This window comes from Aulonocara stuartgranti (assembly GCF_965226115.1).
Source record: "Aulonocara stuartgranti genome assembly, chromosome: 18".
Taxonomy (NCBI): Eukaryota; Metazoa; Chordata; class Actinopteri; order Cichliformes; family Cichlidae; genus Aulonocara; species Aulonocara stuartgranti.
The window spans coordinates 11008062-11274565 of NC_138954.1; the positions used below are offsets into that span (position 1 = coordinate 11008062).

The window sequence follows — 266504 nt, forward strand, 5'->3', positions numbered from 1 at the left end:
GGGTCTGCGCTCCATCAAGTCAAATTGTTTGGTTATTATTGTCATGGTCCGGGTGTGTGCCAGTGTGTCTCCCTCCGAGCCGGCGTCTCCACCCCGGGGAGGGGCCTCAGTGTTTTTGCTGATCGCTTACACCTGTGGGTAATTTAGCCGGGGACTCATAAGGCCAGCGTACTCAATCTCTCTTCGCCAGATTCTCTGCTAACATCACTACACCCAACTGTCAACCCCTGTCGAAGAGCTCCTACTTGGATGCTGGACCATCTGGCAGTCCCACAGGCTATTACCCGAATTACCTACCTGCCTCTCTGCCTCCACGCCAGGAGTTTTTTGGATTTCACACCCGGACTACTCACCCCTCTACGTCATCTCCGACCTCCTTTGGCAAGTACGCAGTACGAAGGAGGATTCTGAACCAGCAACATATTCATATGTCTCCTAATCCGTATCTGAACATCTGCACTCTCTGACCCGGACCAGATCATTACTTAGTTTCAGTGGTGGAACGTCGTATTTGTCTACTCTCACCTTTTTGTTTATGAATATTTGTGGAAACATTAAACATTATTCTTAAAATCTACTTAAGAGCTGTTCGGCGTCCTGCGTTTGAGTCCTGTCACTCGTCCAAAACGGTCTCGGCCGTAACAGTTATATTAAAATTACATGTTGGGTACCTGAAAATAATTGTTACTAACTAAAACTTTAACATTAAGATAACCTGAAATTTTCACCTATGGATGGCAGAAAATTGTTTTTATTTTTGTTATTTTCAGTGACAGAAACAAGCTTCCATACATTAAAGACACAGGACCTAACCCCATTTAACAAAATATATAAATGAGAAAAAAAAGTATTATAATTTCAGGAATGTTTAACAAACAGGGTAAAAATAGCTTTGGGTCTTTGTGGCTCTAGTAATCTTCTCAAATGTCACTCTGGCTTATTCCTAAAATTTTGTTAATTAGCCTGGTAGTTTGTTTTTTAGTTTGCTATCATCTTATGAAAAGTGATCAGGAAACGTGTTTATTGTCAGCGATAAAACATCTCTGCATGATGTCATAGGGACCCTAATGTGGTCTGCTGAGGCACACAGCTCTGGCTTGGAACCAAGAAGCCCCACCCACCTGCTATTCAAGCCTTTTACCTGCTCACGAGGGGGAGCCAATCAGTAATAAGACCCTTTAAGTGGTGTTAAAGGGAGAGGACTTAAAACAGCTACTTTTAAACATTGGGGGGGGGCTGCACTGAGAATCATGCAAAGCTACCCTAGAGTCCTACAATACAAACATGGAGCTGGAAATGTGCCTAATAGTTCCCTGTACAGTGCAACAGGCTCTTTAAAGTACTTGACTGGCAGCTAATACAGACAAAGGTCCTATTTCTTCTCTTGTTTATTTGACTACTTTTCAATGTTTTAATTCCAAACAAAGTTCAAGAATTTAATCTCTAAACTGAATTTTATTTATTTATTTTTTAAACTGGAAAACACTGGGCTTTTATTGGCTCAGAGGGACAGCGTGTGATGGTGGCAGAGAGGGGAAAGAGAGAGTGATGAAGAGGCAGAAGCAGAGAGCTGAAGGCCTCCGTATACCTTTCACTGAGTTATAAGAATGAATAATTAAAGCGTCCCGGCTGCACGCTGGGAGCTGCTGATGGCACTGAGTGGGTCAGCGGCTGGAAGGAGAAGATGCTCTTCTTTTACTTCCATCCACCCGAGAGGAATCCACCACAGCTGAATAATTTACTCCAGCCCTGAAGTCCCTGCTGAAACACACAGACACGCTGCTAAACACCGGCCACGGCAAGAAGGGTGTGACCTCTGCAAAATACAAGTAATACCCAAATACAGTACATATCCTGAAGCAGACACTGACATATGATGAATTTTATATCACTTGAAGGTCAATGTGATATAAATGGATGGTAATTTTACTAAATATTCAAGCCATTACAAGCTGAAGAGGAAGTTTTTAGCTTTTTACCATCGTGGTGGTGAGCTGAAAGTCTGTGTTTGATTGTTTTTCATACATTTTTATGATTTCAGTTAGATTTTTTGCCATTACCTTATTTTCCTTTCATTTAAACGATTTGTGTAGAGTAGGGTGAGATTTTCATCATCCTCAGTGTAGATCAGGGCTGATAATTTCAGATGAGAGATCAGCATTTCTCTGAAGTAGGCAGGACGATTTCCAGTATTATGCACATTACTGCTGAAATGAGCTGAAGGGGACAAGATGGTCTGTTTGGCATTTTTCTTTCCGCCCTAGTTTAATGTCTATGAGCAGAACGATCATAACACTAACCAATATACAGGTGAGAAATGTAAAATATACAAAGAGGATTTCTTTCCTACTGTCGCGCATTTGTTTGGTTAGGGCCATATAGTGCATTTCATCCAGGTGACGTGCACTGGCTGAAAAACACCTCAAAACATTCCCTTTCAATACAGACTCAATAAATGAAACACCTGGACTCAAACCAGGAGAATATTTATTTCTTGGGAGCAGTATTAAAAGACAGATCAACACATGCAGTGTCTGATTTTAAGTGCTTTTGAGTATGTAGGGGAGCAGGAATTAAATGTGTGGCGGGACTGAACCAAAGTGCCTTGTATCCAAAGATCAAAGATAGAAATAACCTGTCTGTGTGTCTTTGTGTGTGATTTAACATGTGGATATTGTGTGTATATACACGATAGTCTATTTATTAATAGATAGTAAAAGTAATAAAAATTCAGGCTTTTATTTATTCCACATTAACTGTTCAGAACTATAGATACTGGGCTTGATTTCAGAATTAACATATACTAGTTATGGCAGGATCAGACAACCAACTTGTCCTCTCCCTTGTCTGCTCCACTGACATCAGGCTGTAATGGCAAACACGTGCCTGCTAGCTGACCTAATAGCTGATCAGTGTTGTGTTTTTAGTGTTTTTAGTGCTTTTAGTGTAGTGAAGTGTTTTTTATGGATTTCTGTTTCTGTGTTGCTAGGTCAGGTTGTGGTTGGCATGAATCAAACCTCCTGACATGTACTTCCTGTGCCTGGTAGGATTCTCTCTGGTTACTTTCCCCCCCACAGACTAAAAACATGATTGTTCATTTCATATATAATAGAGATTCTAAGATTGAGAGTGCAGGGTTGTTTGTCTCTCTAGTTTAGCTCTGTGATGCACTAACACAGAAAGACTGGTGGCCTGTGAAGGGTATGTCCTGCCTCACTCTTTAAGGTATATGAGATGGCTACAAACTCCTCTATTTCCCTGTAAAAAAAAAAAAAAAAAAAAAAGTTTGACTGATGGACGATCGCTTGATTAGACTCATCGCATCCTGTGTGATGGGTTTTCCAGGAAAAGATTTACCAGAAATCCTGTGTTTGGAACTGCTAATGTACTTAATGTGCAGATACCAACAGAGCATACTGCAGGAAACAAAGGCTGCGATGGGCATTCATTGGCTTTTTCATCATCCGAAAACTCGTTTTGTGTTGTAACTCATTTATGCCTCATTCTCTGGTGCATTTGCCACATGTGTTGATCAGTTTACATGTGTTAATTTATAGCCTCTGCGAATGCTGTCTGGGTAAGTAACGTGAGCTGCAAGTGAGACATTGTGTGAAAATTTGCTCATTTTTTTATTGTTCTATGGTCATTTTGCTGTAGATGTTGTTTATTTTGGGGAGTTTTCTCCTCTGAAAAAACAAAAAAGCAATCACCGCTTGAACAAAGAAATTAAATATAAAGCATTCTTTGCTAAATTTCTAAGATTTGCATTTTAATGCCACCACCTCCTAAGATATTATGCTCCAGAAATGCAATATTTAGCAGACGTTAGTGTAAAAACAGGATTTTATGCTTTTGTTTGTATCTCTCTTTGCCCTCGCTTTCTTAAATGACACTCTGCTTTACAAAGTCACTCGAAAATGTTCCAATTAACTGATAAGAAAAATAAATCAGTCATCAAAGAGGTCACTGGATGTGTTTTAGGATTTTCAGTGACAAACATCTGCTAATGTGATTTTATCACTGAGATGGCACAGCACCAAAAAAGTAACTGTTCCAGCCGGATTCTTATTGCAAACAAATACTGTAAAGAAACCTCTCTCTCTTTCTTTCCAGCCAGCAGCTGTGATATTAGTTCAGGTTATTCTATGAAGTCTGCTAAGTAAAACTGTGTATGTTTATTAAACCACTTCTATAAATGACACTGCCTTTCAATGTTTGCTCTGACATTTGGCTGTGATTGAAAAAGATAAAAAAGATCCACGTTTTCCATTCAGGCTGTGATGAATAATGCAGCGGCGGCTGTCTGGCCGTCCCTGAAAGATTGTCTAGAGCCATTTCCCCCTTGAGTTCTCAAATCTCCGTGCATCTCACTGAACAGATGAGACGAGCTTCGTGCTCTCTCTCCTTTGTGGAGTCTTGCAGCTGATGTCTGAGGACTCAGCTGACAGCTTATAGAAGTCTGAGCGCTGGGGATCGACGTGCAGGGCTGAAGCAATGATACTGATTTTATGCCACTGGAAGATAGACAGATGTGCTGATTATGCGAAGGCTCCTGAGGATGGCTGAGCGTTTGTGTAGTAAATGAACAGTCTGAGTAACAACAAAGTACGATGCAGGAGAGACATGTTTCCAGTGACTTTCTATTTCTTCCTCAAGGAGCCCCTTTAATGCTGAGTCCTTATTTTTTCAGATGGTTAACTAAATATATGTCTGACTGACAGGTATAACTACTTGTCAAGGTTTTTCCTTTTGCATGGATTGGTCATACATGAGAGAGTAGTGGATTTCTAGATGACGGCTGGAGGGAGAATTTCAAAATAGAAAACAGCTTTGTAAAATTGTAGACCAAAGCAGTGAGATGGTGTATATATTAGGCAGAGCAAAGTCTGAGGAATACAAAGGCCACTGGTCATAAACAGAGCAAAGCAAGACAACATCAGCTGATAGCAGGGAGGGAAAAAAATCCCAAAACAGCAGAGGATCAGATCAGTGCCAGTCCAGAGAACACAGGTATAAGTGTCAGGGTCCTGGGACTGGGCGACCCAGGACCCCTGGGCAGTCATGGACCTGTGCTATTGTTGTGTATTTTGGTGTTGCTTCCCCTTCTCTGTGCTTGTGTATATGTGTGTGTGTGGGTGGCTGAGCACTTGTTTATAGGCGGCGTCAGGCCTGGAGGGTGTGGCCCTGCAAGGGGACTGGCCACACCCGAAGCCACACACCTGCTGCTGATCAGGCCTCGTCGGGGGAGCTACTTAAGAGAGTCTTGGAGCTCCCACCGACGCGGGATCATTGCTTGGGACTCCACGTTAGTTACCCAGTTTAGGTTTTGGTCGTGTAGTGTATGCCTGCCATTGTTCAGTGTCCTGACTGCTGCCGCTATTGTTTCCCGCAGGAGGAGCGTGGAGGGCTTAAGGAGCAGCGAGCACCGGGAGTGCAGACACGGGAGCAGAGAGCACTTGGAGGACACGACACGGGAGTCTGGGGAAAAACACGGGGATTTATTGTTGTTTGATATCACCCTCTGTAAATAAACGCACTGCTTGAACTTTGAGCTCCGCGCCTGGGTCCTCCTTCCCCACATTCCCACGGTCTGCCAGCCAGACCGTGACAATAAGTGTCACAATCCCCAGTGTTTAAGAGACTGTAGACAGCAGAGACGCTGTGCTGCCGGATGTAAACATTTTATTAGACCAACAAATTTCTAAAGTAATTTTTTGAATGCAGGTGAGACAAAGCCTTAAAAATGTGTTGCTGAAGACGTGAAGGATGGAGGTGTATGCACAGTAGTCTTGCTATGTGCTAAGTGATTTCTACAATCCCATCAGCTGAATTTCTTCAATCTCACTGGATAGATTTCTTTATGTTTGCATCTGTTGAGTATGGTGTGCCACAGGGGTCATTTATGGGACCCTTTTTATTTTTTTTAATGTACACTCTGTTCAGGCATGTAATTCAGAGACAGAGTGTTTCTTTTCATTTTTATGCTGATGAAATGCAGGTACTCCTGACCATTAGATCATCTAACCTTTGTTTAGATGAACCCTAAGTTATTATCATTTGATCACGGCTCATAGATAAACAAATTCTTCCATCAGCTGGTTCCCCATTGCAAAGAACACTCTTTTTACTTGCATTAACAGAAAATCATTGAACAGTGCACAGATGCAACGGTTTAAAGCAGAACTAAAAAAAAACAGGATCACACCACTTAGGTTTTAGCCCTTTTACATTGGCTTCCATTATGTTTAAGAATACCCTTAAAGGTTTTTATTGATCCTTCATGGGCTTGCTCCTCCTTACTCACATTTGTGACCTCTTAGCACTAGTGCATGTCTTGCCTCTGTAGGTGAAGGTCTTTTACATGTTCCAGGCAAGTTGCTGCAACATAAACAGTATGTTAATGACTTTGGTCTGTTTCTAGATTGAAGCTTTGGATTGTGGGTTTTACTCAACCTCCTGGATTTGGGTATTCTTCTGTTCGGTGACTGTTACACCATATGTTACGGTGCTATTATATCACAGAGCTGTGCCGGAATCATGCACAATTTACTTATGATCAAATATTCAGATTTGTTGTGGGCATTCTGCCATCCTCCCTGTGCCATCCTACTGGGGTGGTTGGGAACTACTTTTTTTACTGTGTTAATCTCCTGTTTTCAGGTTAGAGGACTTTGTTTCTTCCTTAGTACTACTGTTTCATAAGAATCTGTTACATTCGGGGGGCTTTAAATGACTGGGATTGTTTTAAAATAAACCAGTTGCATTGCTGAAAACTGAAAATTGAAACTTAGTGATGCATCCACATTTAATGCACCAAAGACTACAATCTGCCACTTTTTAAATTAAATATGTTACCCTAAAAACAAAGAATATATTCATCTTCAGTGTTAAGCAACTCCCTGTCTTTGTTCACATTTTAAACCTGTTAACAATAAAATGAAATGCTCTCTAGAAACTTAAGACAGCATGTACAATCTTTAAAAAAGACATGTTTTATTCACTTTTACTTAACTACCTTCATTTTCCATGTGTCCTGCTGACAGCATTAACCTTTCTGAGGGCTCCACGCTGCGTTGTTCAGCATGCAATCTGTCAAAAAATTGGACCCTAAATTGCACAAGCTTGCAGCTGTGCGCAAAGGCCTCGAACAGACAATGAGTGACACAATGGGCCTGGCTGTGCCATTAGCTGAGAGGTTGTCATGCCAACAGTACAAAAAGCCCCACACTCGGTGCAGGCGAGAGGTTTGGCCCCAAGGAGAATTCATGGAGAGCGAGAGCTTTGCTTAAAGGCCCTCCCCTTCTCCTCCCTCCCTCAGTTACATTGTTATTCATCCTGAGGTTCCCGTCTACAGCCGCAGACCCGTAGTGCCCATACTGGGGAAGCAGCATGGCTGAGGCTGGGTGTCAAGTTTTTGGGGGTATTTGCGCCACAAGAAACACACCATTGTACGAGTAAACAGGCAGACCCTTTGTGTGGAGGAGTGTGACAACCGTTTGAACCCTGAACTGAAGCAGCAGGGCTGGCGCTCAGGCTGGCGCAGAATCAAAAACACAATGTCCACCAAAGAAAACATCTACAGGAAATGTGAAAGAGTACAGCTGCATTATGTTTACAAACGTAAACATAATCTAAAAGTGAAAGTGTTTACAAAGTATTATTCCTAAAACATAAAATATCAATCGTTCTCTTGTTGTTCTTTTAAACCTTTAATCAGAAACATGCTAAAATGCCTTAATCCTGTATTCCTTCTAATACTAAGAGGCAGGCGACTCCTTTGCTTTCAAAAACAAGTACAGAGAAATTAGTGTCCCATCAAATAAACAGTACATATATTATGTTTTTACTGGCACATTTCAACAGCTTCGGGTTGTCTAAATCCAAAGACGTTATGTAGGTCTTTCAAAGTTGGCTACTTTTGGCTACTTTTCTCCTACAAGCAATCTATGTATGTTGTGCAGTGTGTCCTCAAAAAATCTGAGGAAACTGGACAAGTGTAAAAAAACATCTTTAGCAGATGAACAGTATCTGAAAATCATCACTGAGGAAAAACTTGAGAGATGCACCTGTACCTTCATGTACTGTTGATCCATCTATTGTTCACTGAAGCCTAATCGGAAATGCTCTCAGTGGAAGGGCAGCTGTAAAGAAGCCTTGAGGATGGGGAGGTATGCAAAATGTTTTAAGTCATCATAATATGTACGGTGGAGGTCAGGAGAGAGGTAAAACAGTCAGTGTCTACAGCCACCTGTCAAACACAGTGGAGGCTCCGTTGTGGTTTGCGGTTGACTTTTAGTTGGTGGTTTTGGGGATCTTATCAAATTTGTGGAATTTCGAACCCAGAAGACAGCGTTCAGATTTTGATCCACCTGAAAAGTGTCCTACTGGCAAAGGCTTAACTTTTTAGCATGACAGTGATTCCATACACACTGCCAATGCAGTAAAAGTATACCTGGATGGAAAAAACACACAATGGAATAATATAGGTCATGGAAAGAATCCAAAACATTACTGAAGCAGTGTGGGATTATCTCGGCAAACAACAGGCAGCCAACATCCAAATAAAACCTGTGAATGTCCCTCAAGAAGCCTGGAGAGCTATTCCTGAAGACAACTTTATTAGAAGAGAGCTTTTCTAAGAGATTTCAGGCTGTGTTGAAGAATAAAGGTGGTCATGCTACAGTAAATGCTGACAAACTTTGACTTTTATACTGTATTGTTGTGTTTGTGCGTTTTAGTAAAACACTGCACCTGTTTTCCATTTTCCTTGCAAAATGTAAAGAAATGAGGGGTGACTTAGGATTTTTGCACAGTACTGTAACTTTAAGCAGTTTATCTGATTTTTCTATGCCATTCAGCTCTTTTCACATGCGTACAGATATCGTATCTGCTGCGCGTCACACAAGACTGCTGCTGATCCCAATCAGGTTATCTCAAAGTTTCCTCGCAAACACAAACTGAGAAGAAAAAAAAGTCCAACAGCCTTCAAGTTCAGTTAGACCATCTGTCCGTCTTTTGAGGAGCAAAAACAAAAAGAGGCCATTCATTTGGTGCCTCCTTGATTCTTCCTTTGTCTGTGTAATTTGCTTTGGATGTGCCCAGTCTTCTTCATGGCACTGGCACAAACACACATACACACACAGTTCAATTCAATTCAATTCAATTCAATTTTATTTATATAGCGCCAAATCACAACAAAAGTCGCCTCAAGGCGCTTCATAGATACAGAGAAAAACCCAACAATCATATGACCCCCTATGAGCAAGCACTTTGGCGACAGTGGGAAGGAAAAACTCCCTTTTAACAGGAAGAAACCTCCGGCAGAACCAGGCTCAGGGAGGGGCGGCCATCTGCTGTGACCGGTTGGGGTGAGAGAAGGAAGACAGGATAAAAGACATGCTGTGGAAGAGAGACAGAGGTTAATAACAGATATGATTCAATGCAGAGAGGTCTATTAATACATAGTGAGTGAGAAAGGTGACTGGAAAGGAAAAACTCAATGCATCATGGGAATCCCCCGGCAGCCTACGTCTATTGCAGCATAACTAAGGGAGGATTCAGGATCACCTGGTCCAGCCCTAACTATATGCTTTAGCAAAAAGGAAAGTTTTAAGCCTAATCTTGAAAGTAGAGATAATGTCTGTCTCCCGAATCCAAACTGGAAGCTGGTTCCACAGAAGAGGGGCCTGAAAACTGAAGGCTCTCCCTCCCATTCTACTTTTAAATACTCTAGGAACAACAAGTAGGCCTGCAGAGCGAGAGCGAAGTGCTCTAATAGGGTGATATGGTACTACAAGGTCATTAAGATAAGATGGGGCCTGATTATTTAAGACCTTGTATGTGAGGAGCAGGATTTTGAATTCAATTCTGGATTTAACAGGAAGCCAATGAAGGGAAGCCAAAACAGGAGAAATATGCTCTCTCTTTCTAGTCCCTGTCAGGACTCTTGCTGCAGCATTTTGGATTAGCTGAAGGCTTTTCAGCGAGTTGTTTGGACATCCTGATAATAATGAATTACAGTAGTCCAGCCTGGAAGTAATAAATGCATGAACTAGTTTTTCAGCGTCACTCTGAGACAGGATAATTCTAATTTTAGAGATGTTGCGCAAATGGAAGAAACCAGTCTTACATATTTGTTTAATATGTGCTTTGAAGGACATGTCCTGGTCAAAAATGACTCCAAGGTTCCTCACAGTGTTACTGGAGGCCAAGGTAATGCCATCCAGAGTAAGAATCTGGTTAGATACCATATTTCTAAGATTTTCAGGGCCGAGTACAATAACCTCAGTTTTATCTGAATTAAGAAGCAGAAAGTTAGCGGCCATCCAGGTCTTTATGTCTTTAAGACATTCCTGCAGTTTAACTAATTGGTGTGTGCTATCTGGCTTCATGGACAGATAGAGCTGGGTGTCATCAGCATAGCAGTGAAAATGTATGCTATGTCTTCTAATGATGCTGCCTAAGGGAAGCATGTATAATGTAAACAGAATTGGTCCTAGCACTGAACCCTGTGGAACTCCATAATTAACCTCAGTGTGTGAAGAGGACTCTCCATTTACATGCACAAATTGGAGTCTATTAGATAGATATGATACAAACCACTGCAGTGCAGTACCTGTAATACCTACAGCATGTTCTAATCGCTCTAATAGGATATTATGGTCGACAGTATCGAACGCTGCACTAAGGTCTAGCAGGACAAGCACAGAGATGAGTCCACTGTCAGAGGCCATAAGAAGATCATTTGTAACCTTCACTAAAGCTGTTTCTGTGCTGTGATGAGCTCTGAAACCTGACTGAAACTCTTCAAATAAACCATTCCTCTGCAGATGATCTGTTAGCTGTTTGACAACTACTCTTTCAAGGATTTTTGATATGAAAGGAAGGTTGGAGATTGGCCTATAATTAGCTAAGACTGCTGGGTCTAGAGATGGCTTTTTGAGTAAAGGTTTAACTACAGCCAGCTTGAAGGCCTGTGGTACATAGCCGATTATTAGAGATAGGTTGATCATATTTAAGATCGAAGAATTAATTAATGGCAGGACTTCTTTGAGCAGTTTTGTAGGAATGGGGTCTAAAAGACACGTTGAAGGTGTTCACATCTTTGTGTCTCCCCCAGCAGGCCTCTGTCTCTACACGGACTGAAATGTATGGTGATGAAATCTTTGGGTCACATGGCATCTAATCCCACTTTGAGGATAGCTGAATCCCTGTCTGAGTAAAAGAACATGAAACAATGATGCCAGATTTTTGGACCATAATCCTTAAAGGAATAAACAATCCTGCATATTCTAGATGTTAAAACATCTTTGCGATGTTTAGCATTTTACCATATTAATATGTTTCGTGTTTAATATGAGCTCCAATTCTTTTCATGCTGATATTAAATGAAGAAAATGTTGCGTGGAGATCAGGGGAGGTACCTCAGGATTGGCAGACCGGGGTGGTGTTTCCCATTTTTAAGAAGGGGGAGTATGGGGTGTCTGGCCTATGCTACGGGCCATTCGATCCTTATACAACCGTTGCAAGCGCTTGGGCCGCATAGCTGGCAATAAGTCGGACTCGTTCCTGGTGGGTGATGGGCTCCGCCAGGGCTGCCTTTTGTCACCACTTCTGTTCATAATTTTTATGGACAGAATTTCTAGGCTTAGCCAAGTGGCAGAAGACAGAAAAGGGTGGAGTGCCCACTCTGGGCCAGGTACGAGTTCTTGCCCCAAGTGGAAGAGTTTAAGTATCTCGGGTCTTGTTCACGAGTGAGGGGAGAAGGGAGATCGACAGTCGGATTGGTGCTGTGGCTGCAGTGATGCAGACGCTGTACCAGAGCGTCGTGGTGAAGAGAGAGCTGAGTGTAAAAGCAAAGCTCTCAATTTACCAGTTGATCTATGTCCCTATGCTCACCTATGGTCACGAGTTTAGTTTAGTGTAGTGTAGTTTATTTATTTATATAGCACATTTAGTTAAACACAAGATCGCCTCTAAGAACCAGCCTTGACCTTGGTGTGGCCAAGAGAAAAAGATCGCCCAATCTAAGCGCTCTAGCTGTGGGTAGTGACCGAAAGAACAAGATCACGGATACAAGCGGCAGAAATGAGCTTCCTCCGAAGAGATAGGGTGAGAAGTTTGGCCATCCGGGAGGGGCTCAGAGTAGAGCTGTTGCTCCTCCACATTGAAAGGAGGCAGTGGAGGTGGTTCGGGAACCTGACAAGAATGCCTCCTGGCAACTCCTGCATGAGGTGTCCCGGGCATGTGCCACCAGGAGGAGGCCCTTGGACAGACCCAGGACACGCTGCAGAGATTATATCTGGCCTGGGAACGCCTTGGTGGAGAGGGAGGTCTGGGAGTCTCTGCTTAGACTGCTGCCCCTACGACCCGGAGAAGATGGATAAATGGATATATGAAGAAAACACAAATGCATAATAACTACACATTTGCTATTTATTCTTTTTATTTAACAAAAGGTGATGTTGAAAAAGAAGCTGCACACAAATGCAATAGATTAAAAAAAGATGTTGCTAAAACAATTTGAATTTATTCTTCATCTTTTTGAATTGATCATTGTGGTGGTGTCACTTCTACAAACATTTGAGAAACAACTACAGTTACAGTGATAGGATGCCACCTGTGCAACAGGTAATGCTCCCAACTTTATGGGAACACTTTGGGAACGGTTGCTTCCTGTTCCAACTTGACTGGAAGGTCCATAAAGACACGGTGTTCGGTGTGGAAGAACTTGACTGGCCTGCACAGAGTTCTGACCTCAACCCAACATAGCGCCTTTGAGATGAATTAGAGGTGGGACTGTGAGGAAGGCCTTCTCGTCCAACATCAGTGTCTGACATCGGAACAACAGTCAAGCATTCCCATAAAGACACTCCTTGTTGTGAGGTGGAGACTTTAAAATATTTAAAAGATAAACTCACTGATAAACCAGCTCTTGAAAACATAGCAAAAACTGTTGCATTCTACTTTATACTGTAAGTACTCCACTTGTTTTCTCTTTGTTTTTATTGTTTTCCTGCTCTTCTCCACAAAAGGACGGAGTTTATTTGGATTGTGCCACAGGCAAAAATATAATTTAACTAACATGAAAAAAAAGTCTGTGCTTTTTAAATGATGGAAGAACACAAAAAATCTAAGCCTTTTAAAATGTAAACCAGAGAATAAGAAAAAAAAACACAGTAATCAGGAAAATTAAGGAAAAAAAACATAGAATTGAGATATTTGATTAAATAAAACCATCCATTTTGTTCCACTTATCCAATTCAGGGTTGTGGGGCTGTTGGAGCCTATCTCAGTTGTCCTTGGGCGAAGTAAACACTGGAGAGGTCACCAATCTATCACAGGGTTAACACGGCGACACAAGCAACCATTCACACAGCCAACCTAGAACCCACGCAGGCACGGGGAGAACATGAAAGCTCCACTCAAAAAGACTCCCAGGACCTCCTTGCTGTGAGGCCATATTGCTAACACACCAACATACTCCCATGAATACATAATTAAATAAAATGAGCACATTTGTTCATAATATTAGAACATTTGCCTGAAGTAGAAAGAACAGTGGTCACTGAGAGATGCAACCATGTGTCTTTAAGCTAATAATAGTAAAATATAAGAAGGGGTAGCATAAAGAATAATACAATAGTGTAATAATACAATGCACAGCTTCTGAAGGTTAGAAATCATAATTAGTATGGAGAGACAGATGGTGTTTGGAGCAATGCAGATATCCTACATCACAACATTTGGATGACGAGCGGCTCATTAATAATTCATTGCCTGTTGTTTGGAGGCTGGATGGCTTCTGCCTGTTGCTGCCACGCTGACTACAGCTTTGTCAGAGTGCTCTGTCAGCACTGACAGCTCGCCTTTTAAAGATACAGTTTGTGCAATTTAATCATTTTAAATGACAGCGTTTGAGAGTGTTTTTTGTGTGCGCAGATTGCGTATGTCACTCAGTGCTGCTGGTTTGGAGGCTGTGGAGAGCTGGACGGGATATTACCTTCTGCCTGATTGTTATATTTGAATTTTATATGTGAAGGTCAAATCAAATTGTTTCCACATGAAGAATACACATAAAGACTTTCTAAGCTTGTTATGAACAGAACAGCGTGCTGCAATAATACAAGACCTCAGTAAGCCATGGAGAATTAAATAAAATGTAATCTTTCTTATTGCAGTCACAATCTTTTTTTTTTTTGTTATTAAAATGTTTTTTTAATCTAATGATGCATATATTTTTGATTCATTTTATATATTTTATATATTTTATATATTATATATTTATTATATATATTTAGTCATGTCACATTAGAGTCAGAGTTTTTCCTGATGTTGACCATGACTCAAAAATCTCAGTATGAACCAGATCAGGGATTTAGAGACATGTTACACCCCTGTTAGTGTATGATTCTGAGCTCGAGTTACAAATCACCATCATCACTCCAACAGCTAAATCCTGCATCACCGGCATTGCAGTTAATACTGTTTTAACAACTTTATTTACTCAAAAGAAGGACACTTTATTCCCCTAAAATGCACAGCTATCTGTCTAAGGGGCTGGGATAGATCAGTAGGTAAAGTGGTTGCCCCATGATCGGAAGGTTGGGGGTTCAAATCCATTGAACGGCTACCGTGAGGTACCCCTGAGCAAGATACTGTCTCTACACACTGCTCCCTGGGTGCTGCACTATTGATTAGTAATAATACACATTATTATTAATAAAGCAACACGTGTTCATTACCTTTATAATGTGCGGCCCAATCATGGTTAGTACTATCACCGTCCATAGTTTTATCCCAGGTAAAATCCTCAGGCTGTTCGTTCCTTAACCCTTTAAACCCTGAACCATGAAATAATTTACAGAATATTATTATTATTATTTATTTAAATGGACTCTTTAGTGAATCTTCTGATGGAATAGAAATTTGCATATACGAGTTTTAATTTCATTTAATCTTGTAATATATTTATTTAAAATGTATCATGCAATTTATTTATATTTATTTATCATTCTTTTTTTGAGGGGGAGGGGGAGAGGGGTCACTGACGATGTAGACAACTCAAAAAGTCACAAAAACTCATTTATCAAATATGACACACTTGACTGGTTATTTTGAGAAGTTGGACTCAGCTAATTTGGACTCAATAACTACTGGTGTAATGTACAGTAAACCTGTAAACCTGTATTTGAATTATTGATATATTTTGTTTCTTTTCTTTTTTGTGAAATCATAAAAAAATACATCTGAAATTGCTTGATTGCGTTACTAATCCTCTAAAATGTCAGGTTACAAAACATCTGCAGACTGCTGATGGGACCAAACGAGGGGGAAGAAAAGGAGGGTGAGCCGGAGAGAGTTGAAGATGTGGGGCGGTGGTGGTGATGGTGGCGAAGAGGTTGTCATGGTAACCACTTCTCCTGCTGCTGGGGGTGATGATGTAACACTGCCCATAGCTGGGTCTCTTTTCTTGTCCTTGTCCTCCCCACCTACGCTCTCACACATGCCTGCATGTGTGCGACGTGGAGGAGACACGCAGGGACAAAGCCAGTGTCCACTGACTCTACACGACCCATTAACATTAAACGGCCCCTTTGAGCTAAAACCTGCTGCAGCCTAATCTCTCTCTCTTTTTTTAATGAACAGATTATAGTTGCCTTTTCTGTCTTTTTCAGAACAACAGATGCTTGTAGTTTCAAAAGAATCCACTGCTCTTAAGATAAAACAGCCCTCTCCTCCCTTTGGTCTCCCATAATCGCTGCTCCCCGCCGTACAGATCACATCATCAAAGCTGCGTGTGTGTGCACTCCTTGCATCGTTAGACGACAAAAGGTAGAAAACCTCCGCATGGCAGTTAAAAGGATGTTGTAGTAACCCACAGTGCAGCCGATGCAGAGGATGATTCCTGCCACTTGAGGGCGTCGATCAGCTGCTGTGCTCAAAGGCAAAGAACAAAAACAACAGCTGGATTAAACACTTTATTCATAGAAATGTACCACAGGTTGGAAATATACATCAGTCGAAAAGAAGGCGTAAATAAGGATTAAGGTCATCCTTCAACATCTTCACAGGAACTAGTACGTGTGACATTTTGGCCCAAACACAAACCATCAACACAACCGCATTCATACATCTGTTTAAAAAGCACATCTGGGATTCAATTTGACATTTTCAATTATGTTTTGTTTTCTCTCATACATAAAAAAAATCAGAACATTTTAATATCTGCTGTATTTTGTGCTGTGCTTTGTGATCCCATTCCCATCATTCACACCCAAAAAGCAGCAGTTTGTGATTGTCTTCATCTGTACAATAGCATAGTTTGAAGCCAGAGAGTTTGTTGTCTTCTTCTTCTTCTTCTTCTTCTTCTTCAGGCTGCAGCTTCATATCTCTGGCTAAACAGAACCTCCACCACCTTGGGGTCAGCCAGGGTGGAGAGGTCCCCGAGGTCCTTGTCGTTGCGAGCAATCTGTCTGAGGATTCGCCTCATGATCTTTCCTGAAGTGGATGAGGACACGATGTTACACAGGAGGCAAGTAGAGGAAGATGATGTCGATTTATAAAGGTGTTGGACTGTTACCTGAGCGAGTTTTTGGGAGTGCTGGGGCATTCTGGATGAAGTCTGGTGTAGCAATTGGGCCAATTTTTTCTCTCACTGAGAAGAGAATGTAGAAAATAGGAAAAAAAAATCAATCAAAAAAAGAAACAAAAGGCTGTTTTTATTTTGGAGCATTTCCTTAGCTTTTTTCTCAATTGCATGCAAGTGGGGCGATCGTGGCTCAAGAGTTGGCAGTTCGTCTTGTAATCGGAAGGTAGCCGATTCGAGCCCCGGCTCCGACAGTCTCGGTCGTTGTGTCCTTGGGCAAGACACCTCACCCATGGCCTACTGGTGGTGGTCAGAGGGCCCGGTGGCGCCAGTGTCCGGCAGCCTCGCCTCTGTCAGTGCGCCCCAGGGCAGCTGTGGCTACAATGTAGCTTGCCATCAGTGGGTGGATGAATGTAGTGTGCTTTGGGGTCCATAGGACTAAGTAAAGCACTATAAAAATACAGGCCATTTACCATATAATAAAATAACTTACCCTGTAACATAAACAGTTGGCTGTAAATGAACTTTCATATTTGGCTATTCCAAAGCCAAATAATAAAAGTATTAAAGTACGATGTTCTGTTGGTGCAGAAACAGGAAGCATAAAAAAGTTGGGGAAACTTATTTGAAAACCCATGTATTATACCCTCAAAGGGTATTTTTTTAGTTTTTCAGTTTGTTTTAACTGTTATTAATTTTTCAAGAACATATGGAACATGCTTGAAAAATATGAAATTTTACAGCATGTAGTTGACTTCGATGTCCTGAGTGATTTAGATACTATAATAAAGACACTTTAACCTTTTGACAAAAGTGTATCCCTTACTGTTGGTCTTTCTTGATAAAGAAGTAAAAATAAGAAGAAGAATTAGACCAGACAATGTCTTTTTTCCCACAACTGGGCAAGTTTTCTTAAGCTGTATTAATTTTCAGTCCTGCAAAAAACTGAGTACATCCTTACTGCTTCCATAGCAATTAAGTGGGTAAGTAGCATTTAATTACCATCTGATTGACCACCTCAATAAAACAAATTCACCCCAAGGCTAGCAAAAAAAACCAAAGAGCTGCATGTCAGAGAGTCCAGGCCTCGATTAATATGTCAAATGTTGAATGTTCTGACTGTACAGTTAGAAAAAGACTGAATAGGTATACCTTTGGTTAAGAGGAATAGCGGGAGAAAGTCTCTTCTATCAAAAAGAACATGAAAGAACAGCTTATGTTAGGAAAGTTGCATCTTAACAAATGTTCTTTGGACAAATGAAACCAAAGTGGAGATGTTTGTCCAAAGTGTACAAACCCCACATTGGGAAACAAAAAAAACACAGCACGAACACTTCGCACGAACTGTCAAGTGGAGATGATCTGGGCTGGTTTTGCAGTCACAGGACCTGGGCACCTTGCAGTTTCTTTATCCACCAAGAACTCTTTTTGTATATCAGGCCATCTGTCCAAAAGCTGAACACTTGGCTAAAATTGTCAAAGCACACCAGCAAATCCACAACAGAGTGGCTGAAAAAGAGAAGAATCAAGGTGCAAATATCGGGTCAAAGTCCAGACTTAAACCTGATTGAAAGGCTGTGGCGGGACCATAAGAGGGCAACAAACCTATCCAAACCTCAATGAACTGACACAACGCTGTAAAGAAGAGTGGGCCAGGGTTCTTCCCAAAGGTACGAGAGATTGATAAAGTCTTACAAAAAACAATTATGCCAAGTTACTGCACAGTTACTGCTTAGTTTTTCACAGGACTGAATCCAGCAGAAGTTGTATTTGTATTTAATTTAACATTTTATTTTAGATCAAATGCAAAACAAGAGACCACTGATACACAAAGACGCATGAATTTTAGTGGACTTTAACCCTAATCAAAGGTCTCACCCAGTCTCTTGAGCTCATCCACCAGCGTGTGACTGAACTCCCTGCTGTCTTTGAGGGTGACAAAGCAGTAGAGGGACTCTCCCTTCACCTTGTGAGGTCGACTCACCACCGCAGCCTCCGCCACAGCCGCGTGCTCCGTCAAGGCCGCCTCAACCTCCGCTGTGCTCATCAGGTGGCCTGAGGCGGGGAAAAGGTATGCAAGGCCATTGCAGAGATGAATAGCACAATTTCCTGGAGAGGCTAATAAAAAAAATGTGCTGAGAATATTTAAAGTTATTTATGTCAATTAGATAACAGCCTTAAAATAAGTTCTGAGGGACAGCACCGTACCTGACACATTCAGCATGTCGTCTATTCTCCCTGTGATCCAGTAATAGCCGTCCTTATCTCGCCTGCAGCCTGAGAGAGGACAAAACAAAACTTTATATGGGGTCTCGTGGTTCACTTTGGTGCTTTAGTGAGAAATTGTTCATGTTGAGAACTAAAACTCTATCCTGAGTAATCTTCAGCCTGGGAGTGATAGCCAGCTAGGGCTGATTCTTGGATCTCACCATCTCCAGTCACATAAAAGCCTGGGAATTTCTTGAAGTAGGTATTTTCGAAGCGCTCATGGTTCTTGAACACAGTGCGCATTATTCCAGGCCACGGCCTCCTAAATACCTGAAAGAGAGGTGTTACTGCCATTGCTATTTTGAAATTTTATTTGCATCCATACACTGAAGAGTTCAACGACAAAAAAATACACTTCTTCTAATTTTTTATATAATTATTTAAACTATTTTTAAATAAAATAAACGTCACATCCAGGAAAAATACTTCCAGAAAGCATAAGAAGGTGAAGAATGTAAATGAAAATGTAAAAAATCTAAAAGTATTTGATTACATTCAGATAATAAACATGCTGCTGGTTCATTGGCCAACATTAACAGTGAAACATCGTTTTCGTCTTCCTCTCCTCTTTACCACACATGTATTCGTTGTTGCTCGATACGATCACTGTGACAGAGAGAAATGAGGCTGTGTTGAATTGAAACTTACCAGATAACCCTCAGCTTCACCTTCCAGCTCCTCTCCGTGCTCGTTGAGGATGGTCGGCTCCACCCCAAAGAAAGGGAAAGTCTGAAATATGAGTTTTGGATTTAATGTGAGATAACTGTTTTGTTTCATTTAATAACTCCCCTGCAGCTGCAGCGTTTCTTCCAGATCATTATCTGGATCATAATAAGGAGAACCAGGCTGCATTTCCTGCCCTGCTTTTGTTAAATCATGCTCGCCATTTTCATGCGCACAGGGAAAAACCCTTGCATACCAGCATGACTTGAACTAATGACAGTCCTCACATGCAGGTATGTTTTAGATTTAGAAATGTCAGCGTGGAAGAACTGTTATCACTTACAGCAGAGCCTGGTTTCAGCGGTGTAGCAGCAGGTAGAGGAGTCAAGACATGACCTCCCTAAGGAGAAAACAAACATAAAATATCACAGCAACAAAGAGGTAATAAAGCAAAACATTTGATATGCCTTGTATATTGTTCACATGTTGAAATAAATTACCAATCAATCAATCAATCAATTAATCAATCAATCAATCAAGAATATAATCAATCAGTGGTGTATCTATGGGTGGGCTGGGATGCCTGTTGCCCACCTATGAAAAAGAAAGCAAGCAAAAAAAAAACAATCCCAGTCATGGCTTTTTTAAAAATGTCATTGATTATCAAAAGGACTACTTTCCTATTGGGCATTTTAAAGGTTTTAGCATATGCTCACTACAATTCAATTAAAATTATTAATACCTTTAATTCTTCTACTACTACAAGACTTTATATAGTGTAGTTTAACTGTTGTATTTCAATATTGTGGGAGCAGTGTTTTTCTCTTATGTTACTTCCATGTTCGTTTCCAAATATTTTATTCAATTTTATTTATATAGCAGCAAACCACAACAGCAGTCACCTCAAGGTGCTTTATATTGTAACGTAAAGACCTTACTGTGATATAAAGGAAAACCCCAACATTCAAATGATCTGCTACAAGTAAGCACTTGGCGACAGTGGAAAGGAAAAAATCCCATTTAACAGGAAGAATATGTGACTGGTTTGGGAAAATCCCGCATTGAGGTACTATATATTTTTATCGTTTTATCCCTATTGACGCATACCTAGCATCATCTTAGAATCTAAACACCTACACATCCTGAGAAGAGCTATCCCAGCTCATCATACAAAAGTTGTTTCAGACCCTGCAGTTCTTCTGAAGCGATACGCCTGAGTACGACTTCCTAATAACACCTCTGTAGTCAGTTTCTTGTTTCTTACCGTTTCTGTTTGCCAGAAGGTATCAACGATGGGACATCTGCTTTGACCAACCACTTCATAGTACCACTGCCACGCCTCTGGGTTGATGGGTTCACCCACAGTACCCAGAATTCTAAGGCTGGAGAGGTCATACCTGACAAATCAAAAGATTTCCCTTAGATCACGTCATTGAGTGGTATTTATCATGCTCTTTGTAGTTCAAAGTCTAAACTTCCTTACTGACAACAAAGAAGGAAACAATCTCACCTTCAAACTACAACTTCAGTGCTCTATGTTGTTTTAGCCTTACCATAATGTTGATACTGTGCTCTGTTTAAATAGTGAATTAAAATCTGACTTCGGTGAGACTTTGCATTTTTAAGCTTTCATAGCTGATAATTTTAATTTTTCATAATTGTCTATAATGACTCATTTTTTGCATGTATTGTTGAGAATGTTTGTCTAAGTAAGATTATTTTAAATTCTCTTGACAAATAGACTATTATTTGATTATGCTAAATATTTTCTATCTACAGTTCTACCAAACTTGTAATTAGTGATTTGGAATATTTCTTTTTGTCGCTACTGTGCCAACACTGTGTTCCGATTAATTATTAATTTTGAAAAATATTCTTATTAGTGCTGAGAGCTAGATGAGAGGATTGACCCTCCCTTCTATACTCAAATATGCAGCTCCAGTAACTAGAAGGTTAGCTTAGCTTCACACAAAGACTGAAAGCAACTCCTAAGCTATGCTAACTGGCTGCAAAGCTAGCATAGACATTAATCCTTATTAATGTAAACATAGTATATTAACAAACACGATTTCAAATATTAGTACATATGTTAACTCTCACTAAACAAAATAAATTAAGCCTTTATTTTATCACTACTTAGTAAATATTAAAAATGTGCTCATACTAATGCTTGGCTAATAGAGTAGTAGTTAAGGCATTAGCTTAGCAAGCAAAAGGTCGCTAGTGGGATTCCACTTGTGGGCATCAGGAATAAAATTGCCAAATTAAATGTGGTGGTACCTATTGTGGGAACTCTTTGTGACAAGGCAGCAGCTGAAAGTATCACATAGTTAATATTAATAATATGATAAATTAATAATCTGAAAGAGGTCTTTTGTTGCCAATGCTTACAATAAGTACTTGGCTAAGATGTTAAACTTAGCTTTAACTTAGTACAAATATGACAGTCTATCAATAGTCAGATTAAAGCCCTTAAAGTTTTTGTCATACTACTCAAGTTAGATTTGCTTAGTTAAAATATTTCGTTAAAATAAACCATTTGTTTGTTGTTTGTCTCTTTGTTCAGAGAAAGAAAAATCTATTTAAACACTCAGTGTCTTCTGTTTTTATCCTGTAGTTTATAAGAAGAGGTTTCAATTGTTCCCATATTGGGTCATAGCTCTAAATCTGAAAACACACTAACCAAATTGTTATATAAGAAGTGAACAAGTTGACGGAGGTCTTTCCAAATCAAGAGAGGCACCACATCAACTGCACCACTTCCCCAGTAAAACTGCGACCTTAAAGCCAAAATATCTTGGAGCTAATGCTGTTTGTAATTATTTATTTATTGCAGCAGATGATGTGTCCACATACTTCTGTAGTGGCTCTCGTCCATACTTCATCAGCAGGCGGATGGCTGTAGGAGCTGTATAAAACTTGGTCACTTTGTACTTCTCAATTACTTCCCAGAACCGGCCAACATGGGGGTGAACAGGGATACCTTCAAACTGCAAAAACATGCAGACACATGCACACGGAGGTTTGGTTTTCCATTTTTTGTTTAATGTTCTATACATGTGACACCTTGCTGATTTGACTCACTAGGACGCTCGTAGCACCGTTTGCAAGTGGACCATAGGTGATGTAGGAGTGTCCGGTGATCCAGCCAATGTCGGCTGTACACCAGTACACATCATCGTGGTGATGATCAAAAACGTACTTGAAGGTCATCGACGTGTAGAGCAGATATCCAGCAACAGTGTGGAGAACACCCTGTTTCAAGTGAGCAAAAAATAGGTCAACAAGGAGACAGAAGACAGCAAAAATAAGGGATCTGTTAATGCTGGCAGAGGAGATGTGTATGGAGGTGTGTTTCTGTGTGCATATTAGTCAAGTTCTGTTTACACGCTCTCATAGTGGGAAAGCGAATTCCTGTTTGGAATAAAAAACAAGTGCCCATAAGGTAAACCATAACATTTTAAAGTTAAAGTTTATGTCTTGAGTGAAAGAAACATGTCTGTGTAAAAGAAAAATCCATAAATTCTGTGTTTTCTATAACAACGCACACACGCACACACACAAATAGAATACACAAATACAACAGTGGAGCTTGCAGATAACTTTCAAGGATTACATTTGTGCCTCTCAGCAACAGAAAACCATTAATTCTCACTATTTCATGGCAGATTATGTAAACGCTGGCCCGGTTAAAGTCATTATAGGCTTATCATTGTAATAAATAGATGCTGCGATTTGTGTAAATGATAAGATTTCCCTCATGCCTCTTGCTGTGTTTGTGGAAAAAAACTCGCCTGCATGTGAACGTCTGCCTCACCTTGGGTTTGCCGGTGGAGCCGCTGGTGTAGAGGATAAAGAGCGGGTCCTCTGCATCCAGCCACTCGGGCTCACACTCCTCAGAGGAGTCCCTCATGGCCTCATCCCACCAAACATCACACTGTGAGTCCCAGGGGGTCTGAATGCACCACAACAGGAGGGAACAAATCAAACTCATAAACCGGATCATTACAGCTGCTTGCCAAGCACACCAGCAGGAGTGCAACATGCCAATTTCAACTCTAATTTAGAATGCCCTGAAGAGCTAAAGGCTAAATATTTGGAAAAATATGACAGAACCATTTTTTTGGTTCTGAAATATATTTTTCCCCTTGTAGTTATTCAAATAAAGACATAAATATGTATATAGAATCGTTTTACAATGTGACAAATATGTGTTTGTCACTGTGTGTTCATTTTTCGAGCTGACGAACCTGTAGTTTGTTGCATGCACCTCCACTTTTTGTCTTGATGACGAGGCATTTGGTGACACTAGCTGACCCTCTAAAAGAGAAAAAAAAGAAAAGCAGTGAAAGGTAGTAAAAGCATAAAGTCTTTGCCTAATGGATACTGAGTGCATGCATGCTGCTCTGCTTTCCAAGGATTTGCAAATACTGGATTGGGGTCACATCTTGGTTCTTGTAGGTCGAGCGCCTGAAGTCCCATGAGATGAAATATTTTGTCATGTGTCCGCAAGTTATTTATCCAAAAAAAAGTTTCTTTTTGGAAGTGATTACTGCTGTTTGCTCCTTGTAGACTTAACACAGTTCTTTCCTATATTAGGTCACTGTGAACAGCACAAATCTTGTATGTATACTTTGTGCACAAGATTAAAAAGCATACATTATATAATTTCAGGGGATCCATAGATGGGGGACCCACATACACGTAAACGTTCCTGAGCTTTATGTTTTTTTCTCATGTTTCTCAACTCTGTATTAGTATCACCATAACAGTAATTTAAGTAAATAAAGTAAATACTGTGATTTGATGGTAATTATAACAGGGGTTAGGGTTGGTATGAAAATTTGACATAAAATGATTTTTTTCACATATGGCCTCAAAGTTACCTCTAACCACATCTGTACCCCAGATACTCCCATAATCCTTCCCAGCATGCTTTGCTTCTCAGCTAACATTCCTCGTAGTCATGTTGCTATAGCAGATGAGCAGCTTGGGCCTCCCTGATAAAGGTGCTCCATGTTGCCCGGCAACCTCGTTAATGTAAAAGTCTTGCTGTATTATTCTTTAACATCTCTGATATCAGCTGACTGCTCTGTGTGTGTGCGTCTGTGTGTGCAATGACTCATATTCCAGGGGCTGACTTCCATTACCAGCTGCAGCCAGTGTAAATAAGGGTGGTTACTGAAATCTGGGAAAGTGTAGGCTTTGTAAGCAGGAGCTACCTTTCCCGGCACTTCTCCAGAGCCTCGGTTGCAATCTGCTTCAGGTTGATCAGTTTCTCTCCTCTGTAAACACCATCTGACAGGAGACAGAGGGAGGAACAGGTAGAGGCAGAGAGCTATGATGAAGAAGTAAAAGTAAACAGCAGGGAATCATCTTTGCAGCTTCTGGCAAAACAAAACATCTCATTGTGGTGCTGCCATTTGGCACACATGTTTTAAACAGACACATTAGGAGCTACTGAATGAGTGAGGACCACAAAAGAACAATGTACACATCAAGCACAGTTAATCAGTGTTTAGAATGGAGATTGGTGGTTTTTGTTTTTGATCATTTTTAATTTTGTGCTGAGTCCTACTTTTAAAACGAAAAACAAAGCTATGTTTGTTCCTTTGTATATCTTCATATAACCAGATAGTGAAACTCTTAACATCAAGAGCTTCTTTTGCAGGAATATCTTGGATTAACTTGGGCAGCATTAACCTAACATGTTCTGTTTGACACATCAGAGCTCACAGAGAAAACTCAAACAGAAAGGCCCTGCAAAGACGTAAACTTAAGATTGTCTTGCAGAGTGGTAACAGTGCTTACTAGTCAGCTACATCGTAATCTGATGTGTGCAAATGGATAAAATGTACAGTTTATCCTTCTGCCACACCTTGGGAAACGCAGGGACAGGACAAACACTTGGCTGCCTGAAGACCTACCTGCTGTCACCAGTACACTACTCTGGGCATCCACAATCCTTTCACACAGAGACTCACAGGAGAAACCTGCAAACTGAACAAGCAAAGAGAAAAACAGAGGACGTTAGATAACAGAAACAATCATTTCAGGAGCATTTGCACGATTTTTTTAAAGAAAGCACTTTTGAATTCTTGTTTTTTTTCTCTAGTGAGAATAGGGACCAGGTGAAAGAGCAACTGGAGAGGAGGAGGTGAAGAAGCCAGGAGTAGATGCAGTAAAGCTGGATGAGTTTATATACCTGGGCTGCTTTGAATCGGATCATCCGAAGCACGATGGAGGTGAAGAAAAGAGTGCAGGCAGGATGGAGACGGGATGAGTTGTTACAGAGTAAAAGAAGATGGCAGCATTGACAAAAACACATGAGGGATAGAGGATATATTGGATAAAAAGGATGCTGAAGATGAAGCTACCAGGCATTAAGAAAAGAGGAAGATCAAAGAAGAGGGCCATGGGTGTAGTGAGAGAAAACATGGAGGCAGATGATCCACTTTGGCAACCCCTAAATGGAGACCAAACGAAGAAGAATTCCTGGTTTTACCTCCAAATAAAGTTGTTTTGATAATCTTAATGAAGAACTGGCTAAATAACTACATTTTAAGGCACTTGCGGCAGGTGTAAATAAGGTTTTTACACAAAATCATCCAACCAACATAGAGCAAAATTTAATGTATATTTGGAGCTGTGTTTGTAGCAATTCATTCACACTGACTGTAGCGTCGTGTTTCAGCTATACCAGATCTTGAGGGAAATAACTGGCTCTTGATCTGCCAAATTCTCCACTTTAATGCCTATCAGCTACTCAATAACTGTGTATGTTGCCTGTTTGGGACTGACTAGGTAGCAAAGGATGGCTGCTGAGAGAGTTTTTTTTGCAACTTGTTTCAATATAGCAGCTTTAAATGCTTTTTATTTAGTGTGTGTAAGTTATTTTAACTAACATGAGAAATAAATCACAATTATTAGGAAACATCATTTACAAATTTAAAACTGAGTCAGAACCCTTGAGCCAGACTAGCAGATGTTGCTGAGTACTGAGCCAACATAGTCCTTTTTTTTTTAAAGGCTGGAAGTTGTAAGAAGTGTGGAGCCTTCTAAAATCCTAAACTAAGCTGTTATGTCTCTGATATTACACCGTGATGGAGCATGCTGCTCCTTCTCATCATCATTTACAGATTTAGAAACCTTGTTGAATTTTACATAACAAAGCAGACAGACATTAACTGCTCTTTTCTATGACTGTCATTCACATAGAATCCAGACAGGAGGTCTGGATATCTGGACAAGGTTAATGGTTCACAGAGCATAAAGTTTCAGTGTTGATGAAGCATTATGAATCAGGTCACTAAGGATTCTGGACTCAGCAAAATGTCACTGCATGATTGGCATTGGCTCTCCTGCAAGTTTCCATGGACCAATCCTTTTTGCTCATTCATGATTAATATTAGCAGTCACGGGATAATCTAAAAGGCTGGCGCTGTCCCAAAGATTGTTATGTTGCCATGCCAAGTGTTGTTCCTGTCGAAAGTAAATTAATCAGATCAAAACTGAGAGTTGGACGATATACAACAATGACTAAGCAAAGACAAGGTCACTTATATCTAACTCTGCCAGCCTTTGCGAGTTATAAAAAGCGCCCACTTTGGAGTCACATTCTAGAGTTATTTTAAGCAGAGCTACTAACCTTTGCATGGAAGAGCAAGGTTAAATATCTAAAAGAGTGTTGGCTTGCTTGCAGAATTGCAGTGACTCTAGTGCCTTCTCAAACTGGAAACAGCCAGCAACTGTCTGACCTATATACTAAGTGCAGGTGCTGCTGGTGCTGTGTTCATGTAGAAGACAGCTGATAAACTACTGGAGCAGGGCAGTCTGCACTAACAGAAGCAACAGCTCGGGTTCAGACAATGTTTTCTTGTGGAAATCAGAGTAGCAAGAACCAGCAGCCTACTTTCTGACAGTCTGCAAAAATGCACCATGCAGATGGCACATATGATATTAGAGAATGCTGGACAGGAAAAAAAGACTTTTCAGTTTTGTAAAATTGTTGCATATGGTGCATAGTCATAATAGTACTTACCACAATAGAGTGAACAGCACCTATCCTGGCACAGGCCAGCATTGTGTACACAAGCTCTGGGATCATCGGTAGGTAGATAGACACTCTGTCTCCCTTTTTCACACCTTAATAAAAATATATATACATATAAAACAAGTTACTGCCACTCTATCTCTGAAACTAAGTTTGTCAGCAAAATCTGTAAAGCTATACTTATGTATTATAATCATGGACTAAATAATTATGGACTAATCGTGGACATGACCATAAGCTCAGGTTCTCACCCATTTGCTTCAGCACGTTAGCACAGCGGCAGACATGGCTCAGCAGCTGGCTGTAGGTGATGGCCATTTGATGATCAGGTGAGTTTCCCTCCCTGATAAGACAGCACACAAGAGAGAAACTTTCAAATGTATAAATGTATTACAAAACCCGTCTGTGATTCTACAGAGGTCTCTTCGTCTGTTTTGGTAAACAATTGCACACAAAAGTACTTTCCCACTTTCCCCAACAGTGTTGTCCGGTGAGTTCTTTGAGTTCACAGTAGAGATAACCTGTTCCTGTTTTTGCTAAGTCTATATTAGGCTTGGATGTTTGTCAGGATAGTTATTTGGAAAACAATTTGGCACACTTGAAGGGGCAGCAGAAAGCATGGTACCAAGCCAAATGGGAATGATGAAATAAATGACTGCACAGATGAAATTCTGCAACTGAGAAATAACTTCAAGATGTGATAGCAAATGTTGTAACTCAGCTCTATGTGAAATAGCCTGCATATATGTTGTCAAAGTCTTTATTTATTTTTGGGAAAATGTACAGCAGAGCAAACCAAATTCAGACATGGCGTTCCGCAGGGGTCGATCATGAGACCTCTTTAATTCCAACATTTATATGACTCCACTTGCCAAAATATGAGATAATCAAAATTTCCCATATTTAATCTATACCAATCTATACAAATACTATAGAAGCAGATTACTTTTCATATGTGTTTATTTTTGATTTGTCACTTAAACTTCTTTCACGGCCCCAGATTTTTGTTGAAATGGCACTCTTTGCAGCATTTTTGCTGTTCTATTTAAAAAAAAAAAATAAAAATTTTTTGCATTCTTCTACCAGTTTAGACAGTTGTTCAAATTATACTTGGACAAAGCGTGAGCTAAAGTCACATGAGTGATCAACTGTTGCTCAAAACAAACCATGTGGAAATTGATAACTTGTCACCACAGCTGATAGTTATAGTTTCCTTACAGAGTGTACTAAAATAGTCACGGCAAACACGTGAGCAGGTATATCATACAAGTGCTTTGTTTGAGTGTAAATAGCATTAATGCTCTCCTACAGGTGATTTCCAGTATGCCAAGTTCCACTGAACCCTTACATTGCTGAGCGTGCAGAACAACCTTCCTGCTTGCTAAGCTTAAACAGCTGACAGAGCAAATAATAACTGTCATAATATAATAGTAAAACATCATAAAGTAGAGGCTTTATTGTAATATGACAAGGACGTGGGGTCATCAGCACGCAACTGCAGGTTCAAATCATTTAAATGACTTAAAATTTAAAGCTAGAATAAGTTTAAAAATGTAATGTGTGTACATTCGTCTATCAAGTGAAGTTAGTTGCTCTAGTTAGACTTTTTGTAGTTGATTAATCAAATAGAAATAGATTTTTGCATTATAAAACAATAAGAAATTGTTGGACAGATAGTGTATAAAATCTGTAAATTTTTATCTTCTGCTTCTGACAGGAAGAAGAAGCACTGCTGTAGTGATGTGCGCTGCCTGTGGTTTGTTTTGGTGTTCTGGGGTCAGCACAGGGGACACAGCAGTTGTTTTTGACTGGAATACTTAGCATAACTCCAGGCAGCATTTCCCATCATAGCTATTATTTCCTCTGGGGGCATGCTGGTGCTTACCAGTAATAGGCAACCTTTTCACCAAGGCTCCCCTCCCTCACATGTCTGTCCAAGACATTATAGCACATGTTGGTTTTGGCTCCCTCCATGTATTTCACATAAACGCTCCCTTTCGTCACATCGAAGTTGTATTGCAGCATCGGTGCTGTTGCAGGCTTCTTCCAGAAGAACTCATCAGCAACCTCTTTCCAGAAAGCTAAAACAGACGATACCTTTTATCAGTGTTATGGGATGCAGATAAGGCAGATTAGCACAAAGAGATACTGTATGCAGACAGGCTCAAAGAGATATGAATGGCAAGGAAGCGCTGCAAGCGCTGCACTAAAAATACAGACAAGTTTGACCTACCTTCTGGATTCTCCAGAGACTTTTGGTACAATGCCAGATATGAGTTAAAGTCAGGCACATGAGCATCCTTCTGCAGGTCATTAAGAGGGTAGTACATTTTGTCCTGAGACTCAGGAACAACCATTTTGGAAGTACAGATGCAGACAGGCCTATATCATTGGAGAGTGAGTCAGAAAATGGTATAATCTGAGTCCCTGCTGGTCTGTCTGAATCCTCCTGGGTGAGGTAAGAACACTACAAGGCCTGTACTGAACCAACACAATTCAGCATGCAGAAAGACCCACCCCTAATCCCTGATCTGCAGGCTCTGGCTCAGTCTGCTTAGAGTCAGGGCAGCCAATCAGCTCATGGAGTGCAGCACTCCCACTTTTTCATTGGATGAGCCATCCCTGGCCTGCTGATCACATTATGTTTCTAAGCAAGTGGGTGGTGGAGGAGGACAAGGAGGCGTCTACCCCCAGCAGGATAAATGCTGTGGATTCAGGCAAACATTTTTTTGAAGGGAGGAGGCTGATGGGTGATGTTGGTGAAAAGAAGAAAATAATAATAATAGAGAGGTATGCAACAATTATTCACTTTCAGAGTAAACAAACCCTGCCCAATCCCCAATGCATGTCTGCTGTGAGAGACAGCTCCTGAATCCTTTTAACACTAACATTTAATAAAACTTAGTCTTTTAAAACATAAATTGCTTATGGGAAAGCTCACTGTAAAACCCCTGCTTCCACCCTGCTTTGCTTTAATCCTCTGACATTGCAAACATAGCACAGTTAAAAAAAATATCCTTAGAGAAAAGAAAACAATATTCCACTAACAAAACACATGTGAAAAACTTAAAAGAACCAAAAACAAATACAGAAATAATAAAAATATTTTATACTCGGTAGAAAATAAGTCATAACAATTTAACCTGAGACAAATTATTATTCGCAATTATATAATGTCCGCTTCTACTTTCAGCTGCTCCCTTTAGGGGTCGCCACAGCGTTTTATCTTCCTCTCACCCTATCCCGCCTATGTCACGTCAACATTCTCCCTGTCCTGCTTCACTGCATCCACGAATCGCTCTGCTGATGCAGTGATTTCCAGTCTTGTTAATCCTGGTCACTCCCAACGAGCATCCTCAACTCTGACACCTCCAGCTACCTCCTGTCTTTTTGTTACAAACACCGTCTTCAAATACTGCAGGTCTCACCACAGTCTTTTTCATTCGTGCACATGTGTTCTATTCTGACTATAATTCATTTTCCCTGGAGTGCATACCTCCACTTCTCCAGGCTTTTCCCACCTGCTACCAACTCTCACTACATCAGAATATACGAAGACTCCTGACCTCTGTCTGTCAACCTGTTCATCACCACAGCAAACAAAAAGAGGCTCAGAGAGATCCCAGACGTAATCCCACTAAATGTATATCAGTATTTTTACTGCAGTATGTTGTCTTTTTAATGAGCACGTTTATTAAAGTAATATTAGATATTACTTAAAAGTTTGTTGTGAAGCATTTTGTATAATTTTGTTTGACCGTTTTTACTGCGTCTTTATTTCTTGTACTCTTTAATTTAAAATATGATAACAGAAAAACAATGTTCATTATATATTTGCATAATTTTGTTTTTTGAATGTAGAAGAAATTTTCGCAAACACTCAACGTTGACTGACTTTGAGCTCCAACTTGAATCTGGGATCGATTAAGCGCAGAGACGTACAGACGTCACGTCGTGCGTCAGACAGTATGCATCGAACCTGAGCGCGCTTGTGTTGATGGTGGCTACCGCTGTCCCGTTCATTTCCTAACGCACCGGGACCAAACTTCAAGCGACAAGATGTTTCTGTCTGCTGCTGTTCGCTCTGCAGTGTCGCAGGCGGTACGGTTGTGATTTTTTATGGATCTGGGGAAAGGTTTGGGTGCAATTTTCGATAACTTGGAGAAAAAAAAATGCTATGACTCTTCACAAGGGCATGCAGTGGAGGCCGCTCAGCAAAATGACGTTGGGTAACACTAGCATGCTAGCTAAATTAGCTTTCTGCTGTCAAACTTTTAAAAGGCGATCGCTGGAAAAATGTGCAGCGAAAGGAAAACATAGCCGCTAGAATGGGTTTTTAGCAGGCTCGTGTACATGCAGTTGGCTTTAACTTCACCCTATATAACTGCTTGCATGGCTACTGTAAATTCACAGTATGGGAAAACACAGCAATATTAATCACTTAATATTAATCTAGCTGGAAACTTGGATCAGATAACACTGTTTACAATTTACATAAAGCAATGATTTACGTAAAAGTGGCTCAGCACAAGAAGTTTTGTGTATAATAACAGCTTGCAAAAAGCTTTAGATCTGTTAAATATCAATTATACTGCAAAGTTTCTACTAGTAAAGTAGTAATTCTACACATTTGTTACTGTACATGTACTTAAGCTATCTAAGGTATTCACTATGCAGAATGTCACATTTCACAGTCATACACATCGTACTATCAGATCATAAATTTTGATTATATAAGTATAATCACTCCAACATTGCAACTGGGACTCATTTTAATTGTTTTATATACAGCTGTGCAGCTTAAACTTTAATAATAAGGCATAATGTGTTACAAGATGTATATTTAATATTATGGTAATGTAGAATTGTTCGCAGCTTCAGATTTCAAGAAAATTCAGTAGTATAAACGTAGTACAATTAATTTCTAAATATAGTGGACTAGAAATAGAAATCTATAGATTTGGGGTTATTAAGTTTTCATATCTTCTTTCGGACTAGTGGGAAACGTTAAAATATACACGAAGAGGTTTATTTTACACAACTTTACTCACCTTTACACTATTGTGTCATACTTTATGTAAATAAGATTTTCCAGTAACAAACATTTTAGTTTAATTCCACTTCATCGCTTTAGAGGAAGATTTCTCAAAATAATTTTTTCTCATACTAGAAAACAAAAATCTTGACTTTAGGCGCAAACTAGGGCTGGGCGATATATCGAGTTTTTTTAAAAAAAAAAATTGATATATTTTTATACGAGATATAAGATGTGAAAATATCGTTTATATCGATATAGTATATGTTACGTTTTAATTATACTTGTGGAGCCGCAAGTTTGCCTCTCTTTCGTCCACTTTTGTCTCTACGCAACGTTACTCTGGCTCGCCTCTCCTTCACTGAACACAACTCCTCCTCCCCCATAGCTTCACCTACAGGCAGCGACAAGATGGACACGGCAAATCTCCGTTAACGAGTTACTGCGCATCGCCCCGTGCGTGGAGCTGGACGGCGTCAACGTGTTAACGACCTAACCACGCTAACGCCATGCAGCCCAGAGGAGCTGCACAGCCTACAATCCTTGCATTTTCTCAAAAGTTGACAGCGCGCCTGATGTATGAATTCTGGTTGTGCTTGATGACCGCGAACCGATTTTATGTGGAACACAGCGCTCAGCAATCTGTCAAAAATGTTTGAGTACGACTTTGGTAAACTACGGAGCTGTGGAGTAATCGTACTGTGCTTCAACGTAATATTACCGTACTTTGTGTGTATAAGGACCATAAATGACACCTGTTCAGAGTCATGGTTACATTTCAAACTCCAGGCTGTCAGTCACGCAGTAGAACTTGGGAATAGAGCAGCTGTGAAATCTGTCGTTGTTATTATGCTCAGCGTCCTTTAGTTTACATTTTGACTGCACAATTGTGAGCTTTTTGTTATGCACAAAAACAACATTGTTTTAGTTTATTTATGGAGCATTATTAATTAACAAATGCTCATAATATATTTTTGAGTAATTTTTTCATGTACACCTATGCTGTATGTTAATAAAAGTGCCTGTGTGACATCTGGGAAACCGCTTTAACTAAGAACTCTCTTTCTGTTCTTACTTTATGGAATAAAAAAATATCGAGATATATATCTTATATCGCCATCCAGCTAAAAAATATTGAAATTTGAATTTTGGGTCGTATCGCCCAGCCCTAGCGCAAACCTTCCATTTTATTGCTGTATGTATTTTAAAGTTTTATTAATAGTATAGTTGTGTACAAATCAAGGCAGGCGCAGCAGTCACTATAAATTTGACCTTTTACATTGAGCCAGTCAGTCAACAATTACCTACAGTCTTTAGTCTTGCAATCTTTGGGTCATTGATGTGAGATTCATATTTTATTATGTCTAAGTGCATCAGTTCTGTTTAAAATATGACTTGAAGGAGTTTAATCTACAGACTAACATTTAAATAAAATAAATAAGAGGTTTAGAAAACTAACAGATGATCTTAAATCACAATGTTAATTTGACATCTGCAGTTTAACTCCTCCCAGTTCCTGGTTCATTTTAAACTTTAAACACTTCAAACTTTTTTACTCGAACACCTGTATTAACTTCCCAAGGGCACACATATAATTTTAAAATGAAATTTAAATTAAATAGAAATTAAGTTAACGTTTACTTCAACATTATCCTAGTTTTACATAAAAACCTCATGTTTTTGGTTGCACCACCTGATATTTTGGGGTTTTAGTTATCGCTGAACTAACACAACTTAAACTTGGGTCTTAGAGAATGAACTCCTGCAAGTCATGAATTGGATTCATTATTTTTAACATATGTTATGCACTCAAAAGTATTGCATGTAAGTAGCATGTTTACTGTAAGAAATGTTGGCATTTGAGATCAGTTTGAATTTAGCTCCATGACATCACTAGGTATTTTACCTGTTTTCTTCTGTTTTGTAGGCCAGGAGTCTGCATCAGTCTGCTGTACGTGCTGGAGCTGGTGGCATTTTTGTGGTGAGTAGCACTTTCCGTTCCTCAGTGCACAAAATGTGTAGAAGGTGACAGACAAAAACAGAGAGTACATGCGGATGCTGTACACGCTGATGCTGTACGGGCTTTTTTTTATACATTGTGTGAGCTCATCATGGTGGGTTACTATAGATCAGCAGCTCATGGAAAATTTTGTAAATTACAGCAACAATTTGTAGTCATTTCTAATATTATCTATATCTATATTACTACTAAGTTTAATTGTTACTGCTCATTGTTCAACGCAGTCAGTCTAGCTGTTACTATGTCACACTAACATTGTTTTTTTAGTTACACTGGGGCAGAAGTTCACTTACTTCTGCAATTTTTGTCTATTATTGGAAAATGAATTATTCATGTTAATACATTTTAGAAGGGTTAAGAAAAAGATTTGCTGATGGACTTCATAAAACAGGATTAAACAGCAACACCATATCAGCTTTCTTTACTTGGTGTATGCATAAACAAATTTTCACAAGCATAGACTTTAATCACAAAACTTTTAGAAACGGTATTTATCCTCACCTTGTCTTATTGCAAAAGTGTATTCTGTCTTAGTGAGTGCTGCTCCAAAACCAGGGTTACACAGGTCACGGGAGAAGTGGGAGTCCGATTTGCATGTAACAATTGAGGCAGAACGATGGTCGGAATAATGTCAGAAATGTTTAAATGTAACCATTAATATCAGATACAGACAGACATTACAACAATCTCCATCAAACTTACATCACGCCACAAAAATTAAATAAATATAAACCAGAGTTTATAGAGCATTGAGGAGCGTTTGTGTTTTTGCACAAAGGTAAAGGCATTCTGGCATGAATTTTCCAACATTATGTCAAAGGTTTTAGAGCTACTCTTTCCATTAGATCCTCAAATATGTTTATTAGGGGATTTTAAAGGTTGGTACCCAATTACGAAAAAAGCCAACAGAAGTTCCTGGAACTGTCTCTATGCATTGTTAGAAAGTGCATAACCATTATGTGGAAGTCCGACTTCCAACTACCTATTTTTAGATGGATCTCAGAGATATGTAGATGTGTCCCACTTGAAAACATCACCTACACGCTCAGAAACGACTATAAAACCTTTGTTAACACTATACCAACTCCTTTATTGGACTGATAGGATCAAATGCAAAGGTTTTTAGAACTTATAAACCTACTGTCACCAGTGTCAAGTATTGTCCTTATGCTGTATTTTTGTTATCCTGATCTGTTTGGGTGGGTTTGGAGTGTGTTTTTGTCCATGCGTCACTAACTTGAAAATTTTGCACAAAAAAAAAGGCTCAGCCATTAATTGAAGACACAGCTCTGCAGTATGTTTGTGCAGGATTGATCCCAGTGGTATCTGTTTTCCAAAAGACCTTAATTTATCCAGGGAGGAGCCATTACAGCCACACGAAAACATCTTGTGATAATTTCATGCAATGGAAACTCTCCTTGGTTCCATAGTCCCCCAGTAGTAACATTGTTTTTAACCTGTGCTTGATTTAAAAAAAAATTCTTATGACACTCTTTTTTAATTAATGCATTGGTTGGCTGCTTTAAATTAAAAAACAAAAAACATTAAATTTCTTCCCTCCTCAATTTTTCTATTGCACAAAGGAGCTTTGCTGCTCACAAGGGGGCAGTGTGTGCAGAAGCAGAAATAATAGTTGTCTGTGTTGAGTCTGTTCTCTCGTTGGGTAGTAGCACCTGTTTCCCTCTGGGCTTACATGATGAACTGTTAATATTTTATCAGATACTGTTTGCAGCTCACAGATCTGTTACTCACGCATGAAAGTGGTAGCTGTTAAGGAAAAATTCAGCCTCAGTAGAAGCTTCACAAGATTTAATATATACACAGATAATTATATACCGAAGACGGTTATGTGTGTGTCTGTTATAAATAAAGTTTAATCTACTTTAATGTTATCCTTATTCTTTTTTAGCACAGAGATACTCCTGACAACAACCCTGACACACCTTTTGAGTTCACTGAGGAGAACAAGAAGGTGAGCCTCGCATCTGTGTTGAACAGTATTTTTTTAATGCACTGATGTGGTTTTCATTACCAGTAATAGCAGATAATTGCAGGTATTGATTTTGTGTTATTGTACAAAAGCTGGAATTTCTTTTCAGAAATACCCAAGTTGATTGGCTTAAGATGTTTCTAGCTTTATTTTGTAACTAATTTAGTAGTTATTTAATTGCCTTTCCACCTTAATACACCAGACACAATGTATTTTCCTGGTATTTTTGTAGAAAAAAAGCTCAACGATAGATGGCCTACCTACTACTGTACTGTACTCTACAATTATAGTATCATTTAATTCATGTACATGAATTATATTAGGACTATTTCACTGTATAAATTGGCCTTATTGTTAAAATAAAAATGGGAAATACAGTTATGGAAAAATATCTTTTTCTGTTCACTGTAGAGGATTGAGGCGATCACTTCAATGTACCCAGAAGGACACAAGCAAGCAGCCACCATCCCCGTGTTGGATTTGGCCCAAAGGCAACATGGATGGCTCCCTATTTCTGCCATGAACAAGGCACAGTCATATTTTTAGTGTTTTCCAGCAGAGTGATGCTCGTCAACACATTTTATATAAAATTTTGTATTTCAGGTTGCAGAGGTGCTGGAAATCCCTCCAATGAGAGTATATGAAGTAGCAACGTTCTATACGATGTTCCTACGTAAGCCTGTGGGAAAATACTTCATTCAAATCTGCACGACAACACCCTGCATGCTCTGTAACTCAGACAGCATCGTGGAGGCCATCCAAAACAAACTTGGTAAGAGTGCTTTTCCATTTTATGCTGAGAAACCAATGAAGAGATGAAAACAGATGAAAACAAACTTTTTTTTATTGTGTATGTTTGAGATAAACAGAGACTGAGAACAAATGTATAAATATACAGTTGCCATTGGTATTCAAACAATATCAAGCTGTAGCATCAAACAAGATTGAAATCAAGCAAGGAAACTGTCAACACACTTGAGCCTACGTTACATTTAATAGAGGACAAGGTTTGTTCTTTAAGTCAACCATAGTGAAGTTTTACTCTTCCTTTTAACTCGTATATGTGGCTAACAGCTGTGGCACGTCAGGCTTTAGTGCTCGAGTTAAAAATATTTGTTGTTTTAGTAAGACAATCTGTAGAGTGTCAGATGAGACTAGCTGAATATGAAGCGTCTCTCCATTTGGTTCTCCACAGGTATCAAAGTTGGGGAGACTACTCCAGACAAGATGTTCACTGTAATAGAAGTGGAATGCCTGGGTGCCTGTGTGAATGCTCCAATGGTTCAGATCAACGACAACTATTATGTGAGTGCTCGAGTCGTCTGTGCAGATGAACGTTTTAACTAAATTAACCAAATTAGATTAAAGCTCAAACGAGTTTCACAAAGAATGTGTACAGAGCACCGTTTCTGGAGTTCTCCTCTCATGTGGAAAACTCTAAAGGAAATTAAGAGCAGGGAGAAAAAAATAGAGAAATAATCAGCTATAACACGAGTGTTTTCTTATTCATTATATTAGTTTGGAAAAATATCAACTTCTTGAACCAAGTGTGATGTCAAAATTTTTCTTTTTAGATTCTTTTGTGGTTAACCATGTGAAAATAATTCTACCATGGGACATTTAGTTATTGCAAGCCGAGCTTAAGTGAATTACCCAATTAAAGATGACTGTGAAGGAGGAATTCTCCGCAACACCTCAGCTTGCTGAGGTATCATCATTAGCGAGAAAAGGCACAATGTGTGAATACCAAGAGTACCTTGTGCTGAGGTTGGCATTTTCTTATGTGAATAATTAACACTCAAGCCATACACACAGCCTTTGGAGATTAGATTAATTCAGTCATCAATTACACATTTAGTTTTACTCAGGATGACACAGTTTGCAAATAAGAGCTTGAACTTGTGTCGGGTTGTTCAGGGGCTTCTAAATATGAAGGTAGAAGCAGCTTTGGAGCAGCACACAGGCAGTATTAATTAAGCAGACCACCCGATTCAGTCTTTGTACTTAAGAACATTGTGAGATTTGAAAAAAAATGCCATAATGGTTTTGGGCAAGTCTATATCATTCATTTTTAACACTATGGTTCAGCTCTGCAATATCATAAAGTAGCTGTACTGTAAATAAAATAAAATAATTAATTAAAAAAAACACTATTTGACACTTGTATCCTCTTTAGCACGACTTGGAAAAAAAGCTAAATCTGTCAGAGCTGGTTTGAACTTTACTGACAGTTAAAGTCAAAGTTATTATTGGCTATAGTTATTAGTGGCCATAAAAAATAATTGATTGGAAAACTGGGGATGCGCTGATCATGAAACTCTGGCCCGATACTGATGTTTAAAATAAGCTGAAGACGGTATATGTACTTTTTTTTTTTTTCCTTTTTATCATTTTTCTGTTGTTGTTTACTTCCTCTTCTTGGTTTCCTCTTGCAGCCAAACCAAAAAAAATCTTCATTACAAAAATCCTTTCCTGTTTTAAAGTCGATTAGCTGTCTGTTATGCTGTATACTTTATAGTCAGGGAAAACTGATATGATACAAGAGATACATATCAGCCACTGATGCCTATAAATATCACTGCAGATGTCAGTATTCTTGTTTTAGTGAACAAGGCTGATATTGGCTCATATTGGTAGGCTCATAGATCTTACTATTGATAAATTGGTGCTGCCCTGCATGTCCTAAAGATCAACAATAAGATATTTTGAAAGTTGGGAAAAGTTGCTGTTGGGTGAAATACAGTCACTGACTGACATGGTCAATCTGACATTGATGTAGTATTTATCCATTTATTCAATTTAGAATAAATCATCATAATTTCCTTTGAATTACAAAGATAGTATTTAAAGTATTCCCCTGTCTTTAGAATATAATAGATCTTCTTACAGATTGGAGGATGTGAAAATCAAAACATGGACCATCAGATGACCAAAAGCTAAGCTGCTCTCATCCCTTATTCTAGGAGGACCTTACACCAAAGGATATCGAGGATATTATTGATGAGCTTAAGGCAGGCAGAGTCCCTCCACCAGGACCCAGGTACGTGCACAATTTGCATAATAGATTCTTATATAATTTTAAAGTCATTGAACTGATTGTAGATGAAGAAGTTTGTTCTTTTTCTATAGGAGTGGCCGATTCTCCTGTGAGCCTGCAGGCGGACTGACTTCCCTGACAGAGCCTCCTAAAGGACCAGGATTCGGTGTAAGATCGGACCTGTAGACATTTCTGGGCCACTCTCTGCTTGCTACAAAGGCAAGCTGTCAGTGAAACTGTTATGGTTAAGTCAGATATATTGTGTAAATAAATTGTTCCTGTACATGTTCTCAAGGTGTCAGTGTCTCACTTACATGGATTCCAACAAGGAAAACAAAACTGGAAACATGAAATGCAGGATTTGTAGCAGTTGTTATATTTCTAGATACTTCTAAGCAAAGCTGGCTAAAGGACTGGAATAGTAAAGCTTCTTAATACGTCAATGTAAGCCTAAAGCTAAATATTTTTGTGCATATTGTGATACTACATAAATAGTATGTATTTCTACCTCAGTAAGTTATGTGACAGTTTCCACTGTCATTGCCACTTCAGTGATGGCCACCTATGGAAACCTTATGAAGGGTTTTTACTTAAGTATGAATCACATCCTTTGTACACTCAAATTCATTCAAATATGACATCTCAAAATTACAGCATAGCACATGCACAATAAGATGCATATTCCTACCATGTATGCCCCTATGGAAAAATCATGTAATTAAAAGCTCACAGTACAAGCTAAAGCTATTAGATGTTTGTTGAAGTACTACACATGCTAAAACAAAAAGTATAAAGCCTTTTTAATTAACACTAGCTCTACCAAAGTCATTTTTGGTCCTTAATATTTTGTTCTGAATTTTACTGGATGTAAATATATTTTAGTGGACCAATTTTAGATGTCTTTCAATTACTGTGGATCAGTGACATTTAAATTGTTTATTCATAAAGAAAACCTTTGGTAAACGGTAAATACCACCAGATATGCTGCTACGCATGGTGTAACAAATTATGATTAAATTGTAAAGTTATTTTACTACATGTTACCTCTATTTAGTTCATTTCAAATGTGGTTTATTGACATTGTTTCATTATATTTGGTTCTGGACATACATTTAAGACATTAGTAGAGACTACCTGATGGTTCTGACAGGAATAATATAAAAATTATTTCATCTAGTACATGTCCAATTAATATACTCCAAACTAGACTGTGGGTAGTATCATTGTGACTGACTTTATTAACAAAAGAACCACGTATTGACCTTAAGATTCCGCCTGCTTAAACACCTTTAAAGTTGATTCATTCAAGACATTACATGATAAACACAGCCCCCTTAGCCTTGAACAGCACCCCACTTCCTACAACTGGTCCTGTCGTTTCATTTTCATCCCATCCCGAGGCCGTTTTCATGTCTAGCCGGTACCCCTCCCCCACTTTCCTCGTACCAATACGCTTTCAACCCAGCTCTTCTCTGCAACATATAACATTATGCACGGTGACGCATGCGCAATGCATGCAACATGATGCAAATGTCACTGCGCAACCAATTCTAAGCTGGCTCATACACTGAATTGGCGGGCTAATAGGTCGACTTAACCAGATCGGCTAATTACTGAAACTGCGGCCTGAAGTCCGCAGCCATGCTCACGACAAAGAAGGAAAACGCCATTCCTCTGTTAACCTCAGCCGTGATCTTCGAGAAAGTTCCCACTGACCGCAGCACAGCAGCGGAAAAGATGACGTCAAGTGCCCATTCCTGTTCTCTCTCTCCCTCTCTCTCCCTCCTTTCGGTTCAAATACACACGCTCAAAAGCCACTTTGAGGTGCTACACACACCGCTAACGTACAACATGTCTCAGCAAAAAGCGTATTCTTAAAATTAAAGATGCGAATTTACTCACGGCTTCGGTTAAATGAAAGTTAAACCGTTTGACACATACCCATCTACAGTCTATCCAGCAGACGCAGACCTTATAAGCTCGGTGGTGCTCTGGTGGTCACATGATTTCTCCCTACCAATGAAAATGACGCTTGCATGTTTTGCTAGGTTTTTCTCCGAGAGGACGAGCGACGAACGGCTTGGATGTTTTCAAAACCAGCGATGAACGTCACACAGCCGTAGGCTACGGTTAACGTCCAGTATTTAGGAAATTAACTGTTAATATTGCGCAATAGTCACATATAGCGGAACCTGAATGAGTCGGTGGGAACGTGTAACCCCTTTTAAAGGTAAGCGCAAAACGAGGTTTCTTGTTTGACTGCCTCGGATCAGGATGGGTAAAAAAATCCTAGCAATCTGGCTAAGTTGTACTGCAAGCTGGCTAACGTTAAGCTAACTTGACGTAAACTGCGTGCGAAAATGGGAATGTTATGTGTTTGCGTGGGCTTGGTATAGTTGTGCGCCACGTGCGTTACACACATTGAGGACTTATTCTACGCTAACTGAAATTTCCACCCCAGTAACTGCCTTTAGTTGCTCGGTGCTTTCAAAGCGAGGATACAGAGCGCTGATAGGAAAATGTCGGGGCGAAGCAGAGCGAGCTGGGTTAGCTTCAGACAGCCAGACAGCCAACGGGGCTGTGTAGGTCTGGGAACAAGCTCGCTAGCTAGCTTAGATTAAGCGCTGGGGAGGGGGATCGTTGTGAGGGCAGTAAAGGAGCTGCAGTGGGCTTTTGTCTCGGGCTGTGCTGTGCTCCCTGTGTTGACTGTTGCTGTTTAATCGCGAAACGTGAACTTGAATTTGCCTTGTCCTGGCCAAGCACTAGCATTAGACAACATATTTACTCGCAAGACGAATTTCACCGCCAGATTAATCAACTAACACCACAGCTCGTGTTTATTATCTATGTCCAAGTTGCGAATTTTAGCGCTCAACAACATTACTTTTTGATTATTGGAAGCACGAGCGGCATTAACGTTGGTGGGTGGTGGTTTCTGCAATGATCGAGCCAACGCCACTTCGTTTATTTACAACCAGCGTAGTTTGGCGGGACAGTAGCAGTCAATATGCTGTAAAATGTAGTTATGATTTGTAAATTCTCTCAAGGAACTAGCATAGCTATTAGAAATCCGGAGCTTGCGCCTCCCAGGCAGTGACTGTGACATCTTGGGGGTGTGTTGCCTGATACAAAAGCTGCTTGTCTTTACATGGCTATCTGTGCAGCAACCCGTCTGAATCAACCGAAACGTCAACCTGAAATTGAACATACGTTAAGTTAAAGAGTTTTATTGGATTGCAGCACGTCTACACTGTTAAATTAAGCTTTAATTTTTTTTAGAATCAGTCCGAAATTGGTCCTAGTGGCAGTATTTTTAAGTGACATCTGTCTCATACAAAATACTGTGTATTCGTCTTATACTATTATATTGAATGCAGTATGTAGACAGTGTAATGGTCATATTGTAATGGTGTTTAATTAATCTGTTTTTTCATACAGTTAAAAAAAACAACAGTATTAAATGTAAAATATATTTTTTATGTCTTTGTTAAGGAACAGCACATGTAAATACAGTTAACTGGCCATTTTAAAATAATTGTTTCATTTTCAATATTACAAGAAATGTTCATTTTGGGATCATGAAGAAGAATGCTATTTAGCACCACAATTCAAACATGAAAACGTGTCATATTCAGAGATTAACTAATCGAGCAGCTGCTTAAAGGTTACATCAAAAATAAAACCATAAGAAACCAACTGTCAGAAACGCATACTCTTATTGTCTCTTTTGGGGGGCTTATTTTAATTTTGGAGACATGAATATTGACTTGAATACTGCTAGTGTTCTAGAAACCTCCATTTACAATTTGAGAGTTACTAAAATAAAGCATTAGTTGTTACAATTCAACTGTTGTGCTGACAATTGATTGTAGCATCAGCTTGCGTCTGTGGCCTTTTAAATAACCAAATCTTACAGGAATGCATGAAAAATACTCTTAAAACAGGGTGATCTGTTTGTCATTTCAGTTAAAGTTATATTTAGTAATTTCACTCTTTAGCTGACCTTAAACCAGGAACTGATTAATTAAACTGAATTTGTTAAGATTATAGAAGGTTGTATAACAGCAAGCATACTTCCAGTTCGCCATGACACATCATAATTGACCTTACTACTAAGGAACAGCACTTAAATACCTTAAATGGTGAGTCCTCAATGATGAGTAAATTCTTGCGCAATTGTAATTACAATTCCTTTAGAATAAATCTTGTTAAATCATTTTTTAAAACTTAACCTTAACCTCAGCTGCAATTTAGATAAATCACCAGGACCATGCTGCAATTATTTGCTTATTAACAATGTACTAAGGAGCAAGTTAGGATGTAGTAATACATGATACTTTTTCATATTAATGTTTTGTTAAATGTAGTCCACTGTTAATCTGCTATTCCTTTAGATACATTTTATATAGACAGAACAGTAAATAAAAATGTTATTCATAGACTTAAATTGGCAGTAGCTGATTTTTATCAATAGAACATATCACTCTCATATTAGGGAACATGATTCTTCAGGCATTAAAGTGCTGTCTTCTCCCTTGATTGATTGATTGGTCACTGCTGTTTTGGACTCAATTGTACGTGGTGGGATTAGTAGGCTTTTCATTAGTGTGCTTGTGTCACCTCGAACTTTTGTTTTTTAAAATACTCTTTTACTTTCTGTAATGAGTTTGTACTAACATCTCTCTCACTGGCAACTGAGTATCATGTGATGATGATTTGCCTGAGGATGAATGAGACCTCCCACGGCACTAAAGGTTATGACAATACGAGTAGGACACATAATTGACACTGCAGTATATTACCAAGCTCTTTCTTGCAGTGCGTCATGGGTGCCTTTTTTGTGGTGCCATTGAAGAGAAGATGCTTCTTTTTGTTTGAAAGGGTTTTCTTTGTTCACTTCAGTCTTCTGGTAGTTTAGTAGCTGACACTGATGAAGCAAATTAAATGATGGTGTCCAATAATAAATGTCAGTTTTAAGTAACAAAAAGGCACTGCCCTGGCTTTTGTTTATCGTTTTGTTCATTGCAAACAACATTTATTTAGTTGTATTACTTAATTGGTGATTTTAAAAATGCATAACCTCAGTGTAACGGTGTGATTCTCTACAAAAGATTAGGTTCTTTGGGGCGTATAGGTTTAAGGGTATATTAGGGCTCTCCAGTTAATCAAAATTTACATTCAATCTAATGATTTAAAATTAGATTAAACAATTAAGGCAGTTCCTTCTTTTATCACATCTGTGCACTCATTTGCCCTGTGTTATAAATCCATGGCACCTTTTCCTTTGCTGCGTGTGTATCAGATTCATGCTCCTCTGTTAAAGTTAAGACACAACCTAATGTGCACATCGCCATTGACACAGTCAGCACAAGCACCGGCATATGCTACATCCTAAGCTCTACATAAATTCCCAGCAGAAGCATAAAGTCAGTGTTCTGTCCTTCTATTAACCGCCAGACGTACTCCTTGACATGCTGTACCAGATTTAGATCATCTTTTGGTCAGCACTAATATTAAAACAATTTTAATTGTCTGAAAACACTTTGGTTTTAACAAGTAGAGAAAGGAGAATTAAATTTGAAAAAAGCTGCTTTCATCTGCTCCCTTATTCACGAGGAATCGCTACAGTGGGTAACTCCAGATGTTGAATTTGGATGAATTTCTTTTTGTACTGGTTGCCCTTCATGACACAACCCCACAGGGATTTGTGTTTCTTCACAGCACTGAACCGGGGATCTCAGGCTTCTTAGGTGAATGTGTAAAGCACTACTGTGGAGCCACTGGAAAGGAGCATCAAATGCCATTCCCGGCTTTTGTACTGGCAATCTGTGCTTGATGCTTTTGTCTGTGATCTCAATGTGAATTGCCATAATTGAGCAGACTTGGGGTATGGGCTCCATGGACTGGACTTGTTGTGCTGCATCAGATAGAGGATAGATTGCATGGGGATCCAGAGAGTTTGTAGGTCAAGTCAATACTTTGAACTCTTTGTTTTTTGTTGTTTTTTTTGTTTGTTTGTTTGTTTGTTTGTTTGTTTGTCTTACTTTTCATGTTCTTCCAGAGAATACTGGGATACATTGTCCTGCTGTTAGCTGCTACCAACAGCCATGGTGGCTGCTATTGGAGGTGTTGTGTTACTAATCAGCAATTTCAAAAACAATAAGTTGCTTGCTTGTTTGACTTTTCACCTCAAGATTTTAAATGAATCAGTCCCAAGTGAAATTAAAGATAGCATTAGGGTTAGGGTTTGGTATGTTCTACTGTTAACCTCTGTGCATAGTGTAACAATGGTTGGGTGGGTGGTGGTGTCAGTATGATATTTTTTTTAATTTATTTTTTTAATAAATACATTTATATAAAGGTTTCCAGAAAACATTTCATTGTTGACCTGTTAGTGGTTTTGATGTTGGGGTTTTAAAATAATTAAATTTTTCGAAATAGCTGCCCAAACAAGTACTTAGGAGTAATAAAAGACTTGCACATGTGCCGGATGACACACAAACAACACAAAAGGACAAGAGAAAAGCTGTGTAAATACTACTATCCCCTTCAAAGTTTCAGCATGTCAAACTCATCAAGACATACTCCAATGTCGTGTTTGTTTTGTTGTTATGTCTGCATTGCTGATGCACCAGTTCACTTTCTTCTGTTTCTGCCTGGCTACCTTTGTTATTGGTGCGGTAAGACAGCTCAACATTTTTCAACTTAGTCTTTTTTTGTGAGTTTTATTGACCTTTAGATATAATTTAAAATGAAAAACAAACACCTAGAAAATGTGAGGGAGGTAGGGAAAGGTAGGCTTAGTACATTAAAAACATGAATGGTTGCATGTCCTGACCAGTGGGTGTTTTTTGATAGTAAAGTTCCTCTTCAGTCTAATTGCATAAAGTCTGTGGTTGCATGTGGGGGTGAAAAGAGCCCCAGGCTCATGAGGACTCGCATGTCTTGAGAGGCCTGCAAGTTGGCTATGGGGTGAACAGCAGAATCTCAGAGCAAATGGTCAAATGTTACAGTTTGCCAAAAGTGGACCGGGCGATCTGGAGACAAAGGCAATCATTGATCCTTCCACAGGTTGATCTTCAGAAATCTAGCGGGTTTTACTTTCCTGAGATAGATCTTTCTACCAAAGGCTCCATTTTGGCCATTTTGGTTCATGGTCCACTAAACAGTAAGTTAGAGTTTTTAGGGAAGGACTAGAGCAATTCTTCCCCAAATTCCCAACAAGCTGAATTTACATTGTTGTCAAACTGCAAGGTAAATGGGCACCTTTCTGCCATTAGATAGCAGGCATTAGGGCTGGGCCATATTATACCGTTCACGGTAATACCGGTATAATGTTAGGCAACGATAGGAAAATGAAATATTGCGATAGAATGGGAGTAAAACGCGCATGCGCAGTGCCTTTGTTTTCATACGCACATGGCCGATTGTTGAGTGAAACAGATGAACCAGAATTGGTTTGTAAAAATGGTGCAACTTCAGTGATGTGGAACTGGTTTGGTGTTTGTCCGTCAGATACATGACAAAGCACATTTTTTTTGCAGAACATGCAAGCGGCCGTTGTTATTGTCATATTTGTCGGACTAAGATGCTCTTAAATCTGGGAGTAATCTGGGTCCTAAACTCCGTATCTTCAGGTCAAACAACACTGCAGCATCACTTAGAGTTAAAAACTGTCTAAATTCTTTCATCTTTAATAAAACGATCAGCATTGCTGCTTTACCAGGTGTAACTATGAAGTTTAACTTCCAGGCATCCATGAAAACTAAAGTTATTACATTTAACGGAGTTAGACGTTAGCAGGAAGCTAGCGGAAGTTAGCTCGCTAGTTTCGCTAGTTACCTAAGCATGATATAGCATGTTCTGACTGAGAGATTTCTGAAAAAAATCAAACGTACAGTTCTGCTATCACTTCCAACATAAATGAAGACAGGAAACTAAACAGCAGTGACGTTTGTAGGGTTACTGAAGTTGGGCTAGCTGGTATATAATGATGTGCTACGTGATCGCTAGCGACACAGCTATGTTAGCATAACATAAACAGTGAAGCTGGAGGACGAACACTAACACTTTTCCACTTATAAAAGTTAACGTGAAGGTTCTTCATGGTTAGAGACAAATGCAATCGCATGGCAGGATGCTGTAAACGGACCAAACTTCAGTCAGGAGAACAACTGAGATAATCCATCCACAATATGAGGTTAGTCATTAATAGACTGCAACAACATGGGAATAGAGCAGCTGCCAGAGAATTCAACATTAATGAATCAATGGTACAGAAGTGGAGGAAGCAAGAAGAATGAGTTTAATAAAGTTTGATTTATCTGACTGCTTTGTTTCGCTTAATGTGCCTTATAATCCCGTGCACCTTATGGTCCGAAAAATACATACTGCACACTGCAGTTTAATGTTGCAAAGCACCTCTTTTTAACTTCAGTGGATATTATACATGGTTATGCTCAGGATATGTCAGCCCATTTCTACTGGAAATGCCTTTTGGTTAAACTTTCAGCAAGGAATTTGCATTTGCACTGTTACATTTTTATAAAGCTTTAATGTACATAAAAACCAGCTTCTTGTTTAAGTGAAAATAAATGGAAGGTTGTCTTTTTGCGCTAGTAATGTTGTGGAGTTGTATTTTGTCTCGCATCAATTATATCGTCGGTTATATCGTTATCGCAAATTTTCAAATATATATCGTGATAAATATTTTTGGCCATATCGCCCTGCTCTAGCAGGCATTGCCCATTATTCCAGAAGCCGTTGAAATTATAATGACATTAACCTCCTAAGACCCGAACTCTTCCACGGCATGCATTTTTAATTTCTCTTTGATATTTGGGCATATTGGGGCCCAATGAATGTAAAAACAAAGAATTACCAGATTTTTTTTTTTTTTTTTTTTTTACCTGATTTGTCTTTTTATGAATCAGAGCCACATATGAGGATATTCATTTAAAATTTTGATAGAACAGTAGCAGTATAATGTCCTCGTAAATGGATATCAGGCCCCGGTTGAGCAAAATTGAGTATTTTGGTCTAAATAACCCAAAATGTGATGTCCACATATGTGGACGGCAGGTCCTAGGAGGTTAATGCACTTTGTCTGCAGTTGCCAGTCTGCCCATCCTATCATTGCATTGACAGTTCTATTATAGTGTATTTACTCACAGGCATATGACTAACTTTACTTTTAAAAATCTGCTTTTGATAATAAGCTGGCTGACACCTTCATCAAAAATGTCTAGCACATGTATGGGGTGAAGAGCCAGTGGGCAGATATCGGTTGACATGTAGCTTGATGACGATCAGTTTCACAAACCAGCTGGCAAATCTTTTTTTGTTTTTCTTTTTTTATTTAAAATTCAACCAGTTTCCGCAAGAGAATATGACCTGTTGTTCTCTGAGAGTATTTTTGTTAGAACTGGCATATGATATGTTAATTTCCTCTTTCTCATTGATTGGATCTTGTTTGTGTTGCTCTTCCAAAGCTTTTGCTTTCATTTTCACTCATCCTTCTTTCCTTCAGACACTAAATTAGCTTTTATTGCTCGTCTACAAATCCCTTACAGAGTTTGTCTCATGGCGTAGTCAATTGCAGGTGAGACTTTGCCATAAAGGAGGGGCATGTTAAACAGCAATTCAATTGTGACTCAACTGTCACAACTGCGTATCAATCCATATGTCAATGTGATATGACTTCCTGTAACGATGAAGTGTTTGATCTGCAGAAAAACTGTTATTTAAAAGTAATGTCATTAAGCAAGTTAAAACTACTTATGTTTAGACGGAGCATTTTGTTTTTGTATTTAACATTGTAGCTTTATGTCATATAGTAATAAAGTGATCATCTGAATAATTGCTTCTTGCGGTCGCGCTGTGGTTGAGACATTAATTACAGAGCAGTTTTGGTCAGTTTGAAATATTTTCTCTGGCTGTCTTGGCAATATTTAATGCCAGCATTTATCTTCTGATCACACTCGCATGCATAGTGACAGGTCTGGATTCTCAAAAATCAAATTTTCCTCTTATTTCTGCCAGATCATGGAAATCAGATGGTGGGAAAGAATCTGCAGTCACATCAGTTTTACACATGCCGTCGAGGCAGATCGTCATAAGAGGCATAGACAGAAACGTGCTGAGAGCCATGCAGACGCTTGTAAAGAAATGCAGCCCAAGTACACAGTTAATACTGAACTGAAAGTCCAGCTACGTCAAATTTTCAGATTTCTTAGATTGTTATTAGACTCCTTCCAATATTTTCTTGCTTAATAATGCAAGCACAAAGAGGGCTTGCTCTAAAAATAACTGGAAAACGTTAGCATGACATCTATAGTATAAAGCCTCTCCAGACAGACTATAAGCTTCTTAGAGAATAGGGTATTGACTAAGGTGCTGTAATGCCTGAGCAATTATGTAAGGGCATACGTTATTTCCTCTTTACAGTGCACTTCTTGAGAAAATTTGTTTGCATTACAGTTGTTCATTTGGATTATTTTTCATACAGTGGAAAGTACATAATACTTATTTCCAGTTTTTATTGTTTTTGTCTCCAGTATTATACAATATTTTGTTTTTGTAATTTGTTTTAGTCCATAACACAATGCCTAACTTGCCATATCAAATGTTTTGTGCGTTATGCATTTTTTGGGTGAGAAGTAATTTAAGAAAGGGGAAAAATAAGAGGCGGCAGATTAAAGGAGTAACATTCACATGGAGGTGGAGGGTTCTAAATGCAGATCGGTGCAATGGAAAATGTCTTAAGCTATTTAGAAGACATTCTCTTAGAGAACAAGAGAGAAAGGTATTAACCCTTCACGGGTTTAGGGTTAAGCCTAGACACAAAGTGATGACTTGGACATCACTGAGTGAAGGAAAGTAATGATTTCATATGAGCTTAAGCTTACTAAATGTATTGGTTCATTTCATGTGAAACATAAGCAGTCTGTTTAAGACCTAAACTTGTGCCTTTTGTACTCGAGTCCTTCACATTGAGAGTTTTAGCTTGGCTATCTTTGGTATTTTGGGCCTATATGTTGTCTGCTTGGTCTGATCTTTGCCATATTGCAGCATTTCACAGCAACAAAGAGCAAGAATGACTTATGGTTGTAATAAAGCTGTTTTACTTTACTAACATTCTGATTGGGGTTCCTCTTTTTTGTTTTGAGTGCTCACAGCAGGGCCATATCTTCAGGGAAATCCCCCCCAAACAGTCTTTTTTTTTTTTTTGTTTTTTACTCTTCACTCTTCAGCAAAGTGAACACCACTGCCCACTGAGTATTGATAAATTGCCATTATTGGTTATTGAGGCTACTGTGGCTGTGCCGTTTAAGCTTTGTGATGGTGAAGACTGGTCATCTTAGAAGATGGAGTGAAATTTAAAAAGGTTACAACAAATGTGATGGGAAAAACTCCAAGCACAATAAGCCAAAGAAATTATCTGTTTCCTCTATTTGAGGCAGCTTAAAATTCTGTTCTGTATCACTTTCACTTCATCTTGTCGACTACACTTATTGGGTTGCAGTTCAAAAGGGAGCATGAAAGCAAGCAGTGGTCATGATGTGATGTGCCTCAAGCTAGACCAGAACCTGCAGTTGGCTCCATCAGCCGAGTATCTGCGTCTTCAAGAGGCCTAGCAAGCGTGCGCTTGTGCATGTGTCTGTGAAGAGGGTGGAGCCTCCTGATTTCACAACATGTGCTGGCCTTTGCCAGCAGCTGAATGTGTGCAAAGTGTTGTTTTTGTTTGGTACGTTGAGTGCATTATCTTTGTGTGTAACGGCTTGATAATCTATTGTATGCTTTTAAAGGCCGACAGTTCGAGAGCCTGTGACCTTCCTGCGTGACTGTGAATGCACCTCATGCGCACAGGAAGGAAGGAACAGACTGGGTTGCAATATTACAATGCTGTAGGTTTTTAAATTATTAAAGAGCTCTTAAAGTTTTATTTTATGAATGAGCAGTGAGAGATATATCTGTCTGTTGCTAGTTTATTGTGAAAAAAGACAATTTGACAGTGGGTGTGTTCTTTGCATTCTTCATGGACTGCTTTCACTTCACTGATGCCAAAGAAAGCAGTCATATCCTGTTTACTCTGGCTCGGTTTTGTGACCATGCTTTCGGAAGGCTGAGGACCCTCCTGCTGTAAAATAGGTTAATGAGATTTTCATTCACTGGACAATTTCACTGGATTCCTTTTGGTTGTAGAATAAATCGTGTCACTGAGCTCTTTTTGAGTGGAGAAATGTGATCAGATTGTGCTAATCATTGGCAGTACTCTGCATGCTGCTTTATGCTATCCATGACTGTGCTAGTTTTCATTTTAAATGGGTTTAAAGCTAAGGTGAAAACAGGCTACAATTGAGATCGCTTAGGGTTATTATACAGGAAGTAACCTATACACCTATCATATTCTCCACTGTATGTTTACATAAGAGTTAGGGTTGCCTTTGATGATGGGTTTTATGTCTTACTAACTGTTTAAAATATTTGAAGCAACGGCAACATAGCAATGTTGGCACTGTTTCTACTCTACCTGAGCACTCAAAGCACTTTATACAACTTGCCTCATTCGCCCATTCATAAAAGCGCTATTGTCTATGCTTTTTCTACATAAGTGCTTTCTGTCTAACATTCACACACATTTATACTCCAGTGGATGCACTGGAGAGCAACTTGGGTTTATTATATTGCGCAAGAATATTTGGCATGCAGACTGGAGCAGCCAAGGATCGAACCACAAACCTTCCAACAAGTAGATGACAGCTCTACCTCCTGAGCTACAGCCAGCCCATTAAATTTAAAGGGTTTTTTTGTTATTAAAGTTAATTGCACATGTAGTAATAAGGAAAGACATTTTTATGTGGCAGAACCTATACATTAATCAGTTTCATTTTGTTTTTATAGACACAATTGAAAACAAACATTATTGATTAAATAACATGAAAGCAAAGCATGTGTTCAACATGCTTGTTTGAAGTATAATCAACTGTGGCCCTTTTCATGCACAAAACAGTTTAGAGCAGTTCAGATATGTTTAGAATTAACCTGCTGAAATTGGGCACAGTTGTTGAAATTCTTCATGTTTCTGCATATGATTACAGTAAAGATTAAACAAACTTGGAAGGGGCTGACTTATATACACTAATAAACCACAAAATGAAAAATGTAGGCTCCTTTTGTGCCACCCAAACAGACATGGGAACTTTGGCAGATTCTGAAGGACACTCCCAAAGATTTCTTTCTTTTGATCTGCATGCAGCCACCAACTGCTCCAACAAGATTGTGTAATACAGCCCAGACTAGGGCTGCACGATTTTGCGTAAAATGAGAATCACGATTTTTTTTGGCTTAGAATTGAGATCACGATTCTCTCACGATTTTCTTTTCCAGTACAAATATTTATTGCACTTATTAACTGCACATCAACTTCGTAACAGTTGAGACTGAACATAAAAACAATAAATGTCTCACATTTTGTTGTTGCCGCAAAATGTTGTACTGCTTGAAATTCCGTCTCCACCGTTGGTTGACACTGCGTGTATAGAGCAAGTAGTGCAACAATAGAAAAATAGTTGCGGGATGGCACTGTGTAGCGTTTGTCTAGAGTGTTGATCATTTTCCTAAATCCCTCGTTTTGCACAGTGTTGATGGGAGCCATATCTTTGGTCAGGTGATAAGTGATAGCCTCCGTAATTTCTTTGTGCCTGCGGGAGTTCGACGGGTATAGGGAAGCGCTGTATAAGGTTCCCGTTATTGATGTTTGGGTGGTTGACTGGGACGGATTTTCTCCTGTCACTTTCTCGTCATCCCTGACGTGCTCTCAGTTGTTTTTTCTCTGCTAATTTTAGCATCACACGGCACAGCTTCTGTATCACGTGGTATAAGGCTCCGCCCTTGTCATTTGTTGAGCCGGAAGAGTGAGCGCTTGTTTTCGTGCAGACTACGTCCCGGATCAAAATGCGGTACAATCGTCGTCGTGTTTTTATTTATTTTTTAATTTTTTATAAAATCGTTGTCATTTGGAAATGAGATCGCACATAAGTATGAATCGAGATCGCGATTTTCTAACGATTAATCGTGCAGCCCTAGCCCAGACTGCAAACAGAAACCAGAAATCTTGCAGTGCAAAAAACCTTTTACCTTGTCTGCAGGTTCTGCATGTTGAAGATATCTGTTAAAATAAGTTCTTACACATTCTGGGGTGGTTCAGTTAGACTTGGATCGTACTCCCACCTTGAGTTTCGCTCAGCTGGTTTTGCAGTTTGGTGGGGCACGTTGTCCAGACAGGGAGGCCTTTTGGTACTGCTCCCAGCTGTCTAAAACAGCATTAAAATGGTGGAACATGTTAACATCAGACGCTCAGTATGGCACTGCATTGGTGATGGTTCATAAATATGTGGAACAACATGCAACGTGGGCTATGCAGTTTGTTTGTTTTTTGTTTTTGTTTTTTCTGTTCATGCTGTTCATGTACTACAGCTACAGATTAGCCTGTGCTGTACAGAAGGCGGAAGTAATAATAAACAGAACTTCTTCACATTGAAGTGAAACCGAGTGTTAAAAACAGTCGAAGTAGCATCTCTTCTATCTAACGCTAACTTTACAGCCCATAGCAAAGCATCATTGCCATCAAGCTATACACTGTCACCTTTTTGGAGGCCTGCACAAAGGTGCGTTAACATAGGCTTTGTGTTGGTTGATTTTATAGCAACAGAGATGTAAAAGGACGATACAGTACCTTAAATTCCCCATAACACACACGTGAATCCCCAGACCTAAGGTTTCAATGCAGAACATTACATTGAACCAATGTTATTTACCTCACCTCTTTATGGTTTTAATGGTGTGGCTGTGGTGTATTATGGTCCATGGATTTATGTAGTGCTCCAGTATTGACCACTTCATCAAAACACTAAAGCACAGTAATATGAAATCACGCAGGAGCACTGAGTGCATTGTAATGGACAAATCTAACCAAGTGTCCTAAACGCTGTAAAACCTCATGTAATTGTTAAGCTAATTGATGTATTTTAGTACCAAGGTCATCCACTTTCAGTGTAAAATGACCGAGGGAAGGTAAATGGTTAACTCCTTTCAATGAATATCTAATGTTTCTGAGTTTGTCCTTTAGCTCCACACAGCCTCACTCTTTAAATGAAACACTTTAGAATACAAATTGGTATAAAAAAAAAAAAACATTAATATGCTGCATGTCTTGTGGGGCTGACTGTAAAAAAAATATACCAGCTCTGAAAATGGTTGCTGTCTCTGCGTTGTTGATTCAAGGCATCTTGTGTCTTCTTAAGCATTAAGACTATAGTGTTGAAATAAGGAGAGGTTTAAATATTTTACTCAACCAGGCCTTCAGACAATTAACTGATTAACTTCCAGCTATTCAAGAGCAATTTTGGTATTTCATTGTTGACTTAAGAGGTTTAAATCAAAGGTAAAAGGTTGGTGTGCTATGTAATCTGTAGATTCCTCGCAGCATGAAGCTGAAGTTGCTTTTTCAACCTCTCCGCACACACTGGTCTCATCTAAGCTTAGTCTGGCACTGCAGAGCTGTGGTTTTGGCACTGCGCAGGCAGCCATGTGTCGGGCTTGTGATCGGATCGGCAGCTCATCGAGTTTAATAGGATTTGACAGGTGTAGATGGAGTCGTATCTTGAATGTCATAATGAAAACTGACACAATATTTGCCTCACAGTTTATTCTTCAGACTGTGGCCAGCTAGTTGCTCATATGGAACCGAGTGGATAGGATTCCTTGTGGCTGTGACACCTTGTTAGCTGCAGATGTGTTTTGTTTCATAGTCATGTAGGTAATGTCTTTGCCACCAGGGGCTTTAAATCATTGCCTACAAATTCTCTGAAAGGAAAAGGAGGGCGTTTTGTTTTAGCAAACATGTTGCAACAGTGATGAGGCTTTTTTTAATTCATTTTTTTAACATGTATTAAACAGGATATTTTTCAGTTAATAGTTTTTGTTACCAACTAGGGCTGCCACAAACGATTATTTTGATAGTCGACTAGTCACCGATTATTTATGCGATTAGTCGACTAATCAGATCATCATCCACTGGACGTAAAACTACAGCTTATTGCACCAGCAGCATCTGCTCTTATATAACTATCATTAGCTTACAGCTTTAAGCTTTTAAGGTGCTAACTAAAAATAAAGACAAGATGATAGTTTATTCAATTTTAATGAAATTTGCAGATTGTTTCGGTGAAGTTTAATAAACTCCTTGCTATCTAAAATATAACAGGACACCGGAGTATATTCTCCAGCATCTCACACTTCTGATAATCAGCTGTCTGCTTGACGTTTATTCAGCTGTGTAAAAACTATAACTTTAATCTCAGCCAAACCGATTTACTCAGGAACAAATAAAATACAAAAAAAAAAAAGCCAAACAACAACATTTTTAATTTATCTAAGTGACTCATATATATTTAACCTGAGTCGCGAAAGACGGCGGTGGGTTTGAAAACAATTTGCCGGGAGTCCGGTGTTCTCACGGCGCTAGTGACCTAGCCCCCGGCTAGCTATCGAGCTAGTGGGTAACAGATGTCTCCGAAAACGTCGGAGCGCTTTTGAAAATATGTGGTGTCCTGATAAACTGAGCCGATATTTGAGGTTTACACAGCTACATTCTCGCCTGAAAATATGTTAAACGTTTATTTTGTGACCCAGAAAGAATAATAAGAGTAATATTAAAACTAACTAGCTACCGCCATTGTTGGAAACTAAGCTGGGCCGCGCTATGAATTCTGGGACACAGCTGCTTCTTCTTCTTCGGGGTTTAACGGCAGCTGGCATCCTTGTACATGCTGTGCTGCCATCTTCTGTTTCAGTCCGTTATTACACTCTTAAATCCTGCTATTATTCCTGCGTCTTTTGCGATCTTACAAAGCTTCAAACGACACGTCGACTATTAAATCAGTCGTCGACGATTTTGATAGTCGACGTAATCGTGACTAGTCGACAAATCGTGGCAGCCCTATTACCAACATGAGATGCATTTCTGTTGCATATAGCTCACTGTTATTAATGCCAAGTCTGATAATTGCTAATTCAAAGTCAGATTTTTTTTTTATTAAAAATTCCCCAATTCTCCATCCATACTGTGGATATCAATATTTCCTCGAGCAGCAACAGCTCTCCAGTGTTTGATTGAGTCAAGTGAGCTTGGCCATGTGGTGGAAATGAGAACAAGACCTATGCCTGGGTCCTAACCTTTGGTCTAATCCCTCCCACATTCCCTCCCCCTCCTTTTAACCCGTAATCAGCAGTAAAGGCTTCATTGTTCTTGTCCTCTGCTTGGGTATCTGATCATTAACCTACATTCGGAGCAGTGGCGGTAGGCTTCTTAAGGCTGTCAGACTCTCTCGAACCAGTTTAGTGGGCATTTTTCATCAGTCCGGGTTAGAGCCTTATTCTCGTGCCAGTGAAGTTAACCCTATTTACATCCTCTCATGTACAAACATGTTATTTGACGAGGCTTTTATTTGTGTGCAAGCCATGTCCCGAGCCTCGCCCTTGTAGATTTAGATGAGTTATTATTATTTTATTTTATTTAAGCGAAGGATAAGACTGAAATTGTTCAGCACTCTGTCTTGCATAATAAAGCTCAAAAAACAATTTCTGGTCTTTAAATGAATTTATTATGTCTTTCATAGTATTGATTTGGCAAAAGAATCTGGTGTTATAATAGTATTTGACATTAGCAAAGTAAATGCTGTATCTAATGGAGATGAAACATGAAGTGTACTTAGTTGTACGACAAAACTTTTTTTTGTTGTTGTTGTAAGTGACTAAATATACCTATAAAAGTTGCTGTCGTACTACCAAAAAGCTATTAGCTTCATTGTAGATTTGGCAGCAACTGACTGGTACAGGTTTGAACAGTTACTTAATATTAATATCCACCCATGTTTTTCCCATGCCAGAGAGTTTAACCAGTGCTCTCCGCCTCTTTCCAGCAGTGTGCCCGTCTTATTTATGAAAGCCAAAAACTACTGGAACGAAGGCCAGACGCTCTGGTGGGAGGCAGCGTGTTTCGCCTGTCTGGGGTTAGGGTAGTGAGAGGTGAACGGCCTCCTCGAGGCATCCAGTGTCTCTTTTGCTGTTTGTCGAAAAGCGCCTTCAGTTAAGATGACCCAGTGATGGGAGGAAGAAAGCTGCACTTACATTGTGCTGGAAATGTTATGCTGCTTTGAATTTGGTGCATAGTTGAGTCAGGAGAATGACAAGAGAGTGACTTTAAGAGCCCAAAGATATGAAGGGCTTATACAACCTCTTTTTGTGACTCTGCATTTAAAAAATAGACAGGTTGTGATTGCATTTTAAAGTCTGTGGCTGCAGGTAATATTATTTCTTTTTATGAGTTAAAAAGTCCAAAATACCTCTCGTCAGGATAATGTGTCCAGAACCCAAATTTGTTGTTTTTGCAATACGGCACAATATTTTTTAAAAACTGTTTTCTAAAAGAAGCTGTTTAAGGTGTTGATTATACCTGTAATTAATTGCTAGTATAATAAATTAAGTAACTGATTGTTGCTGCTCCAGGCACCATGCTTACATGTTGTTGTTCTTTATGCTTTTTAAATTGCTTGCTTACTTTGACCAGACACCACAAACCCTTAATTTGAATATATGGCCAGGCATTCATTACAGATACAAATGATAGACTCTTCCTGATATACTGCTGTTTCTTCTTTGTTTTTTGTTTGATTTTTTTTCTTTCTTTTGTCTTTTGAAGGGGCAGAAAATAGAAGAGCCTTTATACCTCATAGATTTTGTGTAAGGTATTTAAGAACATCTAATTCAGCTTATAGTCCAGATATTTATATGTGAGAGATGGCACTTTGCTGGATATTGTTACCTCCCCTACCCCTCCAGTATCGGGCCTTTGCGGTTGGCTTTGTCCTGCTACTCATTAGGGAGTCGTTGTTGGAGGAGGAGGATGGAGGGAGCGAGTGAATGTACAGCTGAGAGAGACCTCCCCCACCATTTAGCCCGATGGCGTGTAGGACCACAACCACGTGACGGGCTGTTTACCGTTGCAGCAGGCGTCGAGCGTCTCCTTGAGCATGTCACAGTCTTCCCTACATCCTATTGTAGGAAAAGCTGAATACATCTTCTCTGGATTTGTAATATTCGTGATAATAATTAAGCAGTTTTTATTTCTACTGCAGTGTAACCCAGTGGTTTAGTCAGAGCTCACTTTTCATCAGGGGTTTTTTGTTGTGCGTGTGCTTATGTGGGGGTGTGTGTGTGTGTGTGTGTGTGTGCCTGCAGTCGAAAGTACAGCCACATGGGAGAGCAGGGGAAAATCACATGTATGTTCCACATGGTGTGTGTGAGAGCTCACAGCAGGCAGTACTCTCGCAGCTGGAGTGGAGTAATGTTTCTGCTGCTGGTGGCGGCAGCGTACTCTGCTCTGCAAGCTGTGTGTCAGGCTCGGTGCTATTCTTAGCCCCCTTTCCCTCCCTGTCCCATCCTGCAGTCAGTGGATCAGGTTACCATACTCTGTGTGCTCGTCATCCTTCCTGGCTACATCTCCACCATACACTCTCCTCCATCCTCCCCCAGTGAACATACCCCAACACTCCCAGAGTCTTTTACCACAATTCCCCTGTCAGACTGCTGCACTCATGCAAGGACACGCACTAGCAGCCGCTCTGCTGTCAGGGCCGGCGCACCCGAACACTACAGGGAAATGGTTGTTATTGTTGTTAGTCAGGAACCAGTGGAGTTAAAAATGCAGGAACGCTAGGTTATAAATAAATGGAGACAGAGACCAGCAGTGCAGCAGCACACTTGGCTTGGGATTTCGCTGTCTTCATTCATTCAGATTTAGAATTTACTTCTTTTGAAATCACAAATTTTGCAATGTTATAGGTAAAGAAGGATGGTTAGTAAAGGGTGATATGTTGACCTCCAACCTTGATGTTTAGTTGCAGTTTATTTTTATGGGAATGACTACAATACATGAACCATGCCACACACCACAGCATTTATGGCCTAAGCTATTTTTCAATGCCCATCCTTAGGTTGAGCTTTTAAAACACAGACATAAAAAAACAACATACACAATCAGTGCACACATTAAGAAGCAAAATAAGATTTTTAGTGAATATGTATGTATGTATAAAGTGCTGGTCATTCTACTATATATATACTATAATCTACTATACTTTAAACCTTTATAAACTTAATATATCAATTAAGGCCACAGAAAACTGTCATTTTAATTTGATAAATCAGTCACAAATAATCCTAAAAATCATTTGCTTTCTAAAACATAAGAGGAAAAATCTTCCTCCCAGTATCGGAGTTTAACATATTAAATTGAGGCAAATGATTGGGAGTGTGAATATTTGAATTTCCCTCTAAGTTGTTTTACTTTGGCATTTTTGACTGCTGTTCATTTATGAGAAGATAGGGCTGCTCAATTAATCGAATTTTAATCACGATTACGATCTGGGCTTTCAACGATCATTAAAAATGACTGAGCCGATTATTAGCCCCTCCCTCATTTATCCGCGACACCTTAAAGGCCGGTCCGTGAAAATATTGTTGGGCATAAACCGGTCCGTGGCGCAAAAAAGGTTGGAGACCGCTGATTAAGAGGACCCCAGGGAAGCTCGGAAAGCTAAGCAGAAGTTATTTGGAGAGGAGAGTGACTGCTGTTGGTTGAAAAGAGGTAAAAAAAAACTTCAGTGGTGTTGCACACTATTTTATATTATTTTTTTAAAGTCATTGTTAACCCTTTAAAGCCGGTCAGAGCAGCACGCTCCGTTTTGTGTAACTATTTTTAAATCCCTGTAGAACCTGAACCCTGTAAGCTAGCGCAATAATTTGTTTTGCATATGAAACCGGAGGAGTTGTACTTACATCTGATGCCATCAGCTTGTCCTTGGTCACGGTTTCCTTCCACATAAAGCTTTGCAAATATTGCATAAAAAGCGCTTGCAGGAACAAAAACATAATATTCCAGACACACGCTTTGCCGATCCGATCAGCTGTTCGTAACACTTCCCACAGTGAAACAGACGTCAGCGCAAACTGTCGCATGTCCGCCATTTCCTGGCCGAAACCGGAAGTGACGTCATTTTCGCGGAAATGTAGTTTTTTACTTGTAGGCCTTAAAAGCCTATACTGGTCATGTTTGACTTTTCTGAATAGTTGCTGGGATGCTTAGAACTCGAATTGCACTGCTGGAAATAGTTTATTTTGATGCACCTGCTGTTTTCTTTGCAAATTTGCATCATAGGATTGTTTTTTTTGTTTTTCCTGCAGTATATAAAAATTGGTGTATCTCCAAAATAAAACTATGAAGACACTCACAATAAGTTTCCTGTTGTTGTAAACTATTTTTTGCAACTTTTTTTGTATTTAAAGTTTTGAGGGGTAAACCTCTTAAATTTCTCCAAGTAGAAATATATGTTAAAAAAAACAAAACAAAAACGATTTTCAATTTTTTTTTAGTTTATTGCACTTTTTTGCAATTAATGTAGTTACTATGGACTTAATGCATACATATTATTAAAATATGGGCTATAACAGTTGTATAGCAACTTGAAATGCTCCCACAAATGGCACTACAGCATGTAAAAAAAATAATATAAGCTCTGGCGGACTTGGTTCTATGGTAGGTCTTAAAGGGTTAAATAAATATCGTCAAATAATCGAGATCTCAATTTCAGTGAAAATAATCGTGATTATCATTTTTGCCATAATCGAGCAGCCCTATGAGAAGAAACTGCTAAGTAATTATAACCGAGATTTTTAGCTGGTATTTCAACAGATATATGATTATTGAAAATATTTCAAAGTGGCCCATGTGTTGTTAGTGCTCATCAGTGTCCTTTTCTGCTGAATTGTTAACCACAGTGATGGCGTTGAGACTGAGAAAATCAGCCGATGATTTTTGTAATCACATCTCTCAACCTTTTCCCACTCGTGGGTTGTGTTTTTTTTTGTTTTTTTGTTGTTGAGGGGGGTAGTTTGATAAATCTGCTTTAGTGATATTAAGTGGTTTGGAAAATTTTTGCTCACACTGTTTGCCACAGTATGACATCTCATGCCAATCTAATCTCCGCTTTAGTCTCAGTGAACTGTAGCAGTCATCAAGGCGAGGTTTGATCTGGACTTGAAACAGCCTGAGGTTAATGGCAGAGCGTGCAGGGGCTTATGCAGCCCTGAGCTGCACATGAAACGCAGTAAATGCAAATGCCAAATTGGCGAGTGCCCAAATACCTCTGTAATTATAGTCCCACCCTTCTCGCCTCCTCTCTGTGCCAGATTGGAGTCCTGTCAGCGTTTGTTTTCTGGTTTGGTCCTGGCCTGTCCACACTGCTTTAATACCCCCAATACACCAGCCTCTTTACACCAACAAGTTGACTGTGGGCAGCTCAATTCTCCCTTTCAGCTGCGTGAATGACAATGCTGCTGCTTACTGGCTATCTGCTGACTAATGACCTCTCACTGGCCTCGGCTGTGCAGTTGGTCCATGTGTTTGGAAAAAACTACCTGTCAACACCACAGTATCACACAGGATCGGCAAAGATCATAAAAGGTATCAGAAGAAGCAAAATGTGGGATTACTGAAAGAAGTCTAGTTGCCTTATTAATGTTAAAACCAGCACGACTGGTTTCTCCCCGGAAAGGTGAATAGCATGTGTAACATGTATGCTGCTTTCCAATAGAGATTATTATGAGTGATGATGTTATGGAGAATCACGTAGTCAGATTATGATTAAACTGCACGACGAGAATCGAAGTTTAAAGCCTCACAACAGCAAATTATTTCCTTTATACATTAAGTCAGTAAGTAAACACAAAAAATCTGTATAAAAATGTATTAAAAAAAAAAAAAACATGTTGCAACTTCTTAAGAATGGTTAGACTGAGCAAAGTTTGGTTAGACTCTAAGAAGGCATCATATTCAGTACCTACACATTACAACAATGCCATATTCAAATAATTCATGTCAACCTGAGAGTTGTACGAATACACGAATACATAAAAAATGTCAACCACAGAGCAGATTACAGCAACAGCAGTTTCCTCCTTAACGTGCGTCAGCGTTGTCACTTTGTTTATGACAGGCATGCCTTTTGTCTTGGAGTAGCTGATTAAACTTTCAGTTGTGGTTTTTATATACATCCTAAAAATGGCCCCTCGTAAAGGTGATTACATGAAACATTGTGTCACTGTCAGAGCATGCTTGTTGCTCAGCTTGCATCTGGATGGTGTCTAATTGAAGGCTTTTTATATGTTCTGATCCCCACAGGCTGTGCTTCTTAATGCTAAAGGTTTAAATTAGAAGAAGCCACTTGCATTCACTTTTCTTCAATTTCAAAGGCGATATTTGCATCCTGTTCAGCATCCTTAAATGCTGAACATTTGGTAGTTGAAGACTCTTAAATATGACCACTTAATTTTAGAAAACTCACAAAAACCTCACCTGACCTTGAACTTGTGATTAGCGTTTTGTAGACATGGAATGTAGTGGATATTACCATCACTTGTATACCTACTAACAGTGGACTTTTCACTACTAATAGTGTAGAAGCAATGCCAGTCTTTCAAGGATACTGGTTGCCCTTGTCCTTCCAATTTTAACCCTGTACATGAGGACAGGCTCCCATTAGAGCACAAGTTAAAGAGAATGAGGCCAAACTATGCAAGCAACAGTTTCGTTCCCAAGTAATCTTGACAGTTAATCAGAATTTTTTTCCCCCTTTTATAATATGACAATATGATGATTAAAAACGCACAAGTTGACGTCAAGTTGACGTTAACATGTAAAATTGATATGTTAAATATGTATTCATTTTCCTGGAGAAAAAAACTTGACTCAATTGCTTGTAATTGATAGATAAAGTGGGTTTTTAAAGCATTTGAATGGTAGAACCTCTGTGTTAGAAAAAAAAAATGCAAACAGCCATAAATTTTGAGGATGGTTATGATTTTCAATTACTCGAATAGTAAATAAATTATAAAATCATTTTTAAAGGACTGTTTCTTGTCTTATATCTTTCCTTGTTAGTACTTAAGTTTTCAATATACTCTGTTGAAGACATAAGCAGCTAGAAAGATCATGTCTGAGCAGTCATTCCTGTTATACTTCTTTGAAATCTGCTTAAAGTCTCATGCACAGTCGGTGCATTGTAAAGTCTCCAGACGTCTGTGCAGTCATAAGAAATTGGCAAGCATGCGTACATTCTTATGGACCTTCGCACTCACCTAATAATGACATTTACATCACTTAGACCCTATCGGACTTGTAGACCAGGCAGGAATAATCAAGGTTTTAGTGTGTAACATGCCACTACTGTTTGAATATGGTGGCAATGCAAGTAAAAGCTATTTGTCAGCCACTGAAAGTAGAAGTTGGTACTACATACCAGGCTTTGGACCTGTGATACACATGTGTCAAGGTTAGATTAGATGATACTGTGTAAACAGGAGAAACTTGCAAAGGCAAGTGCAGCTGTCAGAAAGTTCTCTGCGGAACATCTTCAAAATGAAAAAGAAAATGCAGTCCAGTTCAAACCCAGGTAAAGAGAGCCTGTCGCAAGTAGTCCACATCATAGACAGTATAAAATATGGATGAAGATTCTGTGTTTGTAAAGTGAAGCCAAAGCAGAAGGGCCACAAACCTGCATTCATTCTAAACTCCTTTTGAAAACAGACTCACAGTTGTATAAAATCTTTCCTGTGTTTATGGGCTCATTTGCTAGTTTTAGGACATATTGAATAAAACACGAAGTTCTTTTTGTAAATTATGCAAATTTTGAGTGGTTAAAAACAAAGTTTATCTAGGATATCCTAGGACTGGGTGATATATCGAGTTTTTAAAAAAATATTGATATATTTTCATACGAGATATAAGATGTGACAATATCGATATAGTCTATGTCATGTTATAATTATACTTGTGGAGTCGCAAGTTTGCCTCTCTTTCGTCCACTTTTGTCTCTGCACAACATTACTCTGGCTCGTCTCTCCTTCACTGAACACAACTCCCCCTCCCCCATAGCTTCACCTACAGGCAACGACAAGATGGACACAGCAAATCTCCGTTAAAGAGTTAGCGCAGATCGCCCAGTGCATGGGGCTGGACGGCGTCAACGTGTTAGCGAGCTAACGCGCTAATGAGCTAACCGCGCTCTGTTATGCACAAAAACGACATTGTTTTCTTTTATTTATGGAGCATTATTATTTAATAAATGCTGATAATTTATTTTTGAGTAATTTCTTCAAGTGCCTGTGTGACATCTGGGACACAGCTTTGACTAAGAACTCTCTTTTTGTTCTTACTTTATGGCTTTAAAAAAATATCGAGAGATATATTGTATATCGCCATCCAGCTAAAAGATATCGAGATATGAGTTTTGGGTCATATCGCCCAGCCCTACGATATCCTATTATTTAATGACTTAACAATCACGGGTCTTTACAAGGATGTAAGAAATGCTCTGATCAGGGCATTATAATGAGACTACTATTCACTGGATTGGACCATGGTGGCTATGTCCATACTGTATATTGTCTATGGGTGGGAAGTGATCTTTAAAGAGTCATTAAATAGTTCCCAGTGAATATGGGCTAGGATTCTTCCTGTGAAATGTCCTTTCCTATTTAAAAACCCAGAAAACATGCTAGCCAGTGCCAAACACTTTGTCACATTTTGTTGTCAGAACTTTCCTGTGAGAGATTGCTGATCTGATTATTTAATCATAAATTATTCAGCCTGGAACTTGCCAGAATTGTTGGGAACACCAGAGCTGTGCTATTTACTGAGATGGCTTACCCCTTAACACAAAAGCCCTGGTTGTTTTATGAATAAGTGCAATACTAAAACTGCTATCATGCTTGTTCTCTTCTTGGAAAATTAAATGTCTACTATGAAATTTAGAGTTCCCTTGTATTTTTGATGCCTATGAGTAATGGGGGCTGCCCCAATCATTTTGGAGGCTGCTTAACAACTAATCAATGGCTCTCAGGTTTCTTAATATAGAGTAAGAGTGGGACTTTCATAAGCAGCGGGAGGCTATTTCTGCTCAGTCATCATGGTACTGGGTGTGTATATGTGAGCGAAAAAAGGAAGCAGGGAAAGTTCATTCAAAGTACTAGATAATAGAGGGTCTCATGACTGAAAGCTGCAATCTTCATGTGGCAAGATAACTGACAGATGCCATGTTGGCTTCAGGTGCAGGCTCAGCTTCAGTGTTGTACTTTCTCTAAAGTGCTGGCACCCACAGTGCACCCCAGTGACTCTGCAGCTTGTGTTACTACACCGTCACAAACCACATCAGAAACTAGCTCGGTTACACTGATGAGTAGGCCGCAGGGACAACATACAGAGGGGGACGTTTTCCTCTCAGAAACCCAAGAAGTCCCTAAAGCTGTGATTCATGCTGCCTCATGTAGTTTTTCCTGCCGGTGCTTTAAGGTCAATCTCGAGAGATGCAATGGAAATTTCAATAAAAATCCCTGATTACAGATCCACTCAACCTACATCCTGAAACACAGCTGAGTTGCGCTCTGTGGCAGCACTATTTCAATACCTGCCCCTCCATTGCTCTGTGGGGGTTAAGTGACTTTTCTTTACTTGGCTCGTTTCCTCTGTAACACAAACATTTGCTGAAAGCCTATAAACAGTCTCTGAAAAAAACGTTATTTAATTGTACCTGCATTTTAAAACCATCTCCTGCTCTTGCCACTGTCTCGTGCAGGCATGCTCTGTTTGCAGCAAGAATTACTAGGTCAGCCTTCCATACAGGCAGTGATGTGGCAGGGTTGAAATCCTCCTCACTGCTGTTGTGGTCTCTGTCTCCAGGTGCATGATGAACCTACTGTGCTGTAGCTGTCTAAGCTAGTCAGGTTGCCTCACCATGGCAAAACCTGGGAGCGACAGAGATGGAGCCATGGTGGATAAGCAGGCGGGGAAGAAGGTATGTGACTCTCTTACTTCAAATAGAAGCTTCTATTACCATCCTGTGGTAAACACAAGGAATAGTTCCTGCAAGTTTACAAAAGTGATACTTGTTTTCTTTACATTTTCTTGGGGAAATACTGTACAAAATTGGACCCCAAATAATACACAGGTGATTTTAAATACAACTAAACGAATTCAGAGTTTGGCAGAAACTGTCAATAGGATCACATGATCAATGAAAATGGCATTTGAATAAACAAAGATTGACTGCTTGGTTCACATGATATTGTAGAACAATCTGGTTCATTCACATTTTCTTTCATCGAGCAAACCAGGTAAAATAAAACTAAATTGAGAAGCTGTTATTGATGCTAAATCATGTGGCATGCAGAGAGTGTTGGACTCCAAGACAGCTGACTTCTTTTAATGCTTCTTTAGAGTGTGTGTGTCACTTTTTGCTTCCTGAGTGACAGGGGTTTTTTTGTTTTGTTTTTTTGTTTCAGTTCTCAAACATCTGCATGAATGTTTCTTGGGTTTTAGAGCTCTGATGTGTAAACACTCATCACCCACTTGCTGAACACTAACATCTGGGCACCAGCAGGGAGCACATCTAAGCTTGTAGCGGCATTATTCATTATATCGGCTTGTTCTGTAAATGTCAGTGCACTTCAGCTGCCATACATGTACATGTTGACATCAATGCGGTTATGTTCGGCCAACATTGTGATTTGATTGTATGTAGTTTACCAGTGATAGAACGAGATAAATCTTGTGGTTCATCAAAAGGATATTCTTAACACAGCATATATTTCTGTGGGGCTTTTTTCTATTGTGATACAGTATTCTGCTTTAACCCAGAGATGCACTCGAATGTTGTGCGTGAGAAATATCTGACGTACTATCTCCTATATTACCATGCAAACAGGGCTTAATTGCCCTTTTCTACATAAATGCAAGGAAGCATTTGTGTCTGCCTTTATTTTCAAGGCAAAGGTACTTCACATCTTAGCTCTCATCTACTTTCAGCCGTGCCAGACACTTCAGCTTTGCACAGCTGGCACATTGCTTCACTGAGATCAAAGAAGCACCATGCTGCAGACATTTTCCTCCTGCCAGAAATGTATTTTACTGCACCAAAGTGCAGCACACTAAAAGTAATGGTTCTGAAAAAGCTTTGTCTGCAGATCAGAGTGCAGAATAACCCAGTAACTGAAAGACACTGTGATAATGGCGAGATTAGTGGTATTGCTGTGGGTTGTGTTTGATGCTGGAGTGTTTTCGCTCCACCTCCACCGTGTGTATTTTCTGTAGAATCAAATAGTTTTATATGTGCATGGAGTGGCTAAATTCAATTCAGGCATTGAAAACCAAAATTACAACCATAGAAGCAATCAGCAGCTGCAAGTGGGAGGGATAAAATTTAACATCTTGTGTCTTTTGAAGTGGGTGTTGTCGTCTTTTCTGCTCAATTATGGCTCCGATTTTGGTCACCAAAGAAATGCAAATTACCCAAACGAGGTGGTACTTGTGTTCAACAGGAAGCCACCCTGTATATGTAGGTAATTTTCTTGCTTTATCGTCCCATTTCAGGCTTTTCGTGGTCAACCTTGCTTTACGTGTTTTCAGTATTATAGCTATTAAATTTGAAGGGTTTGAGTTAGGAATTAGTTGTCACTGCAACATCAGTTAATCTGAGTGTCTCACTCAGTTTGTCTATAAAATGTCTGAAAGTTGTGATGCAAGTATGAGATAATCTACCAAAGCTGTGGGGGACGACCCTAAACAATTTTTGTCTGACCAGCAGGCTATATACAGATTATAATGCAATGCATTTGAGGACTGGGACTGCAGATATATTTTTGAATCGGATATGATTTAAATTGATGATCAGTAAAGGTGCTGTTGTGCATTAAAAAGAAACTGTTAATCTATGAAGTCTGATGGTATTGAATGCTTGCCTGGCAGTGCAGGTTGCACAGGTGTGAATATTTTCACACTCCCACAGCACAGTGCCATAATAATGGACTTATTTTTCTTCCCTTTTTTCTCTTTTGTGTGTAAACTGATGGGGGGGGGAGCTCCAGATCTTGTATTCTTCCCTTGAGACTTCGCCTTGGGAACAACATTTAAGTGAGCCTCGCAAGCAGCACCCAAATACCGTATTGCAGTCGGTGTTATCTCTGCAGTAGAAGTCACGTAAAGCAGGAACTACCACCTGCGTACTAAGCTCGATCCTGTTAGCTGTCAAACTAGTTGACATGGCTTTTAAAATGAGACTGCCAGGGTTCATTTGAGGCCATTGCTCCTTTGTTTACATATCCAGGCACACTCGGCACTCAACTGAGGCCACACCTCTGCCTCGTTTGACCCGATTTTAATTCTTTGTGTGTGTTTTATTTCTTCCTCACCCTTGACAGAGCAAAGACAAGTTGTCGCCTTTCACCAAAACTCCAAAGTTGGACCGGAGTGAATTGCTGGGGAAGGAAGGGAAAGCAAAGTCTTCCATGAAGCGCAAGCTCTCCTTCACTACCAGTCCGCCCCAGGCAGAGGAGCGAGACTCCGACACGGGTAAGGAGTGTTGCTGTTCCTCCTCCAAACAGCCATGCTGCTGGCTCACTGCCATGTCTGTACACTGCCCCCTGGTGGCCTGCTGTCAAACAGGTCTTCAAATAGTCAACAACGGGTCAATATTGTTTCGAAAACGGGACCCAAGTCAGGTCTCACTGATGAACTTGTGGCCTGTTGTGTGTATTCTGAGATGGATGAAGAATCATTCTATGAGAATGTATTCATTTTTTAGTGTTACAAATAGTAATCAGGGCCTCCTACCCCACCTCCTAATATAACACCATGTTTTGTTTAGTTTTTTTCTACATTCAACACATTATGTCCTTTATCTACAAAACCCATTTAAAAAGAAAGACCAAAACCAGCAGTGAACTATGTAGCCGTAGATATCCAGTGTATAAGTGAACTGTAAAAAGCCCCCCAAGAATCTTCACTGTTTTACATCCTCAATAGTAGAATAACCCTCTACAAATGCACTGCAATGCTGTATTTAACATTTGTTTGTTAAGTACACTATTTGTATTTGTATTTTTATATGTTTTTATAAACTGCGCTGTAGAAAGACCTTTGCAGTTGTCTTGAACCTCACTGATGGTGTACAGATTTCCCAATAACTGTCACTATGTTGACGATAAAAATGCACTCATCTTAGCAGTGCAGACATGTCGTTCTTCCTCTCACTTGTGTAAACACTGTTCTAACCCCCTCTTTCAGTTAAAGTTTAACTATATGTTTATCAGATTCAAGGCCTAAAAATAGGTTACTGTATCGTACAGCTGTAATTATAATAAATAAACTGCATGTTTATGGACTGCTTGAAGTCCTGCAGGTTTGCCTTCATCTCCTCTGTAGAGCAAAGCTCAACATGATCTTTTTCATTGTGTGGTCCTGTGTCATTCTAACAGATGAGAACCCTCAATTTTGGAAGTATAATTTATGTCGCACACGTAATAAACTAGCGCGGAGAGTGGCTTTGCCTTCCAGCAGCTTCCCCCGGTCCTTTTGTTGAGCAGCTGTAGGACGAGGCGAAGAAGCGACCCCAGTGACCGCCTCGGACCGGATCTCCTCTCCTGTCTGCTGTGTTGCCATGACTCATAATCTGTGCGTGGAGTGCGAGTGTGCCTTTGTGGCTGTCTGTGTTTGAGTTCATGTGAAGCGAGGAGGGTGAGAGAGAGCAAGCGAGCGTTAATGCAGTGCTTTCCCACCCTTCCACCCCCCCCACCTTGCTCTCCTTTTCCTCCCCTCTCCCCCCCCTCCCATCCTCTCTGCTTTGCACTGTAGATGACTCAGACCCAGGCCAGTCGAGTGAGACCTGGGGAGAGAGATTAGTGCCTCCCTGCAGGATATACGCAGGTAATCGCTGCAGCCCGATCCTCAGCCCCCGCGCCCATCCACTTTGCGCTGCTATTCTGCTGTAAACACACATGCACACATGCACGCGTGTGTGTTTTCGCCTTGCATCTCCCCCCTATTACAGCTCACGCATGTCTGTGTTTAAACAACCGACCGGAGACTGGGGGGGCCCCGAGGAGTGCCATGGGCACTTGGCTGGCTTAAGAGAATGCCATCTTCTATTTGTTTTTGTTTTTTTAACTGTTTGTTTTTTTTTGTTTTAAACCTCATGCTTGTCATCTGTTTCTCTGCGCGCTCAACAGATACAAGGGGAAGAGGAAAAATGCGATGCAGTCACAATGAAGTTGCATCTTGTAAAAGACGACCTTTTTTGGTGTTTTTTGTAATTTGTCTCCAAACTCATTCTTGTTACAGATAAAGATGGACCAGACAAGAAGAAGGTGAAAAAGGAAGCTGGGGGCAAGAAATCCCAGGCACCCAACTTTTTGTTTGGGTATCCGCTGTCGGAGCGCAAACAGATGGCTCTCCTAATGCAGATGACAGCCAACAGTCCAGGTTTGTGTACTCGCCCTCTCACCTTGTCCTCAAGAAGGGTCAGTGTGTATTTGCTGCTAGATGAGTCATACTTCAGAACGTCTCTTGTTTTTGTTTTGTTTTTTAGGAATAGGATAAAAATCTTATCTGTGGTGTTTGTTAGTGATACTGTACCGCTGCTGTAGATTAGATCTGAAAATAGCTGACTTGGAGAGGGGTTAGGGTTACTGTGTTGTTTGGTTTTGTTTTGTTTACATGTTTTCTAGTAGTTATTGCAGTTTGGTTTTGTTTGTCTTTTGCTTTACTCATTAAAGGAGCTGTTTGACAGTGTTAAGCCTACAAAAAACTGACTCCAAATGAATTTGAGAGAATCGGGTCAGGATATTTGGGAATTAAGCTGTGGTGCTGGAAGGGGATGAAACTGCATTGTGGGGGGGCGGTACCATGCGACTTCCTGCTGCCGTAGTCTGTCTACTACAGGAGATTTTTGCTGTACCCTGTGCTATGTGAAAAAGTTACTTCCTCTTGATAAGTTGAATAATATTTATTTCCTTTCCATTACGTTGTTGGCAGTTTTGAGAATTTTTCTTTTCCCCCAAATATGGTCTCTAGTCACTAGACCTTTTTTTTTCTTTCTTCTTCATTTGTTCATGTATGTCATGCTTCGTCACCGGTGCTCATCAGCAGTCAATGAGAAATTGGTGACTGTTACAGTAGACAGTTTGAGGGGAATGATAACACTCATTTGTTAGGAAAATGGTCTGAAATGTGCACACGTACCTTCTCCATTGCACAGTCTGACTGTGCTTTATATGATGCTATCTGTAATGCTGTAGTAACGGACTGCTCTGTTATTGCCAACAAACGGGATATTCAGTGGTGGAAAAAGTACTCAAATGATCTGATGTTTGTCAGTTAGTCCATTTCCATATCTTATTAAAGTAGCTCTGATAAACATTACAGTGCATCTTCCGGAAATCACGGAACTGCATTTGTCTGAATTTGCATAGGTATACATATGTGCATGTCCTCCAAAGTAACCGACATCATGTAGCCGATGAAGATGATGGTGTGCACAGATAAAACGGAGGGACTGCAGAGTTCACCGCTAAAGGAGAGAAGTAAAAAATGAATAATAACATCAGTATTCAAAAAATGTGACTGCACACAGATACATTTTGTTGATGACAGTCTGCACAGCTGTGTGTAGGTTCTGTTTAGCACCAACACACAACCATGCCAGTCCCATGAGTGCTATTCAGTTTCCATTACTATGGCAACCCCCATTTCATGTTTCATAGACCCATACATGTTCTTTCAACTATTGCTGTTTGTCTACAGCCTGAATTTGTAGCAAACGGCAGTAGATCTAGTTTGCTTTAGGTGAAGGTGCTGTCTTTCTGTCTGAGTGGACCAGGATGTTGTGAATTCAGTGAACTCTGTACTGACACCATGCATTCAAACGTGCATGTGTAATTCCTAGAAAGGTCCAGATGCATGTATGCTTACTCAGACATGGGTTTAAGCAGTCTCTCGTTCCCAGTAAAACTGGATTCACTGTAGTTGTTCAGTCTAGAGAGAAAAGCAGTTGTCTTAGTGTGTGATGTGCTTTTTTTTCTGTCTCTCTTCCCTTCGAGCATCATTTAAGTCTTTTTCGCTCTCTCTCTCTCCATGTGTCCAGACTCTACACCGAGTCACCCCTCACAAACGACCCCTGTGCAGAAGAAAGTCCCCAGCAGCGCCTCGTCTCGGCAGAAAGACAAGGTCAACAAGAGGAACGAGCGAGGGGAGACTCCCCTTCACATGGCAGCAATCCGGGGAGACGCTAAGCAAGTTAAAGAGCTCATTAGCCTGGGAGCTGATGTCAATGTCAAAGACTTTGCAGGTACGACGCCCCAGGAGATGATCATTTAACAGCTTTCATCATGTCCCAGCAGTTGTTAATAATGACATTAGACTGAGTAACAGATGCTGATGCAAAGGCAATGTCTCAACATGAGCTGTAATCAGTCTGCGCATTACTACTGCTTATGCAGCTGTTGGTATGTCGAGTAGTAGAATTGAGAAAACAGCTGGTAAAAATTTTTTAAGACTCTTCTCCTGTCCTCACCAGGTTGGACGCCTCTGCATGAAGCCTGTAATCTTGGTTACTATGATGTGGCCAAGGTCTTGATAGCAGCAGGTGCAGAGGTGAATACACAGGGTCTGGATGACGACACACCACTTCATGATGCTTCCAGCAGCGGGCACAAAGATGTAAGAGCTTTGAGTTAGTCTGTAACTGAAGGTCTTAAAAGTATATTGCACTTAAAAATTTTGATTAAGGACTCTGCACAGGTCTGATGTGTGAAATTGTTACAGAATGTAAGAAGGACATTGTCTCAGTGCACTTACAAAATTTGATTAAACATTTCTGAGAATCAAAACAAAAATACACAAATTGATTTAAATTTGGCTTATCACCAAACTCGGACAGCTTCCAAGCGACTGCTACTTTTAGGTCGCTCAGCAGAAGACCTGTTTTGTCTTCCTGCACTGCCTCTAAGATACATGGTGCATCTCCTTCAGCTTTTCAAGACGGTGACCTTTCAACTTTGTGGAATTTGTGGATTTGGCAGGGAGACATATTTGGCAAGTAGGGAGGTTGGTGAGCCAAGATTATGTCAACATAGCCAGAAAAACGTACGTGTTCATAATGCACTCTGTGCCGGCACAGGATGGCACGCATCACAGTTCAGGTCGTTTGTGCTGAATATTTTCCTTAGACGTCTCAAGATGTTAGATGAACTCGAGCGAGGTGTCAGTGTCACCTTGGGGGATAAATTTACAGTGAATAACAATCTTGCGAATGTTGACAAGCATGCTCCTGTTCGCACTCCTGTTCGCTCAGGAAACTGTGGACTCTGTAACTGAAACCTGCAAAAAACTTTTGTCATAGCTGGACACCCAGACACCCCCCCCCCCCCCCCCCCCACCCCCCCACCACATGAAAGCAGAGTCAGTCTGACAGATAGAAGTTGGCTGCTTCAAGTTTTGAGGGCTGCGGTGAAATCGTAGACCACACATGCAAGCGATCAGAATCTAGCCTAAAAACGAGCAAGCTAAAAATAGCAGCAGCACTGAAAACTGACCCAAGAGGATGACTTTAAAAGGGAGATCAGCCAAATTTTTATCTGGTGTGCTTGTATGTATTCATGAGCCAATTCTTTTTTTGATCGCACCTCTAATATAAAGGTTGCACAAGTCCATCCTTAATGCAGGAATAGTCAGAGTGCTGTTACATTTATATGTGGACATTGCATACATGTTTGGGGGGTTTTTGTTTTTTGGCTGTCTTTAAATGTTAAGTCAAATATTTATTTCTGTTGCATCAACTTGCAGAATGTAGTATTTTATGATAATGATAAGAAGACGGCCACTCTTAGGTCATCAGCCAGTAAATTTGTTTTTAAGTTGTTCGAGTTTAAAAATGATCAAAATGCATCAGATTGCGTTAAAGTGCATTTTGTTACAATTTTAAATGCCTTGGTAAAATGTTATATTTTACCTTTAAAAAAAATCTAAGGCATGTCTGTCTGTCTAGGATTTCTCAGTGTAATTGTTGTGTTTTCTGTAGATTGTGAAACTTCTGCTTCGTCACGGTGGTAACGCTTTCCAAGCCAACAAGCGCGGCGAGCGCCCGGTGGATGTGGCCGACTCTCAGGAGCTGGAACAGCTATTAAAGGGAGAAGGAGCCGTGTCGGACCATGATGACAGCTCTTCAGGTGATTGTCCCTCCTGTGTAATATTTATGTTTTGTTTTGTTTTTTTACTCCCCTGTCATCGACATCCAGTAATGTGTCCACTGTAAATGAAGCTTAAGTCTACTGTACTCCACAGAATCTGAAGACCCGCCATCTGTCAATCCATCCAGTGTCGATGACAACATGGAAGACTCTGATACTGAAAAGGACTCTGCCACGAAAGCATCGTCTTCCATGCCAGGGATGGATGAGTACGAATTTAAGGACGAGGAAGAGGAGGACAATCTCGGTAAAGCCCTGAATGACAGACACATCCTCAGGAGGGAGCTACGACAGCCGGAGAAGGAGGACAAAGACAGGAATCACGTTGCAGTAAAGCAAAGCAACAAGGGGGATTCCTCATCAAAGTCCAAGAAGCAGAAGACGTCTCGTGTCCACTGCAGCTCGGATACGTCCAGCGACGAAACGGAGAGCCTCTCAGAGAAGAGAAGCTCCCCCACCTGCTCTCATAGCTCGGAGAACGTCAAGCCGGACACGAGGTCGAAAAAGGACAATACTGAGCAAAAGGACAAAGGTAAAGTTAAGAGGAAGAGCAAGAGCCAGAATAAAAACAAGGAAAACCAAGAAGATGGGAAAGAAAACAGTAAAACGCTAGTCCTCTCTCTGGCAACAGTGTCTGAAAGCACAGAGAAGGGCCGGGAGGAAGACTCTTTCAAGATGTCTTTCAGTCCCAAAGATGACTCATCCGTCCACCTCTTCCACTTGTCAGCCATCAAATCTCCTAAACTGAACCACAGCCTGACAGATAAACAGACACCACTCAAACAGGAAAATGCGAAGATGTGCGTTTCCATCACTGACAGCTCGTGTCCAGTGGACGGTGTCAAATACAACCACTACACAGACGCAGACTACTGCACTGAAGGCTCTAGCACGAAGGGGTGTAAGCACAAGGAAAAGAGCAAACATCAACAGAAAGACTCCAGTGTGGACGGCGACGACGGCCACTCGAGCCCCTACAAAGACGGCAGCATAGGAAACAGCATAGACAGCGAGGGTGCCTTACGGAAGACTGATTTAGACGGAAAAGTCGTGAAGAAGCATAAATTTAAACACAAGGAGAAAGACAAACACCGCAGGGAATATGAGGCAGAGCGGAGCCGCCAAAGGCAAAAGGAGGCCAGGAAAGACAGCCACAGGAATTTGGAATTTGACAGAGAGTTCTGGAAAGAAAATTTTTTCAAAAGTGATGAGACAGATGAACCTCTGCCAGTAAAAAAGGAAAGTGAAGACAGCAGCTCACTTCAGAAGACTGCTGATTCCTCTCCTGTGAAAGATGAGCGAAACCCAAAGGAGAAGCACTCCGGCAGCAAGGAAAAGAGGCCAAGAGAGGAGCGAGAAAAAGACAAGAGCGTGAAAAAAGAGCGGAAGGAGGCGGCAGGAAGAGAAGAGAAGGTGAAGGATTCAAAGCTCAGCGAGCATGACGAAAAGGTGGACTGCCACGGCTCAGGGCGGATTCCTGAGGAGTCGCTGCAGATCAACAGCATGAAAGAAGAGACAGAGGAGAAACCCATAAGTGGGATCACAGCTGATCAAGAACAGCTGGAGCCTGCAGAAAAAGGCTCACGCGAGAAAACTGACAAGAGGCTCCCAGGAAAGGAAAAGGACTCAGACAAAATGGAGAAAAGGCATCTTGACAAGGAAAAAAAGGTCAAAACAGAGCACTCTGACAAAACCGAACCACAGAACTCAGTGGATCGTTGGAAGGAAAAGGAGCGAGCGGGATCCATCTCTTCCGTTTCGCCTGGAGAGAAAAGCTACAAAGAAAACGAGAAGCTGAAATCTTTAACCACAACAAAAAAGCATGAAGACAGCAGGAAAAGTAAAGATAAGTTCGACAAACGGTCTGATAAGGAGAGGCAGGACAGAGACTATAATGCCGGGGATCACAGAGAAAAGGATCGCACAAGCTCTGATAGGAAAGGAAAACCTCTGGAGAAGACCACGGATCACAGTAAATCTGATCGCGCCAAAGAAAAGGACTTTGACAGGAAAAGAAGAGATAAAATAAAAGATGGAACGCTGTCCTCGACCTCCAATCTGAAATTACTTTTAGAGGAGAAGAAAAGCCATCTCTCTGAGAGCGGCAAGTCCTTATCTACAAAATCAAAGGAGGAAGCAGTGAGAACGCCGGAGAAGGATCGCGATAGGCGAGACCGTGACAAAGACTCGGATAGACACAAGGATAAAGAGCGACACAAAGACCGCTCTCAGCAGGCCAAAATCAGCAAGGCCAAATCCAGTGAGACGGAGGCAGACAAGGCCAAATTGAAAGCCCCGCCAGCAATACGAGACGCCAAACCAAAAGAAAAGAGACTTGTGAACGATGACCTGATGCAGACCAGCTTTGAGCGCATGCTCAGCATGAAGGACCAAGAGATTGAGCTGTGGCATCGGAAGCACCTAGAAAAACTCAAACAGAAAGAGCGGGAAAGGCTTAAACAGCGGCCTGTGGCAGATCCGGGGAAGTCCAAGCCTAAAGACAGAACAAAAACAGAACCATGTTTGAGTAAGGAGCTAACGCGCTCAAAAAGCTCTGATACATCTGATGTCCACAGCAGAGATAAATCCCTGAAGGACGGCACTAGCCCCAGAACGGTGTCACTTGATGGGAAGAGTCTGCCCTCTATCAGCGCAAAGGTCATATCAGCCGTGGAAAACTGTCTGACGAGATCACCCCGTCCTGAGAATGACCGTTGTGGCATCATTTCCAGGTCTGTTTCTTTAGTCTCTGTTGCCAGCTCGGAGGATTCATGCCAGGCAACGACATTAACTCCCAGAAATGCCGAATACGATTCTGATGTAAACATGGAAGCCTCAGACTCCCAGCCTGCATTTCTCCAGTCTTCCCTCGTCATTCAAGCTACAAGGTCGCCGTCTGTTCACGATAAAGACTGCAACAGTCTTCCAGATGTTTCACAAGGTAATCGAGTGATGTCCGGCAGGCATGAGTCTCCTTACCTCAGGGCTATTCTGGATGAGGATGCCAACTCATCAACTGAAGGCAAAGCTGTTGAAAATCTGCCAAAATCCAACCTGACTGCGATCCCAGGAGAGGAGCCGAGAATGAAGGAGGCCTCAGAAACCGCAGAGAGCCTGAGTACACAACAAAATTCAAATTCAGTTACCGATTCAGTCACAGAGAGGGAAGGAAGCACTGCTGGATGCTCGACAACGCAACTGTTAAATAAAGATCTTCCCAGTAAAAGCGTGACTCTTCCACAGTCCAGCAGCTCACAGTGCAGTAGTTCTCAAAGTGGGTCGGAGGAGCCGAAACCTCTTCCTCTATCTGAGCCTCCTGCTGTCCAAGACATCCAGTGTCAGATGGAGACTTCACAGGCAGAATGTGTTACTAAAGAATCTGATCAGCCGTCAGTACCTACAGCTTCTCAAGCTGCTGAGCTGTCAGCACTCACAAACACAAAGCTCTTCCAGCATAGAGAACCACTCCCGTCTTCTGGTATTGAGAATCAGCAGCAGGCCGAGTTAGTTACCACGGAGGTTTCTGACCAAAAAGACACACTCGTGGAGACCGCTCACGGAACAGAACCAGAAAATATGGAAACGGATGCAGAAAACTTGACAACAGAAGCGGCGGGGAGTCCCATACCGTCCACCAGCTCGCACATTCCCACCTCTGCTGCCAGAGAATCCTCAACGGGTTTCAGCAGATCCGATGAGTGCAGGCCTTCTCAAGAGGATGCAGATGCAAGTGGCCAAGACTGCAAGAAATCACAGCCTTCCAGCGACATCTCAGGCCCATGTCTCGATGCTCTTACGGAAAAGGAAAGCGTGTCCTGTTCGAGCCCTGAACACAAGACTGAAGGGACAGCAGATGTACCACAAAGCTCACACAACAGCGGTGGTGGTGCTGCTGTCTCTGCTGCAACTGAGAGTTCATCCGTTGAAGGCAGCCTGAGTACAGACTGCTCACCTGAATCCAAAGCAGAGGCCTCCTCGGAGCCCATGGAGGTCACGCCTGCCGAGGAGAAACCAGAGTCGTCCTCAGCTCTAGAAGAGCAGAGCCAAAGCGCCGTCCAGTCAGCGGATCCAACAGACATCAGCAGCAGCGCCTCAGGGAGTTCCTCTCCGCAATCCGGAGACCGGGAGTCCGACTCCTCAGGGGCGAAACTCAAGATTCGCGTAGCAGACGAGGAAATGGACATTCACGTGCCCCATCCACGCAAGAGGAAGATGCCGAAGGTGTCGCTCTCCCAGCCGTGCTCCACCACTCAACAAGAGAGGGAACAGCAGTCGCTAGCGGCTATCGTTGACTCTGTAAAGCTGGAGGAGATCGAACCTTACCAGTCGGACAGAGCTAACCCATACTACGAGTTCCTGCACATCCGCAAGAAGATCGAGGAGAAGCGTAAAGTGCTGTGCAGCGTCGCCCCGCAGCCGCCGCAGTATTATGACGAATATGTGACCTTTAATGGCTCATACCTCCTAGACGGGAACCCACTCAGCAAACTCTGTATACCAACTGTGAGTCATCATTGTTATTATTGATTTGATTTGATTTTTTAGACAAAACTGCAGCAGGGATGATGTGCATACTCTTTTATGATTCAAAACGAAGCTAGTGACCATTTGACCTTTAGTGCAAAGAACGGAGCACAATGATGGTTTGATCTCATTATGTTGGCTTCATAACATGATCCATAACTGCAGTTGAATATAAATTTACACTAATCAGGCGGCTCTAATTGATATATTTCTGGGAAGAAAAATCATTTGCTCTCCCTTTCACTGCATGTCAACGTTAACATTAAATTTGTGTCACATCCTCTATCCCCGTTTTTGGCGGTCGTGTTAATCCGGCACGTTGCACCGCTGCAGCTGTGTTGAAGACAGGGGGGTCAGTCATAGATTATACAGGGGGAGGTTATACATTTTGAAGAGATGAGACTTTGTTGGAAAGATATTGAAAAGAGAATTAAATCTCATCAGTGAAACAGAAGAGTGACAAAAAGAAGTCTAGTAGTCAGATGAGCTAATGCCAAGGCGAGCCATCCATCCGTCCACAACACAATCATTTATGTTTTCACCCAAACTGTGAGCACGCTATTGATGTCTTGCTGTTAACTGCTCATTTATTAAGGCTCAGAGCCTTAAGCATTTCATCCCCCATGTTTACCAGGACAGCTGATGCTCAGTTTTCTGCATAGACGCACTGCATCACTGCTACACACCAGTACTAAACTTTAAATGATAATATTTTCTCATCTCTCAGATGTCAAACTGCAGTCCTGACCAAGTTTGTAAAAATCTTTCTCCTTTTTTAAACGGTTCGTTTGGACAGATAACTCCTCCTCCGTCATTACCTGAGCAGCTCAAAGAGATGTTCAAACAGCAGGAGGTGGTCCGCATGAAACTACGACTGCAGCACAGCATTGAAAGGGTACGTAGTTCTGCTGTTGGAGCTTCGCATTGTTAAATGTCGTCTGTGTTATGCCTGCAGTTATATTAACCATGACTGTGTTTGGTGCTGTGCTACATGTGCTTTCTTAAAAAGATTTGAGTTTCACGCTAACACACAAACGTTGGATTTATGACACTGACTGGATTTCTTTTTTCCTTCTTTAAGGAAAAGCTGATTGTTTCAAACGAGCAGGAGGTCTTACGAGTCCATTACCGGGCAGCAAGAACACTAGCCAATCAGACTCTGCCTTTCAGTGCCTGCACCGTTTTATTGGATGCGGAAGTGTACAACATGCCGCAGGATGTCCAGGTAATTAACACAAGGACATCCATGGGTTTATGTTTTACAGTCCAGTGTTTTTAGTGTATTTTGGGGAGAATTTGAGAGTTTATCATTTGTTTGTCTCATAGAGCGATGATGGCAAAACATCAGTAAGGGACCGATTCAACGCCAGGCAGTTCATGTCGTGGTTACAAGATGTCGACGACAAGTTTGACAAACTAAAGGTGAGCAATGAATCTGAAATTATAAGGAAATGGTCAGAAATATCATTGCAGGAGATTTTTATGCTATTCCAAAAAATGTAGAAAGAGTTGTTTGCTTGTTTTAGATGGTCTTATTGTCTCATATGTGAATGCTTTTAATCTTTCAGTGATTGTATCCTGCTAGTTGTTGCTTTTTACATCTAAGATGCAGATCTCTGCCTTTCATGCATCTGAGATTTATCTTGTGACATCTTGGCGTCCGTGCTCAGGAAGCCAAGAGGCAGCCAGGAAACTAAGAGAAGGGTTAGGGGTAGCCAGAGAGCAGCGACTTCCAAGTTTAAAGCAAGGGGGATGTTTATAAGTTAATTAATTGCATATGGCTATTCTCTGGAAGGAATGAAAAATAAATGTGCTAAAAGGAACCACCAACTACACTTCCTGACCATTTTATTAGGTAAACCTAACTAGCACTGCATTGGAGCCCCAGAACTGCTTTAATTTTTCATGGCACAGATTTAATAAGGTGCCTGAAACATTGCTGAGATTTTAACCCATGTTGACATGATAGCATGACACAGTTGCTGAACATCCATGATGCTCACGGTCCACCATATCCCAAAGGTGCTCTTCTGGATTGAGATCTGGTGACTGGGGAGGTCATCAGAGTACAGTGAACTCATTGTCAATTTATTTTATTTTTTATTTTATTTTATTTTATTTTTGAGGTTTGTAATATGGCACAAATACGTGGTCATTTGAGTTACTGTTGCCTTCCTATCGGCTCGACGTGGTCTGGCCATTCTCTTCTGACATCAGCAACCCTCAAGGTGTTTGTGTGGTTAAATGTCTGCAGATGGGCAGTTTCTGAAATACTTGTGAATCAACAACCATGCCACAATAACGTCAATCGTCTCACTTCTTCCCCATTCTGATGCTCAGTTTGAACTCCAGCATCTGACCATGTCCGCGTACATAAGTGCACTGAGTTTCTGCCATGTGATTGGTTAACAAGTAGTTGAACAGGTGTACCTGATGAAGCACCCAGGGAAAGTTTCTCTGGTGTCGATCGATGGTACAGTCCAGTTTTTTGTTTTGAATTCAGCGTGGCGGAGAGCGTTTTTGGGTTTAGCAGCAGGGTGGAGAAAAACGTTTCACTTCTTGGTTGCCTTTGTTTTTTCTTCCTACCCTCTCCTCCACCAGTTCTTTCTTGGAGACGGACGCTCTTGGTCTAAATGAGAACAGCTGTTGGATGAAGTCACGACCTCTTTTTCTTCCCTCCACAGACGTGTCTTCTGATGAGGCAGCAGCACGAGGCAGCAGCTCTGAACGCAGTGCAGCGCTTGGAGTGGCAGCTCAAGCTGCAGGAGCTGGACCCGGCCACCTACAAGTCCACCAGCATCTTTGAGATCCCCGAGTTCTACATCCCGCTCGTGGAGGTCAACGACGACTTTGACCTGACCCCGATATGAGCTGTAGGACAGACGCGCTTTGCCACAGCGGAAGCTAAATTGCTGACACGAGCGGGCAGCCTGCACAATCGGGGAACAGGAAAGGAAAAGATGTGAAGCACTTATAATGAGGCAGTGATAAGAAAGAGCACTTAAAAAAAGAGACCATTTTAATTCCAGAGCTCTTAGAGTCCAAAACAGGCCTCCCGCCCACGAGGACGGGGAAGGAAGACCGTCCAGGCAACAGACGTAGCCGGGGAGCCGAGACGAGAAGCAGGGCCAGGCGGTGCAGCGAGAGGAGGCGCCGTGTGGACAACAACACCTCATCAAGCAGGGTCACACAAGTGAAAGATTTCAATTGTTTTCAAACTGAGTGTTCATACATTGTGTACAGACTGTGCTCTTAATTTTTTTTAACTTATTTTATACATAAATTGTGCATTTGTAAATAGCCATGTAATTATTGTTTTAAACTTGTAAAACAACAACAAAATGATAGATATTTTGATTGTAAACTTGTTCTGTCTGATGTTTTAATGGACCAAAGTTCTTTTCCCCCCCCTTTTTCCCCCCTTTTTTTGATATTGAGTGTCCTCTTTGTTTGTGATGTTGTCGTTGGCTTAAAATCTTAAGCATGTGTTGGCTTCAGTTGCTTCTTTTTTTTTTTTCTGTTTTGTTTTTGCTGTTTCTTCCTTCCTCATCTGGACATCCACGCCACAGCTGGTGTTCTTTGACTTTGGCAATTAAATGCTGTGCATGCGTTGCATTGTTTGTACTTTTTCCCTAAAGAGCTGTACTGTGGACTTAATTGTGAGGTTTACTGAAGTGTTCAGACTTTTTTTTTTTTCTTGTTTTTCTTTTTCCCCTTTTTTGCGCCATTGTGTTATGTCCTTATTGTGGCCTCACTCCTCATGTTGTTCATTGTGTCTTGTGCACATTAAAGTCTGTTGTGGCTTCCAAGGAAACAAAAAACAACAAAAAAAAAAAAATCATACTTTTACAGTTTCATTGTGAGATCACAACAAATCCTATTTTTTCAGCATAATGCCTTTTGAACGATAGTTCTAAAAAAGTCTATTTTAATATTTACTTGTTACATGACTTGTAGATATTTGTAATATATAATTGAATAAATTTTATTTGTTGTGAAATTAAATTTTTTGTTGGTGTGATTCTTGGTAAAAACCTATTTTCATAGTACAGCCACCTCAGCTGAACACTATTTAGTGGTAGTACTATGTTTAGCCAGTAGATGTCACTGTAAGCAGCGCTGCACCTCCAGCTGTGACTTTATTATTTTTCCTGTTGAAAAACAGATGCAGTAAAATAAAAATAAAGCTGAGTTTAAGTTTCCTCCTTTAGCAGATGAAGGTGAAGAGAGTCCCTTAATGTAAAGCTCTGCTGAAGCAAGTAGCTTGGGTGGAACATAACAAGCTGCTTGCACACGATTGCATCAGCATTATTATTCCAGTAAGATGATATTTAAAGGAGTATAATTAACATGATAATACTAGTCCTACATGGACCATTAATACTGACGAACATAATGTGTTTTAATAGTTTGGTTTTATTTGGCTTCAACAGATTTTATTTGTCACCTCAATCATTCCTGCACATCAATTTTATGAATGAAGGATTTACTGCGGGACTGTTACCTTCGACACCAGAGGTGGGACCAAGTCATTGTTTTGCAAGTCTCAAGTAAGTCTCAAGTCTTTATCCTCAAGTCTCAAGTCAAGTCTCAAGTAATGTCAGGCAAGTCAGAGTCGAGTCTCAAGTCACTGGTGTAAAAGTCCGAGTCAAGTCACAAGTCTGAAACTTTGAATTTCAAGTCCTTTCGAGTCTTTAAAAAAAAACGAAAAAATAATGTTGCAGTTATGCTAAATGTAAATGTTAGACCATGTAATTTTAAAATCTGTGTTTTTCTCAACACATGACAAAATAGTGAACTTAGAAAATATACACAAATTGTGAAATTGCACCTCTTTAAAATGCAGCTCAATTAAACCTAGCTCCAAGAATAATTTTCACCGACAGTTCTGAGATAAGCTGCATGTTATTCTTGGATGCGGTTGTAGGACCAGCTTTAAAATCGCATGACAAAAATATCATACACATTAAAAAAAACTATCACCAACATAGCCTGGACAACATTTGCTAGTTAGATGAAGTCAGCTATCTCATCTTAGCATATTTATATGCATATTTATAATCATACGGTTCTTGGAGTGAGTGCACACACTCATGAAGTTTAGTAACTTCCGGTCACTGCAACAAGCCCAGGTACAGTTTACCGACGGATGGGTGCAGGACCTTGAAACGCACCGTGTAGAAAGTAAAGACCATCGTACATATCATAAGTTTACCAGTCTCACAAATCGTCTTCATAAATACACATTCCTTAACCGTTTATTAATAGGACCTTTGAGCTCAACGGTAATTAATTAGTAGTGGAAATAATTTCTGGTAGCATCACAGAAATGTAGCAGTGACAATAATACTGTATGCTGTAATCGTACTGGGCAATTAGTGATACAAAAAACCTGTTTTATCCTGTGAATAAAAGTATATGTTTTTGTCAATGTACCATAATAACAGAAGCGAAACGCAATATTGTGTCAGGACAATTCACTATTTATGCACAATAAACAAAGGAGCATAGCGCGACCATTTCTGTTCAGCGCCAGACTTGCTTGTAATCTATATCACCAATTATGTTATGAAAATGACGTATTAACTACTAAAAAACTCTGACCTTTGTGGAAATGCTTGGAGCAGACTAACCTGTGAGCTGGAGGGTTCTGGGACGTTATATTTGATCTTTGAATGGCTGCAATCCAGGCCATCCGTCGCCTCTTTGTTACTTCGGAAACATGGCTCGAACAATTTCTCTTCAACGACATAATCCGATAACAACCGATCTCTTTACCCGTCGGCTTCCCGTGGCTGTCATGCGACCGGCTATTGCAGTTAATAATACAACAGCTTCTTGACATTTTTGTGTTTCTTTTTATCGCTGTGTGACTGATTTCAATTGAAAGCCTGCGTGCGCTAGTACCTCTTGCCACGAGTTCCCAGAATCCTTTGCGGTTCTACCCCTGAATGACGTCACATTTTCAATCTCTATATAATATGCATGTTAAATTTTATATTTGGGGTGAAATATCAAGTCTTTTCAAGTAAACCGGTTCAAGTCCAATTCAAGTCCCAGGTCATTGGTGTAAAAGTCCAAGTCAAGTCACAAGTCTTAGAACATTTTTTCAAGTCAAGTCTAAAGTCATAAAATTAATGACTCGAGTCTGACTCGAGTCCAAGTCATGTGACTCGAGTCCACACCTCTGTTCGACACCATAAGTTTTATCAGTGTGGAGCTTTTCCACTGCTTTAGTCTGTCTTTAAGGTATATTTATACATAACAGTGAGGAATGATGTGGCACCAACCCTTCCTAAAACATTTTTTAACCTGTCCTTGTGTTGCTCTGTCTTCATCTTGTGCGTTCCCCACTTTTTCACATATTCTGGCCCTGAGAAATGCCGTTTCATGCCACAGTATTTTACATACGGCTGGAAAGACAAACTTGAAGCTTGAAGCACAGTTTAGGATATGTAAACACTATGCTACATATAAATTGTCTACTCCGCAATATTTTGGATTCAAATATTATAGTTTTAATCCTTATCAATAATTTTAAAGCCTTGGTTAATTGGTTTTTTTTTTTTTTTTTTTTGCAGCTTTTAAAATACAAATCTATTAATATCTTGCTGTGTTATAGGTAAGGGTTTAAAATCATCTGCAACTGTAACAGTAAAGTTACACGTATCCGTCAATCAGTAATTATAATTCAATAATATAATGTGTAGGATTCTTAAGAGGGACACTTTGGATGAAAAGTATTTTTACTATAGGTACATTTTCGTATATTTTGGTTTGGTTATACATCACAATAATTCTCTGATTTTTTTACACTTTCTTTGACATATTCATATTCCCTCTGACACCCACAGAACTCATAACAAATGAAAATAAAATAAACATAAGCAATTGATTAAACTAATCTTGACAACTTTCAAACCTGACTTTTAGTCCAAAACATAATTTATCACAAATTTAAAGTTAATTAACCTTTGTTAAGATAAAAAAAAAAAAAAAATCCGATTAAAATTGTAATTCGCCTTCCTCCCCTGCAGCTATGGAAGTGGTGGCCAGTTGGGTCTTTGATGAAGTTTCACAAAAAACACCTGTGGAGTTAAACGCCCCATCAGAGGGTTTCCGCGGCGGCAACAAATGAGCGAAGGGTGGCGTCGCGGCTGGAAGTCTGATCAGCTTCACGGCTTCAGGTGACCTAATGAGCAACCCACAAGGCCACTAATGAGAGTGGAGACAAAAGGGGGTATGTAATTGGGCAGGGGGTGGAGTGAAAAGTAAATACTTCCTTTGTTGTTGGGGGAGAAAGAAAAAGGCAAACATAACCCACCTGCGTTGGAAGAAGCGAATTTTACGCACGACACTTTTACGCACCGACCTCTCAAACTTTGCTCCGGGCTCATATTTACGTTAAAGGTGAGCTGAATGATTCATGCGCGTCACCCGGTGACTGTGTGAGACCCGAGACCCGGTGTTTTCCTGCACAGACGCCGGATAGAAAAGGGAGTGTGTGTGTGCCTTTAAGGCGCCCGACTGCCTGTCGCTTTGTGCTGCGGAGAGACTGACGCCCTCTGGACACAGTGGACACTTGAGCGGCGGCAGAACACCATCCTGGAGAGGTTCAAAGAGAGCACAACCCCAGTCCTCCTTAAAAAAAAAAGGAGAACCTCGAGCTCGTTAACTGCGTTGTGGTAAGTTTGAGACTCTCTAATATCTGCATTTACTCGCTGTTATTTTTTTTCTTTTCATTTTGCGCACTCGATTCTCTTGTGTCTGCGTGCGAGTGAGACAAAGTTTTGAGCGGAGCAGGGGAGGGGAAAAAGAGAGGTGAAGAAACGCGTTCAGGACTCGGGGAGCTAATGTTCCTCACATGTTTTCTCTCGCCGTCATGCGAAATGCAACAATGTGCTGCAAGTGTTGAAGTGTAGGAGCGAGATGGGAGAGAGTGTTAAAGCGCGACAAAAATAGAAGGGGGTGAAGAAAGGGGGGAGAAAGGGAGCTGATGTTGCCAGATGTGTGTATGTGTGTGTTGTTGTTGTTGTTCTTCAGTAAAGTAAGCAGTGCTGGCTTTGAATGAGATGTGACGCGAGCGTTTTAGAAAAGTTCAAATTAAGACTTTACAGAAAGGCAAAGCAGTGAGTTCCTGCACACGTGACAGCACATTTGCATCTACTTTAGGATGAAACTTTATTCCTGTGTGTGTGTGTGTGTGTGTGTGTGTGTGTGTGTGTGTGTGTGTGTGTGTGTGTGTGTTTAACAGTAGAAGTTAGATGTTAACTCTCACACAAAATGGAGGAGAGCTCTCCAGTCGAACAGAGCTTCACTTTCCTCTTTTGGAATTAAACTGTTGTTGTTTGTTTGCCTTAATCCTCCATTCCTGATCCAAGATCCTGTGCTGTGTCTCTCATTGATGTAGGACTTTTCCCAGTGCCTTGCTGGTGAGCCGTCAGGATGAGGCCCGGTGAGCTGATCCTCCCCGCTGTCGCCGTTCTCCTCTTCCTCCTTTCAATATTATCTCTGACCTCCGGTTGCAACAAAGCCCTCTGCGCCAGTGACGTCAGCAAATGTCTCATCCAGGTAAGGGATGCTGAGGTTTTCCCATGAGCTGCTTTTGGTTTTTGCACCTTAAACGTGGAGCCGAGTCCTGGATGTTTGTGGTGAGGCGGTGTGTGAAAGAACGAGTGTTTGCAAACAGGCTTCGCCTCCCTGAGGTAACTCTGTGGTTGCAGACACATAATCTCAGGTGCACTTAACTCACGAATGTGATGATCTTCTCTGGAGATTAAAGCGGCGAAGTGCAGCCAAGTTCAAGCTTTTCATCCTCCAGGGTTTACAGCTGTTTTGTGTAAACAGGCACAGTTGTGTCTCTTGGCTAAAACACAAGTCAGGAGTTTAAAGCGACAGCAGTAGGTGGACGAGGAGTCCGCTTTTTTGCCGCTTTGCTTCCATAAAAGCAGCAAAACTGTACAGCGGCGCTTCTTTGAGCGGTAGCTGAATTCACTGAGGGGAAATAATGCCTCCGCAGTCGGTCTGTTTTATACAAGTTCTTCTAACAGTAAATATCCAACGGCAGCCAAAATCGAGTCTAAAAATCTGCCAGGATAAGATGAAGATTTGGACCTGGGAGCAACGATGGAATCTGTTGTAAAGAATGCAGATACATTCCCTAGATAATCCTGGAGGCGTCTGAAAGGGAGTGGACCTGTGAAGCTATCCAGCCTTCAGCTGATAGGGAGTTGGATGTCTTTCTTTCATTCTGTTTCGTTTGTTTGTATTTATTTATGTCAGGTTCTTTTAGCTCTGCTTTTAAAAATCTCACATCAAACTCATTCATGCTTGTTGACTTTTTAACATCGCTTCCTTCATGTCACTTTTTTCCTCACACGTTCGGATGGGGGGTTCAGCCGACGCGTTAACACCGATTCCTTCATGAATTCTTGTTTCGAGTTGGTTTTAGAAAGGCCAACTCTTCTCTTGATTTGACTTTCTTTCAGCTGTCAAGCTAGATTTTTGCTTGGCTGCTGTCCTGTAGGTCAGAGCTGTGTGTTTAGCTTTCCTGCCTCTTCCATTACAGTCTTTAAAGTACTGTCATTAACCTCAGTGGCTATTTCACCTGTTTAACCTCTTGTGAACGTGAGCTGCAGCTCTGTTTTGCACCAGACTCTATTCTTGGAGCACGATGTTTGCAAGTAAAGAGAGGAAGCTGTTGTTGTTGTTTTTCTTTGTTCAAGATTTGGCTTTTAGATTGTTTAGCAGAAAAATTAACGTATCCAACAAAATCCCGAACATATTCTGCTTCCAAAGTTTGTCTTTTCTTGGATTTAGATTTATTTATTTATTTTTAATTTAGCTAAAACAAGACATTTTGAAGGTCTGGCTTTAGTCATGAAGACCAAACTCATTGCTTAATTAAATGAAATAATTAAATGTATGCAGTTTCGAGTTGATTTTAACCACTAATGTGGGTACCATGCAAAAAAAAAAAAAAAAAAGCATTGCTGCAGGATTGCAAAATACATCAGTACTACAGCGCCGGCTTTAATGCAAAGGTTCAGGTTTCTGCAATTAATTAAGTTGCCAAAAAATCTGCTTGGCATGCTGTGAATCAGAGCCCAGAGGGGTCTAAGCAGCCCTGTGCTCTTCCTCCGTTTTCCTGGTTGGTAATCCAACCTTTCCCCCTTTTGATCACTACGTTGCTTCAAGGAAAACTTTTCGTGCAGCAACTACCAACAGTACAACAAGACATGTAGGACATGGTTAAATGTAAGCTGTGAGCAGTGGGTATGAAAAGAAACAAGACTTAGAGGCAGGAGATGAATCCAAACTGTAGATATCGAAAATGACCATAAATCGCCCTGCAAGATCTTGTCTCATGGGGTGAAGATGATCATGATGGTGGTGGATCATCCCAGAACTACAAAGGAGGAGCTCGTTGACGGTCTGAAGGCAGTTGGGACCAGAGTCATCAAGAACACTATTGGTTACACATACTACCTTATAATGGACTGAAATCATCACTTCATCAAACTTGCAGATTCGTCAGAGGATCGAATACTTATTTCCCACATTGTGTGCAGCTTTAGAAACTGTTACAAGGAATTTTATCTGTGCTGTTTTCACACATGCACCACAGCCCTCAACTTTTCTAAGAGGTACCCGCCGAGGATTTGTATGAGGGCGCGTAAGCATCTGATACAGCCAGAAGAGACGTCCTTTGGTCTTTCAGAGTTTGCTTTGTGTGACTGATGCACTGATGTGAGAGTAGTGCAGGTGATGGTGCGATGAATACAGAGATACTGATATTTTCAGTTGGGGAAAATGTGGCTGAGGCGAAAGGAAACTTAAGAAGGCGTCCCAAACTGATTCTACAAACATCTTCCTGAGTTCATGTGTGAAAACGCCTCAGGAAAATTGAGAAATCCTCACGTGAATCACTGTAGCCAGGAAATTCCTGGATTTTGTTGTTTTGCAAAGGTCTTAAATTGCTAAGTGATCTAAAAACAGTTGAGGAAAAATGAGCTCTCTTCCAAAAATCTTCAGAGGAAATACAGCCTCTCGTGGCTTTTTTTTCTTTTCTTTTTTTTTAAAGCTTACTTCTTTTTGGATTAAACTCCTAAACAAATCCCTTCTTCCTGGCTTGAGTTTCCCCAGAACATTTGAGGCCCTCTATTTGTTCTTTACTTCCAGGTGGCTTGTTTCGCCTGATGAATCACTGCTCCGGACAACAGCTCTGTAGCTTCCGCGACCCCGTCGACACCAACTCGCTAGCTGTCAGAGGCGAGAGCGATTTATGTGTGTGTGTGCCGTGAAGGAGAAACTTTTCTGCCTCTCCAGCCCCTCTGTAGACGCTCCATGTTGCTTGTGATTAGTGGGATTTGCTGTCCGACGCTCACTTTTGCGCTCTGCTGCCATCTCAAGTCATTTGTCTTGAATTCCCTAAACCCCCACCAAGGGGTGGGGAAACATGAGAGCAGGAGGTCGAAGAGGAGGGAGGGGAGGTTAAGGTCAGGAGGAGGTGTGTGTGCGTCTGTGTGGAGAGAAACCTACAGTTTTGAGTCTAAGATGTGTGCAAAACTTCACAATCCAGCTCTGTCCAGGACTCTGCACACCAGGCTGTTTAGCAGGGTGGGGCAGCAGATTTCAAAGCTGAAACACAATAGCGGTCGCTCGGTGGGACGAGCGCATACTCACTTTCCCTCCAGAGCCCTTTTGTCTCGCTGCAGCCGGGCTTTGACTGATTGCAGCGGTTTCCACTTGAGAGCAAGGGTAGCCTAATAAGAGCTCTTTAAGCCGTTAAGATAACCTCATCCACCTCAGTGGGGAAATTGTTGTTAGTAGGGTTGCAACTACCGCTGGTTCTGATTAGTCTGTCCATTCGTTTTCCAGCTGTTTCCCAACAGCGTCAGGCAGAGGTGAAGGAGGTTCCTCGAGCCCAAAGCGATGTCTTCAAGCTTCTTTTGTCAAACAATATGGTGAAAAAGCAAAGAGGTTGAATTTACTATCACAGGAGATGAAGAGTTTAAGAGGCTTAGGCAAGTAAATCTTTAGTGTTTTTACTCAAATTTATATGAAATCTGCTTTAGGGTGATACCAGCCAAGAAAGAGAACTTGAAAAGAAAATAAATGGGACGAGACCTTGTTTCCTTTTTGTTTTCCTTCAGTAAAAAGAATGGAAACTCTACTTTTGGACGTAGTTATATTTTAACACTAACAGACTAATTATGTCTGTGCGTTAACTATAAAGGTAGCGCCAGAAGACAAATTGCTTGTCTCAGAATAAAGGCAGAAGTGGCTGTGTCCAAATCAGTTTGCATGTTAGCTCATTTTTTTCAGTCTTCACTTTTTTAATGACCTGTAATTTAAAGAATAAATCCAGTGTCGTATCACACAGTAATGAGGTCTGAGTGCAGGCCTTACAGATGCCATCTTTGAGCTGTTTCTCCAGACAGCCATCCCGTGATATTGTGCAGCAGATTAAGGCTCTTACATGTACAGATGGATTTAAGAAGTTGCCATTTCCAAAGACGAACTGTATTTTATGTCGTCTTCTTTTTCTTTGTGCTGTTGCTGGTGTCCTTCAAACCACTGGTGCTCTGGGAGAGAATACATTTATAAAGATTGTAGCTATAAATCTGAGTCTAGCTTAATGTTGGTTTAGACAAATGATAATAAAGGGCCATTACGTAACCTTCACACTTACTGGATGATGAGGTTGTGCTCACAGATGCTAAGTGCTGCCTCTCAGCAGGCTTCTAGAAGTCAGCTGGTTGAGACAAAGTCGGTTTTTTTTTAATACAGTGGGGCAAAAAAGTATTTAGTCAGCCACCGATTGTGCAAGTTCCCCCACTTAAAATGATGACAGAGGTCAGTAATTTGCACCAGAGGTACACTTCAACTGTGAGAGACAGAATGTGAAAAAAAAATCCATGAATCCACATGGTAGGATTTGTAAAGAATTTATTCGTAAATCAGGGTGGAAAATAAGTATTTGGTCAATAACAAAAATACAACTCAATACTTTGTAACATAACCTTTGTTGGCAATAACAGAGGTCAAACGTTTACTATAGGTCTTTACCAGGTTTGCACATACAGTAGCTGGTATTTTGGCCCATTCCTCCATGCAGATCTTCTCGAGAGCAGTGATGTTTTGGGGCTGTCGCCGAGCAACACGGACTTTCAACTCCCGCCACAGATTTTCTATGGGGTTGAGGTCTGGAGACTGGCTAGGCCACTCCAGGACTTTCAAATGCTTCTTACGGAGCCACTCCTTTGTTGCCCGGGCGGTGTGTTTTGGATCATTGTCATGTTGGAAGACCCAGCCTCGTTTCATCTTCAAAGTTCTCACTGATGGAAGGAGGTTTTGGCTCAAAATCTCACGATACATGGCCCCATTCATTCTGTCCTTAACACGGATCAGTCGTCCTGTCCCCTTGGCAGAAAAACAGCCCCATAGCATGATGTTTCCACCCCCATGCTTCACAGTAGGTATGGTGTTCTTGGGATGCAACTCAGTATTCTTCTTCCTCCAAACACGACGAGTTGAGTTTATACCAAAAAGTTCTACTTTGGTTTCATCTGACCACATGACATTCTCCCAATCCTCTGCTGTATCATCCATGTGCTCTCTGGCAAACTTCAGACGGGCCTGGACCTGCACTGGCTTCAGCAGCGGAACACGTCTGGCACTGCGGGATTTGATTCCCTGCCGTTGTAGTGTGTTACTGATGGTGACCTTTGTTACTTTGGTCCCAGCTCTCTGCAGGTCATTCACCAGGTCCCCCCGTGTGGTTCTGGGATCTTTGCTCACCGTTCTCATGATCATTTTGACCCCACGGGATGAGATCTTGTGTGGAGCCCCAGATCGAGGGAGATTATCAGTGGTCTTGTATGTCTTCCATTTTCTGATGATTGCTCCCACAGTTGATTTTTTCACACCAAGCTGCTTGCCTATTGTAGATTCACTCTTCCCAGTCTGGTGCAGGTCTACAATACTTTTCCTGGTGTCCTTCGAAAGCTCTTTGGTCTTGGCCATGGCGGAGTTTGGAGTCTGACTGTTTGAGGCCGTGGACAGGTGTCTTTTATACAGATGATGAGTTCAAACAGGTGCCATTCATACAGGTAACGAGTGGGGGACAGAAAAGCTTCTTACAGAAGACGTTACAGGTCTGTGAGAGCCAGAGATTTTCCTTGTTTGAGGTGACCAAATACTTATTCGTAAATTAGGGTGGAAAATAAATTCTTTACAAATCCTACCATGTGAATTCATGGATTTTTTTTTTTTTTTTCACATTCTGTCTCTCACAGTTGAAGTGTACCTCTGGTGCAAATTACTGACCTCTGTCATCATTTTAAGTGGGGGAACTTGCACAATCGGTGGCTGACTAAATACTTTTTTGCCCCACTGTATGTCCCATCTTCATGTGGGTGCTAAATGGAATTAAATAAAGTAAAAGGAAAAAAAAAAAGTTTGAAGTGAATTGTGGTTTCTACTCCCGTAAATACCCAAAACAAAAACATGGAGCTCTAACTTAGTCTTTGCACATAGCAAAGATTGTAAAAACAGAGAGGTGCTTATTTTAAAGCTAGCTCCCTCTAAGCTTGAGCTCATTCTTAACAAATATAAGGTAATTAACATCACTTCTTAAATTCTTACCCCTAAACATGTGAGCAAGTTTTCCACAAAACACTCCTGAAGCGAAGGCCGGCTGGAAATCTGACGTGTAGATTTGCAGCCGGCCTTCCTTAAGTTTTGAAATGTAAGCTAATCAGTTATTTTAGCTTTAGCTTTATATTTGACACTTCCCTCCTGTTTTGCCTACATCTTCATAATAAATAAGCAAATTTACTAGTAACTGTAAATTAAGCTAATGAAAAGCATTCTTGCTTTAGTGCCATACGTCACATAAAGACATGGTTCTTAGATAAGATTCACTAAAACGTTTCTTCAAAAGAAAAGGTGATTATGTACTGTTATGTACTTTTTATTTATTTTTATTTCTTTAAGTGGATCCAGCTAAAGTAGCAGTTAGTAGGCAGTTAGCCGTTACTGTTTTAAAGCCAGGCTAAATGCAGGTCTATGAGTCTCCTCCATCCTTTTTTAAAAAAAAAATTAATTTCTATTTTTATACGTTTTGCCTGATTTAAGGCTGCATGTTTTCTTCCCAGGAGCAGCTGTTTAGTTTTTCATAATTTCACCCTTGAGAGTCATAATTACTCATGGGATCTGATGTTGATCAGAGGTTTGGGGATTGAGAGGCCAGTGATTAAGTGAGCTCTGTGTGTTTCTTGCAATCCCTCGATGGTGAGTCACTGAAGAGAGACTGTCTATGTGTAAAACATGGTTTCTGCAAAACTGCAAAGGAGAGCCCTGTCCTGTTCTCCAGGTGTTTTCTTCTCCCTCCCTCCTTCTGTTCCTCCCCCATCCCAGTGACCTTGACATGGAGGAATGTGCTCCCTGTTTAGTGTCATGGGGGAACAGGAGGGAGGAAGAGGAGCTCCTCTGGCACTCTCACTTGCTTTTTAAGCCCACCAACTGCGCTTTTTTTAGTTTTGTGTCGTTTTAACTCTAAACGCAAACTGCACTGCAGCACAGGAGTGCTGTTTCCCTGTGTTTGTACAGGAGGTATTGCATCAGCAGTGGTTTCATGTTTTTGGATGTTTGCAGAAACTTGTAGCTTCCATCTAAGAGAAAGGAAGAAAAAAAAAAAAAAAGCATCGTGAGCAGTTGAGCTCAAGCGTGTGTGTGTGTGTGTGTGTGTGTGTGTGTGTGTGTGAGGCCTCTGTATGAGATCATGTCATACAAAGACTTTTTTATATTTTCTTTCTTATTTGCACAGCTGTTGTTTTTATTATAGTTTTTTGTGTACTTTAATAAATGCTTTAGATTTCACTTCATGTGCCAATATGAGGACCTGAGCTGTGAAAGTCTTTCAGGACTCCGGTCTGGAAAAGACTTAAGACTTTAAAGGATAGTTTGTTCCAGTTTGAATGTTTTGGACATTCAAAAACATCCACATGAATGTTTTTGAATGTTTGTGTCTGTTTCATGGAAACTCTCTCATCACTGTACAGATATGTAGAAAATGAGTGGGACAGGAAAAAAAAACACAAGATCTTTGCACACGTTCAACTTTTAATAATTGTTGTTCATTTTGTTGTTTGTTTGTTAGTTTGTTTAGTTTTTTTAAGTCACTGAAAATTGCACTTCTTGAAAATTTTTCAAGATTTTTGGCATTTACCTGCAGACAAGCAAACCAGAGATTTTTGTCTTGCAAGGTCAAATGTGTGTGCTTTTATTTATCTTGTTGAACTCAGTGTGCACTGTGTGTTATTGTTTGTAGGCTTCTGATTGGCCTGCATGGTTTGGGCTGTATCATCACCTGTTGCTTTGGCAGGGTTTTTTTTTTTTTTTTTAATTTCCTAAAGCAAAAGATTTATTTCCTCTTAGAAGTTAACCTGGATCTTTTCCTTGTTAGCAAACATGAAAACCACTTTAATCCTCCTCCTCCTCTGTGAGAATTTGGCAAAACCTTCCTAACAGGCAGAAAAATGAGTCTTAATAATTGTCCTCAGAAAGTCTGTGGGCCAACCTGGATGTCACCAGCGAGCATGTTCAATATCCAATTCTCCTTTAAGTGTTAACTCTCATCTGATGGGCTGGATTTGATCTTGTGGATTTCATTAGGATTCGTAGTTTCTGTAGAAAAACTTCTTTGGGGATTAGGGACTACATGAGAAGTGGAATTTTTAGTTCCACTATAATCAAGAGAAGGGAGATGATGCTCTCTACAGCTGGCGTCTCTAAAATTGGTCAGCTTGCATAACAATAATGGCACTACTGCAGGAAAAAGGGTTATTTTTGCCCTAAAGTCAAAAAGAAGACATAACTGACTAGGGCTGTTCGATATAACGATATATATCGGATGACTATATAAAAACGTCTATCGTTTCATTTTACGCTTTCGTTTGTTTCGTGGTGTCGTAAAATAAACTGTTTACGGCAATATTTTTTTCATCGTTTTGATGGTCACTGTAGTGGCTATATTAATTTCTTAAAGTTCTCTCTTTCTCTTATGTTTAATATAACCACACAACTGACGGACAAGCCTGTTTTTTATGGGTTGTGGTTAGCAACAACGATGGTAAAACCATCGCGTGTCCGCTTGTTTATGTTCCATATAAACCTTTCACAATAAAGCTCAAGATGCTTTTGAGACTTTTCAAAATAAACTGAATCACGTGAAAGAGTATGCGGGGGAAAAAATAAAAAATAAAAAGCGGAAATATCCTTAGTTTTAGTATTTGTTTGAATATAAAATAATTTCTTACCACTTACAGATGAGACATTGATGGTGTGTTTGAGCTTTGAGATCTCAACAAAACTGAGTCAACTGCTTTTGGTGAAGTGGGGTTTTTTGTTTGTTTGGTTTTTTTTTTTATCACTGATTTTCCTAAATCTTGCCGCTGACACGTCCTCCATGCAGTAAAAATTTTAAAAGGCTAAAACCAACACTTTTTTTTTTTTTTTTTTTAAATGATAAAATATGAACAGAAATCCAAAAAAACAAAATAAAACAAACCCATCAAATTAGAAAATGCTGAACCATGGTAACCACTGTTATTGATTACATTAAGTAAATTGTTAACATGTGGCTACTGATGACTACAAGTACAAACATCATCAACATAATTAGCTACTTTATTGTGAATCAGTTGAATTCTTGGTTTAGTAAACCAAAGTTGTAACAAAGTGCAGTTTTTCTTTAAAGAACGTGTCAAATATTTAACTCGATCATAAACCGAGACCTGTGATGTGAAAGTGTGGATTAACGTGTCCGGACCTGCTGCGGTCATGAAAGGAAATGCCGTTTCTTTTTCTTTTTTCTTTTTTCTTTTTTTTTTTTTCAGTTATTCGAGTCTGCGGTGACGTCTCGCATTCTTCGATGAATGCCACACGCAGAGCGCAGTCTTGTAATGGCCTGTGTGGGCCCTGTAATGTTTTAATGGCACGTCTGCTGTTTGAGCAGCGTGTTTGCTGTGATTTGAAGCTTCTGCTGCACCTGTCAGACACCTCCGCATCAAATTCATCAGGACTGAGATGAGTTTAGTAGTCGGGTTTTGTTAAGCAGTGTTTAATGCATACAGTCCTGTGAAAACGAGGTACACCCCACGATTCAATGGCTTGTAGGGCTACTAAATAATTATATTGTGTATGACTTTATCAGACTGCTGCATCACTGTTGAGGAATTCTTCTTTACGGCATTGCTTCAGTGCATGTAGGGTGAGGTCCAGACTGGGCTGTAGAATCTTTTCTTTTTCAGCCTGTTGTAGATTTGCTGCTGTGTTTGGAACCATTGTCCTGTTGCTTAAGCCAATTTTGCCAGATACTTTCAATTCAGTTTTATTTATACAGCAAATCACAACAACAGTCTCCTCAAGGTGCTTTATATTGTAAGGTAGACCCTACAATAACACATAAAGAGAAGAACACAACAATCATATGACCCCCCTATGAGCAAGCACTTAGGCGACAGTGGGAAGGAAAAACTCCCTTTTAACAGGAAGAAACCTCTGGCAGAACCAGACTCAGGGAGGGGCGGGGCCATCTGCTGCGACTTTTTGGGGAGAGAGAAGGAAGACAGGACAAAAGACATGCTGTGGAAGAGAGACATAGATTAATAACAAGTATGATTCAATGCAGAGAGGTCTATTAACACATAGTGAGTGAGAAAGACTACTGAAGAAGACATACAGAATGCATTGACTAGAGTCATATTTGACTGTAGGAAACTTCCATATGCACAGGAGTTTGAATGAGGTGTTTGTGCATTCAGGTCAAACATCTCCACTTTGGGCTCATCTGTCTAAAGGACATTGTCCCAGAATTGTTGTTCAGAAGACGCTTTGCAAACAAAAGCCGTGCTGCCGTGTTCTTTTAAGAGAGAAGAGGCTTCATCCTCCAACCTTTCCAAACAAGCCATATTTGTTCAGTCATACTTTCATTGTCACTAACTTTAATATTAGACATCCTAACCAAAGCCTGTACAGTCTGCGGTGATGTCTGTATTGGACACAGTGGACATCAAAGTCACTCTGCTGGACAAACTACGTGATGACACTGTTCCACATAAGCGTGCCATTCTGCATTATAATGTATCAGTCGACATCTCACGTCTGTGGCTGGCATTATTGCTGCCATTCCTACATCATGGACAAAGTGTGTTTGTGGTGTATAGCAAAGGAAACATTTCGGTTGGTCGTGGTTAAATTTGTTCATTTCCATATTTTACCTTCATAAAATATAATTTCCAGTTTGTGCACAGGTCTCTGTAATGGTTTGCTTCTATGCTCGCTGTCCACACTCTTTATCTCAGTGGAAAAAATTACTGATGTGTAGCAAGTATGCTTGTACAACCAGTAGCATAATAATCAGGACAGCAGCCAGTACTATCCAGTGTTTTTGCAACGAGTCACGAGCTGTTTGTGCTTTACTGATGCACGTTTGTGTTTTCTCCTGCAGGAGCTGTGCCAGTGTCGTCCGTCTGATGGGAACTGCTCCTGCTGTAAAGAGTGCATGCTGTGTCTGGGGAATCTTTGGGAGGAGTGCTGCGACTGCGTGGGTGAGTGCAGGGGACTCCGTTTTTATTAGCAACGCATTTTAAAGCTGACAGAAAGTTGGTCCGTGTTGTTTTAGGTTTGGAGAACTTCACTGTTAGTTCAGGCTTCTGCACACTGAGCAGGTTGGTGATATCTGCTGAGCTCAACATGTGCGTAAGACATTAGTGTCAGAAGCGATGGATGTGTGTACCGCAGTGCTGAATTTGTTGTGAAGTTTTGTTTACAAGGATTTATTTCCATCGGTAACCAGCGAGGCAAGACTGAAGTGCAAACACGCACACATACAGCACCACGTCACATCACAGTGTTTTTGTTTTGTCCTTCTGAACTGTATGACTCAACTTGAATCACCTCATCGCTCACTCTACACTCAAAAAAGGTGACATGAAAGCGCTGCTGTCCCCTCCTCCGTCAGAGAGAAATGGAGTGAGACATCAGGCCCAAGGTCTCCTGCTTTTTTTTTTTTTTTTTTTTTTTTTTTTTTTTTGCTGCCTTTTCTGAAGCAGAGTTTTTGTTTTTTTTCCTCCATGTTGAGAAAAAACATGGACAAATGGCTAATCGTGCATCTTTCACCACTGATTCAGGTTTAACATGAGGCTTTGGGAGCTATACACAGTGCTGGTACTGGACTCTGTTGTGAATCCTGCCTATGTTCAGAGGGTTGCATAGGGAAAAGTACCCATAACAATGAGAATACATGGCTTTAAGGCCAGCCCAAGACAGAGCTTGTTTCAGTCAGAAGTATTACACAAGTTCCTCTGTGTTTGGAAAAATGACTCTGTCCTCTTTATAGATCAGATTGACTTGAAGAAAAATGTGGTGAGAACTGTGCAGACTTCTTCTGAAACATTCATGGTGTGATGTGAAGGAGGAAGCAAAATTTGATGAAGTGTCGTGGCATAGAAGCAGAGCCTGTGTCATGCTTAGTTTATGCTACCCTGATTGTTTCGATTTATGGAGGGATTTGTCCACGAAGAGGGGTTTTCAAACCATGTAAATATGCTCCCGACAGTCGTCCAAAATCCATGCTGCATGGTGCTTGACATGGATGAGTGTGTTCGTTGCTGATCGGTTGATGAGTAGGCGGGGACAGGGAAGGTAGCAAAAAGGTAGAAGTTCAAAAAAATTCCACAAATTTCCCCAAATCATCTTCGTGTGCTAGAAGTTTACTATTCTCTGCACCTGATGGACCCACAGCAACCTAATCTGACCACAGGCGTGCTCTGCAGGTAGCCATGCAGTCCCAGGCTGCCCACACTGCCATTGGTGAACCATAATTTCCCCATAAAGATGAGCTGAGCTCATCAGGGAACCCAGAGGCTAGCCTATTAGCTCAATCATTTAGCTTGTGTGCACCAAACATTAGTTACGAATGTAGATGATTCCAAAGATCTCAAGAGCTAAATCGTTGTCAGATGATCATCAGTGGTTCCAAGATTGCATTTTGTCAAATGAAATCCCAGTTTTGTTGTAAGAAACCCTGACGACTTGTCACAGCAAGTGTTAAACTCCCCCCAGATATTTTGACTCGTAAGGTAGTTCAAATAATTCTGACACTGATCTGTATCCATACCTGAACGTGCCAGTTGAAGTCTCATCTCTGAGCTCTTTCTCCCAGTAAAAGCCTGAGAGCTCGGCTGTAATGCGCTCGACAGCTGAGAAGCACACAGGTTTAAACCGCTGCAGTTTGCTCAGGGTGTTGCTGCTGTGATACCAGAGTGTGAGGTGAGCAGAGCCAGATATCAAACGTGTCTCGGCCTCCGTGCGGAGAGGACGACTGTTTATCAGAGCACAGGAAATTAAAGTAGCACTTCCACATATGGACAGAAGTCTCGAGGTGCTCCCGAAGATCAAAGGATGAAGAGGCCCCGAAGGGACAGCGAGGCCGAGCTGCTTAAACGAACTCTTGACTTTTGGTTAAAACTGTAACTCACTTCAAAGCAGCAGGGGTGGTTTGAAAACCAGACTTAAAGGCAGATTGGTAAAAAAACAAGAGAAACAGTGAGCAGAGTCAAAGTTTAAGAGCCTGACTCGGAGCTGTTAAAGCTATCCCACCTCCGCTACATGGCTGCACGACATCCAGACTGTACGAGTTTTTTGTTGTTGTTTTTTTAAAGCTGTAATTTAGCTGTGCATCTCATTATTCTCATTTTGTGTGTTTGACTCTCGCAGGTATTTTTGTGTCACTCTCACTGTTTTGTGTCCTTTTTGTATTTTATCTTGTAGTTGTTTGTGTGTCTGTTCTGACTTTCTTGCTTATTTTATTTCTTTGTGATGTTTTTGCCTCTTGTTTTGTGGTTGGACTGTTCCTCTTTAAAGCTGCTTTGCACATTCTTTTCTGTGTCCTTGATCTTGTGTGTGTTCTGCTTTCCATTTCGCATCTCTCGTTTGATATTTCTTTGTTTCTGTCTCTGGTGGTTTTGCGGCTCCCCCTAAATTAGTTTGTTTTGTAATTCTGTATGTAGCTTAGCATGTGGATTTGGCTTATTTTGCACTTCTTTTGGTTTTTATTTATTTACTTATCTATTTGGTGGAGGTTGTTTAACCCCACCCCCAAAATCCCTTCCTGTGGAGGGTGCCTGCATCTGTTAAGAATTTTATCCGTAGCCATTTTCACACGCTGCACTTGCATAGATTGAAACGCTCTTAATAACCTTCCAGATCCCACAAAGTCTGCGTGGCGTAGGAGACTCCCTCATCTAAATAAAACAGATTTCCAGAAGCGATAACACTCGCGCGCACACTGTTGGTTTAACATGTTGAAGCTGTGTGCTACGTGTGAGAGAGGACACCTGTTGACACGTCTCGATTCCCCTCACGCTGTTTGGAGTTTGTGCGAGAACGCAAGCACGAGGTTTGAGCTCTCGCCCTCGTAAACCAGTCTTCTCTCAGATCAGCTCCAGCAGACAGATATTGCTTCACGTGCTGACAAGGAAGCTTTATTAAAGCTCTTTCATGTGGAACACGAACACAAGAATCTGACACTGAGCTCTGAACTCCATCCTGCTGCTCCTGCTGCTGCTGCACAGATGTTACGTGCCGTTTTCCTCCCGGACAGGCCTTTTACAATACACCGAGGATGGCTTTTAGCTTTGAGCAAGTTTATACTCCTCATTTATGTTTTTGCTTTTCCTCCTTGCCGCTACCCTTATGTCTACTTTAAGTAAGTTTTCACTCTAAACACGCTCCCTGTGCCAAATTCCATCTACTTTGAAGTGTGTGTCTGAGAGCCGTTAGAGCGGCCGAGTGGAGGGGAGAGGACTGTTTATATTTTAGAGGAGGGAGGGAGGGAGGACATGGAGGGAGGACCCATGTGTACATTTTATCGAAAACAGCTGTTCTGGCTCTGCTTTTAGCATCAGTTTTGTAATCCAATTCCTCTGTCAAACTCCGTTCTCCATAAAATGATTTAGTCATTAACTATAATTCACTTTGACTCATTTGAAGGCTTAGGAAGATCATATCTTGATGTGGGGACTTTGTCGAGTGATTACTACTGTATCTGGAAATTAAATGAAGTGTTAAAAAGGCCTTAATTGAGACGAGACGTTTTTGACAGTGGTGTGGTTTTACAGAACTGCCCTTTCTGAGTTGCTGTGTCTGTGTGTGTGTTCGACCGTTTAGCCTTTAAACCAGTCTTTTTAAGATTTAACTGGATAATTCAAGACTGTAAAGGGGGAAAAATGTCTTAATGCTCAAAAATGCATATCTATTTTTGACATTACCTCACTCAGTTTTTCAAGTAGATTTGCGACCCACAGTCACGTCCTTGGTGATATATCTGAATAAAAATGCCATAAAATGTTTACTCTTCACTTGAATCGCACAGTTCTCAGTGAGTAGGTTCATTAAAAGACTGTAAATTATAAAAGAAGAGGGTAAGTTGTAGGATTTTTAATTTTCTTAATTATGATCTAACATTTTTCTTAAGATCAAACATCAAAATATTAGACTTAGATTTGCTTTTTTTTTTTCTTAATGAGGGAAATTAACGTTGTGGATTAGTGAAGGAGACAAACGTGTGTGTGTGAGAGAGAGAGAGAGACACACAATTTTGTTGCCTCTCAGGTGTTTTGGAATGGTCATGATTCTCAACTTTTTTAATAAAGTAGAAGTTTTATAGGAATGAAAGTATGAAATTTAGGGGAAACCCACGGAAACCTCAGTCTTGGCTGTTCGTACGTAGGATTAAGTCCTCCGTGCTGCTGTGTAGGACTGATAAGTCACCAGAAAGCGTTTAACTTCCTGGAGACTTACCCCTGTGAGAGTATCAGTCAGATTTCAGTAAAACAAGATGAATTTGTCCTGAGGACTGACTGTGAGCCTCCTCAACTTCTCACCAGATTTGAATTCTTATTCATTTGTGCAAAATGACAAGAAAACCTCACACATTAAAATAACCTGTGATTGTGATGGATCGTGAGCCGGCCCGTTCCTTCACTGCTGTTCTAGTTTTTTGCTTCGGTCTCTTTTTCTTTTTTCTTAAACTGTGTGAAAGTCTGCTGCTTTACGCTGTATTTACACTGAAATAAACATGATCTCAAAGATTTCACGAGTTTTGCATCTATACAAAAGCCTCCATCAGAGAATTGTTGTTCACAGCAAACACTGTATCATGTAAACTAATAAACCTGATTCCTTCCAGGCTACTGAGTGTAGTAAATGACTAGCATAAGGTCTAAAATTTGAATGATTTCAGTTAAAAACAAAACAAATGGCTCTGCATGTAACTGAATCCAATGAATACAATTGGACAACGTAAAAAATTGAGGGAAAAATTCTTTATATGTAAATTAATGGTCTTTGTGCCCTATTTTCCAAGTTTCATTGTTACTCTGGATAATCCAGTAACTCCAATAACTGTTACTTTTGTATGAATTAATAAAACCTGACAGTGATGTCTATGGATTATCCAGAGAAGTGGGGAAATTGCCTCGTGAGCATCAGTTATTTAGCTGCATTGTGTTGGTGAAGTCAGAGTTTCAATCAAACAAGACTTCCAGCAGTTTCTGCTTTCTGAGATGATTCCTGTGACCTGATCCTTCACTGTGCTCTCACTGTTTTCACATCAGGGATGTGTAACCCAAAGAACTACAGCGACACTCCAGCCACGTCCAAGAGCACCGTGGAGGAGCTGCAAAATCCCATCCCCTCGCTGTTCCGCGCCCTCACGGAAGGCGACGTGCAGATCAACATGATGGTCGTGTCCTTCCCCGTCTCAGAGGAGCTGTCGCATCACGAGAACCTGGTTTCCTTCCTGGAGACGCTCAACAGCCAGCACGAGAACGTGACCGTGCCTGGCAACAGCATCCACGGCAGCCTCGACAGTCAAGGTAACGCCACTGCGTTAGCGTGGAAAAGTACCTGTTCACACTTTACTACATTGAGGTGTGATCATAAAGTTTGAAGGAAAGCATATTTCTGTCACTGAGGCCAAAAAAATAATAATTAATTGGGGGGGGGGGAACTATTGCAATCCAATCAAAATTTGGGCTTATTATTATGTCAAAATTTTAAGTTTGAAATCTAAAAATTTCAACTTTATAATGAAAACTTGAGTTATTTTCTCACAATTTTGGTAAGTTGAAATTTTTGTTTCATCCTTAGAATGAAAGTGTGTTTTGTTTTGGGGTTTTTTGTGTCACTTTGATCAATAGAGGGTCCTCATTAATGCTTCTCAGCTGAATAGACTCATGAATGGGCGTCAGGTCAATTACACGAATACTTCAAGTACAGTTTTTCCGTAATGTTTTATGTTGCTTTAATCATGTGTTTCGGCGTGCTTAAAAGCAAACTTTTACTGGCTTTTCACAGATGATTGATAAGTTGCTAATGTAATAAAAGAGAATAAAAATAACTAACTTAAAGCACATAAAGAGAAGTACATTTAGAACATAAAAAGGGCAAAAAAAGGAATAAAGTTATGCCAGTTACTGTAGATTAAAAAGACAAAACATGAAAGTATATTTTTTATCTAATAATCAGTAAGTCCTAGTGAGTGAATAACATAAAGCAGCAGATTTAAACAGTCAAAAAAATGAATTGGAATAAAACGACAGTGTAGCAACAACGAGATAAAGAAATGTCTATAAATTATGTTTCAGAGATGGGTTTTAAAAGTTTAATGCTTCCAGCTGCTCTTTAGTTCTTTGTAACTGGCTCGTTCTTTTAATCTGAAGTTTAAATGCTGTATGCACACCGATGTATCAGCAATCTAGTCTGATGACTCGTCCTCGGGGGGGGGGGGGAACGGCGTGTTTTGTTTGCTTGTTTCTGTGGCCGGCAGATATCCAGGCCAAGACTTCCTCTTCTGTCTGCAAATTGTTGTTTACAAAAGCAGATAACTTTAAAAAATGACTTTTTGACAGATGCAATCTGTCCGTCTCCCTGCACACAGATGACTTACCTGCACGCAAGCAAAGCCCGCTCAAATATGATTGGTCAGTAGAACCAGTTCATTCAGTAAAACTTGGACTAGGAAATCGAAGCGTGTCCAGTAATAAAACTTTTTGTCATGCCTACAGATGTTCGTATATTAATATACAGCTTTCTGATCATAGAGATTCATGCTCGCGTAAGAAAATCGATTCAAATATTTGAATAAGCGGTGATGAATATTCAAGAATGGCTCTGGACCTGACATGGCAAAGGTCTGTTAACTTCTTGTTATTAATCATGGCTGACTGCTACTACTACGCTTTGCCAGCAGAAAAAGGTTTTCACAGCACTCATCGGACTGACGATACCGGGATCTGCACAGAGTTCCTTGTACTTTCAATCCTTGTTAAAGTCGTTAAAGATGTATGCTGTCCAATCATTCTCCCCTGGAAAGAGAAGGGTTCAAAGGAATGATTAAAAGCCTAAAATTACCATGACATTCATGCCTGAGATGAGTGTATGTAAACCTCTGACCACAAATGTACATCAGCGAAACCACCGTATTCCACAGAAATTGTAACTAATGATGAGAAGCCACATGGTCCACTAAAAGCAGTCAGTCTTTTCCTAAATGTGCCGTCTCATATTGCTTTACGTTTTTGAATGGCTCACACAAAACAAGACTTGCTGCCATTTAATTTTTCCTTTGTTCCCATCGTCTCCTTGTTTTGTTCACATTTAGGCTCACTCACTGAGGGTAATAAAATGTGACCTGACGAGTCAGTCTTGAACTGTGACCAGTTTCGGTTGGATCAGACTTTTGTATCATTACAGCAGGACTGCTGCCAGAAGATCTCCAGCTAAGGGAATTGGAAGTGTTACATTGCCATTTTTATTTGAATTTGAGGCCATTTTGGCTCTCAACCTCTATTGCTTTATTTACTATAAAGCAATAATGAAAGCAATCCCTCAGAGCTGAGCTGTTAACTCATTAAGCTCACCAGAACACACAATCATACTTGACGCAGCAATTTGACCTCAGCTTTTAAGGAAAAGCAGGAAATTGAGGGTTAAAGGTTTAGTTTTTTCTCTTTACTGGATCTGTGACTCACACCATCATCTTTGCGTGTTGTTCTTTAATTTCAGAGAGCATGTGCACTGTGGTCTACTTTGACGACTGCGTGTCCATTCGTCAGTGTAAACTATACTGTGAGTCAATGGGAGGATCCAAGTACCGCTGGTTTCACAACGCCTGCTGCCAGTGCATCGGACCGGAGTGCGTGGACTACGGCAGCAAGCTTGTGAAGTGCATGAACTGTCTCTTCTGAAGTGCGGGCACATATTGGTACCAAATGCTTGCCCCATACCGCAGGACTGGGGACAGAGGAAACTATGACTGTTATGTGCTAGCATTCCTCAGTTACCTTGTAAAATGCCCCCTGCAGCCCTCCTCCTACCCCTGCAAACTTTTATTCTGCTGTTTTTGTTTCACTGTATATTTTTAGATTTTTTTTTATAGCATTTTCTTTTCTTTTTTTTTTTTTTTTACTAGAGTTGTATATGAATAATGTATTTTTACAATTATGGTCCGCTAAATCCCAGTCTCATGCCAAATAAAGATACGTTTTGGTGACTGTTTCCGTCTCTAAGAAAGTCTTTCATTATATATTCTGGGGAGGGGGGAAAAAAATGTGTGAAAAGCTTATGGCATGAGTGAAATGGTAAATATTTGTCTTCCTAGTTGCCTGTCTCCAGCTCTTCTGTTGCCCAAGTCAGGAAACGCATCATTTCCTGGGGAAACAAAGTTGTTATTATACCATTCTGGTCCACAGGTGTTCCACTGCTCACCGACCGTCTCATGCAAGCAATGGTGTGGGGAGGGTGGGTGGAGAAGGGAACATTTACCGATGCCAATCTCTCACCGCCACACACAAATGCTCTTTGTAATGCCAGTACATTTTCAAAAGGCAGCAGGGTGCCCTATCACTGATTGTGTTCCCAATTGGCATGCAACAGCAGTTTGCACAGACTCCTCCACCGGCCGACACAATGAAGCCTTGTTTTTTTTTTTTTTTTTTTAAATATTGAATCACGACCTCATTTCACCACTGCAGCTGTGTGGTTTGGAGCCGACGGTGCCAACAAAGATCATCAGAGGGATAATGTGTTTCATATGTGAGGATGACCACCAGTCTTCTGGGTCCGACCGCAGCGCTCGGGGAAAGTACACATGATTGAGAATAGCATGTGGTTTCACCAAATTTAGATTCTAGTTGCTTTTTAAAAACACAGTTTGACAGTTTCTCTTGTACACTGGCTTGAATAGCAGTGAACTTGTGGCTAAGATCAAAACGATACCACAGCCTAAACATACGCCATTAGTTCCAGACTGTTTTCAGCCAGGAAACCTATAAAGAAAATACGTTTGTGGTAGGATCTCCAAATAAATGAAGCACCCACTTCTACCAACTACTAGGTGTATTTTTACCACTTACTTTGCCAGAGTGTTGCTAACAGACTATATATAAAAAATGAAGTAGCTTCTGGATGTTGGCAGACATGCCTTAAAATTGCATTAATCCTTATATTGAAGTCTATGAAAATGGTGTGACTTCTGACTTGATACAAGAAATGAGTAAATGCTTTAATGGTGAGTTTATGGTTTCCATGACTGGTTTGCAGTCTTAATGAATATAAATTAATGTTTCTTTTATAAATTATTACTTTAATCTGTAATTCAGGGGAATGAAAAAAAAAGTTTTGCAATAAACATTAAGGAATTTTTGCACGCACTCTAATCCTTTTCTGACACTCAACGGTAATTAATTAGCAGTTTCATGGCCAGACTATGTCTGCACCCTTGTTTAAAAAATGCAAACAGATGTGTCATTGTCCAAACACCTATGGACATAACTGTAGCACAGCAGTGTGTGAACCGCTGGGATAGGTTCTGTGCTGCATTCAGGAAAAGCAAAGGCAGATGGAAGATTAAGGAAAAAGAAGAGATGCTTTAAAATAACCTGTGACTGAAACGAAGGCTGTGACTGCTCTTTGGAAGTTACAGTAACAACAAACTTGCTGAGGAAAATATGTGTTAGTCAAGGCATATATATGTATGTGTGTATGTACTTGTGGTTATCTTTTTTTTGTGCATTGATGTAAGTTTCAGTTCTACCTAATGACAGAAGAATGAGCCATTGTAAGCTTATAGAGGCAAACATATGCTAATAATGTGAGTATGTCAGGGCAATACAGGGCATGTATGTGGAGCCAGACAATAATGAGGTCTGCAACAAGCATTTCAGATACATCAGGAATCAGCTCTGTGGCCATTTGTGTTTGCAGGGGTGATTGTCAGGCAGAAGTCTCTGTGGACTATTTTTGCAGATGGCATTGTGATCTGTAGTGAGAGTAGGGAGCAGGTGGAAGAGAGCCTGGAGAGGTTGAGGTATGCTCTTGAGAGAAGAATGTGCGTGAATGAGAGGGAGACAGGTATAACAGTGAAGGTAGATGGGTTTAAGCAGCAAAAGTTTACAAGATTCTAGCGGGTTCTCATATGGTGTATGGTTTGGAGACAGTGGATTTGATAAAAAGATTTTCACTGACAGTGACCAGGATGGACAAGATTAGAAATCAGTATATCAGAGAGACTGCTCAGGTTGAGCAGTTTGAAGACAAAGGTTTGGTGTGATAGAGGCGGATGCTATGGATGGGGTAACATGAAGGGAACACATGAAACAAGAAGAAGAGGACCATGATATTTCTCAGTTATATTTCTCCTGTTTTCCCTCACAGATGTTTCACTATTTCTTTCACTTGAGTTAAACACGATTCTATTTGCGTTTAACTCCATTTCCCGACACGCACTTGTGCTTGAGCGCAAGCGCAGATGGGTTTATTATATACAGGCAGCCGGAAGCTATACTGTGAAATAAACGGAACGGGATAGTACTTGGTAAAGTTTCTCGCCTTTTGTGTTTTGCCTGATTAAACATAATGCAGCGGTTAGCAAATATAGTTTACCATCTGTAGCTAACTGTGTATCAGATGTTGGTTTTTGTTTGGACGGATCTTCGGTTTTTATCGCTACTGATAGGCTGGCTAACCAGCTAGCTTAGCAGGATGGCAGCTAGCTGAACTGTCGTTAGCATATGGGGCCCTACGTTCACAGGAGGGCAGCTCTCTGTGACAGTTTGATTGTAAATTCATCGAAGATACAGAAACGAACCTTGCCATTTAAACAAATGAGCAGATAATAAGTAGCCAGCTGTTCTAACGTCATTTTTAAGGAACCCAGCAGAAAATGGTGATTTAATTTGCCCAAAGCGAAGGAAGATTAAAAGAGAGTCAGGCTTGAATAATCTGTTTGCAACCAGAGTTAATTTAGGATACTTTAAAGGAACATGTGGCTGCTTATTTTCTTGAAAAACGTGAATTCATTGCACCCTAAATAAATTTCTGTTATGTATTGTTGTCCATCATCTAGGAGATGTTAAACATAGTTTTCATACCTGTATATTTTTCATCAGTTGTCTGTCTTCAAACGATCATTTTGTCAGACCAGGTTAGTTGTAGACTAGCTTCCAGAGTAGGTTTGCCAGCTTCAGCTTGGTCTTTACTATTGAACTATGTGTAGCTTTTATTTGTTTCAGTCTTAGTCTTTTATATATGTAATATGATGGGTATTTGTAAGTAGCTCTGATAAGACCAACACAACACTGATGAATCATCTAAACATCACAGTCTTAAAAAAAACAAACCCAAACACTTGCGCTGAAGCCTCCTCATGTTTCTTCAGAATTGACTAAATTAGGGGGGGAAAAATAACCTTGACATTTCCTGTGTGCACTTATTTTCTTTTATCTCCTTTTATAGATACTCATGACTGGTTTAAGATTAAGGTTTCATTTCTTATTTTATATCCCAGTTACCTAACATGTTTCTTTTTCACATCTAGTTTTAGTTAACTATAATAATCATGATGTTCAGCCTACAAAACCTTAGAATCAATAGGTGCAGTCACGTAATTTAACTCACTTCCTTAAACATGTGGAAGTACTCAGCACTTCCTTTTTCTGTTTACCGTCCACAGTGCGGACAGCCATTGGGCTGTGTCAGGTAGCTGTCTGCATACAGCCCATCACATGATTTACAGTAATGTGAGATGATGAGCTTCAGATAAGTCACTGTGTCTCTGACTGGTGAGGTGATCGTTTGGTTTTTTCCTACTCCAGCTGTCTGGATTGATATGTTGGATGCGGGATTGTTTGAATGACAGAAGCCCCATCTGGTGGGTGGACATTACTGGTGCAGTTGCATTTTTTTTTAGGGATTATCATCGTACTGTTTAGAAACAAAGGAAGACAACACAGGAAAGAGTTCCAGCTTGTTTTACTGTTCTGCTACCTTAACATCTAAAGATCGGTTACAGATCGTGATTATTTTACATACATTCTCTCATCTGTCTGCAAAGTCTTATGTTAAACATGTTTAACTTTAAGCGGTAAATTGTGTTATAACTATGTTGTTCGCTTTAACAACTTGATCTTTGTTTTTGGTGGTAGACATACTTCTCTGACAATGATTGGATTCTGTTTTGAGTTTATCTGCCTTGCTGTGAAAGCATATTTCTATCGTTGCAGTGTGCTCTAACATAGAAAATTAAGCTCTGTTATACCGAACAGGTTGTAAAAGACAGCATACGGTATCCACAGGATATATCTAAGTCACTGGTCCTGAGATTAAACTACAACATTAACAAATGAGCTAAGTGCTCTAGTCTGATTATATGGCTGAAAAGGTGCACAATTACTGATGTTTTTGTAGAAAAGATTTTTGAACAATGAGTTGAAACACTGGTTTGAGTCAGAATATTGTACCTCTGCCCACTGCAGGTGTGATGGAGGGGTGACGTGTGAATCAGAGGAGTGATTAGGCCAAAGCAGCCATGACCGAGTGCTTCCTGCCCCCCAGTAGCAGCCCCGCAGAGCAGCGCAGGGCCGAGCACCCCGGGGGCGTGGCCCGCACCCCGAGCTCTGAGGAAATCAGCCCCACCAAATTCCCCGGGCTGTACCGCACCGGGGAACCATCGCCGCCTCACGATGGACATCACCACGAGCCTCCCGACGCCTACGTCTCCGACGATGACAAAGAGCACAGCAAGAAGAAGAACAAGTTCAAGAAGAAGGAGAAAAGGAGTAAGATGCTTTTTTTGGGAAACATGGATTGAGGGAGGGAAGGACAGTATAGCACAAGTGAACTATTTGAGATTGCAGGCTTATTTTTGACTCTGAAAATAGCACTTTGAAAAAGTTTTTTAGCACCAGGTGATCTAAATATGTATACCTGTGTAGAAAAAAAAAAGTTTTCTTGGATGTGGAAATATGATAATCTGGTTCTTCTAAAACCTTTTACTTTTCCAGGCATTACCTGAAAAAACGTGCACATGAGAACCCAAATGTTAGATCTAACATCTAAACTTTAGCTCCCTAACACAAAGTGTGACTGAAGTCCAGTCTTGGGAACAAAGAACTTAATTGTTTGCTGACTTCAAAGAGAGTGAGTGTGTACACTGAGGACATTCTAATCTAAACTCCAGTAGTGAGAACTTCCCTCTTATCGTCTCCTGCTGTGTGCTATGTGGGAAAAGGCGACTTCAGACAGTATCGAGTTCTGATTAGACATAAACTCTGATGTTGTCCAGAGTTTACATAAAAGGCCTCGTGTTTCCACGTAACGGTAGCCAAGCAGGGTGGCCAGAGTTTACTGAGTATATCCAACTCTGCAGTATAGATTGTGTTATCACCACTATCGCTGTGTTTGCTTGTGCTTGAGTTATCATGCAATAAACTGTAGTAGCACCTTAATTCTAATTGCATTGTAGTATTATGGCAACCAACAGAGTACACTGTACAGTTGAAAGAAAAAGGTGCTTTTATAGTGGGTGCTAAACTGTGACACCCATCTCTCAAAATACTTCACAATACCTTTTTTTCACTTACTTTGTGTTTATACACCACTTTCCCTTTAATGATTAGTTCTTATTATCGCCTGCTCTATTCCGCAGTGTTTTTCTTTTTTTGTTCTGTCTCCTCCTCACCTGCAAATGGTAATGGCAGATGGCCCCACCCCTCCCTGAGCCTGGTTCTGCTGCAGGTTTCTTCCTGTTAAAAGGGAGTTTTTTCTTCCCACTTTTGCCAAGTTCTTGCTTAAAGGAGGTTGTTTGAGTTATCTATATTATTGTGGGGTTTCTGCCTTACATTATAAAGTGCCTTGAGATGATTGGCAACATATAAATAAAGTTGAATTGAGACCAAGAGGTTAAAACAGTGAGATAAACGGAAAATACTGACAACAGTAGAACACAACAGGACACACATTTATAATCAGACTTGGGCTGGTTTATGAAATAAGGACGATTTTATAGCTTTGCAACCATTTCCAAACAACCAGGAAATGAAGTCTGGTAATAAAAAGCTGTCAGATGTTGTTCTCACAGGCGCAGCAGGACAGGTTTTACATAATAGAAATCACTACAAACCCTATAATCTAGTTTAATTGAGCCAAAGATTAGATTACATTTTCAAAAACATTCCAACATTTTTTTTAATATATGTTTTAGAGGGCGGCACATGGCTGTGTTATTCATCAACAAGGAGAAAAATGTAGAATATTTCAAACCTTGTATTTTAACAACTGGGAGCTACCGAGGGAGCTAAAGGTCACATCAGTACTAATGAGGCGAGCTACTCCCACGTTTCCATCCTGATGGCTGCAGTGGTGTGAAATGTTCCTCTGCTGGGGATGTTTTTCACCGTCGTCCACTTTTTTGTCATGATTTTTCCATGCCTGGATTTAGCTCCTACACCAGGATATGGTGGGAGAGAGGAAGAGATGGACAGATTCAGCACACACCCACTGAACCCAGTGAAGGTGTGTCTCAGGCAGCGGTGTGATACGCAGAGCCCATTCTTGGGGAAACCCAGCGTAGATAAAATTAGGAGGTTGAAAGTGACAAGGGGCCCCTCGCTATCACTTTAAAAAAAGCTTAGAGTGAGCTGTTCTGGAGAGGAGCGTTGTAAGGTGCAGTGGGAGCTATGCTAAATCAGTGGCTGACCTCTTTTCCTAGTCCTCATTCTCCCCCTCCTCTGCTATCTTCTCTCTCTCACCCGTTTCTCTTCCTCTTTCTGTTTCGCTGCTATCATAGTTCGGTTATAGGACGGAGATTAGAAAACAGAGGTGCTACTCCCTTCAGATCTAACCTGATTTCTGCCTCTTCTACTCTTTATTTACTTTCACAGCGGAAGGATACGCCGCCTTCCAGGAGGACAGCTCGGCAGACGAAGCAGAGAGCCCGTCCAAAATGAAGCGCTCCAAGGGAATCCACGTGTTCAAGAAGCCGAGCTTCTCCAAGAAGAAAGAAAAGGATTTTAAGGTGAAAGAGAAGGGTCCCAAAGAGGACAAAGCCAAGGATAAGAAGTCAAAGGACCTGACAGCTGCAGATGTGGTGAAACAGTGGAAGGAGAAGAAGAAGAAGAAGAAACCAGCCACAGAGGCAGAACCGGTCCCAGTGGAGACCCCCACCTTCAGGCCCATCTTTGGAGCCCCGCTGGCTGAAGCTATCAAGAGGACAGCTCTGTATGATGGCATCCAGCTACCAGCCATCTTTAGAGAGTGTGTGGACTACATTGAAAATTATGGGATGAAGTGTGAGGGCATCTACCGGGTTTCAGGTATCAAACATTTTGATTCTACCTTCTTCCTTTTTTTTTTTTTAAACAACGTCTCTGATTACTCACATTGGCTCTTTTTTTTCTTTCAGGTATGAAGTCCAAAGTAGATGAACTGAAAGCTGCGTATGACCGAGAGGAGTGCCCATGCCTGGAGGAGTATGACCCTCACACGGTCGCCAGCCTGCTGAAGCAGTACCTCCGCGAGCTGCCCGAAAACATACTCGGTCGAGACTTGGCCCAGTGGTTCGAGGATGCTTGCGGTCGGCAGGTCGAGGCCGAAAAGGTGACGGAGTTTCAGAGGCTGCTGACCGAAGTGCCGCTGGAGAGCCGACTGCTTCTGTCCTGGCTCGTCACACACATGGACCACGTCATTGCCAGGGAGGCAGAGACGAAGATGAATATTCAGAATATCTCCATCGTCCTTAACCCCACCATACAGGTCAGTGGGAAGGAGATCAATCAGTGAAAATGCAAATGCACCGTTACATGGGAAAGGGAAGAAATATGCAAGAAGATCATGAGCTGGGGCAGAGAACATCAATTTTCCAGCAACAGGCAAACTAAACATCAAATAATAATGTGGCGCTTTGGCTCAGGCTCAGATATAGCTAAAAAAAAAAAAAAACAACCCTCCCCCTAGCAACAAACCAGTGAAATTTTATTGGATCAAAGAGTCAGTTCATCTCTGAAACCCTGGCCCAGTTTAGTGAAGCTAATTTATTCCCATAGGGGACATCTCTGTTGGTGCTCCACTTATTCTGAACCAGCAGCAGCAGCCGCCACAACTCTGTTAAATAAATACTTCTCCCACTTAATGAGCACAGTCCAGGGCCAGTTTAATCAGGCTAAATAAACATGCAGGAATTTGTATTGTGGAGGAACTGGTGCAGATACAATTCAGCTTTGTGCTCGTTTCCCTCTGGTGATCCGTGTGCCTCCTTTCCAGATTGGGAATCGTGTCCTTTACATGTTCTTCACCCACGTGAAGGAGCTGTTTGGGGATGTAGTCTTGAAGCCAGTGGTGCGGCCACTCCGCTGGTCCAACATGGCGACGATGCCGGCTCTGCCCGAGACCCAGGAGAGCATCAAAGAGGAGATCAGACGGCAGGTGGGTTCGGTCCTGTGGCAACTAATGACTGCCTATTTTAGTGTTTGAACAAATGAGTTTAAAAAAAAAAAGTTTCTTCTTTTGCTTCATATCTTAATATCTGCTGCAAAAGGAAATTATTTTTTTTAATATAAGCAGATGATGATTTTCCCTTAAAGCAGGTTTTAAAATGTTACAACATAGTAATGCAGCTTTAAGGCCTTTTCTATTTATATTAAAGTGTCTTGTCAGCAGTACACATCTTTATCTTGGGTTTGTTTCTCAGTGTGCCAGAACTCACCTGTATATAAAAGAAAATGCCAGAAAACACGTCAGCTTCAGATGGTTTAGTCTGTCGATTTGAACCCCAGTCTCTCGGCTGAAGCTGTTTCTTTAACATTAAAAAATGTTCCTTCGTGGCCTGGATTTCCAAAACAATAAAACATCCCAGAGGAGGCTCACACATCTCAATCCCTCCTAGATCACCTAACTTAGAATATACTGAAAAGTTATTGTAGATTTTTTTGTCCTATGATGCTCAAATCATGTTAATTATCCATGGCAACTAACTTTATTTGTCATTTATAAGTGGTTATGCGTGAATCTCAGACTGCCCTTTTTAAAAAGATTATATGGTTTATTTTGCTACTTAATACTTGGACTTTTTTATTCTCATATTGACTACGTTTTTAAATGTGCTTGGCTCCTCTACTTGTCTTGAGCGGATTGTTGTCATCAAGTAAATTTCAGCCAATATTTATGAAGGTATTTGTGTGTAGGAGTTCCTCCTGAACTGCCTGCACCGGGACCTGCAGGCAGGGGTGAAGGACTTGTCCAAAGAGGAGCGGCTCTGGGAGGTTCAGAGAATCCTGACCGCTCTGAAACGCAAACTGAGGGAGGCCAAACGTCAGGTAATCTGTCTATGTCAGTATTTATGTTTCTCTGGATACAATAGCTGTTCGTATACCCAGTAATACCAGTGAGGGTTTGAATTTCCACCTCTTCTGAGATGTATAGAAATTATAACCTTCATTAAGGTAGGAAACAGCAGTAAGATTGTTTCTTTAGTCTGTATTAAATTGAGCTGGGAGTCCTTAATAAACTATAATGTGGCCCTACACAGTAACAACAAAAAGGCAAATGCAGATGAATCGACCAAGATTAAAGCATTGTCTTGTTATTTCAACTAGAACTACTTTCTAACTGTGCTGTATGTGTCTGCTCTCCGTGGGGCTTTAGGAGTGCGAGAGTAAAATAGCCCAGGAGATAGCAAGCCTGTCAAAGGAAGACGTTTCTAAGGAGGAGATGACTGAGAATGAAGAGGAAGTCATCAACCTCCTTTTAGCACAGGTGAGTAATTCATAAAAACACATCGATCAACAGCTTGCCAAGAAAACCTTTAAACGTCTTCTCGTTCTCTCGATAATCAGGAGAATGAGATCCTGACGGAGCAGGAGGAGCTGATCTCTCTTGAGCAGGTGCTGCGTAGACAGATTGCTACTGAGAAGGAGGAAATCGAGAGGCTGCGGGCAGAGATTGCAGACATACAGAGGTAAAAGAGGACAGTGATTAAATATGAGGTGTGAACAAAGAGTTCCAGTGTTGGAAGTGTAAAATTTATAATCTATACCTGATGTAAAAGTGGTCAATGTCCCAGTCAGGTACATTTTCTTGCGGATCTTTAGATCATTTTCAGTGTGACTGCTGATTTCAGATCCCTCAGTGGATGTCTTGTTGTGTCCTTTGATTTGTGCGTGAAGGACCATATTGGGCTGTTTTCAGGACAACACTCTGGTACCATTGCATTGTGTGAACCCCTGTGAATGTCTCCTCATTAGCAGCAATACCCCTGATGACATTTGAGCCTGTTTGAGAGAAAAACATGATGTTTTCCCTCTGGTTTTATGGTCGAGCAGAAATGGTGCATTCGCTGTCCACTCAAGTCCAGGGATTGTCCGTCTGCCTGGAGTGAGCTCTGTTGCCAGATAGAGGCATTATACAAGTATGTGGCCCAACAGGTGTATGGGCTACTTGGGTCTATGGGCCACTCTTGCTTGTGCTGTTGTTGGTCCATCAGCCAGTCACAGAGGAGAGCAAAGTGATAACACACAAAGAGCTGAAGTGAAACAGAGTGTTAAAAGCAATGAAAAGTGTCCACTGCAGCCGCTGCCTGTGCTTTTAATACTCTGTATTTTGATCTTTGAAGTTTTTTTCCCATTCCCAGTGAACTCCAGTATCCCTCCCTGCTCTATTCCAGCTCACCTGTGAACCAGTCAACATTCGGCAGCCACTTTAAGTCTTGCTTTAAGTTGCTTTAAGACCGTGTATTTGGTCGGACAAGTTTATGGGACCATGAAGTAAAACACGACATTAGATCCTAGCAGTAAGCCAGCATTGTGTTCCTCCGCAGTCGGCAGCAGGGTCGCAGCGAGACAGAGGAGTATTCATCAGACAGCGAAAGTGAGAGCGAGGATGAGGAAGAGCTGCAGATGATACTGGAAGATCTGCAGAAGCAAAACGAGGAACTAGAGGTGAGAAAGCATCCAGCCTCCACTACCTGTTGCGGTGGTCCTGCGGTGTTTGACAAAATTGTGGTTATTCGTATTCCAGAAGCTCAGCATGCTTTTGTTTCTGGTAATAGTGAAAGTATTGGCTGGAGTTTTACAGGATCTAACTCTGAATGTGTACTTTGTTGCCCTGAAGAACAAAAACACTCACCTGAACCAGGCCATCCACGAGGAGCAGGAGGCCATCTTGGAGCTCCGCGTTCAGCTTCGCCTCCTGCAGAGCCACAAGCTACAGCAGGAGTTGACCGCCCAGCCGCCAGCCGAGCAGGCTCCACCCACACAGCCGAGCCCGGAGGCCCGCAGCGATGAGCAAACCAAGCGCTCCGTTGCTGCCGTGGCTCCTACCGCCGATGCAGCTGCTGCCACCACCAACGGAAAGGCAGCTAAGGATCCATCAAAGCCTTCACCAAACAAAGACAAGAGAGACACCAACATGTGAGACCTCTGTGATGCTTTTGATGGTCGTCTGTGCTGGTGTTCGTCTCTACCGTGGGCCAGTTGTCCTGCAGCGTTGCTCGCTATCCTGCTGGAGATTTCACATTGCAGAGCTCATTAGTGACCGTGTCCACCAAGTGGCAGACAAGGAAAAACCTTTTATATCATCTTTGGTGTCCTAACCTTCTTTTTCACATCCTCATGCAAAAAAACCACCCTGAAAAAAACAAACAAATGCTAGGTTTAGCTGGTGTAGCGGACAACTGACTACCACTGTAAGAGACTAGCAGGGACCATGTTTTCAAATATGCCGTGCCAAGCCTGTATGAAGGAGGAAGGAAGGGGCAGGAAGGGGAAATGAAGGCAATGAGAGTAAGAGAGGGTAGATTGTAGATTATTTCTCACTGGTGAGCAAGTCAGGAAGCGATCACTAGACCACAAATGTCATCAGTCCCTGTCGCTCAGATTCGTCCCTTACCTTGATGCAAATTTGACTTTTTCTTTTGGATAGAGACCACTGTGCCATAACTTGAGGATGCCCCAGAGAACCACTGATAACAAAAGCTTTTTGAATGATGAAGAATTTATGATTGGTCTATCTATATATTATATATTTAAGTAGTATTCTGAAGTACACAGATGACTATTCAAGAAGTACATTAATTTTAAGTTGCAGCTTTTTAGTAATATATAAATATACAAATAAATATATTGTAGAGTCTCTGGTTCGTTTTCTTTTTTTGGACGGCAGATTCATACAGAGAAGTGTTGCACCTCGCAACTAACCGGTGGATGAAAACACGAACAGCCAAATAACAAATGTGTGTTCATCGCTGCAAAACGCAGACAAACAGCTGGAGGCCACACTTTGCTCCGTAGTGCAGTCGTCTTCTCAGTTACCTTTGCCTGCGCTGCACTAACGAGGAAGAGCGGGAGATCATATTTGTCCAGTTTAATAAGGATGTAACAAGTCTGTGCTGATGATTTATTTTTTGCTTCCTATATGGGTGGAGACACTTTGTTTTGTACTCTTCATGTGTGGAGGTTTTCTTCAATCCTTTCATTTCACAGCTGATCCGTGTCTGCTGCAACCTAATGTCATTGTTCGATAATATTTAAGGCAGAGATGTGTCCTGATTTACTTTTTCTGTATATTATTGTAAAATTGCAAACATACTGTATTTTCAGCTCTTCGTGTTTTGTCTTCTTGTTGTTGTTTTCTTTTCTTTTTTTACCATTAATAACCTGTATGGAGTTACGCGAGTGCGACTGCCCTGCTTTGGTCACAGGCAAATCCATGCAATCTCATCTGGACTCCCGATTCCATGAAACTAGAACAGGCTCAGAAGCTTCTCGTGAGGTTATTTTCATATTGTTCTGAGCTTTTGTAGCTGATTGTTACAGACAGTAATGCTGTGAAGAATAAAGTGTCAGTCTAAAATAATTATCTCACTGTCTCTTTTCCTCAAGTTTACCTTTTCACTCGACTATGTCTGGCTGGACATGTATTCCATATTTAGTACTTCTCATTTTCCATTACACAGTATCTGCCTAAATACAAACCTGAGCATCTCTGAGAGAATAGAAAGCTGGACTTTGACTCTGAAAACAAATTACTCAAGAGATAGTGGAGCCACCCAGCTTTTTTTCTTTTTTTGGTCAGGGCTTTAACTGGTTTCCGATTTGGAAACTAGGCTTGTCAAGTAGGACTAAAAAAACTAAGAGAACAACGGATGTTAGGAACTGTCTTTTCAAAATTAAAGCTTGACTTGAATTCACATAACATAATGACCATTTTCTCTTGGAAGGAAGCAATGGTTGTAATTTAAAAGAGTAGATTTACATAGTCTACTGCATTTCAGGAAATGTTGGCTCTATAGATATACAATTAATATTAACCATAGAGCTATACATACCTTCACTGGGCATTTTATTAGGTACAACTTGTTATTACAAGGTTGTAACATTTTTGTTCCTTTAGATTTGGCTTAATTCTTATGTCTTCATGGCACAGATTGAACAAGGTGCTGGAAAAATTTAACCATAAAGATAATGACAGCATCACACAATTACTGTTGAGTGTGTTGAAAACACGCAGTTCTTTGAATCTTTGGGCTGAAGGAGGGACAATACTCGGTGTATAAATGCTCAATCAACAATCATTTATTTCCATACAATTCAACAGTCAGAGCATTACAACGTCCGGACGGGAGAGATGCTACCAGAGGGTCAGGCACATGTCTCAAAATGGTGACGGGTTGCTCAGCTTTTTATAGTCTCTAGTGGCCCCCAGCTAGTCGTAAAAGCCAAAACATCACATTTTTTCTCTGTTACAGCGCCTAAGTTATGACCTCGGCAGTTGTTTCTCTGCTTTCTGTAAGGTGGGGGTGTGGAATGTGGTCTATCTATCTCCCCTGTCTTTAGACACAGAGTCTCCTGCTTACAACCTTCTCTTCATGATTCAACAATTAAGCATGTCAAGAAAACAGTGTAACACATTCCCAGCAGATCAAGGATGCACCTTTATCTAATGAACTAATATGTGAATATGTTCTGTTAACTCAAAAGTATAATGAGAACTAAACTACATACAGATCACACACTCTATTTTAAAGGGTATAATATGATCTACAACAATATCATAATTCAACTATTTTGATTACATCTATAAGGTAACATATAATAACAGAATAATATCACAAGTGGTTGGCTGAGTCTCCTGTTCCACCACATCTGAAAGGTGCTCTATGAAATAGAGATCTGGTGACTTTTGAGATATTTGGAGACATCTGAGCACAGTGAACAAAAAAAGAGATTAAAAAAAGGGATGTCTATAAGGATATGAACATGTCAGCAACAATACTCAGTTAGGTTGTGGTTACAAAGATGCTCTCTTCACCCAGCGTGTGCCAAGAAAAGATTCCCCTCATTATTACAACAGCAGCAGCTTAAATTGTTGATAGAAGGTGGGGGATGGATCCATGCATCCATCTTACCTGGTGTTCTTTTTCTTTTTTAACCATAGATTTCTTGCAACATTTACTGTGTCACAGTCATTCCTCACTCTTCTATGAAAAATAATAAAATCACAACTCACAAGACCATATGACTGAGAATTGCCTTATAAGTAGCTTATTCAGTCTTGATGGTTGTATTTTCTTTTATTTGTGGTCATTTCTATCATGTACCACAGAAACCTGCATAGCTTGTGACTCTGTGGTTACTGTCAGTTTTCCTCGGTGCCCTCCCCATCTTTCTTTGTTTCGTGATGTTGTAAAGTATGTTAACAGATTGGCCAGGTATACAAAACGGCTTGGCACCTTAATGGCCAAAATCAAGTTGATTTATAAGAAATGCCTTGGCCCATATATGGTAGTAGTTTGGGTGCTGAAAGTGAACAAAGTCTTTATCTTGTCAAAAGTCAGACTACCAACCTTGGTCGGTTTTTCAGTCCTAATGCAGTGTGCGTGCATTTATTCTGCCAATTCTCAGTCCAAACTGGCCCAAGCCCACTTACAAAAAACCCACCCAAGCCTGGTAGCCATTACTGGGCTGGAGCCCAGTCATTTTTGGCTGCCAGGGCACAGCCGGCTGTGTGATGATCCTACTTTAGGCTTTTATTTTTGAAACAAAAACATCATTGTCACAGTCGTCATTGTCTTTGGTTAAATTAGTTAATTGCAAAAATATGTTAAGAGCAGACCGACATTTCCCGGTCCTGTTATACTTTCATTGAACTGAAGACCATTGTATGCACTTTTATCTATTCTTAACTAAAGAACACTGTTTTTTTAGGGTAAAATAGGTCTAAAATCTTTCATCTCTTATTTCAAAATATAAACATGTAACTGACAGGCAGAGATAAAATTGCAAACGAAGTTGTTTGTTGGAGCCTTTTCGCATTATTTGTGCCAAAACGGCTGTAAGATACCTTTATTTTGAAAGTCACTGCCGGATGTTGTAAAATTTATTTTATGCGCCTTGTCAGCCGCTTAGTGGAGATGTCTGTCTGTATCAGGGGCTGGGTTTCTATTTTATCCAAGAAGAGGGGAAAATAATAGAGTTTCAAGCATGAAGAAAGAAATACATTGAGTGTACACTGACAAATGATGATTTAAAAACTTTCCAAAACTTACCATGGCTATAAGGGAGCTCAAGGTTTGCCTTTTAGGGGTAAGTGGTTGATGTTTTTGTTGATCCGTTTTGGGGGCAAATTCCTTTAGTCTGCTGCGAAACTGAAAAAGCCGACAACATGTTGATGTTAACAGCTGCTCGTTTACAACTTAATGGTAGAGTCGGTACTTTGTCAATTCCGGTATTTTATTTAAAAGAACTCTTTGTCGTCTTCGTGAAATAAGTTGGGAATTTAACTAATATTAGTAGCTAGTAGTTGGCTTAAAACCAGCCTCATCGGTCGGCAGTCATTTTGAGTATGTCCTCTCGCATGTATTTTGTAGTTCTTAACAGATTAAGCTCTGCTGTGTAGTATAAATCTTTACTTTATAACGGCTCTGACAGTTTATCAGCCATTACGTCATCATCGGAGCCAGCGAGCCGTTAGATTTCTTGCTGCGTTAGCGAAACACGTCAGTCTGTCTTTATAAACGGTGACAGGGACGGCGAGAGCGCTTTGGACCGCAAACTGTCGCTTTATCGATGATGTGTTGAAGTCGGGAGCTGGGAACTTTTCAGAGCCTCATAAGGTTTTTAGGCCCTCGCATACCTCCTCAGGGCCCTGACATCCTCACTAAAATATTTTTTTGAGTCAGCCCAACCATACGCTGACCTTAACCCATCTTTTGTTACACCTCTGCATGCTTATAACAAGCGGGAGGAGCAGATTTTATGCACATTTAAAGTCACATAAAACCGTACAGGGGTGTTTATACGATTAAAAAAATGGGGTGCCACATTAGGAGACTAAGAAGTGGGTGGGTGGGGGGTCCTATTTTCTTCATCAGATGTGTTACATGAAAAGTGGGACTGCATGAGAGTTTAAATTATAGACAGACTCAAAGATTAATGTAGATACAATGAGTTGAGCATTATTACTGTTGACATGTCGGTCTTTTGGAATCAGAGGTAACAATTGAGAGGGGGGGTCTATCCAGATATCGGTAGTAATGATACCAGCACTGGTTTTGGTATCGATACTAGTGCGATAGAATTGATACTTAGTTTCTATGATCTAAATTCAGTATGTAGTCCATTGAACTGTATTAAATGACTTTTTGGGGAAAGGATAAAACAGACTTTAATGTCTATTTTATTTTTACCCTATAACCCATTTAAACAACAGAAGTCTTTTTGAGACAGGCACACTTGCGCCTTTTTTCCAATAGTACCAATTTGACTCAACTCTACTCATTTTCAGTTGTTTTCAATTACAACTGAGTACCACCTAAAAACCGAATTGAGTTGAGCCATGCTGAGCCCAGTAGGTGCTAGTGGGGCAAAAGGGCATTACGTTCCAGGTCTCCAAAAAACACAGTTTCAAGATACACAAAAAGCTGAAAGGTGTGTTTTATTGTGTTATCCAATTACTGTGGTCAATAAAATGTATTCAGAATTTGCAAATTGATGGTGATTCATCTCATAAGTCATGACACACCACTCTTCTCTACATAAGTTGATGTTATAAGTTAGAAGTATCGGTATTGGTAACAGCGATACTGGCCTTGTATTTACTTAAAATCTGCAGTATTGCACAACACTAATAAGAGGTGGCTCTCTCTGTGAACCACATGCTCATTTGGCTAACACCTTGTGATTGTGTTGGGCAATTAGTATATTCTGAAAAGTCAACTTACTAAATGGAGTCTGTAAGTAGGAAGTGAGTCTGTGATATCAGTAAAAAAATGTATACCGGTATTATCTCGGATGATGATGGACATGATATAGCCACTGTTTGCAAGGGAAAATGTGTATTCCCAGAGTGGTTGGTGAATAGTTCCCAGAGGTTGCTTGGCTGTTGCTACAGTAGGTGAAATCAGTCGCAAAGAGGACGCTGTGCACAAAAGCCTCTTTGTGATTGCTTTGGTGGCTAGCAGATTGTTGTGCTCACCTGGAGTTAGCATGGAAGATGCTGATTACAGCTGGAACCTTTTGCAACCACAAGAGTTGCCCCCTGCTGGCCCTTAGTAAGAATGCAGGTGAAGTATTCATTGTGAAAACCCTTAATAAGTAAAAGTGATTATAGTACAAAAGTTTTACCATCAAAATATATTTAAGAAATCTAAAGTGAAAGTACGTGTTACACAGAGTCATACACCGTGTGTTACTGGATAATTTCACGTTATCATTTTAATGACTTAAATACTGCTGTTGCATACTCTTGTATTTGCTATGGTTGTATAATCCAGTAGGTTCAATAGTGACCGCTCACTCTTTGTGTGCATGTCCTGTGACTGATTGATGTTTGCAGGACACTGGAGTTGGGAAATCCAGCATTGTTTGTCGATTTGTCCAGGATCATTTCGATCACAACATAAGTCCAACCATAGGGTGAGTGTTAATCAGCAGAAGGCTTAAGCAGCAGGAAACTAATCAATCGTGTTTGGACACAAAGCTGAAGTAAAGATGTACAGAAATGTACAGGGAGATTCAGCCAGTTAATCAGTAATTTGGCTGAATGAAACTATGCTCAAGCTCAAGTTAAGCTTGTGTTTTTTAGTGATCTCAATCCACATCATTTGTACTAATGGGTAGATTGATAATCCTATGAACTGTCTATAAGCTACAGAAGTTAAACCTAATTATAGAAGAACTGATTACTCAAGAGATAAAAATGAATGTACCTTATTTCATTTGGGTCTTTTATCTTAACTGAATACTTATATATACGTATAAGGAATTGCATAAGACACTATTGTCAGACTGTTAAAACTTAACAGACTTTTATTACTATTTAATATTTCTTTAGTCCACAGTAAAATTGGGCGGATTGGTGATAGTCATAACCTCTGAGACAATGTAGAACATGTACAGCTCAGCCAAAAGGTCTCCTTCCTGTAAGGGAAACCTCAGCAGGTAACACATAGCTTATTCTAAACAAACTTTAGCAACTGAAATAAAGACAAACCCACGCGGGAGTCATCCTGCTTCAGCTCCACAACTCCAATAATTCTCATAAGGTGTTTTCATTTTATTACAAATATGTGATTTAATTACATTTTTGAAGTACAAATTTTAGTTAAGTGTTTGCAAGCTTTAATGCACAAATAGGGTACGAGTAGTGGTTGAAAACAGTGTAAAAAATGTAACTTATGGGAAAATGGGTTCAAATGAATAATTGCAAATCCACCTTCCAACTTCTGTAAGCCTGTGAAAAAACCTTGATTTTACTATGTCATTGCATCTGATTTTTTTTTTTTTTAAAAACCCTCACTTTGGAGTAACACTTTAAGGCAAAAAGATTGTAGAATTGTTTAAAAATTATAGTTTTCTTAGTACTTGGTGCAATAAACACTGAAATAAAGGAGGTTTTACATGCCTCTATAGCAACAAACATGCTGTCCCAAACATACTTGTTTTCAGTGTTCTTACTTTCCTGCTGACATGCACAGATTTTTTTCCCTTTGTTTTTAAAGAGTGACCTAAAAAATAGCTGTTGTGAAATGCTTTAAATCATCCACAGAGCGTCATTCCTGACCAAGACAGTGCCATGTGGAAATGAGCTACACAAATTTCTAATCTGGGATACAGCTGGGCAGGAACGGGTAAGTGTACGCAACAGAAACTCCGCATGGACTCGCTGTTAGCTTTAAGTTAACACATGTGATGTTGATTTTCCATTAAACTTTGCATCAGAAAGCTGGTACTCGTGATAGGTAGATATTTATAGGTTATGAAACAGGATGCTTGACACAAGAGTTCAAAGGTCATGAGACATCACGGTGATTAATTTGATGGCTAAGAGGGGGAGGTGGGTTATAGCTGAAGCTTGCCAAACCTGCTTACTGCATGGAAAAAACTAACGCGAGCATTTCCTGCTTATGTGTGAAAAAAGTATGCTGGGACTTCTGCTGTGAGCGTTCTATTATTACATTTGACCGACTGATCTTGTGTGATCAGTGGTGCTGATTGTAAACATCTGTGAACAATACAACTGTGGACACTCTTGAAATATTGATGTCACTGTAGTGTAGTGTTATCATCATGACTGTGAGCTTGCTGATTAAACCTGTGACGTCTGAGTAATTAATATAATTTCAAAAACATGCCATAATATTTTTTTCTACATTTATTATCATTCAAACACCATCTGCTTGTTTAAACACACGCTTCCCTTACCTGACATTTTTGGGGTTTTAGATACCAAATATAATTGAACATGTCAGTGTTTCTCAAACTTTTCAAAACGAGTACCACCTCATAAAATATATGGCTCTTAGAATACCACCCTTATGACCAACATTAAAGTACAATAGTATACGCCTATTTAACACCATATAGTTTACATGAGACAATTTTATTTCTTATATGAATGTTATTTATTTTAACTGTCATAAACAGGATGTGACAAGTGATAATAATAACAAAGGTACTGCATTAAAACATTCACAGCAGGTGGGATATCTGATTGATGACCACAGTTTGAGAACCACTGGAATATGTTATTTGAAGGCACTGATAATGTTTTTAAACTGAAAAGGGTTTTATAAAATAAACTTCTGCAAGCCATAAATGTAATGAATTTTTTAAAACGGAAATGATGCACTCATTTGATTTCTTATTTAATTGGCCACACATTGTCTACTTTATTAAAATACATACGAGCGATCGTGGCTCAAGAGTTGGGCGTTTGCCTTGTAATCGGAAGGTTGCTGGTTCGAGCCCCGGCTTGGACAGTCTCGGTCGTTGTGTCCTTGCGCAAGACACTTCACCCATTGCCTACTGGTGGTGGTCAGAGGGCCCGGTGGCGCCAGTGTCCGGCATCCTCGCCTCTGTCAGTGCGCCCCAGGGTGGCTGTGGCTACAATGTAGCTTGAAATCACCAGTGTTTGAATGGGTGGATGACTGGATGTGTAAAGTGCTCTATACAAATACAGGCCATTTACCATTCTACCGATTGACTTTTTTTTTTTATGATTGTTGAGTTAACTAAACTGCTGCAACTTTGAGATGAATTGTATCTTCTCTTCTCATTGGCAGTGGATATATAGTTGTACTGATGATAGTTGCTGAGCAATGTGTCTGTGCAGAGGAGAAGAAAAGCTGCGCAAGCTTAAGGGAATGGTGCCGGTTTTAACTGATAAGAGAAACCAACAGTAACTTCAGTACAAAATAGAAATAATTTTGATACAGATGCCATACATTGGTATAGGAAATGTAAAAGAATATAACCTGAGTGTGATATTTATTCTTAAATTGACATTCGTTTTTGGATTCACTGTTTATAAATGATCTCAAAGTTTGGCACGTGTTGGTACATTATTAGCCGATGCGTTCACTCATCGTTTATCTGCAGTAGGCTAACATTTAGTGAGGTGATTTTTACATTCAGCATTTCTTTACAAGCTACCACAGTTTGTCAAGTCAAAGTGAAGGTAACTGCTAAAAGTTAGAAAGGCCTGGGGACTTGAGGAAGTAACTGTTTCCATAAACTCATCATGTAAGAATGTATGGGCATAGTACTCTGCCAGGCTTTTATAAGCTTTTTTTCCCCCTTATTAATCATAGACTGAGCACTTTGGATCATATTTATGTGTGATATACCAAAAAATGAAATCAATCATGCTAACTAATATAAATGTGTCGTCTTTTTTTAGTTTCACTCGTTAGCTCCTATGTACTACAGAGGATCGGCTGCTGCTGTCATTGTCTATGACATTACTAAACTGGTAAGTGTAACAGCAAGTTTACTATTGCTAAACTGGTTAAAGTGTCAGGGCTGTTAGCTCCCTGGAAAAAATGAAAAACATCAGTAACAGCTGTCCTGAACATTTGTAAGTGAAGAATTTTTGCTACTTTTCCATCACTGTGAGATGCTGTGTTTCATGACCTACAAATGTCATTCTTTCCTGGTTTGTTAATGGAAACTCGTCTGGGGAAAAAAAAGCAATGAATATATGACAGGAGACGGAAAAAAACTGCTGGGCATATTCTCATAAACGATCTATCCCAGGATTGACCCCAATTTCTTCTTGTTGTCCAGGATTCGTTCCAGACGCTGAAGAAATGGGTGAAGGAGCTGAAGGAACACGGTCCAGAAGACATTGTAGTAGCTATAGCAGGGAATAAGAATGATTTAGGAGACATCAGGTGGGCTTCTTTTTTTCATCTCTCTTTTTTTTTATATTTGTAGTTTTTATTGGTGATCTTGTACAGAAGGAACTTTACAACATACATGGGGACAAAGATCAGATAGCCATATACATTGTTGGTCAACATATCCAACAGAATTTCAATTTCTCAAAACTGTAGGAAGATGTAAGTAATAGTTCCCAGTTGTATTTCTCTAACTGGAGGCAGTTGATCCAATCTTGGTGTGATGTCCACCTTATAGTTGCTTACCTAGGTAAGGAGAGTCACTTAAATAAAATCGCTTCTCAGCTCTTTAATGTACTGGGTCCATCTGGAACAGAGTTTGTTGAATTTGTCTCTTTGAAGCTGCAATTTTTCATCTCTTTTGTTGCAAATATGTTTAAAAAAAGTTTCTACAGACACTGTTAGACTGAGTTAACAAACAAATGTGAAAATGGAAATAATTTACCTCAAAAGGGGTCCAAAGTTGAGGGATTTTCACAGTGAGCAAACTGCAGAGAAGAAGTACAAAGTATTGTGTTGCAAGTCTTTAAGAGTGAAACAGGACAACTGTTAACTTAATCCGGGCAGAGATCTGAATCATCGTCTAGCCACGTCCTGTCATACCACACTGAAGTAAGGTGGTTAAGCCAAGGACTTGTGCATTTCTTGAATTTACAACCACTGGGGTTCTTTGTACTGACAGCAGACTGATCTCTGAGGCTCTTCGTCACATGTTCTGTCAATGAATAGCTCGTCAATTGTGGTCGTTTTCAGAAAGTACTTCTATTTTTGTTTTATTGCCTGACAGACTTGATACCAAACTAAAATATATATGTGGCCTATGAACTAAAATAATTTTGACACCCCTGTTATTGTATCTGTAGACATTTTGTTACTGGCAGCCTGTCACAAATATACATCTTTTGTTAACATTTTTAGTTGAATTCATGAGAGATTGCAAAGATAACACAATTTGACAGGCATAAAATGGCATTTCTACCCCAACAAACTGATTCCCAAAGTGTTATAAGCTGAAACCCCGATATATTTTGGCACGGTGTGCAGTTTGTCCTTAAAAAAAATGGAGGAAACTGCACAATCAGAGGTGAGAAGAAGTGTCAGGCCTGAAAAAAAAAAACATGTCTACATCCAGTTAGAAACTCAACTGGTGAAAGCGACTAATTAAAATGCAGATTTTCCATCTGAACTGTTCATCTTTTTTACAGGGAAGTTCCTATGAAGGAAGCTAAGGAGTTTGCTGAATCAATTGCGGCTATTTTCATTGAGACGAGTGCCCGAAATGCTGTCAATGTTGAGGAGCTCTTTCAGAAAATCAGTAGGTTTTGTGGCTTTTTGTTTTCTCCATCAGAAGTACTAGTGTGTCCTGTCTTGTGCTTGATTTAGAGTGGCCTAAGCAGCCTGCTGCACCTCCCCAGAAAAGTAACTACACTTTTAGAGCGGATCAGCTCTAAAATCTTCTCTCTTGTCTGCATTTCAGTGAAAGTAACTGTTGGTCATGTTAAACACTAGTCTATGTTAATACCCTAGTGAACTCCAGCTTCCTCTCATAGTCCAAAAACGGATTTGTTAGGTCAACGAATCTAGATTGGCTACAGGCCCTGTGATTGAGGGTGTCCTGTCTAGGATGTACCTGGCAACTTGCAGTATGACAGCTAGAATAGACCCTGAAGTGGATGATCAGTTAACAAAGTGGATAAATGTGACAAGAGACAGTTTTTTTTAAATGTATCTTTTGTTTGTGCTCAGAATGGAAGCAGAAAAAAATCTCTGACTTTAATTATTCAGTTCCAAATAAACCTGGACTCTACATTACCCTGGAGCCTGCAACACAGCATGACTCCAAATGATGATATGAAACATGCAGTTTGTAATGCACATTTTCTGTTTTAATTGCATTAAGGTTCTGCCATAATGTGGGGGATACATTTTAAATCAAATATAACACAGTGAAAGTTTTATTTTTATTCCGGCTAATTGATGCTGGGATGTTTTGGTTCAACGCTGTGTATCCTAAGCTAAGCAAACTCCTTTCTTTCATGTGGTCATCAAAAAAACTGCTCTGCCTTAATTTTAGTAGTAGTGAAGCAATGCCAAATACAACTCAGCTAAATTTATAAAACTCTTTGTATGCTTAAGATGACTAAATCTGATGTGGAATCTCTTTAAATGTCTGTATTTTTAGGTAAACAAATTCCACCCCTGGAAAATTCTGAGGTGGACAGCAATGATTCCTTTAAACTCACACGACAGCCTGCTCCATCCACCAGGAGGTGCTGCTAGTACCAGCAGCGGCTGATAAGATTACTTCCTTCCGCACTAAGGACCCACCAGCACAGCAATCCACACGGCGTCTTACCCTAGTGACAGCACAGTGAGCAGACTGAAGTTGGCCTGCACGTGTGGTTGATTGCAACATGAAACAGAAAAACCTGCCAGCAGTATTATATGCGTCAATCCACCAGTTTTAACATGCATGTTTATTTAATTTATTCCTAGCAGTTTCAGATCTGCTGAAGTCATGAAGCAGAAAGCCTTCAGTTTGTCCCCCTCAGGTGGTGTTCTGGCTGAACTACTGTGTGGTGTGATACATACAGAAGCTCATTCTAAATTTCAACTCATTTTATACTCTGACTTTAAAATTGAGCACAAATTAAAAACAAGCGGAGCTGACGTGTTTTCTAAAGACAGGAATTTAATAGTTGTTTTCATCACTCTCCTTCTCTGTAGACTATTATAGCACTGTGGCTCTTAAACACATTGAAATTCTTAATATCAATTTTTAGCAAGTCTAACTCCTCCACCCATGAAGCATTTGTGCACATGTGCCACATTTAAGTAAGAGGTCGTTAAGAACAAACTCAGACGAGCATTTATCTCTGTAGCTCAAATGCGACAGGTTTACATTCCTCACGTGTTTTTCACGCACATTTGCTTTAGAAAGATTTTAACTGTAGTGCTGCAGTGGGAACAGCTTGAATCACAATTACAGCATGACACCCCCGGCTGAAACACTGTGACCAATGCTAGAACTGTTTACATAGTGATTTGTTAAAGATGTTTTCTACGTGCTGAAGTGTATTGAGATTTCATTGCAGGGAACGACTGTATACAGCTGCCAGTCGTGTTTTTGTTTTTTCATGCATTTTACCTGTAAAAGGGGGTCACTTTTGTATTGTTGATAAGAGACAAGAACTGCATCTATTTGACTTTAAACATGTGTGCAGCTGTTATATTGCATATACTAACCAAACTCTAAAAGAACTGTGGGAGCGCAGCCCTAACCGTTTAAACCGTTCATCATGCAGCACTTTGCATATTTACACAGTATCAGCTGGGAGTTGCTTTAATAGTAAAAATGTTAACTATTGCAGTTCTCCTTAACTTCAGCATACAGGAGAAATTATTTGAAGGAACATGAAAATTAATTACAATACTGACCAATTAGTTTTGCATTGTCATAGCTTACATTTGTAGTTTACATTTGTACTTGAGTTACTTATTTACATTATAACGTGTACAGTTTTTATCAACAGGTATGATGGGATAATAGAATCAAATGTTGACTTTGTAATGCCATAAATATAATGATATTTACCGCCCTATATATGGGAAAATATACCAGCCTTCATTCAGAAATCTTCTAGTCTGTGTGGCCTTGCTTATCTGAAAAACATACGGTGCATACCTTTAGGTATATGACGCAGTTTTTTAGCTCAGAGGTTAATTTGGAGCAAATGTGCGGCATGGGACTACAATCTTCCACTAAAATGCACCACTCAGTAATTGGCTTAAGATGAAAACTGAAATGAACTTAAGAGCTTCTTAGTACCAGATATAAACAAAGTTATATCAGCTGGAAGAGTTATGATTGAAAACAACCTTCATACAATGTAGACTGGATTTCTCAGTGCGCATTGTTTGGACCCCCTTTTGTGTGTTGAGCTGGCGACACAAGTGCCTTTTGTATGTTTTTCTAAACAAAATGTATGACATGGCTAAAATGTGCATACTGTTAGAATTAATTACTCATGTCTGACCAAATATATACATAACACTGCCATTCCTTTACAGTCACACTCATACTGTATGCTGCAGTCATGCTTCTCTGTTTACTCTATAGACCAGATTAACATCTGTATATTAATCAATGTAATAAAGAAGTAAAGATTCAATTTCTCTTCAAATTTTACTCTTTCCAATAATGAAATACTGAAGTGTCATCAAAGATCTCAAACACCGTCAAAGGATTACAAACTAAGCTGATGTCTGTACAGTTTCTCAGTCATCCAGTAGTCTAGAGAGCTTGAAAACAAAGAGGCAACTGAACTGATGATATTTGATCTATCAATCATCCAAGAGTCTTCTTCAGCTGTAAAAGTAAAAGGGGGTGAATCCCGCTTGCTGTCAAAGAAACTGGAGAATTTTAGCCAACAAGCTTGACATCCCAGAACACTTCAGACCCAGCGACACACTTGACAAAAGCTGGTTCATGCCAAAGACAAAACTCCCAAACACATGCTAAGTATCATAGTGTTCTCACTGGAGAAAACAAACAGCTATTCCATAAATGCATGGCACAGCGTAGAAGAGCCACCTTGACAGGACAAGACTGAGCTACACATCTGCATCTAAAGGATAAAGGCCACTCTTTGAAGGATGCCAGAGTTCAAACTTTAGACTGAGAAGACAAACGGTTTGAAAGAGGAGTAAAACAGGCCATCTGTCCACTGATGTGGATCGTCATTGAACAGTGGCTTATGACACCAATGAGGTCTCGCAGTACTTTTACTTTTAACCACCCTTAAGGTGTTGGTAATGACCCATACCTTTCATTTTTAGAACCGAACAAGCCTCTTTTCTCAAGATCTCTATTAAGTTTTGATAATGGGTAAATGAGTGAGAAAGATGCAGTCACTAAAAGAGGGTTGTATCATGACATTAACATCTTGACATTGTGAAAACACTCTATGCAGCCTCATTTAAACCACCTTATACTGGAGTCCTATGGAAATGACTGAACATGATACTGGTAGGGAAGGTATATTATGGAAGAACAAATGTCTGGCTTTCACCTAAAAAACCCGATATCACTATAGAACAACCTTTTATCTTTAACAGCAAGAAATGATCATTATTTCTGAACATGCACAAGCGTGACACTCTGAACTGCTTTAAACACCTCAAATCACATGTAGACTGCGTCCTATTCAGTACAGCTTACTGAGGAGAAGTCCTCAATTCCCATAAAAGCGATGGATCGCAGTTGTCAATGGTCTCTAAGAGAGCAAGCCTCAGATATTAATAGTTCACAATGAGTACACACACTGCACAAAATCGCTGGATTCCTCGCAAATAGCATCTTAAATTCCCCTTTTTAGCATTCCCCTTTTCATCTACGCTCACATGATGGCCCAAAATGTGTTAAGTTTCATCTCTCGAATAAAAAAAGTTTTTCTTTTTTAGAAAGAGTTCTCCTCAACCAGTTGGTGTTTTTCTGCACTGACTTCAGTATTAACTAAAAAAGAAACAGCTGCAGGAAGATTTTCAAACTAGTTAGGTTAGTTGGCAGTAGGTCACCAGTCTGCGTTCAAGCAGCACTGCCTTAAAAACAGTCATGATTCTGTCATGGAAATCACTACGTGGGCTCAGGAACACTTCCAGAAATCACTGTCTGTGTCTGGGAATTAATGCTTGTGTAACTGGGAGCTCGCACACCTTTTTCCAGGTGGAAAAGCAATCATCACTGCTGAAAGGTATATACACTTTTTAGAGCAACATAAAGCTCCCATCCAGATGACGTCCTCTTTCAGGGAAAGCTTTGCATATTTCAGACTATGCTAATCTGATTACTGCCTTAGTAGGAGAAAAGTCCAGGTGCTGACCTGGCCTGCCTGTATATCAGACTTTTCACCAATGAAAAGCATTATAAGCATGATGAAATGAAAAGTAAAAACAAAGAAGAAGACCTGGAATTTTTGAGCAGCTAGAGTCATATATCAGACACGAACCAGACGACATTCATCTCTCAAAAGTCCTACAACTGGTCTCCAAATTTTTCCCAGAGGGATACAACTGTTGTTAAAAGTAGTGGTTAAAATCATGGTTTTATAAGATCTCCAAATCTAAAATAGTCTAATGAAATTTTGCATTGATGGAAAAAAATCACTTCTGTGAAAATAAGATAATACTAAAGGCCTATAGTCCCTTAGTATCTGTATACTCAGTATACTGTTATCAGTATACTGATTAAGTAATCTGTGGTTTAGTTTGATTGCACACATTGATTACGTCGTAAACAAACATCTTTAAAGGGTGACCACTCCGGTACTGTTACCAGGGCAACATGTGACCCGTGCTACACACCAACCTCAACATGCCCTTTAAACCACAAACAACACTTACATTTACGTTACATGTACGTTCACTAATACTTCTAACAGGTTTAACTAGACTACTGCAGAGTGAATTTACTGCGTTAATGTGCATGTATACACCGCAGACATGCGATTATCATACGTCCCTGATTAAAATTCTCGATTAAATCAATAAAGCACAATTTAACTTGGTTCTGGATTTTATAAGATTATTTTATAACATGTTTTTCCTTCCCCGTACGTCTATTTCAGTGTCCACACATTATAACTCGTTTACTGTACCATAATCGCATCAGTTGCCAGACCACGAGTGCGCGCAACAGAGGGCTGTGCACTCGCGCGTTCAAGTATTTGTACCCACATGCTCGCTGAGCTCAGTCAGCGTTTGACTCAGTAGTGGCAGAAGGGATCCAGGATTTCCACTTGTTAGTAAACTCCACGATACCGAAATCAAGTGCATCCCTTCAGCCAACATGTCAAAGTTGGATCAGATCCTTATCCTCGACCCTCCGTCTGACCTCAAATTTAAAGGTATGTGAATGAAATATTATTTATTTACTTGTTGTCGTGTCAAATGTCCAGCGAGTAGTAGTGGTAGTGGTGGTGGTGAAGCAATGATTTCACACTCCCTCAAGCGAATTTCGTTGCTAGCAAGCTAGCTAGCATTCACCGCCATTTTAAGTTAGCCAGGGAGCCGGACGGGCCGCTGCAGCCTGGCGCTATAGTGACGTGGATAGCCGGGCAGGCGTGCACCCAGGTGGCCTGCTATTCAGTACCAGCTTACTGACAGTACCAGGCAAAGAGCTGGAAGGATGTGGCTGTCAGTGACTGCTTAAAAAAAGGAAAGTTAAAGTCTACACGTTAAGAAGCATGTTTGTGTATGTCTTCACTTTTAATATCAGCTACTATGCTGTTGCTAGTTGTGTTAGCAGGAGTAAACTGTTGTTTCTTGTGGCTTAGGCTATTCCCTGGAAAGAAATTAATTTCAGAATGAAAAATCCAGCGTTCATCTTGATGCACCTGTGGCAGGAACTTGTGAAGCCAGTTAAAGTGACTGACAGTTGGAATGACAAACTTGGTTAGCTAACGTGAACTGTAACAACATGGATAGTTTATTTTTTTTAATAGCAACACCGGGCTAACGTTAGTTCAGTTGACCTAAACCTATTAGCTAGATATTGGCTAATTTTAAGCGTGTGTTCGCATCCTGGGCAAAACAGGACGGCACATTCATGGGAAAGCAGGGTGCTTCGCGCATTCAGCACTGATTGCTTTTCCTGGTAGTGATAACGTCCAGTGATGTGTCAGTTAACCGTTGGCTAATGATAGCTTGGCTAGCCAGCTAATGCCAAAGTTGATGTGTAGCTGTGTAGTTGTATAACCGTGTTGTTTTGCGTCTGACAGACCTGAAGAGACCCATATCACATTTTTTAAAAGTCCTAGATAGAACATAACTTTTGGTCATTTGTGAGTCCAACTGTTGCTCTTGTGGGCAAGTGGATGAAGTGGCAGTAAACGGCGCTGATTTCAATGAAGCTAGCCCTCCCAGGCCATGGGTGACACAATAATCTCCACAGTTGGACTATTTATCCTCATCATTATTCATTTTGACCCAAAATTCCGCACAGCACTTCTCGTATTTGTCCCAGTTACCAAGCTCTGTGCCTGCTGGAAGCATTTTTGCGAACTAGACAGTTATTTCTCTTTCTGTTGAATGTACCACTGTCCTGGACGAGGTTATAAGAGGACACTGGTGTTTGGACAAGGTGTGAATTGATACTGGTTGTAGTCTGACAGGATCATTAGGAAGGACACAAGCTCACATTCCAGACCCGCTGTGTCTGTGGGTGGGATGTAATAATTAGAATGTTTTGGTGATGAGGTGTCCAGGGTGAAACTAAAAATTATTAGTTTCACCCTGGACATTATTATTTTGCCTGTATTTGACGATGACACAGGTGAAATAAAGGCGCACCCCCCCCCCCCCCCCCCCCCCCATGTTAAAACTCTGAAACTTATAAAATTTGTGTACATTGATTAAAATCCAGGAATGTTTTTATCATGCAAGGTGCAACAGAAAGTGCGATGGTGAATGGAGCCTTTTCCAACAGGCTGACATTGTAATTGGACAGGGGTATGGATGTAAATCAGTAAAAACTTGCTCTGGCTTAAGTTGAAAGACATCTGGAAAAGGTAGTAACCATTTGATTAAACTCACATTTGTTATGTCATAATAACAGCATCAAACAACAGGTTAATGGTGCTATTATGATAAAATTCTTCAATCATATGGTTGGAAAGCCACCAATAGTCTTATTTGTCTCGGACAGGTTGTTTTTTGGGAGCAACGAGGTAAACCAGAATAAATAGATGAAACTTTCGCCAGCTGAACGTTAAAATTTCATGGGTATTTAGCCTGATATATAAATGCCACTTGTTTTGCACATATTCAACTCTGTATATTTTATATATTTTATTATTATTATTATTATTATTATTTTATTTTATTTTTTTACTATTTAATTTGTAAAAATGTGTATACACACACACACACACACACACACACACACACACGTAGGAAAATATTTAGTATACACATCCAGAAATGCATACACTATTATATATTGTACATATATTTATTAGTTTCAGGTTGGCCATTCTTGTATTTTGCTCGTTTGTGTTGTTGTGTTTGCACATCTCTGTTGCTTGTGGGGCTCGCACACAAGAATTTCACTCGCATGTGCTGTGCCAGTGTGCCTGCACATGTCATGTGACAATAAAAAGTGATTTGATTTGATTTGATGGTAGACACATGGTTCGTCATAATCTGATTATGGACCTCTACTTTTTACCCGATTAAGAAATTCTACTCTAATTTGACTTATTCCTGTTACTGATCAGTCACACGTTTTACATTTTCCCTCATCAGATTAAACTTTTGGCTTTTTATATTCTGGATTGGACGCAAAGCTAAATTGCATCAGTATGATGCTGTTCATACTGATCATTGTTTACTGATCCTCATTGACTCGTTTTGTTCTTTAGCACAGAGGCCAAAATGTTTAATCCACTGCACATGTAAGAAAATCCCAATTTCTGGGTCATAAACCACATTCTAACAATTTGATATAAAATGTAAATTATAATGAAAATATGTTTATGTCCTAGCAGTAGAACCTGGAAGCATATTGTATGTTGTATATCAGGGTTTTGGTTGTATCAAAATAGTCCTTTTGTAGGGACTACACATGTTTATGACTCTGTCTTACTTAACAAAAGTCTGTGAACCTTCCTGTTATTTATGACTATCTAATAAACAAAAGTGTATTTTATGCTGTGGTAAATTAAACCCTAACTTAGAACATGTATGATAATTCCAGTATAGTGGCCCATTTGCTTTCATACAAACCAGAGTTTTGTCATACTTTTAACCGGTCGTGTTTAGAGACTCAAGTCTTTATACCTGTTAAGCCCTTTGGCCACTTAACCTGTTATTGAACCAGCATCATATTAAATCTTACATTGGGGGGGGGGGGGACCTCTAATCCCAAGTACTAAATCCCTAAAGAATGCATCACTTAAATTTGGGAGCTGTCCCCCCCACCCTTGTTTTTGTGTTTTGTTTTGTTTTTACATTTTTGTATGGCCCACATTTAAGTGGCTTCGGTTTTTCATGTGAAGAAGCAATCTGAGGAGAAGGACGATGACCACAGCTTCTTTACCTTCACAGAGACAGAGCTAAATCGGTCTGCATGTATTGGAAAGCTGGACTGTTTTAGAGCCTCTGCTGGGACTCCTCCAGCAAGCTAGAGGGGGCAGCCCTCCTTTCCTTGGTTGGTATTTTTAGAGCAGGACTGGCCTGGGGGGACCCTAACTCAGCATACATGCAACAAGATGAGAGAGGTGCTGCTAATGCTGCTTGAGAAAAGGTGGCATCTTAGTGTTGGGCAGTGGATGCAAGCTGCAGTATGTGGGTGGGATATCTGATGCACACAACTGTTTTCCAGTTTTAGGCTTTGGTGTAGTAGTGATCATTGTGTAAAACGCACGGAAGGTAGAAATATTTTGGGCTCAGTTAATTTCGAGCTTATAGAAGCAGTTACTCATCTGTGCTAGTTTTCTGTTTAGGTCTATAAAATTAAAAAAAAGTCATGGTTTTTACCTAGTCTTTCCAGCATCATAGTGCAAAAGCTAGTATAGCATAGTGCTGAAGCTATAATAGACATTGTTTCTGGTTCTCATACTACTACAGGTAGGCTCTGTTTAGAACAACCTGGTATTGTTCTGTCAGGAAACAAGTCATTCTTTATAACTCATCTGTGTAGCAAGAACAAAGATCCTCGAAGTACACGCCATTAACAATGAGGTTTTTCAAGTTTGTATGAAGGCATTTTGTGACTCACCTGTGATTTTTGAAAAGCAAAAAAAAGCCGCAGTAGGCACACAAGTGTACATTCTGGTATTAGCTGGGTGGAGCCATTCTGCTCTGGTCACGCATTCCTTCTTATCTTTCAGAGCATGAATCAAGGCTAAATGCTGACTTTGAACTCCAGAAATAAAGCCAACCTTTAGAACTTGTGGAAGTAGAAAGAATATTTCTGTTTCTTGGTTTGTTCTGATATTTTTAGAAGTGTTAAGAAAAAAATGCAGATATGGGGGAACTAGTTTGGATACCTATGTAAAATTTTTGTACTAGTAATTTAAATGATGAAAAAGGTGTATTTCAAATTTTGAAGCCTGGCAGCTATTGGGTAACAGGTTTTATTTATTGGTAATATATGACTCATTTAATATGTTAGGTTAGGTTGTTACCTAGGAAACCGTAACCTGGACCCGAGACCACCGTCAGCTTCAAAGTAATACACAACAAGCAGTTTGGTCCTTGTCTGGATGCAAGTTTGCAACTTGTAAAGCACAAGTTGTTAGCCAATGACCGTGCGGCATTAGATCCACCCTCCATCATTATGGCCAGGCTCAAAACGCCAAAATCATCTGCTGAAAATCCTGAACTTGAAGCTCCATAAACGGTGGGTGACATCACTGTAGTAAAGCGCATCTTTTATACTTTTTGCATGCATGAAGATGTACACCTGTTAACAGAGCCCATAAAAATATTAAGTTGTAGCTGTGTCTAAATTCACAAATTTGGATATTTTGACATATGTTACATCAGAATAATCATATGAGCTTGCAAATTATCTGGCAGGTAAACTCTATAAACATGATTTATAACATCCATGCTGTGCTCCCAGCTAACCAAACATCATGAGACATTGTCCAAACTCCCAGCCTAATTGCGCTGATCGAGTTTGGGGTACCTCTGACTTGGCAAGAAGTGTGTTGTTGGTTTGTTTGTTTGTTTTTTTTGTTGTTGTTTTTTTTTTTTTTCCAACATGATATGTTCAATCCGTGCTCGATAGTGCTGACCGTGGTTAAGGACCTAATTTAAAGCCAGTGGTGTCACAAGATGGTGGGCTGTTGTGCAACTTTTGATCTCCTGATACGTAACCAGTCAGCATCATCATGGGATGTCTATATGAAATTAGCTGTTTTGGAGACATGAAGGGTAATTGATTCAGGTGATCACTTGAGCGACATACAGGAAAAAGAGGTAATCTTTGATATCCCAAGCGAAACTGTGCTTTCATAGGTCGTTCCACCCCACCATCTGTATTGGATAGGCTATACAGTTATTAAAAAGAACAAAAAATAAGTAAAGATTCTTATTTTAACATCCCCAAATAGTGAAACTTGGTGTCTTTCTCTCAAAGTTTCTTTGCCGTAACCTTGTATGTAACCTGACGTGCACCTCCTGAGAAATGTAACTACATGTTGGGTCGACACAGCCGCAACGTTAGTTGGACATAGGACATAGATTTCTCGCGGAAGTCTAAATTAAGCTCATGTCTTCATAAAGCCTATGTTATAACGAGGGATGTACAGATGACTCATCCTTGTTGACTGCCATCAGTTTATCGATTAGGTGTGAAAAGGAGCAGGAAGCCTAAAAACCTGTTTATTCAAGTAATAAAAATGATATGAAGATGTGCAATTCTCTAGCAAAAAGAGGGATTTAAAAAAACAAACAAAAAAACTTGCATCAAAATCTGTACAGAGTTTCACAGCTGATGGATTTCTAGTTGTTGTACTTGTGGCAAAAACTACCCTACAGTGTAGCCTCAAGCCAAGAAACCTGCTATTCAATAAGGCTTCTTAATCATGTTGTTGTAATTGAGTTACATGTCAGTATTTTTCAGCTAATCCTTTTTAAATGTCTTTTTGAAGCTTGGCGCCAAAACGCAGCATGCCTCTCTGTCTTCCAGGGAGGAGGTGTAACCTGAAATATTGAATTTCTGAACTGCTGTGTAAACATGTAGCCATCTTCTTCAGTATTGTGGCATTTTTTTAATCTAGCAGACTTACTGGGGGGAATAAAAGCTTAATTCTAGGAGTTTCAGTCATCTAGGGCTGCTCAATTAATCGAATTTTAATCACGATTACGATCTGGGCTTTCAACGATCATTAAAAATGACTGAGCCGATTATTAGCCCCTCCCTCATTTATCCGCGACACCTTAAAGGCCGGTCCGTGAAAATATTGTCGGGCATAAACCGGTCCGTGGCGCAAAAAAGGTTGGAGACCGCTGATTAAGAGGACCCGAGGGAAGCTCGGAAAGCTAAGCAGAAGTTATTTGGAGAGGAGAGTGACTGCCGTTGGTTGAAAAGAGTTTAAAAAAACAAAACTTCAGTGGTGTTGCACACTATTTTATATTATTTTTTAAAAGTCATTGTTAACCCTTTAAAGCCGGTCAGAGCAGCACGCTCCGTTTTGCGTAACTATTTTTAAATCCCTGTAGAACCTGAACCGTGTAAGCTAGCGCAATAATTTGTTTTGCATATGAAACCGGAGGAGTTGTACTTACATCTGATGCCATCAGCTTGTCCTCGGTCACGGTTTCGTTCCACATATAGCTTTGCAAAAATTGCATAAAAAGCGCTTGCAGGAACAAAAACATAATATTCCAGAAACACGCTTTGCCGTTCCTATCAGCTGTTCGTAACACTTCCCACAGTGAAATGATGCACATGCTGTTTTCTTTGCAAATTTGCATCATAGGATTGTTTTTTGTTTTTCCTGCAGTATATAAAAATTGCTGTATTTCCAAAATAAAACTATGAAGACACTCAAAATAAATTTCCTGTGGTGGGAAACTATTTTTTGCAACTTTATTGTATTTAAAGTTTTGAGGGATAAACCTCTTAAATTTCTCCAAGTAGAAATATATGTAAACAAAACAAAAGCGATTTTCAATTTTTTTTTGTAGTTTATTGCACTTTTTTGCAATTTATGTAATTACTATGGACTTAATGCATACATATTATTAAAATATGGGCTATAACAGTTGTATTGATGTATAGCAACTTGAAATGCTCCCACAAATGGCACTACAGCATGTAAAAAAAAATAATATAAGCTCTGGTGGACTTGGTTCTATGGTAGGTCTTAAAGGGTTAAATAAATATCGTCAAATAATCGTGATCTCAATTTCAGTGAAAATAATCGTGATTATCATTTTTGCCATAATCGAGCAGCCCTACAGTCATCTGTGAAGTTTTCAGAATTTTGGATTTGAACCATACACCAGTGTTGGAGACTGTGCTCTGAAATACAAAGCTAACGCTGCTTTTTTTTTTTTTTTTTTGTGTGTTGTTTTCCAGGCCCTTTTACAGATGTAGTCACCACCAACCTCAAACTGAGGAACCCTTCTGACAGAAGAGTGTGTTTCAAAGTGAAAACGACAGCGCCACGTAGGTACTGCGTACGGCCAAACAGCGGCGTTATCGATCCTGGATCAAGCGTCAACATCTCTGGTAAGTTTTTATTTGTTAACTGTCTTTTTGCCGCCCATTTGAACATGTAGATTCGGACTGAGTGTGAGCGAATAAAGGAAATGTTCAGTCATAGGTCAACAAGTTGGAGATTTCAGTTAGGGGGGAAAAAAGTCCAAGTGACCTATGCTGTTTTTACAATGATTTCTGTATGATGTTTTTCTCATGACCCTTAAGGCCACAAGCAATGAAGTTGTTCTGTGTACAACAAGAGTTCCTTTAGCTTTAATTTCTTCAGGCTTTATCGTCTTCTCTGTCTACCTTTTGAAGTAGATCAAGTTGTGCCAGAGACCTTATCTCAGCAGTTTTCCTTTAAGCAAGTTGACCTATCTAAGATGCTATACATTACTATATCTTTTGAATGCTGGTTTATCTTATGTTTGCTGATGACATTAAGGTAGCTTGGGTACCATCAGTTTGTTGTGTTTAGGCTCCACAATTGTCCATTCAGGGTGGCCACTGGGGCCTAACAGAAATATTGGAGTTGAGATAAAGCAAAACTTCTTATAATGAGGAATATTAACAGAACACATCTGAAAGCAACCCATATCAGCATCTTAATTGAAGTAATACATTACTCTGATTAGTGGTTATAATTTCATCTTTTTTGGTATGTAAATTTGGCTGCAGGCAAAATGGGGTTTATTGGGCCAGATTAGTTTCAATTTGGCTGGTTATTAAGATTCATTAGTCATTTTAAAGACAGTTGCCTGCATTGTCTACAAGCACTGTTTCAACTCACTGCAGTGAAAGGGGAAAATGGGTTGCTTGTTTTTAAAACGGTGACCCTTTTCCTCCAGCAGGTTTAGCAACTTAAAGTTATTTGAGCTCCAGCGTGCTCAGCATTACTACATGTGAATGTCTGTAGAAACGTCTCAAAGCACTTTTGCACCATAGTCCTGGTAATGTTTATTGTGCTTTTAAATTCCATAATGGTTAAATGCACTGCTTCTGTTTGTTCTTTGCAAACATTGCCAGTTTAGTGTATGACAAATGGCATTATTTCAATGTTTGTGTGCAGAAATATCCACACATTAAAGTTTCAGAGGGCTTTATTTCTTTGATGCTTTTAGTGAACAATGACATTGCGAGCTTGTATTGAATTAAGTTGGAAAATGAATGACATCCTCTTGAAACTCAATAGATCCTTTAATGAACCTATTTAAGAAGGGAGGGAGGATGCCAAAATGGATCTCTTGTGAATGTCTGACTCGCTGAAGTGTGTATTAATTTAATTCAGGCAATCAGGTTTTTAGGAGCTACGAAAGTTAGATTCTTATTGGTCCTTCAGTGTCATTGGGGAGGTACCCGTTTGGTCTCACACAATCACATTAAAGTACAATAAGGACTCCTTCAGAAGATGGTGTGCCCCCCTGGTCTTAACAGCATGAAGTACAAAGGAACACTGAGAAGGTCTAAAGATGCTTTGGAACAATCATCCTCCAAAGTACCTTGAAAAACTGTAAATTTACCTTTTTGTTTATAAAAAAAAAAAAAAAAAAGGAATCTATTTTTAATAAAAGTTGAGTAAAGAGGAAAAAATCACTGATAAATTAAAAAAACATGCTGTAAAAACAATGCCTCGGACGTTTTCACAGGTCATTTCTGGTGTTTAGTATGCTGACTGTTTATGCGATCTGTTTTCTGTGTATAGATGTGCTTTTATTCAAACAGTTCTCCATTGATCATTTCTGTTTTACAGTCATGCTACAGCCCTTTGACTATGACCCCAATGAGAAAAGTAAACACAAATTCATGGTGCAGACTATTTTCGCCCCGCCAAACGTCACCGACATGGAATCATTGGTAAGTGACTGGGATTTACTTTTGAACCCATTATTTTGCTTCTAATGTTGCAGCGAATAACACAGAGGTGTACCTTTGGTTACGTAGCTCCGAAGTCATTTAAATGTGTCAAAGTGGAAGCATGACTATAGTATTTGCACAAACAAAACGGTAAACCTTACTAGTTAAAATCTGTTGAACTGAATAGTTTTTAATACTTATTGAATTCTTTCACATAAAACAGTTGATCAGCTTAAAAAAAATCCCCATTTAAATGTTTTGTCTTTCTTCCACATTTCCTTTTATATGTAAAAACAAACATTACTGTTCGGTCTTTATTGGTAAAAGGAGCCCTATGCATTCCAGTATCACATGCACATGACTTGTGCTTTAAAATATTAACTTGATTGACTCAATGAAAACATTTCATGTATGATATTTGATAGTAGAAAGTCTTTTACTGTTAAACTTTAAGTTGAAGGGTTATCATCATCATCTGCCGAGTTAATTTCCTTACTCTGAAGCATTTTCCAGTTATCCACCAGGGGACAGCAGAGACTCGGTCAGCCAGTAAAACCTGTACATACCTTGTCATTGTATTCATGAACGGACTTGTTTTGAATGAGGTTTAAAATTCAGGAAGTATAGTATAGACAAACCGAGGTCTGACTGGTGCTGATGTATAAAATGGAGTCTCATGTTGTGACTTAATCTTTTGTTTCTTTTCTATTTTATCGTCTGTACTATACTTTTCTACTTTATTTCTTTATAAATTCAGAGTCTGGGTGGTGCCATTTTGAAATATGTTGAAAATAGTTCAAATAAACAGAAATAAAAGGAAATGAAGCTGCGCCTGTGTTATATAGATTTTAAGGCTAAATTGCTTGTACATACAATGTGAAGTAGTTGGCACAGTTTTAATATGTGCATGTGTGAACAGAATCTAATCTGCTAGAAGTTCAAGTTGATGAATAACATGCTTTCATTTGCTTTTAAATCCTCACTAGTGGAAAGATGCAAAGCCAGATGATCTCATGGACTCCAAGCTGAGATGTGTCTTTGAGCTGCCATCTGAAAATGATAAAGTGGTAAGGTGCAATGATCAGAGTCCCTCCTTGAACTGGATATGCGCTACTAAAAACTCTAGAAAAATAAAAATTGTCTGGCATAGTGTTAGCATGACATTCCTGTGTCGAGAGCAGAGTGTAAGATCTCTGCAGCATCTTGCAGCTAAAACAATGTTCAGCAACTAGGTGCAGTTAGAATAGCAGTGTGATGATTTACAGGCTGAGACACTGCCCATGGAGCAGTGGTTCTATATGCTTCTGAAACTATGTCAGGTTGGTAAAGAGGATGAAGCTTAAATGGGTCAGATTAGGGCTGTGCGATATGACCAAAATCTCATATCCCGATATAAGACATCTATCGTCCCGATAACGATATAAATCACAAAAATTTAAAATTTTCTGTGAATCTCGGGCAGCTCGACTTGCGTGAAGTGTTTCCAGCTGCGCGTCATGTACCTGGAGTCGAGTGTTTTTAACGATGTATGAAACGAGGCATTTTTAGACATAAGTTGTAACGGCCGCCGTTTTCTTTGCAAGTATTTATTACACGGTGTGCTGCGGGGAAAAGCCTGTTCTAATGTTTGAGTCTAAGGTTTATTTTTTTAGCACCTGACGGCTCTTTTCTTGCTTCTCATCCGTAAATACTCTGCATACTCTTTCACGGGTTCAGTTTATTTTGAAAAGTCTTAACAGGATCTTGAGCTTTATTGTGAAAGGTTTACGTAGAAAATAAACACGCAGACACGCGATGGTTTTACCCTTATTGTTGCTAACGACAATGCATAAAAACAGGCGCTTGTTCGTCAGTAGTGTGGTTATATTAATTATAAGAGAACTTTAAGAAATTAATATAGCCACTACAGTGACCATCAAAACGATGAGAAAATATTGCCGTAAACAGTTTATTTGTGACACCATGAAACAAACGATAGCGTAAAATGAAACGATAGACGTTTTTATATCGTCATCCGATATCTATCGAACAGCCCTAGGTCAGATCAATACTGCAACGTAGCCAGAAAACCAAAAAACTGCGAGTGAACGGATTCTGATTATCTGACTGATAGCAGGCTTTACTTTTTCACAGCTAATCAGTGTTGACTGATTAAATAAGTTATATTTTGTAGGACCAGTGTTGCTTAGGATAATTTTTCTATTTCCAGCAGCTGACTGTGAACTGTGTGTAAGTAGGAGCACATTTCCCTCATCTTAATAGGACATACCCCGCGATATACAATATCAGGGTTAAGTTCCTAATCCAAGATATGCAAATCTGAGTAGGATTCACTCTTTTTATGGGGACCACTGAAGTAGAAACTAGATGATACTTCCTCTTATTTATGTCAGGACATCAGTATGTGTCACTTTGAATCATAACCTTTTTTAAAACCTTTTTTTTTTTTTTTTTTTTTTTGTGCAGTTTAAAAACAAAAAGTCCAGATCAAAGACCTGGCCTTAATTTGATCAGTCTCATGTACTGCAGCGGTTGTTTTTATCTAGACCTGGTCTGATGTGGTTTGGATCGAGGAAAATGGGCTATAAAGACTATAAATCCTAAATTGTGCTATAAATAATCAGTTTTTCCACTTGTTTTAATCAAATTCAGGTTTCATAAGTGTAAATGTTACGCATTAAACTTAGATTTGGTCTCATTGTTGTCTGGATGGAGATGAAATTTTCGTGCGTGTGCGTGTATTTTTTTTTTTTATTAAAAAAGCACAGACAGTAATGCTTCATGATGGGATACCTGTTACAAGACCCCTGCTCAAAAGTGAGATCTCTCCCTGTACTATTCAGCAAAAAACAAAGCTTTTAACTTTTTGTCTCTGAGAAGTTATTTGTAAAAGTAGCCATAGCTGAAATCTCTGTGCACGCAGTTATGTTTATATCGTGATATTTACTCGGATGATATTCGCAGTTTTAAATGCCCTGAATGTCTTATTTTTCTCTCGTCGTGTACTCTCAGGCACTACTACATGATACTGAACAAGCATCTGGCATCTGTAGGACTTGTACTCTCTGTTCCACAAGTTCTTTTTGTAGCTGAAGGGAGTTCTTTATGAATGAATTGAGGACCGATCAGGCCACGTGCCTCCTGGATTGTACTGTGTGAGTGTTTAAAATATGGAACCTATTCACAGAGTACCGAAGGTCATCTTCTGCTTACAGGAACATGTTAGCGTGGGTCATGCCAGCCTTGTGTCAATGAAAATATCCCTAAACTATTTATTGAAAACTTGGGAAATCTATGCTGCTTAACACATAAAAGTAATCAGAACCTGAAGTCTCTCCTAAAATACATTAATTAATACATTAATTGTGTTGTGCTCTATTGCCAGTTTTCCAAACTTTGAAAAATTCATTTTGTTGCCCAGATCAGTGAAACCACCGACTGTTATGTAAATGTACCTTCTGGTAGCTCCAGGTGTTGGCAGTGACGGCAGTTGTGTGCACCATGTATCAGGGTGTAGCAGGTCGCACAAAGAGAAAGACACAGCAACGTGTTTTACTGTCACACCTCTCTACTTAAATAAAGACCAAAGGGACATGTGTAAGCAATACTGACGTTCCTGAGCATAGGAGAAATGTTATATGTAAATGTTTAATTACTAGATGTATATATTTTTTTTTTAGCATGCATCAAATTCTTGTGGCCCACAGGAATCGTGGCTCGTCAGTGCGTTTTGCATTTCAACAGCTAACTTTGTCTTCGCTGCTGATGTGAAACACTGAATAACAAAGGCAGCTCTAACTTTTTTGTAAGGTGAGAAAAGGTGAAAGCTTTAATGAAAAAGATGTTAGTGTAGCTTAGTGCCTCCACTGTATGTCCTAATAATTTAAAGAGAAGTTCAGACTTTTTGTTTTTGTTACAGAGTTACCTAGGTTAGTTAGGTTTTGTGTGTGTGGTCCCCCAATATATAAGTAACTCCTCTGCAGGCTCACATTAGGTCATTTTTAAGACTTAAAAAAATAAATTCAGTTTGTGTACGATCAGTCATCCTTGTTTTCATTGCTTATCTGAGCCTTAGTAGGCCTTGTTATAAATGCCTGACTTGTGGGAGCGATATGATGTCCAGAGGGTTTTATTTGTTACCCTCCAGGAAGATAGCCAGGACTGTGATTTTAATTTTAATGTAGTTTTATTTACTCAAGCTTGAAATATGTTTTTGTTTAACAAATGGCCCAGAATGATCAGGATAAACTTCTATTAAGTACTCAATGCCTTAACTATGTGCTGGCCAATCATCCTCAAGAGCGTAGTCACTCCCTAAAGGTCTGCTTTTGAGCCAGGAAAAACCCAGATCCTGCCCTCGTACTGATTGTCAACATTCATCTGCTACTATGCAGCACTCTCTTTTTTTTTTTTTTTTTTTTTTTTTCTTCTTCCTCCACCCCTCATGTTGTCATGCTGTCTGTGCCACTACACAAAGCCACATCCACCATGACTTTTGGAAAGACATGTTTTTTTTCTTTTTCCTTGTCTCTTTCATCTGGCACCATGAGCCTCGGGGCCCTCGAACAAGGCCGCCTTTCTTTTGGCTCATGCGTCCGTCTAGAGGCTAACCTCCATACTTAGCCCAGGGCATACTTAGCCCAGGGCATACTGGGCCTTACCTCATCCTCTCTTTGTTGGGCAGAATGACGTGGAGGTGACCCGAGCCGCCCCCGTGATGAACTCCGTGAAGGCGGAGTCGTCGGCAGCCGCGGTGCCTATCGCTGCCGGAGCGGACGACGCGGAGATGAAGAAAGTGGTGGAGAAGTGCAAGAGACTGCAAGCTGAGATGAACAAGCTGAGTGAGGAGAACCGGCAATTAAAGGTTGGATATGATTGGTAACTAATTGTAGTCAAACACTTGGATTTTTAATGCTAATGCATTCCACACAGAATAAAACTGAAACAAAGTGTGAATAGGGATTTACTGTCAAATATAATTGTACGAGCCTGTGAGTACACACCAACATCATACTACTCTCTGGTGGTTTTGAGTGTGTTTGTTTCAAACTCCGTAGAGGCTTGTGACAGCAACATGTTTGAATGCAACACAGCATGTTGTGTGGGTGTGTTTTGCTGGGTACTTCTCACCTCTGGCTCTTCCAGAGCGTTGAACTGAGGATGAGAGAGGTTTGTTAGAGCAGTCAGAGTGGAAACATGAATTTTGTGTAGTTGTATGAATGCAGATTTTTATTCTAATGCACGCTTCACAACAACCAGGCAGTGAGAAGGGACAGCTACACTGAGGGCCTAGCAGTCAGTCTCAGCATTAGCAAGGGAAAGACGCGTCCCTCTGCTGGAAAACAGCAGGATGAACGCACCTCTTCTGTTTGAAGAATGCAAGATGATATGCAAAAATCAGTTGAAATAAAAGATTAAAATGTATGGATTTGCATGTTATTGCTCTGTTTGTGGTATAAGCTAGATAAGTGACACAACAGGAATTTTCTGAGGCAAACTGGAAAAGGGAGGGACCGTTTTCAGGGTATTGGACACTCATTTGAACTATTAGATGACTTGTTGGCATGTATGTTGGAGTATGACAGGATGTGCATCTAGTTTGATGCTCTTGTACTTAAAAGTGGGAAAATTACACATTGTCTTCTCCACAGTGAGGTCACAAAGTAAAGAGAAATTTCTCAGTTTTCTGCCAGTTTCAGTTGTCATTAGTGACCTCTCTGCAAATATATAAGAACAGATTTTCAGCATCTGCTCTCTCACTGTGTGAGATGAGGGGAATGGCCTTGGAAAGTGTGTCTTAGAGTACATATGTTAAAAGGCTGAACAAGCTCAAAATGCGCATCCAAGTTGCAAATTTAACTTTTTTGACTTTGGAGATGGTTTTACAGCAGCCCAGCAGGACGCTGGACACCTTTTTTCTCTCTGTTTACATATACAGCATTGTTCCTTCCTTAGTATCACTATGAAATTCTCCAACTCGACTGCTATGTTGGAATATTGTGGTTGCTTATTTCGTAGTCCGTCTCTCAACAATGGGGAGTGAACCATGAGTTTAAGTGCAGTAGTCACTGGGACAGAAAACTGCAAGTCTGGGCTCAAAGTTTGAGAATTTCTGTAAACGTGCTTGTGTTTTACTAATCTTATTACCTTATTCACTCCTCTTCTTTATTTGTTTTCTGTTCTTTACACAGGACGAAGGTTTGAGAATGAGAAAGATGCCCCGCTCAGACCACATGACACCAAACTCGACCAGCCTGCTCGGTCGGGAAGCCAGCGCCGCCTCCCTACCATCCCTCCTCGTTGTCATAGCAGCCATCTTCATCGGATTTTTCATAGGGAAGTTCATCTTGTAGACTGGGAGAAGCATGCCAGCCGTATCCCACGCCTCGGCTCTGGAATTAAAAAAAAAAAAAGGAAAAAAAAAAAGAAAAGGAAAAAGGCCTGGAAAAACCGAGAAGTCTTTCTGTTGACTTTTGCCATATCATTGGTAGTGTGGCCTACAGTGAACACATCTGTACAGTATCATTTGAAGGCGGCGCCTTTTTACAATCTCACACAGTTAGTATGCACAGAGTTGAGTGAGGAAAGGCGACAAAAAGCGATTGCCCCCCCCCCTTCTTCTTTGGGTTTTTTTTTTTTTTTTCTTTGCCTGTATAATCCAGATATCCAGTGTGGTGGGACAATGAAAGTTGTATACTATCAGTCAACATGGAAGATGCACCTAGAGTTAACCATGGGCAAGAAGCGCTCAAAAGAATAATATCCCCCCCCCCCCCCCCCACCCCACCCCACCCCACCCCACCCCTCTCCCTCTACTTCTGTTTTTAATAGGAATTGAATGGAATGTTAGGTGTCTTGTAAATGTCGTTTTAAATCCTTTTAAACAAAAAAGGAAAGAACTTCCATCATAAAGACGTTGCTACCTGTTGCTGGATTGCCTCTGAAGTAAAATCTGTTCGGTTTGTAATTTCTTCTACTTGTGTTGGAATGTTCAGGCCCAGCTGGGGATATAGGTGCCTCCTTCTTGTACATTTGTCTTGATCTCACAATACAAATACAGACTTATTATTATTATTATTATTGTTATTATTATTATTATTATTATTATTGCTACTACTATACAAATCGTATATCCTTCTGAGGCAGTTATTGACTGAAATAACGTTTCCATTCTTAAAGTCCTGTCAAAGGTATTCAACATTGAAAAATAAAAATGAAAAATGTGGTTTTCATAGCTGTCTTTTCCTGCTTGTTGTTGCTGCCAATGTTTTACTTTGTGTTTGTACAATGCAGTACAGTATATGAATTACCCTGCGTTTCTAAATTTGCTTTATATTTCTGCTTCATAGGTATTGCAGTGGATATATATGTATATATTTTGATGTAACCTAGATTGGTCAGATGAATCAAGATGGAAGTTTTGGGCTGTACTTGAGTTAGCGAGGAAGGGATTGTTGTACATTTCTTGTGGTTTGAGCTCCCACAAACTAGGCGCTGTCACTGTCGGTTACGCCAAGGTAATTTTATGCATTTCTGGTACATTATAGTATTCCAGATGAGGGGGGAACATCTGTGGTAAGCTTGTTCCTAAATTTTTTATTTTTATTTTTTTGTTAGCCTGATTGGTAAAATGAGAAAGCGTTCTTTACAAGATGCTGATTATTTTACTTTTTTCTTTTTGCACGGAGTTGAAACCTACAATTATTCTGTTAAAGCACAAAGTGACGTGATTCACTGCAGCATTGGTAAAAGACCACTTTTTTTTTTTCTCTCTCTCTCTCTCTCTCCCCCTCTCTCTCTGTTTGGCGCTAGAGAGTTGGAGAATTGCATGTTAGACTTTGGCTGTGTGACTATAGTGTTAAGAGACGAGCTGAAAGTTGCATAATTGTATGCTTGAAGTACAGAGTGGCCCCTTTGAGTGAGACGTTGCTAGTACTGTTTTTGTCTTCATTCTTTATGGTATATATCTCAGAGATTCTCAGACATATTGAATGATTGTATTGCATAGTTGCTGCTCATTTGTCAGCTGCACATCCATGATGTGAATCTCGTTCCACCACATCCCAAAGGTCACTGTTGTTATTGTTACTGTGGTTAAGGTTGCCTTCATTATCAGCTTGAAGCAGTCTGGTCATTCTCCTCTGACACCAACAAGCCATTTTTACCCAGAGAACTGCCGCTCGCTGTACGTTTTTTGTCTTTTCAGACCATTATCTGTAAACTCTAGAAATGGCTGTGTGGGAAAACCCAGCAACTATGTTCAAAGTTGTAAATCAACTTTCTTCTCCAATCTGGTGCTCTGTTTGAAGTCCAGCAGGTGTTCTTACCCATGCGTTGCTGCTATATGATTGGCTGTAGTAATGACCAATTATACCACCAATTATTTTAAGCTGTGGGTAGCTTCTCCCATCAGCAGCACAATCAACCATATTTATGATTTATTCTTTCAGGTTTGAGCATAGTTAATTTGTTGCTATAACAATACGAACATGTACTGGCTTAAATTGAGCGGTGAGTTGGAACACTCGATATTTGGCTCACAGATGGAGGATGTGGCTAATGTAAGTAATATGTCACGGTGTAATATCACTCGAATTGCGTGTATATGTTTCTATTCAATAGAGCTAAGGTTTTTGTCATCACCTGAATGGATTTTTTTTTTTCTCCCCATATTTTTTGGGGGGTTAAATCCTTTGTTTTTTCCACCTTACTCATTGCGCACAACAGAAGACCTTATCAAATGTGAGTAAATGCTGCTGCTTCACAGTAACTTTGTACTGAGAATATGTTACAGACCTGATCATATATGTCTGAGGATAAATTTCGCCTCCATCTGCTCCTTTAAAGCTGCTCAGTGGACAGTTTGTCCTTGGAAACTTCCATGTAAGACTCCCTCGTACATCCACTTTGCAAACCCATAAAACTGGGGCTTTTTAAATGCCCTGCTGGGAACCATAAAGTGTAACAAAGGGATTAACAAAAATATGTTCCCTGTTAAATGTTCAGTAAGCTACAATATACAAAATCTGGCTGTAAGAGCAGTAATGAACACGAAGGAGTATCAAACCTTTGTAATCTCATACATGTATCCAGTTATTGAGACATTTCTTGGAGCCCGTTAAAGCTTCTTTAGCCTGGGAACACTGAGGAAAAACGATGCACTATTAATGATGACACACAAAACCTCAAGCTTAAATTTGACAGAAGCATGCTGGGAAACTCCAATCCTTGTCCATGACCGAGAGGGAGATCGAAATGACAACATATGATAATGATGAGTGAAACCCCATGAGCTTAATTAAGGCTGAAATAAAGATCCCACTGGAGGAGTGGAGTTTTGATACTGAGCCACACATGAGGACTTTAATCCCATTAAGGTATTTAGAATTTATTCCACCCTCAGGTTCAAAAACCACCTGAAAGAAGCAACAAACACTAATCCCTTTGTTTCTTATATTACAGAGGCCTTTGCTAGAAGACCACAGTTACAACTCCACGTTGTTGACGGGTAACACAGCTGACTACACAGTGATGCATCATCACAGTCGATCCTTTGTGATTGCACAAACATCTTATTTGTGTTAGACGCAGCGAGAGTCTTCGGTAATATCACTGAAGTGATTATATACAGTAGATTTTCTTCTTCACACAGCCACAGTGGAAACCAAACAATTAAGATGTGACTAAAGGGAAAATTCTCAGCTTTAATTCAAAAAGCTTGAAGAGATGAGACATTTTTATACACAGTCCCATTTTTAGAGGCTCAAAATTAGACAAACAATTTTTAATATAAGGTTAGTTTCTAACACTTAGATAAAAATCTTTTGGAGTCGATGGCTGCCTGAAGTCTAGAACTCATATATAGCTTCACTGCTTTCATATTTGTTTTAAATAGAAGTGGACCTCTGAATGTTTATTAAATGTTACGGCCATTTGATCACAGGTTTTATAGACTCAAGAAAGTAACTGGCAGAAGATCTAAACCTGCCTTTAGATCTTTGCGTATAGTCAGAGAGAAATAAAACAGTCATCGTTCACAGTTGCAATAGATTGATAAAGAACCAAAATATCCACTTTATTAGTAGTATAGAGAATGACTTGGACAAACTAATGTAGCTCTCACTTGAAGTGATCTCCTGCATTCTCGGATGTGGTAGTTTGTCACTTTTCCAGGTGTCGTTCCCACTGTGAGCATTGCGCAACTACAAAACCGCCTCGTTGGACTCAAGGTCGAGTGTCTGCCAGCGAGGAAGCAGCTGTCTGAGCGGCGAGGGAACAGAAACATCTCTCTAGATTACATGGAGGGTAACTGTTGGCACATGAAAGCGTTTTATTTCATTCAAGACAAGAGCTTGGTCATTATTTGGAATAGGAGGCCAATACCTGCTGCCGACTTCACCATACTTCAAGGCTATATGTCGAAGAAAAGAAAAAAAAAAAGAAAAGATTCTAACACGTTAAGTACATTTTATTGTAAACTGTGACGAGCGTGTCCTCCGATGATAGATCATATAAAACAGTCGCAGGTAAATAGATCATATATAACATATTCTCATGTCTGTGTGTGGATATAAAGACATCTTTGTATGTTTGTATAAACACAGGTCAGTCTTTGGTTCCACTCTAAAGTGCAGTTTCTGTGGTGCAGCAGTCTCAAGTCTTTGGTAAAGAGTTCAGAGGTTTAGGGACCAGTCTTTATGCTCCTTTATTCATTAAAACAACAAATGTAAACTTAGTCTACCAATGCAGTCTCTGTGACCCCCTCTGGGTCTCTGATGAATCCACACTCCTCTTGTGTCTTTGTGGATAAAATACTCAACCTGCTCTCTAGCTTTGCCAGAAAAGAAGTTGAGCAGTAACGAACGCGGCGATGGCCAGCGCGCCGCGTTTCTGGCCGCCTCTGTGCCATCCTGTGCAGCCGTTGGGGTGCAACGGAGGCCTCTGTGTGTCATCCCTTTGGCTGGAATCTGATGGCTGGCTGCTGGATGAACACTGGACCAGGGGCATCTGGTAGGACGTGGCTCGCTTCTCCGGGCGGTCCGGACTGGAGCCGTCGCTGGGGCGCTGGCCGTTGTAGAGCAGGTAGCGTCCATGAGCGTCCTGCTCCATGCGGAACAGCTCATACTCTGTGTGCGGCAGCCGGATGCCCAACGCCACGCAGCCATTGGTTAGGGTGACATCCTGCTCCACACCGACCTGCCAAGACCCCTGCACTCCACACTCATTACCACTGAAGACATTGAGGAGGGATGTGGTGGCCACGTCCATGGGAGTCACTCTCATGTGGTTCACTAAAAGAAGATGACATAAGAAGACCTTTAAAGCGATCTATTGTGCTTATTTTAAGCCTTTTTATTACTATTACTGAACTTTTGTCTCTCAAGTATTACTTGTTGAAACCCTGGCTGGCCATTTCTTGTTTTCACTGTGATCTAGAGCAGGGGTCCCCAACTCCAGGCCTCGAGGGCCGGTGTCCTGCAGGTTTTAGATCTCACTCTGGGTCTACACACCTAAATCACATGATTAGTTCATTACCAGGCCTTTGGAGAACTGCAAGACATGTTGAGGAGGTAATTTAGCCATTTTGAATCAGCTGTGTCGGATCACAGACATCTAAAAACTGCAGGACACCGCCCCTGCCGTAGAGTAACATTGTTGCGCTCTGTGCACAGTCAGTATACAAGATGGGCATCGCTTTTTAGAAAGTCAAGTCTACTAAAACTCCATATCTTTGAGGGTGCCCCATCTTTAAGAAATGTGGGAAAGAAACAAAGAACTACATTCTTTATCTAAAAAGTGATGCTAACACAGAAGGGACACACTCACTCATCATATCAGGTTTAAACAAAAAAAACCAACAACAACAAGATCTTGAGGCCTCAAAGTGAGACTTCACAAACCAATGGTCGATATTAGGGTAGGTGCATCCATCTTTCATTACAGCCTGTCTCCAAATGGTAGATAGACTTGAGTTTTAAATGACGTGTCATTGAACCAGTTTATTCTGCTTGTTGAAACAACCTTGTTCTTATTTCTGTCCTTCCCTTCTATCGATTGTGAAAACACTGTCTGCGAAGTCAATAGGGATCACATGGATCATAACACGACTACCAGTTAATTAAACAAGCAACAGTCTAACCTTTTTATTCAAACACTGCTCAAAGTGAGCACGCCAAAAATGTTAGGAACTGGTAGAGGAACTGCGTTTAAACTACACTGTATCAAAATAGGGTTTGGTAGTGTTTTTAAGAATCAGCATTACGGTAAAAATGCAATTCCACCACTAAGTTACCTTTGAAGACAAAATCTGTTCCTCCCACGACGCGGGTTGAGTGAAGCCCTCGACTGTAGCGGCCACGGGCGTAGATGGTGAAGGTGGGGTGTTTACAGATGGGGTCAGAGTAGTGGTAGTAATGGCCCTCCCAGGTGTGGTTGTTATCGTGGAAGATGAAGTGGCGGGTCAGGAAGAGGACCTCCGGGCGAACTTCGCAGCGCTGGCTCACCCACTGACCGTACAACCCGACGGTCAGGTCGGCCCGCGGCGGCAGGATGGGAGGGTGGAACTCGTCCGAGCGGTAGATGATACGACAGGCGATGCAGCTGTGGTCGTGGTTCTAAAGAGAAAAAATTTTTTTAATTTAACTCATAACAACTGATTTCATTTTACCAATAGTAAGTTTAGACAAAAAAAAAAGTCATAGCACTAAAGATTGAGATTTTTCACATGACTAAAGTCATATTTACTGAAAACATACAAACTAGGACTATAAATCTCAGTCAGTCAAGCTTTAGTCACAATTGTAGTTTTGGCTTCCCACAGTTAAATGAGCATAATCGAGTGATATAGAAGATACATGCTCTGCTATTTGGAATGAAAATAAATAAATAAATAAAACTTCCTAAATCACTGCCTGATGACGTGCCTTCGTGTGTCATCACAGCGGTTTCCTGCAGAGCTCAGCTGGATGTTTCTTGGACTAGTCTGGATGAGTAACAATGCATTCAAAGACAGATATACAACAGAAATCAGATGTCTGGCAAGGCGGAACGTGAAGAGCTTGTCCCTCAAAGAGGATCATGATTCTTTTTTTGGAAAAACTCGTGCAAAAAAAAAAACCCCAAAAAACAGTCAGTTATGTTATGTGTGTCTACACTGCAAAAGAACACAATTTATTTAACTGCCTGAAGATACCACAAACTGCAATAACGTTAGTGCATAAAGGGCAAAAAACCAAAAAACAATCCATGAATTGTTGCCAACACCGATTGTCCAACATAAACTCTGATCTCCATAAAAGCGAGCCTGCACAGCTGGTCACTATATCCACCAACATACTGGACAAAAGATCTGTCATCCCCTCAAGTAGTTATTTTTGGCAAAACCTGGATTATCTGCAAAACGTTACATGAGGGCATCCATTGTGTTTGCATTGACAGATTGTGCCAATAATGTGCAAACAAAAATGCCAACATGCCAAAGATGGCGAGGTCTGCTAGCAAACAAACAAACGCTGATTTGCAAATGTCAAGAATAACATTTAAAGGCTCCAGATGCCTGAAATACAAGTACTCAGTATAATCTTATAGCTAACAATAAAGTCTTTGCTGTTCTCTGCGGGATATACCATGTGATTAAAGGGATGTACACACAGGAAGAGACTAACAGCAGTGTGGCCTCCAGAGGCCATTGGATGTCAAAATGGATTCTGGCGACTCATAAGTGATGACAGTCCAAATAACCATTGGCTAAACTAAGCGAGTGGGTACTGTGTCCTGAGTTAAACCGATTCTGAGTGGAAGGATTGGTGACTGAAGCTATAAAATAAAAACAAAAGGGGGAGAAAAACAGGCTGTTTTTGCAATGATACTGTAAAGTGGAGAATATATTAGAAGGTTGTCTAAATATTCGAGACCTTAAATGTCTAACCAGTGACAAACTGTCGGACACAAAGCACTGGAAGATGAGCCAATCTCTTCATATGTTGACAGTGCTTAATATGCTGTTTGTAAAGCCATTTTTACATTTTTTACTGTCACAGTTTCCGTTAAGCAAACTTTTTTTCCCCTGACGGAGACAAGACGATGTAAACACTTGAGAGGAATCAAAGAGTAGACATATGGCGCTATTTCACATTTGATGTCAATAAAAATAAGCCATTTTCAATTCAATTCAATAAAACTTTATTGATCCTGAAGGTTGACCCCGAAGGAAATTGCTTTTGTAAACCATGTGGAACAACTCTCACTGGTAAAAACACTTATATTTACTCTACTACAATCTTATGATATTTGCTTGACTAAAAGTAAAACAACTGATCCTTAAAATAGAACTAAAACTAAATGACGTTTTAGTCAAAAGACTGAAATGAAATCAAGATTTGCTGTTAATACTGACACGGTTTATATGTCATTTTTGGATGTGTGATAATCATGGTGATAGTGTAGGATCGTGTGAACAAGTCTGATCTGCAACCATCTTGCAACCGTTTGCCTTCAAAGTAAAAGTTGCACTTTATGAAACATGTAGCCAACAGTAACAGTAAAAGTTGTTACTTTAATGGCAAATTTTCTCAATTTCTGGTTTACATTGCACTTTTTCCAAGTTTTACTTCCTCTGGGCTAGCAGTTAGCAAGTATTTGAAGACAATCATAAAAACTACAGAAGACAGTGACACTCTACTAGCAACCAAAACAATCCCAAGAAGCCTTCTTTGAATCCAGTTTCCACGGCAGTCAGTGGTCACATCATGTCTAAATTGGTACACAACATGACGTCATGTGAAAAATCTCAATAATCAGAACTCCACTCATCATGTCTGAGTTCAAATCACGAGATGACAATGGTGAAAACACTGGTGGTGAGTGATTTCACAGTGGTTACGTCTGTGTTTTATACCGTCTATAGTCCGACTGCATCCAACATTTACATTTATACAGGTGGGTGATGTGAGAAGATTTCAAGGCTGCACAAGAAGTGGTCAGATAAAAAGAAAAAGTGAACCATTTATGAGACAGTCAGCTTATTATAGTGCAAACTGTTCACGAACTCAAAGTTTAGCCTGCTACTCAAACAAAGACAAAACAGAAGCATGTTCACTGAAATCTGTTTGTCCTGAAAACCTTTCATGACATCAGCACATTGTGTCATGAAATTCACACACAGAACTACTGGAATCTGTTCGGAGGAGAGTAAGGAAACTATTTCATTCAGTCTGACCCTCTGGAGTGTTTGGAGCCAAAGAGAACACATTGTTTCACAGTACAACACAGATGTCGGGACTACTTAAAGCCATTACACAGAAAACAGCATGCTGAGTTTTAATGCCACACACACACACACAACATTTGTACATGCATAAAAAAAACAGTTAATCATATTCAGTTAATATCACTAGTCAGGTGGAGCAGCGTGTGTCCACAGACAGGACGGCCGGGGCTCTCCAACAGACTCAGAGCTGGAAACTACATCCCATATTCCACAAAATCTCTTCCAAAGACTGAACTCCAGGGAACCAATTCAGTTTTTTGTTATTTGAGGGTGGTCAAAATTTAAGACCTGACCTTCTCAACTCAATCGCTCTTTTTCCCAGACAACATTATGTCTGCATGAGATTTATGGGGAGTTTTAAAAGAAAGAAAGAAATGGAGAACGGTAAAATGAGGAGAAAAAGCTGGAGTATCACTACATCCTGCAGATGAGATAATCCCACTGCAGCTCCATAACCGCCTCAGAGCGAAAGGTTAATGGGACGACTGGAAGGGAGGCCTCCCACCAGAATATGTGTGAGAGAACAGTGTGTTTTTAAAAGCTGTGCACTATGTGTGTGTTTATATAAGAGTTGCATATGAAGAGAGGAAAATGCAGCATGTGCGTATATTTTAGCATATATATGTGTGGACATAAGAAAAAGAGCCGGAATCCGGAGAGTTTCAGTCGCAGGTGTGGAAAATGTTTTGTATCTGAAGGGACTCAGAGCCCATAAAATATAGACTTCCTGTCTGGCCTAACAATGAATATGTCCTCCTACTGATACCAATCTGTCCCATATATCATGACACTACCAATGATTTAAACCAGTGCAGGGTTTTGTTTTTTTTTGCTTCTTTTCCTGATAATGTTATCTGAAAATATAAATCAAACAAAATGACACTACAAGCTCAGAGTTTCTTCCAGAAAAGTTGTGAGTGGGGGGCTGGAGGTGCTTCATTAATATAGCAATATTTAACTGTTGTAATCATAATCATCAATTATGAAGGAAAAAAAAAAATGCTCACTTTGGACAATGGATGAAGAGAGAGATGGACCAGGGAGTTTATTTCCCACATCCACTGCATAAAGAGTAAAGTGCATAAAGGAGAGCATTAAATCACAGATGGCCTCATTCACAAAGGATTATGGGTAATTCATCCTCTCTTGATTAGTGGACATAACTGTACAGATATCAGCTCTGCAGCTAATGATTTAAACTGCCTGGTGAGACGGCGAGGTGTACCAGGGGAAATGTTCAGGAGCAGAGGGAGTGAACGTGGATGAGTTCAGATACTTGGGGTAAATCATCCAAAGCCACAGACAGTGCACAGGAGAGGTGAGGAAGAGAGCGCAGCATCAGGGGTGATTTAAGACAGAAGGATAGCGGCAAGAGTGAAGATGAAGGTTTACAAGATGGTAATGAGATCCGCTACGGTGTATGGTTTGGAAACGGGGGGCAGAGTTGGAAAGTCAGAGGTTTCAAATGAAAAGAATTTGCCTGGGAGTGCAGCTCAACAACTGCTTATTTTTAATCCGGGATGTACAGGATTAGAAATTAGCATATCAGAGGAATGGCTCAGGCTGCTTTAAAGAAGCGAGATGGTTTGAACATGTGCAGAGTAGGAGAATGCTGAACATGGAGATTTCTGGATACAGCGAAGGAGGACATGCAGAGGACACTAGGGAGAGGGTTAGATGGAGGCAGATAGTCTTCTATGGCCACCTGTGAATCTGTAATAATCATAAGAAAAATATGAGAATATGAAAAAGATTAAACTAACCAAAAATGAATCTAAATTTTGTGTAAAAATAAATGAATAAACCCAGTGCACAGGTGTGACAGGGCTCATCTTAGCCAGAACAAGGACAAGCCATGCTTGTACTCGTCCTCATCTAAACCGTGTAAATGCAGTTAGTTCAGTGTTCAAAGAGACTTTCAGTAGAAGACTGAAATAACACCAGAGTGTGAGAGGCTGCGTTTCTTGACCAAAATTTGGAATTTTTATTTTTTATTTGAAACTCTGATTTTAGTTACAATTGTTGACAATGACGAGCATTAAGAAATTCTGTACGTAATAATAACGGTAGTGTCATAAAGCATGTGTTAAATGTTTATAAACTATTTACTGACAAACAAACTGGTGGTGGTGGAGAATATTTGATTGAATATTTAATTGTTCAATTAAAAACTACATTTAAAATAAAAGGCTGCTTCATCAGAGTAGTTCCCTTTTATTTACTTGTAAACGGGTTAATTATGTTTGATGTACAAGTGGGATAAATGCCCTCATAACCAGCAAAAATGCTGAGAAGTTTAAGTGGATCTGAGCATGGATGGGTTTTCAGTGTGTCAGTGACCAAAGACTCCAGCCAAGAGTTCAACCTTGTATTTAACAGGAAATCATTAGCAGGCAGGTTTCTTTGCCGCGTTGAGCCTACAGTGTCCGGCTTGCCATGAAATGCTGGACGCACTTTTAGGTAGAAGCAAAGTATTTTATAACTTTACTGGAAATGAAGAAAATAAAAACAGAGGAAATGAGGGAGGATATTACTACCCTTGCTACATATAAGTGACTTCCCCCCCCCATTTCATTTCATTTTTTTTTTACTATACTGAACAGAGGTGACGTACAAATAAAGTGCAATCCAAGTCATGGCAGATAAAGGAGCATTAGAGCTGAATTCTTCCATTTGGGACGTAGTTCAGGGAAAGCTGATGTCCAGGAGCAAACATTTTATGAGAAACTGAAACCATATCAGACTTTCAAAACCTTCCGTAGAGACCTGTTGGCAAAACAGACAGTCCTAATACTTTGATTTTTTTTAAACTGGCATCCATTGAGCTATACCAGTATCCCTTCTGTAAGACGACTTCCTGGGAATTCATAAAAACCTTTCATCTCAGATTGACCGGCTTTATTGCTCAAGTTTTGAGGTACTTTCATGAAAGAAATGACCAAGAGCAGCATAACAAGTACACACACAAAATGAGCAAACACAACACTTTAAAAACAGCAACAATATAGAAAAAACCCCAAAACTGATCCCTTCTTAACAAGGATCATTATCAAGTGGTCATTACGCCGCCTCAGTGACGCAGCAATGAGCCGGGGCGACAGAAAACTTAAAAACACAGTCCCCCGCTTTGCTCTTGCATCACTGCTGAGTTCCACCCAGGAACCACAAATGAACATGCTGGCACCAGCAAATGTTCTGGCCTGGGACCAGTCCTGGGACCAGCCCTGGGTACACTGCTCAAGATTAATGTATTGGATCATCACCATGGCAATAAAATAAAAAAAAAAAAAATCCCTAAAAAGAAACCATTACAACCTCAAGAGATGGTCCAGTTGAGTGCTTTTCGAGTAAGAACGAGTGCGGTACTCTGTACTGCTGCTTTACCAAGAAAATATACGAAACTTAATTTACTGTAACTGAAAAATGCCGTGAAAAACAATACTGTAATGTAGACCTTTGTGTTATTATAGAAACAAATGACCACGTTTACCCAAATAGGGAGTTACTAAGGAGCTACTTTTTTTTGCAAGTTTTATAATGTTCACCTTCAAGAGTTTGGTTTCCACTCAAATACAGTGGAGTTTCAAAGAATCTATTCTGCATTAAATCAAGTTAAACTGTATTTTATTACCATCATGTCCAGTGTTTATTCCTTGAGCACTGTTCTGGTCTCCAACATCTCTTTTTGTAAATACCTTTAGCTACTAAACGCTCCACTATGTTTGTGTCTGAATGTAAATCAAAGCAGTGAAATTGATGGTTTTAAAACCAGCACACTGAGTTGAAAGATGCTGAAATCACAGCCTGTGTATCTGAGATGACATCATACATTGGTCTGTGAACAACACCCTCAAGATAGGAATTTCAGCCATCACCATATTTGTTTTTAAACTAAACTAAACATGAGAGATTGCTGAATCTGAGAATACGATTAAAACCTTGGAGCACATATCTTCTATTCTACTTCATTATTTAGCAAGCGATCAGCACAGTGGACTGATCTGCATGTTTGTTTTGGCACAGATTTTATGCCGGACACCATCCCATTCATTCAGGCTTAGGATTGGAGCCATGAAGATATCAGCTTGTGAGTCTCTGGGACTTTTGTCTACACCCAATCTCTAACCGTAGGTATTTTGCGAGTATGGTGAATGTATTTACCACTACATCACGGAGAAGTAGTTTAATTAAACGGGACAAACATCAAGTCATGTTTAATAAAAACTTAAATGAGTGATTAAGTTGCAGAGTCATTTTTAAATTTCAGATCCGATTTCTATTTGTAACCTAAAGAGTCGCCCCCCTGTTGGTCATTAGAAAGAATGCAGTTTTAAGGCACTTTGACACTGGATTCACCTTTTAAGGGGAAATTATGGTACAGCAGTGGCTGTGTGCTGGCAGCTAAATACTGCCCATCTACCTGCAGACAGCATCTTGTCAGATGGGGGCACACCCATGTGCGCTACTCTTGCTTGTGCTGTTGCTGGTCCGTTAGCCAGCAGTGCAGAGGAGTCAAACTGAGTGTTAAAAACTATGGAAAGCCAATTCTTGTGCACTTTCCTGGTGCTCCCTTCCCTTTTCTGGCACATTTTTCAACCAATCAGCATTCAACTGATACACAGAGTCATCCATATAGCACGCCATGCATTTGGGATTTTGGAGGACTGTAGGGGAGCATGTTGGCATTGGCTGAAAGGCTCTCTATAGGTTCTTCATAGGCAAACACATACATAAACTGGCATAATTAAGCATTAGGTGCAAAGACTACATCCATTTTTTTAATGTGATTAAAATGATCTAAAGTGCAAAGTGCAGCTGTAGTGATTGGCAATAATCTTCTGTATGTAGATGCATGCACCGTTTTGATTAATGCATTTAATGAAAATCCCACAGTCCAAAGACATACCATGGGGTTTTGGTTAATTGGTGACTCTAAACTGCCCTTAGGTGTGAATGCAAGTGTGAATGGTTGTCTGTCTCTCTACATTAGCCCTGCATCAGGCTCGTGACCTGTCCAGGGTATACCCAGCTTCTTGCCCTATGGTAGATGGGATAGGCTCCCCCTGAAAAGCATAAGCAAAGAGAATGGATGGATGGGATTTAAAGAAATTAAGAAGAGTATTTCTGTAACAGAAACACTCTTCAGGTTACTGAGAGACAATCTTTTGTTTCTCAGTAATCTGAAGAACACACTGAAGAGTTTTTATTGGAACTGCTTCCTGGCAAAGAAACAGTCCCTGTTCTAGCTTGACAGCAGGATGTTTCGAAAATACACAAAAAGACTGGCGGTGTTTCAGGGAAGAGAATACTTTTTATAAGGTTTGTTAAAAAGAAACTTCACTGACATTAACTGAACCGGAGTGGTAACAGAAATGAAAGAGACAGAAGCAAAAACTCCCTTTTTTCCCTTCAAGGCTGCAACTCTAGGACTGATTCCCAGTTTGGAAGTGTCACTGAAAATTCCGCCAACAGTCCAACTTCCTTTTTTTATTCCAAAAAGATTGAAGACAAAACGGAGCACATGCAACAGTTTGATTTGAGCCCCAGGCACGCATAAGATCGGAGCTGGTATGTGCTCACTGGACTAATTCATATGGCCGCATCAATCCAAATTCCAGGAATACCGCATGATGATTGCTCCCAGAGATAGGCTCGGTTTCACATTGCATCTCTGCAGGCCAGAGGGGCTTAAGGAGAGCAGCTCTGGTCATTACAGCGCCACAGGGGAGCTTGTCTGATCACAGCTCGTCACCCCACACACTGTTTACATTCTGATCAGCAACACCAAGCCCCGTCATCCCCATACATATGAATGTTTATTTAGACAGCGGACCCGAACAGGATTTCATTGTGATCTCTGTAGAGGGTGACAGTGAAAACATCACTCTAGGGTTTCAGCCAGCGGGGAAACTCCTTTTCAGCAGTGTAAATACAGAAATTATATCCTGTAAGCACAGTGGAGATGAAATCAGTATGTAGATAGTTTCTGGTTTCTTTCAGTGCAAATATTTAGTGTGCAAAGGTCTAAGCTCAAGATTATTGACTTACACAGAGATCCTAACACAGACTAGGGTTTTCTAAATAGATATCAGTTAGGTACAACAGATGGGCTTAACCGCCTCAGAATAATTTGGATTATCAATAACTCGATAATTCAGCAGAATAATGTAATTTTTCCCCCCCTAAAAAAAAACAAAAACAACAGGCCTTCCCTCTAAAACACAATAAACACAATTAGTAAACAGTTTATCCTGGTCTCCTCACTGATTTTGGTTAAATTATACATAAGATAGCGCCCAAATTAAAATGTATGTTTTTCAGGTCAGCTCAGGTTCTATCTGGTGTGTGTGGTCTTTGTGGCGTGGAGGGTCAACACAGCAGGGATGGAGTTCAGCTGAGGTTGCACACTGAGTTGCATGCTCGGGACAGAAAACAAAACCCTACCTACGATCCAATGAATACAAACGTCAGGTTTCTGGGTGGGAAGAGTTCTCATTCCCGTCGCTCAACTAAGGACTCCTACTGGTAAGTCATGGTTCCTGCACAGTGAGGCAGCTATCCCCTGCAGGTAATAACTGTTGTTACTGGCAGAGATTCTGCACAACTACAAACTTCAACATAGTCCCTGCCTTACCAACTTTAAAATAATACTGGCTGTTTACTGACAGAGAAACCTAGTGTCTTAACCACAGACTGTGCATAAAAGATGGAAGTAGCTTCCAGTTGTGACATTTGAAACCGAAGTGGGTGTGCCTTAAACTTGCATTCTTTCTAATGCCCTTAAGGGGGCGACTGCTGGTTTCAAAAAGGAGCCTGGTTGCAAAGAAAGTCTGTTGGAAAATGCTAAACAAACATTCTGCAGATCAGCTTTTGAGCCGAGTTACTACTTTCAAGCTGTCTTTAATACAACATAATGTTCATTTTGTAAATTACAGTTCCCACTAGAGTCAAAAGAGGATCAAAGGGTGCATGTTTCAGAATGAGATTTCCGTGCGAGGGTTCAGTGTCTAAGAGCTTCACAGTCTATCCACTCCATGTCTGGTTACAAAACACAAAGATGGCGACAGTGATGACACTCAGCTTGATGCGTCATGATGGTACTTAATTGACTAATGAGTGTTGCCATCTTTTATATACAGTCACACTATTGCTGATTTAAAAAATGTAGGCTTTTAGACAACCCAACAGGTTGTGCTGAAGTACAGCAGTAGACTTTTAAGGCTATAACAATAGTTCAAAGTTATGGACGCCCCAAAACTTATTTTTTAATGTTTTGTAATTATAAAAACTCTTTAATTTAATATTACGACCCACAAGTGGACAAACTCTGTTCTAGAATCAAGTCTAAGGCTACATAATAGCATCAATGCACTAAGCCCTAAGCGAGGGAGGATCATTAGGGACTTGCCTTGGCGTTTTGCAAAGCGGTCTGGTAGCTGGACGGCTTGTAGTACAACCTCTGCGATGGTTCAGTGTGTATGTCTCCTAGAAACAGCTCCTCCACCAGGTGATCCAGGTTGTGGTGCAGGTACTGCTTCTCCACTCTCAGCAGCTGCAGCTCATGCATGGCAAAGTTAAGCTCTCTGGTGCAGTCGTAGTCGCCCTCCTCGCTCACCAGCTCGTACATCGCGTTGGGTTCCCAGGCGCCCTTCACTGCCCCTCGGCAGCTGCGGTTGAGCCTCTGGCTGAGCTCTTTGTCCACGGTGGCTGTGTGATACACCATCTGGACACGATGGAGCTGGTACTCCGCCTCTGTGCCACCGCGGATGATCCAGGAAGCCTGGCGTAAGCGCAGTCGACCCCGAATCACCAGCGTGTAGATGGGTTTGGTGCAGTGGTTGTCCTCATAATAAAACTGGTGAGCCTGGAAGGTGTTGTTGGGGTAAAACCTGTAGGAGCGTGTCAGGAACTCTGGGCCTGGTCTGACCTCACAGCTGAAAGAGAGGACAGATGGCTGTTAAAAAGAAACAAAAAAAAAAAAACCCCCTTAAAAACATTTATGTTTGTGTGAAGAGCTGAGTGGTATTCATGTTCCTTGCCTTGAGTTTCACAAACAGCATGTTTGAAATATAACCCAATTAATCTGCACAGAAGATTGACTAGCTTCAGCCTTTTTTATTGGTTGTACGTCTTTGGTTTATTCTTTTGTGAAGAATGTCACAAGATCAGCGTAAGTTTCTGTCTGGTGGTGCATTCAGAGAAGCTCAGACATGTCAGACCTGACAGGAGGAGGCTGAAACTAATCTGTATCTATATATCTATATATAAAGAGCAAAAGCCCCACCCACTTGCTGTTGTTCTTTTTTAACATCATAACCAATGAGTTTGTCTATTACTATTTGTGTTCCTGTTTCCCCATTGTTGAGTTGCAACCATTAGTTTAAAGGAAGCCTCCAAACCACTCCCATGTGCCTGTGAACCACATCAGTGGGCGTAAAAATAAAGAAATGTGGTGAACACACATTGACTCACAGTGAAAGTAATGTAAGCTTTAATTAAACAAAAAAAAAAAAAAAAATCACCTCCTGCTAAGAGTTTCTTACTATAATGAAGTGAAAGTAGTAGCTTGCTAGAGAGTAATGCAAACTCTTAAAGATTTTGGTTAGGGGGAAGATACAGAGAAAAGACGCCAACCTGGTGGACACCCAGTGGCCCTCCACGCTGGGAGGCATCTGCACAGTGATCCGGGCGCCATTGTGAAGGTGCTTTAGCATGTGGTGGCACTGGGAGTCTTTGATAGATCGGCCAAAGGTTTTCTCTGGATAGAGGCGACTTGAGCGGCTTTCCGAGTAGTGAAGAGAGGAACCTTCAACCCAAACTGTGGGAACAAGACGATGAGAAAACAAAGATGATGATGACGAGCCTTTACGTACAATAACAAATGTAAAACAATCAAAACGAAAAATTACATTGTAAACAGCTGTTGAATTACCATTGAGCAGCGTTTGAACATCAAATGTTGGGGTCACCGAGTTTGAAAGGCTGGATAAACCACAGAGGAATCTGTTTATTCTGGCATATCTTTAGCTTCTAAAAAATTACCGCTTTTAGGACAACTGGGAAGGCCAATTACGCTGAGATCAAACGGAACAGCAGTCTCCCTCATGCTTTCAATCTGCCAGGCCTCTTTGAAGTGTTTAGAAGGTTTAAGTTTGTCATTTTAACTCTTGTCATTGCCAGAGATTACATGGCTGCTCCAACAACCTGTAACACCTGGTATGAATGAAAATGAGCAGATCATGAGACAGGTTGAGGGCCAATTAGTGAATTTCGGCTTCCACTCACTTTTAACAACAACATTCAAACGAACCAAGACAAATGACGAAGATTTGTATGCTCAGTTCCCACACCGCCCGCGTGCCCTTGACGCACCACATGGAAAAACAATACCTTCAGCGATGGACTGAGCTTAAAGGGATAAAATGTCGGAAATGAAAGCACTTAAAAAGCCTACAGCCAGAGAAAAGCCCCGAAGCTCACATTCCCTCAAGGATTTATGCCATGTAATACTCCGATATCATCAAAATCTACCTTGAAATATGAAGACTTTGCCATGAATTCTTTCTATCAGACCCGACTTGCCTGGCAATATCATTTAATGCCCAGGAATGCCACTGCGGTCGCCTCTGAGCTTTTAATTTGAGACTAATAACACTGAAGGAGGGAGAAAAACATCTGATTAAAAGAAGCCAAAAGCTCCATGAAGAACAAAGCTCCATCCAGCTGTTTTACACCCAGTCGGGCAGCTCCTATGAGAGCTAGCCCAGGCTTGTGTGCAAATCACCACATCACAGCACTGCTGAATGGAAACACTGGACAGTGGGAGAGACTTGATCCCCCGACTCAGCTGGTGGTATTAGTAACGCTGCTCTGTTTGCTGTAGCTGATCTTAAAAATCAAAGGAGACACTTCACAGTTTGCTGCATGTTATCCACGTATGTATATAAATGTTTTTTTGGGTTTTTTAAACACCTGCACTCGGCTTGGACCACAGCAACGATCTGAGCGGCTGCCAACAGCTTGTTTTCACTATGATGAGAGCAAAAACTAACAGTGTGCGCTTGAGAGTGTTAAAAAAGGAAACCTGGTGAGATGTATAATCTAAAACACACTTAACACTTTTATGCAACCCCTCGGTTTAATAGCAGGTGAATTTAAGGGTTGAGCACATCCAAAAGAAAACTAACAGAAATCTAGCTGCGAAACTGTTACCCGGTTATAAATTAGGTGAATAGAACATAAAGTGGTACACCGTGCCATTATGTATTTAACAGAAGAATTTTTTAAGAGAAAATGCAAAAGCAGTTCGGGGGTGTGCTGGTGTGGAGCATTCAAGCAGGAAAGAAGTCAGAGATGATCTCAGAGAAGCTTTTGTTGCTGCCCATTAATCTGGGAAGGGCCATTTCCAAACAGTTTGAAGTCTGTCATTATGCAGCGGAAAGATTATTCACAAGTGCAAATCATTCAAGACTGTAACCAATCTTCTAAGGAGTGGACGTCCCAGCAAATTCACCCCAAGGTCACAACGTGCAAAGCTGAGATAAATTGCAAACCCCCCCCAAACCCAAGCGCTACATCTTAGACCGCACAGGCCTTAATTAGCATGTTAAATGCTAAAAGTTCAGGACAGCACAATCAGAAAAAGAATGAACAAGTATGGCTTGTTTGGAAGGTATGCCAGCCTCTTGGCTCTAGAAAGAACAGGAAAACCACAGGACCTCTTGGACAGTGTCCTTCAAACAGATCAGACCAAAGTGGAGATGTTTGGCAACAACACGCAGCAGCACGTTTAGCAAAAAAAGCAAAGGCAATATAATAGAAAAAACAGCTTATATCAGTGTTGATTGAAGGTGATGATTTGAGCTTGTTTTGCAGCCAGGACCTGGGCACCTTACAGTCATTGAGTCGACCGTGAACTCCTCTACTCTACAGTCAAATGATCCCCATGGCTGAATAGCTGAAAAAGAAAAGAATCGAGATGTTGCAACGGCCCAGTCAAAGTCCAGACCTCAACCTGATTGAAATGTTGTGGTGGAACCTTAAGAGAGCTGTGCCTAGATGAGTTCATGGAAACCTCAATGAACTGAACGAAACTGTAAAGACGAGTTGGCCAGAATTCGTTAGCAATCAAACGAGAGCCCGATCCAGTCGCACAGAGAACGATTACTTCAAGTTAAAAACTGTTAAAGATGATTCTACAAGCTAAAACCTCAGAGGGTATACTTAGTTTGTCACACGCTTCTGCATTTTGGCTTCGTTTTTGTTAAACAATGACAGTGTAATATGTCATGTTGTGGTTCATCTGAGATTTTATTTGCTGATTTTTTTTAAATTATATCCTATATGTAAAACTAATTTTATCCATCAGTCTGCTAACATAATGTTTTCTGAAGTTTGTGCTCAGTGGAGACCCGGGGATTGTCTGGAAAACTGTGGAATAACACTATCGGATCATTTTTTCTGAGAAAAATGAAGATTGGAACGGGAATTTCAATTAGATATACTAGTTGATATTGACAGTGCTTTTTATAAAAAAAAAAAAAAGAAAAAAAAAGGTAGATCTGTGATCTTTTAGCTTTACCTGGCAGAGTTGGGTCTGGAATTTGTTCAGAAGCATCATATAAGCCAGAAAAGTGGAACTAAGAAGAATCCTGAATAGAAATTTGCCGTTTTCACACCTCATCCACAAAGAGCCAATCAACAGCTGAACTATGAAACATTTGAGCCAGTCATGTTGCACTGAAGCATGCGCACAGCAGAGACGGAGTTTCAACTGAGTGGTGGGACACGAATCTGCTGGCTATTGGAGTAAAGATGGTACTTGGTGTACTTTTTTCTCACATTACTGTGTGAGCATAAGTTCATTAACCAAAAAAACCTCCCCAAAACAAAAAAGAAACAAAAAAAGGACAGAACTAATTTTTTTGAGGAGGGAGTGGTTTCTAAAGGTTAATGAAGCTTAATGTCAGATTTACGCAACAGCCTGAGAATGAAGGAGGAGAATAATAAATCTTTGTTTCTGTGAAAATCTGCTGTTTCGTTAGATTAAGACATAATTTGTTATCTCCAACAATGTTTTCCTAAGTCGTGGTCAAATGTTTTTTTTTTCTCTTTGTGATAAGATTGTGAGCAACATCGCTGATATCTTTCTGTCATGACGTTAGACAGACCTGATCCAGAGTCAGCAGTGTCATAGGGAAGCCTGTGCAAATATCAAAATTATAATGAAACGTGAGCTTCGTTTTGAACCACAGTTACAAATCTTCTTACATTACATCAAAGACAAATGTGGACCTACTCGAAATGGAAAACAGACTCAGACAGGGAAATAAATGAGGAAATGATTATATGGAGGTTATGCGTAGCTTGTTAAAAGTGACTTTATAAGAGGAGGCATCAGACGCCTGCTTCTTTGCACTTTTTTAGTGTTGAATGTGTGACTTTCTTCCACTAGTTTTTTTTTTTTTTTTTTAACTCTTCGTTCGTGAAGGCAATAATCAGAACGGCTCCACTCAAACTCTTTCTGGCCCTTCGCTGCTGCTGCTGCTTTCCCAAACTGCTGCTCTATCTAAATCAAAGCACCCACAAAACTCCCAGAGTCCCAAACCACGGCGAACATTTCCAGTTGGCCCGATCCCACTGGTGAGGTAAGAAGGCTGGGACCCCTGACAAGAAGAGAGACTGTACAGTATTTATGGGAAGAGAAAAATCCTAAATTTCCAGAGCAGAGACCAGACAAAGGACTTTTCTTCTTGTTATCTCAGAGTCTGGCAGTGACCGCGCAGGAGTTGAAAAGGGTAGACAAAATGACACTTCAACTTCAGGGCAGCTGCATCCAGAGGTGGGAAGTTATAGAGTACATAAAAAAAAAAAAGAAAAAAGAGAAAAGTGGAGGTGCTTGAGTACTTTGAAAGGCTTTCTACTTGGAGATCAGAAGGAAAATTGCACATTTCGAAAGCCAGTACACATTTATCTAAGTTACTTACACAGATTAGGAAGTAAAAGCCATAAAATACTGCTTTGGTTCAGTAACAAGAGTAGAGCCAGCTGTCAGATTGTACTTGCATGGGGGAAATGCCAAAACAATGTCAAAGGAAAGAGGAGCTTTGAGCTACACTTGACTCCCTGTTTTTGTATTTTAGATGCATTTAGGTAAACTTATATAAACTTGAGAGAAAAATAAGTAATAAGATACAGTACAGCCATACAGGCTGTAATTTGGCACAGAAAACGCTCATGTTTAGCAGGTGTAATGCACGCTAGCGGTGAGCATTAAACATTAAGAAGGCTGAGCCAGGAGGGAACGTCATTGCTTCTAGTCTAAGTTTTTACCCGAGGGTGGCAGGAGTAGGAAACCCAGTTTTAATTTTCCTCAGTGGGACACGCATATCTACAAATTTCAAGTTGCTAAGACAAAACCATGATCGTCAATATCACAGTGGTGCCAAGTGAAAAGCCATCAGAAACAGCAGGTATTTTCAGGCTCTGGGGCTCATGGCAATCAGGTTGATGAGATTTTTTACTCTGGACCAAATGTTGGAAAATACATTTTCTATTTTTGTTCAGAATTTTTCTTCCTTTGGGACAAATTAAAGACATCCATCCATTTTCTTCCACTTCTCCAATTTCCTTAATCCAAACCTTTGACTGTTTTTGAAAAATGTTGAAGAAATAAGAAAAAAAGTCACCACCATAATTACTATTAATAAAAAAAATAATACTTTTTTAATTCTGAAAAAATACACCAACATAGACCACACACGAATGGAACAGGAATTTCACAGGGCCCCTGTAGTCTCATTTTAGAGTATTTAGCAGCTGCTTTGGCACTTTAAAGGTTTTTGGGGGATTTTTCTTGGAAGCCATCTGATTCTTCGTAGCTCAACCTTCAAGAGGAAAAATGGAAATGTGAACATCTGCATTTCAGTGTCAACAACAACACCTCCAACAGCTGATGTGGACCATGCTTCACATAAAAGTTACAGAAAAGTGACTAAATGGACCTTGAGATGAGATTGTTTTGTAATCCATCCAAACTTCACAACCAGCACTTTTACTGCATTCCTGCACTGGCTGCTGATACAGATGTGCAGGACAAACCGGGCTACAAATTGTGCCTCCTACTTCCTTTCCTCGCTTCCTTTCGCTGCAGTTTGACTGCATCTCTCTCAGTTATGCCGGCATGACTCTCCCTCTCGCTATGAAATTATTGTGCAAATTGTCTGAGTGATGCTTTGCAATTATGGCAATGGTTATTTGGCGTCTTTGGAGATCTGCTAGTCTCAAACTGCTTTGACTTCCAGACCACTTTAACAGCTGATAAATGCTGGTAACTGGCATCCAACCCAGTGCAACCCCAAATTACAGCAGCTTTTGCAGAGCCAGACCGATGCATCGGCAGACTCACAGCACTAGCTGATACGATATATTATGATTTAGGCATTTTGCACAAATGCTTTTATGAACCTTCAAGACATCAACACAAACTCCTTTAAATGATTTCAATCACAGTGTGTCAGCAACGTAGCCGGTTTTGTTGGTGTATTACCATTCACTAAAGTTACTTTACAGTGACTACTGTGATGTTAAGTACAGAATTATTGGCTATGATTTTATAATACAATAGCACATCTGTCCAATCTGGATTTCAGAGGCAGGCATGAGATTAAAATGTGTATTTTTTTTTTTTTTTTTTTAACCCCTTTTTTGAACCAAAATGCCAATTTTGGCAATATATGTGTAATATTAGTCAAATTATAGCAAATATGGGTGAAATGTGTTTCTATTTTTTTATTGCTACTTTCTATTCTTTCAACTTTTCTGAAAATTTAAAGAAACTATAGCCACATGACCACCACACACAAAATAATATAATGATAAAAAAAACAACAGCAACTACTCTGAAATGAACATTAAAGTAAAGCTGTCAGTTAAGCCAATATCTATATGCAGATACAATAAAAACTTCATGGCTCCATTGAGGTCCACTGAGCAGAATAGATTAGATTCAGTAAAAAGGTGAAATAGAAGCAGCTGCTCTTCCGTGGGTCCATTTCTTGGCTTTTTTTTTTAACCTTTCCGTTTTGCTCTCCAAAGACACGCTGAGGTTTTCTTTCCCAGTAAATTTACAGCGCACTCTAATCTAGCCTGACAGTGCATTTTCATTGCCACTCTGAAAGGCTGCAATAACACACCACTTAATTGAACGTTCGGATTCACTTAAACACACTTAAGGATAAGTGGACCCCAAAATGTTTTTTTTATCTCAACCAGGTTATTTGAAGTTGCTGCCAAATGTTGCCTTCCACTGTCACTGGCAACAGATGGATTGGGTCAACTGCAGTCCCATAATCCTCTGCTGCTCAGACAGGGTTTTCATCAGGATTGGATGTTTTAAGTGGCTCTTAACTCTCGCAGCGCTTTCATCTGCCCAGCAGCCTCGGGGAAGATTTTTATTGCCTTCTAACCTTTATACATCACTATGGCATAAGGCGCAAAGTTAACACAAAGTTTGTCCTGAATGGAGGCAAACATCAAGCCATGATAGTGAACAGGTGTGATGAAGGGAATTTTAACCTATGAGTGACCCACATCTTACATATGTGCGGTTTAAATGATTAGCAAAGTAAATAAATTAACTTAAATGACCGTCTGAAATTGTTCTAACTGTACAGCTTGTATAGAAAAACAAATACGAAACACATGGACATGTTTCCAAGCGCACGTGGAGTAAAACATGCTTTGAGCTCAGTTTTTTTAAAATCTTTTAACACTGACACTTGTTGCAGCGCATGAAACCTCAGAATAACAAACACTAGCACATGGGGAAAAGTTTCTTACCCAAAAAAGCAACGAGAAGCAGCTTAGATGACGGCCCCATTTCAGACTTGGTTGGATTAAAACGAGCTTCACGCTGGTCACAACGGAGATCAGGCTTCCCTTTATTCAGCGTCCGAAGTTATTCCGACAGAAATCCTCACATTTTGGATCCAAAGCGTGGAGAAAACACTTTTGCAAAATCCGAGCATCATATGAAGAATGCTCTCGATACGCAGAGGGAGAGAATAAGAAGCCCGCTGTACTTTCGCATCCGAACAAAGAATCCTCTGGAAATCAAAGTAAAGTTTAAACTTTACAGCGAGCCACCCTGAAACAGTCAGAGATTGTGGTGCTGAGTTCAAAAGGCTTTCTTACTTTAGCGCGCGTGTCCTGTGTGCTGCGCCCCGGAGGAGTGTTTGGAAGTGTGTCCAGAGATTGGACTCACCCCGCCCATTTAGATATTATATGGGCGTGGGGAGGGTGCTTAAGCTTCCCCAGTGAAGTGCAAAATCCAAAGAGAGAAAAAAAAGGTATTTTTCACCTTCTCATATTTTTTGGGGGGAGTACATTTTCTGTATTTTCGGGTTGAATATGTTATTTTTCTCATTGCATTTTAAATATCCATGACTGTAAAAACAAGATGCCATAAAAAAACAGATATTGTATTACTGGTCCAAAATTTGAGAACAGTTTTGGTTTTGTCTCTTTTTTCTCACTCAAAAATATCTTCGCATCACCTGATACCTGCCCCTAGTTTCTCCTGCAACTCTCTGGGGTTTATCAACAAAAAGCCAGAAAGGGTCTAATGAAGAGGTGAACTGATCAAAAAGTAGAGGGGTGTATTATATTTTGTGGTTAAAAAAAGTCAGTTTGTTAGTGATTAAAAATGCCTTGCACCGAACATGAAAGGGTAAATAAATTAAAAAAGAAAAGAAAATCTCATGTTGTTTAGGATGAATTAGGGTTAGCCTTTACTGGTTCCTCCTTCATTAGGTCCCACATCCTCCTTCTTATCATCCATGATGGATGCTGCACATTTTTCTTGACCATGGCTTTCAAATTATACACCTTCAGATCGTATCCTCCTGCCTGGAGGAAGAACAACAGAGGTTCAGTGTCCTTCTCCTAGAACACCTGTTATGTGTGTGTGTGTGTGTGTGTGTGTGTGTGTGTGTGTGTGTGTGTGTGTGTGTGTGTGTGTGTGTGTGTTTGATAAAGAGAGACTGTGGCCTTGAGTTTCCGACTCTTTTCAATTTGAGGTTTTCTTGTCTCTCTCTGATCTTTTAACCCTGAGGCTGCACTCCAGCTCCTCCATCACTCACCCAGTCTGTTGGAGGCTGAAAGTTGGAGGCTGAGGCATCTGTGGTACATTTGCTTTTAAAACTCTATTGTATCACTGCAAAAGCACCAAATCCATTTAAAAATTGAAAATCAAAAACTTACTTGTTAGCGTCATCTTACTAGCTTATAATCACCAGACTATTGATTATAAGCTTATCGATTTATGACTTTCACTCAGTTTTAACTCAAAATGATCGGTTAAAAGAACAAAATTAATAAAAACTTATAGAGTAAATGATCTTGAGAAAACTTTAGAATAATTTAGAAGTCAGTGAAAAAGATCTTTTAGAGATCATCTCTGCAGCTCTGAAAAAGGTTTTTAGCAACTTACTGGGAGGCAAATACACTAAAGTGTCGTATGGCACATCAAGAACAGGGGTGGACCTGCAGGAGTCCTTCGACTACATTTCCCCCACCAGTGTGCAGCAGTGTGGTTTAAATCTCTGTGTATTAGCACCTAATGGCTTCATTTAGAAATGAAAATGGGCTATAGAGGTTTGTATATGTTTTTCTGTTTTTTTACAGAAACTAGCAGCCTTTAGCACCAACCAATTTAACCTGAAGAGGCATAAACTAAAAACACTTCACAGATTTCAGACAGCTTCTTCCACAATCAGGCTTTTCTATAACTTAAACAGTTTAATTTCCCTTTAAAACTTACTAAGCTGTAGCTCAGTCAGACAGTCAAACAGATTTTATATTCATAGTTTTTTGTCACATGTCCATCACAAAAGTTGAACACGCAAGCCAACACTATACTGGACACTGCAGATCTGCAGCACTTGTCTGTCCGGCCCATTCTCATCCTCAGGGTGCCAGTTGCTGCTCTTTCGTCAGTTTTGTGTTATTAAATGACAGTAAAAATTGAAGGGTTGGCCTCTGCAAGCACTGCAAGACATGTTGAGGAGGTAATTTAGCCATTTGAACGAGCTGTGTTGGATCACGGACACATCTAGTTGGGGACCCCTGCCCTAAAGCAACTCCAGGTGGGGAACTCCAGGCCTCAAGGGCCAGTGTCCTGCAGGCTTCAGATATCCCCCTGGGACAGCACGCCTGAATCAAATGATTAGGTCATTACCAGGCCTCTGGAGAACTTCACAACATGTTGAGGAGGAATTTAGTCATTTAAATCAGCTGTGTTGGATCAAAGACACAGCTAAAACCTGCAGGACACCGGCCCTTAAGGCCTGGAGTTTCCCCACCACTGCCCTAGAGGATGGCATCATATGACCTTCTGCATGTTGCCACTTTCTTGCACACTCTTTGATCTTCATCCTCCCTCCAGCTGAATCTAACTCTACTCATCTACAGGCAAGGGGTTAAGTTCTCCTTTGCTTGTTTATTGTTCATTTATTGTACGGCTTGGAAAGGACTGAGAGATTTCTGTCACAAGACACCTTCAAATTTATTTCCTCTGTTATCAAAGAACAAAGTGGACAAAACTTAAAGCGATTTAAAAAACATAAAGTAGAAAAAATTTCTCATAGAGAGCTTGATTTCCATTATTTGAGTCAACAATAAATGTGATGTGTTTTGCTTGAGTTTTTTTCCCCCTCAACCTTAAAAATGTGTAACAAGCTTTAACTTGTGTTCTGGAGTACCAGGTGCGATTTGTGTCATAAGGTGCTAAAACATGTTTTGCAGGGTGAAGCTTATATCCATGCCTTCAAGATTAAAAGAGTAGCCTTTTTGAAGGAGGCCTCACCATATACAAAAACAGTATTTCACGTGCTTATCCAGTAATCCTCCAATCCTTAATCAGTAGAGCAATGCTCCACTGAGGGAGTTCTAATTAATTCCTATTGTTTGGAGTCTTAACCCTCGCTGCTGCCTCCCCTCGGTATGCTCCACGGTATTTGCTCTTTTTCCTCTAATCCTGTATCCACGCTCTGGGAGAGTGACTCCAGGCCTCCTCTCTCTCTCTCATTCCCCTTTCTCAATTTCTTCTTTTCTCAGGATCCGGAAAAGCCGTTGAGCAAGATCCGGACAAACAGAGTGATGGGATTTAGAGGAAGCCCGGAAGGGGTATTAATAAGAAGGCTGTATAGAGGAGAAGCTGGAGGCAGGGAGGTGAAACTGGGGAGGCTTGTTCTGGTGTGTTGACCCTTGTGTTGTCCTGTGTGGCTAATCAAAGCATCACTGCACCCTCTTTGTGTTGCTGCAGGAATGCGATCTATGAGAGGTGGAAATAAAGCTGCTTTGGTTGTCAAAAGGCTCAATGGGACAGTAAAGCCCCCGAAAGCCTGTATCTGAGGTATTTTGGCGTCTTTTTTTGTCTGCAGGAAGGGTTAATATAACATCTTTTAAAAAAAACAAAAAAACTTTGCCTTGGTCAACATCAATTATGATTTTATCTGCAAATGATAAAAGCTGTTATTCCCTGTTTAAAACACCAAGGCTCTTTCTGACATGTTTTTTGCATTAAGTATCATCAGTGTCGCTAAACATGTCAGAGCAGATGAATGTAAGAGGGGACGTTTCAAAGATGCTTTCTCTCTGTTTCTGATTAAGCCTGTGTTCTGGAGAATTGGATGACTGTGCTGTTTTCTGTTTGCCTCTTTCTTCATGTCTCCCTGCAGACATTTGTGTCATTTCTGGAGAGCGTTGCAAGAGGCGGAATGAGAAGGGAGTGGCACGCAGTGAGCATTAAACTCACACTGAGTTATGAGACATTAATTGTTTAACCGTTGATTATTTGTTACTGTATATCAGGACAGAGGAGATACTGACGGCAGCTTTGTGGTGGGTATATCAAGTTAGAGGGTGGCAGCCAAACATTGCAGAGAACCACATGATTTTTAAATACAAGATAAGTTTGAGGATATGTGTTAAAAACAGAAGAAAGGATGCACAAGACAAGGATTGATTTTAATGGAATTGTGCAATTATATTAAACATAGAGTGTCATGTTTAAAGATTTATTAAATGTGTGTTTCAGAATATAAAAAACATACTTCTGAAAAAAAAAAACCTGTTTAACTCGGGAGGATAACAGTGATTTTCTTTGGTGGTACCCTCTCACAAACAGCAGTCAAACATGTGAGGTAGCCCAGAGCCCAGCTGAAGAGGCCTGGCTCCAAGTATAGTTCCAGTATGGCCAACATATGCTGCTGCACAGACAGATGAAGCAGTACAGTTAAGTTAATCCAGACTGGGAGTGGGAAGCAGAGACAGAAAGAAAGGAGGAGGCAGGCGAGGACTGGAGGGAGGTCTTTTCATCTGTGTTGCCTTGGTAAATACTCCCATGTGCAATGAGAGATCCCATTGTGTAGAAGGTCTCTGAAATAAAGTGGCCTGCAGGGTCAAGGATAAACTGTCCCTGAAAATATATGTTAACAACCCCAAAACAGTTAGGAAGACACAAAAGGATGAAAAGTGCCAAAGCTGAAGGAACACATTTAGTTGGTCTGATTTTCTTTCCATCAACCATTTAACAGATATTTTATCATTTGCAAATCGAAGCTTTCGTAGAGGCTTGAAATCTGAAATCTGTCCTCCTTCAGAAAAACCCATATGTTACACCACATTTCTGAGACAACAAGCTTCTGAGCAGGTACTTCCTCCCAGAGACCTCCAGGTCCTCCTGCGGGTGTGAGGTGACTGACAGTGAGCAGAGCGTAACCCAGTGCAGCGCTGATATGAAAACACTCTGCTCGGCACACAGGAATAATGATAAAACCGAAACACTGACAGAACCCATAAGCTGTCATGTTTTCAGTGATGGATTGTTTACCTTGGGCGATTTTCAGGACTGCTGAGGCTGTGGTTTTTTTTTTTATAGCGGATAAGAATGAGCGAAAACATAAAGCCGGGGGAGAAGATTAATCAGTGTGCACAAACCAAAGGTAACAGTCTTAAAAGTCACTGGAATCCATGATGCAGGATGGATCCATGATGCATGCCTGTTTCTCCTTCTACACGGACCTAAAAGAGGGCTAAGCTGTTGCTCTGCCTTGCCAGAGTTGGGATTCTTGTGGTTTCTGTGGCCTCTGGCCCGTCCAGGGGCCTCTGGCCTTCTCTGACAGGCCACTGTTTGTCCTCCCTGGTGCCAACTGCTTGTGAACACACAGGCTGACTTGGCACTATCCTGGACTGCCGGAGCAGATATCTTCAACCAGTGGAAGCTGCAGTTTATGTTAAAAGGTCTGATTATGACATAGATATACATGACAAATGATTTTAACGTGTTTGAAAAGAAGATGTACGAGGAAAAAAACATAAAAAGATAACGATACAAGTGCACTTTATTAAGAGTGAATGTTGGCTGGTCAAGCAGCTTCAATTTTGAGCACGAACAGCTGTGAGGACGTGAGAAAATGTGCTTGGTTTGAACTCCTATCCCACACGTTCTTTTGTCATCTGTTGTATAACGATCCCTGTCTCTTTTCTGGCAATATCGAAGGAAATGATAGAAATATCTTTCAGGAGAGAGCCTGAAAACATCAGCCGCACCTCTCTCCGTGACAGATCACTCACATTGTTGTAAAATGTAATCAGTAACTGAATTAGAAATGCATTTCTCACTGCAGATGGCGTAATAATGCGAAAGGAATCTTATAAAAACACTTTTGGACACTTTTGGGTAACTTCAAAATCAAATGCTGACAATTTTGCACAAAGATTCACCTCGCCACAAAACTTCTCACAAATATTTGTTCCGTCTTCACAGATTTTCAGTGCAAAAAACTACTTTGCAGTTGGACATATTATTGATACAATCACGCCAAAGAAACATTTTCACAGTACTCTGTGCAGTCCTATTAAAATCCAAGTCATAACTGCCCCATGCTTTGTTCTTTGTGTGACTTTATCAGTATGTCGCGTTGTTTTGGAGGAATTTTGGCCCACACTTCTTCACAATATTGCTTCAGTTCATTGAGGTTTGTGGGCATTTGTTTAAACACAGCTCTTTTATGGTCCAGCAACACCATTTCAGCCGGGCTGAGGTTTGGACTTTGACTGGGCCATTGCCTCTCTTTGATTCTTTGCTTTTTCAAACATTCTGTTGTAGATTTGTTGTTTTGTGTGGGATCATTGTCCTGTTGCAATGACACAGTTTGGACCAGACAGATGTCTCTCTAGAGCAATTTGGTATACATAAGAGGTCATGGTTGACTCGGTGACTGTTAGGTGCCGAGGACCCGTGGCTGCAAAACAAAACCAAATCATTACACCTCCACCACCGTGCGCTACAGTTCTCACCAAATGTGCCGCTCTACATCACGGACTATATTGGTCTGATCTCTTCAAAGGCTGACATTGTTCCAGAAGTCCTGTGGTTTGTGCAGTGGCAACTATGCAAAACCTAACCCATGCTGCCATGTTCTTTTTAGAGAAGAAGCTTTCTCTTTGCAGTCTTTCCAAACACTCCAGGAATTTTAATGTTTAACATCGTAACCAAGGCCGAGATGTAGCTCTTGGGGTTTTTTGCCGTTTCTCTGGCTATTGCATGGTCTGACCTTTGGGTGAATTTGCTGGGATGTCCACAACTGGGAATATTGTGGCATGTTGTTTAAACAATCATGGATGCTTTAGACCTGCCAATGGCCAAAGCTTCTGCTTTTATACAAGTCCACTCTTGTTTAAGATCAGTTAATGAAGTGGTTTGATTAGCATTACTTTCATAGGATTAGAATTCCTATGAAAGTATAGTTTTTTACATATGACTGGATCAGATCCTTTTTTTATGAGTACATATTTGTGATTGAAGCCATCAAAAAGTAATCAACCATTTCTTGACAAATACAGCTTTAATTACACAATTTTTCAAATGTAAGCCTATTAACCATCTGTTATGGGTACTTTTTTTGTTAATCTGATTACGTAAACTTTATGTACTGTCTACTAGTGTCCAATAGGAGAACTCAGTGCACAATCTTTTCTATAGACACAGGGCCAACATCTAGTTTATAAGAGTCAGAGTTTTTTTTCCCCTGAATGCCAATTTAATTGTCAAATAGTGAATGCAAAAATTTTCTGATTCAAATATTTTAGGAAATGCCCAGCAGACATTCACCATATGAATCCTCAGCCTAGAGTTATTAAATTTTCTTCCGTAGTTTTATTGATTGTTGAAAAGCAATTAATATACAGAAAATCTATATATGGCAAGTGGCAAATATTTAAAAAGAAACACATGTTGTATTTGTTGCATGTAGAATTAGAATTAGAATAGAATAGAATTCAACTTTATTGTCATTGCACATGCACAGGTACAGGGCAACGAAATGCAGTTTGCATCCATCCAGAAGTGCTTTAGTGATATAGATATATTACAATATATATTAGCAATAATATAGATATGTGAGTATATTACAGAAATGGGTCTATTATGGTATGTTATAATGTACACGGTATGAAGTATGTTGTGAATATTCTATAACTATAAGTATGTACAGGCTGTAGTGAGTACAAGCTAGTAGCAAGTTTAGTAAAAACAGGAAAAGAATGATAGATCAGAAGTGAAAAGTGTGTTTTTATAATGAGTCAAAATGATGCAAAACCTAGCCAAGTTGGAAAGTTGGCAGCCTTAATCAGTCTCTTTGTCTAAATCTGAGGTATCTGCAGGTCAAAATGTGTTTTTTTTCCTTCTTCTTCGCCACAGGACTCAAAGGTTTGACGGTTTTTAAACAGAAGCACTGGGCACAAAGTCAGACACAAAGATTTCAGCTTGTCGGTGTGTTGGACAGCTGCAAGCATCAAAGAAATGCTTCCTGTCCATCCAGAACGTCCTGCACACAAGTGGCACAAATCACACGACTCACTGACAAGAAGTTATGGCAGGATTGCAACAACGCTGGGAGATGGAGAAAGGCCAAAAGGCATCCATCATTTACATTTAAAGTCCGTGGCACCACTTTTAGGAGATTTAGTAAATTTGTGGAACTTTTTTAAAGATCTGTTTTTTTTTTTTTTTTAAAGAACACAAAACCCCCAAACCCACACACATTGATGACATCCTTATTTATGGCAGAGCTTTAGAGAGATGAAAGTTTAATGTAATAAAAAAGAACTTTCCACATCAATAAATCTACTTTGACGGTTGGTGCCACTCATTAAAGGTTTTACATTTGGATGCTGTAAACATCTATGAGAGAGCGAGAGAGCGAGCGAGAGACCCTTTTTGATGAGAAACATGTTGGAATAAGAAAGCTGAAGCTAAGATTATACACTAAGAGCTGCGATAATTTATTATGTTATATACATATGTAATATTAGGGACTCATTAGTCATAATTAATCATAAAACACCCCACTTTCAGGCTCATTTATTGCTGATTACCCCAATATTAGTTTTTGGCATTAAGTAGTTATTCAGTAGCTTCTCGTTAAACAGGTCATCCATGTTTCTGTCCTGTTTTGTACTGTTACTCTTAAGTATTAACAATATGATAAAATGCACAGTAAATGTTAGTGCATAAACCTTTTTAATGAAATTTGACCTCCAGTTTTGGTATTTCTGTTTTTCTTGTATATGTTCTTGGCTCTGTCTGCTAAAATGACAGCTGGATTTGGCCTTTGCACTTCCTTGATAGCCTGAAACCAGAGGGTTTTTGACCCTTGGTTCCTGAGGTGACATTAGCACATGGCTGCCATTTATATATTTCATTAGCTGCGAATTACTCACGGTTAAATTAAAAATATATCATACATACATTAACTGTCCCCTTTATTAGGTACACCTGCTCGACTGCTCGTAAACGCAAATATTTAATCAGCCAATCGCATGGCAGCAACTCAGCGCATTTAGGCATGTAGAACTGGTGAAGGTGACCCACTGAAGTTCACACCAAGCATCAGAAAGAAGAAGAAAGGTGATTTAACTGAGACTTTGGCATGGTTGTTGGTGCCAGACAGGCTGGTCTGCGTATTTCAAATACTGCTGATATACTTGGATTTTCCCACACAACCATCACTAGGGTTTAAACAGAAGGAACTGAGAAAGAGAAACTATCCAGTGTGAGGCAGTTTTCTGGGAGAAAACCTTGTTGATGCCAAAGGTCAGAGGAGAATGATCAGACTGCTTTGAGCTGATAGAAAGGCAACCGAAGCTCAAATAATAACTTGTTACAACCAAGGTACAGTATGTAGAAGAGAATCTCTGAATACACAACATGTCCAACGTGATGGGCTGAGGCAGCAGAAGGCCACAGCGTGTGCCACTCATGTACAGAAAGAAGAAGAAGCTGAGGCTACAATATACACAACTGACTCACCTAAACTGGAAATAATTAAGTGACTGTTTGCATTATTTTGAAATTCTTAAATGAATATTTACTCAGCCTGGACAAACAGTTTAAAACCACAAAACGTCCTATTGTCACAAAAGACTGGATCAGACCCTTGCTGAGGTGAGTTGACGGGGCTAAACCACCGAGCAGAATTTCATGAAAGCTGGTGGAGAGGTGGAGCACAAGCCCAAGCACCTCAATATTTAAAACTGTAAAATACTGGGTTGGATTTTGGTTGAAGATTTACTGTGCAGTGATGGATTGAACATCTTTCTGGTTTAATCTGACTCACAGCTGTCAGAAGAGATGAACATCTTCACTACACATTACAACAAAAGCGTGCTTGCTGAGGAATCTATGCAGGTATTCTTGCCCAGCAGCACTACAGCACTGGTGGGTTTGAGTCAGTCTTCCCTTTGCTTTTTAGCCCTGCTCACCACTCAGCTTTCATCTGTTACTAATTTAGATGACATAGAGCAGAGCCTAAATGCAATTTAATAGCAATTTATCATTCTTCTCATCAATCGTCAAAACATGTCTGAACAGAGTAAAAAAAACTCTTCTCTCAGATCTCAGCTGTCTCACACGGAGAAGCAGGAAAAGGCAGGTACACTCATGTTTGTGTTTTGGTGCCTCTGAATGACGGGAAAATTGCTGGAGGGTCGAATTTCAAAACGTGCCATCACAGCCCTCAACATTTGATCTCTCAGTGTGCCTCAGTGTGCATGTACGTGCCCAAGCCTGAAGACGGGAAAGGCATTAAGAGGACTTTTGATCGCCGCTGATCTTTTTCACAGCGCAGATTTGTTTGTTCGGGAATTCCTTTTGATTTCTTTTTTCAAACACACGTTAAATCCTGTCGTCACAGTTTCACTCAGACGGTCTGTTTAAAAATGATGCAACACTAATAAAATAAAAACTGACAATAGAAAAATGTCCACCCAAAGCCTGTGAGGCTGTAAAAAGGATGAGCGTGGGAGCCAAACTCAGACTATCTGTATGAGTGAAGCAGTTGCAAAGATTGATGGATTCTCAACGCAACACCACTGATGTGAGCTGCACTTTATTTTTTCCATGAGCAAAGACAGATTTGCGGTATGTGTGTGAAACAGAATTTGTCCCAGATTTTCTCTCTTCTTCTTCCTCCCTCTTTGCTCTCCTCTCTTCTCTGTGGGCTGAATAGAAAGAGCTTTGATGTGGCACTCTGTCAGTGTTGTGACCGCAGGCCCAAGAGGAACCAGATGCTCTTTGGACTGGCTTGTGGTGGAGAGGCATATATATAAATAAAAAAAAGAAAGAGAGAAGAGAAGATGGGTGCAGGGCAAGAGGGGTGGGAGCTGCCTTCATGCCAGCTAAGTTTACTATAAAATTACCTTCACCACAGCAGACAGCTTGGTCATCATCTGAAAACATCAGAAATTATTAATGAATACACAGAGATGACCAGAGAATATTCAACTGCTGACACAACAAATGTCAACAAATTTCCAACTTTGTTTTGTTAAGGAAATAAATCACATCATCGGCATACGTGTGTATGTCACATTGTAGTTTCAGGGTTGAAAGATCTTCTGTCTAAAACAAAATTGCAAAGTCAAGACTAAAAATATTACCTATAACAAGAAAACAAATATCAATAAATAGCAACAATTAAGCACATTTGTTGAATTTGTTAGCTCAGGCGGTTGAGCGGATGTTCTGCAAATCACAAGGTTGGTAGTTGGAACTAGATCCAGTACAAACTAGGTTTTTGATGCCACAAACATTCAGGTTTCAGTTTGTAGTCAGGTTGTTGTCCAAGTTATACTGACCAATCATATCTGAGCAAGCTTTGATTTGGATTTGGAGAGCAAAAGGGGAACATTACTTTGCCAAAGTGCAGTCTTGAAATTATCAGATATTTAGGGTTCAGGCCTAGAGAGCTGTTGGCTCCCTAGGCTTGTGGGAACCTAGGGGAAAAATATCTATTAATCAGTCAGCTGACAAGTGGCAATAGCTGGGTGAAAATGAAGAAAGCAGGTGCTGCACCAAAAAGTTCATTGTGATTGCTTTAGCCACTAGAAGGTTGCGAGGACTGGCTGCAATTTGTATGCAAGATGTTGAAATACTCCCTAATTATGCACCAAATAAAACCTGATGACATGAGTTGTGCAAGTTTACATATCAGACAACTGCAACAGCAACCTGCAAACTGTAAAGCAATCTCAAAGGGACTTTTCAGTTCAGAAGATTATTTTTTTTAGCAGTTTAACTTAGCTGTGTGGCTGAAAGACTTGTTGCTTTGGTGTTAGCAGCTTTGATCACAATGAATGGGCAAACTGAACAGTGCAACATAATATCCACTTCCAATCAGATCTGCGTGAAAGACTTTAGACTTTTTTTTTTTAATCTTCTGACATGGTCTCTAAAAGAAGCTGTTATCAGAACAAAACTTTAATGTCAGCAGTGAACATCGTCACTTTCCAGCCCCCACAAAAACATTGACAATAGATAGCAGATGAGCAAGTAGATGTCTCTCACCACAAAAACATGACTGCATTTCAAGTGACTCATGGACAAAAAAAGATGTTTTATTGAGGAACAATTTTAATGTCCTGGGCAGAGTTTTAATGAGAATCGTAAAATCCACATCCAGAAAAAGGCCATTGGAGAATCACAAGAATGGCATTCACGGTTATTTAAACGCTTTAAGCAAGGGCAAAACTTAATTTGTCTACATGTGTTCCTTTGCCCCTTAACTTTCCCTGTATTTGACGAAGTCAGTGGTTTCCTACATTTCCCAGAAGGACTTATGACTGCACACCAGGAGGCAAGCCTGAACTTGTTCCTTGTTCAGCTGTAGCCTTTTCTGTGTATGCGAAGGGAATGATGGCAGCAGTAAAAACAATACTTTAAAAGTAAAATACTAGAATTAAACAGCATAAGGAAACATGGCTAAAGCTTTGAATTCTGAGGTCAGTGAATGTACAAGTAATTAAACATGAACCAACCACTGCTCTTTATGCTCTGTTACAGATATTTTTTCTGCTGTTGGCTCTATACTTGTAACATGGTTACCTCAGGCACACAGATCTAGGTGCAAGCACTTGCATCTCCACCCACCTGCTGCGCAACCTCCAGTTGGGAGGAGTAACTAATCAATGAGCAGAAAGTTGGTTTAAAAAGAGGGCGGCCTTTGAGTGTGAGGAGATAAAATGGTTTGTTTCACACAGAGGATGAACAGAGGGGGTGCACCCAACTCCAGTATGAGATAAATAAGGATTATTTTGACTTGAGAATCATGTAAAGATTGAGTGCATACATATAGAGTTGGGAATAAATAGTCTGTGTAACTCAAAGATGGCACTTCACTAATAGCAGCCATAAGGCTTATGAATGCCATTAGATGAGTTAAAAAGTAACTTATTTAACATATTTCTCAAGTTATTTAAAAATAACTCAAAGTTAAGTGAAAACACTGGAATAAAATGCCCATCATGACCAATGTGTCTCCTCTCTTCTTATTCCATGACAACATCCAAAAAGATAGATGCTGAATTTCACACAAATAAATCAGAGAGTGGAAATATTTGAGTCGAGTTACTGAAAAAATAAATACAAATAAATGACATTAGAAAACAAAACAGACAAAATGATTTCTCTGAAATCCACTGTGCACCACCGGCTGGTGTTTCCCCTTGTTTCATTTAAGGACTCTTGAGCCGGATATTTGCTGACACAGCGGGTTCTCTTCCTGTCTTTGAAGGACACTCTGTCTGACCACAAGGCCACCAACAACCACATCAGCATCAGCTGCATGACGAGCCGAATCAAATCCATCTCCTCCACGACTCTCCGTAACGGCCCGCACTGTACCATTACAGAAACCTCATAATAGTTTTGATTTATGACCCCCATGTGACACCGTAGAGTTTGGCAGGAAACCTATGCAGCTCCGTCTTCAGCCACGACCACAGAAACATAAAGGCTTACATTAAGAATTTTCCTCAAGCTGCTGGCTGTTTCTGTTCTCTCGGAAAGGAAGGAAAGATTACGGCAGAAAGAAAGTCAGTCTTTCCGTTGTTGTCCTCTCCCTACATCGCTTCATCGTTGTTCTCTTTGTGAGGCTTACATGACATGAAGTGTTTATCTTACATGTCACATAACTGTTTATGCAGCAAACCAAAGCATGGCAATACAAGGAGTCCGTAATGGATGCTAGATGCTAAGTACAATGGAACGATCCGGCTGTTTTGATTGGAAGACAACCGAACCCGGAGGAGAATAACCAGAAAAAAAACTAAACTGATTTTGTTTATTAAGATGAAGACAAATCACAGAGAGCCATTTTTTGAGCGATAGTGTTTTGAGCCTCTCTGCCTGGTGAATGTCAAGGCATTTTAAATGATCTACAGGATCAGAATCATCAGCATTCGCAGAGATTGGGAAACTGAGTGAGGATGACAGGTCAACTAAAGATCTAAATCACTCTGCATCTTAACCATCAGGCCACCAGGATGCGTCAGATTTAATATGCGTAAGATTATATTGCTAAATTAAATAACAACATTACAACTTTTCAGGTTTCTCCTAAATGAGAATGGTTACAGTGAGTGACAATGGGGTGATCAAAAACAAACACACACCATTTAAATTTAACTAATAATTACAGCGATCTCCCTTTCACAGTAGTCTAGTTGTGCACTTCACTGCTCGGCTATTCCTGCTCTGAACACATGTAGTTCATGTAAAGTCCTGCAGAGCACAGTGGGAAACATTACAGTTCACTTGGTTTGTGCTTACTGCGCTCTCTCATATCTCATATTTAAATAGTCAGTCCAAAGACCTTCATAAATGTTTGATCGCTGCCCTCTCATTGTCCCAGGGCAGTAATGGAGGAGCTACCCTGCAGCATGACTCATCTGTATGCTTGTAAATGTATATTTTTATTGGTTTGAGGTTCTCATGGTGAGCTGAACCTGCTTTATGAGCAGGATCAGTAATGATGTTTTGTTTTCAGATTCTTTCAGCTTATCTTGGATTTTAACAAAGGAAGACCACAAATTATTTAGTGATTTCGTTTTGATGGGTTCCTTTGCTTTGGGTTTCATCTGTGTTATGTCACTGGCACAAATATTGCCTCTGATTTCTGACATATTATATGGTCCATATACAAAAAAGCTATATATTGAGAAATTTCTGTCTTGTTGTACCTTTGGACAAAGACATACAGTACAATTCAGCACACGCTCTATTATTCAACTTGTACAATGAAACTGATATAAAAGCAACAGGAAAACCAGGAAATCAAATCAAATTTATTTATATAGCACATTTAAAGACCGAAGTACACCAAAGTGCTTTCTAGTAAAACCATGATACAGATAAAAATCACAATATAAAATATAAAATAATTACATAATCTAAATGCAGACCCAGATGTAAATGACCCTATATTAGCCTCAAATGCCAGGTTAAACAAGTACGCTAGACGTGATTTAAAAGATTGAATAGAATCTGATGCGCGGATGTCAAGAGGAAGATTATTCCATAAAGGCAATGGCAAAGGCACGGTCTCCTCTGGTCTTCAGCCGAGACCAAGTTTGCACTAAGAGCAGTTGGCCCGATGATCTTATTGCTCTCTTAGGGCTATACAGACAGAGGAGATCAGCTAAGTAATCAGGTGCCATATTATTTAGGATTTTATAAGTAAACAATAAAATGTTAAAATCAATTCGATATTTAATAGGAAGCCAATGTAAGTTGTCTAGAACAGGGGTGATGGAATCATACCTTCTAGTGCCAGTTAAGAGACGTGCTGCGGCATTTTGGACCAACTGCAATCGCTGAAGGAGGGAAGATTGGAGACCCAAGTGAAGAGAATTACAATAATCTAGTCTTGAAGTGATGAATGCATGAATGAGTTTCTCTAGATCTTTGCGTGGTATATAAGGTTTAGCCTTAGAAATTTGGTTGTAGTTGGTGGAAGCTGGTTTTTTACCACAGTAGACACCTGTTTATCTAGTTTGAAGGAACTATCCATGAAAACGCCAAGATTCCTAACAGCATCAGTGAGGTGATTAGCAACAGACCCGAGTGTACCAGTTAGTTGTCCCAGAGGCATATTTCTATCAAAAACAATAATTTCTGTCTTCTTTTCATTTCAGGAAAGACACACGTCACTTTCAAAGTAAAAGTTGCACCTTTTGAATATAGTAATAACATTTCTACTATATGAAAAAAAGGAAAAAATTTACTAAAGAATGAAATAATTATTTTTAATGACTTGATGATGTCAGTCTTCCCTTTAATATCATCATTTGCATTTCTTTGAACAACATAATGTACAACCCCCCCCCCCCCCCCCACACACACACAAAATACAATACAACATGTTAATGATACTGACTCACATGAATCTTTGAAAAATTGAAAAATACAAATAAAACACTGAAATTTATTGCATTTTTTTTTCTTTTTTTGAGAAATTCCAGCTGTTTTGTGGACAGTGGCTCTTTCAGACGTTTCACAGAGCTGCACAAGGAGGGGCCCATGCAGGGGAGATTGGCCAAATTTAAATCAGGAAACATTTTACAGGTGTACTTCTGTAATTCTTTGATTGCACCAATGACATCACAGGATTTTTGTTCCCTTCCTTGTGGGTTTTAAGGCTCATACTGTTATTAATTAAGGAAAGTGGTCACTTTTTGATGTATCTCAAAATATAGACATAAAAATTTAATATAAATCAAGTTAACATTATGTTTTAGAGGAAAAATTCAAAAGATGTCTATTCTATTATATTCATATCAGCAGGTAACCAGCTTGTTCAAATACAGAGGGCTTCTTTGACTCCGCCCACTGATAAGTCCTTTGTCCAATAAGATGTTTCCTGCCTCAAACAAATTGTTGTGTTACTGAAACCTATAAAGAACTTGTTTAGAGTTTTAAAATGGAGCTTTTTCCACCAGGCGACGAGTCAGATGAAAGTCGTTGACAGAAGAACTTCAGAACTATGTCAGTGGTTTATTTCATGTGGAAAAACCGTGGCAGTTTAAGGATCCTCTTTGGTTTCCCTCTTAAAGATCAAAGGATTGGGGATAATCTATTTGTCTGGGGCCCGCTGTCTCCACGACAACAAGATCACAGACAGGAAGCCTGTCCTTCCTTCACGGCCCCTTGTCATCAACAATACAGCCCCTCAACAGCGTCTGACTCTCCCATAAGTCACAGTGTATATGCGAGCGTGATTGTTTGCATTTTTGTGTAATGCAACACCAGAAAGCACAAAACGCTTTTTCATTTTTCTTCTGTTTTATGTTTTTGTGCAGTTGTACCGGGGAGTTGCTTGGAAAAAGGTTTTCATTTTGGAGTTAAGCAAAACCCGTTATATCTTTTTTTATCCAAGGGTGTTTGTGTGTCTGTTTCAATGTGTGATGCCAGTGAGAGAAAGCACTGTGCCTCAGTGAACTACAAAGCATCTTTTAACACTTCATGCTGAGGTCATTACAGAGCTGCCCATGTTTGTCCAACACAAGACTAAAAAGCGAGACCGAGCCTTTGTCTTTGTCTCAGAGAAGGCGCAAAACATTACCACAATGTATTGGCATAAATATATCAAAGTAAAAATGAAGTAATGGGATTCTTGCATGGAACTCTAAACACACTATTTTCATATTTCAAACTGCACCACTCCAAACAGTTCACAATGAGGTGGTAACCTACGGAGATGAAAACTGAAGCCAACGCAGAAGTGCTAAAAACTGCAGTTGTTCAACGACCACTTGAGTCTGGCTTCACAAGTGAGTCAGTCTCTACAGTCTTCTGTTTTAAAATGCCCAACTCTGTGTAATGTGTCATATGAATAATGATGTGGATTTGTATTAATTCTGCTAACAGACCACCTAGGAGATCTGTGAAGCAATTTTAGTGGATGAAATCTTAGTATTTTATTAGAGTGTTATTAAGCTGTAATTAGTGTAGCTAAAATGAGCTGATAGCGTTACATCATCTTGACATGCCCTTCTTATACAAAAAAACCAACAAACCAAACAAAACTAAGCTGATGACCCACAAGCCTGAGGCTGGAGCCATCTTTTGTATACAGTCTATGCTTAGAAGTAATTAGAACAAAACATTGCCTCATCGCACAAAGGTGGAATCTTTTTTGTTTCATTTTTTAAGCGCCCATGAAATCATAGAGACTGGTGAAACGTGAACCTAGATATAAACTTTTAGGAAACTTATCTGAAATAACATAAGTGCAACAAATGGAAAATGTTATGTATTCTTTATAAACACATATATTGTAGTTTTACATTTTTAAGTATCTGTTAAAGAACCTTGGCCAACAAAATTAATTTCTTGTTTCTGCTAAAACATTTCTGGCAAGAAAATATTTGGTTATCTGGCGAGATGCATTCATGACATCTAGTGGAGCATTACACTCTGGATCGAAACATTGGAAACAACATGTCATCTATAACTATTAAGAAAAGCATAAACACGTCATAACTGCAGTAACTTGAACTACATCTTAAATTAGGCGCTGTTACACTGTGCAACACGAATTTCATAAGCATCCTTAAAGGTTTGCACTTGGTTGCACTGGCTGTATGCTTAAAAAGTGATGGATGGATGTGAGGTCAGAGTTCAAACACTGCCGTACATTCAAACCACCACATATGTAACCACATCCCTCTGATCTGATGAAGCTCCTTGTTTGAAGCATGATGACAGCTTGCCTTGTCATGTGTCGCTCTGTGGCAGGCAGAGGTGTGGACCCAGTATGCAGGACTGAACTCAGAGGAGGTTTACCGTTGGATTAAAACTAGGTAGGTACTTGAGCACTCTAATTAGGAAACACTGAGCAGACAAGACACAGCATCAAGGGAGATCACCACAAGGAACAGAAGGAAACTCAGGGCTTAAATACACACAAAGTAATCATGGAGATAGAGTACACCAGGGAACACAGGTGAACTAAATCAGACTAATGAGACAGAGGAAGCAAAGCACATAAGACAGGAAACAAACATAGACAGAAATCCAGACTCCAGACATACAAACCTGATGCAGAAAAAAAGGTAAACAAACAGAGATGAAACTGAGTTGATGACACTCATTTAACACAGTATAAAGACACGGCATGGGGAAACCAGACAGACACCAGCACACGACTGGGGAATAGACAGTGATCACAGGAAATAACAAAACAGATGAGACAAGGAAAGACGCATGAGGACAGGCTGATAAAGTGAAACAGGAAATAACTGAACAGAAATGCAAACTTGACGCTGAGACAAATACAGAGACGGAAAACAGAAAGACAGGGAGACAAACACGGAGACGAGACTGACTAAATATAAGGGAGAACACACACAGACAAGACTAAGACAGACTGGGCATGAAAAGGAACCGAATAAACGAAACTAAAGGAACTGAGAACTAGAAATGTAGATAATAAAACGTAAGTATTAGCAAAACCAAGAAGTAGAACCATGCATCTGTAACAAAAACTCAAAACACTGAATCCAAACCCAGGGATCCTACTATATATTATTTATTAATCAGTGTAATAACCGCTTTTTACACTACATTTTTTAAACAATAAGGACTGTGCAAAAAGTCAAAACAGGCAAAGCTAATAAGAGGCTTCGGTAGCAGCTCGATTTGGTATCTTTCCTGTGGAAATTATGTGTAGGTTTATTTTATGTGTTTTGTTCCAGCACTCCAACTTCAAGGATTTTTTTCTTTTGCACCAAGTCAGCAAGGAAACAATTTCAAGGGAAATGCAAACAAGGAATTTCATACTTAAAAAGGCTTGGAAAACACCCACTGACCACAGTTAATCTCGGTTACTGGAACTAGATTTTGGCTTGTTCACCAATATTTGCAAACTGGATTTTAAATCAAACTGTACTGAAAATCTTACTACTCATCTGTTCCCAAGTTTCCAGAAATCTAACTTAATTGTCTTTGGGGTGCTCTTTCTTTTGCCCCTTACAGCTCACAGTGCATGGCGAGCAATGTGCAGATGATCACCTCTCTCTCCTCCGAGGCAGTGCCTGATGGGAACAGTGTGTGTATGTGTGTGTCACAGACTTTTGTCATCTTCAGATTGTTTCAAGATGAATGTGAACAATATGATTCGGATGCCTGCAGGCCTTTACAGTGTCAGGGAATGTGGCGTCTGCATCTGATTAAAAATCTGTCATAATCTTGTGATTGAAAGATGGAATGAGGCCGTGGAAGCTGAGGGGATCAGCTGGAGAACATTAGGACTTAAAGCCTCGCAGATCTTGCTCTTCTGGGTTTAAGAAATAGATTCTGTGATGTCCGATTAACCAGATTTTCCCTCTCCTCTCCATCTTGTTTGCATAACTTCAAGGGCTAAGAAAATTGAAAAGATAATCCTCGTTCTTTTATGTGTTACTGTGTGCCTATGAGGCTCTTTGTGCATTATTGGACACTGGACATGAAGGAGAAGCAGTCTGTATGAGGAGATGAATATAAGCCACACTTATGAGCTGGATCAAACTGCACTCACATAAATAGTTTTTTAATGGCTTGTTTGAGGCACAAGGTGGTTTTGATTTTCCTGTCAGTACATTAACGTTCAGTAGTATCACTCCAGTCATATTATATGAAAGGTAGCCGTGGCTTTAGAAATGGTAATGATCCTTTGTGGGTCATATTGATAAGAACGACACTGTGCTTGGTTTCAACGTAATTTTATTCGTTGAAACCAAGCACACCATTGTTTTTCTTGTGACATTACCAATAATGTGTCACATGGCCCTCTTCCTATTGAAAAAACAAAAGTTGTATCCAAGATGGCCGACTTCTAAATGGCCACCGTGGTCACCACCCATCTTGAGGAGTTTGCCCCCTCACATATACTAATGTGCCACAAACATGACTTTAATATCACCAACCATTCCCATGTTATTATGGTGTATCCATATAAATGGTCCACCCTGTACTTCATATTTACTTGGTCATACCGGAGCCAAAGCACATCCTCCTCATGGTTTTAGCCAAAGGCAATCAAACACTGGCAAAAGTAGCTGCTGAGAGGGTGGATTGCTCAGTGGTGCAAAATGTCTCACCCTGACATCACACCCTCAATTGATGGTCTAATAACCCCAATTTCTGCCTTATTATGCCCAAGAGATGTTGCTGCATGCTATCCAAATTTGACACTGCTTACCCTGCATGACCTGTGGCTAATGTGACATCATTGGCATAAAATGGAAGGAGAAGAAGGTAAAGAGCATCAACAACAAGACTGTAGACAGAAATATCGAGGTAAACTTGCAATGCAAGACTACAATATCTGTGAACAGACACAATTCAATCTAACTGAAGAGCTATAGTGAATGAGCTCCAAAAAATGTAGCAGTGCATTTTTAGTGAGAGATCAGATTGAACCTTTGCTATGTTTCAATACTGAGACGTCTTGTGGTTCACTTCAAGAACCACTCACAGAGTCCAGGTGGGGTTCATTCACCCTCACCACATAAAGTGAAACATTGAGCAAAGATTAAAAGTCAGTTTACAAGATAATGATTGAGAAAAGCGATCGTGAGCACTGGACCTTATTGATGATCAGGCCAAAGTGTTACATGACTCTTTCTGCCATTAGAAACTTGCAGAGGATTCGTCACTGAGCCTGAAGCCACTCTCGCTCCTTCACTACTCTCCAGCCCACACTGTTTCAAACACTTCATTACTGATGAGTTGCGAGGCAATGGATTTTCAAACACATCACTGACAACATCTCTTGGCAGGCTCGTTTTGTCTGGTCTCGCCAGCAGGTTGGAAACAGACTGCAGGAGCGACCGAGGAAAATGCTGGACAATATCTAAACTATCGCAAACACTTGTCTCATTATTTGTCAGGGCGCCCACGAGGATTTTCAAAGAAAGCCACGGCGCAGCTGCAGAACTCAGTGAAATATAGCATGCATTTCTAAAAACGTGAAGTCGTTTCATCTAGACTCCTTTTCTTTTTGGCCTCCCTCTTAAATAAAGGTAATTTATTGGCACTTTCAGCTCTCTTAACCCAAACAACCAGTTACCAAGGCAAAGCAATTTTTTTTTTGCTTATAGAGGACTTACTGTGTGCAGCAGCAGATAATTACTTTACTTTTATGCGCTTCAGATGGAGACAGTCATGTTTTCTATTGACACTATTATTTTCATGTGGCATTTTTTTTTACCCTTTAATTCAATGGAGCTTATTCAGTATAGTGTGCAGATAAAGAAAGAACTGTTTATTGCTTAATTTTATTTCTTTTTTTTTTTTGGTGCAGTTTGTTGCTCAGAGCAGGAGAAGGAATGCATTTATCCAGTGCTGTGACACATATGTTTGCACGCTAAGCCAAGTAACTCATCATTTACTTACATTTGGTTTCCATTTTTCAGATGCATATTGTTTTTGTCAACAGTGAGGCTTTCTCGCTGCTAAGCTGCTTTTGTTGTACGCAAAGCAAACTCAGACTCCTTGTATGTTCATCAGACATTCTCCTCAACGTTTATTTGAATATTCTTAATATCCTTATATTATCATTAACTTAAATTAGTCAGGTAGAGTACAAACTGTATAAACATGCCAGAATATCCAAAAGGCTTTACATTTATCAAAATGAATGCTTAAAAAAACTTAAATCTGTAATATGAGGATATAAAATAAAGTATATATTCCAGTACACTTTGTTCTCAGACTGCTGGTTTACTTCCTAGAATATTAAAAAGGAGAATGGGAGGCAGATCCTTCAGCTTTCAGACCCTCTTCTGTGGAACTGGCCCCTAGTTTAAATATGGTAGCCAGACCCCCCACTACTTTTAAGATTAGGCTTAAAACTTTCCTTTTTGATAAAGCATATAGTTGGGTGTTTCCTCTTCACACACCTCTCGGCCTTAAAAGATTAGTTGTTTTTCATCTCTGGCTCTTCCACAGTGTGTCTTTTGTCATGGCTTCCTCCCCCAATCTCCTTGAGCCCAGTTCTGCTGGAGGTATTTTCCTGTTAAATGAGAGTTTTTTTCTTCCTACTGTCACCAAGTGATTGCTCATCTGATTGTTGTTATTTTCTCTATGCTATTGTTGATTTCGCATTATATAAATAACACTGAACTGACCTGAATTAATCTATTCAACAACAAGAATAATTCAAAAAAGTTGCCCCTGTTAATCACAATACAAAACTTTGAACCTTCAATCTTCAGACGGAGTTTATAGAAACAGATTTTTGAAGAGTTGAAATGAAAATATAGTTTCATGTTACAAACTCAGAAGTGCCAGTTTTCAATGAGCAACAAACTTTGCATTCAGCCTCACCACAAATAATTTCCTCTGAAGATTATATGTGAACTGCATGCAACAAGCAGAGTAAGATATTCACCTACGTGTTCTCGTGATCTTTAGAAATAAGTAATTTGACTGTTGGGGTGTTTAGGAAGAAGGTGGAGATACAAGTGACAGGGCTGAACTTAGAATCAGCTGAAAGATGTTAGAAGACTTTTTTAGTAGCTGGGACATGTAGGGATACTACAGTCAGGTAACTGCACATTACAGTCAAAGAGCCTTACTTTGGTAATGAAACTCTTTATAGTTCAAAGACTTTGATGAATTAGATTTCTGGAGCCCTGCTGGAGGAAATTACATAAATGAAGTTCATTGCATGTCTTTTTAGAGTCCACTGAACAAATTTGTTGTCTTCAGCTGCAACTGACATGAACTCAAGTGAGGCAATTTGATTTTCATGTATTTTAAGTGTCTAAGTCTGATAAAGTCAACCAAAGGTCTTTGTGTCTTGGCTGCATCGTCGTAGGGCTGTGGAAACACGCCATGAGAAGAAGGGTCAACATACCGAACAGCGGTCAGAACCAGCATTAAACCTGTCATCATATCGTATTTCAGGGACGTGTATTGATGTCTTTGGTACTGTTAAAGAGTGGGCAAGTAAAAGATTTATTTAGTGTAAAGTGTTTGGAATACTACAGTGACTTTTTAATGGTTTATTTTGTGTAAAAAAAAAAAACTCATACTAATAAATTCAATGTTCAATGTACTGTAGAATTTCTAAATACACGCGTGGAAAAAAAACTCCATTCCACCCACAAAAATATTTTTGGAACAAAAAAAGTTTGCGTGATAGTGATCAAATATAAGCTCTAAAAGTCCTAAAAGTGTCACGGGCTGCCGGGGCAGACTGTGTGGAGAGAGTAGAGGACCCAAGTGCAGACAAAACTGGAATTAATAAAAAGCGAGCCTTTATTTAGGGCTGAAAACTCACGAAAACACAAAAGGGCAAAACTGAGGGCAAACCTGAACATAAACTGGAAAACTATGAGTAGGACTCTCACTGTGACTAGACAAGATAACAACTCTGACTTACTATGACCAGACTGGGAAACTGTGACAAAGGGTAGGGAAGATAACACAGGAAGACTGAGGAATTAAATACACACAAGAGTTGATTAGGGGAAGTGGAGACACATGAGGACACGCTGACTAGAATAAAAATAATGGATTGCATTTATACAGCGCTTTTTTTCAAGGCCCTCAAAGCACTTTACAATTCCACTATTCATTCACTCTCACACTGGTGGAGGCAAGCTACAGTTTTAGCTACAGCTGCCCTGGGTTAGACTGACAGAAGCAAGGCTGCTATATCACACCATCAGCCCCTCTGGCCAACACCAGTAGGTGAAGTGTCCTGCCCAAGGACACAACGACCAAGACAGACAGAGTAGGGGATCGAACCGGCAACCTCAACAAGATGAGCTTCCCAACCCCGTGAACCATGCCTAACCTTTCAGTAAGCACCAAACACTGACCCAAAGACTGTTAAAAATCATTACTACTCTGTGTTTGGACAAGGCAGCGTTTTGGCAAATGAAAAATAATGACACAGGGGAGAGTAAAATCAACCACATGAACACAGAACACAAGAGCCTTTTCACAATAAAACAGGAAATATGAAGACTTAGACACAGCAACACAAGGCTAGACAAGGAACCAAACACAGAAACCAGGGAGACAGATGATAAATAATCACTATCCTAAACCTCCACTAAACCCTAAATAAGAATAACACACAAACTTATGACCAAACTAACATGAAAACTTCAGAAAATTACAAAATAGAACTCAAAATCCTGGGTCAGAGACCCAGCCTGTGACAAACAGTCACGTCCGTATCTAAAAAAGATAAAATAATAAAACCAGTAAAGGAATACTGTCTCAGCCAGTATATATATATAATAATATAACACTATAAAATAAACAGTTTTTGTTATGTGATTGTAGAGTAAAGACAAGTCCTGGCATTCTTTTAAAATGTGAAAGTTAGGCAGTATTGACTGTTTCATACCCTAATGCGTTTTTGTGCAGCTTAAAGGGCCGGTGGGCTTGTTTGCAGGTGGTGAGGTCTCGAGGGCCAAATCAGATACCGAGTGACAGAGCAATCTGTATGAGCTCAAAGACAAACTATCGGCATTCCTCATTCGGGGGCGGACCACCCAAAAAGACCCCCATGCTGCCCCCTGCTCCCGCCTTCTGAGCTCACTCAGCCCTCCCCTCTGTCTTGTGTTACAAGGCATCGCTGATCTCCAAAGGAAAATGTCACAAAAAAGGAACTTGAACTTCAAAAGAGGACTAATCTGAAGTAGCCTGAGTTAATCGTGTGCATCTGGTCCACAGCTCCGAGGCTTCTGACCCACAGAAGTCTCATGCTGCTGGCTGCCTAACCATGCAGTAAGCACCAAACACTGACCCAAAGACTGTTAATTGTAATAGTACCAAAATAGTACCAAATAGTACTTCACTCATTATATTAGCAACTCTAAACGTAGGTAATTACTCATTCTTGGAAAACAGAAAATTATTTGAATCATAGACCACTGTCATATTTAAACTTGTTCAATATTCTCTTTTTTTAAATATGGCACACCCATCACCTAATAATTAAATTAAATAAAAACAAATTTCAATTGCTGGAGCCAACTCCTTAGACTGCCCTTTGTTACAATCAACTGATAAATTGGTTCTGCTCCTAATAATAAGTATGTTTCAGAGATATTTAAACAGTTATTTTGTAAAAACAACCAACCAAACAAAGGAAATTACCCAAAGAGACCAGATTCATGCTGCTGGATATTTTAACATGTTGGTCTCCGGAGCTTTTTTAGCTTTTTTGGCTGAAAACGTGTGCGCTGATGTTGGGAGTGTCACCAACGAGAGAAGAGAGAGAAGTAGAAACTGAAAAGAGAACTACACAGTCAGGTGACAATTATCTGTGGTTTGCCTCTTTCACGTTACCCACAGTCATCTGATCTACAGAGAAGTTACACATACAGCAAAAGCCCATTTGCACGCACATCTCCATTGCCCGACAAGCAGATTTGTGTTTGATGTCTCTGCTAAAAGACACTCTGCACACTCTACTTAAAACAAGCCCACACTATGCAGTGCAATTTGTACTACGCTTAAACAACGCTGAGACAAACTGAAAAGTTTACATGGAGACAGGCTGCAAAAAAAGACTTTGGTTGCCAGATATTCCAGCTGTGGCTTAGTGTCCAAGAATGATCTATGCTGAGACTCCTTTTTCCTTTGGCAGGTGCTAAACAAATGAGTCCAGATGTCTTATTTACCCATTTTTAGGGAAGTAGACTAATATACCAACACTGCTGCACTGCCACTACAAAAACCAGCAAAAGCTACAATAACAGTGTATTGATGTGAATGTGTTAGAGAGTTCAATTCAATTCAATTCGGACCTAATCACAAATCACGCCTCAAGGCGGTTTGTGTTGTAAGGTATTACACGACAATAATACATCAATAACCAGAAGACCCTTATGAGCAAGCAATTGGGAAACACCTGGAAAGGAAAACTTCCTTTTAACAGGAAGAAACCTCCAGCACAACCAGGCTCGGATAAGTGCAGCCATCTGCCATGACTGGTTGGGGTGAGGGGAGGGAGACAGGGCAATAGATACGCTGTGGAAGAGAGCCGGAGATGGATAATAATTAATAATTAATGCAGAGTTGTTTCTATACACTTACCTAACTATAAGCTTTATCACAAAGGAAAATTTTAAACCTACTCTTAAAAGTAGAGGGGTTGTCTATCTCCCAAATCCCAACTGGGACCTGGTTCCACAGAAGAGGAGCCTGAAAGCTGAAGGCTTTGCCTCCTATTCTACACTAGGAACCACAAGAAAACCCACAGTCTGAGAGTGTAGTGCTCTACTGGGGTGACATGCAACTAAGAATAGAAGTTTATTGATCATTTTTAAAATTGTAGTTTCAAACACACAGACGAAGACCGTTCAGTTCAAATACTCATTTGAACTGAACGGTCTTCGTCTGTGGATGGAGTCTGGTGAGTTGGCATCTGGGTGGATCTACTTAAGGACTTTGGATTTGGAGATAAATGCTGCAAAACATGGTTTGAAGTTGCTGCAAAAACTAGCAAGTGTAGCTGGGGACAGTGGGAGGACCTTGAGTTGGTTTTGAAATAGCGCAATTGTTGTATAATATGGAAACAAAGATGGAAAAACAAATCACAATAATTGCTTAGTGGTGATCTTCAAAGCAGTTTGATGTGTTACACATCTGTGTGAGTAACCACTTTCTGATGTTGCATATCATGCAGTAGGAAAACGACAGAATAGCTGGCCTTAACGACCACTTAGGTTAAGTTTAGCTAATGTTAAAAACTGAAGCTGTCTCTGTTTTTCTGCATAATTTGAAAGCAAAACAGACAAATGATGCGTTTTCCTTGCATGTCATGTTCAGTCTTTTAGCTCAGAAACCTAAATAATGCTATACACTAATATTATCATAGTGAATCTGTAAGATATTTAGTGTTTCCAAATATATTTCTTATTCTGACCACTACATAATTAACACAAAAGGTGATTTTTGTGAGCCTACATTAGTTTAAATCAATTATGCCCTTTGAAGCTAACCTCTTGAACCCTCGAATTGCTGCAGATTCGTGGTATGTGGCCAAGCATTGTTCAAACCCATACAAGTTAAACTTAAATTCTAGTGGAGACGCCCATGTTCTCAAAGATACCACATATGTCAGACTGAATTAGAGGAGCTGCACATAAAATCAAGCGTGAGAAATCTGGTGCAGCCATAAAAACACTCAGATAAAGTGTTGGAACAAGCAGACATCACTGATTTATTTAGCTTTAGGGGCAAAATTGAGGCTCAAGAGGTTAAAATAAAGCCTAACTATTATGCATTTGGAGTAACATGCCCCTTATTAGTTTCACCTGTTCAACGTTTTTTAAACCACTGAAGTTTAAACGACTCAGAACAGCTATGCGAGTTATTTTAATGTCAATTACGCTGTACTGGATCAAATTATCTGCCATCATACGATATGACACACAGGAGCCAGATGTCACTGACATCAGTAATGGCAACGTTATATTTCTGTCTCTCCGGGAATAATGGCAGACACCTCCCCCCCCCCCCCCCCCCCCCCAACCAGACTGTCTGCATTCCTCACTGTGGGACAGAAGCATAAAAAGAACCCCCAGCAACTATCATATTTCATTCACCTTTGCCAAGCAGATAGCAACTCCTGCAACATGTGGCTGCCCCTGAAGGCTACCCGAAACCACATGTGTGAATCCCCTGCCCCCTCAGATGCACACACACACACGGGCAACCTGGTGTCACTGGAGCGGAGCAATTGAGGGGAAGCCAAAATCAAAGGTACAAATCTTGAAAATTAAAGGACTTGCAGATGGGCCATCTTCTCCCCCCCCCCCCTCTCTCTGTGTCTCTCTCTCTCTCGCCAAGGCAGGAATGCTTCTCATTAAACAGCCGCCTCAACCAGGAACCACAGATGCAGATTAGAGTGGGCGTTCGCTGTTCGAAGCCTCTTTGGGCAAAACAAGCCAAAAAAAAAAAAGGGTTCAAACCCTTTATGTTACACTGTGTCTGAATCGCATTGTAACTGAATGTGTTGTGGATTTAAGTCGGCTTCACTGTTGATGCACAGTAAGGATGAGCTGCACGGAAATGAGATCAATTATTAAATGGATGGCTCACAAAAATATGGTTAAGGTTAGGAAACTAAAGCTCTGGCTAAGAGTTTAGAGAGGCTCTTGGATACATGCTATGTATTACTCCAGACCTCCACGGCTTAACTTTATCCATAACTAAAGTGCATATGGAGCCTATTAATTTTTGCACTGGCACTGGACATAAATCATGTTGGAATCATCCAACATGGATGCTGTTTCTTGGAATATCACACTGGGTAATCCACAGGCCGCAGTGTAAACAGTTTTTCTTGAAACTATTAGTTGTTTGAAAGTTCTGCTTGCATAAAAAAGAGATGGTGGAGCGCAGAGAGAAATTGGAAAAGGTTAAAGAAGGTTGTAAAAATAACAAATTAGTTGGTGATAATGAACTTGGACACGGAGGTGTGGACTAGCCCCCAAATTACCTTTTAAAATTACACTTATGTGGTGTAAACAGAGGGATATGACTACACTTTTGGAAAAAAAGAGCAATGCTGGTGTTACATTTCTATTACACTCATAAAAATTAAGGTTTTAGTGGTTCAAGCTGACTCAGTCCACCACCTACTGTTTTACATCATCCAAATCGATTTCTAATAAGTCCTTGGTGCTGGAAATACTGGTTTAGGCGAGAGTGCCAGGTGGACAGAGTATTCAGGTAACTGCTCTTTCTTAATGTGCACCACATCATGGGTGCAGAGCATGCCTGAAAATGTCTACAGAGTCAGCTCTTTACTGTGTATCTAATTCATAAACGTTTTAATGTTAAAAAATGGGCGTTAATGGGCTTTGATTCAAAATGACGAGCCTGCTTCCTCTAAACTTTAATGGCAGTGTCTGACATCAGGCTGTTTTCCAATATTTGCTTCACAAGAGTTTACGAGTTTTTACTGAGCCGCTTTCTTTGACAGAATGCTTTGGATTCATGCTTTTAACATCTGCAGAAGCATCAGTGGAGTGCACTGTTTCTCTTATGCCAAAAAACACTGGACGTCATCTTGGCCAAGGCCAAACTGATGAAATTCTGAAATGTTTGGCCCTGGCAGTTTCACTAAGAAGGTGAGTCATTATACTGGCCCCCTCTCTATCAGTATCAAATCATCTGCAAAGAATCTTGGTGTTATTTTTTTTAACAGCATTTGATGTTTAAATCTGAACTTTTTAAGCTCATCCAGTCGTGTTCTTTTCATCTCAGAATCAGTATAAAGAATTAAGCCTTTTATTGTGTGCCAGTAACCTGAAACTTTTAGTATCCGCTTAAATTCTCTCTAACACAATTTAGTCGGCGTTCGCACATCATCCCACCCTTGCTTCCCTTCATTAGCTTCCAATAAAATTCTGAATTCTTTTTAAAAAGTTGTTTAAAGCCTGACGTGACCAGACTCCTGCACAAGTAACATGACTGCTGAGGTTCCTGCAGTCATAATGTGATTAAGATTAGGTGCTTTTGTGGTTGTGCCGGCTAAACTTTGCTGAGTCATTGATTTGTTTTAAAAGACTGCTGAAATCTTATTTTTATTGCTTAGCCTTGTCTTAATCAATCAGCCCACACTATAGTTAAATAGGCTATAGTTCACACAAAATGTATCTGTGGATGTATATGTGTAAGAAGGAATGTAAGACCGTATGTTGCGATATCCACTCGCCTCTAATTTATAGTCATTAACAAATTCATTAGACCAGTTGTTAGAAACATAAAAGAAAAAAATAATTCAGAAATCTGTCAAAAAACCTGTTTAAACCTAAAAAATGATGTTATTTTTTGGGCAAGTAACAAAGTTAATTTACATTGTTGTACCCACATTTGAGCCATTCACTCATTGAAACTCATTTTCCTGTTCAGGAATCCAAGTAGTAATTGTAATTTGGCATCTTAATCAAAAACTAATCATGCACTTTTACAAAACAGTAAACGCAATCACTCATGGATAACAGCAGTCATTATATTTTATCATTAAAAATATCATTTAGATTAAAGAACTTCCACATACTGGTGGATTAACCGTTACAGAAACATTAAAAAATTATTTTAGTTTTTATCCAGACTGTTAATTTAGGACATAAAATATGTGTTAAGCACTTTTTTGTATAATATATATAATACATATATATTATATATTATAATATATATATGGGGTTTTATAAATAAAGTTCCACTTGTTTCTTTGCATTGCTGTGCATCCTTGTTGGATAAGACAGATCTGTTGGTCTCTATAGTGACTTAAATATCTGTTCCCCCATAAAGTGGATGCAGTGTTAGGCTGAATGGGAAGAAAAGTATAAGAAGCTTACATCTGGCCAATAAAAGGGTGGGTTTAACAACATCTCTAAACTGCTGTGAACTGTTAGTGTTTGCTGCTAATGAACTGAAACCAACTGCTGGTGGCAGAGAGCAGCTAATGATCAGAGCTGGATAAGTTACCTCGATAACAACACTAACTGAATAATATTAAAGATATTTAATCATTACCCCACTTCAGTTTTCACGGTTAGCCTAACCTTAAGCAAATTTGTCAAAGTCAAAATAAGTGGTGCTTCACCTCTCGGGAACATTATCCTTTGCCTTTCCTCAGGAAGAAACAAGTCTATCACCATTACTGGAGAAGGTGTGGAGAGTCATTAAAAGACTGTCAGTGAATCATATCCCCTCCTCCTCCTTTCATCTGTCTGTGCTCATGACATGATGGATAGGAAATGCTAGCTCACATGTTTACGTTTAAAGGGCCTCAGTTATCAGATCCGTAGCCCAACACCTATGCACATGTTTAACTTGAGTTTGTGTCTGTGTGTGGAAGGTGGCGGTGATGGGCGAGGAGGAAGCACCCATTCAGTTTATCCACTTTTTTCATCACTCATGTTGGGTTTCAAGCCTTTAACACTATCAGGCTGGTAAATAATTCACCTTGTGAGCCATTTAATCATCCAAGTTTCTTTAACCCCCTCAGAAAGCCTGTGACAGCCGATGGACTTGTGTCATAGGTGTGTGTGTACACTGCAGGGAAAGGCATGTGCTAACGGAGTGTTTGTATAGAATTAGAGTCAGTGCTGTATCCTGTTTACATTCACACGTTGCGCCCCGCTGTAACCACCTTTAAGTCTGGTATAAATCAAGTGATCCATCTAGAGTTTTTAAAATTTCGACTGTGTTCCCTTGAATGTATTTTTTTTAAACTTAGCAGATCAGCAAAAACAAGAAAACTAACCAAAATTACCCAAAGAAAACTTTGCTCTTGTGCACTTTCATGTAAGAACTATTTTCTACGGTGGCCCTGAAAGTTCAAATGCATTGCAACTTCAGAAACACCAGTAAATAGAAAAATTCTGCAAAAGCACATCTAACTATTTCTATTGTGTTTTATTCAACTTTTGTTGTGTTTCGTGCACCTTTTCAGCATTTTAAAAAATATTTGCTGGGTTTTTCTTAAGCTGCAGTCAATTTGACCTCTTAGGGCCACCGTAATTTCTTTTCACCCGACAATGTGTCATACCCCATTTTTACCCCTTGCAGTGACACGGTCGCCATCACGCCACCTGTTCCCTGCACAATGTGACAACTTTGAGCTGAAACAGCAACTGCTATGCAGGAGGGGATTGAAATCCATGTGAAGGAAGCCTGTCGACCTCGTGGCCCTCGTGGTGTTTATGGCGGCAGGTCAAACTTTAGGCGCTTGTGCGTTCCTTGTCCGTGGCTGAGCTTGATTTATCTTGTGGGAGTTTGGAAAGGAAATGCCCATTTTTAATCACTGCTCGAGTCTTTTGTATCAAGAGTTTAAAGTCTGGTTTGATGTCGATAACTGTGCCTTCAAATGAGTTCCCAGGAAGTATGTGCACACAGCAAACCTCACACATCTTTCCATTACCCTCTTTGTTCTATTGCGGTCATTCACTGGGCTGGCAGCCACTACCTGGAAAATAAAGGTTTCCTTTGAACATGTCGGCCGCAAGATTAGTCTGATTCAATAAGCGCCTAAACTCTCTGCTCAGCCACCACATTACATGATGCTGGGCGCTTGTTGTTAGATAGTGAGTTCAAAACCGTTGACTGTGGTGTTGTTGACCGCTTGTGCTGGTTTTGAGACAAGGCCGTCACTGTTAATGGAGCAGCGGAAAGCGGTCACTGCTGCTGTGTATTGTTTTACACAGAAACCCTGGAGATAATTTGTCAAAGATTTCACTTCCTTTGAAAGTGACATGAAAAAAACGCATCTTTCAAATCTAAAGACTGTTCAAAGATTGCACAATTTGAAACTGGAAAAGAGGAAAGTAGATAAATTTTGCTTTTGAGCAAGAGATATACAATATAATCATATACTTACTAAAGGCTAGAAACCATGTGATAAACTTGAAAACAGAAGAGAGGCAGCCACAAACTAGGATGGTTACAATGATGTTAATGTGTGCTTGAGTGATCTGGAACGGCTTTCCGGGACATTCGGTTAATAAGAAATTAGGCAGGTTAACCCACATTACTATCAAATGAGTTCATGTTTCATGTGCTACAGGCTGGCGGTGCACTGGGCATGCAGATACTTGTTCAGTAATAAGAAAATAATGAGATTTAACAGCCTGATTACACCTTTAACACATGCCTTTTCTCTCGTCATCCCCGTGATGTGTTCATGGTTCACATGTACAAAAGTTGTTGTACGCCACCATTACACCTTTTTAAGTGGCAGGTAAATTCAAAATACACATTTTTAAAACCGCTCAACAAATATCACAAAACACACAAACTGCTTCTGCCAAGCTTGTCTGTGAGCTAATTGTAGTAGCGGCTGCATTTCACTTTCATATGTGGAGAAAGACATAAGATAGAGAGGACAGAAAAGGACTTTGGAAAAGTAAGAACTGATTTAAAAAACTTGCATGTATTATTTTTTTTTAAATTAAGTGTTACGTTAAATCAAGGGTAGCAGAAATCAATTCATGTTTAAGTGAATGATGCTGATTGGATTCACTGAAAAATATTCTACCTTTTTACTACTTTATTAGTGTCTGGGGGGGTTTGGAAATCATCCGTAATCTGCAATTTGTGAAACATTTGCTTATATCTTGCTGAACACAGAGAGCAGTGCATATATCAGAGCAGCAGAGCAGGTCAGCTGATCACAGCACGCACACAAAGAAAAATCTACTGGAGCTCATAAAGCTAAATTATGGTGACTGGTTTCTTTGTTTTATTCACACTCCACACCCACTGGACATCTAATCTTAGGTGTCCCCCTGCAGAATCACACACAGTCATAATTACTTACATGTAATAATATTGATTCATTAGCAGCTAATGAACAAGTATTTCATTGAGCTGTTGATTCTTAATAAAGAATAAATACTGGAATTACTGAACATTGCTGTTCAGTGGTAGCATGAAGTGGCAAATGCATGCTAATTTCTTATTTTTTACAACAAAAACTGTCTACTTATTCTTTTTATGTCTACATCTATGCATTTACTGTATGTACTGCTTACACTGGTTTCAGAAAAGTATAAAGAAAAGTAAAACCGATGAAAATGACTTGAGTTTTCTGTAAACTGGTGTGTTTACTTACCTTTGCTCCGAGCAAAATGGGGATCATGTTTGTTCAGTTTTTGCACCTGTACAGTTGAGCAGATGGTAACTAGAGGATTTTTCAGATTATGTGACACTATGTCAAGCATGGAAGTGTGCTCAAGAAATATCAAAGATCCTTCATCCTCCCTACTCCAACACTGACAACACTGCTGAAAACTTGTTAATAACATGGTTCTTATCTTATCTTACGTCAAACTGCAGATTAAAAATCTATCTGTAAAACATGTTTTTATATGAAATTTCCCAGAAGTGAAGCTCTTGCAGTGCTGGTGTCTGGCTGAAGAAAAGACAAGGCCCACTTTTTATGCAGACCTACATCAATGCTGCCCTCCACACTCGGACACATACAGGACAAAGAGTCCAGGTGGAACAAGATCAAAGCAATACCCTTTAACAGCAGCCCAGGAAACAACAGCTTATAATTGGTATTTTAACATCTGGTGAAAAAAACATTAAGGATCCAGACTTCAATCCAATTGACATGCGCTGCTGTTTTCCCATAGCTGCTGCTCTCAGTGGAGTCATTGAATGAAATGTTTCTTTCACCTCCTTCCCTGTTTTGACAGGTCTTTATAATAATATTGTTGAGGATGTCTAGGCTGACACAGCTCTTGAAAACAGCAAGACATGCTGCTGAATCCCAAATAGAGACGATCCGTACCGACTTCACAGCCTGAAGTAATATACAGGGTGACCTCCCCTTTAGAGATTGGTGACCTTTTCTTCTCGGGAAGAAGCCACAGTGCCACTTGTGATGAAGCCATAATCTGGGAGGTGAAGGCTGAAGACAAAGTAGGCTGTCTTTACCTTGATGTCTGGATAGCTGGATTGGAAAAGGATCAGACTCTTTCGACAATTCTTTAAGTGAAATGCAATTCGTATAATTCATCACGTCGTGCATATAAATCTATTATATACATGTCATATAATGGCATTACACCATTGTAGTTAGGAACCCAAGTGTCCCCTGTGAGCAAGCACTTTGTGGGGAAGAAAAAAACCTCAGACAAGACCAGGCTGAGAGAGGGTGGCCATCTGCAAACAGAAATATTCTCAAGAGCTTATAACATGGGGTAGTGAATAATCTGATAATGCCATGTGGGTTTTGTTCTTACGACATCATGATCAATGTTAGGCCAGCAACAATCACGCTTTGTGATGTCATAGCTTAACAGCTTGAAATGAGGGGGTAGGATGCACATGGGCAAAACTTTTTTTAGGGCCTGCTGTCAAAAAAGACCAGTCAGTAGTGGTTTTTTTTAATATATATATATATAAATACAGGGTCAATATAACAAAAAGGGTTTATTTTAATGTAAATGTCCTTAACCTAAAGATGAGCAAGTAGTTTTGGTGCCTTACCCTAACAAAGTTTTTATTCATGCTTAAACCTCAACTGTGTTTTTACTGAAAACATTAAGTCCAGTAAATCCAGGTTCACATGTAACACAAACCCCAGTCTGGTGGGTGAAAGTCCTGAATTTTATGCCTTCATCCACCACCACCTAATCTTTTATTGACTTGCTCTACACGCTTTCCACCACTCTAACCACACCAACACAGTGAGGTCAGACGCACGTTTCAGCAGAGGCATAAATGCACAGAGTGGACGACGGATCAGCTCTAACTGTAAGCTTTAACACAAAGACAAGTGTTAAGCCTAATCTTAAAACTCTTAAAGCCAAAACTGGAGCTTTTCCCACAGCAGAGGATTTACTGTACACATTTTTGGATTGACCAGGGAAAACTGCATTTCCGGTTTGGCAGTTGTTAAAACTCGTGGATTCTTTGATCGAATGTGTTACATTTCACCAAATCTACAAGTTACTTTAATCAAATCTTCTCCTAAACGATTCCACATTAGGACAGACTCCAGATAACATTTTTTAGAACCAGATTACAGTTGCTTTTCCTTTTCATGCCCTCAGCTACTCCCCAGATGTGGTCTCCCAACAAACACTGCCTTCAGATCCGTCAGAGTGATCAGCAGGGGAATTTCATTAAAGCGAGACTTCATGGCGGAGACTGATAACAAGAGGTGGAAGGAGGGGAAGAAGAGAACAGCGTGAACTGTGTTTGACCAAAGTGAGTCCCTCGGTTGTTATCGCTGAGGAAGACGGGAGAGTAACATGAAGGTAAGGAGGAAAGAAAAATGATTAAAAGAAAAGGATGGAGGGAAAACAGGTGCATCAGGAGTTGAAAGAGGAGGAAGAAGAAGAAGAAGTGAAGAATAAAGAAAAGGAGGATGTAAGGAAGGGGAGATGAGGAAATAAGGAAGGAGAGGATACACGATGGAAGCAGGGAGTAAGGGAGGAGCAGAAACAGGAGAAAAGAAGGGAAAGAGTAGGACGGAGATAAGTAAGAAGGGAGCAAATGTTGTGGATGTAGAGAAAACAGAGCAGGTGGAAAAGATAAGGGATGAGAGAGGAAGGGGAGACAGTGACGTAGGACGTGGAGAGTGCGGCTGGACTCCCCACTGAGGAGTGATATGATGGTAATCTCTCAGCTGGAACATCTGGTCTGGGCCTGAACAATGAGTCCCGCAGGCAGATTGCCGCGATCCAGCCGACTCTCTCAGTCCTCTGTAGATGGCCCGATAACCTACCTCAACCGGTCCGACTCTCGCCATCCTGATCAACAAAGACATACATTGTCTGTGGACACACAGGGTCACAGTTAATAAACCTACATCTATGCAGTCTGATGGGAACGGGAGGGGAAGCAGGTCAGATAGGGAGGCCCATGCGTTCAAGGTGATGAGTGAACCGCCCCAGGAAAATTCCTCAGAGATCCTCCTTGCATTAATGTGACATTCACTCTGAAGACGAGCCGTTAATAGAGCGTTATTTTACAGTCGTGTCACTCTAAGTGCCATCCCACAAATCAGTTTAATAGCCCGAGTGTGTTTATACAGTACATAAACTGGAGATGCACAGTTGTTCAGTGATTTATACTTTTCTTCTTCAACATTTAAGATGCCTCAGAGATCATATCGGGAGCATAAAACTACTCGTGAAAAGACAGCAGAGGACAGAGCGACACACAGCACGATCAAAAAAAGTCCTTTTAGAGCTGAAGAAATTCCAGATGGTGCTCAAGTGGAGGACAACATCGTAGGAGACTATATGGCTCGTGCATGTCAGCAACTCTGATTAAAAGCCGTTCTCTGCCTGGGAGGAAATAAAACAAAAAAACCCAAAACAAAACAAAAAAACCTGCTGGCTTGGCCTTTCATTCTCATCTATCACAAGGAATTGTTTATATACAGTTATTTTATTCTCCCCAAGCGTGTGTGTATGTGAGTGCGAGAGAGATGAGATGAATGTAATTAAAGTTTTTTAATTAGACACTGTTCTTTTCTGGGAAGCCTGTGGCAGCGCTGGGTGGAGCCACAGTGGAGACAGGAGGTTTGTGGTCTGGCTGAGGGAACCACGCCGGCCTGGGTAATGGAAACCGGGTGTTCATTGTACACATATACACATACTGTTGTACACATGCACTCGCGCCCACACACACACACATAAACCAAAGCTGAAGAGAGAGTATGCACGCAGAGAAAGCCGCATAAACTTCTGCAGACATGAATCTGAACGCACAGCCCCCCACACTACTAATGTATGCCACATTCAAATACATATATTCATTCATGTGACGCGGCGCATTATGGAATTCATACTGCTGAAGCAAGAATTCCCTAAATAGTGTTGATGTGTGCTTCTGCACGCACGCACGCACAGGCAAGCTCATGCATACGGAAGAACATATAAGCACTGACACACAAACGCATAATCCTAATACAGGCACGAATGGGTGCGCACGCATGCATGAATACACATTTACTCGTTGCCTGTCACTCACACAAGAATGTGTGTTTGCACACAGAGAGCTCATTATAGATGCATGTAGCGCACAAAAACACTCAATGCAAGCGGACACACACACACACACACACGGATGCACGCTATCCACCAGCCCCTCCTCGCTCAGTCATCACACATGCATGCACACGTGTACGTGCGTGCACGCACATATAAATGTGCTACTTTAAAAAGCACACAAAAAGCTCTCATCACACCAATCCCTAGGCGTGCACACACACACCAATTCACATACACATTACATTTCAACCTTCTTCAAAGATACTGACGTGCAGGCAGTCACGACACAAAGACGCACACACCCAGCCTCATTGAGCCTAACAATGTGATACAAACCCATATCCTGCATCATTCACTGGCTTTAATGCACACTCCCACAACCCCCCCACCCCCACACACACACACACACACACAGTACAGTCCAGCAGGGCCAGGAAATGCAGAAAACAGATCTCGGGCATCTACTGACATCAGTGAGGCAAGGCTCGCCTTTTCCATTAGACACTGACGTCAGTTTTCCCACAAAAACGGCTTCACCCCAAACTACAGGCGATCAAACCTGTTGACAGTTTAAAATAGATCAATGTGAGATACAGGCATCAAACGGGATCAGCGCTGATGATGTTCTCCCCTTCCTTAAACTGTGCGGTCAAACTGTCATAAATGAGAACTGAGCTTCTCCATCTGCCCGTCACTGCAAACAGAAAGGAGACTGTAAGGCCCCGATGCTGCAACTGGCCTCGCTCCAACCACTGGAATCAGATGTATGTAAATATATGGAAAACACTGAGGTGTGAGAACGCATACATTTTCAACACACAGGAACCATATGTGCTCTTTTTTTCCCCCTCCCCTCTTCTCCTCCCTACCCGTGAGCATCCATTAGAAACCGAGTAACTTTTATACTGATACCTATATCTTTCGCTCCGGACAGTCAAAGAGAGAGCAGGTCAAGCTGGGCAGCAACAGGTCAATCACTATGAACAGGGCACCATCTAGTGTTGCATGCAGAGTATGAGAGAGCTGCACTTATGTTTGGATTTTTTTTTTTCCCCCTTCAAGATTAAAGGACAGCCATGTTGGGTGCACTCGCTGGCTTCATGCCGTGTGCAAATTGGCTTTTCGCTCACATGATGCTCGGGTCAGTGCGAGGTTCGTCGCATGTGTTAAAGTATAGAGATGCAAGAAAGCTGAAACAAGCTGGACAAACACACAAAGGGCTCAGCGGACTTGAGCGCTGGTTAAAGCGGGTGGGAGCAGGGAAACAGATGTGATTGTTTGCATAGGCCAGGCTTATAAACCAAACCCCGAGGTGCTGCTACATGTGCGGGAGAAAGGAAGTTTAAGCTTCAACTACCTGCAACATGTTGTGTTTCCCCCCCCCACTCCCCACTCTCCACTCTCAGTGAGTCTGTTGTCTAATTTAGAGAAACATTTTTGAACAAGTTATTGAAAAACACTTAAAAAGTACCAACCTAAAAAATAAATAAAAACAAAAAGCTTCCCCCAAGATCATTTTGGCTTAACAGGAGGGCAGGCACAAGTGGATTAACGATGGCTGCGGTCCAACTTTGAGGAGCTCCCGCCTCTTTGCTGGTTTGCCATCAAGGCTTACTGGGAAACTTAATGGATCGGAGCCACTTGTGCTTTCTCTGCTGTGACGAGTGGACACGCCTGCTGCTGTTTCAGGCAGCTCTTTGCTTCATGTAGCCATTTAGCAGACCAAACTCAATCATTGCATGTTGCTCAACTTTGAAGAAAAAGAAGATCAGATCTGTGTCCCGCAGCTGATCTGGGTGTGGCACCGTTACCTTCATGGTTTGATATGACAGGAAAAGTTATTCTGCATGACACATATCCCACGGAGCGTGCTCAGCTCGCTTCTACCTTCCAAAAAACCCCTTTGACAAAGCAATAAAACACAGCAAATGGTGTTTATTGTCAAAGTGTTGGAGTAGGACAATGTTATATGTGCATAATTCATTATTGTGTACTCTAATTGTGCAACAAACTAAGCTACAGTATATACAGACATCTATCATTAACTGTTGATAGCTGGATGACAGTTATACTGTATAACAGTAAATCTAGTTGGCCGGTTGCTTGGGCAGGACAACCTCAATAAAGGCGATCCATCAAGAGTCCCAAGACTTTGGTATCATCTGCGCTGAATGCAAAATGGTGACTCTTACTCTTACAGTGTAATATCAATCAATACAACTAAACACAGCCATTAAAAACATCCACGTGAATATACTCAATGCAACAAATGTTATGCAGAAATATCTCCCCGCCCTCCCCCTTTCTCTATTACACTCTCTCGTTTCATCTCCATAAAATCCAGTAAAGGTTAAACAAACATTTAAATGTTACATATCCCATTAAAGTAAAAGAGAATAATGTTATGAGAACCCTCAGTCTACATAGCAACAATGCTTTGTGAAAAATATATGTAGAGTGTGAACTAAACATTTACATGATTTTACAGGTGGAAAGGAAACATCGCTTTGACATAACTCTTTAGAATAATAATACAGCCCCACAGTCTTATTAACATGCTATGATCTCTTGTTACTCACTCCGATTGCTGTTCATGTGATGTCAGGCCACGCAGCCTGTCACAGGTTTGTGGTTGTGTCAGTCTGTATACATATTTATTTGTATGTAAGTGTGTCTGCGTGTCAGTATGTGTGTCTGTGTGTGAGTGTATGCACGTGTGCTTGCAGGCTCAACAGTCCCCAGAGTTATGCGAGTGTAGCCCGGTCTCCATTTTCCAGTCTCTCTGGTCGGTGGCGTCTCCCTGGCCTTGCTGGGAGGCGGCGGGAGACAGCGACATCTGTCTGCGGGGGTTGGCGCTGTGCATGGTGTTCCAGTGGCGCTTCAGATCCGACGCTTTGATGAAGGCTTTGTCGCAGGAGCCGCAGTTGAAGGGACGCTCGCCCCGGTGCTGCCGTTCATGGTCTTTCAGGTGGGACTTGTGCTTGAATGCCTTTTCGCACATTTGGCACGCGAAGGGCCTCTCGTTGCTGTGGACCCTTTCGTGCCTCTTCAGGTCGGGCCCCCTGATGAAGGCCTTGCCGCACACCACGCAGCGGTGTGGCTTGAAACCAGAGTGGATCTTCAGATGCTCTTTGAGGTGGGCGGCAGTGGTGAAGGCTTTGGGGCAGTGCTCACAGCCGTAGGGGCGGTTGGCGGTGAGCAGCCTCTCCTTTTTGGCGTTGTGGTCCATGGGCTTTGCTCCCGTGCTCTGGCAGGAGCCGTGGTCGCGGTGGCCATACAGCAGGTACTCCAGCTTCATGTCGCTGGAGGTCGATGAGCCCCAGGTGTGGCTGTGCGGCTCTTTGCCCATGTTGGTGTTATAGTTGTGCGGCTGAGACACGTGTGAGCCACCGGGCCCCATGCTATCCATCCCCTGATCATAGAAGCTGTTCTTCCTCACCTCCTCCATAGCCAGCTCCTTCAGGATGGCATCCTGAGCTCTCATCCCATGGTCACCCGGAGCCTGGTTTTCCCGCGTTTTCATGTTGGTCAGCTCGCGTTTCTGGGTGCACAAGTTATCCAGGAAGTTGATGCCCAGGATCTGACCAGACGACATCATCATATTGATGTCCTTCTTCCTCACAGCCAGCCTGGCTGTGTACATGTAATTAAGCACCTCCTCGAAGATATCCGAACGGATGAAGTCCAACTCCACGATGGAGTTGTCCTCGTCGCTCTGTTTCTTAAAGAGCTTTTTGAAATAGTTGCTGCAGGCGGCCAAGACACAGCGGTGAGCCCTGAACTCTATGTTTTCCACCACGACCACCACATCACAGTGCTCACCTTCCAACCTCTGCTGGTTGAGCATCTTCAGAAAGGTGGCTTTGTGGTCATAGTCGATATATCTTAGTAAATCAGACATGTTGCAGGACAAACTGGAGCAACCTGCAGAGGGGGGCAGGGAAAAAAAAAACAAAAATCAGCAAACTTGTCAAATATTTTGATTCCCACCAAAGAACGAGGGCATGCATGCACCCTGCACAGCTGAGGGGTGGAGCTCTATTTGCATGCCACTTTGGAAAATATATACAGGTAGCGTATGCAGCGCGCCTAACAAACAAAGTATCGGAGAAACTTGCAACCGAAGGTGAACCTGTTCATAAATAAGCGCCCGACAGACAAGAGAGCAAACAAGTGGCCAAACAACCGATGCAGAAACCCCGAAGAAAAAATACGGCAGGGCCCAGAGCCGCAGTAGCGCTAATAATAAGAAGCAAAAACAGAAAAGTAACGGCAGCAGAAACAAACACGCGCACTATTCTCCACTTAAAAAGCGCGTTTTACCGCCGAGTTCGCGTGACAGTCGCGTCGCGTGCAGGAAGGATAACCTTAGCAAGAATATTTCACATTTCACTGCGCCCAGCCATTTTGGTCAGCAAGCCTCCATTGGCATGTTTCTGGTGCCTTTAACTGAGTTCACAAACAGCAGAGGAGACGGCGGCGAACAGACCGACAAACCTCCAAAAACCCGCCGCGCGCTGTTCCGCGCCGCCCGAGCAGACAAAGAGGAAATAAAAAATGTTATTACCCGAAGCCTGAACGCGATTCCCTGTGTTGTCACGCAAGGCAGTCGACGACGATCCAGAGCTGTCGTTTTTCCTCTTCCTCCTCTTGTTGTGACTGTGCGGCTCCACAGGAAATGCTGCATTGTTCTGCTGCCACCTACAGCACCGGAGCGAAGCGCGCTACCGAGATCGTCTATACACGCGGTGATGACTCACTCTGCCGGAAATCAGACGACGTGCTGAATATATTGGTGATTTTTAAATATAATACAAGCAAACACCCATCAGATAGTCCGTCTGTTCACGTCTTGAAGTTAAAATTAAGAACATTTGATTACAAAAAGTATTTATTTATTCATATTAACTGAACAAAATTGCCAAGAAATGCAGATACACAGTGACACTCAATGAGACACGTGACACCCCCTTAAGGGACAATTCCCACTAGGATTTAAATACCAGGGACTCTCCACCATTTGGTTTTAGAATTGAAGAAGTCTGTTGGATGAAAGGTGAAATGTCTTCAAGAAACATAAAGAAGTCCACTCGCTTTCAGTCCAAGTCTTAGACATAACCTGGGTGTCCAAAAACCTACCTACAGACACAAAGTATCATCTGGGCTTGAAGCTTTTCTTTTTGATAAGCTTTTAGCAGGGGGAGACCTACAGGGGGGCACGGGGAAGCAACAGCCCCCAGCTGCCCACCACAACTTTTATGTTCATCACCCCAGTACAGTCATTTAAGTTCTTTTTCTGTATTTATTTTGGGGAACTTTTGGGGGGAGGGGGGTCTCATTTATACAAAAAAAATTCTTTGTTTTCTCAAAAGAGATAATAATACAATAAATAGATTTAAAGTGTTTTTGTGGATATTTTGTTGACTCTGTTACATGTAGGGCTTTTCACATACTTGCTGAAGAGGTATGTGCCCCTCCTTTGCCCCCCACCACACACGTAAAATTTTCTGTTTTTCGGTGGCTCAAGAGTTGGGTGTTCGTCTTGTAATCGGAAGGTTGCTGGTTTGAGCCCCAGCTCGGACAGTCTCGGTTGTTGTGTTCTTGGGCAAGACACTTCACCTACCGCCTACTGGTGATGGCCAGAGGGGCCAATGGTGCAATATGGCAGCTTCGCTTCAGTCTGCCCCAGGGCAGCTGTGGCTACAACTGTAGTTTGCCTTCACCAGTGTGTGAATGTGAGAGTGACTGAATAGTGGTATTGTAAAGCGCTTTGAGGGGTCCCAAAAAGCGCTATATAAATGCAATCCATTATTATTATTAATTAAGATGCTGAAATTTAAGAGTAGCGTTCACAAGATTAGAAATGAATACGTGAGGCAGAGTGGTTTAGAGAGGACAGGCTGAGATGGTTTGGACAGGAGGGATGGTAGATATACTGGACAAATGATGCTGAAGATTGAGTAGCCACGGGCGTTTACTCCAATATTGTTCAGCAGGGGTGTTAGTTCATGGGCTACAGCCCAGTGTGGTCTCAAGTGGGCTAGAATGCTAAAACAATTACATAATGCACCATTGTGCCACATGTTTTCTACTGTCACTACATGTGTGACAATTCTTAAAAAAAAAACAAACAACAATAAACAAGCAAAAAACAAAAACAAAAAAACATTTCTATTGTAGATTTTTAAGTGTTTCAAAAGTTTCCTTCCACCTGGAAATACTTTCACTTTTTTTATAAATTTCTAATCCTGTGTGTAATTAATATTCTTTGTAACCACTGTGGTGACATTCATGCGACTCTGAGGTGCACTTTAGTAACAAATGCACATTTATTCACACAATAAGAGACGGAGTGAGCGCTCTTACTCTCTATAAATCTTGGGAAATAACCGCACGTACGCAGAGGGGCGGGGCTTCCGCGTATTCACAGTAATTACCTCTGACTGCACAACGCCTGTCTTAATTAGCCCGCGGGCTCTCCTTTTAACAGGTCAATTAAGGGTTTGGAGCATTTGGTTTCATAAATAATAGATGGGCTGCAGCTTACAGCCTCAACCGCCTCCCATCATCATATTTAAACATTAATTTAACTTTAATTATGTCATTTTTAGATAATTTCACCCTGCTTAAGTTTGATTTTACCGCTTAAAGATCGATCCGTTTCTGCCGTGTGCTCAGCCTAATTGATTTTAGCATATTTCCATAAAGTGAAACTTTAAGATTTAACAATTTAATATCAAATTAAAATCAAAGTTACACATAATTTAAAATTAGCACAACTATTCAATCATATTTCCACTATTTTAACTATATTTGGAGATGACAAAAACTGATACTTAAAGAGGCATAAATGAGTGCTGACACAGGTTTCAGTACTGTGGTGGTTTTTATTATTTTAGAAGAGACCAGCAAATTAAAAAAAACAAAACAAAACAAATGCACTTGCCACTTTTGTTGCACCTTTTTGAGGAAAACACAGCTGTACATCAATAATACTCATTTTTTTGGATACATTAGAATGGATAAGAGGGGGGCAACACAGCTGATGTGTTCAGGGTGGGCGAAAGTGGAGGGGGATTATAGATCTCTCTTGGCTTTGAATGTAAATCAGGGGAGAGCTCACCAGTCTGAACCCTTTGCCTCACAGTCACACAAACCTGGGACTTGTGCTGCAGCTGATCATCTACCCTGGAGAAAAAACAAACCCTCCACAGGCAAATAAAATCCATTTCATGCCCAGAAACCTTTGATCCCTTGACTTTTTTGCCAGGACATAGTCTCTAAAAACCTTGAAGTGGGGGAATCAATGAGAAATGATGAAACACTGATATAAAGGAAAATGCTATTCAAGTAGACATGACAAAAAAAAAAAAAAATCAACTTTGAAAGATAATTTGCTATTTTCCTAGGAAAGCTTTGATATGTACAGTACGTAGCTGTAGTGATTTCTGTAGTGACATACCTGCTGGATAACCACGGAGCTGTTTGAAGGAATGAGGCGATGCTTGCTTGTAAATAACGTTGGCACTTCTACTGCGAGGTTAAATAGTGTACGCTCTCTAACATATACAGCCTACAGCGATTTTAAGTTTCCGGAGTGATGGCTTTATTTCATAAATAAAACGTTGCTACAATAATTATTCTCAATAATCATAAAAATGCATCAAAGTCATATAAGGCAGTGAAAGCAAAAGGTTTTGCTTGCTGCACACAGGGATTTGGCGTGCAGACGGATTGAGGAACCACTTGGAGAATCACATGGTTTTCTGTATAATCTTGTTTGATAATGCAACGTTGCTTCCTTCTCATGCAAAATGCATTTAGTTGTTTTGCAGATGATGGCTGTGACTAGCGGCGGAGCTGCAGCACTTGGAGAGTAGGAGGCCTTTCTAGTCTTCTGAGAGTCCCGACGTTATATGTGGAGTTCTGGATGCTGGATTCTGGGAGGGTGCAGAGGTTTAAAAAAAAAAAAAAAAAAAAAAAAAAGCCCTCAGAGTTATTCCTGTAAGAGGAGAGGAAATAGAAGTCAGTGAATCCTGTAAGCTGAACATTTACTGCCACTGTTCATTCTGCCAAAGAGTGAAAATGAGCCTCACTTCAGCTTAAGGCAGTTAAGTTAAACAGACGCTCAGAGAAAAGTTAGAAAAATGCAAATATACAAGACAGATACACACAGGCTAGTCGGGCAACAGGAAATCCACAAAAGTGCCATCCTGACAACGGATTCAACAACTCCTACACGTGTTTAGACCAGGGGTCTCAAACATGTGGCTCTTTTACCCAACCAGCAGCTGCTTGTAGCTTTTAGAAAAAAAAAAAAACCCCAACAACTTCACTTTAGACCCAATTTCCCTGAACTTTAATTACAGTAGCTAGCACAGTTGTATAGCACGGATGTATACACAAAAAAATGATTTATCATTAGTCCCCCCGACTAAGAATTATTATTTTATTTACTGTATTTAAAACTGCCTCCACTTAAACCCAGCTCCACTTTGTTGGTACTTGAAATAAGTAAACAATAACTAAACAACTTCAGTTATTATGGCTCTAAAATATCATAAATGCAACAAATGCTAATGCAATAAGAATGCAAAGTCCAAATACCAAATAATCATAAACATCTGCATAGCAGTCACAAGTGGTAAATATTTGAACTATTTACACCTGTTGGTGATGTTTAATGTTATTTATACTTTATTAGGTTAGGAGACTAGAAAAGTTGAGGTATTTTTTTAGTGACAGCTGGTAAATAAGTTAAAAACAACAAGCGCATCACTAATAGCTCAAAAAGTAGGCCTTATAATATTGCCTTTTTAAGTTATTTTAAAAAGTTAGGCGCTATCATTACTTATATCTTCACTCGTTGATTTATTGGTTAAGGGGAGGGAATATTTAGGAATCATTAAAATCACATAGTAACACTAACAAACTAGTTTATTTTCCCTTAAGAAGAACATGTTTATTGTTTTTACCTGTGGCGCTTCACAGTTTGACAGCTACTAATTTGTTTTGTTTTTTTTAACCACCATAAACCACCAAAAAAAGAAAAGAAAAAAAGAAATCATCATTGTCCTGATGAAGACGCCCGTCTGAGGCATCTCATAACAGTTTTTGTTGCGGGAAGTAAACATGCTTCCAACTGACATTTGTTTCCAGGTTGTGTTGACCGTCACAGGCGATTTGTGTCCATGTCACATTTCACTTTTTCAATCTGTCCTGAGGCTGGGCTGTATATTTTTTTGCTAACGGTCTGTCTGCATGCACGTGGCTTTATTCTATGTGTTTTGGCCTTTCATCCACACAGAAAATGGAGCTTTCCCCCCCCCCAGAAACTCTGTTCTGTGTTTACATGTGGACAAGGAAAACCAGGATTTTGGCTTGCAATGTCAAACTTGTTCACCTTCATCTTCTTTTCCAGTGTCAGACTGTGTCACACTTTATCGCCCTTACTGGTCCCCCTATGGCTACGATTGGCCAACATTTGTATACAGCTAGGCCTTGAGTCACCACCTGTTGATATCAAATCCTTCACACCCACATTAAATGGCATATAAACAGGAAACTATCTCACGCAATTTAAAACAATATAAGTTACATTTTGACTTCATTGTGGACGTGTTCCTAACATGAGAAACAAAAAAGGAAGAAAATGGTGATTTCCAATTTTTCTGGTTGCACCACCACTCTGTGTGTATCTAGCACCCAAGGGAAACAACAACTACCCAAAACACTACAAACATTTATTATCATGTTACCAGAGCTGTTCAAGCACACTCAGATAAGACAGCACACACGCAAACACAGGACTGAGGGCAAGGCTGCAGAAACAAAGTCAAGCATTCCCATCTGGTGAGTCACACAAGCACACACATGCACGCTCGCTCATCCCAAACGCAGCGCCTTGGGACCGTTTCAGTCAGTCAGAGGATAAAGGAACAAGTTTCACTGCCAAAAGGTGAACTAGAGTAAAACTTGACAGCGAGCACTTTCCAGAGACTATAAATGCTTGAGAGAAGGCAACTAGAATGACATGCTGTGCTGCAGTGAAATGCAAAGTTCTTTTATAACAGCTCCACACATGAGAAAATCCTCACAATACCCACAGTGGACAAGTTGAAACACAAATGGCTGTATTTGCAGAGTTTGTTGAAACGCCATAAGGACTGCTGACCTATTTTTCCCTTCGTGCAAAAACAGGGAAGTGCAACTGAAAGCAGAAGTGTGTCACAGTGTGCCCTAGAATCATCTCAGGGATGAACCCCAGGCTCTGGTGTTCATTTCCATGAAAAGCAGGCTGCTGTCTGCTGCAAAATTATTGCGGTTTTCGCCTTTGTGTCACAAACTTTTCATAGAGTTTAAAAGAACAATTAGTGAACAACTTTCAAATCAGATTAAATCTGATATTTTATGTCACATGCATATTCAGTAGTTTCAAAAAAGCCCTAAAAATTAATTTCTCCAAATGTAATCTTTTTTGTGACCTGTACAACTGGGTACACAAGGATTTCCTCAGCTAACATATATAATTTCAAATTTACAGAGCGTAGTTGAAAATAGACCAAAGCACATCTGTGTGCACTCAAGATCAGATTTCAGTCCATACGGGCGCGTCTGCAGTCGCAGGCTCGGAGCGGAAGCCGGTTCAGCTGGAATTTAATCGCTCATCCCTGCCTGTGCTCTTTGTGAGCTACCACAATGCAGGCAGAACAATATATGGAAGATCTTTTCACTCAATGTTTCACAACATGCAGGCATAATTTCAAACATTTTTCCACATGTGTGTCTAATAAATAAATAAGAATACACTTCTTATTTAGAAAACTGTAATATTAGCGCAGCAATTTAAACTTACAAAATATCTTTAAAAAAAGGGAGTAAAGACATCTTTAAACACACAGTACATGGCTGTAGCTCTCAAATAAAAGTTCATTGTGTTTCTCTCCAGCAGAGGGAAGTGTTGTAGCCATATTGCACTAGATTGCATGAGACTGCCGGCAGCATTACTGTAAATGTTTTTAAGCCTTGTCATTACGAATTGAGACTGTAATATCCGGCCTGTGTGCACACATGCATCTTCAGTCCTTTTCCCTGCAGAGGGGAATGAAATGACAGCAGCATGATGCATTAGTTGTAAGTACCACAGAAACAGGGCTATCTGCACCAGTGAGAAGAAGTGCTGATGGAAAAGCAGCATGCCTAAGAGAGGAAACCAGCTTGAAAGAACAAACAAGAAAAACAAAGCCCAGTTCAACCAAATTAAAACCAGACTAAACAGGACAGCGCCGGGATCGGGACTTGGGGCCTTGCTGTCTTACCTGGTTCAGTCCTCCCCCTCCTCTGGCGTGATCTCTGTCTCTTTATGTACCACTACTTTGGTCACTGACATGTCAGGGTGCTGTTCTTTAGCCTCCTTTATGGCCTGAGCCAGAGCCTACATACGGGAGTGCAGTGCCAAAAGGGATCACCAGGGGGAGACAGAGAACGGAGAAAGGCAGGGAGGGAGCGGGGATGTTGGATTGTAAGTCAGTATGCCAACAGGGAAGTCATTTTTAGTCACATTTCTTATACGTCCAGAACTTGTTAAGCCATATGATGAGTTAATTTGTTTAAAATGTCACGTTAGCCCATTCCTGTCCTAAATATCCTGACGGTTACTAAGTCACCGCTCAGCACTTGACCTTTTTAATTTACCACACAATCAAATAATCAGCTTTGCAGAAAGAGAAAAATAATGAGTATGGGTAAGCAGAGAAACAGTATGAAAGGACTAAAAGACCTCGTCATGGTCGATGTCTGCGTCTCCGGTGATAACGATCCTTTTCTCGATTCTTGTCTCCGATATGCCTCCTTTCACCGTCTGACCAACAGAAAACACATAAAATAAGATAAGATAAGATAAGATAACCTTTATTAGTCCCACACGTGGGAAATTTGTTTTGTCACAGCAGGAAGTGGACAGTGCAAAAGTTATGAGGCAAAAATTAGAATACAATAAGAATAATAGAGTACACAACTGTACAGAATAGAATAAAATAAAATACTATATACAGTAGAATAAAATAAAATAAATATACAATAGATAAAAATAGAATACAAATACAAATACTATATACAACTGAGTAAAAATACAACGATGACAGAAAGGATTATTGCACTTAGTATTATTGCATATGTATGGATGTGTGTGCTTGATCAGTTAAAGTCTTTATTATGGAGTCTGACAGCAGTGGGGAGGAAAGACCTGCGAAATCTCTCCGTCCCACACCGTGGGTGCCGCAGTCTCCCACTGAAGGAGCTGCTCAGTGCTGTCACAGTCTGCTGCATGGGGTGGGAGATGTTGTCCAACAGGGATGACAGCTTAGCCGCCGTTCTCCTGTCACTCACCACCTCCACTGGGTCCAGAGGGCATCCTAGAACAGAGCTGGCCCTTCGGATCACCCTGTTCAGTCTCTTCCTGTCCCCAGCAGAGATGCTGCCGCCCCAGCAGACCACACCATAAAAGATAGCAGAAGCCACCACAGAGTCATAGAAGGTCTTCAGGAGTGGGCCCTCCACTCCAAACGACCTGAGTCTCCGCAGCAGGTACAGCCTGCTCTGCCCTTTCCTGTAGAGGGCGTCTGAGTTATGAGTCCAGTCCAGTCTATTGTTCAGATGAACACCAAGGTACCTGTAGCTGTCCACAGCCTCAATGTCCATACCTTGGATGTTCAGTGGTTGCAGTGGAGAATGCTTGTGCCTGCGGAAGTCTACCACCAGTTCCTTGGTTTTACTGGCGTTGATCTGGAGGTAGTTCAGCTGGCACCAGTCCACAAAGTCTTGGGTCAGACCTCTGTACTCCTTGTCGTCCCCATCAGTGATGAGGCCGACTATTGCAGAGTCATCAGAGAACTTCTGCAGGAAGCACTGGGTGGAATTGTGGGAGAAGTCTGCAGTGTAGATGGTGAAGAGGAACGGAGCCAGAACCGTTCCCTGTGGGGCCCCCGTACTGCAGACGACCCTGTCCGACACACAGCCCTGAGTCCTCACATACTGTGGTCGGTCGGTGAGGTAGTCCAGGATCCAGGTAGTGAGGTGATGGTCCACTCCAGAGTTCACCAGCTTGTCCTTTAGAACCGAGGGAAGAATGGTGTTGAAGGCACTGGAGAAATCAAAGAACATGATTCTCACAGTGCTTCCAGCGGTCTCCAGGTGAGCGAGGGAACGATGTAGGAGGTGAATGACGGCATCATCCGCTCCAATGCCAGGCTGGTAGGCAAACTGAAGTGGGTCCAGTGATGAGCTTATTAGGCGCCGAAGCTGAGCCAGTCACTGCAATACTCCCGTCAGCTCGTCATAAGAAAGTCTTAATCTAGGTATCTGAACTTGTTTGGCCTTTTTTGTAGCTTAAGCAGCTGATGATAATACTAATGATGATGATAATAATAATAATAATACTACTACTAATAATAACAATACTAAAAGCACCGATAAAAACAAAACTGTAATAACTCATGAAAATAAAAACCAGGGGATGGATATATGCATCTGTTTTCATCCCCTTGGGCAGGCACACACTTGCGATCACTTGATGAGAACACTTTCCCGGCTTATTCAGCGATTCAGGTTTGAAACTTGCCAGAAAGAAGAGAGACGCTCAGATGTACAACAAGCGTGAAGAGTCTAAAGCATAGGTGTCAAACTCTGGCCAAATTTGGCCCGCAGCCTAATTACATTTGGCCCGCGAAGCCATACCAAATTACTATTAGAGCTGGCCTACTGGTGTTATACAGCTAATATATATATATTGTTTAATATTAAGCTTTGCTTGTTCCATATTCAGTTTTTCAGCAAAACTTGTTTGAGTCCATAAGAAAAGATTCATTCTTATATCTGGAGGAAGATTTTTTTTTTTTCAATAAATATTAATGTTAGCCCGTTCCAGTTTTGAATTTTGGCCCACTGTGTATTTGAGTTTGACACCCCTGGTCTAAAGCAACAACAGATGTGCCCTGACCTTTGTGATGTGTGTGGTTGTCGTGGTGCTGGTGGTCTCTGAGGTTATCGTCTGAGCACTCAGCAACACTCCGGGGTCTGCATCACCGTTAGTCTCAACCTGTTGATACACAAAACACTCTACATGAGCACTGCACATAAAACCATCTAAACACAGCAGCAGTACTACCTTCTTTAAATTCCAATAAATACTGATTAGTGGAAACCTCAAAGCTCAAACTCATTCACGTTTAGTTCTTTTTCAATTACGTTTCAGCCTCAACTAACTCCTGAGAAAATTATCTGGATTGTGCTGCATGCTGCTACATGTTGACTTTTCCCACCATATAGTAGATAACTGTGTGTGTCTGTTGCTGTGCAGGTAGTGTGTTTCAGCCAAGTCTGAAGCTGAAGACAAACAGTGAGACAAACTGCAGGTCAGACGATAACTCTTGGTGGTTTTAAGTGAGCCACACTGTTTGCTATAAACAAACAAACAAACAAACTGAACCAATCACATAACATCCTTGGCAGAGGTAGACATACTTACCCCCCTGCAGTTTTTAAAAGCATGCCTAAGGGATGCGAGTACCCCATTTAACAAACGCTGACTTAATCCATCGCTAATCCATGAAAATTTATAGTTGAGCTTTAAAGCTGCAGTAACTCCAACTGCTGCAGTTCCCATCAGCTCTACAAAGCTTCAAAAATGTGTTTTTATCTCATTTCTTACTGCTCAGACTTTCCAGTAACTTCAGTGTTTTGACTCACTCTCACTGGTCGTCTGCTGTCACAGCAGGCAGTTGCTGTACCTTTTTTCTTTTTGCGTTTCTGATAACTGTTCTCCATTAAATGCTGGCTGCTCACCAAGCAGATGATAGTCAGAAGCTAGCAGCTGAACACAATGCAGCTTTAAGCTTCAAAACAAACATTTCTCACAAGAGGTAGTGGGGAGCAAAATGGCGCTAAAAGTCGGGTTAATATTTGACCTCCCAGGCAAATGCAAACACTGCACTCAGTGAACGAGTGCTGCTCTGCAACATGATTGTCAGTTCACCTCAAATCCTGCTGTTGCTACTGCTAAATTTCTTATACCAACTCGTACACTATTCCTCCATCACTGCCATCCAATAACTACGACAGTCACACATTGTGGTCACATGTACCTCTGCAGCTTCATAGGTGATCGTTTTTGTCTCAGTGTGGATCACGGGCATGTCTTTGGTAGCCACTGCGGTAATGTCGGGACTCTGTTTGACAAATACACAAAACAGGGACAAATAAATGCCTGCAGGGGAAGACCAGCATTATGAAAAGCACCCTACCTGAGTCAGATGTTATGCCTGAAATCAAATGCTACAGGTGTTCACTGTTAACTGTGTGCTTCTGTTCTTAAAATAAGTAAATCACATTGACTAAAATAATGCTAATAAGCTAAGCCAAGGATGGTCACCGAGTGCCTCAGATCTCTAAAAGAGCATGCAGTCATGTGTTAGTCCCTCATCCAGTGCAGGGGAGGACACTGAAGAACGGGAATCACAAGTTTTCTATCAAGTGTGTGCACCACATCAATTAAAAGGTCAGCTGATCTGCACAGCAACAAACTGCGGAGTTAGGAGCTTGAGAAATAAATCCATGCGTTTGGCAGAGCTAGATCGATTACTAGTGGTGGGCCGTGATGCGGGGGGAGATGGTGAGTCTGTAATAATGAGGCTGAGGCGTCTGAAGCTTATGCAATGTTACCTCCAACCGAGGCACAGCAGAAGGCGAATTGGAAGCTGGTGTGTGTGACCTAAGGAGTTCAGATAGAGTCCCTTTGTGTGGGCTTGTCTGGCCTCGCACCTCAGTTTCTTTTTCCAGTGCTTTGCCCTCTACAATTTCTTCTGATGCCATCATATCTCCTCTCCCTTCTGACTCATTTTCTTCCATTTTTTGCAAATTCACTTCTTTATTGTCATACTTGTGAGGTACTCCCTTCTTTACAGCCAAGGGTTTAACCTCTGCTTCCTCCGTTTCATCTTCTGGGCTTTCCATCTTAACATGGTAATATTTCTCTTTTTCAAACGGCAAACGGTTTGACATCTCTGAAAGTTTCTTTGAGTCATCCTCTGTACACTCAGGGGCCACTGGAAAACATTCCACCACCTCCATACCATCTTCTGTCTTTACGGGGAATTCTTCTTTGAAAAATTGTACCTCATCAGAGAACTGAACCCTGTTCTTCACTTCTGTGTGCTTCTTCTCCCCTGCATGTTTAAAAGCTGCAAACTTCTTTTCTAAAGACTCCAAAAACCTCTTATTTTTTTCTTCATCGGGTTCCTCCTCTGTTAAAGGCAGCTCTCCTTGCTTTCCATAACCACTAATATAATCAGGAAGAGTAAATCTGAACCCATCATTGCCATTTTTTAACATCGGTGCCTCCACCTCTACATCTGTTAAGCTTAGCTCCCCAGCATTTTCATGGCTTGTGGCTCTGCTGTAGGGTGCGATTGCTCGGCCTGTACAGCCTCTGTGGTCTGGATATTTACCGATGGCCCTGCAGACTTGGCTGGGAGTGCCTCCGTCTCTATCACCGGTTTCTCCTCCTGACCAGCTGGTGCCTGTGAATGATAATTATATCATTAGATAATGTCAAAATTCAAACACACAGGGCAAATTCAAACCTGTAAAGGGAACAACTGTTAGTTATGAGCACGTGTACAACCAGTACAACAATTACATACAACCTGTGTTCCAATACTTATTTACTGTAAGGGCCAGAGAGCAGTGGTCACCTTTTGAGAGGAGGAAACACACTCCAACGTAGACTAATGGGACAGGAAGATGGATGGACACAAGAACAGAGAGAGAGAGGTGAAGAGGGAACAGTCAAAAGTCACAGTCTGGATTTAAAGAGCCAAAGGAGAGAGCATGGAAAAGGAAAAAAGGGACTGAAAAGTAAATAATGTAATGATTGTATGGAATACCATTATGTAACTTATTAAATGTGCTGACTTATGACAAATCCTAAATCCTTTAAACAAAAATCCGGTTTTAGAATCACTAAATCCACTAGGAGCAAATTTCCACTAATCTGCTTTTCAAAACTGCTCCATAAGAACAGTGAAATCTCTTCTCGGGTAGATCCATACAATTCCCCCCCCCCGACCTGTTTATGAGGCAGAGGGGATTTTGGAGGATGAAAGCTGCAGCAGTGGCACCGAGCCAGGGCTATGAAGTCACCGCTTTCAGGGAACTGATAACGGAACCGAAAGAAAGAAATGGTGTCGCTTAGCAGAGCTGTAGAAACAGACAGAGACCCAATTTCTTCCTTTATCAGCTGCGGGAGTTAGCTGCTACTGTAAGGCAAGCTGTTAGCTGTCAACAAAACTCAAAAACAAACCCAAAGCAGCTGCACTGAAAAAGAAGCAGCGGGCCCGACTGCAAAAGAAACCAGCGGTTTGGCAAGAATGCGTGTAAACGCTAGGTGTTAAGGGACTGTTAGCCATGCACGGGGCTTGAGTTATTAGACCGGTTTGGTCGCTGCTGGAGTGAAGGCAGTAAATGGGGCTAGGCAGCGGGTGGTGGTGGTGGAGATATGAGGGGAGGCAGCCAAAACTGAATAGTTACTTTTAGTTTTCATACAGTACCACAACTAAAGATGTAGTTGAAGATTCAGAAACTGTAATCTGAGTCAGGCTGGACTTTGACTGCTCAGACTGGACTTCTTTGAAAGTGAAGATTTCTGCTCTCTCCTGTAGTCCATCAGAAGTCTTCATATCTTTTACTTCCTTTGTTGACATACTGATGAACTCTGGAGTCTCCGTCTTCACCTCCTTAGAGATCCATGATGCCATAGCCTTCTTAGGCGAGTCAATGCCTTTAATCTGAGTCATGCTGTCTGTTTTTATCTCCACCTTCGGACTCAGCATCTTGGCGACTGTAGTTTGAGCTTCTGTAACAACTGAAGTGTCTGCTCTGGGGATTTCTTCCTCTTTAGAAGCCATCCGCATTACATGCTCATCAGCTTTAAACTCTCCAGGGACAGCACTTTTCTCTTTGCCCTCAGTGTCTGATTTATCCTCGGCGTCCTTCAGGATAATTAGCGTCCCTTTCTTGTCGCTGATGGCTTGGGACACTTCTTGTCTCATAGCTCCGGGGCTGACCTTCACCACCAACCTCTCTGACACGTCGTCCTGGGACTCAGGGGTTTTCTCCTCCACCTCCCTCAGGGTCCCGTCCATAAAGACGTCGTCGTCCATAGTGGTTGACAGACTAATCCCATGAGGCCCAGAGGAGGTGGGCCCATCAGCTGTCATACTATCCACCACATATTTCACCAGATAACCTGCTGCCTGGGGAGACACTTGGCTTATTGGACATGGATCGTTCAAGTTAGTAGACAGAGGACATGACAAAGCCAATACACAGCAGAAATAAAGAACGCACAAGGAGAAAACACACACACACACCTTTTGCTAAACAAACTTAACATAACATTTTACATATTTCAGTACATTTAAAGACTGGGCAGTCCTAAACACTGGCCATAGGTTTAATTTGAGATTTCTTCTGTTGTTTTTCTGTGATTTGCTAACCAACTTTTGTGGATGTGGTCAAGTCAATTTAAATTCTTACAACAGTTTAATGGTTTGTTCAACTACAATCAAATCTGGAAAAAACGTGCATTTGCACCACAACGGCGTCCTACTCTCAACGACCACAGGCAATTTGCAGCTCTTAGTAATCACACTTCAATTTCTCCAAGAGCTGCAAGTTCTAGTGTCCCTCTGCAGAGACAGAGGTACTGTCACTATAAGAACTAATGAGTCTTTAGCGGTTTCTAAACTTGAAAAGACAAAAAGGACGTTTTAAAAGCTTTCAAACAGCGGCCAAAGAAAGCTTAGAGAGTGTTGAGGGGGAAAAAAAAAAAGAAGCAGAAATTGACAGAAACACTGTTCTTTCAAAGAACCACAAGCTACAAGTAACTCCACATAGATAAAGGTAAAAACAAACAAACAAAAACAACAAGTCTCACACATGTTCAATATTAACTCAGTGGAAGCAGCTTACCTCAGTGATTTTAGGTTCCACCTCTTTTGTCTCATCTGCTGCTGGCTCATCTTCTTTAGTCTGCAGAGGGAACAAAACATAAATAGACATTTAAAGAAAGTCACATATATTCAAGAAAAATACAAGAACGGGCAGAACCAGTGGAACCGCATGTTCCATTGTGGCAACTCTGGATCCTAAAGCTCCTTCACCTTCTTGCCTTTTAGTCAGACACACTGGTTGTCAGTGACTCGTCTTCAGACTTTAATTAGTGCCGCTCATTTGTCCTGTGCAAGTCCATCAGATAATTTTACACATCACAAGTAAAGGAGAAACTCTGATAAAAATGCACATGTCACTGAGCACAACAATCACACCACTAATTAATGACTTCATCATCCATTACCGAGACAAATTAATATGATAATCAGTTACCGAAGACATGAGCTGATAAGAGGGAAAGAGAAACACACTCACTGAAATTAACTTTATTCAGCTCTGAATAACTTTACAGATAATTCTCCTCTGTCAAGGTGCCCATCGTCTCCTTTCATATGCACTAAAACCATTTGGGATGCAAAATGTGTGACCACACTTGCACCGTTTGAGAAAAAATAAAAATCTAGGCTCATTATGAATATTAAATTTACTGCTTTATGAGTCAATGTGCACTAAATCCTGAACTGACTACTTTTTTTTTTTTTAAAGCAAAAAAAACCAAAGGAAATCTCCTTGGTGATGTCATGCTCTACACACACATGCCATCATTCAGTCTGCTGTGGTGCTGCAGCTTACATCCAGCTCCAGCGGCTCTATCATTGGTGCCTCATCCGATCTAGGTGAGCGCAAAGGGGACGAGGAGAGTCTCTTCTCCCACTCTGTCAGACCGGGCGTGGCGATGCTTCCGTCGGTCTCCAGGAAGGAACGCTTCAATTCGCTGATGTTGGTTTGGTGCTTGACGACCTCCGCCGGAGGCTCTGTGTCCTAAAGTGGCCGATCAACCGTGATACAATGATGAGGGCAGGAGCAGCGCGGAGGGAACGACGGCCATGCTTCATGTACGCAATGGTAGCTTGCATTTCCAAAGAATTACCAAAAATACGCGGACAGCATAAAATGCAGCTCGGAAAAGATCTGCGACGTAAACTTCCGCAGACCTAAATCAGTTGCATTATTTGCTTCCTCGGCTCTTCATACTTATTGTTCACAGGCCTGTTTAGGACTTTGTCCAGGCTACCTGTGCAGCAGCTAGCACAAAACGCAAAACAAAAGCAAAAAAAGGTACACCCACATGGCAGCTGTTAAGAAAGTAGCAGCTTGTACTGAAATGCTAAAGAAGCATTTAAGACTAGCTTAATTTTCTGGGGCGGGGGGGACTGGTTTCATGCAGAGATTTACAGATTTAGTTTCATAGGTTTAGTTAAGAAGAACACTCCCAAATCTCATTCAAGGTTAATAATGACCTATTTCAACTTAGCCTGTTTTGTCATAAGAATGCATTTGGATGCTCACAGCAAGTCTAACTCCCCAAAATCTCAAATACTAGCAGCCACTCATCAGTTAGACACATCTGTTACCACTTCGATTACCAGTTAGGTTTCCTCTTACCAAAGTAACCTGCATGCACATTTCAGTCATGCATTTTTTTCTTACCAACCTCTAGCATCAGATTACTATGTCTGATAAAAACGTTTTCCCCTTTTACTCGTCTTATGAAACTATACTGCAAAGACAAGAAAGGGGGAGAGGAACTGTAAATAAGGGAATTAGATGCTTTATTAAAATCAAAATAGTTTTAGGAGAAACTGGGAGCCTCGGTTTGTACAGTATGACTGACAAATGAGGGTAAGCTTCAACGCACTGAAAAGTTACAGGTTATGAAGAACCTTGAAAACTGAAATCTGAGTCCTGGGTGTAGCAACAGCAGGAAATTAAACATAACCACGACTCCACAAAAAAGCAGCAGAAGTCTGCGCAGTGGATTTAAGCAAGAGTCTGATGTAAGGTATGATAGTGAGCAGCAGCAGCAGCAACAGCAACAGGCAAGCGAAGGCAGATGGATTGAACAAAATGACTGATGGCTGATTTGTGAGCGGCTCAGTGCATCTGATGTCGGTGTGATGCACTGAGCAGGGCTGCGAAGCAAGCCCGGTGTACCTGCGTCCGCATCTCAGAGTCCTCATCTGCTTCAGACTGGCAGCAAGTAAGGAGGAAAGCATAGAGACAGTGAGACAAGACAGTAATGCGCTATTAAAGAAGAGACGCAGATGGAAAAAAAGGTGAAGGGAAAGAGAAAGCGAGCAACAAGGACAAGCAAGCAGAGGTAAGAGAGGGAAGGAACGGGTAAAGATAATGAACAGAAACTGACAGTTAGCTAATCCCCGGCTCTGAACAACTACAGTCCACGACAAAATATGTAACAAGGAACTGCAGCCATGTCCACCTTTGGATCTTTCCACAGGTTTAAAAGGACTGACAGCAAGTTTTATCAGGCAGCTGATTTCATTTCAACTTTCCAAATCAAAAAGTGGAAGAAACTGAATAAACAGTGACTTTCTCTGCTCTATACTACACAGCTATTGAGCTTATTCTTAAATCAATGAACAAGTATTACCAACATCCACAAACCAAGTGGACGTTGACTTGTGTGATGAGTTTTTCTTTAAAAAGCTCTCTTTTCTGACTTTAAGTGTAACCACCAGTATTTAGCCATTAGCTTCTAGCAACAGCTATTTCTGATGCTGCCAGACTTCAGAAGCGATTAGATAGAAACATCCAAATTAGTTTGGGATGGTTATGTCTCCCCCTTTATGGCCAAAATGAGCGTATTACAGGAGCTTAAGCTAACAGAATCTGGCAATATTTTTCACTTCAGATGATGAAATCAGACAGACACAAGAAGCCTGTCTGAAATCCTCTTCGTTTAAAAAACGCTTTTGTTTTTAGGTATTACAAATTAAAGTCTATCATCAACAGACACTGCAACAGGTGCAGGGCTTAGCCAACAGTCAGTATTAATGGAGTCTGTAGAAAAGACTGATAAAGAGATAAAAGTGCAGATACTGTGACATGCATTTTAATACATAAAAAAGGGAAGGAACTAAAATGGCATAACAAGATCCAGAGCACGACATACACGACTTTTGCATTTTCGCAAAAAACGTTTCAGTGGTTACCAGACCTATAATTCACCGGCACTTCCTTGCTTTTCCTTTTTATTCTGTATTTCCTGCATGCCTTAATTATGATGGTTTTCTTTGTGTACAAACCTCTGTAGCGGTCATCTCTCCATCAAAGGCAAAATCAGTTTGTTCGCTGTCAGTCTGCATTCACAGACACACCCAAACGGGTCCAAGTCGAAAGCAAGAAAAACAAGAACAACCAAACTTGTGAACTTTTGACTATTTGCATTTATGCTCTACAGAAATTCTTCATAGCCACAATAATGGGGAAGATGGAAATGCATTGGCTGTTTGCACTGTCAGCTACAGATTATTAGACAATACTGCAGATACGTTCTGCAAAAGAACAACCACAAAACAAACAGTTAAAAAGCAAATGAAAAATAAGCAGAAGCAAAACAGACTCAGAGGAAGATGAAACCTTCGGTCAGTCACTTTGACATTTCAGGGTAACATTTGATATATATTTTTTAAATCAATAATACAAATTTGTGATTACGAGAGGCTACATCCTGGTTTATGTCAATCACTCCACGTGGATATGACATTTGCTGTGTAGTCACTGTACAAACACAAAACACTTGACAGTAAAAATTTGTTGCCGAACAGTAACCTGACTTTCAGGCCCTCCCCCTCCTCTCACGTCATGCATGCTGGGGTGATTAGGATGCATTTATCGGTCACCGTCTCTCTGCATCACAGCGTGTATTACACTACACTCATAATTGGTGACTGCAAAGAGTGCTGCTTGAGGGAAAGGTAGCACATCTTTGCACTCCACATGGCAAGCCTCTTCACCGAAACACTCGGTGCCCTTTTCAGCTGATGTTCTGTTTGAATGATTCATTTTAATTAGTGCTGCTCTTCTGGACGCAATGCAGAGAGACTGAGTGCAGATATATATGGATGTGTTCCCATGCAGCTGGTATGGATAACGGTTTAATCTATAAAAGCCCTGAATGTACATGATAACACTGAGATGGGTTAGCCACAAAAGCCGTGTTTTTCTTTGTGGGGTTTGGTGAAGGATTAGTGACTAAATGAAGACAGGTGACTTCTTCTGATACTCATAATCTGTAAACACAATGTGCTCATTCAGATAGTGAAATAGTCACATGATGAACTGTTTTTTTCTTCAGTGAGAGTTCATGGTAACGTGTCACTGAAGCAGCTCAGAAGCTCTTAATGTCCCTGACTATTTGTGTCTAACCCTCTCTTTAAACATACATCAAATATGAGATGGTGAGACTTGCAAGTTCATCTCCGTGTACTCGTGATGCTGATGAGGATGTAGTCTACAGGATGAATGTGACTGGGCAGAGATGAGGTTCTGAAAGTAGGAGACTGACAGACACTGGGACAGACAGTCTCCAGGTCGGCTCTGAACTGGTGAAACGGCAGAGGACACGGTAAGGGGTTAACCGATATCATGGACTGTCATTCTAAGCCAGGGGCGGGTACTGGAACATACAGGCGTCCGCAAAACACACCTCCTCTTCCTCTGAACTGTCATGGTCATGGTAACTCTGGGCTAGGGAGGCGGTCAGGGAGGCTGCCTTGGGCTCCAGGTAGCAGAGGCACAGCGCCAGCGGGAAGGAGAGGGTGAGGGCATAGGGCACAGAGAAGGAAGTGGAAAGCAGGAAGAAGAAGATGAAAAGGAAGCAGGGGATGAGTGAAGGTGACTTAATGGGGAGGAAGTTCTGCGCACACTCAGGAAGGAAGCGCATCTCTGACAGGTCAGGGAATGTGATGTAGCCATCCTCATCTAGGATGGACGACAGGTCGGGCAGGTGCAGGGAGAAGGAGAAGAGCGTGCCGCCCCGGCTCTTGCCCTGCTCCAGCCTCTGCTTGCGGGCTGACAAAAGCAGAGCCTGCTCCTCCAGCAGGGCGGCTTTATGGTCGGCGCGGGCTTGCCGGCGGCGGCACCCGGTACTGCTCTTGACTGGACTGACTGATGAAGCTCGCTTGCGGGCGTTCTCCCTGTGCCTGCGCCGTACTTTAGTTGATGAAATGGGGGATGAAGGGAGCGAGAGCTCAGAACGGAGGGGGTCAGATGTGAATGCATGAGGGGTGCACTGACGGAGGGAAATGACAATGAAGAGATGGCCGTGTGTGTGTAGGGGAAAGGAAGGGGGCGAATAAGCATGAGCACACACACGAGTATAGTGTGAGGGTCAAAGGAAAAACAAGAAAAGAAAAGCTAATTAGTAAAGCGCACAGAAAATGAGAAAAAGCATTTAGGCCTTGTCTACTGCAGAGGGTTAAGCTGATAGCAAGTGGGAAATTCTCATCAGCCAAGAAGAAGTCTATTAAGAAAGAAAGCAAAATTAAAATCTCAGAAAGGGCTTAAAACATAATAACTGCAGCTTCTAAGAAACAATCTTAGTCTTTCATGTGTAGCACCTCTCTGAATCAAACAGAAAACATCCAATGTCTCTGAAGTCCTTGAAGTCTAAATGTGGACAGCAACTTACCTTTGTGTCTTGTCTGAGCGGTGATGTGGCAGCAGGTTCTGGTGTCTCTGCTGTGTCCTTCTTAGCGTCCCCCTCCTCAGCCTTCTCTTCCTCTGCTTTTTTCTCAGTTGTTACAGTGGTGATAATGTCTCCCTTGGCAATGACTTTGGCTTCCCCGTCAGCAGCATTGTCCTTCATCAGGGTCTCGTGGTTCTCCATAATTGGAGCTGAAACACCAGAGGACAAAGATGGATGTGATGGCCAACTGCATGTCATTCACTGTGAAAAAGCTTTGATTTGCTCCTGGACATTGCTGCTATTATATCCTTTATGCATTTGTCACTGTGCTGCTAAACATGCACCAAAAATTTAACAGCTACGTTAACAGTCAGGTGAAAATATTTTTCTTCCACTTTCCCGAGGCATAGCAACTTTCTCTTGTACAGAAACACATCCAAGAATCTCTGTCTCTGAAAAACCAACACCTCACCTCCATCTAAGCTGCGGGACATGTTGTAGCGTTTGCTGGAGGTGCGTTCAAAGAACGGAGCAGGTCTGATGATCTGAGAACTGGCCCTGCGTGTCTGAGCCTGTGTTCTGCCGCTGTAGCGAAATTTGGAGCCGAGAGTCAGGAACTTCTTTGGGGGTGCCTCGGGGGATACGAGCCTGTCAGAAGTTACCAACACTCACATTATTCAAACCAAAAATAAAAACACAGATTTAAGCATAGTGCTCTGAAACGCTAACTGCTACTTTAGTGAACATTCCCCAGAGAGCCGTGGGGCTGAGCACGCTACTCAAAACCTCCCTTTTTTTTTTTGCTTAAATGAACAAACTTCGCATGTTTTCAAAACGGCAACAACTATTAAGAGTCTGGACGATGCTTCTCTCACGACATGAATTCGTGTATAATGATTAGCAGTAAATCTGTGCCGACAAAGCTGTACGATCACATGTCTGATTCACAAATTCATTTGGGAAACAATGTATTATGCATGGTATTGAGTGGAGAATAAGCTTGAGCTGCCGAGGTGCACATATTATTTATAATTAAAACTTCTCAATGCTGTGTTCTCATCACAGGTCTGTTGCTTTTTCTTACCTGAAGAAGGTGTGGTGTTCCACGCAGACTTTCCAGAGCCTTTTGGCAGCACGATGATTTGGAAGCTTGAAACCAATCGTGCTTTCAAACTGCTCGAACTGCAAGTGAGACAAAATGCTGTGGTATGAGTCACCATGGAGATCCCTTTGACAATCACAATTCATTACTTTTCCCCCTAATCATATTAATGTGTTTTTATAAGGTATTTGTCTTTAATTAAAAGGATAACTGCTTTGCATTCTAGCTTGATAATACCGTAATGAATTGTGTTCACTTAAATTAACATTTGAAAACAAAGAAGGAAATTCGCCCAACTTTCTTTTTCCCCAAAGCGTTGCTGAACTTAGCCAGTAATTGCTAGATGCCCAGAGGCAGCAGCAGTTATTGGCTCTTCTCTACTTCATGAGATTTCTGCAAGAACTGATGTCAACTATTCTAGGAATGTTTGGTTTCATTCTTCTTTCATACATGAAACAGTAACTGAACTGTTGATTTATTGTCAAATTACTGCATGAAGTCACTTTCATTATTACGGTTAGCTTTTGAAAGTACTAAATATAGTAAAGTTAAGCTTGATGGCGTTTGAGTCAAGTTTCCTCAGAGTATCAGTGGTACAGATGGTGTGTGTGTGTGTGTAACACCGATAAACGCTCTCCCCGGTTGCTCTAGACACTGAAATTAATTCCCTTTGCAGTAAAAGTACATGCACTTTGAAAAATCCAGCAACTAAGCACTGTCACATTTAGAAGGAAGCTGATGTTAAAGTATCGTTGTCGAGGAGCTACAACCTTGCTTGCTTCTAAATGTAACTGTTGTTAGTTGTTTGCTATTTTTAAGCTGTAAATGCAAACTACTAAAAATAAATAAAATAAGGTGACACTGTGAAGCAGAAACCATTGCTTCATTTGTTTTTGTGCAAATCAAAGTGACTACAAGTGCACTGAAGAAGCAACAACAAGACAGCCCACATAAAGGGAATGGTGATGGCTACAGACTTTTGCTGTCTGATGTGAGGAAATGGGGGCTATTAAGGGAGAGTTGGACTGAAGAGCTTCAACCCAGCTGCACAACAAGCATCTGCTGCTTTATGTGAGGAGAAACAGGATGAATGGTGCACGAGCACATCTCCTGGTATTTTGTCCATACTCTTGAGACACAGCAAACATTCTTGCAACAGCATGTACGGATGCGCCATCCTGGAGGAGCTGCACTACCTGTGCAACCTGACAGGGCTGCAGGTACCAGCAGGTCATGCTATCAGCAGTGACAAGGGCACAAGTGAAAACCAAAAGTAATCAGGAGAGACGACGGGAGGCGCAATGGTTTGCTGCCACCACCCGCAAAACAATTCTCTTTTTTGGTGCTTGTCTTGTTGTTGCCACTGTGCACCAAGGTAGAGGAAATGAATTCACACTGGTTAACATATCCTAACCAGACAGATTGACATCCCTGAAGTTTGACTGACTGTGTGCAATCTAGTGTCCCCTTTGAAAACCTTTGAAACAAACATGCTAAACAAGACAGCTTTAGTTTAAATGCAGATGCCTTACTTTGTTTAATACTTGCAAAAGCTAAGAGCAATAATTGGTAAAGCTGCATTCAATATTTAGAAGTGCAGCCATTCAAAAATAAATCAAAGTTAAAATCATCTGCCTCTAAATTACATATAGTGGTTCCATTATATTCTTAACCCTGGAGGTTGTTCAAAAACTCATCAGCTCTTAGAGATGTTTCATGAAGTCCAGAAGAAGTGCTACCCACTGCTGCCACAGGGTTTTTAGTAGCTACTGGCTGAATGCAGACGCCCAGCCAGGCAACTGAGAGCTAAGTTGTTGTTACTCAGTCTCTCTCTACTCCAGCTGAGTGGTCCATTGCTCTTCAGAATATTGCTTTAGTCTCCAAGCAAGAGGAAGTGCACACCAACATACCTCCATCCCACCATTCGACTTAGCAATCAAGTCAAATAAAGCGTATAATGGATGGCACGATCAGGCCCATGACTGCTTTTTTGCTGTCCTTGTGTTGTGGATTTTTAAAAGTGCTCTATAAATATGTATTTTTTTAGTTTAAGCATAGTGAAATCCCAGTGCTGTACTTTTGCCACAGATCTCAATGACACATTTTACAATCACCCAATTCCCTGCCCTAATTTTATATTCATATTTCCAACATAAATCAGCTACAGACTACAATGCACACATAGCAGAGATGGGGTATTATGAATGTAGTGGCAACAACACGTGTTAGAATTTAAATTACTGGTCTTTATAGCTGATACACAATTTCAAAAAGGTTTCTAGTTTATGTTTGCTGCTGCAAGAAAGTCATTTCCAGTATCTTCATAACGTATCTTTACCTCGCCGGGCCGGATTTTGATGTAGAAGTTGTTCCTTTTGTAGGAGATTTTGAGGATTTTGGGCCAGGCGAATCTGTTGATCCGCAACCTGTCTCTGTAGATGAGTAGGCCACTTGCACAAACTCCCAGCATAATCTCCACACCCTCCGAGTCCTGGAAACAACACAAACATCAACACACGACAAAGCAAAATATGGAAATACGTTATGTTTGAAATATTGTTTACAAGATGTTATTTAACACAAAGTCCTTGACAAGCTTTACAAAGAAGTTCACTGACCACGGCACCGTTTTCTTTTTCTTTTTTGTGGTCTCTAAAATATGAACTTCCATAGACTCTACAGGATATACGGGAGGCGTTTAGGTGACGGTGCACAGCAGGACAAAGTGGAGTTTAAGATAAGAGCCAGGTTTGTGATAATAACAGGGTTAAGCAGGCAGGTGGAGAGTAGATTCAGGCATATGGCACTCTAAACTCTTCTATGCAGGCTGTGTGGAGTTTGGATTAAGACTGAAGGGGTTCCAACTGGCAAAAGGAACAGTGAAGTTTCGGGAAATGGTGGATGAAGCACAAAAATGACGCTCTTCACTGCACAAAGCATGAGATGAGCAGGTAAAAATGAATGACGACGTTTTGAAAAGGCAGGCGCTGATCCAAAGCATGAACAACCAGCCTTAAGTGATTTGTGGGGTGCTTAAAATGACACCTTTGAAGGAAACCATGCACAAGTAGAGACCACATAGACACACACTCTCATTCGGGCAAAGCACATGGAAAGCAGCCTCTTACCTCTCCCTCAGCTGGAGCCAAGCATTCATAGAGATTCCCTACCAACTTTGCATTTAGTGAGAGAGGAGAGAAGACAAAAGAGGGATGCTGGTCTGATATGTACATCTTTTTCTCGTGTATCAAAACTGTGACTCACAGAAGCAACACTGAGCATTGATGTCTGCTCGTTTGATCAAGGCCGCTTCCGCATCTCTGTCATCTCCTCTATTCTGATCTAAATCTGTGAAGGCAATTTCCTCCCCATCATGTGCATCTAGACCCTTTTTTGACTTTCAAAGCACATTTGATAACAGATTCATATCAAGAAGACTGATGGCTGTAATTTTCTTTTATGACAACAGCGGCCCCGCTGTCCTACACCAGCTCTCTGTTTTTACCGCCCGTTTTCTAGTGACATATTTGATCCAATCTGGACAGTAGAATAAAACAGATGGGAAATTATCCAAGTCAAGCTGGGCTCCAGACCCCCTCCCACCTATCGCCCCTCTTAAACCCATCCCATCCCCAGAGAGGCAACAGTGACACAATGTCAGTCAGTCAGGGGAGCAGCGGTGGCATGTTAAATTGAGGCATTACTGTGGCAGCCATGATGTGTCTGAAGCAGCAGTGTTGTGGTAGCAAGCGTCAATACCGACTGCATGGGTGATGTGTTTGTATAAGACCTCACACAGAAAACGCCAAAAACAGTTTACGTCCACATTCTGAAAAACATGAATTGTTTTGAAACACCCACCACGTCTGACGAGGTGAAAGTCCTTCAGCTCCACCTCTTTGTTTATAGTAACAAATTAAATAACTAGTTTTTACATTTTGGTGTTTTTATCTTAGGCCTCTGTGATATCGTGGTAGCTAAGTCCATCTTTTACACAAAGACTATTCTAACCTCACATAAAGGTGAAGCCTCTCATTTGTGTAAATTAGCGATATATTCATGTACTGGTGGGAGAGAGACTTTTAGACTCTGTGCCAATGTTAACTTCATATTTAATGAGTAAATATGAGACTGAGCGATGGTTGTTTGCTTTCTTGCACATGTCGACTGTAAAGAGGGGAAAAAAGTTACTGTTTGGTTTGCATGTATAATGAAGCACGCTGTAAAAACTCACAGGTTAACCTTTAAAAAAAACAACTAAATCGATTTCCACATTTGACTTCACATTAACCAGTTAGGTTGAATTCTATAGACTGATATATCATTGTGTTGTAAGAAATATTAATAAATAAATACTTAAGATTTGTTGCGATTTGCTACCTTAGCGTGGTGGAGGTCCACACCGTACATGGATAGCTTCTTGGCATTTTCCAAGAAGTGCATCTCGGCATCAGCCGGTGACATCCCCCTGAATGCACACAACAGAGCACGTCAGACATAAACACGTAAGGCAAAGAGATTTAAACCTCTCTTTTTTTCTTAAAAGCAGACTTAAACCTTTCTGACCAATGTGACGAGAGAGAGAGAGAAAATCTCTACATGGATTATTAGCAGGATTATAGCTTGAAAGATTTTGGAAAAAGGCTGTTTTCATGGATGTTTTTAGCTGAAGTTCTATTGAGAATTCTAAGTGTATCCATTTTTAGATTGTCTAATAGGGCTGCCACAAACAATTATTTTGATAGTCGACTAGTCACCGATTATTTTTGCGATTAGTCGACTAATCAGATCATCATCCATTAGACATAAAACTACAGCTTATTGCACCAGCAGCATCTGCTCTTATATAACTATCATTAGCTTACAGCTTTAAGTGTTTAAGGTCTGTGCTAACTAAAAATAAAGACAAGATGATAGTTTATTAAATTTTAATGAAATTTGCAGATTGTTTCGGTGAAGTTTAATAAACTCCTTGCTATCTAAAATATAACAGGACACTGGAGTATATTCTCCAGCATCTCACACTTCTGATAATCAGCTGTCTGCTTGATGTTTATTCAGCTGTGTAAAAACTATAACTTTAATCTCAGACAAACTGATTTACTCAGGAACAAATAAAATACTAAAAAAAAAAAAAAGCCAAACAATAACATTTTAAGTTATCTAAGTGACTCATATATATTTAACCTGAGTAGCGAAAGACGGCGGTGGGTTTGAAAACGATTTGCGGGGAGTCCGGTGTTCTCACGGCGCTAGTGAGCCTAGCCCCGGCTCGCTAACGAGCTAGTGGGTAACAGATGTCTCCGAAAACGTCGGAGCGCTTTTGAAAATATGTGGTGTCCTGATAAACTGAGCAGATATTTGAGGTTTACACAGCTACATTCTCGCCTGAAAATATGTTAAACGTTTATTTTGTGACCCAGAAAGAATAATAAGAGTAACATTAAAACTAACTAGCTGCCGCCATTGTTGGAAACTGCGCTGGGCCGCGCTATGAATTCTGGGACACAGCTGCTTCTTCTTCTTCTTCTTCTTCGGGGTTTAACGGTAGCTGACATCCTTGTACATGCAATGCTGCCATCTTCTGTTTCAGTCCGTTATTACACTCTTAAATCCTGCCACATATTCCTGCGTCTTTTGTGATCGTACAAAGTTTCAAACGACGCGTCGACTATTAAATCAGTCGTCGACGATTTTGATAGTCGACGTAATCGTGACTAGTCGACAAATCGTGGCAGCCCTATTGTCTAAGACCCTAATCCTGGAAATGTCACTGCAGCCAATGGACCAGCATCAAATTACAGACAAATCATTGCAATAAAGGGGAATGAGGGGGCTCAAAAGAGAGACTTAGGTCAGATTGTGAATGTTCACTCAGATTCACAGATTGATTCAAGGCCTAATAATGACATAAAAACTAGATGTGCAATTCAACTTCAGATTTATGAAGAATTTGACCAGAGGACCTTATTACACACGTCATCACTAAATGCAAACAGAGCATTTTATTAGTAGAAAAAAAAATGATGGGTCCTTTTTAGTGCTGTCAACGTTAATTTCGTTAAACTGACGTTAACGCGCTAACTCACTAACGACATTAACATCATTTTAACGAGATTAACGCTGACAGCACTAGTCCTTTTATGTTCTATGTATCATATGCGATCCATTCAGTGAGACGAGAAAAGCAGTTTATATTTTCTAAAAACATTCTACGAACATGTCATGTGTCATTTCCACAGAAGAAATTTAAAGTGACATGTTTATGACCACCAATAATAAATTCACTGGACTATTTGACACCCTTCTGACTCTTTCTATTAATAAATAGCACTACAGATACTAACTTGTAAGTCTTGTGGAGCTCCATGACCTTCTCCTCTAGCTCTTTGGTCTGGTTGGGTGCGAAGCGCAGTTCACTGAGGTAGTCGCTGGCGAGTTCCTCTGAGTCATAGTCTCCAAGTTCGGACTGCGCTGTATACGAGCCCAGCACCGTGTGGGTGGCAAAGGAACAGGGCAGGCGACCTGAAACTACATCATCCCTCAGCTGCAAGCACAGGTAGTACCTGAGAGAATGAGGACAAAATATACAATATATATGTAAACAAAACTGCAATTTCGTGTTTTTTAAAAAAAAAAAAATCATATCTAATGTCTGGATTTTCTCATTTCTTTGAAAACTTCCTGAGATTTTTAAGTGCTAGAAGTACATTTTTATGCATCCAAGTCTATAAAAGGTTTATAGAAGAACATAAGCAAAGGACAGCAAAACCGACCTTGTGATGTCCTCAGTCAGTTGTGAGGGGTCTGGTGGGTAAAACTTTACATTGAAAGCAAAGTTCCAGGGTCCAGCTGAGGTATCGACAGAACATCAAATGATTAAAAATCAACATTCAACAACATCAAAGGCTTCACTTGGAAATTCAGAGGATATAACAATCAGGTAGCTTCACTGGATTGCTGCACTCACTCCTGATCTGCTTCTTCAGCTCCTTGGAAGGATCCAGCCAATTCTGCGAGACAACCACAGAAGATGAAACATGAAATCATCTCTAATTTGGGAGCAAATTACCAAGAACTCAGAGGGGGAAATCCTGCCTGGTATGCATATGTAACAGTTATCTTATAAATGTCTTCTTGAAAGAAACATTTAACTTCATTTCCTACCGTCGATGAACCACTTTCCAAGTAAAAATATATAACATGTTAGTTAATAAGATTGCCTTAAAATAAAAAAAGTACCTTTTGATTCTCTACATCTCTATATGTAATGCCAAAATAGTCCTTCTCTAGTAGGTTGAGGTGATCACACACTTTATCAAAGAGGAACTGGCCCTTGGCTCGTTTCTGTGAACAGAAAAAGAATAAAAGCACATGTTGAATGCAGAGTCATTTGATGGGTATACTGATGTGAAACATTTGAACATACAGAACACAGAAACTCATTTAAAATAAACAGTCACACCGAATTAGATTAGTAGGATTGTGTAATTTCTTTTAAGAGTTTTTCCAGTAATGCAAACTCTTCATTTGTCCTGATTTGCTTAACAATTACCCACAAAATAATGATAAACACAAACAATAAAGCAATATCATTAATCCATGTTGCAGCTTAAAAAGCTATTTTATGCTGCCGTGGGACTGCGTTCCCCTTCAAGTCCTTCTCTTCTTATTGTTATCTCGATAATTAAATGAAAGTGAGCTCATCTCTGCAAAACCCCATTATGAATATAAATTTGTGAAAATGAAGCAAATTATTATTATTATTCTGCTGCGTGATGTAAGCCTGGGTACCGGAGACACAATCCACCAACCTGGCAACTCTGGATCGATTCCCTCTATAAAAAGCATAAACACACTTTCAAATTCCTGACCATTGGTTGCGTGAATGCATTACATCGATCGACTGCACATCTGAGTGCTGGACGTCATCAGCTGGAGCTTTGTCATCCCCCCCTCGTGAAGAGGTTGGACTTCCAGGACTCATTTGACCAGCTCACAGAGGATATTTTAAGGCCCGAGTTGCCATGACACAGACGTCTTCTGCTTGCACAAAACCAATGCCAGCTCGTCACGTTTGGATCGGCTGAAGCCCACAGCCACAGCCTAACCTATCCAGAACACGGCTATTTATCTGCCACACTCACATGGATGCAATAATACATCCTGGATGTGAAACAAAGAACTAACGGGTGTGTGCATGAGCACACACACATCTTTAAATAAGAAGATTCTTGCATGTGTGTGCGCGTGTGATTTTAACAATGCTGGTAGAGGTGCTGGTGGCAGAGAGTTAATCCTACCAGAACATCTCCGAGGGAATTAGCACAGTTATGTCAGACTACTGCTGCCTGGGTGTGACAATCTCCTCTTAATGCAACACTTAAAGCTGGCTGGCTTAAATGACGCAGACAAAAAAAAAAAAAATGGCTGTGATATGCAAACAGAGGTTTTCAGATCAGTCAAATAAGCTGCCAATCATTAAACTATATCTATAAATAAGCTAATGGGGTACTGCACACGTATTCCTGGAGTTCTCTAGCAGAAGAAAGACCAGAAATCAGAAGTATACTGATCTTAAATTGTGAAAGCTTGATCAATCAGGACAGTGAGACCGTCACAGAGGTTAAACACTCCTAAGGATTAAAAACTGATTGTGCATCAAACCATGCATTATGGTTTATCTGTTACTTTAATTAGTTTTCTAGTCATTTTAAGAACACTTTCAGTCATTACTTGACCTATAAAATGTTAGACAACACATTTTTCCAGAGTCTTTGTTCCCTTCAGGCATCCTGTGTCATCCAACTGACTGTCCAAAAGCCAACAATAATAATTTCACAAAGATAAAAGACTAAATTTGATTAACTGACTATCAAAATAGGCTAAATAACTGCCTGCCAACAGACTCACTGACTAATCACTTTAGCTCTAATTAAAGCCAAAATTTAGCATGAATTCTCATGTCCTTAAGAGAAAGGATGATTTAACTGAAAGCAATTCAACACATTGTGTGGGATGTTTTTCTGCCTCCAACAACCTTTGAAGTGAGGGAGAGCGGTTCAGCTGTTCTGTGTCATAGAAAATGATAGGAAACGATTAGTGCGGACATTTTTCCCCCCACAGGAGGAAATTAAATTGAGCTGGAAAACTACAAGGTCAGGAGGATAAAAATGTCAAATCCTGACATTCTGGACCAGTTTCAAGTCTGGACTGGGAGGAGGAAAAGAACTCCCTGGCAATTATGAGGGTCTTCTGACATCAGCTGTACTACTGTGTTAAACACCATAAGCTGACCTGGCTTTTGTCCGGCTCACCCTCAGCTGCAGGAGCACACAGAGCATTTTTTCCCCCTAAAGCTGAAATTAAATTCTTCTGACTGGTCATGTTAGTGCCTTAACTGTTGCTATGAAAAGCCTTACAGGAAGCAGTGAACTTATTAGTCTCCTGCTTTATATCATAGTGATTGCAAGTATTAGTCACTGTTGTAAACAATGCACAAATGGAGACACCTTTACTGTGATTAAGAGCATTATCATAATACACCAAATCCACCGTCATCTGGAAGTATTCCCTAAAATAATGGATCTTAGTGTTCAGAAATAGTAAAGTGGGGCAAAGAAAGCCTTTGCTTTGCCCATCCTAGCAGGTGGGCAGCACTGGGAGCTTACAGGATAGTAAGCAGATGGGATGCAATAAGTAAACACTAAGTATTAAGATGAAAAAAGAAAAGAATTTAAAATTAGAAACTTTATTTAATTATCAATTTTTCTCTTTTGTGAGCTCCTTATAACTGACTGTCTATTCATAATAATCTGAAGTAAACTCAATTAAAATAAACAAATGTACTGATACATTATAAATAAATCTCATAAGGTAACATGTTTGAAAGCACACGATTAGGTCACATCTTGCTGCTGTCTGGTGTAACCCTACTGATTACACACACAAGATCAGTTTGCTTAAGAAAAGCATCAATAACGTTTTCTGTGAATCTGGAGGAGTGGACTTCAGTCAGAAAAAACCTAAAACAACAACCCTTGGTGGTAAAGGTTATCTCAGCTTTGGCTTAAAGACCTTTATCTCTTAATATTAAGCTTACTTTAAACCATTTACAAGCCAACCAAGCCAAACTAAAACCAAAGATGCTGCTTAGTTGTGTTTGTGTTTTGGTGCTTGAGCCATGTTTGGTAATAACACAGAAGGCACGTTGCCTAGCAGCAGTAAATTAGTAAATGGCCTGCATTTGTATAGCGCTTTTCTAGTCCATAGGACCCCAAAGCGCTTTACACTACATTCAGTCATTCACCCATTCACACACACATTCACACACTGGCGATGGCAAGCTACATTGTAGCCACAGCTGCCCTGGGGCGCACTGACAGAGGCGAGGCTGCCAGACACTGGCGCCACCGGGCCCTCTGACCACCACCAGTAGGCAAACATGGGGTTAGTATCTTGCCCAAGGATATTTGGCATGCAGCCAGGATGCAGCCTGGGATCGAACCACCGACCTTCTGATTAGTGGCTGACCTGCTCTGACCTGCTCTGCCACCTGAGCTACAGCCACCCAGGGTGAGATACCCCTTTACCCCTCGTGTGACCCTCGTGAAAAAAGGGTCCCGTTTGGGTCCCTTTTTTCACGAGGGTCACACGAGGGTTAAATTACCTGCCATTTGTGAAAGAAGGCTTCAGAGTCATGTTTTGAATTTTTCAGGTTGTGTAACACATTTATTAAACATTTCAATAAAACATGAAATGTTTTTAATTGAAAATTCTCAAAAATGTCTTTGTTTTCTTAAAGTGTTCATATTTTAGACCATGTGTAGCTCTTTCAGCATAAACTAAAACAAATAAAAAAACTTTTTCTGACTTAAGGTTAACAAATCTGGACTGATCCCCCACTTCCACATCACCATCCTTAATAAAAGTCCTTCCAGTGGCACAGTGGGCCTTCGTAATCATGCCAACCCACTGTGTCAATGACACCGATTCCCTCCAACAATTGCCCCCATTGCCCCAAACCAGCCAGCCAATCCCTCCATCCCAGCCCCTGGTGGGGAGGAATCCACTAAAGGAGATTTGCAGAGGGGGGTCTGCTTCTCTTTTTCAGCCTGAACACGTTTTGGGAATCCTACAAAGTTTCCTAACTTTGACAAAAGACTCAACTTTGCTATGGAAGAAATATTTCATGAGCCAAATGTCACATAAGTTCAGAAGTCAGACTTACTCCTGAATTAATGACACTCAGACAGAAAGAAAGACTGTTTGAAGGGCAGAAAGCAGCTGTTCGGCTGTGGAGCTAAACTCATATTTACAACAGAAAGGCATTTGCCTCAAAGGCTCTATTAGTTGTGAGGTTATTCCTGAATACTCGATACTTAAAGACTGCAGCTTATCAGAGGGTCCCACTCAAGCGAACAGTTCTGCTTTAGAAAAACTTTACAAAGCAGAAATAATAAGATAATACAAATGGAGAAATTCAAAACAGTCTGACACAGTTGGTCAAAACCACACAGCAAACCGACAAATAAATAAATAAATAAATAAAATTCTTTGACAGATTATCGAGCTCTGAAAGTAATGACTCCATCCACACTAGGGCTGAACGATTATGGAAAATAATCTAATTGCGATTTTTTGCCCCAATATTGCGATTGCGATGCGATATGCGATTATTTTTTAAGGTCTTTGTGTTCTGTATTATTAAACAAAGACAAGCAATACATCATATAGTATGGCCAATACTATATTACATTAATTTTAAACTGTTCTTTCCTGGAAGACAGACCTCTGTTATGATGACATGAGGTGATGCATGAATTGATGACTGACATTTTTATTTAACTTCTTCAATCACAACAGTATATTTGAACATACACAATAGTTTATTTTTAGCTTACAAACATCTGAGCATAAAGTGCTGACAAGGAACCCTGGTGTAAACATTAAAATGAAAGTCAGTACAATGTGCAGATTGCAGAAATATACATAAACAAAATCAGTGGCTTTACCACACTCAGTTTTTCGACATCTGTGAACTACTAGACAGTCATTCAATTAAAAAATAATATTAAATAAATAAAACTAATAAATAAAAAATACACACATCTTACTGATCTCTGCAGTCAGTAACATTACACATAAAGTGCAAACATAATAGCAATTGTATAAACACACACACAAACACGCCTTTAAAGTTTAAAGGCGTGAAATTGGACGGTCTAGTTCTGATTAGCGTCACCGCTGTCTCGGTGGAGTTTAATAAACTCGGCCGTCTGCTTCTTGCTATCTAAAATATAACCAGACACTGGCGTAAATTCTCGACTGTCTCATACTTCTGTTTAATAAGTTTTCTGTTTGACGTTTAGTCAGCTGTGTGAAAACCAAGGAGGAACCCACCCGGGGGATTAATAAAGTTTTATTTTATCTAATCTAATCACTTTAATCTCAGCCAAACCGATTTACTCACGAACAAACAAAACACTGAAAAAAGCCCAACAATAACATTTTTAGGTTGTCTAAGTGACTTATATATTACGTTTAACCCGAGCAGCGAAACTCCGCGGTGATCTGAAAATGATGTGCCGGGAGTTGTGCCGTTCTCGGCCGCATCAGTAACCCTCGAGCTCCCGGCTAGCTGTCGAGCTGGTGGGTAGCAGACGCCTCTGAAAACGTCGAAGCACTTTTGCAAATATGGGATATCTTGATAAACCGAGCAGATATTTGATGTTTACACAACTACTTTCTCGCCTGAAAATATTTTAAAAGTTTATTTTGTGACCCTGAAAGATTAGTATGAGTAATTTTAAAACTTAGTAGCGGCCGCCATTGTTGGAAACTGGAGTTTGGCTGGGCCGCGCTATGAATTCTGGGATATGGTAGTAATTTGGACAGCCTTCGGCGCGTCGCTGTGACGTAATCGGTCTACAAATGCGGCCTCAGGAGGATGCAGCCCATGAATTTGGACATGTCCAGAGTATAATCGCAGCCTTTGCGGTTAGAAAATTGCACTTGATCATGTCGCGATATTATCGCAAATGCGATATATCGTTCAGCCCTAATCCACACCCCGCCATGCTAATAATGATTAACAACCAATTCATGCTCCATTTCTTCGCCTCCCAAAATATCCCATTTCCATATTTAATTTCCCTATATTATGATAAAAGCCATGCTTCTAGGCTAGTGTGGGGTTCCGAGTTTCACATTTACAACACAAAGACACATGTTTTTCCACTGATTGTTGGCTCTCTTTTCCTCAAAGGGTTTATTTCTGGAGAGCAGATGAGCTTTGAAGTAAGAACTGAACATTTAAGAACCATTACATGAATATTTTGTTCCCCCCTACAGACTACCCAGAGAAGGTTTGGAGGAAAAACAAAATCCCATAAAACAGTTTGACAATGCAAATGCGAGTGTGCAGAGAAAAGCGTGAAATCACTGCTTCTAAGCAGGGCCGTCAAAACAGCAGCTTTATTCTGTTAATACAACGTGCAGGGATCATAAAAGTAACACACAGATGAATTCTGGGTAATGGAGAAGACCACTGGCACAAGCTATCAAATCATGTGAGTACTGATGATCACTGACGCTCTGACAGGAAACATTTGTTTTATATATTAAAGCAATACGTAAGGTTGCTCACATCGTTCAACTGTAATAATAATAATAATAATAATAATAACAATAATAATAATAATAATAATAATAATAGTGCAGTGGAACGCCATGAGCTGCATTTCACATGCAGAAGGAAAAATAAAGATAACTTTACTTGACAAATGTGATGGAACAGGGCTCATAAACAAGTTCTTATATAAACACGACATAAAGGGAGCCAACCAGCCATTCAGCAGTCAGAGCTGAAAACACTAGAAATCAGCCGATTCTGGTCCCCACCAGGCGATCGGAGTGTTTACACACATCTTCAACCTTTCCCTCTCTCTGTCTGTAGTCCCAGCCTGCTTCAAAATGGCCACCATCGTCCCTGTACCCAAATCCTCCACCATCTCCTCACTGAACGACTGGCGACCTGTAGCCCTGACCCCCATCGTGAGCAAATGCTTCGAGAAGCTGATCAGGGACTTCGTTTGCTCTGCACTACCCGACTCACTGGACCCTCTACAATTCGCATACCGCCACAACAGGTCCACTGATGATGCCATAGCCCTGACACTACATACTGCCCTCTCGCACCTGGAGAAGAGAGACACGTATGTGAGAATGCTGTTTGTAGATTACAGCTCAGCATTCAATACCATCGTTCCCTCGAAGCTGGACAGGAAACTGCAGGATCTAGGACTGAGCAGCTCCCTCTGCAGCTGGATCCTTAACTTCCTGTCTGACAGACGCCAAGTGGTCAGACTGGGCAGCATCACCTCATCCCCCATCACACTGAACACTGGTGCTCCACAGGGGTGTGTACTGAGCCCTCTCCTATACTCACTCTACACCTACGACTGCACAGCCACTAACAACTCCAACATCATTGTGAAGTTTGTGGACGACACTACAGTGGTGGGTCTTATCACCAACGGTGATGAGACGGCTTACAGGGAGGAGGTCAGCGCCCTGACCCACTGGTGTCAAGACAACCATCTCACCCTCAACGTCGCAAAGACAAAGGAGTTGATAGTGGACTTCCGGGGGTGCAGAGAAGTACACACCCCCATCACCATCAACGGCGCTGCTGTGGAGAGAGTGAGCAGCTTCCGGTTCCTTGGTGTACATCTGGCTGAGGATCTTACGTGGTCAGTACACACAAACAAAACAGTGAAGAAGGCGCAGCAGCGCCTCTTCTTTCTCAGGAGATTGAAAAGATTCGGCATGAGCCCCCGCATCCTCAGGACCTTCTATCGCTGTGCCATTGAGAGCATCCTCACTGGATGCATCACCACCTGATATGGCAACAGCACCGCCTACAACTGCAAAGCTCTCCAGCGAGTAGTGCGGTGCTCTGAACGGATAATTGGAGGTGAGCTTCCCTCCCTGCAGGACATCTACAGGAAGCGGTGCCTGAGGAAAGCGGGAAGGATCATCAAGGATTCCAGCCATAAACTGTTCAGACTACTTCCATCAGGAAGGAGGTTCTGCAGCATCCGGTCCTGTACCAGCAGACTGAGAGACAGCTTTTTCCATCAGGCCATCATAGACACCTCAGCTTCACTACTGGAACTTCAACATTATGCACTCCATACTGTACAGTAATGCCCCTTGTTTTGCACAATATCCAACTGCTAACCTCTGTATATTCTATTTGTGTTTACTCCATTTAATTTTTAAATATGCACACACACACACACACACACACACACACACACACACACACACACACACACACACACACACACACACACACAGTAATATGCATACACTCTTATATTGTACATATATTTATTCATATAATTCTCAGATTTAGCCATTCTTATATTTTGCTTGTTCTTATGTTATTGTATTTTTGCACACCTCTGTTGCTTGTGAAGCTCGCACACAAGAATTTCCCTCACATGTACTGTACCAGTGTACCTGCACATGTGATGTGACAATAAAAGTGATTTGATTTGATTCTTGCCTTCTCTTTTTGGACCTGAACAGTTTCCATGTGGCTCGAGTCTCTTACATATTAAAGTAGTGACGAAGCTGATGGAAACAGAATATTTAAAATGACCACCACTCTGTGTTAAACTTAAAGCGTCTCACCTCTACATTGAGCGTGAAGTCTAAGCCATCCAGCAGAGTGACTTTACACTGCATGATCTTCACCTTCTTGACTCCTCTCAGCGGAGACCTAGACAGACGACTGGTGGATGACCTGTGGGATACCAGATCCTCTTCCTGCTGCTCCTGGCAAAAAGAGGAAAATGTGTCACTTAAAAATAATGAGAATAATACATTTACAATAACAGTTTTCTACATTTGGGATAGAGCTGAGTGGAATTTCCTTGTTAAAAGTAATGAGCTGCTTCTACCTTGTCATGCTAATTGTGGATAGAGGCATTAACGTCTCTAAATGTCCACCAGAAGAGAAGTTTCCTTACCTAAATGACCGTTAATGTAAACCTAAAAATAGACACTGGGACCCTGACTGAGTGTAATCAGGTCCCACTGAGAACAGCTAGGGGTGTACCGCCATTTTGTCTTAAGGAGAGAAAATCCAATTTTCCACTTCGCTGAAAACAAAGCCTTTGCTGACTGACTTTATGCTGAATAGACGCCGTTGCTTCGAGATATTTTTCTTTCTTACATACAGTGAATTTAATTCCCCCCTTTTATTCTGATGAAGAACATTTCTTATCTTGCTCTTCAAGCCATTTTCATTGCATTGTTCCTGCAGTATCTACTGCAGCTCATGTGGACTACTCTCCCCGTAGACTCATTTTGATGTAGTATTAAACAATAGAAGCAGAATAAGATGACTCTAAAGAACACAAGAATGAAAGGTCAAGTTAACATTTCTAGGAAATACCACAAAACACATTCTCCCCCCCCCCCCATTTGTTTTGACGTATGACTGGTGAGAACAGGCACCACAGATGTATGAAATCACAGTTACATGTGCACCCTGCTGGAGAACGTGCCTCGCAGGGAAGGCCGACAGTGTTGTGTCAGACTGGTGCAATTTCCCCTCAGTCTTGCTCCTGGCAATTCCCACAGCTCTAACACTGATGGTGCATCACTGATCATCCTCAGTGTGGAAAAACAAGGGGTGCATAATGTTGCTGTGTGAATTTGAAAGAATCTTGGGGTCGATTAGCTCAGTGGGCAACACTGCAAGTTATAAAAGAAGATCATATATATGTATAACTATTCCCCTGGAGCTACTTGGATCTAGGAGAATAGCAATGTTCACTTTGGACCAAACCACAAACTGTAGCCTGAGAGGTGAAGCCAAAAGGGAGCTGCCTTAGCATTTTCTCTAGTGGCCAGCAGGGAGCGACTCATCTATATGCAAAAAAGAAATCTCAGGTAGAAACCTGTAAGATAATGATCCCACTTCTCACTTGCCTTATTATCCCAGCAGGTGCTTTCCTAATCACTTTATGGTAACAATTGCCCATTCAATTGCTTCAATTCCTGATCCCGATTTCGATAAAAGCAGATGACGGAGCAGGAATGCTTTAGGACATGGCTATGCTGTGACTGACGAGTCACTACTGTGTGAGCACGCAGTGTCCTCGGTTTCTCAGAACACATGTTTGTGCTGGCCATATTACACCCATCTTTTATATCCAGTCTCTGTATACATCTTAAATATCTCACCAAGTGCTTGACTAATGTCTGAGAAATGCAGCACAAATAAGCATTACCCTGGGAAGACAGGGTAGTAATTGGATTCCCAGTATTTTGAATCCAGCGCCATCAATAGTCCAAGATTTTTGGTTTATGACTAAAAACCCCATTCCTAAGGACAACTGAGGCCAAAGGGAATATGCTGCTCTTTTAGCAACGCTAAATAGCTTTATAAAGATTGCAGACACAGTCAAGTTTTAGCATCTGAATGAAAGCAATGCTGCGCCCATGTAAAGCCTAAAGCTGAAATTAAAATCTGGCTACCACAGAAGTGTTTAATGTAGACAAATGATATCAATAACATCAATGCAAAATATTGTACAAGTCAGACTTTGTTAACATGAAAACATGTCATTTATTTCATCACCGTTTCACCACATTACCCTGCATTGTATATAATTAATTTATCCATCACATCGCCCTGCGACTGCTGCTCTCTCATTACAGCCTGTTATGATTCACGTGTAAGCTTCTTTTCAACAAAGGCACCATTTAAATCCTTCTCCTTTCCACATCATGATAAGAACCTGCTGAATGAGTGGGGTTGTGAGCCTGAGCACATTCAAACTATGGTTACACGCTCCAACATATTAAGAAGTTCAAAGTTCAAAGTCACCAAAAAAAAAAAATTATTGAACATGGATTTAAAGTTTTCTGAGTGAGTAAACACATCCTAGACGTTTAAAGCAACACAAACACTATGTAGACTGGGAATGTGACCTGTTAAGTTGTTTGAGATGTAACTTTTTATATACATTTTCCACTAACTACCACAGTAAGAGACCACATCTACAAGCATGTGCAGCTGGTGAAAATGTTTTTCTTTCAAGTAATAAATTAGAGAAGAAGCAGGGATCTACCTCACACTGAACCTCTGTAGTTTGGAAGCACTGGAAATTCAATCTGTAGATCGATTAAATAGTGAGCCAGAAGGCTGTTTGGGCCAAAACCTGAAGACAAGCACTTAGTGCTCAGATAACATCAGTAGCTTCCCAGGCTTCATCAGATATAACATGGATAGGCTAAAGGGTATAATATTATACTACCAGAGATCACTGTTCTCTGGTTTTAGACTCGTCCAGCTTCTTTGTCAAACATGTAAAATCATTTAAACATGTTCATGCGTCGAAGTGGTGTGCAATCTTATGGATACATTTTAAAATACACCAAGTCTTCATCATAGTTCAGACTCAACTCAACGGGTTTAATTCCAGGTTGTTCCCTAAATTCTTCCAATCATTGTCCCCACAGCTGCAGGAAGTTGCAAATTGGGAGAGATGTAAAAAACAGTCAGTACAACAAATGATTGTTGTGATGATTGCAAATAATGCCAGGTTTCTACTGAACTACATTCATAAGTTATTCAACATAACAGCAAGGATGGCTGTGGCATCCTTGCTGTTATGTAGACAAGTTATTTAGAAAACCTGTGAAAGAGGCAAAACACAAAGACGGCAAAATAAAACAACTAAAATCATCCCTCACCAAACTGCCCGTGCGTGTGGCCGATCAGTGACAGTGACTATATCTGTCAAACTGCCTTAGTTGCTGTAAAGCCTGAAAACAAAGCATCCACAATTGAAGGTTTCTTGATCTATCCGTCTTCCCATTTCTAATATATAAAGCTCTAACTGAACACCAGGCTTTCCTCAAAAACAAACAAATGCATCTGACGCATGGTTGTAACCGCCATGGAGGACTGAGGTCACGTCTTCACATTCTCTCCCCCTCCCCACGTTCATTTCCATTTTTTCCTCACAAAGCCACAATTCATTCAGAAGAGGGATGAATGGTGTGTAATGTTTTGTCAAATTCAAAAGGATCTATACAATGTTTACACCACAAAAGAATCATTCTTAAATAAAGTGGCAAAGTTTGTTTTGTTTTTTTCCTAATATTAAATTCAGTAAAAGTATGTTTAAAGGAAAATTATGGTGGATGCGATGGATGGATGTTCCATTTTTAAAAGAAGTGACAGTGGGTGGATGTGGTTACAAAGAGGCTGACCTGTTCTTTCCTGGCCGGGGTACTGTGTCCGACGGCGGCTGGAAGCTGCTCCGGTTGGTTCTGAGGCAAGGCGGGTTCGGCTGCCACCTGGCTGGGTTGGGATGCCGCTTTTGCTTTCCCCTTTTCTGTCTCCTTATTCTCCTGTGGCTGCTTGGCCTCCGAGTCGGCGCCTGATTCAGTTGTCATGGTAAATCACACTGGAGTGGAGGAAAATTGAGGGTAAAGAGGAAAAGTGGATGAGTCAGCTGACTTGTTATGAATTGATGCAGTGCCGCTTTTTGGGCCCGTCTAACGATAAGCTCCCCTCTGATGCAAATGCAGAGATGTGGATATTGTTTGACAGCAGAATAGGCATGAATGCAAGTGGCTTTGGTGCACTCACGTCCCCCTTTTAACTAATCACAGTAGTGTCAGTAGCTGACAATGCTAAGGGCTTGGACTGCTTGTACCATGACGTCAACAAATTCTACAATATATCCAAAGCTCACTAAGGGGAATTAAACAAATTTAAAATAATATCTGCAACTGTAACAAATATCTATTTCTGCAAGTATTTTTTTTATAAATTGGTTTCTAAAATATGAGAAAAAATAAGTCTAGGAAAATGTCTGAATATATTTGCCAATTACTTTTGTCAGTTTATTAATCAAATAATTTATGAACTTCTGCAGTTGTTTCACATTCTGATAAAAGCATCTGTGAAAAATTTACATGTGTAAATCAATTAAATTGGCCTAATTTGCTGATTAGGAGGAAATTAAGTGAGAAACCATAATAAAACGATTTAAATTGATTAAATATTTGAATGAATCCGATGGAAATGTCAAACATCTCAAGCTCTCCAGTGTGGAGCTCCACTATTTTTTGCACAAGACAAAAAAAACATCACTTTATGCTTCCTACCTGTTGTTCAGACAATTCTGGGAATTTGAAGTTGGAAAATATTTTACATTTTCGAAGCAAATATCAAAAATAAACAAAAAAAAAATAAAAAAATCAAACTTAAATATATTAATTCCACAGAGGAAAACTAAATGAAAAGCAGCAATTCACTGGAGAAAGCAGAAAGTAATCTGCCTTTTTCTTATCTGCAGTTACTTTAACAACACAAAACAGCTGATTAACTCTGTATTAAAGTACAAGCCCCCAGTTTCTCTGTAGTGTTTACACTCAGGAATCCAAAGTGTCTGAGCTGCACCAGTACGTGTTTTTCATGGCATGACCTTCTGCTTCTGTGAATAGCAGCATACCAGCGATGGATGTGGTCCCAAGGGCCTGAGGCTGGGTAATGAGGATATATCTAATGGCTAGATTTGACAAACAAAAATGACAGAAAGGACAGCTCACACCGGAGGCTAACTGTACCCACAGTCTTTGACACTGGGATGTGGGGTTTGGAGGCTGTTTGTGTGTGGAACGGCATACTGCGCCTCTGCTGCACAGAGCCTGGGTTTTGTAGTATGGATGCCTGTCATTCTGCTGCTGGTATGCTTTTCCCTGAGCTCTATTTATAGGGCTGTGTTTACTGCAAGCACGGAAGATTCCAAGGAAGATCTACTTCTAGCTGTGGGCATGGTCAGCACTGTCTGGATCAACAAAACCAACACTTCTTAGGGGCCATACCCAAAATAATCAAACAGTCATTAAGAAATGGCAACATCTGCAACTCAAACATTGAGCACATTAAAACAAGATAACATCTACTTGGTATGACTGATTACATCTGATTGTTACAAGCCTTTCAAGACATTTTACCAGACTGGAAAAAAAAAATCTCTGAAAACCTTAAAGATTTAAATTTGGCAAACACGTCCAGCTCCATGCGTCTAGATTATCAACAGCTGGACTACATGACCTCATGCCTCGGATGCGTTGTTCATCTTGCACTTTTTAGCTTCAACATAGTTTTGAGCTGAATAGACTCAAGGTTGTGTTGTCAGCCCCTTGATTCAAAGCCATTTGGTATTAGCTGCTAATTCTAATGCAGAACGATGCTTTACTTAAACAGGCAATTGCTTTTTGAATGCCAGAAAATATTTCATCTTCGCTAATGAGCACTCCTCTTAAATCCTGATGGAATTGCTTCAAACTAGCAGTTCAAAAATAATGCAAACTCAAACTTTGCCAAGTAGCAGAAACACTTCAAACCAGCATGTTGTTGGTCATTTAATGGATCAGAATGATGCTGATATAAAGCAACAGTAATTCATGGACTCAAATCAGTGGAAACTATGCTTTCTAAAAAGTCATGAGCATTCTAAGCTCTAAGGGTCACTGAATGCAACGTGCTGATCAAACACTTTTCAACTTCAGACCTCATAAAAAGGGCTATAAAGATGACCTAATCAAGATTAAAAGCCTGAGCAGCAGCACTTTGAATAAACGAATAAAGTCACAAGGTCCAAATTCCAACCCATGTTTTCCAAGTGAAGACGAGAAATGTAAAAGACCACTGAGCTGAATTCAAGCAAAAATCCTGTCAAAACCTCTTTCGCTGCAACTTTGTTGTGTCATGTGCGGCAGAGTTGAGGCGCGGATCACTAATCAGCTGACAGAAGATGGCTGCGTAGCTAACCTTTGCCTTTCTTAATCCTTTTATGAAAAAGGAACTATGGAAGGAGTGGTGGAACGGAACATCTTAGCACCATAGAAATGGAGGAAGAATAAGTTCAGTCACTGGTGACAGGCACTCTTCACAGTGCAACACAACAGCCTACACAGTAGTCCTGTGTGTGGCCCTCCACCATGGACTGGTACATAAATTATGCATTCAGAAAGAAAGCCATGTATTGCCTGGGATTTCTGCTAGTAGCTGCCCAATATTGTACCAATATAGAAGACAAGTTTCAGCCAAAGTACTTCAAAAATGTGTGTTTGGAAAAGAAAGGGTTCAATGCCATTTTATCAAGTTCAAGTCTTTTTGAAGGCTCTAGTAAACTTACAAGATTTACCTTTTAACAGGTATATAAGGACAGAAATAGACAACTCAATGTGCTGACAAAGCAACTAAATTACTGCTCATCCTCTCACCTCAACTTCACTAATGTATGTACTTGATCTAGAATCAGTTACATGCAAAACATTTTGTTGACTGGGAACCGTCTCTAAAACAGAAGCGTATTATAAAAATGGGAAGTTTTAAAACATCTGTTTGTTCCCCCTGTAAATTCTGGAAGTAATAAAAGTAGAAGTCAGCACTTACAGAAGAAAAAAAAAAGCACTTAGTGTCAAAGATATAATCAAATTTACCTCTTGGATTAGTAGCTTCACGGTCAAATGTGAGCTGATGAAAGCAGATATAGTCTCCTCAGTCACACCTTAAGATAAAAGCTAATACTCTCTGTGTTATGCCTTCCAAGGAAGGACAAGTAGAAACCACCCACCTCTGAAGAAACATTAATACTGCTTTATCATGCTTCATCCTTCTGTGAATCCAAAGAGGCCCACAGTTAATAAAACCTGCTGTCTGTCACTGGACAGACCAATAAAATCCCACTGAGCTGCAATGGTTGGGTTGTACACTGCAGTGGATATTCACATCCATCCTAAAAGTGCAGCCAGGGTTTTATCGGTGTGTAGCTGCATTATTATATAATTGATCACAGACACTAAATACTGTAGTAGGACTGCCCATGCATGCAGACCTCCATTTAAGGGCCATGTGTGATTGTAATGCACACTGCTGGAAAGGGGCCTGTGCACATTAAGTCTCATGCACACACATGGGAGGATGAGGGACTGCCATCTGTGCCGAGTGCTATTAGCCAGAGTACACCACAGCTGGGCCCATCCCTGCCGCCCCTGCCCCCACAATCATTACCCCTCAGGGACTTATGGAGGTTACATGGAGGGGAATAGTCTGCGTTGCTTGACACGTCAAGGCCCATCCCGAGCAGGCCTGCCAAATAAGATCTGACCATTTTGCATGGCCGCAGGGCCGACAGCTGTCGCAGACCAAAACCCAGCCGCTGTAACAAGATATCACGTAGCTGGTCTGGACATTCAAATTAGGCACCCCTGCAGATCCCCAAAGTCTCATCAACTGTCCTGACTAAGAAAATTATTGACATGTTTTTGGAGAAGTCTGTGGTTTAGTAGATTTAGTAGATAAATCAATTAAGTTTATTACTTAAATAGTTATTTATCAAAATAAATAACTTAAGTAATTAAAACATTTTTATTTAAAGCTCTACCTCCTCTTACTTTACTAAAAAAAATTAATTAATTAAAAAAAATGTTGTTTTGGGTTTGTGCTGTACTTGTGACACAAAAAGACATCTAAAGATTACCGCCATATATAAAAAGCCAAGTGCTGTCTTAACAAATTCAATTACCAGATTAATCAAAAAAAAAAAAAAAAAGATTAATCACAGCTTTAGAACTTCCTAAACCTTCAAGACTTCTGCCAAAAATGCTGTCCAGCATCATCCCAGGAAACTTCCGAGTTTACTGAAACACAAAAACCTGATTGGACATCACACAAGGTGACAACAATGAAATAGAGGTCATTATTGCCATTTCCAGTTAATCAAAAGTTGAGTTGAAAACCTTCCTTACAACATTTTCATATAGCTTTGTGCATTTTAGTCGTGCACTTGCGTAAAGAATTTTACACGACCCAGATGTTTTATACCACACTGGGTTGAATGTTCTCCTGCTCTGGTGTAGGAAAATTTGAGCATGTCAACAGTTCTGACAATTAAAAACATGGGTTTCATTTGAAGAGCCAGCAAAGACATTCCAAAAACAACTCTCTGTAAAAGGTCCTGCAAGACAATAAATGCGTGAAATTGTAAAATCTTAGACTCAGCAAGCATCTGAGGCAGATGGTTTATGGCTTCTGCATGTACGCTCCATTGCCAGTTTACAGCTTAAGAGTGCAAGTCATTCAAATGATCCCTGTAAGGTTTCGCTGAGACTTCCATGAAAACGTCCTTGTGACATCTGATCAAATAGTATTTGCACATTTGATTATATAATTTAGCAGCCGTTTCAGATGTCAATTTTAAAAAGCCCTTTGGTTGAACCCTCACAAATCTAGCCGACACGTGAGACCTCAAGAGCAGAATTTGGGGAAGGTAGACTGGTCACATGAAGGTGACTCAAAGCAGGGAGCATTTTTGCTGAGGCGGCCATAAATCCTGTCGGCTTTCTGCGTTTACATTACTGTCTTTAGCAGTGAGGCCTCCGATGATTCGGTGGGCAACACAGCTAGCTTACCGGTACTGTTATTGCATTCTGACTATGCACACCGTGCGACACAATCAACGCGGGATTGTTGACATGCAGTTGCTTAAGGCCATGGATGACTTCTGTGAAAGGGTAACACAAACACAATCTGTCTGATAGGATTTGTTGGAGTTAGTGGCTCTCGATTGAGTTGTCTGCCTTAGTTGACAAAGGGAAAAACCCCTGTTAATGTAAAAGATTAGAACTAAGTCTCTGTATATTGATGAGAAGCTAATAACTTCTTATACTGTGGCCGAGACGGACCAGAAGGGATTAAGCATTTTAGGAGATTTACAATCAGTAAATCTGACTTAATTACTAATAATGCCTGCTGGCACTAATAAAAAAAAAAAAAAGTTAAAATAAACCTTTTATTTCCCCGTTTACGTTGTTTACTGTGTAAATTTGAAGGCACATTTGCTCATTATGTTTTTAAATTAGTTTTATGCTCACTGGACAGTAATAGGCCAAGAATGACTAACTTGAAAAATACTGATGGAATACCAGTGCATTCCCATTAAGAGCAGTCACTACATGGCATTGTGTCTACTAGAACTTAAAGGTAACATAATTCTACAACCTAATCCAGCTTGATGAGCTGTTACAGACAACAACAACAACAAAAAAAAATACAAAGATACACTGATGTCTGAGTGAGCTAGCAGAGCCATAGTCATGTGGTTTACTATTAAAAATATGTTTTAGTAATGATCAGATCATTACAAAGCTATTCATGTGATTTTTGTGTTACAAAATCCTGATGATGAACGTGCTATAATCAAGTCACCTGTCTGTCTAGACATTTTTACATTATATATACACACAAACACAGTTGGACAAATAACTGATGAGTGACATTTAGAAGTAGAAAAAAGTTACAAATGGTCATTGCTCATCTTTGTAGCCTTTGATATAAGAGTCACCATTTGTATCACAGCTACAGATGTCAGAGCATCTTATTCTTTAGTATATGAGACAAATTATGGTTTATATATGTATAAATACAAGCCAAAAATCATGATTCAACAATACTGACCAATATAAATTTGGGTCTTCCTCATATAAAATCAATGGTCTCAGCAGTTTTTGTTGAGTGAAATGAAAAGACTGCCTCCTCCATTGTCACTGTGCAAACTAAAGCTGTAAACAGAGGTGCAGCCTCAGTAAACGAGTTATGAATCCCTGCCTACAAGGCCCACAATGTTCTTGCCTCTCAATGCTACTGCAACAGCAGCTTACTGTGCATCTTAATTAAATTGTCAAATCAGTCTCCAGCCATTGCATGCTGTGGCAGCAAGGATGTAAGGATGCTAAAAGAGGATCCAGACCGTGTCATCCTGCCCCTAACCACGCCTACCGCACTGCAGATCAAAAACACCGAAGTGTGTCGTCTTAACCTCGGACAATCTGACAGTTTTAATCCATTAATTGTCTGCAAATTGTAACACTGCCTGCCAGTGACTCAGCGCTCTCCTTCACTGATGTAAAAACGGGAGGGATTGAAGGTCGGACAAGCATCTGTATCGTCTCATTTCACCAATTTCACCCACTTTCTGGCCCCGAAACTTGAGCACGTTAGCCAGCTTCACCTCAAGCGGTGCGCTTCTTTAAAATATCCGTGCATACCCCGACTTTTAGCTTCAGATTAACCACCGCTGCAAGCAGCTCAGTCGGCAAAAAGCAACATTTTCTGCTTCAGTGTTACGCGCCGAATGGTTACAATGTGAAACCACAGTGGGATTAAAAAAGAAAGAAAAACCATATGACCCCCGTTTCTGACTCGGTTAACCACGTCCACTAGACTTTTTCCGCCTGAGTAGATACAGTAAAACTGTACTCTAATGTTAATCATCTGTCATCGGCTGCGGGTGCTGTGAGCACGCGATCGAAAATGTGGCACGAGACAAAACCTCACAAAGAGCCGTTCAAGCAGCGAAACTTGCATCTTCTCTAAGTGAGCCTCGGTGTAATGGTACAAACGACAAGCAGCGAAGAAAATGGGTTTATTACCAGACACGGCGTCCTCGTTCAGCTGGTTATGCGAGTTGCATTCGTAGTGGGCTTCTGTTTCCTGACAGCGGTGCTACTCTGCTGCAGTTCCCCTCTCCACCAGCCTATCAAACTCCACTATGCAGCCGAGAGTAGAATTGTGGGATATCAGAACAGCCGGGGCATTATTTTAGCAGCACCCTCCTCCCAATACACATACACGCACGCGCACAGCAATTGATGGCACGAGGTTTGTTGTTTTAGTGACGAACGACACTAAGAGTCATCTCTATGTACGGACATGAGATTAAATTAAAGTCAATCAGTGGAGGAATGTAACAAAGGAAGGATGATGTGCTCAACTGATTGTTGAGTTTAAAGGTGTCCGTGGGCCGTTCTACAGTCTGCAGGGTATTTTCTGTCCCACCCATGAATTTGAAAATAATGCATGCGCAAAAGACTAAAGGATACTTTTGTTGCGTAAACTGCACTTTTCCTGAGAGAATTTTTTTAAAAGCCTTAAAATACAAAACAGTTCTTTGAGAACATTTTCTC

The 266504-nt window shown here is 40.6% G+C and overlaps 10 protein-coding genes across 12 annotated transcripts; 6 read left to right on the forward strand and 4 right to left on the reverse strand.

Moving 5' to 3' along the window:
* Nucleotides 1-15967: 15967 nt before the first annotated feature.
* Nucleotides 15968-31169, reverse strand: acss2l (acyl-CoA synthetase short chain family member 2 like). The gene is made up of 18 exons (XM_082513098.1): nt 29806-31169; nt 29458-29653; nt 27824-27915; nt 27561-27664; nt 25447-25519; nt 24742-24817; nt 23770-23839; nt 23337-23474; nt 22604-22774; nt 22376-22509; nt 20784-20916; nt 19863-19919; nt 19505-19585; nt 19018-19126; nt 18797-18865; nt 18467-18643; nt 16583-16657; nt 15968-16500 (listed from the first exon to the last, which is right to left on the reverse strand). Exons 1-18 carry the CDS (start codon nt 29927-29929, stop codon nt 16373-16375), a joined length of 2007 nt encoding a protein of 668 aa, XP_082369224.1. The 5' UTR covers nt 29930-31169; the 3' UTR covers nt 15968-16372.
* Nucleotides 31170-31520: 351 nt separating this feature from the next.
* ndufv2 (NADH:ubiquinone oxidoreductase core subunit V2) lies at nt 31521-39944 on the forward strand. The gene is made up of 8 exons (XM_082512352.1): nt 31521-31673; nt 34535-34588; nt 36537-36599; nt 37029-37145; nt 37221-37389; nt 37813-37922; nt 39581-39657; nt 39747-39944. The coding sequence occupies exons 1-8, from the start codon at nt 31632-31634 to the stop codon at nt 39838-39840; spliced, it is 726 nt and encodes a 241-aa protein (XP_082368478.1). The 5' UTR covers nt 31521-31631; the 3' UTR covers nt 39841-39944.
* Nucleotides 39945-41709: 1765 nt separating this feature from the next.
* Nucleotides 41710-83379, forward strand: ankrd12 (ankyrin repeat domain 12). Of its 2 annotated transcripts, XM_082512347.1 has the most exons (13): nt 41710-41884; nt 66512-66626; nt 69028-69178; nt 70460-70531; nt 70946-71086; nt 72747-72950; nt 73179-73321; nt 74682-74829; nt 74945-79353; nt 80171-80269; nt 80456-80599; nt 80701-80796; nt 82059-83379. In XM_082512347.1, exons 2-13 carry the CDS (start codon nt 66567-66569, stop codon nt 82242-82244), a joined length of 5853 nt encoding a protein of 1950 aa, XP_082368473.1. In that variant the 5' UTR covers nt 41710-41884; nt 66512-66566; the 3' UTR covers nt 82245-83379. The 2 variants fall into 2 exon arrangements, with proteins under 2 accessions (XP_082368473.1, XP_082368474.1); XM_082512348.1 differs by lacking the exon at nt 70460-70531.
* Nucleotides 83380-86489: 3110 nt separating this feature from the next.
* twsg1a (twisted gastrulation BMP signaling modulator 1a) lies at nt 86490-107004 on the forward strand. Its single transcript, XM_082512353.1, has 5 exons — nt 86490-87059; nt 87785-87945; nt 98891-98990; nt 104061-104321; nt 106513-107004. Exons 2-5 carry the CDS (start codon nt 87820-87822, stop codon nt 106692-106694), a joined length of 669 nt encoding a protein of 222 aa, XP_082368479.1. The 5' UTR covers nt 86490-87059; nt 87785-87819; the 3' UTR covers nt 106695-107004.
* A 2221-nt stretch (nt 107005-109225) lies between these two features.
* ralbp1 (ralA binding protein 1) lies at nt 109226-119631 on the forward strand. 2 transcript variants are annotated; one of them, XM_082512349.1, is made up of 10 exons: nt 109226-109321; nt 111261-111563; nt 113667-114098; nt 114188-114537; nt 115045-115206; nt 115965-116096; nt 116425-116535; nt 116616-116737; nt 117596-117716; nt 117889-119631. In XM_082512349.1, exons 2-10 carry the CDS (start codon nt 111314-111316, stop codon nt 118189-118191), a joined length of 1983 nt encoding a protein of 660 aa, XP_082368475.1. In that variant the 5' UTR covers nt 109226-109321; nt 111261-111313; the 3' UTR covers nt 118192-119631. The 2 variants fall into 2 exon arrangements, with proteins under 2 accessions (XP_082368475.1, XP_082368476.1); XM_082512350.1 differs by lacking the exon at nt 109226-109321 and adding an exon at nt 110568-110656.
* Nucleotides 119632-122158: 2527 nt separating this feature from the next.
* On the forward strand, nt 122159-132627 carry rab31 (RAB31, member RAS oncogene family). Its single transcript, XM_082513421.1, has 7 exons — nt 122159-122360; nt 124612-124691; nt 125824-125905; nt 127957-128028; nt 128343-128449; nt 129661-129770; nt 130638-132627. Exons 1-7 carry the CDS (start codon nt 122325-122327, stop codon nt 130733-130735), a joined length of 585 nt encoding a protein of 194 aa, XP_082369547.1. The 5' UTR covers nt 122159-122324; the 3' UTR covers nt 130736-132627.
* A 2501-nt stretch (nt 132628-135128) lies between these two features.
* On the forward strand, nt 135129-151756 carry vapal (VAMP (vesicle-associated membrane protein)-associated protein A, like). Its single transcript, XM_082513420.1, has 6 exons — nt 135129-135360; nt 142548-142700; nt 144421-144524; nt 145511-145591; nt 149209-149388; nt 150716-151756. Exons 1-6 carry the CDS (start codon nt 135303-135305, stop codon nt 150875-150877), a joined length of 738 nt encoding a protein of 245 aa, XP_082369546.1. The 5' UTR covers nt 135129-135302; the 3' UTR covers nt 150878-151756.
* On the reverse strand, nt 151140-176079 carry LOC309693839 (protein APCDD1). The gene is made up of 6 exons (XM_082513416.1): nt 175987-176079; nt 175633-175898; nt 168427-168610; nt 167201-167726; nt 156817-157138; nt 151140-155815 (listed from the first exon to the last, which is right to left on the reverse strand). The coding sequence occupies exons 2-6, from the start codon at nt 175670-175672 to the stop codon at nt 155352-155354; spliced, it is 1536 nt and encodes a 511-aa protein (XP_082369542.1). The 5' UTR covers nt 175673-175898; nt 175987-176079; the 3' UTR covers nt 151140-155351.
* A 39508-nt stretch (nt 176080-215587) lies between these two features.
* LOC309693477 (zinc finger and BTB domain-containing protein 14-like) lies at nt 215588-218380 on the reverse strand. Its single transcript, XM_082512722.1, has 2 exons — nt 218240-218380; nt 215588-217596 (listed from the first exon to the last, which is right to left on the reverse strand). The coding sequence occupies exon 2, from the start codon at nt 217571-217573 to the stop codon at nt 216401-216403; it is 1173 nt and encodes a 390-aa protein (XP_082368848.1). The 5' UTR covers nt 217574-217596; nt 218240-218380; the 3' UTR covers nt 215588-216400.
* Nucleotides 218381-220539: 2159 nt separating this feature from the next.
* On the reverse strand, nt 220540-266140 carry LOC309693576 (band 4.1-like protein 3). The gene is made up of 26 exons (XM_082512934.1): nt 265971-266140; nt 258732-258928; nt 255135-255278; nt 246675-246779; nt 246403-246445; nt 246209-246284; nt 245780-245998; nt 243813-243900; nt 241771-241923; nt 239415-239512; nt 238803-238978; nt 238334-238539; nt 237350-237934; nt 235947-236000; nt 234835-234870; nt 234335-234400; nt 233473-233661; nt 232699-232758; nt 231276-231980; nt 230421-230453; nt 230175-230246; nt 228813-228896; nt 227669-227767; nt 225452-225532; nt 224991-225106; nt 220540-221674 (listed from the first exon to the last, which is right to left on the reverse strand). The coding sequence occupies exons 2-25, from the start codon at nt 258915-258917 to the stop codon at nt 224996-224998; spliced, it is 3669 nt and encodes a 1222-aa protein (XP_082369060.1). The 5' UTR covers nt 258918-258928; nt 265971-266140; the 3' UTR covers nt 220540-221674; nt 224991-224995.
* Between the last annotated feature and the right edge of the window lie 364 nt (nt 266141-266504).

Excerpts from the sequence above, each read along its gene's own strand:
- ralbp1 (XM_082512349.1), top strand. The coding sequence starts at position 111,314 with ATGACCGAGTGCTTCCTGCCCCCCAGTAGCAGCCCCGCAGAGCAGCGC. Across the intron at positions 115,207-115,964 it reads AAGAGGAGATCAGACGGCAG|GAGTTCCTCCTGAACTGCCT; the intron begins GTGGGTTCGGTC and ends ATTTGTGTGTAG. Across the intron at positions 116,536-116,615 it reads TCAACCTCCTTTTAGCACAG|GAGAATGAGATCCTGACGGA; the intron begins GTGAGTAATTCA and ends CTCGATAATCAG.
- rab31 (XM_082513421.1), top strand. The coding sequence starts at position 122,325 with ATGGCTATAAGGGAGCTCAAGGTTTGCCTTTTAGGG. Across the intron at positions 122,361-124,611 it reads TCAAGGTTTGCCTTTTAGGG|GACACTGGAGTTGGGAAATC; the intron begins GTAAGTGGTTGA and ends TGATGTTTGCAG. Across the intron at positions 129,771-130,637 it reads GGAGCTCTTTCAGAAAATCA|GTAAACAAATTCCACCCCTG; the intron begins GTAGGTTTTGTG and ends CTGTATTTTTAG.
- ankrd12 (XM_082512347.1), top strand. The coding sequence starts at position 66,567 with ATGGCAAAACCTGGGAGCGACAGAGATGGAGCCATGGTGGATAAGCAG. Across the intron at positions 71,087-72,746 it reads GATGACAGCCAACAGTCCAG|ACTCTACACCGAGTCACCCC; the intron begins GTTTGTGTACTC and ends CCATGTGTCCAG. Across the intron at positions 74,830-74,944 it reads CCATGATGACAGCTCTTCAG|AATCTGAAGACCCGCCATCT; the intron begins GTGATTGTCCCT and ends TGTACTCCACAG.
- LOC309693839 (XM_082513416.1), bottom strand. The coding sequence starts at position 175,672 with ATGGGGCCGTCATCTAAGCTGCTTCTCGTTGCTTTTTTGG. Across the intron at positions 167,727-168,426 it reads GGCCACTGGGTGTCCACCAG|CTGTGAGGTCAGACCAGGCC; the intron begins GTTGGCGTCTTT and ends CCTCTCTTTCAG. Across the intron at positions 155,816-156,816 it reads AACAGATTTTGTCTTCAAAG|TGAACCACATGAGAGTGACT; the intron begins GTAACTTAGTGG and ends ATCTTCTTTTAG.
- vapal (XM_082513420.1), top strand. The coding sequence starts at position 135,303 with ATGTCAAAGTTGGATCAGATCCTTATCCTCGACCCTCCGTCTGACCTC. Across the intron at positions 142,701-144,420 it reads ATCAAGCGTCAACATCTCTG|TCATGCTACAGCCCTTTGAC; the intron begins GTAAGTTTTTAT and ends TCTGTTTTACAG. Across the intron at positions 144,525-145,510 it reads TCACCGACATGGAATCATTG|TGGAAAGATGCAAAGCCAGA; the intron begins GTAAGTGACTGG and ends AATCCTCACTAG.
- acss2l (XM_082513098.1), bottom strand. The coding sequence starts at position 29,929 with ATGGTTGTTCCTGAGTCTCAGGACAAAATGTACTACCCTCTTAATGAC. Across the intron at positions 23,840-24,741 it reads CTGGAGAAGTGCCGGGAAAG|AGGGTCAGCTAGTGTCACCA; the intron begins GTAGCTCCTGCT and ends TTTCTCTTTTAG. Across the intron at positions 19,127-19,504 it reads GTGAAGCTGAGGGTTATCTG|GTATTTAGGAGGCCGTGGCC; the intron begins GTAAGTTTCAAT and ends CCTCTCTTTCAG.
- ndufv2 (XM_082512352.1), top strand. The coding sequence starts at position 31,632 with ATGTTTCTGTCTGCTGCTGTTCGCTCTGCAGTGTCGCAGGCG. Across the intron at positions 31,674-34,534 it reads GCTCTGCAGTGTCGCAGGCG|GCCAGGAGTCTGCATCAGTC; the intron begins GTACGGTTGTGA and ends TCTGTTTTGTAG. Across the intron at positions 34,589-36,536 it reads GAGCTGGTGGCATTTTTGTG|CACAGAGATACTCCTGACAA; the intron begins GTGAGTAGCACT and ends ATTCTTTTTTAG.
- LOC309693477 (XM_082512722.1), bottom strand. The coding sequence starts at position 217,573 with ATGTCTGATTTACTAAGATATATCGACTATGACCACAAAGCCACCTTT.
- twsg1a (XM_082512353.1), top strand. The coding sequence starts at position 87,820 with ATGAGGCCCGGTGAGCTGATCCTCCCCGCTGTCGCCGTTCTCCTCTTC. Across the intron at positions 98,991-104,060 it reads GGAGTGCTGCGACTGCGTGG|GGATGTGTAACCCAAAGAAC; the intron begins GTGAGTGCAGGG and ends TTTTCACATCAG. Across the intron at positions 104,322-106,512 it reads CGGCAGCCTCGACAGTCAAG|AGAGCATGTGCACTGTGGTC; the intron begins GTAACGCCACTG and ends CTTTAATTTCAG.
- LOC309693576 (XM_082512934.1), bottom strand. The coding sequence starts at position 258,917 with ATGACAACTGAATCAGGCGCCGACTCGGAGGCCAAGCAGCCACAGGAG. Across the intron at positions 236,001-237,349 it reads ACAGTTCAGAGGAAGAGGAG|ACTGACAGCGAACAAACTGA; the intron begins GTGTGTTTTGCG and ends CTGTGAATGCAG. Across the intron at positions 232,759-233,472 it reads TAGAGCCGCTGGAGCTGGAT|ACTAAAGAAGATGAGCCAGC; the intron begins GTAAGCTGCAGC and ends TTCCCTCTGCAG.